The sequence below is a fragment of the Dermacentor albipictus genome, chromosome 1 (assembly GCF_038994185.2).
Source record: "Dermacentor albipictus isolate Rhodes 1998 colony chromosome 1, USDA_Dalb.pri_finalv2, whole genome shotgun sequence".
Taxonomy (NCBI): domain Eukaryota; kingdom Metazoa; phylum Arthropoda; class Arachnida; order Ixodida; family Ixodidae; genus Dermacentor; species Dermacentor albipictus.
Window position 1 is genome coordinate 501,465,179 of NC_091821.1, and position 288,358 is coordinate 501,753,536.

Below are 288,358 nucleotides of genomic sequence, written 5' to 3' on the forward strand. Positions count from 1 at the left end.
GTAAATTCGAATGTTTCCACTGTAAGCTTTGCCATCGTGTTTCAGACTCGAAGTAGTGGCACCATGGTTCGTCCCCGATCACAATAGCAAACAAGAAATCGTCATCCTCATTGTGATACCGGATCAGATTAGTCAAAGCAGCGCCAAATTTCTCCGTCTTCTGGCGGTGCATCAGAATCTTAGGCATCAATTGCGCACACAAGAGCCGATAACCGAGGTGCTCATGAATTATGGCGTGAACCAAGCCGTGACTGATTTGCACGCGCTCTGCCAGTTCATCGATGCTTGTCCTCCATTCCTCTCTCATCAGCTCATCAACCTTTGAAATTGTGCGGGATGTGATTGCACAATGGCTTTGGCCCGGTCTTGGAATGTCTTTGCAAATTTCCCATTCTTCTTTGAACCGTTTCCTCCCACGCTTTACAGTGGCCAATGAAATGCAATGTTCAACGTACACGGCAGCCATACGGCGAATAATTTCTTTTGGGGAAACACCTTTAGCTGTCAAAAACTTCGCGACACCACGCTGTTCAGCTTTTGGTGTGTCCTTTATGTCAGGCAACCATGTTCAACCCATTGTATGAGAGCATTAAAAAACATTTATCCTCACACATGTGTACCACTTTTGTAACTGAGAGATGCCACTCTGCTACGCGCGTGCCTCGCAGATAATTAACCGAACGATTATTGCCACTCGCACTCGTGCATTAGAAATGCGAAGATACAACGGGATATACAAATGCGAAGATACAGCTTGATAAAGGGCAAAAAGTGTGACTGGAAACAGAGTTCACTGCACGTATACACGAAATCTCGTAACAAGATAGTTAAATATACGTATAAGTCTCCAATGAATCTACGTATCTAAGAAAAAGTCTCTGTATATAATGCGTCAAACAAGGCAAATAAACATGTTGCGCGATCACAGATTCACAGAAGCCTGGATTCCTCCCCAATTCCATCTACTCCCCGCGACGTATCACGCGCGACGGAAGGCGGCGCTCTTGCTCCCCGCTTTTCTCCTTTGCACACACACGACTGAGCCACCATCGTCGGCTCAGCCATTCTACCCCCCCCCCCCCCCCCCTACGCTTTCACTCGCACATAGAGCATGCGGCACGCGGTCATGATGTTATCACCCTTGGACTTTATACGAAACATGAGGGCGACGGCGATGGCAGGAATGCACCTGGAGTGTCTATATAATTGCTATCGCAATAATATAATAAGAGTATCTGGCAACTGAAACGTCTCGTGGCTCATTACTTTCCACAATACAAGAAGTAACAAAATCGAACTTTCACCATGGGACAATTCGCTGCGCCGCAACAATGTGTTTTTTAGAGCGCAGCTCTTTGGCGTCCGTTCCTGGGTTTCGCGTCGTCGTCGTCGTCGTCGTCGTCGGCGTTGTCGTCGTCGTCGGCGTTGTCGTCGGCCTCGTAACCAGCTCGCCGACGAATCTGCTGCTCCGCCGCCGCGCATGCGCGCTGTCGGCTCTCCGGGCGAGGGAGGATGATGGAAGGGAGGAGGAGAGACTGTGGAGGAGGGCTGGCTACACAAATGGCTCTTTGGCGTCCGTTCCTGGGTTTCGCGTCGTCGTCGGCGTCGTCGTCGGCGTTGTCGTCGGCCTCGTAACCAGCTCGCCGACGAATCTGCTCCGCCGCCGCGCATGCGCGCTGTCGGCTCTCCGGGCGAGGGAGGATGATGGAAGGGAGGAGGAGAGACTGTGGAGGAGGGCTGGCTACACAAATGGCTCTTTGGCGTCCGTTCCTGGGTTTCGCGTCGTCGTCGGCGTTATCGTCGGCCTCGTAACCAGCTCCGCCCCCCTTTCATCCCCCCAGCGCTAGCAGCGACCGACTGATACCGCTTTCGTGAGTCCGCTACCGCACTCACGAAAGACGTCGTGCACTTCCTGCAACTCGCATTAACCGTCCATCGATCCACACCGATGTTAGTAGTGGGGGACTTTAATGTTGACATAAAGACAAACAGCAATTTCCTAACACTTATGCGGGAGAGCATCCCGTTCCTCTCGCTCGTAACGCGTCCCACGGCTGTGACAACCTCGCGAGGCACTTGTATAGATCTCGTCTTTGAGAATCAAGCATTGGTGTACCAAGTCGAACATATATCAGTCTATTTCTACGACCACAAAGCTTCCTTCATGACTGTCAAGAACTGTTAGTAGAGTCTTTGTTAAAGGAATACGTGTGAAAAATAAAAAAAAATTCTGTGATAGCGCATACATGTGTTGCTCGATTTCTTTGCCTCAATCTATCGAAAAGGTGAAACAGCTTATTTGCTGCGCTCAAATTTCGCATTAGGAAGTAACGTAATCGTCGGTAATTTTTTTTCTTTCTGTGGGGCGGGGGCACCGAAATGAAATAAACGCATAAGAAAGTATGTTGGCCACAATCGAATGCCTACTTTGGGCACCTAATGTGGCTACGGAAGGAATATCGAAGAAAACATGAGACGCTTGGTCCACTGAGAACCAACCATACGCATACTGCTCGGTATCCTACACCGGCGAGACAAGACTTTCCGGAAAAGTTCTGCAAAAGCGAACGCGGTGCAATCTGTCCAGTCCCCACAGTGATGGCGGCGAGCGACCATTACTTCTTTTTCTCGTCTCCTTGCCAGAAAGTGTGCAAAACTCTGCCGGGCGAAAATCCACTCGGCCGGAGAAAACCGAACGCGCGCCGAAGTGCGCCGCGCGGTGGTCGGGGCCACGCGAGAAAAACGCATAACAAAAAAAAAATTGAAGAGGCTCAATGTGTCCTCGCGAATAAAAGTCAAAGTAGAAAAATAAATAAGAACGTAATTACCTTGGCTGGCTTTAGTGTTTGACATGGATGTTTTTGCGTAGGTTAAAAAAAAATGTTGATATTTTTTTATGTGATATGGTGGCACAAATGAACCACCACAACGCTTCGTCTCATTGAACCTCCCTGCGTGCTTTATCAACTTGTCTGCTAGTGTGTTGATTTGAGTTGTCTCGTTGTGTGTTCCGATGTAAGACTTTAGAAAAATCAATGGTCCTTTGGCGTCTAATGTTTATAACAACATTAAACCCACAAACTTCCGCAATTGAAAATCTAAAGCCCAACTTTGGAAATGTCAATCCACATTTCACATCAAGAGTTTATGAGATTTATACCCATAAATTTTCGGAATTGACATCCATGCGCTCCATAGATTCCGCGACCTCAGCGAGATGCCGTGGCGAGCCCGCTCACCATCAAACCGCCCTTGAAACTTTGTGGTCGGATGGGGCTGCTTGGCGTTATGTGATTCTCGGTGCATGGGCGTTGTCGCGAAATCCAACCCGAGTTCGCTATCTTCGCGGTTAAATGTCTTTTCGAGCGTCAAAAAGACATTCTAGACAAAATCCAGAATGATTTCCGGCGCCGGGGGTTGCTTTCGTCGGCGGTGCATGGACAGTACGAAAACATTTCGGGGGGGCTGAAGCCCCATAAGCCCTCCCCCCCCCCCCCTGGCTACGCCCCTGCACGTCGTGTATTGTCCTAAACACTGTTACGATGTAATGACGGTGCAGCAAGGGTTAATGAGCTTCAAACTGTGTGTCACGAATGTAAGCCTTTATTGGACGAAGTGGTGCTCAGAAAAATAACACTCAGATCACGACGACAGCCGCTTGCAGAAACATGGCTCGTCAAAATTTGACTCATGGGCCAAGTGCAGGGGCAATTTGTTTAACGTACATTGTAGGGTAATCGCTGGTGTACGAGTACACTTGAGCGCACTTCACTATTCACTTCGCGCAAGCAATCTGATTAGAAATGTTGCTTTCTTGGTAGAATCGGGAACAGCATTGAAGACAGTTGCAATACATCAAGGCGTGTCTTGCGCCTAGCGGAAACAGTGAAAGAGCGGTTAGCCGCTGAAAAATGTCATCCGGAAAAGGTAAAAAATGTACCCGTGTCCATATATAGTTATGCAAGTACGTCACGTGCTATGTCAATATAAGACATTAGAAAGTTGTAGGCTGCGCATCAAAGCCGCCTTCGGATTTTCCCCGCATATCTCAAACTAATGTAATGTTCCTATTCTTCCACTACAAAGTAGTGTTTAACGATTATGTTGAGGTCTTCGAGAAGGAATTTTAGACAGACCAAATTGTTATATCATGGTCAGCCAACTAAAAAATTAAATTTGGTAATGAAAAGTAGTTATGAGGTTGATTTGCAAGACAGTAGTGCAAATGAAGCCTGCTTGACAACTGCGAAAAGGTTGTACCTATAATGCTTGGATACAACCGCTTGTCGATTAAATTTCGAGGTTTTCTTATCCACAATACATTCATTATGTATCTTCCAGTGAACAACATTGCGGACATTCCAAGCAAAACGTTTATATCTGACTTCTTTTTACGTGACTTATAGTTGAAGCGCCATTTCGTGATTAAGCCACAAGATTGCACTTCATTTCTAAATGTTGCGTCGACTATAGCTTAACTCATGCGGGAGAGACGCCGTGCTGCATAGTCACGAAATCATGCTTGTGCTCCTTGGCTATAACATACACGATTACGGTGTTCGCTGCATTCAAATGTATATTAAATGTAAAAAAAAAATAATCCATCCCAATGTTGCACGAAACTGCAAAAGAAAGCCATAAGGATTTCTCAGAAAGAAAGCTTTGTAGTTGAGAAAGAATTTGTGCTAGTTCGGAATTTTTTCGCAATTGCAATTTTTTTCCGAGAAACCGGTTTCCTTCGTGGCTACGTGCTACGTACGGGTGGATGACAATCGTTTCCTTCATGAACCTTCCTCAACTTTATGCGATTCCGTAGAACTGATTGGCAAAATAAATAATTACCACTCGAAAAAAAATAAGAAAGGAAAGCTAATGGCAAGCAGTGCGCGTATACTTTTGAGCCAGAGCCTGCGAATGAAAATGTGCTGATTTTGCGTGTGAACTTGAGGAAAATAAAATTACGACACGAGTCTAATTTAGGTCGTAGTTGACACTCTGGCCTGGGTGCGTTAATGGCTCGAGACAGTGGTCGATAAGTGCGTCTGCCTTGACGACGCGTCAGTTAGCCTGGCTAGACGCTAAGAGCGGAGGGTACTGGAAATTTCTGTGGCGGCATTTCCTCTATAATGGAAAGCCTGCGGTGTGGTGCAAGAGCTATTCCAACCGGTTATTACCACTAATTATTTCTGCTGCAATCTGAAACGCTCAAGGTTACAGACGTCGCTCCGCATATTGACTAGGAAGGAATATTATGAACCGCGTAGTGAAAGGAGATGATGGCTAAATTGGAGAGAAAGTAATGATGATATATCTCTGTACGGAAAAAAAGCAAGTTCCACCAAAATGTGTTAGTATGGGAGGACACCATCGGCTGTTATGTGAAAGCCAATAAAGGCAGCAAGGCATACATACGAAGCGTGGCAAAGTTGGAAGTTCCGAGGAAACAACGATTCAACGTAAATATATCGCAGGATAGAGCTATACAGTATAGGCTACTGATAAAACATAGAATGTCGACACAGCTACATTTCTACACGTAAGAACGCTTCCAGCATTTACGATTCCCAAAATGGCTGGCAAAAATTCTGAAGTTTTGCTCCAGCCGCATACGCACTTATGATTATTCTAGTTTCAACTGTTATGTTACTCCATTTATTTTTTTAAATATAAAATTAGCCAAGAGGTACGCACCCTTATTGGCACCAGCTACTTATTCTCGCAGGGCAAGCAAAACGAAAAGAACAAAAAAGTGCCATGCCCTGATGATAATCAAACAGCACGGATGTATGCAAAAGCCTAATCCACAGAAGACAGTAAACGGATGCATCAAAGCACAAACAGTTCCGCGAACTAGTGCAAGTGTAAAAAATAGTATGAAAACACGCATACGAGTTCAGTTCATACCTAAGCAAGACACATAACATACAGCAACGCCAGATGTTATCTCTACTCATACAGCACGCTATGCGACCTGTGGTATTCAAAGCAAGTGTAACAGAGGATATCCGACGAGACATTTAGGGACAATAACATATTTGTTTTGTCTTCAAAATAATTTCTAGAAGCCACGCGTTTTCTTTTCTGTAGCTATATTGTTGGCCATGGGCCAAGAATGTTTTCGAGACCTCAAAGTGTACGATCTAACAACATGAAATCGGCCTTTAGTCTTTGCCCAGCGGTACCGTGTTGCAGGCACTCAAGGAAGAAGTACTGTTAGTCTTTCTCAGCGCGGTCATAATGACACTGCGGACAAGCAGTGAGTTTACTCCTGTGTGAAAAGTGATCCGTGAATGCTGTGGCGAGCCGCAGACGGTGCAATTAGTTAGCTGGTTAATCCGGCTTTAATGGCGCAAAAGCGACTAAGGCTACGCTGCGCTAGCCACGAGATATTAAGAAATCAAATGTTAAATCAGCGAAAGCTGTGTTACTTTATAGTCTGTCTAAAAAGCGGTATCACCTAAAAAGTTCAAGTCAGTGAAAGTCAGTAGCGGATCATCTCCGAATATTGAAGCGGGGTGTTAATGAATGTGTAAGTTATAGAGATTCTATAAAGGTTTCCCTCTCTGTGTTTCTGTATGGGGACATGTACTACTAATGTGCAATACTATAAGTGATTCATGGCACTTCTCGCAAGCTGGCGGGTTCTCATTTCCAAGTAGAAAAATGTGTGTCAGGTGTGTTTGCCCAATTCGAAGTCTACATAGGATCACTTCATGCTTATGATTGCACGACTTCCACTCGCCTAGCAGGGGTTTCGTTGCGTATAACTTGTTATTCATGCAAGAATCTCATTCTAGTTGCCACTTCAACGCCAGGGCCTTACGAATCGCTCGGATACTGTCCTTTTTTGGAATTATTGTGTGCGCTATGCCTTTGTGCACTGCCATGGACGCGCATCTATCTGCTGCCCTGGTATGCCAACATCCCTTGAGACCCAACAGGCCTTGGGACCTAACAGAATCGTATGGTTCTTCCGTATTTGTTATCAGCCAGCGTCTTTAGGGTATTGCCAAGCAGGGATCCACACGCGGCGTTTAGGTTTAGAGCTTTGAGTGCACTTAACGAAACGGTGTAAGTGACACCATTCTTCTGCTTGTCAGTATGAATGTTTTTTACTGCCGCCCATATCATATAAACGTCGGCGATAAAAACTGAAACAAAATGACTTATACGAATGCTATTTTCCCAATTTTTTATTACTATTCCGGCACCCAAGTATTCTTGTGTTTTAGGCCCATCTGTGTAAAATTCTTCGTAATTTACATATTTGTCCAGAATAGCACGGAACTCTTGCATTATGTGCTCTTGTTGAGTGTCTTTTTTCTCTATGCGTGCTAGTTTCCAATCACATAAGTGTGTAAAATCGCACCATGGGGCCAGTCTTTGCGGCCTCTCAGCAACCTGCAGGACTTCATGGGGAAAATCTCAAGTTTTAGAGTATTCCTCGTGTCGGTGACAGAAGTGCACGAATCGTGCGCCTTATCGTTCGCGTGTGTAGTTACGCGAACGATAAGGCGAAAATGACAATAAGTAGATCACGTGCTGGCTTCTCCACAGTGTTAGTGGGTGAATTAACGGTGCCGATAGGTGAAGTGAAAGCGTTGAGCTGTTTAGCGATTTGGTAGAAACAATAGTAGTCAATGACAACGAGACATTGCACATACAGCAGCGGGCTTTGTAATATTCTGCCCACACTAAGGCGTCTTTGCGCGGATAGCAACATGGCTTTGGTCACGCTTCGGCTTTGCTCCGCCATCTCCACTACAAAATTCCTTCTTAAACCACCTTAGCATTTCTGAACCTTGTGTAGCTGGTGGTGACGTCTCAGTTAGGGATTGTTTAGAACTGGGAACTGGAAAGCGTGTGTAGCTACCCCAGGCCGTCTTCCCTTTTTTCTACCGAGCCGCCGGCCTCCAGAATCCCAGGCTAAAAAATTAAATATGGGGCCTTATGTGCTAAAACCACCGTCTGATTATGAGGCACGCCGTAGCGGGGGACTCCGGAAATTTCGACCACCTGAGATTTTTTGACGGGCAACTAAATCTAAGTACACGGGTGTTTTCGCATTTCGCCCTCATGGAAATGCGGCCGCCGTGGCCGGGATTCGATCCCGCGACCTCGTGCTTAGCAGCCCAACACCATAGCCCCTAAGCAACCAGGACGGGTTTCAAATGCCAGGCTATATCGTGTCGTTTTAGAGAAAATTGTTGCCGAGACGCTTCGGAAAACGTAACCCAAGGCTTAATTTCATGTAAAAGCTTGGAGTGTAACATGAGTTTCGCTTCCCAAAAAGCACTGCGAGACAATGGAACCTTCTGGGCGAAGCGTTCTTGTCCAAGGGGACCAACACACTGACCTGCCATTCAGCTGCCAAGAATGGCATTGATGTAGCGGTCAGCCTGTTGTTACATAACCGACACAATGACGTTGATGTTACCCACACAAACACCACTGATGGTTAGTTCTCTTGATGCTCCAAATAACAGCTCATTATCATGCCTGATGCTGTGCTGCAGCATTTATGAACGCACACTGGTTGTACTCGTTAGCTGCACTTTAGCGCACCGCTGACACAAGAATATGCGACGACGAAAGCCATAATGTTCCAATATAAAATCAAACCGTTTTATTTCCCAGAAACAAAATATTGTGGTCTGGTTCATTGGCTAAAAGTTGTTATGGACAGCTTGACTGGGCCAGTGAACCCTTCAGAAGGCAGTTGGGACAACAACATCAACAAAAAACAACTAAAATGTACAATACATAATAAAGTAAACATAAAGCAATGAAATCTTTTTTTTACCATTTACTAATAGCATTACAGAGTCCAAGTTCCCTACATTTTTCCATTGCTGTTATCTTTTGGTAAGACGGTTTGATCAAAAAGCAGTACTACAAGAAAGCATAATATGCATGGCTCTTACATTTATTGAACGTAGCATGAGGTCAAATGTAATATTGTTTTGATTTTACGCATGTTTGTCTAAAATGTACGCAATAATAGTGCAGGCTAACACTGTCAAAAAAAGACAACACTTGTGGCACACACTGTGCGACATCATTTCGTCGAAGCGCATTTTGTCAATATCCCATAAAAATAAAGTATTTGCAAGAACGTATGCGGCTTACAATATTCGAAGGCTGTGAGGGCTCAGGCTCGTTTCGCCCTTTCTTTATTGAGGAGATGAGGTAGAGTAAACACAGCGATGCATGGCGTCGTAAATCACAGGTAATTGACGCAAATGTCTACCCATATAGGTGGGTGAAGTTTCTAAGTTTCCTAGGCGCTTGGTTGATCCGTTAGGAATATCGAGCTTTTTAGACCAAATTAGAAGACGCAAAGTTGGGCATAATTGGGAAAAGAGGATGAAAATATGTAGGGTGATTAGGGAATTATTTTTATATTGCAGAACCACGCGCTGAGCGAGATGGTTCTTCGTAACATTAGTTACCGCGAGAAGTTCCTGAGAAGGAGCGACATGGGGTGAAACTACGAGAGCAGTTTTCAAAGTTCGAATCTCTCAGTCCGGTTCATATTAGTCTTGCTGCTGTGTGAGCACAATCATCCTTTAAATATTTTATTAACACAAGTCACCTACACAATTGAAGTATGCTGAAAGCTAAGTCAATGCGTCAAATGTAAAAAGAAATTTGCCACAATGTCACAACATATTTTTGAATAGCGTTAAAGCTGATGATCGACGATTTGTCCTTTTGTTAATGGTCCCCTCATTCATTCAACACCAAGAATTATAGTAAGGAGCCTCGAAAACAAAGTGACCTAGCCTCACGAAGAAGCCCTACACGTGTAAAAGAGATAAGCGAAGCAGTCGCGGCAGGTTTCACGTTGGCTCGGTGAGCATATTCCGAAAGAGAAAGCATAATATCGGGTTGCAATCGCCTTGCGAGGAACGAACGCCCTAGCTGCGAGCAGTGTGTCTCGAGTATCCGTCGGCAATCTCACGTTCTAATGCGTCAGCGGGTTGATGAACGGGACCGCGGCAGCAAGCAGATTTCGCAAGGTCATCAGCGGAAGCGACGTTGCAGCTACAAAGTGTGAAGCACGTTTACAGACAACGTCTACGTAACTAACTCCTAGCGATAAGACAAATACGTCGTTGGGATATCAAATAACTCAGGTACAAACCATTCAGTAAACAGTTTTTTGCGTGAGCAAAAGCAATGCTGTACAATAATACATCTAGCTTTTAAACAGAGCAGAGAGCAGCATTCGTTTTGAAAAAAATGTACCATGCAGCACAAATTTTCACGTTGACGCAGCCGCACCTGAAGAACGTAAGAAAATAGCAAAACCTAAACAGAAACCCCAGTTAAGTTCTAGTGATGGTTCGTTGGAGGATCTCGAGGGATTTTGTGACCACCATAGCAAACTAAAAACAGCTGCTTGCCTGTGAGGTTGTCGACCCCAGAGGTCAGCACCGCGGCGACGTCCCTGGGCAGAAAGCCCATACGGGCGCTCGGCACCACGGACTCATAGTGCTCATTCAACGTGGTCCCATGCGTCGACTGCGTGAAGTTCTGCATAATCATTGAACACCAATGTCGAGTAACAAATTGTCACAAGGAAAGATAGGCGGGTTTGTCTTGGCTTTAGTAAAACGCTGGGGGAAAGGATGCAAAACGTTTCGCGTATAAGGTGCAGTGCTAAATAGCCTACGTGTTATTCGAATGCGAACTATATTTACCGAAGGTCATAGGAAAATAACACGTCGCAATGTGGTTCTGAATGTGCGCTGCAGGTACTAAAAAAATCGGCGTCATGCGTCATGATATGGTAGATAAGTGAGTAAAGCGTAGAAAGCAGTCATCTGCAGCTGCCTCGGGGAGTCGGAAGCTCCTGCCAGAGAAACGAACTATCGGGTCGATGTCGTCGAGGGGACCTGTTCGCCATCCTGCTTCTGTCCTGCGCTTGGCGAGAAGGCATATTTTGGGAATTGTGCAGCATGTGCTAACTGAGAACTTTCAGCAGGTCCTTTGAAACTTACTTAAACTGTACCATGCGCACAGCTACATGACGACCAGGGCATATGTAGACTGTCCAGGCGCCTTCCCTATAGAGAGGAAGCGACGGCTTCAGTTATGGTTGTTATTTCTGTTAGCACGCTGGGCTAATTTTGTGTGCGGGGAGCAGCCAGACCATGCAGACGTAAATCAACGTATGCTTTGAAATAGCATGCACATTACGATGCCAGCCTTCCCAGAAGCAAGAAATCGAGTGCCAATTTCATATTTGTTTTACATGCGCGCCAGACGCGCAAAAAACGAAAAATTCTGTAAAACTGTAATAAAAGAAAAAGCGATACTGATAAGAATAAATTGAGGTAGCTGTTTCATTTCTTTTTTTATATATTCGTTAATTCTACCTTCGCAATTTTTTGTCAGCTTTGCTATCGATGATCTATTGCTAAAAAATGTCCGACCTGAAATGTTAGCTTCGTAAACTTTAGAGACATTCTTTTTTTTTCTTTGCGAGGGCGGATGCCAAAGAGGACGAATGACCAACATTTTTTATAGAACGGAAAAATGTTTAAAAATTTTCATTCTATGGTATTACGTATCCAAATACCGATATGATTACGAGTTACGCTGTAGTAAGGAACTCGGGATTAATTTACACCACCTGGAGTTCTTTAAAGGGCACGTAAATTTAGGAACACGAGGGTTATTGCATCTGGTGCTCAGGGAAATGCGACCACCGCAGCCGGGAGCGAACCCTCCAGCAGAAGCCCAGCAGCGCAAAGCCCCTTGCACTGCGGAGCGTAACGAGTGCTTTCGAGGGGGCTTCTGCTGGGCTTAGAAGCTGGCTTCGCGTGGGTAAGGAAGTGGCCAGAAGGCGGTGCACGGGGCTGAAATCATAAAAATTATTGTCTTCAATTCGCAAGTCCGCTGGCGGCCGCGCACTGCTCACTGACAGGAATTTACAACACCGTGACGCAGTAGTCTAGCCGATAATTTGTTTCGCTGAAAGGGCAAGCGTTCTCGTTTCCTCATGCCAGATACCACTTCGGATGGAGGCACGTGGCCACGCTCACATTTGTGCACACAGGTATCACACGTGACACAATTCGCAGCGAAATCAGTCCAACAACGAAGCCCTACGTACCAAGTGTTATAGGGGCTCGCAGAGACACGGAGGAATTCCCGGCCTAATTGGGTCACATTTGTCTGGCTGCTCACGAAATCAAATCGCGCAATTATACTGCGTCCGTGGGAGTGCTAGCGCCGCGATCGGCCATCAGACCCTCCTGCCTGTGTCACTGCCGCTATACGTTTGTTAAACGTTGCTGCCTTCTGAATGCATTAAAAAGAAATTCACCGACGATTGCGGCACTCCCTATTGCGAAAGTGGAGCGCAGCTGTATGCGGGTTTTCATTTCGCGATGAATTGGCTGGTGGGGACAATCTATCTCGTGCGGCACGTTGCAAACTGAGCGAAGTGCGGCGCGACTGCCTCGCTGATCGGGAGAGGAAGAGCGTGGGTGATGCGGAGGCGCTGTTCACAGCCGCCGCCGCAGACAGCCTCCGCTCATGGAGCGCTTTGTTTGCATACCCACCACGCGCACTACTCGCGCGCCATCTCGTAGCCATTGCCGCCGCAAGGCCCCTCGTGCGCGGCACTACGCTTCTCACGATTTCGCCATACATTCCTCTTCCGCTTTCCTCGTCGTGGTCTCTTCACTCTCACCGCTTTTTTCATCCCCCGCTGCGTTCTGCGTTCGCTCGGTTACAATCTAGGACGCCGACGCCGACGCACGCCGCCTAGAGCGGATGCCTAAGAGCTGCGCTATGAAAGCTCGGTTCAAGGTGTATATAAAAGAAACAGTGAACCACTCTCTATATTTGACTAAATAGCTTTCCGTCGCAGGACCTTCTCGGCGGTGATTCGAAATCTAGTTTTGCCATTTCACCGTAGCGTAAGCGTCATCCTAGCCGGCGGATGGGCCCCGTGGGTGGCTGCGCAGCATGTGTGGAAGTTTTATCTGTGCGCTCCCCGTCACAAAACTATTCCACCAGAGGATTCTTGTGGTGTGAACCAAAATGCCGCTTTCCGGGATGCATAAACAGTGGCAAAGATTGCGGCACCATTTCAATGGGAGAATCATTCGGAGATCATCATCATCATCATCATCATCATCCTTCTCCTCCTCATCATCATCATCATCAGCGGCGGCGGCGGCGGCGGCGGCGCCGCCGCCGCTGATGATCATCAAAAAGGGTCGCTGCTCAAAAAGGGTCGCAGGGAATGGCGATGCATTAGGGTTATTGCGTACAGTAAGCCTTAGAATGACTCTATGCCACACATGGCGCCAAGCAGCTGAAGATGATTATCACAATAGGGTTGGCAGTGATAAGTCATACTGATGCGCCAGCCAGTGGTTATGTTCTTTGCTGAGGCCGCCACCGTGCCACTGCACATTTCCAATGCTTATATTTATAAGCTCCATCGCACTCACTCCGAAGGTGGAATCATTAGTAGACCGGTCTCTGCACTTTCCGAAAAGGCAGATCTATTGCGGCACCACACAGCATTTTTTTTGTCACTTGTGGAATAAAATTACTTGTTTTCTGGCAAATCCAGTATTGTAGACTCCTGATTATTCGCACTTTAAGTGGTCCCCGTCGAGTCCAAATTCATCATCATCATCAGCCTGGTTACGCCCACAGCAGGGCAGAGGCCTCTCCCATACTTCTCCAACTACCCCGGTCATGTACTAATTGTGGCCATGTTGTCCCTGCTAACGTCTTAATCTCATCCGCCCACCTAACTATCTGTCGCCCCCTGCTACGCTTCCCTTCCCTTGGAATCCATTCCGTAACCCTTAATGACCATCGGTTATCTTCCCATCCTCATTACATGTCCGGCCCATGCCCATTTCTTTTTCTTGATTTCAACTAAGATGTCATTTACCCGCGTTTGTTGCCTCACCCAATCTGCTCTTTTCTTATCCCTTAACGTTACACCGATCATTCTTCTTTCCGTAGCTCGTTGCGTCGTCCTCAATTTCAGCAGAACCCTTTTCGCAAGCCTCCAGGTTTCTCCCCCATATGTAACACACAGCTGTAACACACAGCTGGTAACACACAGCTGTTATACACTTTCCTTTTGAGGGATAGTGGCAACCTGCTCTTCATGATTTGAGAATGCCTGCCAAACGCACCCCAGCCCATTCTTATTCTTCTGGTTATTTCAGTCTCATGATCCCGATTCGTGGTCACTACCTGCCCTAAGTAGATGTATTCCTTTACCACTTCCAGTGCCTCGCTACCTATCGTAAACTGCTGTTCTCTTCCGAGACTGTTAAACATTACTTTAGTTTTCTGCAGATTAATTTTCAGATCCACCCTTCTGCTTTGCCTCTCCAGGTCAGTGAGCATGCATTGCAATTGGTCTCCTGAGTTACTAAGCAAGGCAATGTCATCAGCGAATCGCAAGTTGCTAAGGTATTCTCCATCAATTTTTATCCCCCATTCTTCCCACTCCAGGTCTCTGAATACCTCCTGTAAACATGCTGCAAATAGCATTGGAGAGATCGTATCTCCCTGTCTGACGCCTTTTTTATTGGCATTTTGTTGCTTTCTTTGTGGAGGACTACGGTGGCTGTGGAGCCGCTATAGATATATTCCAGTATTTTTACATATGGCTCATCTACACCCTGATACCGTAATGCCTCCATGACTGCTGAGGTTTCGACTGAATCAAACGCTTTCTCGTAATCAATGAAAGCTATATATAAGGGTTGGTTATATTCTGCACATTTCTCTATCACTTGATTGATAGTGTGAATATGGTCTATTGTTGAGTAGCCCTTACGGAATCCTGCCTGGTCCTTTGGTTGACAGAAGTCTAAGGTGTTCCTGATTCTATTTGCGATTACCTTAGTAAATACTTTGTAGGCAACGGACAGTAAGCTGATCGGTCTATAATTTTTCAGGTCTTTGGCGTCCCCTTTCTTATGGATTAGGATTATGTTAGCGTTCTTCCAAGATTCCGGTGCGCTCGAGGTTATGAGGCATTGCGTATACAGGGTTGCCAGTTTCACTAGAACAATCTGACCACCATCCTTCAACAAATCTGCTGTTACCTGATCCTCCCCAGCTGCTTTCCCCCTTTGCATAGCTCCTAAAGCTTTCTTTACTTCTTCTGGCGTTACCTGTGGGATTTCGAATTCCTCTAGGCTGTTGTCTCTTCCACGATTGTCCTGGGTGCCACTGGTACTATATAAATCTCTGTAGAACTCCTCAGCCACTTGAACTATCTCATCTATATTAGTAACGATATTGCCGGCTTTATCTCTCAACGCACACATCTGATTCTTGCCTATTCCTAGTTTCTTCTTCACTGTTTTTAGGCTTCCTCCGTTCCTGAGAAGCTGTTCAATTCTATCCATATTATAGTTCCTGATGTCCGCTGTCTTACGCTTGTTGATTAACTTAGAAAGTTCTGCCAGTTCTATTCTAGCTGTAGGGTTAGAGGCTTTCATACATTGGCGTTTCTTGATCAGATCTTTGGTCTCCTGCGATAGCTTACTGGTTTCCTGTCTAACGGCGTTACCATCGACTTCTATTGCGCACTCCTTAATGATGCCCATGAGATTGTCGTTCATTGCTTCAACACTAAGGTCCTCTTCCTGAGTTAAAGCCGAATACCTGTTCTGTAGCTTGGTCCGGAATTCCTCTAGTTTCCCTCTTACCGCTAACTCATTGATTGGCTTCTTGTGTACCAGTTTCTTCCGTTCCCTCCTCAAGTCTAGGCTAATTCGAGTTCTTACCATCCTATGGTCACTGCAGCGTACCTTGCCGCGCAGGTCTACATCTTGTATGATGCCAGGGTTCGCGCAGAGTATGAAGTCGATTTCATTTCTAGTCTCACCATTCGGGCTCCTCCACGTCCACTTTCTACTAACCCGCTTGCGGAAAAAGGTATTCATTATCCACATAATATTCTGTTCTGCAAACTCTACTAATAACTCTCCTCTGCTATTCCTAGGGCCTATGCCATATTCTCCCACTGCCTTGTCTCCAGCCTGCTTCTTGCCTACCCTGGCATTGAAGTCGCCCATCAGTATAGTGTATTTTGTTTTGACTTTACCCATCGCCGATTCCACGTCTTCATAAAAGCTTTCGACTTCCTGGTCATTATGACTGCATGTAGGGGCACAGACTTGTACCACCTTCAATTTGTACCTCTTATTAAGTTTCACAACAATACCTGCCACCCTCTCGTTAATGCTATAGAATTCCTGTATGTTACCAGCTATTTCCTTATTGATCAGGAATCCGACTCCTAGTACTCGTCTCTCCGCTAAGCCCCGGTAGCACAGTTCGTGCCCGCTTTTTAGCATTGTATGTGCTTTTTTTGTCCTCCTAACCTCACTGAGCCCTATTATATCCCATTTACTACCCTCTAATTCCTCCAGTAACACTGCTAGACTCGCCTCACTAGATAACGTTCTAACGTTAAACGTTGCCAGGTTCAGATTCCAATGGCGGCCTGTCCGGAGCCACGTATTCTTAGCACCCTCTGCAGCGTCACAGATCTGACCGCTGCCATGGTCAGTTGCTTCGCGGCTGCTGGGGACTGAGGACCGGGGTTTGATTGTTGTATTCATATAGGAGGTTGTGGCCAAGTACTGCACCAGGGTGGCCAATCCTGCTCTGGTGAGAGAGTGCGTTACCGGTTCTGGTCACCGGGATCAGGCCGAAGTCCAGGCCTGTTTGTGCAATGTTCTCAACACACGTTTTTTTGTATTTTCCGGTGGAGAATTGCGCGGCACCGGGGTTTGAACCACGGTCCTCTTGCACGGGAGACGGGTACTCTACCGTCCCCGTAGGAGCTAAATAAAAAAAATTTAATTGAAGGGGTTTTACGTGACAAAACCACTTTCTGATTATGAGGCACGCCGTAGTGGAGGACTCCGGAAATTTCGACCACCTGGGGTTCTTTAACGTGCACCTAATTCTAAGTACACGGGTGTTTTCGCATTTCGCCCCCATCGAAATGCGGCCGCCGTGGCCGGGATCCGATCCCGCGACCTCGTGCTCAGCAGTCTAACATCATAGCCACTGAGCAACCACGGCGGGTCCCGCAGGAGTTGTACGCCAGCCGTCGCCAAATCAAAATATACAAGAGTTCTGGGCGTTTCCTGAAGTCACGTCTCCCTCCAAACTGCGGCACTTACAAACGGCGCTCACAGTAATCCCTATCATTGAGTGCTATCTCCTGCATTCATTGCGTAAAAGTGCAATTGTAAATTGATAACAAAATTGTATTGCGATTTAACCCGTCGAATGAAAGGCTGACGAAAATAGAGTAGCGAGTGAGCTGTATTCAGGCTTCTCACAGAGTGTGCTGACCTCCGCATTTCAGAAAATGTCTCTGTCAGGCTTTTTGCAGATGACTGCATTCTTTTAAGAGCATAAACGAACGTAATGATCATCATCTCTTACAAACTCGCTATTAGCCGTTCATCAATGGTGCCTTAAATGGAATATGCAACTTAACCTAGATAAAACTACCATCTTGCGAATTTCGCCCAAAAAGTAGGTTTCTCCTTTACTTAGGAGTTACAATACTTAGGAGTTACAATAACAAAAGATTTAACCTGGTCTGCGTATATTGCAGACATTTGTTCCTCATCATTTTCCAAGCTGTGCTTTATGAGGCGGAAGCTTAGAGGCGCTCCAAGTGAGCTTAAACGTATTGCATACATAACATTTCTTAGGTCAAAATTTGAGTACACGTCGGTTTTATGGGACCCGTTCATAAAGAAGGACATTTACCAGCTTGAGATTGTGCAAAGTAAAGCGATTAGGTTTATTTATAACAAATACAGATGGCTTGATTCACCTATGACACTAATGAACACAAATAACATCCAACTACTTCAAGTACGTATGATAATGTTTCGTTTGTTGTTCATGCATAACCTTTTAGCACATAAACTAAACATTTCGCATCTCACAGTACTTAAACAGCTATCGTCCAGACGAATACCCCACACAGGAAGTCATTTACTGGAACTAATTTTTGCAAGAACTGAAACCTTCAAACACAATTTTTTCCCGAGGACCGTTTCCGACTGGAACTGTCTTCCGGGGGCCATTTTCCAGTCCCTCAATTTTGTTAAAGCTCTAGAAGAGTATTTGTTAGAGTGAATGAGTGCTGTACATGTGCATACACGTGTACATATGTATAAATATGTATATGTGTATGTGTATACGTATTTTTCTTCTTGTTTACTAGCGGCAATGTTTTAAACTGCCGTTCTTTTTTTTCTTTTATGTCACAGTGTATTTCCATGCCTTGTATAGCTCCTCCTGCATGGGCCATAACTGTGGGCGTGCAGTATTCTGAAATAAATAAATAAATAAATAAATAAATAAATAAATAAATAATGCTGCAGTATGAAAGGGCAGCAGGTACTACGAGTAGTTCTCGCGTACACAATTGAAATGTTGGCAGGCTGCTTATGCCGACCACACACCACTACATCTCTAGGCTTCTTGCTGCGCCCTCCTACGAGTGTCTCAGGAACCTCGGGGACTTCCGTCGTTGCCAGGTGTCATAGCCTGATGCATATCTTTCTGCTTCACGTCGTTGCGTACTCACGGAAGCCGAATTTGTTTACCTCCAGCTTGGTACAGATAGACTGCAGCCCCGTCCCTTATCTCGAGTTATTCACAGGCGCCGTGGCAATAATTAAGGTAGTAAATGCGGCGTTAGGCTTGCAAGTTCATGTCTGTAGAGGAGCACAAGCATGAAATCGCATGTCTCAGACGATGTGAGTTCCGTCCGCTGCGTTGCTGTCGCCTTCACGAGCCACGATACAATTGAGCAAGAATGCACCAATTATTTTCGCGAAGTCGTATTTGACAGAATACATGACCTCTTGAACACCGCTGGGTCTTGTGTGCAAACGTAGAATTTCTTTTCGCTTTTCCAGCAGTCCTTAACCGTCTGCTCCCTCCCACTTCAACTTCTCAGGGCACTGAGCTTTAGCGGGCTCCACTGGGCATGCTTAGTCCAAGTTACATTGATTCTGTTATTGTAAGTGGTGTGGTTTTCCTTTTATCCCTGACAGCAGATATTTCGATATGTGTACTCAACGCAATGAAGTAACCCCGTATCACGTGTTTGAGCGCATGTATCCAGGCTGGAAGATTCCGCCGGCTGTACTACAAGACGTCTGCGATGCTCACGGCAAAAAACGCACACACCTTCGGTGGAACAAGGAGATAGGAGTATAGAATCTTTATAGAAAGCAAGAACCCTCTGCCATCGGAGCACGACGATTGCCCGTGAAAGCAGCTCGTCGCAGATGTCGCCGTCGTATAGCGCTGTCACACCGCGCGCCGTTCCAACTAGAGTCGATATCGGCAGCAGACGTGGCATCGTGAGAGTGGTAATAATGCCTCGGGTTTCCCCGTAAGCTCGTGGAACGCTGCCAATGCCTTCCCGAGGAGCCGCGACGCAGCCAGGTCACGCACGAAGCGCGCGATGGGCGCGTCGGCGTTGCGAGGCACCGCTCTGGCCTCGCGGAGAGAGAGCTTTTCGAGACGTGACGCAGAATAGACCGGACTTTGGGGGCGTCCGAGTTCTTCTCCCATTCGGCACGCGAGGTGCATGGGCGATCGTGAATTGATGTTATCGGAAGCGCTATAGAGAAGCGATATGCAGCTGAGTTTTCTTATTCCTTTTGTAAGTCAATCGCCAGCGACAGCGAAATAATATTTCAAGAAATTTTCCTAGCTTTTTTTATAGACTTCTCCATCGCCAGACATCTAAGAATTGATTCTTCGTAACGAAATGCCAGAACACGCAGGTATTGGCAAACGTAGCTACTATGGCTTCCCACCCGACTTGTTACATTATATATCTGGATACTGGAGCCTGCGCACTCAATTCGTCGATGTCCAAGGCCACAACTTTAGGCGCCTCCCCGTAAACTCAGGAGTGCCACAGGAGGGCATGGTCGGAACTTTGCAGTACCTTGTGTATATTAACGGCTAAACAGCATCCATCGATGAAAATGCTAGTATTAGGCCGTTCGCCGAGGACTGCTTACACTACAAAGTGATTACCTGTTAATTAAAATCGAATTTTCGACTTGCACCATACTTAGGATACGAAACTTCATGCAGAAAATAGCTGTGTACATGCGTGTCACTAACAAGAAACACCCTCTATACACCTTATAGACTATTAAGGTATGCGTAATCACCGAGATACAGGCTTTAAAATACTTCGGTGACACAATCAAGAATCGCCTAAAATGTTCCCAACACATCCGTAATAGCTGCTTGGCGTAAACAATGGCATTGCCGTCATCCATGCAACCGTCAGTGTTCAACACTGTGCTAAGGTCAAAATTTGCATATGCCTTTGTGGTAGCGGAGCCGTTCACAAAAAGGGACCTTAACAAACCGGAGCACATTAACAGGCTAGCCGTCCGCGTCATTTGGAATTTTTATGGACCTAATGATTGCCCGCCTCACTTAATGAATAAAAATAATATTGCCGCCCTTGAAACTAGAAGAAAAGTAACGCGCCTAAAACTCATTTTCTGCCTCTGAAATCCACACTGACAGTTTAGCCCTTCGCCCTATGTCCAGCAGCTACCAGTTAGAACGACTAGGCACCATCACACCGACAGGATAACAATGATTTTAGCGTGCATAAATCGCTTTGTGTCTTTTTTTTTTCAGAACAATTACTGTGTGGAAGGCTCTGTCTCTCGATGTATTCGTGTCTGATAATGAATCAGTTGCAATGGAAAAATTCTACCTGTAGATTACAGTTATTTTTGTCCGTGTGTGCGTGTGCAGAAAACGATGAATCCTGTCCACGCTCTCACTGTGTTAAGTATCGTTTGGCTTGAACGTTTTGTATTTTTCTTTTACTGCTCATATTTCATGCTTTCAGCGAAAACATTGTGCTTGCTTTTAATGAAGTGCACACATTTCCTTGCATTGCACACTGTACTTCTCTACTGCGCTGTACACTGCATTTCTTTATTTTTCTTCTTTTCTTGAAATGTCACGTTTTAGGTATCACAGCTATATAAACAATAATCCACTGCTGCCTTGGTCATAGCTGGCTGGCAGTATTCTGTAAGTGAAAATTTAAGAAATTATACATTCGTTGTACGTGGCCTTTTGCCAAATTTTGTGCAAGAATATATCTGCTTGAGCTTTCTGCAATCATATTTTTCATATTACCGTTTACATTATTTGTATCTTCTGGCGCACACTTTCATACATACGTATGTCTTAGATCTGTTAACATTCCCGTCCAGTGTAATTAAGGTTTGGATTATGTAGCCGGGGTATTATCACGTGGTAGTGACGGTTGATCACACGGCAACGAAACGATGAATGCTGAAACTAACTTTATTGGGTGAACCTGTGCCCAGAAAAAACAGGCTACACTCAATGCACAACGAAAATGGCGAACACAGTCGGCGATCGTCGAAAATGTGATCTGCGGGCCAAGCGCGTCGGCTTTTGGGATAGCTACAAGTGCTCATGGCGCTCAACATTTGGTAAACCAGGTCAATTCCGTCATTCGTGGTATTCTGAAGCATGTTGCATATGACGTCTCCCCCATATCTGATGTGTTCAAAACTTTGTCTTTGCCTGATTTCAATTCTTTGCTTCTAGAAACTTGTCTTAAAGCATTTCGGAGTATAAAATTACTTATGTGCCTGTTCGTTGCCTGAGACCAAATAATCTTTGTTACACCCCACTGTAAGACGATATACGGTCGAAGACTCCGTAACTATTATGTCCCCGCAATGCTTAATTTACTTCTTCAAAGCATACAAGCAATGACGACGAAATATATTCTCAGAAAGGCTCTTAGATACAATAATGCGTGATCGGAAGCCTGTCACGTATGTGTGTGTGTGTGTGTGCGTGTATCTTTCATTTTCCTTTTTTTGTTTTCACTGTTGTCTACAATCTAATAACATGTTCCTGATGGCTCTGTCGCTGTCCACCAGGCACTGCCGTTCAAGCGCGCTGCGGCTCCGGCAGGCCCGATTCTTGCATTGTATTATACTCAAGTCATCAATAAAGTATTATTATTATTATTATTTTATGCATGAGTCGTCGAATGTTCCAGAGTCATCTATGGGACCCGCGTGTCTTCCACGAAGTTCTACACTACGTGCGTCGCGCATACATGCAATTAAATTACACCAGGTTCGGTGACACACATCGGATGGAACCATCGATAACACTCCAGAAATTTCCGATACATGCGGGTGCGTCCTACGCTGCGCGATAACATTTGTTAGGCGGTGAAACGTGGTCACCCTATAAAGATAAACAAGTACGCATGTCAATACCTCCCTCTTAAGAAGTGTCAACTCGATGCTACAAACGAACCAAAGTAATAAAGAAAAACACCCGTAGCAAATAAACAACAAAATAAGGAAGTTCGTCAGCGTGCTTAAGAGGGTTTAAGACGCACCACGGGAGCCACTACAGCTCGTGCGCGGCGCCGCTGTGGATGCGAAATGCCGTCTGGCACGACCTCATACTCCAGTGCGATAATACGTCGGATGACTTTGTAGGGTCCGAAATAGTGTCACAATATTTTCACACTTAGTCCTCGACAGCGTATCGGGGTCCAAGCTCAAACACGGTCACCGGGCTGGTACTCGACGTAGCGTCGTCGGAGCTTGTAGTGTCGGCTGTCGGTACGCTGCTGGTCCTGATCCGTAGGCAGGCGAGCTGTCGGGCTTCTTTGGCGCGCTGGACATAGGTGGCGACGTAAAGATTCTCTTCATCGGTGACGTACGGCAGCATGGCGCGGAGTCATCGTCGGGTTCCTGCCGTAAACCAACTTGAACGGGGTGATCTGCGTTGTTTCTTACACCGCCGTGTTGTAAGCGAAAGGTACGTATGGCAGAACGGCATCCCAGGTCTTGTGTTCGACATCGACGTACATTGCTAGCATGTCGGCGAGGGTCTTATTCAGGCGCTCCGTAAGACCATTCGTCTGTGGATGGTACGAAGTTGTCGTCCTGTGGCTTGTCTGACTGTACTGCAGTATGTCTTTGGTGAGCTCCGCTGTAAAGGCCGTTCCTCTCCCGGTGATGAGGACTTTTGGGGCGCCATGTCGCAGCAGGATGTTCTCGACGAAAAATTTCGCCCCTTGGGCTGCGCTGCCTTTCGACAGAGCTTTCGTTTCAGCGAAGCTGGTGAGGTAGGCCGTCGCCACGACGATCTACTTATTTCCGGTTGTTGACGTCGGAAAAAGTCCCAACAAGTCCATCCTGATATGCTGAAATGATCGGAAAGGAGACTCGATCGGCTGTAGTAATCGCGCTGGCGTTGTCGGTGGTGTCTTTCATCACTGACAATCTCGGTATGTCCCGACGTAACGGGCGACGTCGGCGGTCAGGCCTGTCAAGTATTACCTTTCCTGTATCCTCGATAGGGTCCGGGAGAATTCGAGGTGTCCAGCGGTCGGATAGTCATGTAGGGCGTGCAGTACTTCTGGACGCAACCCTGATGGAACAACAAGAATGTAGTTGGCGTGGACTGGTGATAAGTTCTTCTTTACGAGTTGGTTGTTTTGAAGCGAGAACGAAGGCAATCCTCGCTTAACTGCCCTAGGGACCACGTCAGTGTACCCTTCCAAATACTCGACGAGGTTTTTCAGTTCCCGATCTGCTCGTTGCTGTTCAGCGAAGTCTTCTGCACTTAATATTTCAAGGAAGGCGTCGTCATCTTCGTCATCTTGCGGCAGCTAGTCAATGGGGGCGCGTGATAGGCAATCGGCATCAGAGTGTTTTCGTCCGGACTTGTAGGTTACAGTGATATCATGCCCGTGCAGTCTTACCCCCGTATGCAGAAATGCAACTTAAGTCAAAGCCCATGCTTGACTTGATTTAAATGACGCCTGGCGTTAACCTGCCCAAAGACGCCCACTGCGTTTCCTTCGGCGTGTTCCCGACAGGCGTCACTCAGATGAAGTCAAGCATGGGCTTCAACTTAAGTTGCATTTCTGAGTACAGGGGTTAGATTCCACCACGCAAGCCGTTCTGAAGGATCGTTTAAATTCGTTAGCCACCACAAGGCGTGATGGTTGCTTACGTCTTTGAATGGCCTGCCATATAGGCAAGGGCAAAATTTTGCTCTAGCCCAAACGATGGTGATGCATTCATTTTCGGTAGAATAACTGCCTTCCGCTTTTGACAACGACTGGCTAGCGTAAGCTATCAAGCGTTCAAGTCCGTGTTTTCTCTGGACTAGGACGGCACCGAGGCCTAGGCTACTGGCGTCAATGTGGATTTCTGTAGCGGCATCCTCGTCGAAGTGCGCAAGTACTGGATGCGACTTCATGCGCCGTTTGAGTTCTTGAAATGCATCGGCCTGCGGCGTTTCTTACTTGAAATCGACATCACATTCAGTTAGATGTATCAGCGGCTCAGCGCTGCCCGAGAAGTCATTGACAAAGAGCCTGTAGTAGGCACACATGCCAAAGAATTGACGCACTGCCCTCTTGTCGATGGGCTGTAGGAACTTTGCGACGGCAGCACTCTTCTGCGGGTTGGGGCGGACTCCAGCCTTGTTGATGGCGTGGTCTAGGAACAGAAGCTCATCGTAAGCGAACCGACACTTTTCTGGCTTCGGAGTGAGCCCTGATGACTTGATGGCCTCTAGTACTTTTGCAAGCCACCTAAGTTGATCGTTGAAGTTACCGGCGAAGACGATGACGTCATCTAAGTAAAGAAGACAGGTCTAGCACGTCAATCTTGCTAACGCTTTGTCCATGACGCGCTAGAAGGTTGCAGGCGCCGAGCACAGTCCGAATGGCATGACCTTGAATTCGTAGAGGCCGTCTGGCGTGATGAAGGCGGTCTTTTCGCGATCTCTCTCGTCGACTTCTATTTGCCAGTAGCCAGACTCGAGATCCATCGACGAGAGGTATTTAACGTTTCAGAGCTGATCTAGTGCGTCGTCTATACGTGGTAGGGGGTATATATCCTTCTTTGTGATCTTGTTCTGTCAACGTTTAGTATTTGACATGACTTTAGGCGACATGCTCGGTCCACGAGATACAAGTATGGATGGTCTATACTCTACGGAAGAGTTAGAAGCTGTTATGGCGCTCTGTAGGTGTTCGTCTTCACCAGGGCCCGATGGCATAACCTATACTTCTTTGCGCCACCTATGTCAAGAAGCACGTAGAGAACTCCTCAGCTTTTTTAATAGTTCATGGCGAGATGGTGTCGTCCCGCAGGAATGGAAACGCAGCCGCATGGTACCGCTGCTAAAACCGGAAAGTCACCGCTCGAACTGGCATATTGTCGGCCTATAGCACTTGCAGTTGCTTCGAGAAGCTCATGGAAGATATGATCCTCATGCGTCTAAGTGGTACCTCGAACACTACAAAATTTACCCTAACTCTATGGCGGGATTTCGACGAGGCCGTTCATCGAATGACAGTGTCATCGATGTAGTATCATCTGTAGAACAGCAAAAATCTTGGAAGCGAATATCAGTAGCACTCTTTCTTGACGTGAAAGGCGCTTACGACAACGTTTCCATCAAACGATTCTAGACGCACTTTTGACAATTGAACTAGGAGGGCGAGTATATCGATGGATCAGAAACTACTTGACACAAAGGCCCTTGTTCATACGTACGGAAGATGGTCCGACTACCAACCACTACACATACCGAGGCGTTCCTCAATGCGGTGTTCTAAGCCCTATTCTTTGCAACCTAGCGCTTCTTGGGCTAGCCGAATCCCTACCAGAAAGAGTGAGTGTTTCAAGCTACACCGACGACATCTGCCTCTGAACATCAGCGGTCACTCGCCTGCAGGTTCGCGCAAGGCTACACAAAGCAGCAACACAAAGCAGCAACACCGGCAGCTGACTATCTTCACACGCAAGGCCTTACCATCTCCACAGAAAAAAAGTGCGTTAGTTGCTTTTACGCGAAAAGCGATGTGTCGTTATCCAGTATGCATCTATGGCCAGCCTAACTCTTACAAGAGAAAGCATCGGTTTTTGGGTGTCCTTGTTGACAGGGACCTCTCTTGGTGCCCTCAGATTACCCACTTGAAGAAGCTCAGACCTATTGTTCACGTCCTCAAGTTCATCGCCGGCAAAAGATGGGGATCGTCAGTGGGCTCCATGCTACAGTTATATAGAGCACTTTTTATCGACTTCCTACGCTATGGCTCTCCTGTGCTTGCTAGAACATGCAAGTCAAATCTTCGAGAACTTCAGAGCGTGCAAGCACTGACATTACGTGTTTGCCTAGGCCTTCCGCGGAGCGCCTCAATAGCAGGAACAATTATAATGGCTCAAGATTATCCAATCACGACTTACATATGCACCGACACACTCAGGGCCCATGTTCGTCATGTTTCACGGATGCAATCAAGCTCTTTTGCCTGCTTGCCAGAACGACGACCACAGGCGTCCTTCTCCAATGAGGTCAACATCCATTGTGCCTCCATACCGTCGGGCTTCACACGTTCAGCACGGTCGACCTCAGCTTTGTGGCGTTTAACACAAGCTCAAGTGCTTCTTACCGTTTCAGGGATAAGAAAGAAGACTGATCTGCCTACCTTGGCCTTGAAGCAAGCAGCTCGAGATTGTTTGCATACTTTCTACTTTGACTGAGTCCACATGTATACGGATGGCTCTTCCACTCAGACCAGTTCCACTGGCGCAGTGGTTATTCCATCACGATCACTAAGCATCCGATACAAGATTTCTCACTTGACAACATCTACCGGTTCGGGGCTTGTTGCCCTCCGAGGTGCAGTTGATTATATTAACAACCAATCGGCTAATCGGTGGGCAATATTCTGCGATTCCAAGGCGGCCTTACAATGTCTTCTGTCATCTCTTGATCGTGGGTCCGGTGAACAACTCGTGTCAGAGATACGAGAAATGCACGGTCACATGATCGCGAAAGGACACGCCATCGTGTTTCAGTGGCTGCCTGCCCATTGCGGTATCTCCGGCAACGACCTCGCTGACGAAGCTGCTAGGAAAGCACACGAAGGAGCAACCCTTGTTTTTGTACCTTTCTCGCAGGCTGACGCAGCCCAACACTTAAGTAAGCTAGCCCACCGTATGACATTAGAGAAGTGGCACACACCTGAATTCACCCAAAATCGATTGCATTCCCTCGATCCATCTATGCAACTGCGGCGCTTACCAGGGTTTCCGCGTAATGAGGAAACAATGCTGTGCCGTTTACGCGTGGGCGTCGCATTCACCAATGCATATACGTTTTTGATTGGAATGGCTGATGGCGTAGACTGCAATGCCTGCGGTGTCGAGGAAGCTATAGAATATCTATTGTGCTACTGCCCATATTTTCAAAATGAAAGACATGAACCCTGCACATCTCTACAGCAGTTAGATAGAAAACCATTCCCGTTGAACAAGATCTTGAGACCATGACCTCGCATATCGCAGCTACAGAAGACCACAAAATAGCTGCTGCGATATATGAAAGCTACAGGATTGAGTCAACGTCTGTGATCCGGACTGAGTGACCGAACGTTACCCCCGGTAGATTTTCTCTTGTTTTAATCTTTCCGTCCCCTTTTTCCTTCCTCCAGTGTAGGGTAGCGAACCGGGCTCAGTCCTGGTTAACCTCCCTACCTTTCATTTAACATTTGCTCCCTTTCTTTCTCTCTCTCTTGTTCTGTCAAAGATAATCGACGCAGAACGTAAGGTTCTTTCCTTTTTCTTCACCAAGACAACAGGGGATGCCCACGGGCTTTTCGACGGCTGAATGATGTCGTCGCGCAGCATTTCGTCGACTTTGTTCTCTTATACTTTCACGTTCTCGCATCGAAACTCGATAAGGGCTCTCGCGGATTGGTCGAGTGCACTCTTCAGTGTTTATGCGATGTATTACGACTGGTGTTTGCCGAATCCGCAATGACACCGAAAAGCTGTCTTTGTATCGTTGGAGCAGACTTCTGAGCTGCTGCTGCTTAATCATGGGGAGATATTGAATCATGGGGAGATATTGACAGTAGAAGTTGGGCACCCTCGATTACGTCATCTACGTCGACAGGTGTTTCGGTGCCGACCTAAATGACAATGCTGGAGCCGGACGGAATGCTGACTTTATTTTCAAGCATGCTCAAGGCATGGCGACTACGAGAACTCCGCAGCAGTGTCGCTCGATCTTCCGACAGCGTTATTGACTTCGACTTCAGGCGGATGACTGTACCATGCTGGTTCAGGAAGTCCATGCCAAGAATGACGTCTCGTGAACACTGTTGGAGGATAACGAAGGTGGTAGGGTAAGTCCGGTCATGAACGGTAATTCATACCGTGCAGATTCCAGTCCACGTGATGAGGTGTCCTCCAGTGTTTCGAATTTGAGGGCCTTCCCATGCAGTCTTAATTTTCTCCAATAGGGCGGCGATGGGTCCACTCATGATGGAGTAATCGGCTCCTGTGTCTACTATGGCAGTGACTGCGTGGCCGTCGAGAAACACGTTGAGGTTGTGGATCTTTGTTTTGCGTTACAGTTAGGTCTCGACCTCGGATCACGTCTGCATCGCGTTCACCTCTGGCTGGTACGTGGCGTCGTCAGGTCGCCTTTCGTGGGCGTATTCTTTGCTTCCAGACTTCGTCGGCACGGCGACGTGTCTTTGTTATGTCTCTTCGGCGTCTTCCTCGGCGGCGGAGGGTCTTCGTCAGCTCGACGAACAGCAACCGCACATTCATCGGTAGCTGCTTTTAGTTTTCCGGATATGGCCTCGCAGGCTGGCCTTAGGCTGGGCCAGGGTATGGCCGGCGCTGCGGCGACAGACGTGGTGACGGCGAAAGGGACGGTGGTCGAGGGCTCCACTGAGTGGCGGCGAGGTAGTCGGCGATATTGCGAGGTGCTTCGCCAAGCTGTGGTCGTGGCGCGTTAACGGCGAACCCTGGCATTCCCATCTCCTGGTATGGGCAGCGGCCGTAGACGTGACCCGCTTCTGCGCAGTGGTAACAGAGCTGGCGGTGGTCAGGAGCGCACCAAGTGTCGGTCTTCCTCGCGTAGCTGCGCTGGGCAACAGGTGGGCGTGCTGGTGGTGGCGGCGGTGGACGACGTAATTGTGGCGTTAAAGGGCCCTGGCGCAGTCGCGAAGCGGGGCCTTGACGGCGGGCGATGGCGGCGTAGGTCGTCGCTTCTGGCTAGGGCTGCGATGATCGTGGTTGCACCTAAGGAAATCCAAGGGATCGCTGAACCTTTTCGTTGACGATTTCGGTGATTGAGGTCACTTGAGGTTGCGACCTCGCGTACAACTTCTGCAGCTCTTCCCGTACGACCAGTGTGATAGTCTCGCGCAGATCGTCGGTGGCCAGTGATTGAATTCCGGCGTAGTTTGTAGAGTTTGTGCGGCGGCTGAATTGCCGGTTCCGCATTTCGAGCGTCTTCTAGATGCTGGTGGCTTCGCGAAGAAACTCTTCTATGGTCTTGGGCGGGGTTCGTATCACTATGCCCAAAAGTTATTCCTTCACACCACGCATGAGTAGGCAGACTTTCTTCTCGTCGGGCATACCCGGGTCGGCGTGGCGGAACAGACGGTTAATTTCTTCCGTAAAGATGCGACCGTTCCCGTTAGGTAACTGCACTCGGGCGTCCAGCATACCATCGGCCCTTTCCTTGCGCACGACGCTCTTAAAGGTGCGCAGACAGCCGCGAAGGAACAAGTCTCCCACGTTGTCAAGCTGGACTACCGGTTCTCAAACTACGTTCTGGCGGCCTTTCCTAAGGCGAAGGATACACACCGTAGCTTGTCGTCGGAGTCTCAGTTGTTGAAAGTCGCGATTCGTTCGGAGGCCACCAACCAGGATTCCGGGACTTTAATCGCTGCTCCATGGAAGGTCGGTGGGTACCGAGGTTGTTGCAGGAAAACAGGGGACGCTGGGGCAGCCATTAGGGTTGTCTTGGCCTCGATCTTCTTGGTCGTCCGTGTTCCGGGGTTAGCTGTTGCAGTCGGCGACTTGCTCGATGATCCGGGAAGTCGTAGGTTTTATTTTGGCGTTCCGGGCTTGGATCACGGCTTGTCGGGGGCGCCCGGTACATGAGCGAACCAGCACCTTCACCAGGTGTCACATAGTAGTGACGGTTGAGGGCAAAGCAACAAAACTGTGAATGACGAAACTGACTTTATAGGGCGAACCTGTGACCAGAAAAGGAGGCTACACTCAATGGTCAACGAAAACGGCGAACACAGTCGGCGATCGTCGAAAATCTGATCAGCGGGTCAAGTGCGTCGGCTTTTATACATCTGTCATCGAATGTTCCAGAGTAATCACTGGGATCAGCGTGTCTTCCACAAAGTTCTACACTATTCGCGTCGCGCATACATGCAATCAGATTACACAAGGTTCGGTGACAGACATCAGATGGAACCATCGATAACATTCCAGAAATATCCGATACATGCAGGCGCGTCCTACGCTGTGCGATAACATTTGTTAGGCGGTGAAACGTGGTTGCTCGATAAAGACAAACAAGTACACGTATCAATATTACGCTCTGCAATAGTCAAACAACATGAAGAAATTCATGCCAGTCGGCCAATCCTGTGCCATGGCAGTCTATATGGGTGCGAATGGTCATCAGTTCCGTCGCACTACGATGACATCCGATCATGTGACTAAACTAGCTGTGCCATTATGTCTTGTAGGTGTCCTAGTTTTGTGCATTAGACGAATTCTACTGCAGAGAACACAAAAGAGAGCATGCGCAGAGGCAGGCAGGAAGTGGGTACGTTCTCTCCGCTTGGTCTCGCGTGAGAATGCGGAGGGAACGTGAATTGTTTTCTTCGGCCGCCTCGTAGAGAATGCGGTGTGCCACATTCATATTTCCCCTCGCATCGCCCGTCGACCGCTCTCGATCTGTCATTGGAATTCAGGCTGAGCTGTCGCGCCCGGCCGCGGTTTCCTCTTCCTCGTCGAATTTCACACGTTGCCTGTGCCTGCCTGCAGGAACCGCTGTGCTCCTCGCATTTCAGTCGCCGCTACAGGCGCGTAGAGAAATCCACAGTCGCCTCTTGTAAATGCACCAATACAAATTGGTGCGAAGAATTCAGCGATGGAGATGCAAATTGTACACATCAGTAAATAAAAGAAGTGGCAGAAGTCGCATTTTTGTTTTCTAAAAACATTGATATTCCGCTTCCAAATTGTTTGCGTAAGACAGTCGAAACGAAAACACCCGAATAGCGATATCGCATACAGCGCACGCGATCACAAATGTTCCTCTACATTTACGTGAGGTAAGCACTTTCCGCCTGCATGGTCACACCGATTGCTGAGTCCGACCTACAAGTTCAGCCTGCCGCGGCGGTTATTCCTGCAAGATGTATCAAAATATAGTTTGAAATTTCACATCCAACATTACAACAGCTGGTAGCCCTGAATGAGGCTTTTCATTCAAGCGATGACACCCAATCTATGGTCAATTTTCTATGATTCCAGGCCAGCCCTCAAGTTTTTATAAGATGGTTGCCCGAATAGATTTCTTTGGTTCTTTTGTCCATTTTCATACTCGAATTTCCTCCTCTAAGGGCACACGTCCGCGTTTTACTTGTCGCAGTATTATTTAAAAACGGAATGACGCAGGCATTAAACGCACGAACAATTTTGACCCTTCCAGCGCTCCTTTCCTAGTGTCTCGAGGACATTGAAACGCTGATTCACGTTCATAAACACAAGAACGTTTCCAAGCCACTGGCTACGATCGGCATTGCTCCAGGCAGCATACGCAAACACATAAGCTCCCATTCCTCGCGTGTCAACTCTCAGGATGCCGTCAAGAGATATTTCATATAGACTGGTTAAGCATGCTACATGCCCGAGCTTTTCGCGGATAAACTTTACTCTATACTTCAAAAAAGTGTGTGGCAATACTGCATGTCTCAGTCAGGAGGTTCTGTTAGCAGTTGCTCAATAAGTATCACGTTAGTTTTGTCGTTCATGCTGTTTAATTCCGCTGTTGAGCCTTGCTCAATGAACTACTTATTGCCACCCTTTACTCGGATAAATAGCTGTTCCCGTGACACTCAGCGGTCGCAGCTTCTACGGTAGTTTGTTTAGAAAAAAATTGTGCTTTTTTTTAGTTTGTGCAAAAGGACACATTTTTCCTCGTGTTAACATAATTGGCACCTGCGGGGTAAAGTGGCAATTTTTTTATGAGCACTATAAATGAAATAAGGTTTGTAATGCTTTATTTATCATATTCGATTAACCTTTATGTGCAGCTTACCAGCTACACAAGTGTCTTCAGAGAGATCTCATATCCGTAAATTTTCCGAAAAAGGTACAGCTGTTGGATGAGGCAGTCATGCCACTGATAACGCAGCAATATGCAGGGTGATAGTTTTAACTTTTCAGGATTACTTCAAAATCGCTTGGGGCTGATCGCATAACTGTTGTCCTTGAGCTAAACATAACCTTGGAAGCTTAAAAATGATCACCGCATATACTGACATAGTTTATACATAGATGCATCATGTAGGTGTGTTATTGTCGCTTCTTATATGTTATATAGGTAGCGTGCTTATCTAGATTGACAGAAACGTGACTAAGCTGGTGCAGAGTCATACCTATTGCACATGTGGTTGGCGCCGCAGGATTACTCACACACACCGATCCTCTCTGATCATTTTAATAAAGAAGTCAGAGAACTGATGGAAGCGTTACATGACAGATTACGAGACAGTCATGGCTCTTCAGCGACACTTGCGGCCTAGCATTCGACTACATAAAAGTCCCTTGTCTTGTTGTCTTAGCCTTTGTCTTCCTAGCACTATTTGGCCAATCATACCGTACCTAAATAACATCTGTGTAGCTTGAAGCGAAGTGATGTTTTTTTTTCTTTTGCTCATTATTACCATTTTCAGTTTTTTTTTCATGTTCTCTGCCACTCTACCTTGTTGTTTTGCTCTCAACTTTTGTACAGTGTACTTTTACAACTTTTGTAAACGTACATTTGTAAGGTATTCTAGGTTTTTATGCTTTATTGCTTCTGGTCCTATACATGTGTTTCCCATCACCAAGCGATTAGATTAGAGCAGACATTGGCTGCATTTACATTATCTTCATATATATTTTGTCCTTGTTACATCGCGCAGCTTGTATAGCATATTGTGTACTTGAATATATGATCTACTGCAACACCATCGCATCATTTGACACTTTAATAATCCCTGAAAACTACATGTCAGTAAGGAAGTAAACTCGAATAAGAAAAAAATGCAGGTGCGTCTCAATAGCGGAAAAGTTGGGCAATCAGGTCGCGCCCTTTGCATTCTTACTGTTGGTTAAAGTCGAACCTCCGACCACCAAACGGGCAAAATAACGTTGGTGCGGCCTTATACCACTTATAGCTTCAAGTTCAAATACAGGTCGAGTGATATGTTCAGTGGAACACGGCACGCATTGTATAGAAACGTTCTTTTATTCCACACGTAACAACGTTGCTTGTACACATAGTTTATCACAGTGTTTCTTTTGCATGGCTTTATATAAAGTCGACAGACATGGCACATTGCAAGCAGCTCGGTGGGATGCAAAAGAAGCCGGGAAAACAGCGCTCATTGCGAACTAATTGCCTTACTCGGCTGCACCTAAAACAACGCGAACTCTTGAAGCTAAAAACTAAAATATAGAAAACATATGAAGACATCAAAATGCATCAATATGAACTAGTTCAATTAAAATTATGTTGTATCATACTGCGGTGCATTCACTTAGAACAGCCCGTACCAAAATACAGGATGCATACATGCACCAAGTAACAACGTGTCACCAAACCAGTATTCATAGAAATTAAAAAGTCGCATGACAGAATAAGAAAGAAACAGCGCACAACACCCCTCACTCAATCAGCCTTGCACCACTCGATTCGAACAGTAAATTTCAATGAACTATCTAATATAATCATGTTACTTTTACCTAACTGGAATAGAATGCCCAAAACACAAGCTGTATTCTGGATCTGTGTTCTTCAAGTACATATCCCAATCAAATGAACAGGCTTTGCTCAGTGGGCACTAATAAGGAGGCAGATATTCTGTTCACTGAGCACTGCAGCGTCTGCTGATCCTCACTTAATAGCATAGTAATAGCATAACTAAGTAATGGTTGTTATGATATAAAGGTGTCATGACCAGCGAACTAGACATCACGCCTTTAGAGTATCAAAGGAGCTCATAGCTCATCGGCATTTGAAATCAATAGTGTGATCGCATTTGGTGTAATAACGAGAAATGCCAAGCTATCAGACAGAAATCACTTTTACAAAACTAACGTTGGAAGTGCATACACTACAGGATCAGGTGCTGCGGTTCCATTGTGGAGGTTCCCAGCTTAAGCATGCACCACATTTTGAAGACAGTAGGTAGAACACCAAAGAAAACAGAGACTTTATATGTAGTTGTGTATCCTGCCTTTCTGTGCTTGTATACGAGTTTTCCGCGCAATTACTGGCCTGTATAATCGTGCATACAAGCTGAGGCGATTCAACAGTGGGGTAGTTTTTATATGCATAGCTTAAGAATAATTATTCTGATGCTACTACCTAAAAGTCAGGGGTAAAATACCCACCACTTCTGATTTACCATATCTCTGGGATAGTAGAGTATTGCAACATGTAAATACCAGCAGCACAGCATTCAACGATGACTTTCTGAATAAAGAAAGATAACAAAAGAATAACAAAAAATAACAAAAGAATAACAAAAGATAATTACAAAGAATGTTTCTGTAGGCGCAAGCTACTAGACTATGATCTCTCAGCAACTTCTGCAAATACCTAGAGAATCGACTGCTTCATTTGCCAAGGCACATTAAGTGTACTTAAGTACTGAGCCAAAAGCCAGATTATAAGTGTTCTGGCTGCTTTTAACTATATTGGTCCTATTGTAGTCTTCGACAAATACGAATCTAAAAAAATTTATCCGACTAGGAATCTGCTTGAGCTAAAACACTAAAAGAATAATTGACTGCATGACATTTGTAAACGGGGCAGCCTCATGTAATGCAAGAACTGGTTCTCTGTATTGTATGCAGTTGGTATATGTGCAAAGACATCCCTGCGGAAAAGAAGGCACGCTGAAATGTTATTTGGGTCTGGAGTAAGCACTATTATGCGGTATGCAAGCATTCAAATATCCGGGTTGAAGCACACCAGAAAAGTGCATGCAGGTTGAACGTGTGCTCGTAAGTCCTCCAGGAAACAAACATATCGGTGAGCTGCACATGAGAATCCAAGCTGAATGCCAGCCTCCCTTACTGTCGCCATGTAAAAAACAGTAAACATGTGCCAAACACACACTGCCCAGCTCTATGAGTAATGCTATCTTTAAAAAAATACATGCTTCGTTCTCATTCACACACAATACAGTGAACGTAACCGACAATAAACAGAAGGGAATACATATTCCTCATAATGTTCCTCACAGCTCGCACACTTCCACCGCATTTCAGCAACAACAACAGCCGATCAGACCATCACACAAAAACGTTCACAATGATAACAGGCCACTCCAACAATGCTAAGAAAGCACGGCAATATTTTCCGAAAATTCCCGTCAACCGCATGATCCTCCGCGCTATCCCAAGCGAGATGCTAGGATCCACTTCATTCATATCGAGACGCTCTAAAGAATAATAAGCTTTGTCACGATCGCCATGAATGCACATTGAAGACTAGAACGTGCAAGCCAATGCTGAAACGACTTGTTCGCGGTTGCCTAACGCTCTATGCCTCAAGGGCCTTAGCAGATGGCCACTTCGCTCAGCGCTTCTAGAGGTGTGGCTCGCACTTTATTTTCAATTCATATTCATGCTGTATCGCTTAAGTAAGTAGCTCAAAGAAAATACAGTTTCCGGCACTTTACTTATTCATAGTGATCGAAGTGAACCGCTTAGTCCCAGTAAAAACTATGATATCTCTAGATGCCGCGTGTCCTGAAAAAATTTTTTTCACGCTGCATGTTTTATTTTTCGTCGCATTGTAACTTTGCACTGCGAGCAAAGCGGCCATTGGCTGCGTGTAACACGCGACATGTGCATTTGAACCGCATCTTTAATCCAAGGATCATACACAGAAGCTCTTAGTTGGTAGTAACTTAGAGGAAGAAACCTGCAAGACAAACACAGTGCCGCATTTGCTTTACATGGTTCTTCGTCTAAGTCCCGTCAGTAACGCGCTTTCGCGACTAAGCATAGATTATCAGCTCGCCCGATTTCGCAACCTTTAAAGATCCTAGTTCGTGTTTTCTAAACGCGGATAGCTTGAGCACGCTAATCGCAGAAACGAAACATATGTGAAAGCTTGCGCTAGGCATTCTTGATACTGACCGGCATGACGCGAAGGCGCTGGAAAATAAGAAAATTGTTCCCAGTAGCAAAAATCTCTGCAACATGTCTGAGCCTTTGCTTTTGTGTAAAGTCAGGCCGGGTGAGACTGAGGACATCACTCCGCCTAAGTGAAAAAATTTACGGCCTTTCTTTATAAGTGCATCGTTAGCACCGCCGACGCAGGCTTACACCTTCGGAATACTTGAATATCGCGTATTGCGGACATCTTTTTTTCCGTCCTTTTTGCCGCACCTAGTAAGCGTCGGAAAAAATACCTTACGATCGGCAAATACATCGTCAATGCCATCTCGATGTTTTATGCTTTACCGTAACATTAACATTTAAGTAGTATTGTTTAAATTTTCCGCATTAATAAGTCAAGAATCCAGCAATTCAGTCGCACAATGCCGGCCACAACGTGCATGGCATATGCGCGGCCGACCAACCTCGTTTTGTTCCCTCGTTCTGGCAGCACACGCTCCACATGCGTGACTGCCAGAGGTAGCCAAAAAACATGCACGCCGTCAGGGCGGAGACAGCAGTCGGGTCACCGCAGCAGGAGGGCGGTGAGCGCCGAGGCAATCACGGCGACCAGCTGAGCCGCCGGGATCGCGGCGGCACCGGCACCCGTAGTGTCGTCGGGCGTGGCACACTTGTCGCCCGTAAAGCGGCCAATGCAGGCAGCGTGCGCCATCACGTGCGGGATGTACGACTGGTCGTGAACGCCGCTGTAGAGGTGCGCCCAGGGCCCCGTGGCGTACACCGCCACGTCCTCGCCGCCATGGGTCTCCTCCTTGAGCGGGAAGGCCGACCGCTGCACATAGTCGGGCTTCGCTGCACCACGGGGGAGAGAGAACGTCAACAGCATTGCCCACTTTTCTCGACCACTCGCGAAAAAATATTCACTCTTAGACATTCGCTTTCATTTCCTGTGCTTACTATAGGTACATTTTTGTGGTAAGCCCTCTAAATGTTCCGCGCGCCAGTGTAGTGGGCTCTCTTCGCCAGTATCCCTTTGCTGTAGCAATTCAGAGAAACTGCTGTGTTGATGCTATCGGGATATAATGAGGGACTCGCAATTTGAATGAGGATCGGAGACGTTGCGACTCCGTTGTGTGGTCAGAACCTTAGTGGTGCGTGTCTAACACGGATCGTTCTAACTCCACGAGCCATAGACGTACACTAGTCATTCTGAGGTCATCTACTCAACTGAAATTAGAAACACCTTGTCGACGAGTTCGAGAGCGGTGTGTCTTTACATGGTCTGGGGCTGCCTGAGATGGACAGGTTTAGACTCCGAGGTATCCCCCGAAGTCGTACAAAATTCTAACGCACATTAATCGTTCTGATCTGCTGCACAGCTTATCTGCAAGGTGGGAGGGCCCCGTGAGGAGTTTCTGCTGTGTTCCCAACTGCTGGGTGCCCACTTGCATTTTCAATTCAGTAAAGTTCAGCGGCATGCCAAGGGGAAACAGGCGAATTCTCCATCGCGCAGTCGACCAGACTTAAGTTAGTCTTACAATGGCCGCCACGACAATGCGTCTGCTGTATGAATGACCGCACCGACAAAGTCGCTTGATCGACCAGTGCGACAGTGGCCGATACGCTAAGGTTGCGCTCTAGAGTACAGATGTAAGTTCCAGTGTTTGCTTCATGAGTTGTAGTCGTACAATGAACACGTGGCCCACGTACGTTTTCGGGAAGAAAAGCACACGTTCAACGACGCCCGACTTACACAGCATTTACGCGTTTGCAAACAAACTCTCAGGGTTTATACAATGTCTCATACTTCGCGCTATCTTTATGAGAGGCATGCATGAGCGATAACTAGGCCTTGTTTAGTTACCGTTAGTCTTGTTTCCCTGGTAATCATATCTAATACATCTGTGGTCATGATGAGACAATCACGTACCTGGTTTACAGCTGCCTACGGTACAATGCGAAGAAGACTTTAAGACTGTTGCCACAAATAACAGCTGCACTAAATGCTGCGATTCTTTGATTCCTCCATGTAGAACAAGCATTTCAAGATAGGCTGCGAAAAGGATGCTGGCTTGTGGACCTGATTTACTTCCCGTACCTCTCTTGTTACATTTTATTTCATTAATTCCATGTCTAGTGTAACAATTCAAGCTGCACTAACTCCTGCTTAAGCGGCCTTGACCTACTTTCTGTGGTGTCCATACACTTAAACAATTTTCACAACATTTGCACTAAAGCGGGAAATTAGCTATTCCTTCGCGTGTCACGAAAGCATGTCATCTTCAAGAGGAGCCAGTTGGGTAACTTTATTTATTCTGTGGCTAAAACAGGCCTTCTCACGATATACAGACCCACAAGGGAATTTACCTTATGAAAAACTCTTCAAAAGGTCCAAACATAATTGCCTCAGCCAATCTCCTCAAGAACTTTAAAGTAATTTGTTTGCAAAATAAATTAATAAGTGCGAGTACTCTAGGTTTTTTCGGTGAATGTTCACACTAAATTCTGAAATAAGCTGAGTTGACCCAGTATACTTTTTCTCTGCGACAATAAAATACAGAGACGTATGTGCATTTTTTGCTTGTCGCAGCAGTTGCTAAGGCCGGCAGCGTAACATTTCCGGCAGTAAGCTTTATGTTTTTTTTCGTTTTTTTGCTGCTGCCCATGATTTTCGCCTACAAAAATAATCAATATACGAAAAAAAATAAGGCGCGGTGTCGGCCTCTTCATTTACTAGTCAAGAAGCAACGCAGCGTAATTTTACAAGAGAAACTAATGTGCCACAGCACCTTAGTTGCTTGTCTACATGTCCCTGTATTTGCCTTGATACGACAGCTATTTTTCGTTTCCCATACCACTGCACGTCTCGGCGACATACGTTCGAAGTGCATATATCAAATTCGCGCACATTATGACCCTGCATGTCCATCGCGCTCCTTGTTTCATCTTTCCGTTTTAACCAGCTTTGAATAAGATAAAGTGAACTTGTAAGAGTTGACATCAACAGATCAAGCTGTACGACACAGTTTAAGTCGGTGACACTACATGCTGAATATACTCACGCAAGATGAAAGCATGCTGATCTGGGCCCGTATTTACAAAAATGTCTCACCCTGGAATTGTTTGCAAGAACGATTGCAACCCGTCCTCATGTTGGACCTATTATTAGTGAAGCTGGCCGGCCAATGGCAATGAACACATACCAAAAAAATACTTTGCAAATACGACCACATACGGCGTTTTCTGCACGAGCTTATCGTAGGGATGTTAGAGTAAAGAAAAAAAAACGAAAGTAACAATGCTGATATATTCAAACGTTTTCTTTGAATAAAGCAGTTAATTGGCGGCCGATGTACATCGGCACATATGCTTCAGTGCGCACAGCACAATAAATGTGTTGCACAAGTGAATGTGTGTGCGAAGCGGAGAGAAATTCAGGAGCGTCGAATGAACAGAAACGAACAACAAAGAACGGTAGGAAAGGGTGCGTGAGAAGAGCTGCTTACCAACTTCCTCGTTTGTGAAGTTTTCTTTGGGAAGAGCGAAACCGGGGCCGTTTCCATAGGTGAGGACAGTGAACGGCAGCTGGTCGACGTCTGAGTATCCAGCAATGCCTGCAGAACGCAACACATAAAGAAGCAGTGGTTAGGCTAGTACAGAGTTTCCTTAGGACTTCGTTACTAAAGAGCGAAGCCACAAAATATAGCAAATGCGAAGATAGGCAAGCTGCCAAAATGGCGCAGCGACTGACTGAGGGAGCTGAATGAAATTGTGCATGTTGGCAACTATGTGTACCTTGCTTCTACACTAACAAAGGAAGATAACATGAGGGGATACGAAAAATGTCCCGATAATGAAGCACTTTTCCCAGGCGTGTTAATAACACAATGTGTATGTATGTATATATATGTATATCTTAACAAAACGGCACGTTCGACAGTTTCTTCTGTCAAGAGTAGGTCACTTATTCAAGTCAATTCATTAAAAAATCAGTATGTCGATTAATTTTTGACCTTACCAACCTATGTTCGGTGTAACCAAGTAAAGAAGTTCACATCGGCAAGTCTAAAACCGAGTGTACGCTTTTCACACACATAAATGCGTCATCCGCCTTGCACCGCAACTTGTTTTCCGAACTCCTGTTTTTTTTTCTAATTTCTTTAGACAGTGTTTTTCGTTGTCAAATTAACTGTCGCCATAAGTTTAACACACCTGCTGACATGATGTCGAAGAAGATTGCTTTTAGATCAACGGTACTAATTTTAACAGGCTTCTATTTCCCGCCACACACAACTTTATTATATATTTATACATTGCTTATTACAATATTGCGCTCAATCTGACGAAACATACATTCCACGTAAATACTACATCGGCGACATACGAAATCAAGCTGAGAGGATTAGTACATTTTTGTACTCATACGACAAATGCAGCGGTAATTTGCAGCTTTTCAAGCATGCTACTATTACGTCACGTGCTTCAGCACAAACTGACTTTAGTGATGCACACTTTTCACCGTACATTGGTTCAGTGTAAGCGAGATGGTGCATCCAGCAACTACAGCCTAAGAACTTATCTAGGGAACTTGGAGCGTAAAGTTACTAAGGGGTGCATACAGAGTAAATCTATACGAGCTATTTCTTGCCTCAGGGCCTACCGCGTAGACTGAGCGGCGGTTCGATTCCAGTTCGCAGTGGTCGCGTTCCAATAAGAGCGTAAGGAAAAAAAAAAGACGCTCCTGGACGTAGAAAAACATACAGGTAAAAAACACCACGCAGTCAAACTGAATCCGAACTACCACACTAAGGTGTCCCTCTATGCGCGAGTAGTGCTTTTGGACATTAAATCTCATAATTTGACATATATAATTTCATGCTTCAAACAAATGTGCACTGTACATTTGTCTGCGCGCTCACCGTACCGCGCCCGCAAGACCACTGTTTCTCCACAAGGTTGAGCTATTGGGCCAGTTGCCGACTTTCCTATTCGTTATAAATAAATCAATAAATAAATCGGTAGATAAATAAATAAATACCACTGTTCAAAAGATGTGTGCCTTAAACGAATTCTCCATTATTCAGAGCTGGCTTGGCGTTAGCCCTATCTTATAACCATAGAAAACTGAAACAAATCTGTAGAACAATGCCGTTAGCTCAGCGCACAGTAAAAATTTAGATAGCAGCCCTAATACTTCGAGTGCAAATCTAACTTGGGTAAACATAAATTGATGTGCTAATTGCAATATGCTAAATAGCTAGCAGTCGTATGTTAGAAGACGACCACGCCTTCCTATTTAGCGTCGGCAAAGCTATTTCGTTCAAACCAACTTAGTTATTTTTTTGTTGTCGCATAAACATAATGAGAACAAAGAAAAACTGCGCAAAAAAAGGACTGTGCTTTTTTTGCGCAGTTTTTCTTTGTTCTCATAATGTCATACCAACTAGCCCCTCACCGTACGCTTCTAGGCATAAACATACACCGTAAATGAAAACAAACCCAGCTAGGTGTTTTTAACAGGTGGTGTGCCCTAACATCTACTTATCCTCGAGTATTTACTCCGATGTACGGGAGCAATACAGCGGTCTTCCCTCGTTTCACTCCGTTGGCTAGCTTCGGGAGAATTAAAGCGACATGGCGCGATTTTACTCCGCTTCGAAGTCTTATTAGAACTCCGCACAGGCACTTAAAAAACTTCTCCCGCCGAAACAGGTTAGTCACGTGGCGCTTCCCATAAGGCTGTGCGCCACGCCAGCGACTGGCTGCGTTCGGCGGAGTCGGCAATGCTCATGGCTGACGGCTTGTTTACATCTGTGAAGGGGCGTTCCGCGACAGCTTTTTGACAATTTGTTCCCCGTATTTCCTTCCAGAAAGTGTTATAGGCGTGCCTGAAGCTCACTACATCTAAGCTTCAAGTAAGCTGTGATCACCTTGCTGAAAACGATGAACGCAAGAGCCACGTTTTCAAGTGCGGAAAAAGGCTTAGGTATACCTCGAAGCTGCTCATTGACTCGTGATGTAGGCATAGGTTTCTCACGGTGTTTTCGTGGTGCCTGACCATGCCTTGTATTTTTTAATACGTGCAATGCGACTTTTATGTCCTTTTGGGCACACGCTGACAACGTCCGGTTTAATGTTTGAAAGGACCGCCTAGCAATGGCAACAGCAGCCACTTTTCGCGCGACGAAGTCCGTGCTAGTCGTACAAGAATGGCATACTTCAGTTCGTTGCGTTGCTGTGCTGCCAGTGAGAAAAATCGGAGTGCAAGCAGCAACTGTTTCTGTGTATCTGTGTACGGACATCCTAGCCCAATAAAAACGGTAGGACATAAGTATGCGTACACTAAATAAAGCTCCTTACTGAGCGATGTGAATTGCATTGGTATAGGGTGCATTTTGGTTTTGGTCACGTCGTTGCTTCCCATACTGAATTAACATCATGCTCGATCGTAGACACTGATTTAGAAGCCTGCCTGCTGGCTCCGAGTGTGCGGAATCGCTCGACAGATCAGCTACGCAGCGCCTTTTCACAACCGAGAGTGATTGCGTGGACGCTGGGCAGTGCCGTCTAGAAAATACATGACTGCGCACTTTTCGGTGTTACGTCAGCTGCTGCGAGTCATGCTCACAGGTAATACATTTTTGCTACGCTACCGCTATCTCGCACAAAGTTGATTTTGTCAGTAAGCACACGCGCTTGCATTTTTCTTGTTTACGGTAACTAACGCACTACCTTTTGGCAGCGAACGCCGAAAGTGTGTGGAGTCGCTTCAGCACTCACGGAGTCGCATGCTAATTTTTGAAAAATTATGCCATTAACTTTTTCCCCACTGTTTTCAATGAATAGTTTTGTGTTGATTAAGGTCTTCTGTTAATTTGAGACAGGCAGGTCTCGTATAAACGAGCATGTGAGTCGTAATTCTGAAAACAGCACAGCTGTTCACTGGGCAGTTTCGAGGCACAGAGTATCATGGCTATGTATACTGGCAGCGTTGCTTCTTGTGTGTAGCGTGTACGTTGAATGTCTTTCAAGGTTCTGCATTGGGCGTTTCTCAAATGTTTAGGTATGTCATGATTTATGTGCTTTCATTGACTTACTTCGTTGAATTTGACGCGGTGTTTTGCGTGTATATCGAAATTTGAACAGTAGCCTCTGCATCTAAAAATCATCACGCAAAGGAGCGCGATACCTCTTTTTACACTCCCGTTGCATCTCGAAAAAACTCCGTGCTGTGCCAAGTTAAAAATAAAAGCTCCCATGGTTCCAAGGAAAAATTTCGCTCGCACGAAATAAAAATTCCACTCTGATCATACGGAACATATTAAACTCCTCCCTAGAGTACAAGCATGATACTCTCACCTGAGAGTTCTTTCCGTTTACAGTGTATGCGGTAGACGTGTTGTTCGGCATCGCATCAAGCGGCCAACGCAGTGCCGACCTTTATTGCTAAGACAATAGAGGCTGCCGCGGCGTCACGAAATGCATTCCAGCAATTTCGCAGAAGTCGACCCAACCGTACTTGCTATTGCTGTCGTCGTCTGCGTCCCTACCTGCTGTCGCAGTTTCAAACTGCAGCGAAGAGCCCCGTTCCCACTCCGACAGGAGCACGCGGAAGCCGCAACAAGGAGGATCCATACTTCCACGACAATTCGTCGGTGCAAAGTTGCTCTTGCTGACGCGATCGCTCCTTAGTTGTACGTCCTAGCCGGCTGTTTCAGAGTGGACCTTGCGGCGCGGGCCTTCATCGCAAGGCGCGCGCATCCCCGTCATCGTTAGACACTGCGACAGCTGCCGCATTTTGACGGCAGCCACAGGACTGCGCTGCATACCGGCGTGCAATGCACCAGTTCCTGCTGCAGGTGTCCATCGCATCTGCCAGGACGCTTCGTTAACGCCTTCCTTCGCACGATTTCCCCGCCGTAGCGGAATATTTATGTGAGCAGGGATCGTGGAGGCCTCGTTCCCCATGACGGTCGCACACGCGACAAACATCGCGTACCGTGCAAGCGCCGGGATGTTTGGGGAGAAGGGGAAAGCTTTCTTTAGCGTGCGGCGCACGGGCATCGCAAGCACTATTAGCGCCACCGGGCGTGTCATGTGAGATCCTTCCAACATTGCCCGAGCCTCTTTGGTACACTGCAAGCGGCGAGTGCGAAAGGTTCCGCTGCCACTCCTGTTTTCTCGCACCGGATAAGTCAGCCACGTCAGTGTTAGTTGCAAGTGTAGCAGATGCTTTCCGAGTGTACACGTGGTTTTTGCCCGTTGTTTCCTCAAGCTGGGCAGATGTACGCAGCACGTTGGCATCACCATTTATGCCTGCAACCTAGAGCAAGCGTTCAATCCTGAGCACTTTGTACGTTTTTTTTTGTGTTCCCCTGCTACCGTCTGAGGGGCAGCAGAAATTTAATAAGGTTAGCAGTAGCACAGCTCTCCATCTGATGTAGCCAGCATAGTTGGTTATCGCACGTAGAGCGAGTGCAGCTTTCATTTACCTGGCTGCGCACAACCACAGCCACCCATACCTCTGTTCTGATTGTTTCAAGCTTCCAAATCAGCAGAGGTGTTACAGGAAATGGTTACATCACTTTTTTGCTGCGTTTCTCGCAGCGCTAGTGCCCTTAGGCACTAGCAGTTAGTTACCAGTTTGTCTACGCAAACGTTAATTTTCATTTGTCAGTCACTCTGAAATTTCGTTATTGTTATTCACTCTGGGAAACCCACTGCGGTGGCTGAGAGGCTATGGCGTTCACCTGCGGGGTACTAGGGTGCGGGTTCGATTCTCATTTCCTGCAATGACCGCCACGTCATGATGGAGGCGAAATGCACAACGCTCGTGTGCCCTGATTGAAGTACACGGTAAGGAAACCCAGGTGATCTAAATTAATCTGGAGGATTCCACTACTGTGTCTCTCACAGTCCACCTTTTATTTTGGGGCTCGAGATACCTAGAATCCGTGACTGAATAAATTAATAAATGAATTAATCGATCAGTCAAATTAGAGAAATTCAAAATTGAAATGTTCGATCCTTGTTCTCGCTTTTCTACGAACTGCTTCAAACACTGCAGAGTTCTGAGTTATGGCAAACGTGATTGACTGAGAAAACGTTGTGCTGAATTCGGGGCAAAGAAAATCCCCGAAGGAGTTTTCGTAGGCGACCCTTGTGTGGGAGCTGCTCAGGGGCTCAAAAACCGCGCCCGGCATGCACTCACCTAGGATGTTGGTGCCTCTCTTCGGGTATCCACCCATGGTGAAAGTATGCGAGTGGTCCGCAGTCACCACCAGAAGAGACTCGTCCGTGTTGAGCGTGTTGCGCGTCTCCTGAACGGCTTGGTCGAACTCCAGGGCTTCTTCCAGGGCTGAACCACCCTTGCTTTTGTGGTGGGCCATGTCGATTCGCGCTCCTGTTCGGGCAATACGGGAAAGAATAAAGATCTCGTTCCATAGCTACTATACCAGACATTTTTTTCTTATTTTGAAGTGTCGCTCGTTATTAGAGTGATTTGCAGCACAGAAACGGGTAACCTGTTTTTGGTTCACCTGAAAAAGACGCTGTTTGTTCAATAGCAAACACCTTTGCTGTAGTTGTCGTTACCTCCAATTTTATTTCTTTTCTACAAGGGCGGAGGGAGCACATATTAATACATTTTAACGATTCAATTCAAGAATCCGACAAGTCTGCCCAAGATCTGGGTACTCCTTAGTGTGGGGACGCAATGAGATATATGTTAAATGGCAGTAATTCGTGCTATCTGGTCTATCGTACTGAGATCCTAAGTAGCGTAAAAAACACAAGGACTGAAATAAGAAAGACAACCCACACACTATGTTAGCTGCACCGTGTCTTTTAAACACAACTAAAGATCCAAGTATGAAGTTTGATGTCACCGTCACGATTGTCCAAATTAAGAGCGTCTAGAGAACTAGTATTACGAAAGAAAAGTTCCCCAAAAGCGTCGCGTCGTAGCTTTACTCATGTGCAGCGTGGATACAATTAACGAGCCCACTCCCGGAATGGCGAAGGGAAGCCCTTGGAATGTGGCCTGCACGTGTCGTTTGCTTACCTTCGACGAGCAGCACAAATCCCTTGGGCGCTTTCTTAAGGATCTCCACAGCGACTCTGGTCATCTCCGGTAGGGTGGGCTTTGTGGTATCCCAGTTTCTGCGCTCGATCACGTAGGGCACGTGGTCGTTGTCGAAGATTCCTGCCCGAAGAAAGGCAGACGTCAAGTTTGTCTTGGACGCACACTGAGCGTTTTCACAGTGAAAACCACAACGAGCTGCACAGGTCAACAGCCATAGGAGAAATCATCGTCATCAGCCTATTTTATGTCCACTGGCAGGACGAAGCCCTCTCCCTGCGATCTCAAATTACCTGTCTTGCGCTAGCTGATTCCAACATGCGTTTGCAAATTTCCTAATTTCTTCACTCCACCTAATTTTCTGCCGTCCTCGACTGCGCTTCCCTTCCCTTGGCACCCATTCTCTAATGGTACGCCAGTTATCTGCCCAACGCATTGCGCTGGGCTGGATATACTTGTGGATGTAAACGAAGTTGGTCCCAAAAGTTTATGTAGTGAGTCAGAGAAAAAGTAATGGCTCTCCTGTAAACGAGAGTAGATGTAAGCATGACATAGCTACCGGCAATCTATATTGGTTGGTGATGATACTAGCCACAATCATAAAATTGATACAGTGCTTCTTTCCAACCGCACACCCCATCACACGACGCCACACCCCAGCACATGAACCTGCTTCGAATGTCATTGCAAGTGTCGTCTCGACCAAACAGCTATACCCGGCGCGCCGGACGCTGCCGGCTTCGTCAGGCCGCAGAGTTCACGGACTGCTGGCGTTCACCACGGAACCCCGTCTCAGCACCAAAAGATGACCACCAAGTGTGCCTTTTGAACGTCGCTATTGGAAAATACTTCATCGCACTAGAACTTACAGATTGAGTGATATTGTGAAAAAGCACAGTATGAACTTGAAGCAATATTCTGTAATTTATGGTAAAAAAAGACGTACAGTGCGAAGGACAAGGACTGCGAGAGACAACACAGCGCAGTGTTTGTCGTCTCTGGCAGCCCTTATCCTTCGCGCTGTACGTCGTTTTTCCATGAATTACCATCTATTTCAAGCAACCGCCCTAGTTTTTGTAACTTGTTTGGCCAGTAACTAGCGCATGCAGAGCGGTTCTGTACAAAGGGTTGGGGGCCATAGACCGCATTTTCTTAAGCTCTGACTAGTAGCCGAGACGGCATCGCTTTGCCTGCATAACGGCTCTGGCTTTTGGTTCAAGGTTACTTGAAGGTCACCGTACAGGAGCGAAAATCACTTCATGATTAAAATGGGAGACGGTGCAGCGCCGTCACTCTCTCTCCACTAGAAAGACCCGGTTGACCCCTAGTACGAGCTAGACTGCTGGACAACAAGGCAGAATTTTATGCGCCTACTTTTTCTGCAACACATATTTAGTGTGTCAAAATGCAGATTCATGGACAGATGGAACAAAGAATCTGTATAAATGTTCGTGAAATTTGGAAACAATGGTGCCGAAATTTACCAAATTTTCGAAAACGCTTATAAAGGATGCACTAAAGTAAAGCGTAGTTTTCAAGTGGGTTCAGCGTTTTCGGGATGGCGGTGACGAAACAAAGAACGTTGCAAGACCAGGCCGCCCCACCACCTCGTGCGAAGGTGAAAACATTGATCGTGTGCATTTCATTATACTGAATTACCACCGAATCATCATCATCATCAGCCTGGTTACGCCCACTGCAGGGCAAAGGCCTCTCCCATATTTCTCCAACAACCCCGGTCATGTACTAATTGTGGCCACGCCGTCCCTGCAAACTTCTTAATCTCATCCGCCCACCTAACTTTCTGCCGCCCCCTGCTACGCTTCCCTTCCCTTGGGATCCAGTCCGTAACCTTTAATGAACATCGGTTATCTTCCCTCCTCATTACATGTCCTGTCCATGCCCATTTCCTTTTCTTGATTTCAACTAAGATGTCATTAACTCTCGTTTGTTCCCTGACCCAATCTGCTCTTTTCTTATCCCTTAACGCTACACCTATCATTATTCTTTCCATAGCTCGTTGCGTCGTCCTCAATTTGAGTAGAACTCTTTTCGTAAGCCTCCAGGTTTGTGCCCCGTAGGTGAGTACTGGTAAGACACAGCTGTTATATACTTTTCACTTGAGGGATAATGGCAACCTGCTGTTCATGATCTGAGAATGTCTGCCAAACGCACCCCAGCCCATTCTTATTCTCCTAATTATTTCCGTCTCATGATCCGGATCCGCCGTCACTACCTGCCCCAAGTAGGTGTATTCCCTTACGACTTCCAGTGCCTCGCTGCCTATTGTAAATTGCTGTTGTCTTCCGAGACTGTTAAACATTACTTTAGTTTTCTGCAGATTAATTTTTAGACCCACTCTTCTGCTTTGCCTCTCCAGGTCAGTGAGCATGCATTGCAATTGGTCCCCTGAGTTACTAAGCAAGGCAATATCATCAGCGAATCGCAAGTTACTAAGGTACTCTCCATTAACTTTTATCCCCAATTCTTCCCAATCCAGGTCTTTGAATACCTCCTGTAAACATGCTGTGAATAGCATTGGAGAGATCGTATCTCCCTGCCTGACGCCTTTCTTTATTGGGGTTTTGTTGCTTTTTTTGTGGAGGACTATGGTGACTGCGGAGCCGCTATAGATCTCTTTCAGTATTTTTACATACGGCTCGTCTACACCCTGATACCGTAATGCCTTCATGACTGCTGAGGTTTCGACAGAATCAAACACTTTCTCGTAATAAATGAAATCTATATGTAAGGGTTGGTTATACTCCGCAGATTTCTCTATCACCTTATTGATAGTGTGAATATGGTCTATTGTTGAGTAGCCCTTACGGAATCCTGCCTGGTCCTTTGCTTAACAGCAGTCTAAGGTGTTCCTAATTCTATTTGCGATTACCTTAGCAAATAGCTTTTAGGCAACTGACAGTAAGCTGATCGGTCTATAATATTTCAAGTCTTTGGCGTCCCCTTTCTTGTGGATTAGGATTATGTTAGCGTTCTTACAAGGTTCCGGTACGGTCGAAGTCATGAGGCGTTGCCTATACAGGGTGGCCAGTTTCTCTAAACAATCTGCCCACCATCCTTCAACAAACCTTCTGTTACCTGATCCTCCCCAGCTGCCTTCCCCCTTTGCACATCTCCTAGGGCTTTCTTGACTTCTTACGGCGTTAGTTGTGGGATTTCGAATTCCTCTAAACTATTCTCTTCCATTATCATCGTGGGTGCCACTTGTACTGTATAAATCTCTATAGAACTCTTCAGCCACTTGAACTATTTCATCCATATTAGTAATGATATTTGCGGGTTTGTCTCTCAACGCCAACATTTAATTCTTGCCTATTCCTAGTTTCTTCTTCACTGTTTTTAGGCTTCCTCCATTCCTGAGAGCATGTTCAATTCTATCCATATTATACTTCCTTATGTCAGCTTTCCTACGCTTGTTGATAAACTTGGAAAATCCTGCCAGTTCAATTCTAGCTGTAGGGTTAGACGCTTTCATACATTGACGTTTCTTGATCAGATCTTTCGTCTCCTGCGACAGCTTACTGGTATCCTGTCTAACGGAGTTACCACCGACTTCTACTGCACACTCCTTAATGGTTCCCACAATATTGTCGCTCACTGCTTCAACACTAAGGTCCTCTTCCTGAGTTAAAGCCGAATACCTGCTCTGTAGCTTGATCTGGAATTCCTCCATTTTCCCTCTTACCGCTAACTCGTTGATCGGCTTCTGATGTACCAGTTCCTTCCATTCCCTCCTCAGGTCTAGGCTAATTCGAGTTCTTACCATCCTATGGTCACTGCAGCGCACCTTGCCGAGCACGTCCACATCTTGTATGATGCGTGGTTAGCGCCGAATATAAAGTCTATTTCATTTCTAGCCTCGCAGTTCGGGCTCCTCTGCGTCCACTTTCGGCTATCCGGCTTGCGAAAGAAGGTATTCATTATCCGCATATTATTCTGTTCTGCAAACTACTAATAAATCTCCCTTGCTATTCCTAGTGCCTTTGCCATATTCCCCCACTGATTTGTCTCCAGCCTGCTTCTTGCATAACTTGGCATTGCAGCCGCCCATCAGTATAGTGTATTTTCTTTTCACTCTACCCTTCGCCGATTCCACGTCTTCATAGAAGCTTTCGACTTCCTGGTCATCGTGACTGCATGTAGGGGCGTAGGCCTGTACGACCTTCATTTTGTACCTCTTATGTTTCACAACAAGACCTGCCACCTTTTTGTTAATGCCATAGAATTCCTGTATGTTACAAGCTATGTTCTTATTAATCAGGAATCCGGCTCCTAGTTCTCGTCTCTCCGCTAAGCCCCGGTAGCACAGGACTTGCCCACTTTTTAGCGCTGTATATGGTTCTTTTGGCCTCCTAAATTCACTGAGCCCTATTATATCCGATTTACTGCCTTCTAATTCCTCCAATAGCACTGCTAGACTCGCCTCACTAGATAACGTTCTAACGTTAAACGTTGCCAGGTTCAGATTCCGATGGCGGCCTTTCCGGATCCAGGGATTCTTAGCTTATATAACGCTCGTAATTTCGTCCTTAGTCATAAGGAGTCGTAATTTTATCGTCCTTATGCTGGCGTCATCATGCCACCATGTCATTCCACGGCCGTCATCGCACTATCGTCAGCAGAAGCACGTGGAGCAACGTAAGCGTGAACATCAATATACTTAAGAGAGAAGTTTAGCTCGGGCGCAACTGCAATGGCGCCTATTCAAATACATCTAAAACAGAGAAATGCTTTTCTGAGACAAGCCCTTGACCGCTAGCAATGAAATGTGTTGCATTTCAGAAGGAAAGCTGAATTCTAGTGAACGTTTCAGTGGAATATTGATTTATTTTGGGACGGATTCATTTTACGAAAATTGCCGGAAATCCCTCAGACAAAAAATATATACATGTACCAGCACGAAGTGTACAAATCCGTAACTCTGCCCCAATAACAAATATCGCAATACTATAAACTGTGTTTGTGAGAACGTCAAAAGTACACAAATCTGATACATTTATTTGTATTTTATATGAATTATTAACGATATTTGCAAGGATGTTGCAAAAGCCCTACTCAGATTATAGTGGTGTAATTGAGAGCCATGTGTAATGCACCAATTTTGTCCGACACCTAAAGACCGGCAGTAGATGCACTGCCAGAGGATGTGATTCAAATCGTGGGCTGTGCAGTACTGATGGTGATGAGCGGTGGTTTTAGGCGCTAGTGCGTAGTATTAGTCCACGAATTCAACACGCATACGTGCTGCTAAGGGACATAATTAGCGGCATGAAAGACACATGGCCGAACTTTCTAATATGAGTCTATAGCCGATCCGATTTGGTTGTTTCGTTGCTGATTTCTTTTTACAGTGTAAGGCGTTATGGGCTCATTCCAATATCCGTTTCAGTTGGTGACGTAGTCCGCCGCCACCTGTGTCGGTCGCAGCTATCGCCAAGAATGAGAAAAAATACGCCGTTCACGTCGGCATTGAACCAGAGCCCTCTGCGCGGGAGTCAGCTACTCTACCCCTGAGCTTGTTAGCTGCCGCGGAAAGATGTCTTATACCACCATCCTACCACGTGAGGAGTCACTCGGTGTGAGATTGGCGACACATAGCGTCGGTAAATGTGGACTTCGTCTTTCAGTTGCATGTTATTGTGCCAGGTGGCACGCCTTGTAACATTTACATAGCTTGCGATGCAACGCGGATAGAGAAGCTTCGAAAAAAAAAATTAATTGGGTTAAATACAAGTATGCTTGTATAGAAAATATGTATAAGATACCTGAATAACTAAGCAGGTTAGGCGACTGTTACCGCCCGTTTCGTAGGCGATGCCAATAAAGCATCATCATCGGCAACAGCGTCGTGTCCTGCCAATCGCCCCGCGGTGTGAGATGCGCGCCGCGTGGCGCCGATACACGCAATATTTGCATTGCAGTGGCGTTGTATTCCACCAGGTGCCAAGACATGTAGCAGTTCCATCGCATCGTGCACGTGTGAATGAATACGACATGTACGCCACGCGGTACGCGTTACAGCGCCTCCTCGAATGGTGTCAACTGCTTCTGAAGAACTTAATCGTAATGCTACGCGCGCGGCTGCAACGAGGCAACGTCGGACTCAGCTGTGCAGACAGCCGCACAAGTCGCCGCTTGACGGGCAGCGGACAGTTCGGTTAGTTCTCGTGAAAACGACGCGAAGACCCTGTGGTGCGCGCTGTCGAAAGTGGAGCGCCTACGGAGCCGCTGCTCCAGCTTACGCTGTCACTGTGCCGCGCAGAGCTGTTACTTTTTTTCCCCTTAGAACGGCATTATTGCATCCTTGCTCTCCGAATCTTCAATGTAGTATCTTTAGGTACGCCGCTGCGAGGAATTGAAATCTGATCTGCTTCTGTTCGGGCGTAGTTACGAGTTGGAGTGACAAGAAAAGCTGTGTGCGCTGCGCGTGCTTAACAGCGACTTCTACGCCTACTGCACCATGCGCTTTAGAAATGTCCAGACAACTTTTCCCTAGGCGTCCTTGAATTGCCCCATATTAAATAATAAGGTCGCTCGATCACCTCGACACAAAGGCCACGGAATCGCGCGGCTTACGACAAGATTATGAAGTACACATTTAAGATACGCCAGAGAAGAACACCAAACATTCTCGGAACAATTGCATTCAATCGAAGAAAAGAAAAAGGTTGGTTAGTAGACCAAAAAAATCAAGGCCAAATTTTGTTGTTGTTCTTGCTCGGAAACTTGACCGCCTGCAGATCAGTGCGCTGTCACAGATTTCAAACTAATTCGAGCATTCGGACTGTTTTGATGCAAACGCATTCCTTCTCCGATGCCGATAAAGTGTTAATCAGGCGCGAACCCTCTCAAAATTCACTGAGAGACAGCGTAAGCTCGGGCCGGAACTTAAAGGAAAGCTTTAGCTCGGCGAGTTCTAGCTGAGAACATGGGAACGGCGAAATTGTTGTTCTCAGTAACTACTGCACCTAATCTTTAAAACTGTGTGGCATTCGAAAGGGCAAGGAAATTATACCTGTAAGAAGTGGATTTTGAATTTAGGTGATATTTGTTTTTATTTCTGAAAAATTCTAAAGAAGTACTCCAGTATGAAGTTCACAATTCTGTCTCTCAGAAACGAAATAAAAAAAAGCGATATCGCCATTATGCAAACTGCACCTAATCATGCATCATTCTAAACATTTCAAAGGACTGATTAGGTCCTTTGAAACACCCTTCTCAATTTTTTATCAATTTCAGCTAAACTGTATATTCATATATCACATTTGCCGCATGACTAGGAGAGCGATATGTTTTTAGTTCCCGAGTTAATAGTATTAATAAACTTCGCCTTTCTCTACCGTTCGAACTTTCGGCGCTTCTTTAAGAGATTGTGGGTCTAAAACCAAACTTCTGCTAGAATTTTCAGAATTTAGCTTTCTCTCTCAAGTGCAGCAAATGCAATGAAAATTGGTCCAGTGGTTGCTTCAGAACCATTCCTGCTTTTTACATCCATTTGAATAGGGAAGTCGGAATCATCTCTGAGCTAAAAAGCTTCCTCTTAAGGGCAGCGTCACCACCTGCACTTCGAATTTGCGTCTTTACCTACTTGGCATGGCCCTGTGGCGGTAATGTCTATTTTAGTATCGCTTAAACAGGATTTACTGATATAGCATAAACTTGTATTCCTACTTAAAGCCGCTTTAATAACTATGGTTCTCGAAGAAGGTTATCTGATGCTTTAACTGCTTAGCTAGCAAAAAAAAAAGAAAAGCCTGTGCCACGTATGTTCTCAGTACTCACCGAGCAGGAAATCAGTCTTTCCAGGCATGACAGAGAGCAGCTGCTGCCGGTTCCACACGTAGCTGGCATTTCCCTCCTTGGACCTTGCCTCCTGCCATTCTTTGATCAGGTCTTTGCCATCCTCGCGCATGCCATCTTTGCCTTCCTCGTCTTTGGTGGCGCGGAACATCTTCCTTCCACCACCAAGGATCACCTGATAAGGGAAAGATAATATCGCGGAAAGCTCACTACGAATGCTGCAGGGAATCTCAAGAAAACGATCTCTGCGGATTTTAGCGCAGTCGACGCGGTTTCAGAAAAAGAATACTGCGGGAATCTTCTGCGTGTTGGTATGTCATATTTCACTGCACAGCGTGAGAGAGAGAGAGAAAGAGCCTGATGGAGGCTGAATAATGTCATATGCACGTAATACCCTGCACCAATGAAGAAAAGACATTAGGCGGACCATCAATTCACCAAATTATGCCGCTGTTTATTCATCTGTCGGCTTCAGTTCACCGTCCTTGATGACCTCGAGTCATGTGTTTCTTTTTGTGCGCATCTTGTCTGAGTCTTCCCTACAAACGCACTCATTTAATTATTCTTAACGCTGTGTCGGCTTTTTTACTTGTGATCGCTTTTTTTCGTTCCCTTTCCTTGATTCAGGGGCTCAAAGCAGTCAAGAATCCCTCCCTAAAAAGAATTCATAACTACGCCACTGCTTTGAATAGCATTACATCTGACTACTCACTGAACTCGTCGCTCATTGCTCGTATTCACCAAAGAGTGACACTTGTCCCAGTCAGCGGAGAGAACTGCAATGTAGACAATATAAAGACAGCAATTCGTTGTGCACCCTATTTCAGCCTCCTCTCGTCATCTTCCCAGCTGAAAATCGGTGTCGTACAAGACAAGAAATGGTACAAAATGTCTATGAAAGACGAAGTTTATGCGGAGACAACCAAATTCCAGCAATTCAACAACCAAACGTCTTACGGAGAAGATATTTGCTTCGTAGAAGTCCCAGCTTGTGCCTCACAAAAGAGTGGATCGCTGTGTTTTTGCGACACACAAGCCAGAAATAGGGAGGGGCAAAAATAGGCAGAGACAGGCAGGAATGTTAGTCAGTCTAAGCACCGACTGGATTCACTTTGCTGGGGAAATGGGTACAAGGAATAAAGGTGACATAAGGAAACAAAAATAAAGAGAGAAGATACAAAATAGCGCGATGCAACGCACAACTTTCAAAGTCAGTGGCAGAGTTCACAACTCCTTAAGAATATGAGCAGTGCATTTAAGGTATTGAGTGCCGAAATATGTTTAGGCCACTGTGCTAGGACTTTTTCGTCCGTCAAGAGGCGATTGTCCACTTTTTCGAGTGCCGTCGCGACCACTTTTTTGCCAAACTGTAACGGGGACAGTCACAGAGGAGGTGCTTTATGGCCTCCTCACAGCTGCAGTTGTCGGAAGCGGGGCTGTAGGCCCCTCCATTGCGAAAGGAGTATGCATACGTGAATGCCACGCCGAGACACAGGCACCACGGAAGTGTTGCTTTCGCTCGTGGTTTCCCTGCGGAAAAACAGACAAATGTCGATCCAGTCTGTGGAGACTTGCGCTGGTAAATCCACTTGCGTTCCACAGTGTCAGTGTGAGCTTGCACGTGATCAACAGAAACCTAGAGGCTGGGTCTGCTCTCGACAATGGCACTGGTGTACAACGTACATTGTCGTGGGCTGATCGGGAAGCGTGATCATCACTGTCGTTACCATAGATTTCGCTGTGACCAGGTATTCAATGAATGATAAGCGATGTTGTGCCCCTTGCGTGATTGTAAAGTAGCAAAATGTCCGACAGAATAGCAGCTCGGGCTTGTTGGTTTTCCATCCTTGTGTTAACAGCGCAAAACGCAGACGAGACACGAGACGAGAAGACGACACCACAAGCGCTGACTTTCAACAACGTTTATTTAAAAGAAACACAGCTTCTTATACCATTGCCCACACGTGTCGCAGTCACGTGATCGCACATCACGTGAAACATGCACTTCTTTCTTTTTTCACTCAAGATAGTAGTTGTACGTGCAAATCTCAAGTTCTTTTTTTTTTGCCAGTAACTATAGGACGGCGTGCCAACGCATTGGTCACGAAGTCTGGTACTCTCGGCTGCCTCAATAACCTGCCCAACCAGCTGGTCATTGTGTTTCTTCAGCACTTCACAGCGTGGGAATTCTGCGTCGCAAGCTTTAGAGGGGCAATCCCTGACATGGATACCTAGATGGATACACGGATACATACATGGATACCTAGGGAGGAAGACTGCCCGAATAGCTCCTCGGTAGTCCGTGATTGAACGGGGACAGCTGACATTGGAGAGCTGCCTTTGAGACACAACAGATTGACCAGAACTGTGATGATTTCTGACGAATAAACTCCCGAACAGTACGGCTAGCTGTGAGTTGTGCAGCCATCTATGATGTAACTGAGATGTCTTGAATTGGACGATGAGAGATCTTACGGCAGTTACCGCAGCTCCAGCTGATCTTGTGAAGAAAACGGAACCCTCTATGTGAACGTGGAGGTGTTCACTGTGCTTCCCATGCAGGAATAAAAGTATGCTTTTTTTAGGACAACGGATGACATCTTTCTTTTCGTTTTGATGCCGCCAGAAATGACAAGGGCGTGGAGCGGGTGCATCTACCACAGACGTAGGGATTGTCGTGCTGCAGGCTTGAAATTCTAGGGGACATTTTGGCGGCAATAATTCTACTAAACACTGAAAGTGGTCTAGAGGCAGAAATGGAGGCGAGATCATGCGGTGGGGGCCGGGTGAAGGGCCTGATGTGCATTTTTAAAGCGTCGACTTGAATGTACGTATTGATGGGGCAGCCATGCGCGATAGCTACTGGTGTTGCCGTGGATGCACACATGGGAAGGCCAATACATATTCGCAGAGCTCCGGCGTGAATTGTACAGACTGAAGGGCACAGAAGTTGGTCCGACCGGTCCCATCCAATACAGGCAAGCTATAGCGTAGAAGACCCAGGAACAGTGTGTTCGAGAGTTGCAGCATCGCTCTCACAGACGCACCCGCGACTTTCCCGCGAGAAATCAGAGGACATTAGTGACTATGACTAGCTTTTCCATTTCAGGTTGGAGACTTGTAGGCTCAAGGGGAAGTCATGATAGCATTTCAGCCAGAAAAGAAGGACACCAAGGACCACAGAGAGGAAATGAATTGTACTTACTAATTGAATTAAAAATAATGCAGCCAGTTGTTTTTTCAACCACTTTCATTTCCATTAATTTATCATTTCTTTTATTCAATTGTTAAGTACAAGTAATTTCCCCTATGTCGTCTTTTGGTGTCTTTAGTGGTTTAAGTGTGGTGCGTTTTCGTCGAAGTGGGTGGCTGTTCATTTTTCGGACGGCGTACGGTCTCATTGCTTTGCACGTGAAAGCGGCCATAAAGGACTTCTTGGTAAACACCTGCAGACCCCTGTTCGAATATAATGTGGCCACTTTTTGGAGTTGTGAGTGCACTTGGGGATGCGCCACTCGTGATGCCTAAATGCATATATATAGTGTCATAGAAAGAAATATAAACGGATTGCGGAAGGAAATCAACCAGATCAATGAGCGCAAGGTTAAATAGCATGGGGCTCAAGACAACGCTTTCTGGTACTCCACAGTACTTGATATCCTGTGATGTCGCAGCATCCTATGTTTACACAAGTAGTTAGTTACCTGTCCTTCAAGTAGCGGAATATTCACCAATAATAGGGCCACCTGGGCCGACATCGCCCAAGGTGCCTAGATGGCTGGATAAGTTAAGTTGTTGCGAGCGCCTTTATCGCCCGGGAAGAGCGCCTGTGCCAATCACCTTAGGCTTTTTTATGCTTGATGCACAAGACGAGGTCATTAACGTTGTCTAAAGAGTGTCCGCGTCGGAAGCCTGTAATAGCGTTAAGACATACGGCATAATGTTGATGTCACTCCAGACGGACCAGCACCATCTCTCCACCTTTCGTAGAGAACTGCCCAGTGCAATGAGACGATAAAATGCCTCGTCAAAGAATGATTTGAGTGTTTTGAGCAACCAGACGAATCGGCTTGAAATCCGTGGAGGAAGAAAGACTCCATCACGCCATGGATTGTTGTACACATCCAGGAGATATTGATGGGTATGATGAGATGTACTCTCCCACGTTGCGTTAACGCCAAGTCGACGTCTAGAACTGGATCCCGTCCAACACTGTATTCGAGGGAGCGAGCCTTGCACGTGGCAGTACACGCGCTCGAGCGTGAAACCATGAGGTGGCCGGTGCCGCACGTGCAGTGAAGAAAAACAGGAGCACACGTCAGCAAAGGCAGACGGGGCTGAGAAGCGGTGCAAGGAAGACGCGTTAGCTTGGGTAGGACGTCGACGATCGGGATGCCAAGAGCTGTCGGAGGAAGCCAGTGGAGCGCCGACGCACGCGATGACCTCGAAAACGCACGTATTCCGCTCCTATCACCCAGCCGACGAACAAACGTCTACGGGAGCTCGCCTGCCGTCTTATCTCGTGCAAATCATGGGGCGACGCAGTGATGTCAACTCCGTGTAACGCCAAACTGTGAGCGTGCTTTGGAGGCACCAAAGTGCAACATATATACGCGGGCTAATCAAAGTTTTTCCCCCTACTTTTTATTCGCCAAAATAAGGTACATGCAGGTAGTTACAAATATACGTACTATTTTACGTATCTTACATTATTTTATCCACATAGTCCCCACACTGGTTCAGACATTTGTCTCATCGCAGCCCTAAATTTGAGTTGCCCATGTGGTAGGATTCATCCGGCTGACTGCGCAACCACCGTCGGACTGCTGTTTTGGCTACACGAAAGACTCACGACACCATCACTTCACACTGCTCAAAGCGAGACACTATTCCCCGTAAGCGGGCTGGAATTCCCTGTGGATTTCAATGGGCATTTGTCCTTTGCTCCATAGAAAACGAATCACACTTCGTTGCTTTTACGCCGCGGACGTGTGAAGCCAAACCGTCATCTTCAACAACTAACAGCAGTGCCGTGCAGCGGCGTTACCGGCAGATAAGGCCGGGACGATCCAAGAAAGGTCCGCCGCTGTGAACTGATATGTGGACTTCACATTTACAGTCGTACTTTGCGTAAACAAATCGGTGCAAAATCTTTCTGATTCGCCCTCGTACTACATAGAGTGTATATTTTACACCGTGGGAAGTACGAACACTTTGTGTAGACAATTATCTATTCTCCTCGTGTGCCCTATGCTTTTTGTGCTTGTAAATGTCATATTAAGATGCGTATACGCATTTATATGCCCATCCAACGAGGACACCTGTCCGCGAAATAACAGAAATCCCTATAAAGAAATTAATGTGCAAACATTGTTTCTATGAAGGCTTTGTTGAATTATTTGGTGATGGTGGAATAAAAGCAGTCTCTAGAACCACACCTAGAAGCGACATGGTACATTGGATACATAAGAAAAATCCACATTTTGCGAAAATCAATGCCAAACACGCTGCATCGCCGTTGCGTTTCGGTGGTGGCGGGATGCGTCTTCTCGTTCTAGCCTTCCTTCACCGGCAAAAATGCCACCGATCTATTGGGGCTCATCGGCTTTACGTCGCGCAACACAGACAGACAAGCAGTCCATGACTTGATAAGGATGATACGGAGTGAGGAGGGGTTATAGGGGTCTTATTACGCCTGATAGTGGTTCGACGCAGATGGATAAGGAGCTAAAGAGCGATAAGGGCTTGTAATGATCAGATCAATTCTGACAATGTTAATAAGCACTGATAACGCTTGATAAGGGTCGGATCAAGTCCGATGAGGTTGATAAGGACCGATAATAAATAAGAGTGAGATCATGTCCGACAAGGTTGATAAGGACAGATAAGGGTTGATAAGCATTGGATCGATTGCGCTAAGATAGATACCAACCGATAATACATGATAAGGGTCCGATCGAGTTCGATAAGGTTGATTACAACCGGTGAGGGCTGATAATGGTCGGATCTAGCGCGATAAGGCTGATAACGACTGAAAGGGCTGAAAACTTTATACTTGTCGGGTCGCGTTTAATAATATTGATAATGACACAGGGCTGCATGGATTGGAGATCAGCAAGCGGCACATTGGTTATGCATACCTAGACAACTCCCACGGGAGCTTCTGCGTGAATTTTTGTCGTCAAATAGAGGTTTGGGGCAGTGCTTGTCACTGTTCCTTCCTTGTTGCCCTCGAAGACGTCTCTGGCTCTTGCAATTAGGCTTGCTCTCTGAACCAAATCTTAACATCAGGCTACTGAACGAGGTTACCAAGAGCCGCGTATGTAACACCAGCCCACGCGATGAGGAACTTCTGCACGCTTTCAACACCACTTCCGACTCATAGATGTAAAATGGTAATTTAATTATCACCTCCTAATTTAATTATTTGATTGCTCATTGATTTCTACGCAGCAGTACATCAGTATCGGTAAACCTAGCGTTGATTTCTGCGTAGCAGTAGATAAGTACCGGTAAAGCTAGCGAGCGCAGGCTAAACGTGTTACAAGCACCTAACAAAGGCTTAATTAGCGCCCAATCAACGGTTTAATGAATATTAAGCAAGGACTAACGCGGAGACAAAGGTTAGTTCGCATTAAATAACTAATATTAGATAAAAAAAATCAAAGCGCCTTTCTTAAACAAAGATCGTTGAACGCGAAGCTTTCCCCCGATGAAAACTGTATCAAAATGTAAAGCCAACGACCACGCAACGAACCTAAGAAATCCTGAGCGACCCGTGGTTATGCTTATGTGAATAGATTAGATTGCTTCTTTACTATTGTACATTTTGAACGTTGAAGTTTAATAAAGACACATTTCGTTAAGTTTAATATCCTTTATTTTAGATCACGTAGCCGTTGATTACATGCACCGAATCACCCTTTCACGAACGACTCTACACTTGCACATTATTGCCCTGTGATCACTGTGGTCGATAGTCAGACGCTCTGCCATCGTAACGTGACATCAATGCACGAACAGTGTTGCGTCGCGGGTCTCCGTAACATCCTCACTTTCAACGAGTAGCGATCTAGCACGAAACTCACGATCCATTTGCCGTGTTCTTTCGCCACATCGATGCTAAAGTCACCGTACACGAGTACCGGCGCACTATGCCGCTTTAAGGTCTTCATCATTTCGAACGTTTCCGCGTCACAACGAGCCGTGTTCGGTCTAATGTACACGCTGACGATCACAAGACTCGACTGCCCAAGCATCTCCCACATGGCTTCTGCGTGCCGTTGCCGATACACGGGATCGGCCTTACGGGCACGACCGCGCTCACCCTTACGTTCGCGTAAGGCAGCCTTTTCTTCTGCCATGCGCTGCACCCGCGACCTAGCCATGGTGACGGCCGGGAATGCATTGCGTGACGCGCGTAATGCAATGCAGATATATACAGTGCGTCTGGGTAGCGTGGCGGTCAACCATCTTTCTTTAAGAAATGGACTTTGAGTTTATTTCAGATCGTAATACGAGCCAGTGTTCATGCGCACTTGCTGTCTCCAATAAGCAGGGAAACTCAGTTATTCCCGACAGGGGTGGAGTCATGCCTAGCAGACGCAACTTGCGCTACCGGTGAACATTGTGCCTATGCGCTGCTCTTGCTGAACTCGTCGATTCGGGCCGTTATCAAGCACTGACCGGCCGGCCAGTCGACGCTAGTGCGGTACTGCGAATGTAAACTGTAGTGTTCTACGTAATGGTGTAAGTTGGGTTTCCTGCAGTGTGTTTTTGGCGCTCAGGGACGAATCAGTAAGACAAAGAAAGCTTCGCTTTAAAAGATCCACCAACCTGTTCAAATGGCATGTAAAAGCCTTATCGGCTGATATGGGCAATGGGTAGTCCACTCCATAGAAAAGTTGTATTTGAAGCCTTCCTATTCCAGAAAAAAGTGGTTTCTAAGCAATAGCCTCCCCAACTCCCACCCTAGAGTGCTTCTAGTGCATCAACCGGGATGCAGGAATAGCAGTGGGAACCATGGGCCAATATAATTAACATGCGTTTGTTCCAAGCCGTTCAAAAACATCGTGCTCCAGCCAACACATGGAATTCGCGAGGCAGCAGAAGCTTTCTACATCAAGGAGTCGTGATTCCGACATCGTCTCCTTGACTGTCACAAAGATCGTCAAAATCATATATATTGTGACACTCTTACCTGCGTGCCAGGTTTACGGCTCAACAGGATGTGGGGCATCCAAGACAAGCGAAAAGGAGGAGACGACGTGTGGCTGGCTAGCTCAATCTCGACAGGCACTCAGCTGATCAAGGCCGTCGCGACTAACTGTTTGACGTATTAATAAACGTCTTTTTTGAGCGTAACAAAGTGGTGGAGGCACGGGGTACGCCACAAGGTGCTACGGAGTCACAACATATAGAACTTCACCGAAACCCTCACCTTGCCGGCCTTTTACCAGCTACTTTCACCATGTCTCAGGAGGGAGGTGGAAAAAACTGGCGCCAGTGGTACCTGCTCATGGTTTAATGCCGGTTGTACCTGTGCAGAAATACATCGAACCACGCTTGTTCGCGGGAAAAGCGGGCAAAGATGTCGACGTGTGGTTGACGCACTACGCTACGGTGAGCCGCTACAACCATTGGGACTCTGTCACTCATCTTGAATATGTGGTACTGTTTCTGAGTGAGACAGCGTTAATGTGGTTAAAATCACGAAGACTCCCTAACAACGTGGGAGCGCTTCGTTGATGAAATAGGAAGGATTTCGACGACTCGTATGCCAAACAGGAGCGCGTGGAGCCTACACTAGCTCAAAGAGCTCAAGCTCCTGGAAAAACGTGCAGATGAGATAGAGGAGATGCTCAAGTTGTGCAAAATATTGAATTCATAGATGTCCGAGGGAGACCGAGTCGGACATCTCTTCAAACGAATTGCACAAGATGTCCACAATTTCCACGAACGCAGGGAAAACGTTGATTCCATCTCAGATGTCGTACGTCACTGTCGACCATTTGAAGCGCTGAAGACACGCCGCAATGCTCCAAAATTTGGATGACTGGCAAATGTGACAATGTGGCAATTGTGAGATCGTGCGCGAAGAACTGGTGCGACACGAGGTGCTTGCGTGCAACGTCATGCGGACAAGTTCTGCATATTCCCCGCAACAGACGGCGCTTGCAACACCATGTGTTTCGAGGCAGCCGTCGGTATGTGTCACACACGCCTACCACAGAGGAGCTCCATGGCTACATGAAGGCGCATTTACGCCCGATCAACGGCATGGAGAACGCCCTTGACCCGGAGGGTTTGCACGTAGGGTGAACGCTACTACTGTGCGGCAGGGTCAGCCACTTTACCCTGCTACACGACCCCCCACTTCTGATTGCTTCGAGGAGCAGTTCGTCGATCGTCGTTTACCCGTGCGCTAAAGCTGCGGGGACTTGGGTCAGACTTCCAGGGTCTGCAATCGCCGCCAACCACCGAGGTTCGAGTGCTCGACGATGTCTACGCGGTTCCACAATGCACTTGTTGAAACGTACTCGCCTTCCCGCACATACCCAGGAAGTGTTCCTCACTAGCACCTGGAGACGCTGCGAAACCGTTCTCCAGCATGCGATCGCAGCTTGACACTACCACTCGCTCCTCGCGTAAGCCGGTCACTGTCTCCACAGCGTCGCTACCCGTCGCCACCTCCGGAAATCTAGTCAGCGCGGCCGATAGAGGTGAGGTCGCTGAACAATCTTCGATCTCGAGAGAAATAACTCCACCCATGTGATGAAAAATGATGTTTCGCTGAGACCGTACCGATGCGTTTCGAGGAGTGAGTGGTGAGCTTTTGCATGATGTTTGGGTGAGCAATATGGACGTCATCTTGGCAGTCAAATGTTTAACGCAGAGTTTCCTGTTCTGCCTCGTTTTCCGCATAATGTAATCCTGGGCTTTTTTTTAAAACTATGTGGTGCCACTGCCGACTGCAGAAGGGGAGAAATTAGTCTAGGTACGAGCTTTTCGGCTGTATTTATGAAATACACTGAATCACAAAAGTGATTTGTGTGTACAGGGATACAGTTGTGCCTCCGTTATTTGCAACATGTGTTTCAGTCGTTCGGTTCCCTATCATCGACGGAACCCTTGACGCTACCATAGAGTCCATTCATTTATCTGCATCAAGAAGAACGTACTGATACCATATTGCAAGCTATCTGTTGTTCACCGAGGCACTAGCTTGTGAGCAGTGAATTATTCCAGTCAAAAATTCACTCAGCTCAAAGCAGCGTCGTGAAGGGGCGAATATTCTGCGAAAACATGCCGGACTGTGACTTTTCGCAGCAAGAGGAACCAGAATCACTTCCTCCTTCCCGTATACACCATCAGTGGCCATACTCGTGATTCTTGCGGTTATACCATAAACATTGGTTTACTGCACAAGTTAGAGAATAGACAGTTTACAACAACGTTTCTCGCCTTACACACGCTCAACGCAAGCACCTTCGCAGCACGTTACTGCGCGCGTCCCTCAAGACAAAGTATCGAACGCAAACATAATAAGGCGTTAGAAGAAAAATAATTAAATTATGGGGTTATACGTGCCTAATCCACTTTGATTAGGAGGCACGCCGTAGTGGGGAGACTCCGGAAATTTGGACCATCTGGAGTTCTTTAACGTGCACCTAAATCTAAGTACACGGGTGTTTTCGCATTTCGCCCCCATCGAAATGCGGCCGCCGTGGCCGGGATTCGATCCCGCGACCACTAAGTCGACTACTCAGTCCATAATTACTAAGTCATTAGAGGAAAGCGTGCCGTCTTGGGCCTGGTTCCCAACATACCCAAGCCAACAATCTATTAGGAACGATGCTGTCATTTCTATGCAAGGAGGTTATATACTTCAACTTCTGGAGTGCCAGACCCAGCCACCGCCTACGGGAGTGCGTGAAGCCACCGGCGGCCATTTTGCTAGAGAAAAAAGGACGCGGCTACAGTGCGTGGCCGCGTTATACGCGTAACGCTCCCTGCACTTGCTGTCTCGCGATGAAAAATAAAATTAAACCCCATTAGGAAGTACATCAGTCCGCCGTTTTGTGTCGCTGTTGAGGAAAACAAAATGTGTCATGGCGGTGGGAGCCTTGTGTTCTGTATATAATAATTTCGAGAACTGAAAAACAGTCACGCTTTCTGATTTCATCATTCAGTAACCTGCCGACTGCATCGGCAGTGTGATGCCTTTCTATCGATACCTGGTGGCGGCCCGTATTGGCAGCGAGATGACCTCGAAATATGGTAACGTTATGCTATTTCTTAAAAAAAAAATCACTGTATGTCTAAATGAGCGTTCAAGTCATTGATGATGGAGCTGTTGCTGCTTTAAAGTTAGGAATGAGCGATTTTGATTTAAACCTAGGAAACAAGAAAAAATAGAAAGGTAGGTCTCATTTTTGTGCATCGCTTCAATTTTAACCGAAAAGAGTCAGTGTGCATCGCTTCAGTTTTAACCGAAAAGAGTCAGTGAAAGCAAATTTCCAATTAAGCTAAGGCGACGACCTTCACGTGGCCGCAAACCCATATACGCTCTAATGAAAGTAGCCTGCCAAAGTTAAGGTCGAGTGTCCCCTAAGAACTCAAGCAATATTTACTTTTTTTCATTTCTGCGTCTGTTCTGCCTGCGTCTGCGACGAAACCGACAAGTGGGAAGGCAGATAAACCGAACGTGCTGAGGGGACGGGAAGCGCAACGGTAGCTCCCAAATGCAGAATGGTGCAAATACATGGGCTCGAATCCCAGTGGCTTGTTTGTGATGACAGGCTTTTGTTCTCTCTGGTGACGACGAAGCTCAGAATGAGGCGGCCGCCTGAGGACAACAGTCAGCGTAACAGAAAAAGCGGGCGCGCAACGTCACACCCTAAGCCGAAAGTGTATTCAAAGGAAATACAGTATGCTCCTGTCGAAAAACAGTAATGAATAACGAGCGGTGTTGTGGAGCGAGGCTGTAGACCGATAATGTCACCAAAGACAGGGCCACGCTCTTATCCCGTTGATCACCGGAAATGTACATCGACAGCATGTGAACTAGCGTGTAATTGATGCTTCACTAAGGTCATTGCGTGTTTGTGTTGTGTCTAGCACGAGCGAGTAATGTGAGAGTTGGCACTGGAGAGAAAGCGGTGAGCGAACGCCGCGAAAAGTACTTTAAGATAGCCATATTGAACGACGACGACGCCGGTTGGAAAAAGCCTGCGACTTCAGTTGCTAAGGTCGCCAGAAAGGCTTGAGTGGTAGCCTACCATTGGGCGTGTTTGGTAACAACAGCTATAGACACACTTTGCGGAAATAAACAGAAGAAAGAGGCCAAGTGAGTTCGACGGCCTTTTCGAGCTCTGACATAGTTTGAAAAATGAATGTGGTGAAGTATGATGCACAAAATAGTATATGCCAACCTAAGTTAATCAGCCCAGTCATACTTGCGCGACACGCCATTGTGGTCTGCCACCAGGAGATCATATAGTTGCGGCGATGACAGCTAACAGTGGGTGCTTCAGAATAATAACGAGCACGTCAGAGGCGTCCGAGGGACGTTTCTACGGTACAAGATCGCAACCCCTCCCCCCCCCCCCAAAAAAAAGAAAACGATAAGCTTGCTAATAGGGGCATCAAAAGATCGAGCACCGCGGCGCTAATCGAATTGTTCAGCATGACGTCAGCGTTTCATGTAGCGTTTATTTCTGAGAAGATGGTTCAGGTTACGTTTATTTGCATCACAATTACAGGCGTAATCCGGCTAAAATTAAAAGCGTTTCATTAGAGGATGCCTGAGCATTCTTTGTAGATTACGTATGACAATGATAGCAAGAATACAACATTATTAGATATATAGTTCGAAAACAAGTTATGTTCTTGAAGTGCCTCCACACTATTGCTGTGTAGGGCGCAAATAATGAACAGACTGGAAAAAAAACAGTCTTGCAGGACTGTAGCAAGCTGGATAGACCATTCGCGTCTTGGCAACAGGATAAAATAGTTCCTGAAGAGAGAAATTCGTGGGCAATCCAGCCACTTGGTTTTCTCAGCTTAGAAATCCCGCAAAGGACACGATGACGCCCCGACGACACATCCCTACACGCCAACAAATAAAGACAACTTCTTTTAAGCGAAGCTTTCTTCCCTTTTTCCTTCGACTTTCCCACTGGTGCTGCTGCTATCTTGCACGCAGTGTTGGAGGGAGCTTCAGAGCGTGCATATACATGTAAGGAGCGTGGAACACAGGAAAGGCGGCGCAACAAACTCGTTTGGACCTTTCCATTACGCCACATGTGCACAGTGCCCTCTGGAGCTCCCTGGGTGTCGTCACATTACATTACCTGTTGACAGCTGTAATTATCAGTGAGCCCCGCCAAAAGCACTGCAGAAACTGCAGCGCTTACTCATATCCTACATGCAAGTCCTAGAGAGCGGTAGGTAGACCGGTGGAGATGGGGCAGGGAGAAGAGGCAGAGAATGGGTAGAAGCGACGTATTAGCGAAACGAGTGTATAACGGACTTGCAATTGTTCGCACGCAGTTCTCATACAGGAGGGGAAGGATGGGACAGGGAAAATGCGATGGGAGAAAATAACGAAACTCTACTACTACAGACACGACAGCGCTTGCGGGGAAACTGAAGGCACGGCACTGTACGTTTTTGCTATTTCTCAAAAATAAACGTCATGCAAATTTGTCAAGTGCACAACTGACGCAGGGCGTGCAGACGCAATGCCGTAATTAATCACCGTAGGGTATAGGTGGCACCACTGAAATGCTCGCACGTCAAATCAACACTTATGTGCCCGCCACGGTAGCTTGATGGCTGTGGCATTGCTCGAGGTCGCGGGTTCGACCTCCGTCGCGGGATTTCTACGGGAACGAAATACGAAAACGGTCATGCACATTTATTTTGGAGCACGTTAAAGAACATTAGGTTATCAATGAAAATTCGCAGTACGCCACTACGACGTGCCTCATAATCCGATTGTGCTTTTGCACGTCGTCGTCATCATCATCATCAGCCTGTTTACGCCCACTGCAGGGCAAAGGCCTCTCCCATACTTCTCCAACAACTCCGGTCATGTACTAATCGTGGCCATGCCATCCCTGCAAACTTCTTAATCTCATGCGCCCACCTAATTTTCTGCCGCCCTCTGCTGCGCTTCCCTTCCCTTGGAATCCAGTTCGTAACTCTTAATGACCATCGGTTATCTTCCCTCCTAATTGCATGTCCTGCCCATGACCATTTCTTTTTTTTTATTTCAACTAAGATGTCATTAACTCGCGTTTGTTCCCTCACCCAATCTGTTCTTTTTTATCCCTTGACGTTACACCCATCATTCTTCTTTCCATAGCTCGTTGCGTCGTCCGCAAGTTAAGTAGAACCCTTTTCGTAAGCCTCCAAGTTTCTGCCCTGTGGGTGAGTACTGGTAAGACACAGCTATTATACACTTTTCTCTTGTGGGATAATGGCAACCTGCTGTTCATAATCTGAGAATGCCTGCCAAACCTACCCCAGCCCATTCTTATTCTGATTATTTCCGTCTCATGATCCGGATTTGCACGTAGAGCCCCATAATTCTGCAAACGAGTCTTCCACGATGCGATGGGCCGTGCGAAACAATGTCAATGTTGAACCCTCTCATAGGTTATGAACAATGGCGCACAACAACCCCTGAAGCCAACACGGCTCGCTGTTTGTTGCGTACTACGCAGACACACAGCAGCAGTGTATGCAAGGTGGCATTTGCCATCAACTCACTGCTCTCGCATTGCACTACACTCTGAGGAAATTATACATTTGCAGTCAGCATTACCGCTAACTATCTAAAATCAAAGCAAACAACACAGAACGCTTAGTTTATCAAGATACTTGTGTATGGATTTAGTGCCCCGGATACTGAAAATGAAGGTCCCAGAGCTGCGTAGGAATCTCCTTTATAGCACTTGGAAGCGTCTGTATATAATTCTGTAGACGAGTACTTCTCCTGAAGTTCACTAAAATGGAATTGCATATGTGCTTCTGGAGTCCTCTTAGATATTTCTACGAAAGAGATGACGCATTCAGTGGCCAGCCATTCTCACGGTGGGAGCAGGTGGGTGGGTGCCATTAGGACATTCTCGGGGACCACAACGCCTGTTTCTTCTGCCAGTGCTTTCAAATGAAGGTTCAACGGAGCCCTAATGGCTGAGCGGTTACGAAATAGCCGGGCAGTAGACACGTCACGAATGGATGAGTGACATAGATGCTGCATGTCTGATTTAACCTTGAGAGAATCGGAAAAAGGTAAATATGTCCATTGGAGATGTAATGACCGTTCACTACAATCCACATACACGATTTCTACGGGACTTCTCCTAAAAGCGCCTGTAGCCAGGCGTATACTCAAGTGGTGAATGGGATCTAGCGTTTTCAAAGCACTAGGCGCAGCACAGCTACATACTATAGCTCCATAGTCGAGGCGGGACCTATAAGGCTTTTGTAGAGGCTCAAAAGTCATCGCCTGTCACTTCCCCAAGATGTGCGGGACAAGAGCCTCAGTAAATTAATTGTCTTGACATCTCGCTCTCAGATACCTAAGGCGATGGACAAATGTTAGTTTCGAGTCTAAGATGATTCCTAAAAATTTATGTTCGTGGCTGACAGATAGCGGCTGTCCATTAAGATGGACAGCAGGGCCAGGTAATATACCTCTATTTTTAGAGAATAGAACGCACGTGCTTTTTGGGGGTTTAACTGAAATCCATCCACTTAGATATTTTGTTTAGGCCAAGCTGTACAAGACGCTCACAGATAGAAATATTGCATGATTTAAATCCTATCTGTACGTCGTCCACATACACTGAATAAAACATTGTTCGTGGTATGACCCTACAGAGAGAATTAATTTTTACGATGAATAGGGTGCAGCGCAGCACGCCACCTTGTGGCACACCTCTTTGCCGCGTAAATGGACAATATAACACTTTAACAACGCTCACACGGAACGTACAATTAGAGAGGTAGCTTTGAATTAGGTTCAAGAAGGTTCAAGAGATTGCCTCTGACACCCATACCAGCCAGATCACGAAGAATACCATAACGCCAAGTTGTGTCGTATGCCTTTTCCATATCTAAAAATACCGCGAATAAAAACTGCTTGCGCAGGAAGGTATCTCGTATATTCGCCTCCATGCGGACAAGGTGATCTGTCGTAGGTCTACCCTCCCTAAAACCACACTGCAAGGGGTCTAGTATTTTTTTCCTTTCAAGCTAATGAATTAGGCGCCTGTTTACCATTTTCTCAAAGAGTTTGCATAGGTAGCTTGTCAGGGCTATATGCCAGTAGCTGCTGGCCGAAGTCGGATCCTTGCCCTCTTTGAGAATATGAATTAAGACTGCTTGCATCCAGGCAGAACGAATATGACTGTTAGAGAATATGGCATTAAAAAGTGATAGTAGTGTTTTGTGTATTTCCGCGTTTAGGTATTCGATCATCTCATAAGCTATTCGATCGTCTCCAGGAGCCGTTTCATTGCAACAGTTCAGTGCAGCCTGAATTTCCACCATGTTAAATGGTCGGTTGTAAGGTTCATTTTTATTTTCTTTCTGATCCAGAGGATGTCGTTCCGCTTGTCGCTCATATCTTAGAAATGTATCAGAGCAATGGGATGAACTGGAAATGTACTGAAAATGTGCCCCTAGAAAATCAGCTTGGTCCTCAACAGTGTCTCCTTGGGTGTTTACACACAAGGATACACAAGGAGACATCCTCTACCACACTTGTATGTGGTTGAGGATGGCTGTCGCGGCGTTTTATTTTGTTCGCCCTGTTCTAGGCTTTCCATTCATTTGTAAATGAATTGAAGCTACTGATGTACTTTTCCAAACTTTCCCGTTTAGCACGGCGGCGTGTTCTTCTACCAAGTGACTTATTTTCTTGAAACTGATCACGTTCTCGGCAGTTGGAGATCCGCGAAGGTGACTCCAAGCCTTATTTTGGTTTCTACGAGCTTCCTTACACTCCGCCTTCCCCCAGGGAACATGTCGTTTGGAGGGCGATATATTTGATTCAGGGATACATAGTGACGCTGCATGAAGAATAAAAGCAGTCAGATATGCCACTGCATCATCAATAGGAAGTGTAGAGGTCTTCCCAGGTCACGCGGGTGAGTTCTTTATAACGGTTTCAGTCGGCTGACTCGACATGCCGGTGGGGGACGCATGGAGAGCATTCATCGCATTTTGTTGATTTTATAATAATTGGAATATGGTCGCTCCCATATGGATTTTTAGGCACGTTCCACTCTAGATAAGGTACGAGTGTACCAAATGCAATGCTTAAATCAATCGATGAAAATGTTTTGTTTGCCACGCTATACACTGTAGGCTCTTTATTATTAAATAAACATGCACCTGTAGGGAAGAGGAACCTTTCTACTAAGCGTTCCCTGGCATCACAACGACAACCTCCCCAAAGCGTGTTGTGTGCAATAACGTCTCCTACGACAATGTAAGGTTCGGGCAGTTCATTAATAAAGCCTTGAAATTCTGTTTTTGAGAGATGGTACTTCGGGGGGTTGTATAGTGAGGAAATTGTTACCAGTTGATTAAACAGTATTGCACGGACTGCAACTGCCTATAGGGGCGTTTTATGCTGTAATTGCCGGCAAGCAACAGCCTTATCCACAATTATTGCCACACCACCAGACGAGGCAAGGACGTCGTTGCGGTCTTTTCGGTAAATGGCATACTGCCGGAGAAAGCTTGTGCGTGAAGGTATAAGATGCGTTTCTTGGACACACAGCACCTTTGGACTGTACTTATTTAAGAGTTCCTTAATGTCGTCTAGGTTGTGGAATAAACACCTGGCATTCCGTTGTATTACCTGTGTATCCATAATGTAAGTGTTTTGTGCTGTGTGTCTAAGAGATATAGATCAGATTAGCTCACGAGACCTTTCCAGGCCCCGTGATACGGGATTTTTCTTTCTTCGCGGCGCACTAGAAGGAGCTGCGCCATTCCTTGGGCGTCCGAGACACCGAAGTTGTGGTCGTATTCGTCACCTCGTCTGAGGCAGTGGATACTGCCCACGCAGCGGGCATTTTCGTGGGAGTGTTGGGCCGATCCGCACGGGCAGTGGCCCTGGGTTCAACAGGGTCGAGGGTCTGCTGGCACTCCTTTGCGGGGGCCGGAACAGCGCTGGCTCTTCCAGACAGGGGGGCTGATGGCGTGACCGCCATCACTTTGTGTGTGACTTGGGCGGCCGCCACATGATGTGGTGCTGCCCCCCGGCGCGCCACATCGGTGTAGGAAGGACTGGACTGATTGTTGGAATAGAAACGCTTGCGTGCCTCTGCGAAAGTCAGATTTAGTTTCACTTTGAGTTCTTTGATATGTTTCTCGTTTTTCCACGAGGGGCAGGATCGCGAGTAAGCAGGATGGTCTCCTTCACAGTTAGCACAGTGGATTGCTGAACTGCAAACGTCAGAAGAGTGTTCGATGGAGCTATACTTGGTACCAGTAGCGCGCCCTCTGCAGGTTTGGCACGCGTGTCCAAAACGCTGACACTTAAAACATCGACGCCGGTTTCGAGTGTAGGGTCTGACAGGAAGCGTGCAGTAACCGGTCTCAATTGTTTCAGGAAGAATGCTGGTTACAAAACTAATGATTATATGCCTAGTTGGTATTTCTTTGTCATTTCGTCTTATCTTAATCTTTTGCACCTTGACAACGTTCTGTTCTTGCCATCTTTCTAGTAATTTACTTTTACTAAATTCGAGAAGGTCATCTTCCGAGATGACTCCGCGCACTGTATTCATCGTCCTGTGTAGGCCTACTGAGACGGGAATGTCCCCAAACGCTACAAGTTTCGAGAGTCGGTCGTATTGTCGCTTGTCGCGAACTTCGAGAAGATCACCGCTTCCAATCTTTGTTACTTTATTACTTGCGCCTATAGGTTCAGTGAGATATTTTGCTACAAGAAACGGTGATATCATTCGAACTGTCTTAGTTTCGTGTTGACTGTGAACAACTTGGTATTTCGGAAAGGACTCTTTCGGTTGCAATTCAGTGGTGCGCCCGCTCCTCAGGCAGCGATCAGGCAGTGGGGGAAAAGCGTTTGCCATACAAGGTTTGAAAATTCGGCGGCGATGGTGACCACCCACCACCGAGCCCAACAAGGGGATGCTGCAAAGTCGGGAGAATACCTGAAGACGCCAGCCATGCATCGCCGCCATAACCAACTATAAAATACCCTTGGTTAGATAATTACACCAGGTTAACCCTTGCCGCCTAGAATACGGAAGTGAGAAGAAGTGATAAGAAGACAGGAAAGAAGAAACAGCAAGAGAGAAAGCAAAAGATTGAAAGGGGGACAGGAAAAGGCGACCGCCGATTTCCTCCAGGTGGGTCAGTCTGAAGGTGCCGTCTATTTGAAGCCTATGCCAAAGGCGTGTGTTGTCTCCGCCGGGGGCTCATAAGGGTCCAAACACCCAGCATTAGCTAATACTCCAACCCCTTTCCCCAGACACAGCCAAGCCGTGCATGACTAAACACGGGAGGGTCCAAACCTCGTGTGCTTGGGTACGTGGTGTCGCAATACAATAAACGCCTGCTGACGAAGATGCCCCTGCGGGGATAGCAATGTCGCTAGGGAAATGATTGGGGCACCTTAACGAAATCAATAGGTCAAAACCAAAAGCCGTCCACAACGGCATCTCTCGTAGACGCTGCGCGATGTTCGGACGTTAGGAATGTGTGCCGACTGAAGAAAGGCTGCCACGGAGGACTTCTGACGCTTACCGTTGTTTGTTTACTCCGTAGCATCAAAATGAAAGACGCAAAAGCAAAAGAAAGAACCGTATCAAAAGCGCAGAATCAATTATCGCTCGTCGGGACTAAACGCTTCTAGAATGATAAGTCATTTGCAACTGAAGAGCGGCTACGCTTTACGAAGAACACTGGTAACGCTGGTGGGACAAGCATTGTGGCGAAGTTCAATGCGCAAAGATAGTTCTGAATAATTTTTATTTTGTTTTCTTGTCGTCGTCTGGGCGGGAAGTTTCAAAAATTTCAGGTCAGTACGCCACATGGTGGAACTCACGCGAACTAAACCCTCGGGTCCAGAAAAGCTGGATACACTTACAGAACAGGACCACAGTCAGCTTCCTGTTTTGAAGCCAGTTTCTGGATGTCATGATCGGAGAGGTAGCGGCGCATTTCGAATTACAGAAGTGCACTGCATAACAAGCGTTGCACAGAGTTGAGGGCATCGATAGAATGCACCGCTAAATTCAGTACATACACGCTCGTTTACATTCGAAAGAACGACCGATTTCACGTGTAGCGAATTCGGCCCACACTGCAAACACGCTGTTTCTTTTGGACGGAGCGTGAATGGACGTGAATAAGTTTAGCCAAATTTAAATCGCGCACAGTGCTGAGTACATTCGTAGCCGCGAATTACGGTACCACGAAATACTTTACGTTTAGCTCTTTCAAAAAAGATAACTTATTGGAGTTCACGAGGAAAAACCACGATCTCGTTATCATCTATGAGACACGCCATATTGAGGGACTCGGGAAATTTCGACCACCTAGGGTTCGTTAACGTGCACTTAAGTGTAAGCACACGGTTGTTTTCGGATTTCGCCCCCATCGAAATGCGGCCATGGCGACTGGAATTTGATCCCGCGACCTCGTGCTTGGCAGCCCACAACAATGGCCACTAAGCAACCACGGCGGTTTGTTTAGCTATTTAAACCATTACTTCAGTAATTCACCATTTTATTAAGGTCTGCTTTTTTATGTGTGTTTTTCGACAAGATTCTAGAGCACGCAAATAAAGCTGGTTGGTTCAGTAAGCAACAGTCAGTTTTATCAGAGGGTATAGAAAATTTGTCTATCAATCAGGTGATAAAGAAATGTGCAGAATATAAGCAACCCTTACATGTAGCTCTCATTGACTACGAGAAAGCGTTTGATTCAGTCGAAACCTCAGCAGTCATGCACGCATTACGGAATCACGGTGTAGACGAGCCGTATGTAAAAATACTGAAAGATATCTATAGCGGCTCCACAGCCACCGTAGTCCTCCATAAAGCAAGCAACAAAATCCCAATAAAGAAAGGCGTCAGGCAGGGAGATACGATCTCTCCAATGCTATTCACAGCGTACTTATAGGAGGTATTCAGAGACCTGGATTGGGAAGACTTGGGGATAATAGTTAATGGAGAATACCTTAGCAACTTGCGATTTGCTCATGATATTGCCTTGCTTAGTAACTCAGGAGGCCAATTGCAATGCATGCTCACTGATCTGGAGAGCCAAAGCACAAGGGTGGGTCTAAAAATTCATCTGCAGAAAATTAATGTTTAACAGTATCGGAAGAGAAAAGGAGTTTATACGATAGATAGCGAGGCACTGGTAGTGGTAAGGGAATACTTCTACTTAGGGCAGGCAGTGAACACGGATGGGGATCGTGAGACTGAAATAATCAGAAGTATAAGAATAGGCTGGGCAGGCATTCTCAGATCATAAATCATGAACAGCAGGTTGCCATTATTTCTCAAGAGAAAAGTGCATAGCAGCTGTGTCTTACCAGTACTCACGTACGGGGCAGAAGCCTGAAGGCTTACGAAAATGGTTCTACTTAAATTGAGGGCGACGCAACGAGCTATGGAAAGAAGAATGATGGGTATAACGTTAAGAAATAAGAAAAGAGCGGATTGGGTGAGGGAACAAACGCGAATTAATGACATCTTAGTTGTAATCAAGAGAAAGAAATGGGCACGGGAAGGACATGTAGTGAGGAGGGAAGATAACCGATGGTCATTAAGGGTTACGGACTGAATTCCAAGGGAAGGAATGCGTAACTGAGAGCGGCAGAAATTTAGGTGGGCGGATGAGATTAAGAGGTTTTCAGGGACAACATGGCCTCAATTAGTACATGACCGGGGTAGTTGGAGAAGTATGGGAGAGGCCTTTGCCCTGCAGTGGGCGTAACCAGGCTGCTGCTGCTGCTACTGCTGCTACTGCTGCTACTGCTGCTGCTGATGATGATAGAAAATGAGAGCGTCCTATAGTTTTTCCTGAATATTGCCGCACTCAATAAAGACTGCCTACATCGTAGGAGTTGTAGCCCTCAAAAATTGTTTTATAATAACAAATGCAAGAAGTACAGTTGACCACACACGATCCTGTTGGGCTTAAACATGCGTAAAGCAATTCTATATTTTACAGCATATTATTCAGGGAAGCAAATATAAATTGTTTGTCCTTTTTCTTGTTTGTAAGCCTCCCAATCGCGGATCAGTGCATGGGGGGCGCATATTTTTGGTTGTTTCGGGCAGTGGTGCAGAAGAAATGCAGTGTTAGGAGTACTGCACGTCGACGACAGAACCGTGCGTCCTCTTTGATATTTCACAGCTGTACAAACCCTGTTTCTGCTTCAGACCTGTTACATATAAGTACTATGCAGCTGACCGAGCGATTACGGAAAGCACTCCGTGTGCATCAGCAGCGATGTCAAGAGTGATATTTTTTTTAGTAATGATCCTCATCGCTAACTTCCGAGTTACATGAATCCCAAAGGGGAGTGCTCTCAAGCAGATTTTGGGTGTACCCTCGGTAATTCCACGCGCAATATTGATGGGTCCGTAGTTTATTTATCGAATTCTCCAAGTGACCCACGACGCTGGGCTCGCGAATTTCTGAGGTGGCTGAATCGGGGCCAACCTCTCGTAGCGTCACAGGAGCGTACAACACCAATATCGATATGAAAAAGCAGTGTTGCGCGTTCAATGCGTATAAACTACTCAAGGTACTAAAAAAAAGGAAGTTTAAAGATGATGCGAGTACAGTGTTTGTGTGGAACTTTCTATAGAGTGTTCATGAGACACCAGTTAAAGGGATAATTAGGCGCACACGGATGTGATGCCTACAATTCGCTGTTGGCGTCCGATACGCGTAGCGGCCTCCAAAAGTGTTTAATTATGTCGCCGTGTCAAAGCAACGAATTCCGCAGTCGCGACGGCGCAGTGCTTGGAATATTTCCCTCACTTCAGCCAACATTTACAATCGCAGTTTACCCGCCACGTGCGCTTTAAACACCGGGTGACCAATACGGTGGCACGACATGAGGGCAAGAGACGGCTTGGAACGGACGTCATGCTTCTATGACGGGGGTGAAAAACGTCACAAACTCAGGTGTGGAACACCCGCTTCTACGACTAATCAATGATTCATAGTCCTACCACGCGAATCCTTCCCATGTCCGTAGACGATCAAAATGCGCGCGTTTTATTCCCAACCTTTCGCTGCACATTCAACACTCGGCCGGCTACCGTGTGCAACAGTATCGCCTTGTGGTTCGTCATTTCGTGACACGAAAGTAACAACGCCCTTTTTTCTTTTATTGCAAGAGGAAAGAAAGATGTCACGCGATAGACAAGACTGAAACTCTCAAAAATCACAATTTTCATTCCTGCCACCGATACATTTTTGATACGCTGGCTTGGGCAGTAGTTCGCCAAAAGCGTTTCGTCCAGATGGTGTTCGTCATGAAAGTAAATTTTTTGTCACCTTGGGTAACTTTGTGATGTTTTTACAGAAAGTTAGAAAAGTCTGAATGTTCCGCGTCTGCGTGACTCGTCCACGTATGCTGATTTCCTTAGTTTGGGGATTAACAAACCAGACTATGTTGCTCAGAACCAATGCATTACTGTAATTTATTAGAACTTTCTACTTAGTTTCCTTTCGTCAATGTTTTTTTTTTCTTTTTTTTGACAACGAAAAGTTTGTTGGTCACGTGTATCATAAGGACTAGTTCATTTCGTTTAATACCTGTTGCATATTATGCTCTTGCAGCCTACATGCAAACACCCGTTTCTAAACCCGCTGATAAAAGAAGGAGGCCCGAGTTATAATTTAGCATACTAATTCAGAACGAAGAAATTAGCATCCGTAGATCAGGTTTTTCTGACGCAACTGCTGACGCGCGCTACGTTACTCCCTTCGTAGCAAGCAAACATTGGGTGCCGCTCATATGACCAGAGAATAGCTCCTAGCCGCGCAGCAGACGAGGCCATGCCTCCCACGCACGCTCCCAGAGCTCATGTTTACGACAGTGCGCGCTGCAGCCACGTCGAAGGGCACGCACTCAATTCCGCCAGCGCGCACGCTGGCTCTTCAAAACACCGGAGCTGACGCGCCTCTTTGAAAGCTGCCTGTCGACCAGCACGCGCCGCTTCGCAGAAAGAGCCGCACCAGCGAGGCCCTTATGGAGCATTCTTCTCTCTCCAAAAACACCTCTTTTGGTTGTCTTCCTTTCGTTTTCTCTGGCCCGCATCCATCCACCTTTCGCGCGGAAGGCAGAGAGCCGCCACGGTGTTGCGGGCGACCTCGACACAAGGAAAAACGGGGAAGCGTGGAGAGCGAGAAAGAGAGGAGTGTGAGAACCGCTTTCCTTTAGCATATTCCGGCCGCGTGGACTGCCTTACGTCAGTGTCACGGTCAGTTCACCGCAAGCGCCACGTACGCGATGTGGAAGGCGATACGCAAGACGTGCGCTACTCGGGAAGTGGCATCAATGCGCACACGATAACGTGAGGCCGCTTCTTTCGATACTCGCCGTTCGTGAAGTGAATAAAGAACGTATACGATGACGGCGTTAAACCTAGCTGACTCGCATAAAAAAAAACATCACGGAGGATTGTGTTCGTGCTGAGTTTTCAAGCCGTGGTAGAAGACCGTCATAGCGTTGTACGCAGAAGCAAAAATGAAAGTCTTTCGCACAGTGTTTACATCAAAAAGCGACACGGCATTGTACCTAGCATAGGACGGGGCCGTATGCCTCAAGACGACTCCGTCTTAGAGCGAAAGGGACGACATAATCTATAACCACGGCTGCGCACACAGCGTGCTGTCTCTTGTCCTTTAGCAACGCAGAGCATGCTAGGCGTGTCACCAGGCAAGCCTCTCCAAGATTCATTGTAGCCTCTCTCTCTCTCTCCTGAGAGAGAGAACGTAGAAGTGTAGTTTTATAGACCTAAAGTTCGTTAAGCAATACGCAATAGTATCCACAAATTCGCATTATACCATTGAAACCTTATGCAAAATTTCTGCGAAGTCGCTGACATCTTGCAGTTAGTATTGTCATTGTCAATTATTTCACGTTTCTGGGCCGCACCATAAAGGGAAAGCAATAATAAATAAACGCGGGAAGCTTCTTAGTCGGAAAATTTTGTAAAATATTGTTACGTGAGAACCAACGAGTAGGGTCATTTAGCACCATTTGAACAGTTGTTTCAAATAGCACAACAATGAAAAATACAACGAAAAGAAAAATCTATAAAGACCTTCTAATAAAATTGCATGTGTATTAACTGCGTAATTGTCTAAATGCTATCGTGCCGCAACATTCCAGGAAAGATTGCTCTGAGAGACCGTTTGAGGCCTCGCCGACGTAACGAATGCAGTGTTAAATGTGCTGCTTGTCCCATCAAGACATCGAATGGCGACTGTGTTGAAAATCCCGCGATATGTGTGGTATATGAAAATAGCAGTGGTAGGCAGAAGTGACCAAATTGTGATAAACTTCGCAAAAGACGCAATGAAAAACCCTTGAGATTTCATCTGGAGCCTTGCATCGTGCGCCATATTTCTACGCCAGTGCGTAGCTGACGTTGTTCATGTTACTTTGTCTAAGGCTGTTCCACAGTGCTGAACTACTTACGCGTCACTGCAACGAATGCAACCCGTCAATGTAGAAAAAAAAAAAAGAAAACTCCTGGGAAGTTACCGTGGCAGTGACAGCGCTTTGTTGTGTCTGGTTGCACGGGTGGCTGCAAATTTTTGAATACGCATTTCAAGAAAAACAGACATCACGGTCTGGGCGTGTTGTCCGAGACGAATTCACACGTAGTGTTTTTCGACGGCGCGTCTGCCCCTACTACACGCTGCCTTAATTGCCTCCACTCCTAGGCTGCGAAAAAGGTTTGCCTGTTCTCTACTCTGATCTCCGGCGGAATAGTCGGTTCGTTAATCAGCACCCGTGAACGCACCGAAAGAAATAGGTGTGCCATGTACACGGGATGGAGGCGTAAAGCAGCTCCGCGAGATCGCACGCATTTCCCGCAAAGCACACTCGAAAAGCCACGGCTCGAAGGCCCCATGATGACTGACACTGCACCGCTAGTATGCCTAGGCTCAACAGGTGTGTGTGTCTTTGCCCTGCAAATGCGCCTGTGTGCGTCAGTTAATTCCTCACAGCCACCCCAACTAAATGCACAGGTTTCAATATATTGCGCTTTGATAAACGCAAGTCCGCGCCGTGCAAAAGCGTGGTGCACACGTGGCTTTCCGTGGCAGCGGCGACGAGCGCCGCCTTTTGCCGTGCTCACGCATCACTCTCGCCGGAGTGTCCATCGCGTGCACACAGCCGTCCCTCGTAAAACAGGGCCATTGTCTGATCTCTGCGTACAGGACGACAGTTCTCGTTTTATTTTTATCGCTCGAGTGGCCAGTGCTAGGGGCGACGCCTCACGACGACTGAGCAGCCATCACGCTTTTCCTTGTCGAGCACGACGGCGATGTCCCTGCACAACCCGTCGCGACCACGTTTTGATGGAAGTACGCCAAATAGCCGGAGCGTCAAGTTCCGCAATACAATGATCAGCATTAAGTAATCGTAACGAATGCGGACAACTCCACATGGTGTTTCCGATACCACAGGTAATTAATGACCAGTGGAAGGCCGAGCACGCTAGAGAGGCCCGAGGCCGGGGCTCGAACTTCTTAGACACAATGCAAAGTCACGGACAATAAATAGAAACTAAAGAAGTTAATCGCTTTGTTCAATTGGAATGAAGAAATAGTAAGGTAAAGGAAAAAGAAAGTGTACAAAAAAATTACCATGCCGCAGGTGGAGACCGAGCGTACGTGTTGCTCATTAAGCGTGCGGTACTTCAACACTTAAAGCCGCATTGTCACGTGTTTAATACTCATTAAAATAGTCTCGTCTTTAAGAGCGTACTTCATTTGTACACGTGATAGTATCGTTGTTCCCATTTCTTGCCTGAGTGCTTCTTTAAAACATTGCTGTATCATGCGACTGTTCGCATTATTGCTTTCGCAGTTTATTTGTAATGTCGACATGTTATTTTGACTTGTTTGTAATAGCGCAACACTATCTTGTTTTTCTAACACGCGTTCTAGAGTCAAACAGGAGCCGGCGCCGTGTTTGCGCGCAGCATGTCATTCTAGTATCTAAAAAAAAAAGAAAATCTAGCGCGGCGCCTCCCGGTCGTCCACTTTCGTGGATATTTGCGTGCATTCCACCTCGGCGTGTTTTACCTGCAGCGCCTCACACGGCCATTGCGGCGGATACGGAGCAACCTCTTACCCGCAGGTCCCACGTGAGCATGGCAGATCAACTGGCCTACTAGAATCAATGGGTTTGGTCTCATTATCGAAAACTGTTCGTGCAAGCGTTGCTTCGACCGAACTGTAGCCTAAGCTGAGCACGAAATGGCTGCAATCTTGTGCTGCGTCTAGCGCGATCATATAAGCGTGCCTCAATGCGCCTGAACTAGGCCGAAGAGCTTCGCTATGTAGCGAATGGGCGGGTCGTCATGAATCCTTTTCCAAGAAGAGGCGCGAAAACACAAACAGCGAAGAGAAAATAAACGCAACAGCGCTAACTATACAATTGCCTTTCCCAGCAGCCCTTTCGAAAGTGTAGGAGAATGGCAGAGTTGGCTTCTTTCACTACGACAGCATCAGATACGAAGATACAGGGTGCTCAAAATTAAGCTTACTCGTTTTCTTAAAATTATGCGCTGGAAGAAACACGAAGACCACCTGCAACTGCCATTTTTCTATGATGCGCACAGGCAGAACCATTTCATATTCATCCGTGTGCTCTATGTTATCTGCTTTACCGCTGAGGACAAAAATAGTAAAACAGCCGTAGTGCTGAGCACTCAGAAAATATTGCTCTTTGATTAGCTTTGCAACTCGCTCTCTACGTTTGTCTTTGCGACCGCTGATGATAATGCTTTTCCCACAGGGCTTGCTTTTGTCACAAATATGCTATCCGAGAACGCAGTAATGTCTTCGCAGAATATGCTATCTTCGGCCTTTGCAGGAATAAACGCTGTCAGGTAATACACAAAGGTAAGAGACATTTTCACAAAAGGTCAAATATACCGGGTGTTCAAAATTAAGCTTTCTGGTTTTCTTAAAATTAGGCACTGGAAGGCGCCCGAAGACCACCTGTGCGAATAAGTTATGCGACTATAGGGGGACACAAAGTGTGGTGATAATTATCGTGTCAGCAGCCCATTCAATTAAATAAAATTGCATAATAAATGTTTTGTTGACAGCAGTAAGTGGGTATGTTTGTATTGAAAATTAGAGGCAGTCGTGTTTCTACAGAGCATCAGTTTCAATAATTCTAGCGTTTCTGTGCTCCGAGCTATACGACTCCACATTTTCATTGTCCTTCGCATGATTACGCATGCAAACGAGTTAGAATCGGCGCAAAGCTCCTCCCTGATGTGACGCGGCTGTTGCGAGCGGCGTTCAGTCTGACAACGGCTGCCGAAATAAAAAAAAATTGAAGAACCCGGAACCACTGTCGTAACAGACGATCGCGCAGCCTGTAACCATGGCGGCAGCTGCCACGCCGAGATAATGGCGCGAAGCGGAGAAACCGGAGGGCAGTGCGCGTGCGGGATGGTGACTAGACGAGCGGGCGTGGTCCTTGCCTGGGCTACGCAAATAAAGGGACAGCTGATTTCCAAGCATTGTAAGTGTTCTCGAAATCAAGAGCAACAACTGCACTGCACACCCCGCTGTCATATATTGATATCTCCTACGGTATCAGCTGTAAACAAACAGGAGAGGAGAAGGCAAATATACAAAGGTGCTTGCGTCTATTTGCCTACCTTCGCGAAATTTGTGTCTGCGTTGTCGCTGTCTTTAGGAGCAATTCGCGAATCCCTCAGTGAGTGCAGCCAACCCTCGACGTCGCGCCCAGGACTAGCCCACTACAGACGCTTAGCAACAGCCTGAAGTCATCCTGGCGCAGCTATCCGCAGAACAAGTGCGCATACAACAGCAGTGTCAGGCGATGAATAAATGCAAATAGCAGTGGTTAAGCCTTTCCCATTGTGGAAAGTGCGTGCGCGCTGACTAATAGGGTCGCTTCAGTGACTCGGATGCGCATTCGAGGGAAATCCGGTTCGTGCCTCATACACCTTGTAAACGTAGCAGCAGCTGCGGCATCCAGACCAGCACGCGTCTTATTTGATGTGTAAGCTTGCGAACGAGTAGGTTGGAAATGGCATAGTCGTGCCGTTCGTTGAAAAAGTTGCGCTGCCGTTGCGTAGTGCGCTTGGAAATGTCGGAAAATGTGGAGCTTATGAAGGGCATCTTTCGCAAAGGGTCACTCATCGATGAAGACCTGTCCGGCGATCGGTGTTCCGTGTCTCACGATCGTTTGCTTCCCGCGGCAGCAGCTGAGGGGCGATAGGCCGCTGAGCACGAAATCGCGGGATCGAGTCCCTGTCACGGCTGTCGCATTGCGATGGAGGAGGCGAGCAAGAAGGCTGGTGACAGATTCAGGTGCACGCTGGAAGCCCGCATAGCTAAATTAATTCGGAGTACTACACTGTGTGTATGCGTGAGTTTTTTTTTTTTTTTTTCTGTGGTGGAACTGCTTCTACGATGGCATCTCCTTATAGTGTTAGGCCAAAGCTTTTAACGCGAAAACCTTTTATGCCGGGGCCCACCACAAGGTTCCTCTAACCAATGTGAGCATTGGCAATCAATGTGACGCCCGCGCGAAAATATGCTTTCTGTTATATATATATACGTTTTACTTTGCCTAATGACAGCTATTTTCGAATGATGCGTTGATCACGACGTTATTGTGCTGCAGGCGACTGCACGTTCTGTGCGAAGCCATCGCGTGATACGAAGAACGCACAAAGCTATAGGATGGTATTTTTGCGTGCTCGCGCCCACCGTGTCGTGCTGAAACACTCCGTTGAAAGCGGCCACACAAGAGACAAGGTTCGCAAGGACTCGGCGTAAACTCAGGAATGGTACCCACACACGTGACACGCCTATTGAATGTTCGCGTGGGCCTCGGCGGTCCACGTGGCGGCAGGACTGTTATCGCCCCCTTTACAGGTCGGCCGTTTCGAACTTGAGCCGTTTGCTGCCGCAGCTAAACCATCTTTTAAGTTGTACGTACGAATGTGCCCGTCCGCTTTGTTTTCTGTTACTTGGTAATTGTTACAATGTCAACCATACGCGTGTTGTTTTGCGCAGCACAGAACAAATTCGTACGTGCATATTCGCAATTTCGCCTCCACGGTCTGACTGCGTCGCCCAAGTGTGTTCGCGTCACGCTGGCACCTGAGCTTTAAGTGATCGCGTCTGATTTGAATAAACGCGAGTGACGCTCTTTCCGGTTGTGTTCTCACTGCAGACTGTCCCTCGTCAATCACGCCATAACATGCTTTGCTATGCTGCATCTAGGTGAACGTGCAGTCCGCATATACCCTCGTCGTGCTGTTAGAATGCAGCGAATAGGGCTATGTTGATTGCGACTAATTCTTTGGTTTTACCCGCCAGAACGACGATACAATTTCGAGGCACGCAGTAGTGGTGGACTACGGATTAATTTTGACCTCCTGGGGTTCTTTAGCGAGTACCCAATGCCGGTGCACGGGCGGTATTTTTTTTTTTTCGCCCCCATGAAAACGCGGCCGCTGTGGCCGGGATTTGATCCCACGCTTTCGGGCTTAGCAGCGCAAGGCCGTGGCCACTACGCCACCACGGCGGGTGCTTGGGGTTCTCTCCTAAATGCGGTAGCGGAGCAAAAAAGAAAAACAGGATAGCAGAAGGCAGATAGACACACGTGCTTGAGCCTGTCCGCCTCCCTTCACGTACTTGGTGTTTTTGCGCTGTCACTGTCTTTAAGAGCAAGCTGTAGCTCTGCAGCTCCAATATAAATAAATAGGAACGGTGATATTGCTCATTTCCGCATCCACTGCACAATCTCAATTAGGCTTATTGCACGTAAGAGAGAAAGCTCGAACCTAGTGAGTGCAGGAAACTGATATTTAAAGCTCGTTACTTGTTTTACAGAAATTCATGAAAATTGCGATATAGAAAAAAAGGGAACCCATGCACCAAGTTTTCAACACAGCGCACATCAGTAATAGTTATCAAATAACGACATTATACAATTATGCAAACTGAGCATATAGAAACATGAAAACTGGACGAAATGACGCCTTGAAACTCAATATACTGCTTCATAAGTGCTTTTTCTGCAAAAGCCTCGTAAGCACTGTATCACTTAACGTGAGCTGCAATCTGAAATTTTCTCCTCCTTAGATGGCCTAACAGATGTACTCTACAGAACGGCGACATTTTTTCATGGTGCATTATTACTGGTTTGAAAAAGATGTGCTTTGATTTTTTTTTAAACCCACCAATTTTCATAATTACTTTGCAAAATGCGTGACATCAAAAATCGTTGTTCTGCTTACTGGTGTTGCTGGAATTATAAGTTCTCACGAATGCATCAGATGTGGCTAGAATCCGTCGAGCAGTTTGCTCATGGGAATATTTGTACGGTTAGCAAGTACTTAAATAGGAAAAACGATGCTCGCCCTGAGCTGAAGAATAGACCACGTGGAACACCGCACAATGTTAGGTTGATGCAAAACAATTTACGTGCTCATGTACGTAATATCACATCGGCATCTCTCATATAAGGTGTTTCGGGAAGCGTAACGTTACTATGCATCAATGTTGTAAAACATTATTTTGCTTTCAATTAAGATACGTGTTTCATGCCCTGGCGTAGCCGCAACTACATGACTTTATCTCCTTTACTTTCTGCTGTGACTGCTGTGGATTATTATGAAGGCTGTCTATATTGTTTCGGACCCTTGCTCAGAGGAATACAGCAAGTGCCGTCCTATTCGTGCAGAAATAACAAAAAGATAATACAAAAAACGGCACTTCTAAGCAAACAGATATATGGAGGATGGAATTACCTAAAAATATAACAGGCTGGACTCATGGAACAGCAAACTTGTGCGACTGTGAATGAGTCAATCTTAACGCGAGCGAAGTTGGTGACAATTCTCGCAACTTCCCCCAGCGATTTCACGAATTTTAACGGCGCCTGTAGGGCTTAATAATTGCATTGCTAGCAAGGGGATTAGGTATGTGAGAATTCAGTCAAGCCCTTCACGTTGCAGGACTTTTGAAGTATTAATCTAAAAATACCCAAAATGTCCAGACGATACTTTTACGTCGCTGGCGTCGTCTTGCGGCGGTGTAATTACTAAACAAATGAAGCTTAGCGTTAATTTTCTGGAATACTTCTTAAGTTTTTTTGTAGCGAAAAAAATTAATTGATAACTCAATAATTATTTTACAGCTTCACATCACTTTGTGTTCCTCGTTAGGGTGTATTCTAACGTCAATAAAAAAATACACTTCTCACGTGTTTATCATGTAGGAGCACGAAAAATACCAAAACAGCGCACAAAAATCAAAGATACTAAGAGGCGGACATGGAGCTGCATCCACCTGTTCTATTGCGTTTTTGCCGGCTGCGTTCTTTGTTTTTTGGTTCCAAATGAATCTCTACCAACCAAGCCGTTCTACTGCAGTGTATCGTATACAGTCGCTCTGGGAATGGGGCATACACTACTGCGACGAGTCTGGCGGCGAGTGAAAGCACGCTCCTACCTTGAAGCCGGCGCCGGGGTTGTGATGAACGAGCTGGTAGGCAATGTCTTTGGCGTCGCATCCTCCGGGCACTTCGGCTTCCCAGTCGCGGTGGCCCGAGTGCGCGTAGCTTCCGGCCGGCGTGGCGTGCGTCACCTTGGACGTGGTCACGATGCCCGTCCACATGCCGGCCTCCTGCGCCCACTGCATGATGCTCGGCAGGTGCGTGCTGCTGTCGTTGTGGCAGACGCCGCTCTGCGGAGGACACGGGCGATGCGAGCACGCGGGGCTCAATGTTGTCAGCGAGTATAGCCGGCATTGTTATTTTGCGCTAGCTTATGCTTACGCACTCCCGCGAAAAAAAAAAAATGTCGCGACGAGTGGAATTAGGTGATGCGACTTCTAGAAGGAGACACCTTTATATTTGGGCAGCCGTGTGTGCAAACGCTTCGGGCTCAATGTGCAACAATATACATAGGAAAAGACACTGAAAAGGGGGGAACGAAGATTAACGCACCTACGATGAATGTCTACACGCCATATCTTTCAATGTAGCTTAGCGTTTCTGATGTCAGATTAGCGGATACTGCAACAATAGCTTGAATCAACCATCAATGGGCTTTGCGCGTCTTTTACCAAAGCCAGCCTTTAAACGCTGGCCCGCCAAGGAAACTAAGTCAGGCTGAAACCTTTCAAACTGCAGCACGTGAAAAGCAGACGGGCCTTAGGACGTTCATTATTCGCAGTTCCTCCTAATTCTTTCTTTTTCGCTCATGGACGAAATTTCTCCGAGCACATTTTTACAAAACAGACATGTTCTTGTGGCCAACTTAAAGGCATATCAACGTTGGGAAGGAAAAACAAACTCACAGATAACACGTAAGCTTGGCTGAACGTGCCATGACTGACAGAAGACCATTCATGTAACGTGCTAACATAAAATGTTCAAGGTGTCTTCGTCTACGTGTTTGCACTTCGTGCGCTCGGATTGCGTCATAATAAACTTTGTTTTGTTTTCGTTTTTTTCGTGGCCAGCCAACATTGCATGCTGCAGCCGCTATGCTGCAGAGTCGTCTCCGGTAAATGTGCCCGCACCTTGACGCGAGAGTCCACGCCGAGCGTTTCAACGTTGGCCTTGACGCCGCAGAGGTAGGCGGTGGCGGTGTTCGCGGAGTCCGAGGTCTGCACGTCCAGGCCGTAGGTCTTGGAGAGGGACACGTGCGGGAACCGGTCCCACGAGAGCAGCTGCTCCTCACCGCTCTGCTTGTGCAGCCGCTGGCCCTTGTAGATGCGCGCCGCGGTCACCGTCGGGATGCCCATGCCGTCGCCCAGGAAGAGCACGACGTTGCGGGCACGGCCCACGTTGGGCTGACGCGCCAGCCGCTCGCCGATGCCCTTGGCTCCCTCCTGGTACCAGTGATTCTTGTCAGCTGCACAAAGATATTGGCGACAGGCGGATCGAAACGCTACGGTTGTTTTCGTGCGCTAAGTACCTGATGCGTTCATCTTGTTTTTTCATTGCAATTAGCTCGGACGTTAAACAAACAAGACAGCTGCGTCCCCATTCCTCTCTCAAAGACCGACGCTGCGACACAACTTCGCATTCTAGCACACACACTCTCCTTAGCAGAATGGAATACCACTCATACAAGGCGCACCACACTCTTAAAATTTTCACACCCTTATGGGTGTAATGCGGGTGTATTCATCTTTTCACCCCTTGTAAACACCCTTGAAACACCCTTTTTCAGCGCAAAAGGGCGTTCAACAAGAAAACACCCTTGGAACACCCCAGTCTTTCTAATTTACACCCTAATTATAAGGGAGTAAGTGAACAAGCTTACAGTATATGATAAATGAACATTGCCAGTTAAGGCGTTGATATTGGCTGTACATGAAACGCGCGCTACCTGCGCTTGAATCAGGTAGCTGGAATGATTAGATCGGGGCACCTAGGCAGCAGCGCACTGGCTCCGAACAGTGGTCAAAAACGAAGTTTCCCACGAATGTTGATATCGAACGGATGACACTAACGCGCAGACTTTGCATAGCCAGATATCTGCAAAAGGCTTCATATGATCAATAGCAAAATATTTACAATGCTATCACTCAATGCTTAAAGGTGTGCAACCAGTTAGACTGGGAATGGTTAGGAGTGAGGGCTAACGGTAAATAGCTCACCAACTTACGGTTTGTAGATGACATTGGCATACTCAGCAACGCTGCAGACTATTTGCAACAAACGTTTGAGGAACTTGCCGAAGAAAGTAAGTCTGATTGAGAGTTAGTATGCAGAAGAGAAAAGTAATGTTCCGCAGCCTGGCAAGAGAACGAATGTCATGGTCGGCAGTCAGCCTCTAGGACCTGCGCAGAAATACGTTTATTGAGGTTAATTACTCGCAGGGGCCTCTGATCAAGGAAATTAACAAAAATAAAATATTAGCTGGAGAGCTTACGGCAGGCATTACTAAATCATGACCAGGGAGCTTACTGCTAACCATTGCTTTCTACCGTTAGTAACGTATGGGGCCGAAACTTGGAAGTTACCAAAGAAGCTTTGGAAGACGTTGAGGACCGCGCAACGAGCGATGCAATGAAAATTATTAGGCATGATTATAATAGACTGGAAGACAGCGATGTGGATTAGAGAGCGAAAGGGGATAGCTGATATTCTGGTTGACATTATGAGGAAGAAGTCGTGCTGGGCAGACATTGCAATGCGTAAGGGAGAGAACTGCTGGTCTATTGGAGTTGCAGAATGTGTGCTAAGGGAAGGGAAGCACAGTCGAGGACGGCAGAGAATAATGTGGACGTGATGGAATTGGGAAACTTTAAGACACGTGGAACCAGTTAGCACAAGACCGGGGTATTGGAGATCGCTGGAGAAGCTTTCGTCCTGCGATGGACGTCAGAATAAGCTGATGATGATGATGACGTGACGACATCCTTGCTAGCTTCGCGGCATGTCATTCATGTTATGTCATGCATGCGTGTCATGCACGTTCTGATAGCTCGATTTGCGTCGATTGCGCGGGGGGGAGGGAGGGGGGCTAGTAGCGGCGTAGCCAAGTGGGGCACGCCGGGCACTTGTAACGCTCACTAACAGTAAAAGTTTTGCTGCTTTGGCAATGGCCCCGCTCCTTCCCCCTCCACGGCCAATTGGGACCCCCCCCCCTCACACGAAAAAATTTTCTGGTTACGCCACTGTCGGGAGAGGGTGTAAGATTGCTCTAGACCCCTCCCTGCAACTTGTCAACGGAAACGGGGGACGGGAGGGCAGCTGACGCCGGGCCGCAAACCTTAGGCAGCCCAATTACCGGCTGCATTTACCTTTGCACGTGAATACTGCTCTAATGCCATTACACTGTAGGATCTGTGGCAGTTCGAGGGCATGCGACAATAAAAAAAACCCATACAGCCATCAGCAAGTCTTAGCTTGAGCAGATCTTTGGGAGCTGGGCAAGACCCTCACAAAAAAAAAAAAGCTTGGCACCCCTCTTACAGGCATTGTCAACTCTGGGTCCCACCGCTGACTGTACATTTCCGGTAAAAAAAAAATCACACCGGAACTCCTCTCGGATTTGTCTAAGTGTGCGTAAGCATTGTGACTCTTCCTCATCTACACGCAGTCCGTGTCGTTATCAATGTTATGAGCCTTGAGCCGACAAGTATAAGCGACAGCGCTGCGGCGACACGAGCTGCTCTGGTCGGCGGCGCAAGCAAAGTACTGCAGGTGGCGGGGCCAGCCGCGCTGGTGACGTTCCGTTCGTTTTGAGCTGTTATCGCTCTTTAGCCCTCCTCATCCGCGTCGAACCATTATCAACCGTTCTCCGGCGGCGGCTGCTTGTGGCACGGCCGCGCGAACCGTATCTTGAAAGCGAACTGCATTGTGGACAGAGTGTGCCCACTGCTGAAACCTTCCCGCGCTGTGTTCGCACCGTTTACTTCGCTTTGAAAACAGACGCGCGTACACCTATCTTGAAAGTGTTCTGCGAAAAGCGCATAGTGCGGCATGAGCTGAGAGCTTCGTGAGCGCAGTATTCTCGCCGCTTCGGTCGCGTTGAAGCGAGAGCTAGCACGAAGGTGAATTCACTCGCTGTTGCGGGTTCTATTTTGAAACGTATCGTGTGGTACGGACTGACGGACGGATGTTTTTTCTTGTTGGAGAAGTATAGAAATGCTTACGTTATAAAAAAAATCGCAGGGTTCGCGAATTTCGCGATAAGAACCAACACCAACCCACTCCTCGGCGCCCCGCGGAGCGATGCCGTCTTGATCGCCCCCTCCCAACCCCGGGAAAAGGGACACTACCTATCTCAGTTGAAGAAACGATGATGAAACGTTAACGGCAAGAACGGCATCTCCTAACGAGTTGTCTTATGGCCTCTGAGATTTGCGCGCGCAGCTGGCGCGCGCGAACCTGGGAGGCCCTAATTGGCCGCTTAATAGCATAAAAAGACAAAGATAATGCCAAATGACACAGTTAAAAATTCAAACAAATAACTGATCTTAATTATACTGTTTGGGAAAAAGAAATAAAAAATTAGACAGCCGCAACACACGCCACTAAAGCCACCACCGCCGGCATAACGCGGAACCAACAGTTGGCAACATTCATTCGCGCGTCATTGCTTCGTTCGCTTCGTCTTCGCAACGAGAGCCGCCATCTTCTCGCGCCTAACGTTTTGTATGGCTTTGTTCTCTGCAATCCGCGCACGCAGCTCATCGGTGGATGCACGTCTTCTCGGCGTCGCAATGCGGCCTGCGTCATTTTTTGGTGTTCGCGCAATCGGTGTGAAGCATGTCGCATGTGAAATGTTTGGTAGAAGTGCCTCACGTCCAAGTCAAGCCGCCGTACGGGTGTATGGCTGTGCGCCCTGTTCTCGGAAGCGTCAACGGCTTTCCGGCATGCGGATTTCAGGTACGTGCAAATGCGTTTCGCCCTCCTATTGAGCTCCGGCGCAAAGCGTGCAATATTTCATGTGAAAGATGCAGTGCCCGTCATCATGGTGTGAATTTCGAGCGGCAAACGAGAACTTTGGCATTTAGAGCACACCGCGGCTGCTAAGTTAGCGTGGAAATTGTTTTACGTTACCGTAATATGTTGCTGTCAGTCTAATCTGCGGCTTGTGGACAGCTAGCCCATTGACTTTTGCTTGTGGCAGCGATAAGTATATAAATGGAAGCGGTAATAATTTTCGAGAGCAGAGAGTTGTTTCGCTCGATGTTTGGTCGTGTTCATGGCGTTATGAAAGCTAGAAAACTAACTGGCTTTATCGTGCTTAGTTCCAACTCCAAGGGGCGTAACGTTGGCGCTGTATATGCTTGTTTTCGGTGTCACGAGTACAACTTTCATGCTTTTGTTGCATGAGAGGTAGCTGCTGCATGCCGTCTGGGCAGAATACAACAAAAGCGATTTCCTCACTTTCATACGTATGCAATGTGACGTAACAAAATTTCCAGCGTTTTATTCGGAGCGTAAATATCCAGTATAGTTTAGTAAGAAACTCGAATTCTGTCTTAGCTTAGTAGGCGTGAAACAAATGAAACTCTTTCCTTTTTGAATTCGCCCGCAGATGCGTCATCGGGTAATTGACAGTAGCTTCGCTACGTGAGTTGTTTTATGCGCCAATATTGCCTGGTTAAGTATCTTGTTAATTTATGCCGACGCTCGTTCATCTTGATTTTAAGCGGTTACTATCCCCGAGTACCGGACGATGCCAAACTTGTGAGGTGTAGCAAACGCGGGAAATTCAAAGTGGCGTGGCTGCAAGTTCCTGTTTTTACGTTTCTTGCATTCAAAGCCAACAGACGCAGTATCACCGATTTATTTTCCATTTCTGCTGTACTTGATCAATATAAGGTGACAACTGCATTTGCTCTTTAATGTTCTCCATTTACTGTGTTTTCAGCTTGGCTGCCGCCCTCTCTTCAGAGGATGCCACTGTGATAGCTCTTTCTTATAGCACATGCCTCTAGGCCCTTGTGTTTCAAGGGCTCTGGCGAGGCAGCAGTGCTCCAAGTAATTTTACCATCCTATATATTTTCTATTTTGCATCATTCTTCCTCGATGGATTTTAATGTTCATAGTATTCGTCATTAGACATCGCCATAATTTTATAGCACGTAGATTTTACGCACTTTACAGCGACAACTTTTAGGCCAGTTTACAGCCAAGTCACATCTTCCATAATACATCGTCAACATTACCACTTGTCATGGCGCTCTTTGACCAAACCTGGCCCTTGCGCCATAAAACGCCACACATCATCATCATCAGCTTGGCTGCCAGAAAATGCTTGAATTTCTTTCACTGTCCAAGTGACGAAATATTTCACTGACGGCCGTGTGTGAAACACGCAAGATGACAAAACTGATAGCAAAATGATGAGATATTTCTTTTATAGCGTTTGGACTCGACTTTTGGTGAGGATGTCGATCGACCTTGGGCCTGGTGACAGCACACCCGACATCGCCAAAGTGCAGCCTATCAGTTGAGTGCCCCCGAATGGACCATCAACATCGGAAAATGAAGCAGAGCCAGGTAGGGGCAATTTTTACTTTGGAACAGAATACTGACAGCTGCCTCTTTTTTAAGAACTAAATAACATATTTACAAACCAATCCTTTCTCTTTGTGCAGCCTACATAGAATTGTTTTGTGCTTGTTATGCAGACCTTCAGAAAGCAGTTATTCTGAACCCTTTTTGCATGCACAAATAAATAAAGAGGAGTGCACTTTCTGAAGAAATTGATGCACTGAAATGTGCGTTCGACACAGTGAGATGCAAAGTAACCAACAACTTTAAAGCGGTAAAAAAAAGTTTGAAACATGTTCTAACATCATAACCCGCCTTGGCATACGGATCTAGATATAACAGCAACAGAGGTGCATGCAGAGAAGTGTTTGTAAATGTTTGCAAGATAAGTACATTGTCTAAGAAATTGTTTTTATTTACTTGGAGCTTCTTTGTGCCATGGCAGTGCAGTAAAAGCTCAAAATGATGCCCCTGCTCCTAATAAAGCACCTTTATATCTTAAAATTAAATTATGGGCTTTTACATTCCAAAACCTAAAGTTTTGGGAACCTGGCTTCTTTAATGTACACCTGAATCTAAGTGCATAAGCGTTATTGCATTTTACCCTCATTGGAGGGCAGCTGCCATGGCCTAGATTGAAGCTGGGACCAGCATGACTGAGCAGCATGGCATCATAGTAAGTGGGCTATAACACCAGGTCAAAATGAGAAATACTGCTTAGAACTACCAACTTCTTGGCTCACAAGCACTTTGCACTAAGAGGAGTATGGAGTACTGACAGCGACCGTTTATGTACCAATTTCTTTTTAGGCTGAATCCATTATTAGGGTGCGAAGCTTCAATTAGTCAAAACCAGCCTAAATTACAGAACCAGCTCAAAACACGCACCATGTATAGCTGGATTTCGACATGCAAATGGAGTCAATTCATGTCGCCGAAAATGGAAGTGGCAGTCACACTACTTCATGCATTTTGCCTAAAACATATTCATTAATAATTAATCAATTTCTAAAATATTCTTTTCAAAAAGTTTTTTTCAAGCATGAAAGGAGGAGCCAAATAGTGTTCAGGTGCACGAGCGGTTAGTTGCACAGCACTTCTTGCATGTGTTCACTGGCTTCTTTCAAGCTTGAAAAAAAATTTTTTTTGCACCTACTGAGCAGTAGAAAGCTGGATTGGGAATTTTTCAGGATGCTCTACAATTTTCGCACTGACAATTTTGCTTTGAATAAAATATTTGAGCAGTTAAATAATTGTTAATAACTAATTACCTAATTAGGAAAAATGCAAGAATTGGTTTCACTTCCTCAAAAAGATGGCAAACGACATTACCTTGGTGCTGTCCAGCTACGTGGCACTTGTACATATTTAAAGCTTGCACATGTCATACAGACCACCTGGTAATTACAAGGCATATATAGAAGTGGCTAAGTTGTGTGAGCCAGCCATGTGTAGCGAATCATGAGAAACAGCCATGTTTCTTTGACTTAAGGGCATTATAAGATTTACATGCTCGACACCTTGTATCAGTGTGCTCTAGGCCTGTTCGTTGTTTAGCTGCTACATAAACAATATTTCTCCACGTGTAAGCTCATATGCATATTTCAAGTATATTGCCTCGTGTGTCTAAAATAAACCATCTTCGCGCTTCATTCATTATGTCTTCATCTGTTGCTGTGCTAAAGTTTTAACATGCAACTGCAGAAATTTTCATCTAGTTTTCATATTACCTCGTTGTTCGGCGGCTTCATTTCTGAACAAGTTGTTTTCGTTAAACCCTGTTGCACACAGCAGTACACAGCATTTCTGCTTAGAGTGGGAATTGTTTTTTTCAGATTGACATTAATACACCTTGCCTGAGCAATGTAAGACATTCTACATAACACAGCCCTGCAATAATGTTTTATATTGCATTTCAGCATCATGCAAAACTGTTTACTTACCAGATTAGAATATGTATAAGTGTTAGAAGTAACAGAACTGCAAGAAGCCAGCAGATAATGAGGCCAAGGAAAGCATACAGGAACATGTTTTAAGTTTTTTATATGAAGTATAGAAATGATAAATTTTAAGTAAGTGAAAGTGGACTAAAAAATATTCACCTGTGAGTGGGGAACGGACCCGTAACCTTCACATTACGCATGCGATATACTAACCACTGTGGTACTACGGCCGTGTTCGAGCGTCGACAATCTGAGGGGCCATTGTGGACGGTTCAATGCTGCCTTGGTGGCACAGTGGTTAGTGCATCGCATGCGTAATGCAAAGGCTGTAGGTTCGTTCTCCCCCCATGCCTGGTTGTTTTTTTTTTGACCATTTTCATTTCCCTTTATCATTTCTACATTTAAATAGAAAATTACAAATAAGTTTCCACGTGCCTTCCCTGGCATCTTCCAGCTGTGATTCAGAAAAATTTTGACCCTCAGTATCCTTTCTTCTCGTTTGAAAGAACTGGAGCTCCATTTTAAAAATAATGAATTCACCTTGTTCAGCATCTCAATGTGGTCTCACATCTTATCACAGCAGGTGTATTACTAAGTGAAGTTTTTGTTGAGACGATGATATAGCATGGGACCTAATTAGTAGCCTTTGTGTACAGATATATGACTAGTCCAATAAATAGGAGGATTTTAAGAAGCACGTCTAACATGGTCTGAGCATGTGTTTAAAAAAACTAATCTAGCATGATTTGAGGCATAACTGTTGCCCCTGAAAAATATTTGGATGATCTGCATTGGCATTGTTTTTAGAGAGCACCAATACTGCTTTGATGGAATTAGCCTCGTGGAACATGAAGCATCGCTTCTTGCTGAGGCAAGGAAATATTATCTGCATATCTGAGGTGCATGTGTCATATGCTCGAATGCTGTTTAAAGGCTGCTAATACGAAAATTACTTCACTTGCCTTCCAGAGATTGCTTCAGTAGTCTATGCTACTCGATCATAAACAATTTACCATAGTGAACATTAATCACAGTTGGCTTTGCAATGTTTATGCAAAATACCACAATTGCCTACTAGACATGTGACTGCACTAAAACTTGGAATTAATGACCAGCAAGATTTATGGGACAGCAAAACTTAGTTTATTACTCCTGTTTCTGCCATAGTTTTTTACAGTAATTACTAGAGGGAACTCTGGTGCTGGAGTCGTACCACCATGGGAATGATGGGAAGCACATGGATTTGTCTGATATTCGTGCTTGTGAATTCAGACGTTCTTGTGGCTTCGTATATTATACGCTATATAAATCTTATTGTCGTAAATTTCAGCGCAGTCTATACTCTTCGAAGTGCAGAAGACGGTGCCAACACGCACAATTGCTATTAATTGCAACGATTGAGCTTGTCCAGGTGGCCAAATCGAAAGGCGCCAAGCTTCTCAAGGCACTGGTATGCCCGCGATAAATTTATCAGGGCGTTGCACTCGCTTGTCGTTACATGCCTCCGTGGCTTAATGGTTTCAATATCAGACTTCTGTTCTAGAGTTCCTGTGTTTGAATCCTGTCGTCGGACGATTTTAATGTTTATTTATTTATTACACAGTATATTGTTGAAAATGACTAGTTTACAAAGTCACAAAGCCGTTTGAAGCCAAACAGACGAAGTTTAGGCAAATCCATGTGCTTCCCATAATTTCCATGCTGGTACAGCCGTTCTTGTTTGATCTCCTGTGGACACTAACGTCAGAGTTCCCTCTAGTAATTATTGTATGAAACTCTTATTTCTACACCTCGCTCGTGCAGAAGCAGCACCACACCTGCTGCCTAAACATGCACTACTTTTCGGCCAAGTGCAGGGAATGCTGTGAACTCGCCCTGTACAAAGCCTGCACTAAGTAAAACAAATCACAACATGCAGTTGCTGCCACGTTGAACTGGTGGAATGAGTAGTGAAATGCAGCACCTCCTGAACTAGTTCAGAAAGTGCAGGTTATTCAAGTGGAGATTATATAGTAACAGAAGTTGAGCGATTCTGCATTACATTCACGAAATATACTTCATGATACTTTTCCATTTATTTCCTCAGTTATTAAGAATCCCTTTTGCATTGTTGGACAAAACTACAGAATGGCAACATATTTCTAGCATTCACTGGTTGCAAACATGTCAAAACTTGTTCTAAATTCTGTATTGCCTCTTTAGCCGTTAACCCCAAGTTAATTCCGGAAGAATGTACCAAATTTTTTACGTACTCAATTTTTCGGTGTCATTCTCATTCTAAAAATATATTACTTCATTTGTCTCTGGTTATAAATAACACAAAAATAGGAGCTGCTCTTGCGGGCAGCTTTCCCTCAATGCCGACTGTAACTCATCTTTGACAATAAGAGCAGCGTAACATCGGACAGAAAGAGTGCGACTCGTCATTGGCGATATTGGTACTACCTCCAGTCACTAGTACAGCTTGGGATCAATGGTTAAAGGTTGCGACTTTGTTGCTGCCCAATTTTAATTCTGCAGCTGTTACACTTGGGTGTAGCGTGTGTATGTACGTGTGCATGCATTAAAATGACTTCACGCTAGAGCAAAGCAACTGTAGTGCAGAGAGGCATTAGTCATCTTTATATATTTGTTTTGTAAAGATGCACTAAGTTTATCTTTTGCAGGATAGACTTGGCGCTCATTGGCCAAATATGTCCTTGTGGTACTGGAACCTATCAATTAATTCGCTTTCGGTCTGTGAGTTTTAATTTGTTTTTCTTGTTTCTTGAACTGTGCAATTCCCACTCACAGGACTGCATGTCATCTGAGGTTCTTTTTTCAATTAAGAATGTTGAGGTTGTGCTTGTGAAACTCGATTTCGTGCCTCAAACGAGCTTGTGCAAACTGACCAAGCTGATAATTCTACCTGCTTATATATTAAATATGTTGCGGTTGTGAACCCTCATAATGAACGACACATAGTATAAAAATTTTATCTAATAAAACATTTTAATGAAATTTTTCATGTTTTTCGTGTTCATGTTCACTTCTCTACTCTAGTGTCCTGTCTGCATGCCTCACCTCTTTTTTTGCATATTAAATATCGTATAAACTCAACCATGCTTTTTTACCACAATGCAGGGGGGAAAGGTTCCGGTAACACCATGCATTCAGTATGGTGGCCCAGATGTGTATGCAAGCAACCTCCTTCATGTGGACCAAGAACTACTCTACAGTGTCTCGCAGACTTCCATGCGAAGCCCTCAACATTCTCGTCTCAGTGGAATGGCTGCTCATCTATCTGCGTGTCCATCACCAAGACGGCCAGTTGTAAAGCTCCTGTACCCGTTTAAGAAAGCTTAATGATTTTTTTATTTAGTTTTCACGGTTGGCCGTAGAATCTTAACATTTTTGATGTTTCTAACATTTTTACTTGGCACAAAGTGGTGCAATAACTGTAAACCAGTGTAATGTATTTAAGTGATGCTCACTCTAATGCCTACCTGGTTTTCTTTGTTTTTAAGAAATTTGAATGTCTGATGAGGTAACGGCATTTGAATTTGTCATCGTGGCTCGTTTCAATGAGCTGTTTGGAAATAAGACGCAAAGCTTATCACACGCCAGTTGTAGCATTTTTGTTTTCATGACTAAAGTATACACGTTTCAAAAGATGGAAAGTGGGGAAAAAAGCCTCAAGAACATAATCATCCTAAGATTGTCATGTCCTTACAACTGCAATGACTAATGCCTCATACATCTTGGGAGCACATTAGTCGCAATGCCTACAGGTATACTTGATAAGAGAACAGCTTGCACTCAGATTTGCCACGCAGTTGATGGCTGATGGCTTTTGTTTGTCGTCTTCATGTTACTGCTATGTATTCAATATTCATTTAGATGTGCTGCGATTTTCTGCAGTCACCTATATATATATATATATATATATATATATATATATATATATATATATATATATATATATATATATATATATATGTTGTTCGTTTCAATAAAAATTTAGTTGTGAGTTAGCGCTCATCCTGTCTGCTTCTAGTCTGTCCGTGTCACTTCGCGCTACAATCCAAGATCATGTTACTGTACCAACTCGCCCAACTTTCTATCTTTGTGTTAAAGACAAACTCACACTTGTTCTTACTTATGTGACCGGTTATTTTTGTGCTTTATAATAGGATGCAGTGCTTTTCGAATGAAAACGTAATAGTTCGTAGTCTGGTTACTTAAAAAAACTGTTCTGCTTAAAATTTAATTGAGCAAGCCTGTGGCATTATTTGGTGCTAATGTCTTTTTATTGGTATGGTTTTACTCCTTATTTTTCTTTTTACATTTAAAGTGTGCAAACATTATTATGTAACCATTTCTCTTTAATGAAATACTTTTCTTCTGATATTTCGTCACAAATTTTACAATGATTTTGTTTAATTAGGTAACCTTAGACTAGCTGATTGCTATTCTGGTAGCTTAACTTACAATGCCATTGGAATAGTCAATGCAAGCACATGGTGAAAAATAAACGAAATTATTGGGTATAAGCAGGTCACTGGCAGTAAATGGAGCATACATATATTTCAGGAAATAGTGCATGTTTATATATAAGAGTATGCGCAGCTACACATGCTGTTGTGTTCGTAAATGCTGAAACATTATTCGGCGTGGAAGCACTTTGTTCTTTGGCTTTCAGTGCTACCTTTAAGTCATGTGTGAAAGTACTAGTAGAAGCATCCCGTGGAGATAAATGACAACTTTGATGAATAGAGGTATAAAATGTGTGCTTAAAACGGCAAAACACTGCTTGACAGGCAAACGTATGCTTCTGTAGTACTGCACTTGTTACCGTCGCCAATCCATGCATTGCTTGCGCTCTATTGCATTCAATATGAGCTACAGCAACGAGCTGTAGTGTCTTTTCCTCCTGGTCGAGCTGGTGTTGCGAAAATTTTTGACCAAGAAAAGTGGAGGTTTTTAATTATTTCTGAAATGCATGTAACCATGCTTTTGGCTGTGTGCTGTTTCCACGGGGTTATAAGTACTGGTGCACCAAGGTGCGGGGGATCCTGTGTCCTTAGTGCAGCGCGCATTGTTATTGCGCTCTGCATCCTGCCGGCAGTGTACTATCACTGCAGAGGAAGATTACGAAAAGCATGGCCTGTGTGCCTTGCTGCAATGGCGAAACCTTCAATTGTTTGCCTGAAAGGGTCGCACATTATGCTACCACATGACGGACCAGAAGCGCAATATGAGGACGCCTCACAGATTCTGGCTCATACTGAACAAGTAAGTACCATAGCTAAGGCTAGGCAGCATTCACAACAGCTAGTTTGCCCATTAACTACATGGCTGTAGTGAACGCTACAATACTTGCAGGGACAACACCCTTTTGGAAGGGTGTTGTCTAATGCTACACCCATATTGAAAGGGTGGGTGTCTGTGTTACACCCCATATAGAAAGGGTGTTGGTTTGCTTTACACCCATAGGCGAGGTGACGTCATATTAACACCCCTTCTTTTGTGGGGTGTTAGTTTGCATCCCGTTGCCTGGGGTGTAGCAATACACCCAAAAAGGGTGTCACCCATGGGACAAGTCATTTACACCCTTAAGGGTGTTAAAATTTTTAGAGTGCAGCCTGCGCAGACTAAACCCTTCGCTGCAACTCAGACCTCCGGCCGGACTGCACCGACGCGAAGCGTCTCTTCTGTGTCGGTTGTGGCTGAAAGTTGCCTTCACGAAAGCTTACTCAGTCCTAATTGGATTGGCTTATAGTCCTGCATGTGATGTTTGCGGAGGCGAGGAGAACGACCACTTATTGTGCCACTGTCCTCAATTACAAGCACGAATACAATCTTTGCCCAACACATTAAGGAAACTAGATGATCGTCCTCTGATTGAACAGGCAGTGCTAGAGCACCGTCCCCACCTATAATCAGCTCAGAAGGCAGTAAAGGCACTTTTGTGCCTTCTGAGAACGCCTGTTTGCACGAGCGGTTTTGACTCAATGACTGTCTGTGCAGGTCTCCTATACCCTCTCTCTCCCTTCTCTCTCTTCCCCTTCTTTTCCCCATGCGCAGAGTAGCCAACGAGGCTGTTGATTAGTTAACATCCCTGCCTTCCTTATGTCCCTCTCTCTTTCTTTGCAATTAGCATTATTTAGAAACTTCAACTAGTCTCCGGTGTGTTTATGTGTATCTAACCCCCTTTCATGCCAACTTGGGTACCTGGGTATGTGCCGCTCTTTATTTTATTTTATGTCACAACAAGGCTCTCAGAAACCTAGAGGACGCATCGATCGAGTTTCTTACAGATGAGATAAATCGGATTTGGGAGCAGGGAATTGTACCTGAAGAATGGAAGTTGGCGAAGGTCATACTAATCCCAAAGCCCGGTAAACCGCCGAGCCTGGACAACCTCCGCCCAATCTCACTGACGTCATGTGTAGGGAAGGTGGCCGAGCACGCCATCCATAACAGAATTGCCGAGTATATCGAGACCAACGACCTTTTCCCTCACAACATGATAGGATTCAGGCCAGGCCTCTCCACTCAGGACGCCATGAAGCTTATCAAGATCCAAATCCTGGAACGCTGCACTCGGGACACGAGAGCCATCCTTGGTTTGGACCTGGAGAAGGCCTTTGATAACATCCGTCACGAGTTCGTCCTCGACGCCATCTCCAAGCTCGACCTGGGCTCGTCCTTCCATGCCTTCGTCAGGTCTTTCTTGAGCAAACGATGCGCCATCCTCAAGGCTGGAGATTTGGAATCGGAGACAATGGAGCTGAGTAGAAGAGGCACCCCCCAGGGATCAGTCATCTCACCACTCCTCTTCAACATCGCAATGGTTGACCTCTCAAGGTGTCTAGGCAAGGTCCAGGGCATCGGTCACACGATCTACGCGGATGACATCACTGTCTGGTGCGCGGGTGGCAGTGACGGACAAGTCGAAGCCGCTCTCCAGGAAGCTGTCGACACTACAGAGCGCTTTTTAACCAACACGGGACTCCGGTGCTCCCCAAAGAAATCGGAGCTCCTTCTCTACAGCCCAAGTAGAAAGGGCCGCAAGCCAGAGAACTGGAAACCCCCCAATGAAATTGACATTAATCTCTACACCAGTTGCGGAGATCCCATTCCCAAAGTCGCGTCCATTCGAATCTTGGGAATGACACTCGAAGGGACAGGCACAAATAGCATCACCATTCACAAATTAGCAAAGAAGACGGATAGCGTCATCGGTCTCATCAGGCGGGTAGCTAACAGAAGGAGAGGCCTCAGCGAAGAGAATCTGTTAAGGCTAGTCCACGCTTTCTTGTTGTGCCATTTTACGTACGTAGCGGCCATGCACGTCTGGAAGAGGGCCGAGCGAGACAAACTAAATGCCATGATAAGGAGGGGGATCAAAAGCGCGCTCGGACTACCAAACTACACACGCACCGACCGACTCCTGCAGTTGGGTATTCATAATACCCTGGAAGAGATTGCAGAAGCACAAGAAAGGGCACAGATTCTCAGGCTCTCCGGCACCATGGCGGGCAGACGACTCCTAACTGAGATGGGCGTCCCTCCGGCCACTGTCGAAGACGCCTACCAAGGCCTACCGAAAGAGCAGAAAGATAACATCATCATATCGCCCGCCCCGGGCAATATGCATCCCCAGCGCAACGTAGAAAGGAGGAAGGCCAGAGCGGTGGCGCTCCTACGCCGCGCAACAGAACTCCCTGGAGGCAGCTGCTTCGTTGACGCGGCCCAGTATGGCAACAGCGACAATTTCACGGTGGTGTCAATCAACGACAGGGGCTCGACCGTTAACGCGGCTTCGGTACGAAGCACGTCGTCGCGTGCGGCGGAGCAAGTGGCCATTGCCTTGGCCCTCCTGGATGACGGACATGCCAATATCTTCAGCGACTCCAGGGCAGCCATCCGCGCCTTCAGCGTCGGCGCCGTGTGTAAGGAAGCCTGTCGCATCCTCGACGGCAAAAGCATCACCACCCACACTCTCACGTGGTTCCCCGCTCACATGGGATCCATCACGGGAGGCCCCACAAACCTCAACGAGCTGGCCCACTCCAAGGCGCGAGGTCTCACTTTCCGCGATCCATGGAGAACTCCAACGCCGGCCCGCAGCGGTGGAGAATAGAGATCAACCGACCACATATAACGAAATTGCGCAGCACTTTTATCTCGGCAGGAGAGAGTTTCCCCTTCCACACAAGAAGTTAAATAGAGCGCAGGCATTGACCTTCAGATTACTGCAAACAGGCTCATATCCCAGCCCGGCTTTATTCCACAAAATTTATCCCGACACCTATGCCACTAGTTCTTGCAGGCATTGCAATGACATCGCTAGCCTAGATCATATGCTCTGGCGTTGCCCCTCGTTACGAGGCACAGAAGAAATCAATGAAGACAAGTGGCTCTCCGCTATCAAGAGCCCTGATGCCGGGGTGCAACTATGGGCTGTCCAGAGGGCCCACGATGCGGCGGTCGGGCAAGGCCTGACTGTCCCAACGTGGGAGCGGCCCGCAGCGCGCTGAGTCGCGTGCCTCAGGACCTTATTAAAGTTTCGCATCCATCCATCCATACAATACTGCAGGCCAGATTGGCCCAAGCAGGAGGGGCATGAAAACAAATCATAACAGCATGTACATGAAAAAAAAATTACATTGCACGCGAAATACAAAAGAATAAAATATGACGACAGAGCAGAAACGAAAGTAATGAACATTGAAATTTCTCAAAGAAAATAGTTTTCTCTCTAATCAAGAAACAAAGTTTAAAGGGCCTGGTCCACGTCGGGAGAGCCAAAAACCGATTCAGGAAGCGCGTTCCAATTAGCTAGTGTTTGAGGGAAGAAACTGTGCTTAAATGAGTTTGTTTTAGCAAATATAGGTTGTAATGACTGTTCGCTATAATTCCGGATCATTCGAGTAGTGGGGCGCCTGAGGAATGAGGGGGGAACAATGCTAAGCTTTCCTGCCAAAATTTTTTGAAGCAAAGAAATGCGGTTTAGTTTTCGACGTGTACTAAGCAACGGGATATTATTGTCCTTCATAAGCTGTGTTGGAGAGTCTGACCTTCTGTATTTCTGAAAAATGGAACGTACTGCCTTTCTCTGAACGAGCTATAATTATAGTTGCTTTAGTGTAGGCGTCCCAAATTACAGAGGAGTATTCAAGTTTGGACCAGATGAAAGCTTTATAAGGCAAGAGCTTAATATGGCTAGGAGTATGTTTTAATTTTCGTCTCAAGAAACGGAGATTTGAGAATGCAGTTGAACAGATCTCAGAGATGTGAGTGCCCCAGGTTAATCGTTTGTTAAGAGTTATCCCTAGATATTTAGCTTGTGAGACCACGCTAATGTAACTGTTGTGGAGGCAATATTGGCAATAGCTAACAATTCTTTTTCGCGTAACTCGGAGAAGCACACTCTTATCAATGTTTATATTCGTATTCCTTTCTTCACACCACTGACATATTTTAAGCAAAGATTGTTGGAGCAATTGATGGTCTTCTATTGATACTATTTCTTTATACACAGCGCGCAGTCATCTGCAAGCAATCTTACTGACATTGACCGTGAAATTACATTTACTTAATCCTTTATGTATAATAAAAACAGCAAAGGTCCTAACACACTACATTGAGGAGCACCGGAAGTAACAGCAAGCGATTCAGAAAGGGCGCCATTCACATCAACAGACTGCATTCTACCGCTTTGGTATGCTCTGACACATTCTACAAGGTAAAGCGGAAGATCAATCAACTGCAATTTATAATGAAGTTTTGAATGCGTACCTTGTCAAAAGCTTTCGCTATATCCAGAAAAATAATATCGATCTGTCCAGAGTTATCCACTACGCTGAGAAAGTCATGAACCGTCGTAATTAGTTCAGTAGTGGTTGACATGCAGTCAGTTTGAGATTAGGGACTGGACCTTGCTGTTATTTTGTGGCCCAGTTTAGGCGAATACAGCAAAGCGCAGGACGAGCTCACACCTGCTGTATCGGCCAATAACCGGAAATGAGGCACGCATGTGGGTTTCGCGAAGAGGGGACGCGGGAAACGCTCATGCGTGAAGAGAAAACGGATTAGTGGCTGCACCTTAGAAAAGGCACTAGATCTGCACCCTCGCTCAGAACAAAAGGGTAGACGGCCCGAGCATAAGGGGAGCGTTTGGGGACACCAGTGTGATGAGGAAAGTTGGGGGGTGCTTGAGGTCACCGCCACCGCCAAGGCCCATGCGCTTCCCGAATGTCCCGTCGACCGTCTCGGTCACGGAAATTGGGCGACGCGACGCTGTCCAGCCGGTTTGTTGTTTGGCATGCGCGTGCGCCTTCTAAGAATTCCCGTGAAAATGGAGGTAGCTTTAAACCACTTAGCCGGCTAGGGCCGATGGATGCTTTTGTGTGCGATCCCCATCGGGTCCCAATTATGGTGTTTGGATTTCAAGCGAACCGGCACACAGCTGCACTGGAGATAGCTTTCTCAGTACTGGCAGGGTAGCCCGCTGTCCGGCGGATATGCAGTCAATAATCCGTGATTTCACGGAAACATTCTCGGCAACTTGCATGACGGCCGCTTGCAGGTGAAAAGAGGAAGACATCAGGGGCCGATACTCGCAGCCCAACGTAGGGGAGAGGGAGGTGGCACGTGTCTGAGAAATCCTATCCTCTGGAGTGTTGTAAAGAGTGCCACTGTTTCCGCCAATGCCGTGTGCGGCACGAAGGTGGTTGTGCTATTGGTTACAATGATGTGAAGTCTCATGTGTGATTGGCTGGCTTGCGACTCCTTTGTGCAACTGAGGGCTTAAAAAGTCGTGTTTGCTTGTGTGGAAAGAGAGCGGAGCTACGGGCTTGGACTCGGACAGACGCCTCGGCGTTTGAATAAAACTTCACTTCGTCGGACAACGGCTCTTCCTTCGCGCTGCCTCCGTGCACTCGAATCATCGAGGGGTGCCGACTTCGGGCCGTCAACATCTTCCCTCCTTGACTACCGTGGAAGCTACGAGAGGACAAAGGGAAAGGAAATTAACTCATGCCCTTCCTGAATCCATGCTGACAAAGTGATAGGATGCCCTTTTCCTTTAAAAAGTCGTTTATAAAGCGGGCCACGATGTGCTCTAGGAGTTTGTAGGATATAGAAATAATTGATACCGGTCGGTAATTAGTCACGAGTAACTCATCCCCTTTTTTTATGGATCGGTTCAACACGAGCCTTGCACCAATCCTTAGGCAACTCACTGGTTTGTGGAAATAAAATGAAAATTTTAGCAAGATGATCCGAGATGTGGTCCGCATAACGCTTTAAAAAAGCGCTTGGAAGGCCGTCAAGACCATGATTTTCCGAATATTTATTTTACGAAGCAAAGACAAAACCCCTTCTGTGGTAATGACAGCAACCTCGCCAGGATCAATGGATCGTTTCGGTGCATCAAAAACCATATCTGAAAGGCCCCCAAGAACAGTTTGAAAGTATCCATTAAAGACTTGAGCTATTTCCTTCTCATTGGTAACGAGGTTCCTGTCATCACTTTTAATTTCTCTTATGACCTCTTTTTGATGACAAAGATAATTCTAAAACATGCAGGTATCTGTTTTTATGAATGAAGGAAGAGTAACCTCAAAATAATGGGATTTCGAAATGAACAGTTTCTGTGCTAATTCATGTTTTAGATTCTGCAAATACTTAGATATAGAATGATGTCGCCTAAGACGTTGAAGTCTCCGCTTCAAATGAATAATGTCACGACTCACCCAAGGATTCCGAAGCTTATTTCTCACTCTCCGTTGAGGCACAAAATGTGTGATAGAAGATAATATGCCTTCCTTGAGGCGTTCCCATAAGCTGTGTACATCACCCTCATTAGTACGCAGCAGAACATCATCCAAATAATCAATAATATAAGCGTCGTAGGCGCGGTTAAAATCATGGACGCAGGCAACAGACAAATTACGAGTACTATCAACGCAATTAGTACGACAAGAAAAAAAAAGCAAATGGCGATCAGAAATACCAGGCTCAACCCTGAGTTCACCATTATAAAACAATCCACTGTCAAAGAACACATGTAAGACAGCATTTTTACGGGTACAATCACGCACAATTTGGTCAAGGTTTACAGCTAACATGGTGTCCATAATTAGATCACCAGAGGCTCAGCTCCCGTAAGCTAAACTGCTCCAGTCCAGGCTTGGTAGATTGAAATCCCGCGTCATAATCACATAGTTTTCACGCTAGGTTAACAAGTGGTCATATAAGCTTTCGAGAAATGTTAATTGAGAATCAGGAGCACGATATACCGGGCATAATAAGGTCAAGCCCCGACAAAAAAGGTCAAGGTCAAGCTTCAACAAAAAAGAAATGTTCGAAGATTCATATCGTTCTGGGTGGCATTAAACTCACGTCACACCGCCTCCCCGAGCACAACAGCTATATGATTCAGAGAGTTGCTTCAAAAATGTATTTTTTGTTACATGGTAGTACATTATTTGTAACACTGCATGCGAAAGCTGTATGCGCATGAGCTAACACATAACACATTTATGGCCTCAAAAACACCTATAAAGTACAATGTGCACATCTTTCAACACAGAAAACCCTAAGAATTTTGCACTTCGAAGAATGATCAATGACAGAATCAACTCGGTCAAAGGTAATCCGGAGTCGCCCACTACGGCGTGCCTCATGATAGCATCGTGGCACGCGAAATCCAAGAAGTAATTTTTAATTTTCTTAGGCGAATGATCAAAATGTGATAGCTGTCCACTTAAAATTTTCTTAGGTACTACATGTCCTTCAACTGACCAACAATTTAAGCAAACTTCAACGTAGAATGAAAAACGGGCTCAGCATTTCGGTCCAACATGCGTGTGTTCTATTAACTATGCAGTCTAATCGGGTAAGACAGATCAAATCGCATGTAATCATCATGGAGTGCAATCAATTATCGAATGGTACATTGATTCAAAATAAGGACTTGCTTAAGAGTATTTTGAAACACACTCTCATAACAATATTACATCTTTACAAGTTACAAAGCGATGCTTCTTCATTTCAGGTTAGCGCATCACAAAAGCGACTATATTTCTTTTATGCAGCCATGTTTTCCGAGGCAAGGGCTCAATGCGCATTATTAAGGAAAATGGCAGCCTTCGTCTCGTAAAATTGTTTGTGCGACACATATTTCACTGGTTTCTTCTTGATATTGACACGTGGTCGTGACGTTGAATAACACAGTAGCAGTACTGTGAACGACAAAACGAACTTTTATTGGGCGAACCTGTGCCCACAAAACAGGCTACACTTATAGCGCAACGATAGCGGCGAACACGCTCGGCGATCGTCGAAAATCTGATCAGCGGGTCAAGCGCGTCGGCTTTTATACAGCAATCATCGAATGTTCCAGATTAAACGTTGGGACCCGCATGCCTTCTAAAATGTTCTACACCATTCGTGTCAAGCGATGAAATCAGATAACACAACGTTCGGCGATAACAGACAGCGGATAGAAGCATCGATAACTTTCCAGAAACTTCGGACACATGCAGGCGCGTACCGCGCTGTGCGATAACATTTGTTAGGCGACAATACTTGTCGCCCGATAAAGACATGTACACGTGTCAATACCCCCCTCTTAAATAGCATCGACCCGATGCTGCAAACAAACGAAAGTAATAAGTAAGCACTCATAGCAAAGAAAAAAACAAAATAAGGAAAGTTCGTTAGCGTCCGTAAAATGGTTTAAGACGCACCACGTGGACCACTTCAGGTCGTGCGCGACGTCGCTGTGAATGCGAAATGCCGTCTGGCACGACCTCATAGTCCAGAGCGCCAAATACGTCGGATGACCTTGTAGGGTCCGAAATAGCGTCGGAGTAGTTTCTCACTGAGTCCTCGTCGGCGTATCGGTGTCCAAACCCAAACACGGTCGCCGGGCTGGTACTCAACAAAGCGTCGTCGGAGGTTGTAGTGTCGGCTGTCGGTCCTCTGTTGGTTCTTGATCCGTAGGCGGGCGAGCTGTCGGGCTTCTTCGGCGCGCTGGAGATAGCTAGCGACGTCAACATTCTCTTCGTCAGTGACGTGGGGCAGCATGGCGTCGAGCGTCGTCGTCGGGTTCCTGCCGTAAACCAGCTTAAACGGCGTGATCTGTGTTGTTTCTTGCACCGCCGTGTTGTAAGCGAATGTTACGTACGGCAGGACGGCATCCCAGGTCTTGTGTTCGACGTCGACGTACATCGCTAGCATGTCGGGGAGGGTCTTATTCAGCCGCTCCGTAAGACCATTCGTCTGCGGGTGGTAGGCCGTGGTCCTCCTGTGCCTTGTCTGACTGTATTTCAGAATGGCTTGGGTGAGCTCTGCTGTAAAGGCCGTTCCTCTGTCGGTGATGAGGACTTCTGGGGCGCCGTGTCGAAGCAGGATGTTTTCGACAAAGAATTTTGCCACTTCGGCTGCGCTACCTTTCGGCAGTGCTTTAGTTTCAGCGAAGCGGGTAAGGTAGTCTGTCGCCACGACGATCCACTTATTTCCGGTTGTTGACGTCGGAAAGGGTCCCAGCAAGTCCATCCCGATCTGCTGGAATGGTCGGCAAGGAGGCTCGATTGGCTGTAGTAATCCGGCTGGCCTTGTTGGCGGTGTCTTGCGTCGCTGACAGTCTCGGCATGTTCTGACATAACGGGCGACGTCGGCGGTCAGGCGCGGCCAATAATACTTTTCTTGTATCCTCGATAGTGTCCGGGAAAAACCGAGGTGTCCAGCGGTCGGATCGTCATGTAGGGCGTGCAATACTTCTGGACGAAGTCCTGACGGGACAACAAGAAGATAGTTGGCGCGGACTGGTGAAAAGTTCTTCTTCACGAGGAGATTGTTTTGAAGCGTGAAGGAAGATAATCCGCGCTTAAATGCCCTGGGGACAACGTCGGTGTGCCCTTCCGAATATTCCGCCAGGCCTTTTAGCTCCGGGTCTGCCCGTTGCTGTTCAGCGAAGTCTTCCGCGCTTATCATGCCAAGGAAGGCGTCGTCATCTTCGTCATCTTGCGGCGGCGGGTCAATGGGGGCGCGTGATAGGCAATCGGCATCGGAGTGTTTTCGTCCGGACTTGTAGGTTACAGTGATGTCGTATTCTTGTAGTCTGAGGCTCCACCGCGCCAGTCGTCCTGAAGGATCCTTTATACTCGCTAGCCAACACAACGCGTGATGGTCACTGACGACCTTGAATGGCCTGCCATAAAGATAAGGGCGAAATTTAGCTGTAGCCCAAACGATGGCGAGGCATTCCTTTTCGGTCGTAGAATAGTTGCCTTCCGCTTTTGACAGCGACCGGCTAGCGTAAGCTATCGCCTGTTCGACTCCGTTTCTCCTCTGGACTAGAACGGCACCGAGGCCTAGGCTACTGGCGTCAGTATGGATTTCTGTATCGGCGTACTCGTCGAAGTGCGCAAGTACAGGCGGCGACTGCATGCGTCGTTTGAGTTCTTCAAATGCGTCGGCCTGCGGCGTTTCCCACTTGAACTCAACATCACATTAAGTTAGACGTATCAACGGCTCGGCGATGCGTGAAAAGTCCTTGACAAAGCGCCTGTAGTAGGCACACATGCCAAGGAATCTACGCACTGCCTTCTTGTCGGTGGGCTGCGGGAACTCTGCGATGGCAGCTGTTTTCTGGGGGTCGGGGCGTACTCCGGATTTACTGATGACGTGGCCTAGGAACAGAAGCTCGTCGTAAGCGAAGCGGCATTTTTCTGGCTTCAGAGTGAGCCCTGATGACTTGATGGCCTCTAGTACTGTCGTAAGCCGCCTAAGGTGATCGTCGAAATTTTCGGCGAAGACGACGACGTCATCCAAGTAAACAAGGCAGGTCTGCCACTTCAATCCTGCTAACACCGTGTCCATGACGCGCTGGAAAGTTGCAGGTGCCGAGCAGAGTCCGAATGGCATGACCTTGAACTCGTAGAGGCCGTCTGGCGTGATGAAGGCGGTCTTCTCGCGATCTCTCTCGTCGACTTCTATTTGCCATTAGCCAGACTTGAGATCCATCGACGAGAAGTACTTAGCGTTGCAGAGCCGATCCAATGCGTCGTCTATCCGTGGAAGGGGGTATACGTCCTTCTTCGTGATCTTGTTCAGACGACGATAATCGACGCAGAAACGTAGGGTTCCGTCCTTTTTCTTCACCAGGACAACAGGGGATGCCCACGGGCTTTTCGACGGCTGGATGATGTCGTCGCGCAGCATTTGGTCGACTTGTTCTCTTATAGCTTCGCGTTCTCGCAGCGAAACTCGGTAAGGGCTTTGGCGGAGTGGTCGAGCGTACTCCTCGGTGATTATGCGATGCTTGGCGACTGGTGTTTGTCGAATCCTCGATGTCGTCGAAAAGCAGCCTTTGTATCGTCGGAGCAGACTTCTGAGCTGCTGTTGCTTAATCACTGGGAGACTTGGATTAATGTCGTAGTCTGGTTCGGGAACCATGGTCGTCGGGGTAGATGCGGCGGTATCTGAGAGGACAAACGCATTACCGGTTTCCACAATTTCCTCGATGTACGCGATCGTCGTGCCCTTGTTGATGTGCTTGAACTCCTGGCTGAAGTTTGTCAGCAACACTTCAGTTTTCCCTCCATGCAGTCGAGCGATCCCTCTTGCGACGCAAATCTCACGGTCTAGCAGGAGACGTTGGTCGCCTTCGATGACACCTTCTACGTCAGCGGGTATTTCGGTGCCGACCGAAATAACAATGCTGGAGCGGGGCGGGATGCTCACTTGGTCTTCGAGCACACTGAAGGCGTGGTGACTACGAGGGCTCTCCGGCGGTATCGCTTTATCTTCCGACAGCGTTATTGACTTCGACTTCAGGTCGATGACTGCGCCGTGTTGGTTCAGGAAGTCCATACCGAGAATGACGTCTCGTGAACACTATTGGAGGATAACGAAGGTGGCAGGGTAAGTCCGGTCATGAACGGTAATTCTTGCCGTGCAGACTCCAGACGGCGTGATGAGGTGTCCTCCAGCGGTTCGAATTTGAGGGCCTTCCCACGTAGTCTTAACTTTCTTCAACTGGGCGGCGATGTGTCCACTCATGACGGAGTAATCAGCCCCTGTGTCGACTAAGGCAGTGACTGCGTGGCCGTCGAGAAGCACGTCGAGGTCGGTGGTTCTTTGTCTGGCGTTGCAGTTAGGTCGTGGCGTCGGATCACGGCTGCGTCGTGTTGAACTGAAGTTGGAACGTCGCGTCGTCAAGTCGTCGTTCGTCGGTGTAGTCTTGCCTTCCTGGCTTCGTCGGGACGGCGGCGTGTCGTTGTTATGTCGTCGAGATCGTTTCGTCGTCGTCTTCGTCGGCGGCGGAGGATCTTCGTCAGTTCGACGAACAGCTACCGCACCTCCATCGGTTGCTGCTTTTAGTTTTCCGGATATGGGCTCGCTGACCGGCCCCGGGCTGGGCCAGTGTATGGTCGGCGCTGCGGCGACAGGTAGCGTCCTGGTGACGGCGAACGGGATGGCCGTCGAGGGCTCCACTGAGTAGCGGCGAGGTAATCGGCGATGTCACGTGGGCGCTCTCCAAGCTGTGGACGCGGCGCGTTGACGGCGAAACCTCGCAGTCCCATCTCCCGGTACGGACATCGTCGGTAGACGTGACCCGCTTCTCCGCAGTGGTAGCAGAGCGGGCGGTGGTCAGGAGCACGCCAAATGTCCGTCTTCCTCGCGTAGGTGCGCTGGGCGACGGGTGGTCGTGCTGGCGGCGGCGGCGGCGGACGACGAAATTGCGGCGTTACAGGGCCCTGGCGCGGTCGCTGAGGAGGGCCTTGACGGCGTACGACGGCGGCGTAGGTCATCGCTTCGGGTTGGGGTTGCGGTAATTGAGGTTGCACCTCCAGGACTCCAAGCGACCGCTGAACCTCATCTTTGACGATGTCAGCGATCGAGGCCACTTTAGGCTGCGACGACGGGAAGATCTTCTGAAGCTCCTCTCGTACCACTGCCCTGATAGCCTCGCGCAGGTCTTCGGAGGCCAGTGATTGAACTCCGGCATAGTTTGTAGCGTTGGTGCGGCAGTCGAATTGCCGGTTTCGCATCTAGAGTGTCTTCTCGATGCTAGTGGCCTCGCGAAGAAACTCGTCGACAGTCTTCGGTGGGTTTCGTACCATACCAGCGAAAAGTTCCTCCTTAACACCACGCATTAGTAGCTGGACTTTCTTTTCCTCGGACATTTCCGGGTCGGCGTGGCGGAATAGGCGGCTCATTTCTTCTGTAAAAATCGCGGTGGTCTCGTTGGGCAGCTGCACTCGGGTTTCCAGTAGTGCTTGGGCTCGTTCTCGGCGTACGACGCTTGTGAATGTCTTCAGGAAGCCGCTTCGGAACAGCTCCCAGGTAGTCAAGGTGGCTTCTCGGTTCTCGAACCACGTCCTGGCAGCGTCTTCCAATGTGAAGAAGACATGTCGCAGTTTGTCTTCGCTGTTCCAGTTGTTAAAAGCAGCGACCCTCTCGTATGTCTCAAGCCAGCTTTCTGCGTCCTCGAACGTTGAACCGCGGAACGTCGGAGGCTCCCTGGGCTGCTGCAGCACGACGGGGGATGCTGGGGCTGCCATTGGGGTGGACTTGGTGGCGATCTTCCTGCACGTCTCAGGTAGGAGTCCGTGCTCTGGGGGCAGTCCTTGCGGCCGGCGGCTAGCTCGCTGGTCTTGGGCGACGTTGGTTTTGTCCTCGGGCTTCGGGCTTGGATCGCGGCTTTGCGGGGGCGTTCGGTACATGAACGCACAAGCACCTCCACCAGATGTCACGTGGTCGTGACGTTGAATAACACAGTAGCAGTACTGTGAACGACAAAACTAACTTTTATTGGGCGAACCTGTGCCCACAAAACAGGCTACACTTATAGCGCAACGATAGCGGCGAACACGCTCGGCGATCGTCGAAAATCTGATCAGCGGGTCAAGCGCGTCGGCTTTTATACAGCAATCATCGAATGTTCCAGATTAAACGTTGGGACCTGCATGCCTTCTAAAATGTTCTACACCATTCGTGTCAAGCGATGAAATCAGATAACACAACGTTCGGCGATAACAGACAGCGGATAGAAGCATCGATAACTTTCCAGAAACTTCGGACACATGCAGGCGCGTACCGCGCTGTGCGATAACATTTCTTAGGCGACAATACTTGTCGCCCGATAAAGACATGAACACGTGTCAATATTTCATATCCAATACTATGATCATTCAAAAAAGTTATTTTGTGAATGAGCGTCTCTCTTTTTCGGGGTTATGTAAGAAGCAGATTTCAGTGTGCACATCCTTTTGGTTCTGCTGTCTGCTAAATATCTCTGTACAGTGTGAAGAAAAACGATGCAAACGTTGAATTGATTTTCCTGCCACCCCTTTACCCCTCTCCATACTGTGGTTTGTCAAGGCATGGCGTGCGTCCTCGGCTACGCAAGATGTCTCTATTTCCATGTACAAAAACATTACTTTTTCGCTTGCTGCACCTCAAAGGCACTGGTGTTCGTACCACTCTCCAAAAGATGTCCGTCACAACGACTTTGGTGTCGCGATTTATGTCACTGCATATGTGCGACTTCTCAATGACAAAAATTACTCCAAAAGTATATTCGTTGCTAGGCGGAATCGAAACCGACTCATATATATATATATATATATATATATATATATATATATATATATATATATATATATATATATATATATATATATATATATATATACATATATATATATATATATATATATATATATATGCGCTCAGAGAATGTTGCATCGATATTCTTTGACCACTGATGGCCCTTGCGCCAATAAACCGCAATGATAGTGATCATCATCATCACCATATTTAGACATGCGTCACGCGCGGATTCGGTGACTGTGCCGTCAGATGGCACAGCGTGTCCCAAAGGGAGCAAAGGGTGAAAACTAAAAAATACCATAAATTGAAAAAATTGAAAGAGAAAATGTAGGACAAGGCAAAGGGCAGTTCCTTCTTATTTGTGCATCGATATAGTTGCTTAAGGACGAAAATATACCAGAGCAACGATTCGCAACGTGATGAGGCTTGTGTCGACTGCAGCGAAAAATCCGGAGGCCACTATGCACATCCTAACGGGATGCGCAGCGTCATGACCAAGTGTGACCTGTAGGTAACGTACACATCCCAGAAGCGCTTGGATTTACAGTGGACGGAAACATCAGCCGGTCGGCATTCGAGATAAACAAAAGATGTTTACGGTATCGGTCGAAAAAAAAAGCAAGGAATAGACTGGTACGATCACATCCACTAAAGATATAGGTAGTGGTACAAGGTAGAGAGAGACAAGTTTTGAGAGTGAGAAAAATTACTATCGAGGTGTACCAAAATGCTAAAATGAAAACCTCGTACAGCGTACATGAAAAACTCAAGCAGCCTAGGCGACTATTTGTCACGCCCCCGTTTCAAAGAAAATGCCGATAAACGACCATGGAAGTGCGAGACAGAAGTCTGGTTGCATTGAACACACAAGGGTGCGTTTCGGTGGTGGAAACACGATGCATTGCTCCGTTTCTTCACTGATGATCGCACTGTCGTCGACAGTCATACTGAGACGGTTTCTGCCTGTCCGATTGTTGTGTTCATATAGGAGGTTGTGGCCAAGTACTGCACCAGGGTGGCCAATCCTGCTCTGGTGAAGGAGTGTGTTACCGGTTATGGTCATCGCGATCAGGCCACACTCCAGGCCTCTTTATGTAATTTTATCAACACTCAAATTTTTTTCTTTCCTTTTGAAATCCGGTGGAAAATTGCGCGGCACCGAAATTCGAACCACGGACCCCTTGCACGCGAGGCGGGTGTTCTACCTCTACGCCACCACTGCACCTCTGCACCTTCTACCTCTACGCCACGGACAGGCCGCTATTGGAATATGAACCTGGCAAAGTTTAACGCTAGAACGTTATCTAGTGAGGAGAGTCTAGCAGTGCTATTGGAGGAATTAGAGGGCAGTATATGGGATATTGTAGGGCTCAGTGAAGTTAGGAGGCCAAAAGAAGCATATATAGTGCTGAAAAGCGGGCACGTCCTGTACTACCGGGGCTTAGCGGAGAGACGAGAATTAGGAGTCGGATTCTTGATTAATAAGAACATAGCGAGTAACATACAGGAATTCTAGAGCAATAATGATACGGTGGCAGGTCTTGTTGTGAAACTTAATAAGAGGTACAAAACGAAGGTTGTACAGGTCTACGCCCCTACATCCAGTCACAATGACCAGGAAGTCGAAAGCTTCTGTGTAGACGTGGAATCGGCGATGGGTAAAGTCAAAACTAAACACACTATACTGATGGGAGACTTCAACGCCAAGGTAGGCAAGAAACAGGCTGGAGACGAGGCAGTGGGGGAATATGGCATAGGCACTAGGAATAGCAGGGGAGAGTTATTAGTAGAGTTTGCGGAACAGAATAATATGCGGATAATGAATACCTTCTTCCGCAAGCGGGATAGCCGAAAGTGGACGTGCAGGAGCCCGAATGGCGAGACTAGATATGAAATAGACTTTATACTCTGCGCTTACCCTGGCATCATACAAGATGTGGATGAGCTCGGCAAGGTGCGCTGCAGTGACCATAGGATGTTAAGAACTCGAATTTGCCTAGACCTGCGGAGGGAACGGAAGAAACTGGTACATCAGAAGCCGATAAACGAGTTAGCGGTAAGAGGGAAAATAGAGGGATTCCAGATCAAGCTACAGAACAGGTATTCGGCTTTAACTCAGGAAGAGGACCTTAGTGTTGAAGCAATGAACGACAATCTTGTGGGCATCATTAAGGAGTGTGCAACAGAAGTCGGCGGTAACTCCGTTAGACAGGATACCAGTAAGCTATCGCAGAAGACGAAAGATCTGATCAAGAAACGCCAATGTATGAAAGCCTCTAACCCTACAGCTAGAATAGAACTGGCAGAGCTTTCCAGGTTAATCAACAAGCGTAAGACAGCTGACATAAGGAAGTATAATATGGATAGAATTGGTCATGCTCTCAGGAAAGGAGGAAGCCTAAAAGCAGTGAAGAAGAAACTAGGAATTGGCAAGAATCAGATGTATGCGTTAAGAGACAAAGCCGGTAATATCATTACTAATATCGATGAGATAGTCAAGTGGCTGAGGATTTCTATAGAGATTCGTACAGTACCAGTGGCACCCACGATGATAATGGAAGAGAGAATAGTCCAGAGCAATTCGAAATCCCACAGGTAACGTCGGAAGGAGTAAAGAAAGCCTTGGGGGGTATGCAAAGGGGGAAGGCAGCTGGGGAGGATCAGGTAACAGCAGATTTGTTGAAAGATGGTGGGCAGATTGTTCTAGAGAAACTGGCCACCCTGTATACGCAATGCCTCATGACTTCGAGTGTACCGGAATCTTGGAAAAACGCGAACATAATCCTAATCCATAAGAAAGGGGACGCCAAAGACTTGAAAAATTATAGACCGATCAGCTTACTGTCCGTTGCCTACTAAGTATTTACTAAGGTAATTGCAAATAGAATCAGGAACTCCTTAGACTTCCGTCAACCAAAGGACCAGGCAGGATTCCGTAAAGACTACTCAACAATAAACCATACTCACACTATCAATCATGTGCAAAAAAAATGCGCGGTATATAACCAACTTTTACATATAACTTTCATTGATTACGAGAAAGCGTTTGATTCTGTTGAAACCTCAGCAGTCGTGGAGGCATTGCGGAATCAGGGTGTAGACGAGCCGTATGTAAAGATACTGAAAGATATCTATAGCGGCTCCACAGCCAACGTAGTCCTTCATAAATAAACAAAAAAATCCCAATAAAGAAAGGCGTCAGGCAGGGAGATACGATCTCTCCAATGATATTCACAGCGTGTTTACAGAAGGTATTCAGAGACCTAGATTGGGAAAAAATTGGGGATAATAGTTAATGGAGAATACCTTAGCAATTTCCGATTCGCTGATGATCTCGCCTTGCTTAGTAACTCAGGGCACCAACTGCAATGCATGCTCACTGACCTGGAGAGGCAAAGGCGAATGGTGGGTCTAAAACTTTATCTGCAGAAAACTAAACTAATGTTTAACAGCCTCGGAAGAGAACAGTAATTTCCGATAGGTAGTGAGGCACTGGAAGTTGTAAGGGAATACATCTACTTAGGGCAGGTAGTAACGGCGGATCCGGATCATGAGACTGAAATAATCAGAAGAATAAGAATGGGCTGGGGTGCGTTTGGCAGGCATTCTCAAATCATGAACAGCAGGTTGCCACTATCCCTCAAGAGGAAAGTGTATAACAGCTGTGTGTTAGCAGTACTCACGTACGGGGCAGAAACCTGGAGGCTTACGAAAAGGGTTCTACTTAAATTGAGCACGACGCAACGAGCTATGGAAAGAAGAATGATAGGTGTAACGTTAAGGGATAAGAAAAAAGCAGATTGGGTGAGGGAACAAACGCGAGTTACTGATATCTTAGTTGAAATCAAGAAAAAGAAATGGGTATAAGCAGGGCATGTAATGAGGAGGGAAGATGGTCATGAAGAGCTAAGGAATGGATTCCAAGGGAAGGGAAGCGTAGGAGAGGGCGGCAGAAAGTTAGGTGGATGGATGAGATTAAGAAGTTTGCAGGGACAACATGGCCCCAATTAGTACATGACCGGGGTAGTTAGAGAAGCATGGAAGAGGCCTTTGCCCTGCAGTGGGCGTAACCAGGCTGATGATGATGATGATGTCTGCCTGAATTGCAGTTTTCCTTTGTTTTTATTTCCATGGTTTGTGATGCCACTTTTTCCGATTGCATGATTTTTTCCTTGCCGATGTTTTGTAGAGCAGTTGTCTTGAATTGTAATTGAACTGTACCACATGCTCCGCCCACTCAATACCTCTCTAGGGGCCTGTGAGGCATTTCTACATAAATAGATAAAAAATAAATAAATAAACAAACCTGACTATTTTTATCTTCTGTTATGTCTTCAATTCAAATAGTATTTTTAATTTATTCAGAAATTAAGATTCTCCAGCTGTGGTAAAATCGATAATATTTGAAAGGTAGATGTTCTATTCATCTTTGATTCTTTGGGAGACCTTTTCGAAGCCGTCGTATGCCTGTACACGAAACAATATGATTAAACGGTGGGGCTAGTTGTTCCTCGGCATAAATCACTTATTTTTCCTTCTCCACTCAACTACACAGCAATATCATTCAGTAGTACGAAGCGGATATCGTGCACTGAGCAAGAAAGTAATAAGAGATATATAAGCAGCGATTCGATGCTTCTAACAGCGAAGTAACTTGACCTAAGCAGAATGTAGAGGCAGTTGGCAAGCTCAGCGAAAGCCCGCGACGTGGAGCAAGCACAAGCGACAAAGGAAACCCATAGGGGTTCCTGAGAAACGAAAGAAAACTTCCCAGTTGAAGCACTTCTTTCGTTCATTAGGAGGCAGCTTAGATAGCGTATTGACGTGGCGGGTAGCCTATGATCCGTTACGGTGTCATATCAGTAAAACGCCGACCAGCCAGAAGGGGGAATTGCACCGTTCGTAGGCTTCAGAATTTCATTTTAATATTCGCAACACAAAGTGAAAGTGTATTTCTATTGACTCAATGTACCTTGAAGTGTCCACTAGTCATTCGGGAAAGAAGACTATGTCCTTTTTTTTTACCTCGCGGCTTCGCCATTTAAACGCTTTCATAAGAATGCTTCCCTGACAGCGAGTAGATCATGTCGACGCTTTGCTAAATTAATCGTTTCTCCTGTCATTTTCCTATTTTCGCTGATGCTTCTCTCCCAGCCTCTTCTTATTGCTACCTAGACAACACCTACTGTTCATTTCTAACTTTTGTGATACTTTGCAAATGGTGCAGTGCGGGCACCTACCATTTCTACCGAGAAATCCAAGTCAAGTTCCTTCATGGAAATAGCACGTCCACAACTGCGTTATACGATTATTGTGTACAAAAATTTGCTTGTTCCTGTTCATTGTATTTTAGTACACACTTATAATTTAGGCATTTTCAGGAATCTCTCGCAGTTAAGTGTAGGGCAAGATCACTTCGAAGTTTTGTCAGTGTTACCGAGTAATAGTTTATTTGTTTTTTGTCATTTATTGAAAATTGTCGAAGGGCATATACTTCAACGCGTGCAAAGTCGGTGAGAACAGATGCGCAAGCGCGCTCCTTTCTTGTGAGGCTTACTGGCATTGCGCTGCTTTAAAAAAAGGCTGTTTCCAGTTCAATCATCAAGGATCGCGAATGTCAGGGCAAGCGCACCCACAAAAAAAAAGCCCGGAATCGCAGGACAGCTGAACGAACTGTTACGCACTTATTGCGGAGCAATAGCAATCGAAACAACGTGAGTAAAGGCTTAAGTTTACTCTTAGCATACAGATTAGCCTTTATCATACCTGCCAACCTGCGAGATTTAAACTTCGTAAAAAATCACACGAACGGAGGCGGGGAGTAGGGCACGCATTTTAAAGAACTCTGTCCCAAGCACACAGCCTCTTTTGGCCACCATAAAGCACGCGCTTTATTACTGATTAAACTACAGACACAGCACCCCAAGCAGCGGGAAACTTGGAAAGAGGAGAGACTGAGAAGCAGCACATTGGGTTTAGATTACACTGACTGTCAGAAACATTGCTGTTGCCGATTTTGCCTGCTCCAAAAACTACACTCAATAGGCTTGCAAGTACCTCACTAGTATGCGGCGCCTTCCACTACCTCAAGAAGGCGGCGAAAGTACCACATTTCTTTTTTTAATTATTTCTTTTTATATATTGCGTCACCCCAGTCATGATAGTCTTGAATATTTTTTTTCGAAAACGATGCATTTTTCATAAAACATGACGAAAAATTAGTGAAATTGTAGAGCGAGCCGGAATTCGGGAAACATTACGAAAGGTTTTCGGAGTGCTGGCAGGTATGCTAGTATAAGCATTTTACCATTATTTTCTGAAATGAAAATGCAGAAACGCCGCACGATGTGGAGGCCTTCAAAAACGGGAAATGACAACGCAGTCGTCTTATTGCACACGTGTTTTGAAGCAAAGGTTTATTCGCCTGCCCAAGTATCTCCTTCTTTAGACATCATCATCACCAACATCAAACGCAGTCTTCATTCTCGCGACATCGCTGAGCTGAGAGTGTGCGCGCAAATGAACTGGTGCCTGCATTTAAGCAGAGATGCAGAATTGTGTAGTGCATGAACGTAAAGATTGTATGAGATTCAACTTTGGTACTATGCGGTGAAATAACAAAGGTCTTGATGGAAATCAACAGTTGCATAGGACGAAAATAAAGAAATGCACGCATCGCATTCACGAAGGCTTCACTTTACATAGATTGCAACACGCGTGCTGGATCCGAGTATTTAGAGCGATAAGTTTCGTCGGATCTTCTCGATCCTTTGCGGTTTGTATGTAAGTTTCCGTCTGGACGTTTATGTGACTTTGACATGACGCATATATATAGCGTTTTTCAGTTAACACTAACAACATTTTCAAATATTGCCTGTGGCATAGAGCAAAGTTCTAGTACAGGAGCCGGTCTACTTCAAAAGGTGTACTTTACTTGCATAGAAAATCGAAATGCATAATCGACTAGTACGCACGTTCTAGTAAAGGTGTCAGCTTCATCTACGAGGAAACAAGCAAGAAAATGGTTCATGCATATGGAGAGCAAATGAGCGCCTGTAGCTGCCTAGACTGCAAGGTCTGAGTATAAAGTTCGAAATAACTCGAGACCTTGAAAGAAGATGTTGGATATAGACATAGTGTTTCAGTACGGACCTCGCCACACAAGATTATCTGACAATGGGAGTGTCCTGATATTGCAAGGATGGCAATATCAGGACACTCGAACGAGCTTACATTGAGATTCCACGGTCTGGGTTCGTTGTCCGCAGTACTTGAAGACTAAAATCTTCTCGCAGGTCTGCGGAGAAGTGGCTAGACAGCGCTGCTTCGGAGCAATAATCGTCATATGAAATTAGCGAACATGATAAATTCAAATAGTAATAAATTTAGCGCCACAAATACGATCACAGAGAAAGGAGGACATAAAGAGAGGACCCTCTCTATTTGACAGGGGGCAGTTAGGCCCACAGCACCTACTGCTGGGAAATTCAACATAACAGAAGATACCCCTCGACATATACGTACAATTATTTAATGGCGACGATCGGAAGTAGTAAATGCAAATACCTTTCGCTACAAAATACGCTGTGCCTGTTTTACAAGGCTCAGCCGTTCCTATGCAAGAAATGACATTTATCCTGTCCTTCTTTACTGTCAGAAATACTTCCCTAACCACAAATAAACTAAGAAGACTGGACTGACGCCGGTTTAGAGAAAGATTTTGAACAGCGAATCACCTAGAGAAAAAGGCGAACACCAGATGATTTTTAGTGGACACAGATTAAGGTCGGCGTTTGTGGTAAGTGTCGTATAGGAATATGTGCAGATGGTACATTTTATGCTCTGTACTATGGACAAAGCACGGGCTAGTCCGTGGATTAGGCTTTCCATCAGTCACTGCACGGAGCACCATTGACCAAAGGCTCTAAAGTCCATTTTTATTCTCTATAGCATTCCGGAAAATAATTTTTGCAACGCCCTTATACAAGAAAGAGCCTGCTTTTTGGCGGTTGTGAGCTCGAAGGTAACGTGGTTTTGCGGCAAGCGGGAATTCTGTGCAAACAGTAACAAACGTGCATTGCGCAAAGGCAAATTTTCTTCGACGAACACTTTTTAAACTTGACGTGCAGTCAACAGATAATAGACTCCTTAAAACGCAGTATGTTGCCTAGTCTGCTTACCGACTTCTAATATGTCGAGATTGGTTGAGCGAAAAATGCTTACAAAGTAATTTAGAAAAACACATCAATTTTTTTACAATGACAGCATTGGCTTGGATGAGCGACACGTTTTGATATATTCAATTCCAAGACACAAGGATTGTCTTGGTTCTTCTTTTGCAAAACATATTCATTTCTGTTTAAAACAGCAAACAGCGCACTTTGTCTCTTCAGGAAACAGATTCCAGGCAAACGGCACCGTGACGTTCATTTACTAAATGTACCAGGTCCATCCTGTTTCCCTCGTTTTCATTAATATTATACCAGCCTATATATGATACTCTAGGTCAATTTCGACTTTACTTATGCGTCGCGCTATCTGGAAGCGTTCTGCAACCGGCGAAGACGCATAGTCTTCAAAACCAATTTTCGCTGAACAAATGAACGGCTAGCCTCGCGTACAGGTAGACCGGCGTGTGACACCATGGCGCACGCCGATATGTGCGTTTAGCGAACCCTAATTCTGAAGTTTGTCTTTCTGTGCAGATATTAATTACACCGAACGAGACGGGCACGAACTGACAGCTTCACATTTGCATGGATCATTCACGCAGCACAGACTTGTCACAATTACGCAACGAATGTGTCTAGGACACTAAGGTTACGCAACACCACAGCTGACGCTTATACAAGGCACGTCGCGGTATGAGCGCTATATCAGGGCATTCCTAGAGACCCGGTGATCTAGTTCGGCAATCACTGAGATACCGTCAGCGGTCGTCCCATTCACTAGATACTTGGTTTAGTGTCCCTGCGTAGCAAGTTCTGAAGGCGCTCGCGTGCACCGGCGAACGGTTGAGGGCACTTCTCTGCACAGTTGTAAACTTCAGCCTGTGCACACCGTGTACAGTGTCGCGACATTACTCAACGTTGCGCACGTGCTAAATTTCACACGCACCGCATATAGCCATCGATCATATGAACCATTCCTGCACAAAAGTATAATTTTGTACCTTGGAATATTCTGTGATTCCCCGGTATAGCCTCCACGACTTTGTTTCTTTGAACTCTGTGCAACGCACGTCCTCAAGCTCAAGTGCTGGTATCGGCAACGCTGTCTGCGATGCTGTGCTTTTTTATTACCTTGAGTCACGAATCACAACCGCTTTATCTTATCTCCTAGTAGGAACGTAAACATAAAAAAATACGAAAAAAGACAGGTTAACCTTTTCGTCAAATTTGGTCAAAGTATGTTTTAGCATCAAACTTCGCACTAAAGACAATTCGTCGTTTTTTTTTTCAGAATCCTGCGTAGTTATGGTTTATTGAAGCGAAGGTTTCCTTGCGGACCATCCCGGACTTCCCTAACTCTGGCTGCGTGATGCAGTATAGTCAAGGTAAATGCACCTGGGAGCGAAGCCTACATAGCACCCAATACGCTCAAAACATGGCGTTTCATTCTATGGATGGATGGATGGATGTTATGAGCGTCCCCTTTCGAAAGGGGCGGTGGGTGTCGCCACCAAGCTCTTGCTGTTATATTGCCTAATGTCCCACCTAAGTTAAACAATAAAAAAAATAAACACTATGAACTCCCACACCCAAACTTTCTGATCCCCCATTGCTAACTGTGCTTTTGTATGTCTCCGCTTTTTGTGGTTTCCCTACTTTTCGCCCACCTATCCTCCAATCGCCTCTTACTAATGCCTATTGCCGGACATGTTTACTTTTCCACTGCTCCCGCTGAATGGAAGGGCTTCAAGGAGGCCAGTAGTGCCTTAATCGACCGCTTAGTAGACGTCTTCACATCCTAATAAAACATGCTCCATAGTCTCCCTAGCTTTACCGCAGCAAGCACATGCTTCTTGTTCCTTCTTATATCTCGCTTTATAGGTGCGTGTTCTAAGGCATCCCGCTCTCGCTTCGAAAGTAATGAGCTTCCCTTTGAGTTATCATAAATTGTTTCTATACTGATTTCGGTTTTTCCTCTTAAGTAGTTACTCATGGCAGGTTTCCTTTCCATTGCCGCCACCCATGAGATTATTTCAGCCTCTCTGACTTTCCGCTTGACCGTCTTTGTTGCTGTGTTGCCCACCCTACAGGCCACATACTTGCTGGTAAGCTTCCTAGTTCTTTTCCACCATTGTGAATCAATGTTTTTCCTGTACAGATACATGAACACTCTCCCAGCCCATTTACATTCTTCCATATTCCTCAGGCGTTCTTCATGCTCAATTTTACTGCGAGCTTCCCTCACTGCAAAACTAGTCCCGCCCATATCCCCCTGCACAGCTTCATTTGTAGTCTTCCCGTGAGAGCCCAATGCGAGGCGACCCATTGGCGTTTGGTTTCCATCGAGTCCTCATTGTGCCCCTGCTTTAAAGCAAACAACCGCATTTCCAAAAGTAAGTCCTGGAACCATTACACCTTTCCACATACCTCAGAGGACCTCGTACCTATTGTATCCCCACAGCGATCTGTGCTTCATTATGGCTGCGTTTCGCTTCCCCTTCACTGTTATTGTTTTTTCTTGTGTTTCCATATATCTATTGCCCTCGTTTATCTATTTACTAAGGTATATATATTCTGCTACCCGAGGTATTTCCTGGCCCTGTATCTCCACTGTCTGTTCACTGTTTTCATTGAATACAATAACACCTGATTTTCTAATACTAAATTTAAAACCTAAATTGTTGGATTCCTGTCCACAGATATTAGGCAGACGTTGCTAATCACTTTGCTTGTTAGCTGGCAACACAATGTCCTCAGCATAAAATAAATCTGGGAGCTCCAGCTCTACTGCTGCATCCGCCTGTTTGTAAGAGATTAAACCCGATATTACTTCCTTCTTTCGCCCTCTCCATCCTCACCATGTACATCATAAACAGCAGCGAGGATAAAGTGCGCCCCTGCCTCAGTTCCTTGTTGATTTCAACTTTCTCCTCGCTTCTAATCCCTTCCCATTCAACGCAAACGGTTTTTTTAGATAAATCTCTCTCAAAAGCTGTAGACAATCGTCGCCTAAGCTTTCCCCTTTCAGAACAGCCCACAAAATGTTGCGGTCAACGTTGTCATAGGCTCCTGTAATGTCTAAAAAGGCCACATGTAATGGTCTGCTTTCAACTTTTGATATTTCAATACACTGTGTAAGAACAAATAAGTTATCATCTAAACGCCTACCTATGCTGAAGCCATTCTGAAGTACCCCAAAATGCCATTATTCTCTGCCCAAGCTTGAAGCGTTAATTTGATTGCCTGCATTGCTAGCCTGTATATTAGGGATGTAATAGTCAACGGTCTATACGAGTGAATTCTATCTTTCTCCCCCTTGCCTTTATAAATTTAATTCATTGTACTTTATCGCCAACTGTCTGGTATTCGTCTATCTTTTAAAGTTTGTTCCACTGGTTTCACCAGAGCTTCCTTACTTTTTGGTCCTAGTTCATTAATCCGCCTAACGGGAACCTCGTCTAGCCCTGTGGCTGTGCGCTTAGGAATTTTCTCTTCCACTTTCTTCCAGTTTAAATTTGTCAGCACCAGCTCCTTTTCCACTTGTCTCTTTCATGCTCTTTTTTTCTTCGAATACAACCTCGTCCTTGCCTTGGAAAGATTCAGCTGTTATTTTTTGGATGTAATTTATTGCCGCTTCTCCTTCCAGTCTGTTTTCATCTTCGTCTAGGATATGTTGTATTGTTGTTGTTGACTTCCTGCGTAATCATTTTATGTGGTTCCAAAATATTTTAGGTGCGGCCTTCTTTTTCTGGCGTATTTTTGACAACCAACGTTCACTTTCACCTTTTAATTTTGCTTGCACCAGTATTTGAACCATATTTTTTTTCTCCCAGTATATTTCCCATTTACTGGTTACTTCATTCTCCCGCAACTGCGCCTTCTTTGCCGCCTGCCTGTCCTCTTGAGATGCTTTCTGTCGTTCTGCGATCACTTCTCGTATCTCCCTGTTCCACCAGCATTTCGGTTTCTTTGTTCCTTTCCGAAAATCGTGTTGTTTCTCTTTCCGTATTTCTGTCATTATTACGCTTAGAAGCTCACCATATTCCCACTCTTTACCTGGCCATTTGCCACTTTCTTTCTCGACTCTAGTGACTATATTTGCTATTTGTTCAATCTTCAAATTTGGACTGGCCATATTGCGCTCCTTGCTCTCTTTCCCAACTACATATCCCATTTTTAAAATGATGCGTTTATGTTCCCTTCCTATGCTGCTGTACTCTTCCTTATCAATGACCATTTCTCTCAACTTATCATGAATTCCTCCTGTCATCGGACAGTAATCAATGGTGGCTTGCTGATTTCCCACTTCCCACGTGATCTGCCCCTCACACTTAGCCCCGTATTCACGATAGCAAGGTTATGTTGCTCACAAAGGTCTAGCATAAGCTTCCCGTTGTTGTCGCTATAGCCATCTAAATCCTGTATGTGGGCATTCATGTCGCCTAATTAAGACAATTTCAGCACCATTCCCAAAACCCTTATTATCAGAGCTTATGCATTCCATTAACTCTTTATTGTTTTCTGTCAATTATTCCCGGTCCACAAATCGTAACGCCCAGCCAAGTTTTTTCCCCACTCATTGTACCTGATAACCAAAGATGCTCTTGACATTTTGAATTTACTCTTTTCCATTTCGCTCCCTGATAGATGAGCATTCCGACTCCCCTTGCCTTTCTGTCCGACTTAGTTCTGTTGCACCCTTCACAAACATAATTCTCAATAACTTGTGCCTCTTCTGAGTCTCTAAGGTGCATTTCTGTAACCGCATACATCCCTATTTGTTCTCTATTTAACTGCTCCTCAATCTCAGCCCACTGTTCCTTTCTTCTGCCGCCATGCATGTTTATGTAGCCTATTGCATGGCGAGCTCTCTTTCCTTCTTTTCCTGCTATCTACGGCGATGCTTTTCTCATGTTCTCCTAGGGGACCTTCTTCATTACTAACTACTCTGGCCTCCTGAGCGCCCGCGGGCCCCCTAAAATAGCAACAGCGCGACCACCAATTCGCCAGCCCACTTTTTGTGCCAGCCTGAAATTGAAGTGGATCCCGTCTCGTTTAAAACCACCGCAAATTCTCACTTCCCTGTTTACTTCGACCGCCTCGAAGCCTTTCTCTCAGCTCATTTTCCATATTGCCTCATTAGCAGCCACTACAGCTCTTTTCACGTGACTGTCACGTACCGGCACCTCCGGCACCGTGCTCACCATGATCCGCACCTGAGGGGATAGCTCGCGCAAGTCGCCCACCCCCTTCGCCAAGCGCTGGGCTACTCGTGTCCCTTTGCTGTTTAGGACGTCCTTTAGCCCACTTACTACTATGACAAGGTTGTGCACGCGGGCATTTTCCCCGAGCTTTTATTTTGCTCGCTCCATGACAGAACCCAGTGTCCGGCCTGGACATGTCCTATATACCCCTACTCTTTTATCGTCTTTCACCCTCTCCACAATTCCTTTTGAGCAACTAACCAAGTTCGTGGTTCAGGGAAAGCGCCATCCGTGTAGCAAGGGAAGACTAACGGCGGAACAAAAAATTAAGTGACACCATATCCATAGAAAAAAGGCAGTGACGTGACTTCTGTTGTCAAACGCGTGAAATTTCATCTGGTGGCCTGCTATTAGCGCAGGATTCTCGAATATCCCACAGTTCAACGCAATGCCCGTTTCGAGCTTTCGACGCCTAAAGCGATTCAGCGAAACGAGATCTTGCGGTTGTCGCACAATCAAACCCATACATGGAGGATTTTTTTTTCTTATTTAGGGCCGCAGAGAAGCTTTGTTGGCGTCCGAAGATGCTGGTCGCATCTTCGGACGCCAAGCCCGTCGGTCAGCGCAATTGCACGAAGGCAGCTAAGTGAAAAATTACTTGGCAGTTATAACTCGGTACTTTTGACCGAAGACGCCACCAACCATGAAACACAGCTCGGAAGCACAACGTAACCAGAACTCAGATAAACGTTGACGAACAAAATAAGACATCATGTAAAGTGGGCGTATTGTAGCCGGTGAGCGTTACGAGCTCGCCTTTCTGCATAAGAGCTGCATTGGATTGAAACTGATACCGGTGTCAACACCCCAGGTTTAAAGTTGTAGCATCATCGCGCAATTCGAAACTACTACAAGGTCACTTGTGCACAAAGGCAGAATTGTAGCAGCCTTCATCGCCTTCCATCGTTCCCACGCGCTTCGCCCTTTCCTTCTATCAAGCACAATAAAAATGCTGCTTTCGTTTTTTCTTATTCGTGGCCTTAGGCGCTTTATCGCTTCGGCAAAGCTCGGCCAGCAGCATGCATTTGCACCGTCACGCGACAAGAGCCACACGCCCAGATAGCTTCACCAGGCATAACGCCCTGTCAAGGGCCATTCTCTCTGCAGCCGACCTTGTTCATCCATCACACGCTTGAGAGCAACGCAATAACAGTGCCCAACCAACCCTTCACGTGGTATTTTTTTCATATTTCGCGGGCTTTATTCGGAACGCGGAAAAAAGGACCACATGAGATATACCACGTTGGAAATAATTTAGTGAGAGGTTTCTCAAGGTGCTCAACAACTTTGCTTAACACTTGGGGTCTGCAGCCAATACTTAAATATTTAATTATTTATATATAGCTAACCGTTCGTTAGGAGAAAATAAGTTAGGGGAAATAAGAAATAAGAAATGAAGCCAATCAATGTTAGCGGTAAGAGGGAAGCTAGAGGAATTCCGGATCAAGCTACAGAACAGGTATTCGGCTTTAACTCAGGAAGAGGACCTTAGTGTTGAAGCAATGCACGACAATCTCATGGGCGTCATTAAGGAGTGCGCAATAGAAGTCGGTGGTAATGCCGTTAGACAGGAAACCAGTAAGCCATCGCAGGAGACGAAAGATCTGATCAAGAAACGCCAATGTATGAAAGCCTCTAAGCCTACAACTAGAATAGAACTGGCAGAACTTTCTAAGTTAACCAACAAGCGTAAGACAGCGGACATCAGGAACTATAATATGGATAGAATTGAACAGGCTCTCAGGAACGGAGGAAGCCTAAAAACAGTGAAGAAGAAACTAGGAATAGGCAAGAATCAGATGTGTGCGTTAAGAGACAAAGCCAGCAATATCGTCACTAATATGGATGAGATAGTTGAAGTGGCTGAGGAGGATGATGATGATGTGTGGTGTTTAATGGCGCAAGGGCCAGGTTTGGCCAAAGAGCGCCATGACAGGTGGTAATGTTGACGATGTGTTGGTGACATGCGCAATGAACTCGTCATGGTAGATGAGATATGGCTGTAAAAGGGCCTAAAAACTTCCGCTGTAAGTGGAGTAGAATACATAGGTGCTAAAATAATGACGATGACTAGGGTGTGAGATGGGCTATGGCAATGGACTTTCGTTAAAACATGATGCAATAAAACTTAACACTGACAAGAGAGTTTCAAGAGAGCCCTTGAATGCAGGGCTGTTAGTCGTGTGGTAAAAGTTGCCAGGCCAGATGATTTTCAGGGTGTCCGTTTCAGCTAAAACCTCTAAGACTGTTTGCAGATTAAAAAGCGGTTCATCGCTAAGAAAAAATGCAGGGTGAAGGGGTAAATTCTCGCGATATGCAGCAGGGAAAAACTTTTTCCTGTCTGTTTCTATTGCAGGGCACTGAATAAGAACATGGAGGACAGTGAGATTCTTGCCGCACCTAACACAAGTTGGAGGATCGCCCCCAGTCAAGAGATGAGAGTGGGTACCGTATGTGTGGCCTATCCTTAAACGGCAAAGAAGTACTTCCTTGTACCTTGCTATTTTCCCATTTACCCAGTTCCCCAGTTTTGGTTTTATTATGTGAAGCTTATTCATTGCTTGTTTATCCCATTCGCCTTGCCAATGATTCCGCAATTTACTGCGTAGAAAAGGCTTTAGGTCTGTGGCAGGGATGGAGATATTTGAATCTGCATTGCTAAAAGTTACTGACCCAGCGCTTTCGTCAGCAGCTTCGTTGCCTTTAAAACCTTTGTGACCAGGTACCCAGCATATCACAGTCACTTGATTGCACATATATAGGGAGCACAACAGACTGTACAGCTCACTAAAAACTGAGTTTTTATATTTTCTTGGTTTAAGTAGGGCTCTGACTACACTTAATGAGTCTGTAAATACAATAGCCCTAGCAAATTTTGTGAGCCTTATGTTTTGAACAGCCGAGAGTATAGCGTAGGCTTCAGCTGTAAATATACTTGTGTGTGTATTTAGTGCTCCAGATACTGAAAATGAAGGTCCCAGAGCTGCGTAGGAAACACATTTAGAGGATTTGGAAGCGTCTGTATAATATTCTTTACAGGAGTACTTCTGAAGTTCACGAAAATGGAATCGTATATGTGCTTCAGGCGCCCTCTTAGATACTTCTACAAAAGAGACGTCGCATTCAATGGTCTGCCATTCCCATGGTGGGAGCAAGCGGGTGGGTGCCATTAGGACATTCTCTGGGACTAAGACACCTGTTTCTTCTGCCAGTGTTGTCAAACGAAGGCTCAACGGAGGTCTAATAGCTGGGCGGTTACGAAATAATCTGGCTGTAGACTCTTCATGAATAAGTGAGTGACATGGATGCTGAACGTCTGATTTGACCTTGAGAGCATAGGAAAAGGTTAAATATGTCCTTTGGAGATGTAATGACCATTCATCACACTCCACATACAGGCTTTCTACGGGACTTGTCCTAAAAGCGCCTGTAGCCAGGCGTATACCCAAGTGGTGAATGGGATCTAGCATCTTTAAAGCACTAGGTGCAGCAGAGCTATATACTATTGCTCCATAGTCGAGACGGGACCGTATAAGGCTTTTGTAGAGGCTCAAAAGGCATCTCCTGTCACTTCCGCAAGATGTGCGGGATAAGAGCTTTAGCAAATTCATTGTCTTCAGACATCTCGCTCTCAGATATTGAAGGTGAGGGACAAATGTTAGTTTAGAGTCTAAGATGATTCCTAAAAATTTATGTTCGTGGCTGACAGATAGCCGTTGTCCATTAAGATAGATAGCAGGGTCAGGTAATATACCTCTCTTTTTCGAAAATAGAAGGCATGTGCTTTTTGGGGGGTTTAACTTGAATTCATTCTCGTCAGCCCACTTAGATATTTTGTTTAGGCCAAGCTGTATATGTCGCTCACAGATAGAAATGTTGCATGATTTAAATCCTATCTGTACGTCATCCACGTACACTGAATAAAACATTGTTCGTGGTATGACGCTATAGAGGGAATTCATTTTTACGATGAAGAGCGTGCAGCTCAGTACACCTCCTTGTGGCACACCTGTTTCCTGTGTAAATTGACCAGATAGCACTTTACCAACCCTCACACCGAACGTACGATTTGAAAGGTAGCTTTGGATCAGATTCAAGAGATTGCCTCTGACACCCATACAAGCCAGATCACGAAGAATTCCATAACGCCAGGTTGTGTCGTATGCCTTTTCCATATCTAAAAATACGGCTAATAGAAACTGCTTATGCACGAAGGCATCTCGGATATTCGCCTCCATACGGACAAGGTGATCTGTCGTACATCTACCCTCCCTAAAACCACACTGCAAGGTGTCTAATATATTATTACTTTCAAGATAATGGATTAGCCGTCTGTTTACCATTTTCTCAAAGAGTTTGCATAGGCAGCTTGTCCGGGCTATAGGCCTGTAGCTGCAGACCGAAGTTGGATCCTTGCCCTCTTTAAGAATAGGAATGACTACTGCTTGCTTCCAGGCAGATGGAATGTAACTGGCAGAGAATATGGAATTAAAGAGTGATAGTAGTGTTTTGTGTGTTTCGGGGTGTAGGTGTTCTATCATCTCATAAACTATTCGATCGCCTCCAGGAGCTGATTTATTGCAACAGTTCAATGCAGCCTGAAATTCCACCATGTTAAATGGCCGGTTGTAGGGTTCATTTTTATTTCCTTTCCGGTTCAGAGGCTGTCGTTCCGCTTGTCGCTGATATCTTAGAAATGTATCTGAGTAATGCGATGAACTCGAAATGTACTGGAAATGTGCCCCTAGCGAATCAGCCTGGTCCTCAATAGTGTCTCCTTGTGTGTTTACTAAAGGTAGAGGGTGAGTTTGGCGGCCTTTTATTTTGTTGACCCTATTCCAGGCTTTCCGTTCGTCTGTATATGAACTGATGCTACTGGTGTAGTTTTGCCAACTTTCCCGCTTGGCCCGGCGGCGTGTTCTTCTACCTAGTGACTTTATTTTCTTGAAATTGATAAGATTCTCGGCAGTTGGAGATTCGCGAGGGTGACTCCAAGCCTTATTTTGATTTTTACGAGCTTCTTTGCACTCCGCATTCCACCAGGGAACACGTCGCCTAGTGGATGATCCATTTGATTCAGGGATACACAGTGACGCTGCATCAACAATAAATGCGGTCAGATATGCCACGGCGTCATCAATAGGAAGTGTAGATATGTCTTCCCAAGTCATGCGGGTGCGTTCTTCATAACGCTTCCAGTCGGCTGACTCGACTATCCAGTGGGGGACGCATGGGGAGCATTGATCCTGTTTTGTTGATTTTATGAGAATTGGAAAATGATCGCTCCCATATGGGTTTTTAAGCACGTTCCACTCTAGATACGGTACGAGTGTACCAGATGCAATGCTCAAATCGATCGATGAAAATGTTTTGTTTGCCACGATATAGAATGTAGGCTCTTTATTATTTGGTAAGCATGCACCTGTAGTGAAGAGGAGGCTTTCTACTAAGCGTCCCCTGGCATCACAACGACAACCTCCCCAAAGGGTGTTGTGTGCATTGAAATCTCCGACGACAATATAAGGTTCGTGCAGTTCATTAATGAAGCTTTGTAATTTCGTTTTTGAAAGATGGCAGTTCGGGGGGATATATAGTGAGCAAATTGTTACTAGTTTATTAAACAATATCGCACGGACTGCAACTGCCTCAAGGGGTGTTTTAAGCTATAATTGCCGGCATGCAACACCCTTATCTACAATTATTGCCACACCGCCAGACGAGGCGAAGGCGTCGTTGCGGTCTTTCCGGAAAATGGCATACTGTCGGAGAAAGTTTGTTTGTGAAGGTTTAAGATGTGTTTCCTGGACACAGAGCACCTTTGGGGTGTACCTATGTAAAAGTTCCTTAATGTCGTCTAGGTTGTGGAGTAAACCCCTCACATTCCATTGTATTATCTGTGTATCCATAATGTATGTGTTTTGTGCTGTGTGTCTAAGAAATATAGCTTAGCTCACGAGGCCTTTCCAGGCCCCTTGATGCGAGCTCTCTCTTTCTCCCCGGCGCGCTCGAGGGAGCTGCGCCGTTCCTTGGGCGTCTGAGACGCCGGATTTGTGCTCGTATCCATCACCTCGTCTGAGGCGGTGGATACTGCCCGCGGAGCGGGGATTTTCGCGGGAGTGGTGGGCCGATCTGCACGAGCAGTGGCCCTGCCCGAGGGTCTGCTGTTCCTTGTTTGCGGGGGCTGGAACAGCGCTGGCTGTTCCGGCCGGGGGGGCTAATGGCGGGACCGCCGTCACACTCCGTGTGACTTCGGCGGCCACCGAATGATGTAGCGCTGCCCCCCGGCGCGCCACATCGGTGTAGGACGGACTACATTGGTTCAACGAGAAGCGCTTGCGCGCCTCTTGGAAGGAAAGGTTATGTTTGACTTTGATTTCGATTATTTGTTTTTCTTTTTTCCATGATGGGCAAGAACGAGAGTATGCGGGGTGGTCCCCTTCACAGTTAGCGCAACGTGTGCCGGAAGTGCAAGTGTCGGACGAGTGTTCGTTTGATGCACATTTTGCACATGTAGTGCGCCCTCGGCAACTTTGCGAACCGTGCCCGAACCGCTGACACTTGAAGCATCGGCGTGGGTTGGGAATGTATGGCCTTACCGGCAGTTTGCAGTATCATGTTTCTATTGAATCTTGTAAGTTGCTGGTTCCAAATGTGATGATTATGTGCCTGGTTGGTATTTCTTTGTCATCTCGCGTTATTTTTATCCTGTGTACCTTGACGACGTTCTGTTCTTGCCATCCTTCTAGTAATTCACTTTCGGTAAGTTCGATAAGGTCATCTTCTGAGATGACACCGCGCACTGTGTTCATCGACCTGTGTGGTCCTACAGAAACGGGGATGTCCCGAAACGCTACAAGTTTTGATAGTTTGTCATATTGTGGCTTGTCGCGAACTTCTAGTAGAAGATCGCCACTTCCCATCTTCGTAACTTTATAACCTGGGCCTACTGCTTCTGTGATAGATTTAGCTACAAGAAATGGTGATATCATTCGGACAGTCTTGGTTTCGTGCTGGCTGTGGACAACGTGGTATATAGGGAAGGACACTTTCGGTTGCATGAAAAAGTTGAACTGTTCATTGGTGCGCCCCCTCTTCAGGGAGCGATCAGGTAATGTGGGAAAAGCTTCTGCCATAAAAAATTGGAAAATTCGGCGGCGATGGTGGCCACCCACCACGGAGCCCAACAAGGGGACGCTACAGGATTGGAAGCCTGAAGACGCCAGCCATGCATCGCCACTATGACCTACTATAAAATACCCAAGGTTGGATAATTACACCAGGTTAACCCTTGCCGCCAGGAATACGGAAGTAATTAGAAGTGAAGAGTAGACAGGAAAGATGGAAAAGTGGGAGAGAAAGACCAAGATTGGAGAGGAGGACAGGAAAAGGCGACTGCCGATTTCCCCCGGGTGGGTCAGTCCGGGGGTGCCGTCTATGTGAAGCAGAGGCCAAAGGGGTGTCACGTGGTGGTGACGTTGAAGGACACAGTAGCAACACTGTGAACGACAAAACTAAATTTTATTGGGCGAACCTGTGCCCACAAAACAGGCTACACTTATAGCACAACGATAGCGGCGAACACAGTCGGCGATCGTCGAAAATCTGATCAGCGGGTCAAGCGCGTCTGCTTTTATAGATCAGTCGTCGAATGTTCCAGATTAACTGATGGGACCCGCGTGTCTTCCACAAAGTTCTACACCATTCGTGTCACGCGATGAAATCTGATAACACAAGGTTCGGCGACAACAGACACGCGGATAGAAGCGTCGATAACTTTCCAGAAACGTCGGATACATGCAGGCGCGTCCCTCGCTCTGCGATTACAGTTGTTAAGCGGCGAAACGTGGTTGCGCGATAAAGATAAGTACACGTGTCATTACCCCCCTCTTAAAAAGCATCGACCCGATGCTGCAAACAAACGAAAGTAACAAAGAAAAGCACTCGTAGCAAAGAAAACAACAAACTAAGGAAGTTCATCAGCGTCCGTAAAATGGTTTAAGGCGCACCACGTGGACCACTTCAGATCGTGCGCGGCGCCGCTGTGAGTGCGAAATGCCGTCTGGCACGACCTCATAGTCTAGTGCGCCAATACGTCGGATGACCTTGTAGGGTCCGAAATAGCGTCGCAGCAGCTTCTCACTGAGTCCTCGCCGGCGTATCGGGGTCCATACCCAAACACGGTCGCCGGGCTGGTACTCGACGAAGCGTCTTCGGAGGTTGTAATGTCGGCTGTCGGTACGCTGCTGGGTCTTGATCCGTAGGCGGGCGAGCTGTCGGGCTTCTTCGGCGCGCTGGAGATAGCTAGCGACGTCAACATTCTCTTCGTCAGTGATGTGGGGCAGCATGGCGTCGAGCGTCGTCGTCGGGTTCCTGCCGTAAACCAGCTTAAACGGCGTGATCTGTGTTGTTTCTTGCACCGCCGTGTTGTAAGCAAATGTTACGTACGGCAGGACGGCATCCCAGGTCTTGTGTTCGACGTCGACGTACATCGCTAGCATGTCGGCGAGGGTCTTATTCAGCCGCTCCGTAAGGCCATTCGTCTGCGGGTGGTAGGCCGTGGTCCTCCTGTGCCTTGTCTGACTGTATTTCAGAATGGCTTGGGTGAGCTCCGCTGTAAAGGCCGTTCCTCTGTCGGTGATGAGGACTTCTGGGGCGCCATGTCGAAGCAGGATGTTTTCGACAAAAAATTTCGCCACTTCGGCTGCGCTTCCTTTTCGCAGTGCTTTAGTTTCAGCGAAGCGGGTGAGGTAGTCTGCCGCCACGACGATCCACTTATTTCCGGTTGTTGACGTCGGAAAGGGTCCCAGCAAGTCCATCCCTATCTGCTGGAATGGTCGGCAAGGAGGGTCGATTGGCTGTAGTAATCCGGCTGGCCTTGTCGGCGGTGTCTTACGTCGCTGACAGTCTCGGCATGTTCTGACATAACGGGCGACGTCGGCGGTCAGGCGCGGCCAATAATACTTTTCTTGTATCCTCGATAGTGTCCGGGAAAATCCGAGGTGTCCAGCGGTCGGATCGTCATGTAGGGCATGCAATACTTCTGGACGAAGTCCTGACGGGACAACAAGAAGGTAACTGGCGCGGACTGGCGAGAAGTTCTTCTTCACGAGTAGACTGTCTTGAAGCGTGAAGGAAGATAATCCGCGCTTAAATGCCCTGGGGACAACGTCGGTGTGCCCTTCCAAATAATCGACGAGGCCTTTAAGTTCCGGGTCCGCTCGTTGTTGTTCGGCGAAGTCTTCCGCGCTTATTATTCCAAGGAAGGCGTCGTCATCCTCGTCATCTAGCGGCGGCGGGTCAATGGGGGCGCGGGATAGGCAATCGGCGTCTGAGTGTTTTCGTCCGGACTTGTATGTTACGGTGATGTCGTATTCTTGTAGTCTGAGGCTCCACCGTGCCAGCCGTCCTGAGGGATCCTTTATACTTGCTAGCCAACACAAAGCGTGATGGTCACTGACGACTTTGAATGGCCTGCCATAAAGATAAGGGCGAAATTTAGCTGTAGCCCAAACGATGGCGAGGCATTCCTTTTCCGTCGTAGAATAGTTGCCTTCCGCTTTTGACAGTGACCGGCTAGCGTAAGATATCACCTGTTCAACTCCGTTTTTCTTCTGGACTAGAACGGCACCGAGGCCTAGGCTACTGGCGTCAGTATGGATTTCTGTATCGGCGTACTCGTCGAAGTGCGCAAGTACCGGCGGCGACTGCATCCGTCGTTTGAGTTCTTCAAATGCGTCGGCCTGCGGCGTTTCCCACTTGAACGCGACATCACATTTGGTTAGACGTGTCAACGGCTCGGCGATGCGTGAAAAGTCCTTGACAAAGCGCCTGTAGTAGGCACACATGCCAAGGAATCTACGCACTGCCTTCTTGTCGGTGGGCTGCGGGAACTTTGCGATGGCAGCTGTTTTCTGCGGGTCGGGGCGTACTCCGGTTTTACTGATGACGTGGCCTAGGAACAGAAGCTCGTCGTAAGCGAAGCGGCATTTTTCTGGCTTCAGAGTGAGCCCTGCTGACTTGATGGCGTCTAGTACTGTCGCAAGCCGCCTCAGGTGATCGTCGAAATTTCCGGCGAAGACGACGACGTCATCCAAGTAAACGAGACAGGTCTGCCACTTCAATCCGGCTAACACGGTGTCCATGACGCGCTGGAACGTTGCAGGCGCCGAGCACAGTCCGAATGGCATAACCTTGAACTCGTAGAGGCCGTCTGGGGTGATGAAGGCCGTCTTTTCGCGATCTCTTTCGTCGACTTCTATTTGCCAATACCCAGACTTGAGGTCCATCGATGAGAAGTATTTAGCATTGCAGAGCCGATCCAATGCGTCGTCTATCCGTGGAAGGGGGTATACGTCCTTCTTCGTGATCTTGTTCAGACGACGATAATCGACGCAGAAACGTAGGGTTCCATCCTTTTTCTTCACCAGGACAACAGGGGATGCCCACGGGCTTTTCGACGGCTGGATGATGTCGTCGCGCAGCATTTCGTCGACTTGTTCTCTTATAGCTTCGCGTTCTCGCGGCGAAACTCGGTAAGGGCTTTGGCGGAGTGGTCGAGCGTACTCCTCGGTGATTATGCGATGCTTGGCGACTGGTGTTTGTCGAATCCTCGATGTCGTCGAAAAGCAGTCTTTGTATCGTCGGAGCAGACTTCTGAGCTGCTGTTGCTTAATCACTGGGAGACTTGGATTAATGTCGTAGTCTGGTTCGGGAACCGTGGTCGTCGGGGTAGATGTGGCGGAATCCGAGAGGACAAACGCATTACTGGTTTCCACAATTTCCTCGATGTACGCGATCGTCGTGCCCTTGTTGATGTGCTTGAACTCCGGGCTGAAGTTTGTCAGCAACACTTCAGTTTTCCCTCCATGCAGTCGAGCGATCCCTCTTGCGACGCAAATTTCACGCTCTAGCAGGAGGCGTTGGTCGCCTTCGATGACACCTTCTACGTCAGCGGGTATTTCGGTGCCGACCGAAATAACAATGCTGGAGCGGGGCGGGATGCTCACTTGGTCTTCGAGCACACTCAAGGCGTGGTGACTACGAGGGCTCTCCGGCGGTATCGCTTTATCTTCCGACAGCGTTATTGACTTCGACTTCAGGTCGATGACTGCGCCGTATTGGTTCAGGAAGTCCATACCGAGAATGACGTCTCGAGAACACTGTTGGAGGATAACGAAGTTGGCAGGGTAAGTCCGGTCATGAATGGTTATCCTTGCCGTGCAGATTCCAGTCGGCGTAATCAGGTGTCCTCCAGCGGTGCGAATTTGAGGGCCTTCCCATGCAGTCTTAACCTTCTTCAACTGGGCGGCGATGTGTCCACTCATGACGGAGTAATCAGCCCCTGTGTCCACTAAGGCGGTAACAGCGTGGCCGTCGAGAAGCACGTCGAGGTCGGTGGTTCTTTGTCTGGCGTTACAGTTAGGTCTCGGCGTCGGATCACGGCTGCGTCGTGTTGAACTGAAGCTGGAACGTCGCGTCGTCAAGCAGTCTTTCGTCGGTGCAGTCTTGGCTTCCTGACTTCGTCGGAACGGCGGCGTCTCGTCATTAGGTCGTCGAGATGGTTTCTTCGTCGTATTCGTCGGCGGCGGAGGATCTTCGTCAGTTCGACGAACAGCAACCGCACCTCCATCGGTTGCTGCTTTTAGTTTTCCGGATATGGGCTCGCAGAGCGGCCCCGGTCTGGGCCGGTGTATGGTCGGCGCTGCGGCGACAGGTAGCGGCCTGGTGACGGCGAACGGGACGGCCGTCGAGGGCTCCACTGAGTAGCGGCGAGGTAATCGGCGATGTCACGTGGGCGCTCGCCAAGCTGTGGACGCGGCGCATTCACGGCGAACGCTCTCAGTCCCAAGTCGCGGTATGGGCATCGGCGGTACACATGGCCGGCTTCTCCGCAGTGATAGCAGAGCGGGCGGTGGTCGGGGGCCCGCCAGATGTCCGTCTTCCTCGCGTAGGCGCGCTGGGCGACGGGTGGGCGTGCTGGCGGCGGTGGCGGCGGACGACGGAATTGCGGCGTCACAGGGCCCTGGCGCGGTCGCGGAGGGGGGCCTTGACGGCGTGCGACGGCGGCGTAGGTCATCGCTTCCGGTTGGGGCTGTGGTGATTCTGGTTGTACCTCAGGAACTCCAAGGGATCGGTGCACCTCTTCCTTCACGATGTCGGCGATAGAGGCCACTTGAGGCTGCGACGAAGGCAAGACCTTTCGCAGTTCTTCGTGCACAATAGCCGTGATGGTCTCGCGCAGATCGTCCGTGGCCAGTGATTGAATTCCTGAGTAGTGGGTAGAGCTTGTGCGGCGGTTGAATTGCCGGTTCCGCATTTCGAGTGTCTTCTCAATGCTGGTTGCCTCGCGAAGGAACTCTTCTACGGTCTTCGGTGGGCTTCGTACCATTGCGCCGAAAAGTTCTTCCTTCACACCACGCATGAGAAGGCGGACTTTCTTCTCTTCGGGCATATCCGGGTCGGCGTGGCGGAAGAGACGTTTCATTTCTTCCGTGAAGATAGCAACGTTCTCGTTCGGTAGCTGCACTCGGGCGTCCAGCATGGCTTCGGCCCTTTCCTTGCGCACGACGCTCGTAAAGGTGCGCAGGAAGCCGCTACGGAAGAGGTCCCATGTCGTTAAGGTCGACTCCCGGTTCTCAAACCACGTTCTGGCGGCGTCTTCTAAGGCGAAGTAGACATGCCGCAGCTTGTCGTCGGAGTCCCAGTTGTTGAATGTCGCGATTCGCTCGTAGGTCTCCAGCCAGGATTCCGGGTCTTCAGTCGCTGCTCCATGGAAGGTCGGTGGGTCCCGGGGTTGTTGTAAGATAACGGGGGACGCTGGGGCAGCCATTGAGGTTGTCTTGACCACGATCTTCTTTGTCGCCTCAGGTAGAAGTCCGTGCTCTGGGAGCAGTCCTTGCAGTCTGCGGCTAGCACGCTGGTCTTGGGCGGTGTCGGTTTTGTCCTCGGGCTTCGGGCTTGGATCGCGGCTTTGCGGGGGCGTTCGGTACATGAACGCACTAGCACCTCCACCAGATGTCACGTGGTGGTGACGTTGAAGGACACAGTAGCAACACTGTGAACGACAAAACTAAATTTTATTGGGCGAACCTGTGCCCACAAAACAGGCTACACTTATAGCACAACGATAGCGGCGAACACAGTCGGCGATCGTCGAAAATCTGATCAGCGGGTCAAGCGCGTCTGCTTTTATAGATCAGTCGTCGAATGTTCCAGATTAACTGATGGGACCCGCGTGTCTTCCACAAAGTTCTACACCATTCGTGTCACGCGATGAAATCTGATAACACAAGGTTCGGCGACAACAGACACGCGGATAGAAGCGTCGATAACTTTCCAGAAACGTCGGATACATGCAGGCGCGTCCCTCGCTCTGCGATTACAGTTGTTAAGCGGCGAAACGTGGTTGCGCGATAAAGATAAGTACACGTGTCAGGGGTGTGTTCAAACAAGGTCCAAACACCCAGCATCAGCTCAACCCCCAGGATCCCCTTTTCCCCAGACACGGCTAAGCCGCGCACGGCTACACGCGGGAGGGTCCAACCCTCGTGTGCTCGGGTACGTGGTGTCGCAAATCACCAAACGTCTACTTACGCAGACGCCCCTGCGGGAGAAGTGGCTGAGGAGTTCTATAGAGATTTATACAGTACCAGTGGCACCCACGACGATAGTGGAAGAGAGAATAGCCTAGAGGAATTCGAAATCCAACAGGTAAAGGGAGAAGAAGTAAAGAAAGCCTTAGGAGCTATGCAAAGGGGGAAGGCAGCTGGGGAGGATCAGGTAACAGCAGATTTGTTGAAGGAGGGTGGTCAGATTGTTCTAGAGAAACTGGCCACCCTGTATACGCAATGCCTCATAACCTCGAGCGTACCGGAATCTTGGAAGAACGCTAACATAATCCGAATCCATAAGAAAGGGGACGCCAAAGACTTGAAAAATTATAGACCGATCAGCTCACTGTCCGTTGCCTACAAAGTATTTACTAAGGTAATCGCAAATAGAATCAGGAACACCATAGACTTCTGTCAACCAAAGGACCAGGCAGGATTCCGTAAAGGCTACTCTACAATAGACCATATTCACACTATCAATCAAGTGATAGAGAAATGTGCAGAATATAACCAACCCTTATATATAGGTTTCATTGATTACGAGAAAGCATTTGATTCTGTCGAAACCTCAGCAGTCATGGACGCATTACGGAATCAGAGTGTAGACGAGCCGTATGTAAAAATACTGAAAGATATCTGTAGCGGCTCCACAGCCAACGTAGTCCTTCATAAATAAACAAAAAAATCCCAATAAAGAAAGGCGTCAGGCAGGGAGATACGATCTCTCCAATGATATTCACAGCGTGTTTACAGAAGGTATTCAGAGACCTAGATTGGGAAAAAATTGGGGATAATAGTTAATGGAGAATACCTTAGCAATTTCCGATTCGCTGATGATCTCGCCTTGCTTAGTAACTCAGGGGACCAACTGCAATGCATGCTCACTGACCTGGAGAGGCAAAGCAAAAGAGTGGGTCTAAAAATTAATCTGCAGAAAACTAAAGTAATGCTTAAAAGTCTCGGAAGAGAACAGCAATTTACAATAGGCAGCGAGGCACTGGAAGTCGTAAGGGAATACATCTACTTAGGGCAGGTAGTGACTGCGGATCCGGATTATGAGACGGAAATAATCAGAAGAATAAGAATGGGCTGGGGTGCGTTTGGCAGGCATTCTCAGATCATGAACAGCAGCTTGCCATTATCCCTCAAGAGAAAAGTGTATAATAGCTGTGTCTTACCCGTACTCACCTACGGGGCAGAAACCTGGAGGCTTACGAAAAGGGTTCTACTCAAATTGAGGACGACGCAACGAGCTATGGAAAGAAGAATGATAGGTGTAACGTTAAGGGATAAGAAAAGAGCAGATTGGGTGAGGGAACAAACGCGAGTTAAAGACAACTTATTTGAAATCAAGAAAAACAAATGGGCGTGGGCAGGACATGTAATGAGGAGGGAAGATAACCGATGGTCATTAAGGGTTACGGACTGGATTCCAAGGGAAGGGAAGCGTAGCAGGGGGCGGCAGAACGTTAGGTGGGCGGATGAGATTAAGAAGTTTGCAGGGACGGCATGGCCATAATTAGTACATGACCGGAGTTGAAGAAATATGGGAGAGGCCTTTGCCCTCCAGCGGGCGTAACCAAGGCTGATGATGTTGATGTCCTGCTGTGCGGGCAACTAGACACAGTTACAGAACACGCTACTTCAAAACAGCGGCCTTCAGAGACTGAACTGTGGACCGTGTTATTAGTGCCACTACATCAACCTGCTCGTGTACGCTGGCCGCAGGTCGCGGGATCGACGCGTCACTTTGAAACGAATCACCGCAGGTGTTTGGTCGCCGTCAGGCATGTCTCTTTGCAATACCTATTACAACGAATCAATCTTCCTCTAAAGCTATCCTTTCGACTTCTGTTGGCTTTTTCTGCTAGTTAGTCACGCAAGCATCGAGATTCTCAGTTGCTGTCTTGCTTTCTGTTGAGTGCCACATACATACATGGATACGATGCCTTTGTGAGCGTGGGCACGAGAACAAGCTTCTGCGAAAGAACAGTCAGGACGCAGATTTACCTGCAATTTTTATAGAAGTGCTAGCTTTGCTTTGTGAAAATCAACACACTATAGCCACGATAAAATGGGAACTACAGTAAACTTGAGCGCTCATATGAAGAAGTAAATGGCATCAGTAGTAAATGAGGCCGAATTTCTTTTTATTATTCTTTTTTCTGGCGTTTGCCGAGACGAATGCTCACATGTACATAATTCAACTTGACTTACCGCACAGCGCCGCATTTCCTGGCTGTGCATTTTTCCGAAACATTACTCCAATAAATGTGCAAAGCAAGCATTCATTGCTTCCCTACGCTAAACATCCTGGTGATTAACCGGTGCCTAAAAATATTTGTTTAACGGACTGCTACATTAAAAATTATCGCGAATCTTTTTGTCGGTGGCCAGCGTGGACTGTAAATCACCTGGTTATCTGGACACACTTGTGATCTTTGAAGATTGCCATAGAATGTTTCCTCTTTAAGTAACTGTTATGCACTGTACTTGTCTTTCTCTACAATGTCTAGTGCATGACGGCCAGGAAATAATCAATGCCTTACCTGCAGGCATGGGTCAATAAGAAAAGTTGTTGACAGTGTGGCGCGTCACATGTTACTTAAGACTGGATGTTGTGTCCGGCAGCTTCGTGCTAATGACCCTCAAAACGATATGAACTAATATTATTGTAATGTTTGTAGCTACAAAACATTGCTTCTCTTTAATCGTGTCTCTGAACATAAGCGCGACAATTAATTTGATTTTCTGAGACAACTCAGAGACAGTGATGATCACGTTCTTGTATCACAAAAATGACCTACACGTTTACCTATAGGTAAATCTTACCTTTTGATCTACTCAACTTGTCAACGTCACCTGCATGCGAACCCGTTCACGCTCCCTTTCTAACGGGCAGACTTGCTGTCAGTCGGCAGTCAAGCGGCAACAATTTTATCGAACAAACATTGTAAAGAGCTTTTGATAATACTATGTACTTTGCAGTTGCATTTATTGTTGTGCAGAAAAGTATGTACGTTATTTTTTTCCTCGGAAGTTATCCGTTGTATTACGGGTGAAACACGAGATTACACGTGAATGTCAGTGACGCAGAAGCCGCTGAAAAACGACGACGGAAAACTTCGAGCAGGGACGAATGTTTCTCAAGCCAAGCCGCCATATTATCGGTATTTCAGCATACAAATGTTTCAGTTGTGATCAGTTAATTCACACATATTATGTTTACACAAAGCGTTCTTCAGTGCTGTTGTGTGGCGACATACCGCGAAGAAGATTTGGGACATTTTAGCGCCTAATATTCTGCTCCATCTTGAAACGAAGTCAGTTAAAGGGGGAAGCTTTCTGTATTGTAGCATCATATTGGAAGTGTCAATTAATCATACTTTATGAAATTGCGCAATGCAAACTTCTTGAAGAAATTTCACTCTTCGCATCGGCGTTGTCTCGCAACTAAAAAGTGTCCTTGAGCAGGACTTGACGCAGGATCAAACAAACGTGTTAAATTACCTCGGAAGTAGCGGGAAAAAATATCGGCTCTGGTAGGCGTAATGTTATGTGGGTACCTGTTCATTTTCGTGCATGAATCACTACGGAAAGTTCTCGGCAAAGATTTTTAATGCCGCGTTCAATGTTTGCAAATGCGTAATGCTATGCGAGTTATTTTTGCTCTATCCTGCTGGGAAGTTCCAGAGAGTGCCGAATACGTTCCCAGCAAGAGAACGCTGGTCCAAAAGGCCGGAAATATAGAACCTGTGGCGAACTTCAGAATATCGAATCCAGCTGGATCAATCTATCAAGCAGCGAACCCGGAATCGCCAAGTGGCGCGCTCTTGTAATACATCTTAAAGCACACGTTTGGTCGATTTGGTAAGACATATCGCAATCAGAACAGCGCGGTGTTCACGGGGACAAGCAGGGAGAAACGACACGGACGAGCACTGTGACAGCGCTCGTCCGTGTCGTTTCCCCCTGCTTGTCCCCGTGAACACCGCGCTGTTCTGTTTCAAATATGTAACGCATCGTTGTCCACGCGGTTCTGTAAAAGCCGCTACATTCTGAAAACACGCGACACCAAGATTGGTTTCGCTCTCTACTGCCAAGAACGAGAAGTGCTAAACGCGACCCTAAAGAAAGATTGCGGAGCTTCGAGCGGGGCCGATTATGTGTGGCACGGCGAAAGCGCGGCTCCCGCGCCAGCCGGAACCGAAGTGGAGGCGCGGCAGGCGCCTCGTGACGGCACTCACCTTCGACAGCCGCGTTTGGGTTGTGGAAGGAGTGGTCCGTCGTGGTGACCTCGTGAGCCCAGCAGACGGCGGCGCACACCAACAGCAGCGCTGCGCGCGACATGGTCCTGCTTGTTCGGTTCGCCCGAGGCTGCACCGTGTTGGAGCTTACGAGCGTGCTTCCGTCGGCGCGCGACTCAACCGGCTGCGGGGCCCAGGCGCACGCGACTCGCGAGTGCTGGGCCTGTGCGGCGTGCGGCCCTCGGGAGTTGCGGGCGAGGAGGTTCTCACGGAGAGGGCGCTGGCAGCGGTTGCGACACGTGCTTCTGCTGTGGGCCTTTCCGCGATAGCGTCCGCGCCGGCAGGCGTTTGTTCAGAGCTCGAATGGTCGCTCTTCGCTTCACTCGCGCCAGCATCCCAGCTGAACAACGCTGCGGTGCAGCCGCGCTCTCTGAAAAAGTGAGACCCGAGCCGAAGAAGCGTCGATTGCGCGACGGCTGCGGACACCGTGCTAGACGGCCGGATAAAATAAGGGCACCACAGTTCCCTTTTGAGGCGGCTGCATTACACGGCATTTAAGATGAGCCCGAACTCTTTACGCACACTTTTGTGACTGTTAGCAGGAGCGCCAGTGTTGCCCGTATCGCAATTCGAAGAAAAGAAAGCTTCAGCTCAGGGCCGACTTCGATTTTCCCATTCAAATGCATGTGAAACGCCGAAATGCGTTCACGAGATAAATACTTGATGACTTCAACAAACTATGTTACACTTGAGAAAATTTTCCAGAAATTGGTCATGAAAAATACTGAAGGCATCAATTTTACGTATCCGTACCTGCACCAAAAAACATGTGTCGCACAATACAAAGTGCACTTGTAAACCAGCATATAAGCATATAAAGCAGAAGAACTTGATGTATTTCATTCCAGCTTCCGTAAAGTTGTTAAAATCTTTCTGAAGATATTGCAAAAGATGCGCTGAACATTATATATTTGAGAGCGATATAAGTTTCATCAGTTACGTAGGCTTTAGATGTCATACTATATGGTGTTTGCAGGATATATAATACCGTAAGTTATTACTGAGTCACAAAGTTTGAAAACTTTGTGCGTGATACCTTTTATTTTACAATTTCGCAACTACGGAGAAAGTGTCGGTCTAAAAAAGTCTCCTTGGTACATCCGCTAGAACTGAAAATCTTTAATGCAACAAACCTCATCAAAACTGCTAGAGCAGGTGTGGAGAGAAATTATTTATCTGCTCCCATTTATTAAGGTAAAAGCTCCGGAAGCTTCTTAAAGCCGATATCCTAAAAGTACTGCTAGTCTTTAGAGTTTCTGCTTAGAAAGCATAACTTCACTGGTGCTCCACTCGAATTTAGTATTTGGAACGTGTGTCCTGAACTGAATAAATGAAGAATGTTAACTCCAAGCCGCAAATTTACTGAATAACATACGAGCACGGGGACACCGAAGGATGGGGGGCGGAAGAAATTGCACCACGTGCTCTCATTGCGAAACAAGTTGCGTTACTATGAGCTGTGTGACTAGCACGGAGAGGCTCGTTCCTTGCACCTGTATTTAAATGAAACAAAAAAGAATTTTGGAGATGGCTCTAACCCCCTCATTCAGAAATTCAACTTAATTTCAGGCCCACAATTCGTTTATATGACGCCTTGTGTGAAGATGCGCAAGACGCTAAGTTTCCTTCGGAAAGGTCGCGATAGGCATCATTTATATCAAGTCAAGCATGAGCTTCAAGTTAAGAGGAATTTCTGAATCGGGGAATTAGAGTCAGTTTCAAAGTTATGCGAAACGTTGTGCAGACAAATGGATATGGCATCGACCCCGGCGCGCCTCTGCCGGCTCTTGGACTCTCTCTCTCTCTCTGACTTCGAGCAGACGCTCACTGAGGAGCTCGGACACGCTGAGGGTCACAATGAACGTGAGCTTGCCTAGCTGCTCGATAAACGCGGACACGTCCTCTTTCCTCTTCGCCAAACACGTCGTATCCCAGCCATATGCCATCCTCGACCGCTCAAGTAAACGTCCGAGGAACGCAATGTCAGAGTTGACGCATTTCTCGACGAAGATGCGCTGTCTTAAGAGCTTTTTCGCCAAAAGCCGGCGGGCGTGCACGCGGTGAGAAACTTGCTTTTAAATCGCTGTCTGTACGGACGCAACCACCACGCGGTGTTCATCGAACGTCATGCCCGGATCTTCTTACGTACTCCAGCTGGCTCTGCGCACGCGACATTCTGAAGCGACAGTCGGATGACGAAGCATCGAATGACGAGCGTGCCATGACTACGCTAGTAACGCGCACACGAGCTCATTCCCGGCAAGTCAAGATGGCAGACACCACGAGCCCTACATGCGCAGGATGGTTGATAGTTAGACAAGCAAACTCGAAACGCACAAACTTCGCAAATAATTCTTCGCATTAACTAAACCATTAAGGCCCAGGAAAAATCTACCAGTTACATTTGGTTGATTTTTCGTGTCAGACAACATTTTCCCAATGTAAATACACTGTGAATGTTACGTGAGAGGTACTTTATTCTTTGAAACGCCACGATAGTGTACTTTATAAAGTATGCGGGGCCTTTACGGGAGAGAAATCACATGTAGTCACGAAATGTATATGCTATAACATGGCGCTTTCGAAAACAAAAAGGCTTGCAGTGAAGAGTCAACCTAACTTCTGCGAAAGCCCGCAAAAGCTTCTGGTAGCAAAATCAGCAATTTAGTGGGAAATAGTGTTTGTTCTGGGGCTGTTTTTACTTGTCAAGTATGTAACATAACTTCATCAACTAACAACGAAGTGCTTTGCTATTGCTTTCTGAGGCGCCTGCAACGCAAGTATATTATTGACGCAAAAATATACACAATAATTGGTGATGAATAAAGTCATTTAAAACTAAAGCATTCAGTATTTGGATGAGTGGTAACTGAAACATTCAAGAGAATGATGACATCTCATCCAATGACAGGCGGTTCTTGCATTGCAATCCTGTTGTATGAATGCTAGGTATAATTTTCGTTAGAATTTTCGGTCATTTCAATAGGTGGGGTCTATGTCTGGTGCAGTATTTCGGTTCCCCTACTTTTACTGCATAGCTAATCTCGACTGGCATAGGAATATACGTAGTCTTTGCTGTTTACTGTTCCTTCCCACTCATTTTCCAATTTTTAATGAAGGATGCATGAATCCTCTTTCTTTTTACATATTATTCATATATGATGTCTAAATGATTTCTATTTATCTAAATTTACTCTAACAGTGCTCGCTATTTTATTGAATGACATAGCAAAATCATCGTTATCTTTGTCGGCAGCAAGCAAGGAAGAAGACAGAATAATAGCAATGTTGATATAATTCTAAACATACTGCCACGTTCTAGTGGCGGTGAAGAAGGCAGCAAAACTGCGATAAACTAAACTAGCGTTTGGTTGGGCGAACTTGTGCCCTCAAAACAGGCTACACTGAAAGAACAATGATAGCGACCAACACAGTCACGATCGTCGAAAACCTGATCAGAGGGTCAAGCGCGTCGGCTTTTATACATCAGTCGTCGAATGTTCCAGAATAATCGCTAGGACCCGCGTGTTTTCCACAAAGTTCTACACTATTCGCGTCGCGCATACATACAATCAGATTACACAAGGTTCGGTGAGAGACATCGGATGGAACTATCGATTACATTCCAGAAACTTTCGCTACATGCGGGCGCATCCTGCGCTGTGCGATAACATTTGTTAGGCGGTGACAAGTGGTGACAAACAAGTACGCGTGTAAATACCCCCCTCTTAAAGAGCTTCCACCAGGGGGGGGGGACACTCCCCGGTTCCGGTGGCACAGGAAATTGGCGCCATCTCTGTAATGGGCGACGCAAAAATCCGTTTCCCTTGCATGGCCTCGTAGATCGTCGCGCGCACGCGCGCCGATCCAGGTGGCCAAGCCCTTCCCCCCGCTCAAATCCTCTCCCTACGCCCTCTCTTGTAATACCCTCTCAACTCCCTCACCTTCGACTGTCTACGCGCCCGCGCCGCCATGCCATCCGCGCCGGCCCGGCTGCTGCTTAGTGCGCTACGTAACGCTTTATTTTTGTTATCTACTGTCATCGAGATGCGTGCGCTGTTGTGCGTTGACTGACGTGGCTAGTTTCGTCAGTTCTGTGGTCCTCGGTAGCTGTGTGCTTGTGCTCCGCGATGTTTCACCCGTTTCACGACTCGTACCGCTCGTGCATCGTGCAGTGGTGCACAAATACCTCAAAAACAAGTCCTGCAAAGTTGTCCCGGGTGCCTAAAGACAACAGGTGAGCGCTCAGACCCAAGAACATCAGAAGGCGCATGTACACGAACACAGCCCTGTCCATTTGTGTACACCATGAGGCTCCGGACGTCATTGCGCCTTGATTGTGCTACACTTGCCTCTTCCCGGTAGAGAAACCTGACAAATAGATGTTCCTCCTCATTGTCACCTGGTCTGTGACTTGTTTTTTTCTGTGCCAAGTCTCATCCTGCAACTTCAGTAACTTGCCCAGCTTTCCATACCGCCCTCAGTGCTTTTTCTGTGTATCACGTTCTACAAACCAACTAACAGCTGAAAAATTACTGTTAGTGTTTGTGTACTATCTCAGTAACCCCCGATGGGAAAACCGCGCGAACAACCTTCATGCGTAGGCATGATACGCTTTTTTTTCCTCTGGAAAGCATGAGCATTGCAAGTGTCCTACATGCAGATTTTTGCAGTTCGTGTTTACTATACTAGGGAGAGCCCAGTAGGTACGAATTAGTGCCTTAAGTGACGTAATTTTATTGCTAAGCATTGCATTCGGGTAGAAAGAAAAGTCGTGTTGGCCTGTTTTACCTGGTCTTTGATTGAGGAATAAGCCTTTCTGCGAATGTTTTCTATGTGCTGCTGCAAGAGCCGACTATCATCTGTTCCCCTTGCCACCGTTACTCAAGTTCTGGCCAAGTGCAAAATAATGTGATAATGTGTGTTTCAGGTTTTAGTACAATGTTATTTTTTTCTGCCATGTTCTTTTCAATTTGTTCAGCAGTAATGAACATGTCAAGCATCTCATATACTTTCGTGCAGATTTATAACTAAGCTTCTTTTGGTATGGCTCTCAATCAAACAATGTTAGCAATTTATTCTATCTTTCAGGTATTTCGCGTGTCATTGTTTTTGCCATTACTAGTGAGTTTTCCCTTATTATAGTTGTCATGACTATGTCAAACACGTCGTCCAATTTTGTGCAATATCTTAGTGCACATATCAGGAGCTCGTCTACATTTAGGTCTTGAGGACGTTATATAAATATCTTGTTTTTATATGTGTGTACATGAAATGGCCTTCGCGTTTTCTAGCACTTTCTTTTGTTATTTCACCATCTGTGAACTTTTGTCTTTAGTACTCTTGTATATGTCATGCACCTCTCACTTTTGCTTATTTTTTGAGCGTGTATCACACCACGTTGTAACAAAAATCTTTTTCGGAAACGAAGTCAATAAAGCGAGACTAAACATCTGTTGTGTTGGAAGTGGAATTTTTTTTCTGTCCCGGCACATGCTGGTATAATATAAGTATGGGCAAGACTGCGTGCGTGCCAACGCATAGCCCACGGCGCACCACGCGCCAGCTCGCAAGCAGTGCCAATGTGCGGCGTAGCGCGCGCATTGCTTGCGAGCTGGCGCGTGGCGCGCGGTAACAAGCGCGATATAAAAAAGAAGAAAAAACGCGCCGCTTACGGGTAAAAACAAAAAAAAGTGAGCGGCGCGCGCGGCATGGGGGAAAGGGGGAAAGGGAGTGGAGCGGGTCGGCATAATAAAAACAAAAAGGAAAGAAAAACGTTTGAGAGAGGAGGTGCCGCGCGGCTGCTGTTGCTGTTGCCATGACAACGTAAACAATCATGTGCACCGCCATTTTGCTTAATGCGTCGCCCATTGGTTAGGGCCGTAACTGAAGGGGACCTTGGCGCTAGCGTCGAAAGAGCGTCTGCTCGAAAACGGCCAATGGGATGTATACGGAGTGTCCCCCCCCCTGCTTCCACCCGATGATGCAAACGAAAGTAATGAACAAGAACACTCGCACCAGATAAACAACAAAATAAGGAAGTTCATCAGCGTGCGTAAAAGGGCTTAAGATGCACCACGTGGACCACTTCAGATGGTGAGTGGCGCCGCTGTGAATGCGAAATGCCCTCTGGCACGACTTCATAGTCCAATTAGCCAATACGTCGGATGATCTTATAGGGTCCGAAATAGCGTCGCAATAATTGCTCACTGAGTCCTCGTCGGCGTATCGGGGTCCAAACCCAAACACGGTCGCCGTGCTGGTACTCGACGTTGCGTAGTCAGAGGTTGTAGTGTCGGCTGTCGGTACGCTGCTGGTTCTTGATCCGTAGGCGGGTGAGCTGTCGGGCTTTTTCGGCACGCTGGAGATAAGTGACGACGTCAAGATTCTCTTCGCCGGTCACGTGCGGCAGCATGGCGTCGAGAGTCTTCGTCGGGTTCCTGCCGTTAACCAGCTTAAATGGCGTGATCTGTGTTGTTTCTTACACCGCTGTGTTGTCTAAATGTCTAAATGTCTAATTGACTAAAATCACCACAAACTACCGCGTGGACATTTTTGAATGAAATTGAAGCTTCACGCACATTCTTTTAAAGGTGTCAACTTCATCTACGAGGAAACAAGCAAGAAAATGGTTCATGCATATGGAGAGCAAATGAGCGCCTGTAGCTGCCTAGGCTGCAAGGTCAGAGTATAAAGTTCGAAATAACTCGAGACATTTAAAGAAAATGTCGGATATAGATATAATGTTTCAGTACAGACCTCCCCACGCAAGATTATCTAACAATGGGAGTGTCCCAATATGGCAAGGATGGCCCAATAGGAAGGAGCTCACATTGAGGTTCCTTGGTCTGGTTTCGCTGTCCACAATATTTCAAGACTAAAATTTTCTCGCAGCTCTGCGGAGAAGTGGCTATACAGCGCTGCTTCGGAGCAATAATCGTTATATGAAATTAGCGAAAATGGTAAATTCAAATAGTAATAAATTTAGCGGCACAAATAAGATCACAGAGCGAGGAGAACATAAAGAGAGGACCCTCTCTCTATTTGACTTGGGGCAGTTAGCCCAACAGCAAGTACTGCCGGGAAATTCAACATAAGAGCAGATCTCCCTCGACATATACGTACAATTATTTAATGGCGCCGATCGGAAGTGGCAAATGCCAATAACTTTCGCTACAAAATACGCTGTTTGAACAGCGAATCACCTAGAGAAAAAGGCGAACGTCAGATGATTTTTAGTGGACAGAGAGTAAAGTAGGCGTTTGTGGTAAGTGTCGTGTAGTGTTAGATATGGGGCCGTTTCCTGAGGCTACTTAGAATTCCCCAGACCACATCAAATCGCACCACTACTAAGTAAGGAATGCAGGAGCACGGATGCCGCATTCCTGAGGCACGACACGTGCAAACAAGTTGGCGGGCCCCACAGGCGGTGGAGCTAATCACTGCTTGACTCTTCCGGAAAGCGAGGGGATAGCCCGGCGCTGTTCCAGGTAACGTGAGTCCCGAAGCAAGATGGCTGTAATTTACCGGGAAGGCCTGGCAGCGTCGCCCCGGCCGTCTTTGAAGAGGGCATTTGCAAGCCAGCGAGGCCATACCGCCGGGAGTAGAGGGCTCTCGGACAATTGGGGCCCAAGCGTCGCCCCCGTCCGCCTTTGAAGAGCGCATTGCAATTCAGCGAGGCAAGACCGCAGGGAGCCGCCGGGTGTGACACCACCGCACGGGCGCCTACCATTGGCCGAAAATGGCGTCACCTGAGCGGGCTCTCCCATTGGCCAAACGTGACGTGTCTTCCAGAGATCGAAGGGCTTAAAAGACGATGACCGGGAGCAGCAGTAGAGCATTCCTGGAGCATTCCCTGAATCATCTCTCTCGAACTTCTTGCGACGGGCCGCAGCGTCCGAGTTGCTGCCGGCCCGTAATGACTGTACGACTGTTACTTGACTCTCACCTCACTGTAAATAATGTAAAATAAACCTTCCCAAGTGTTTCATCACGACGTCCGTCCTCAACTCCTACAAGTGGTTGGCAGCGGTGAGATCGCCCTCAAATGCATCAGCTGGTGGCAGCGCTACGGATCAACTTTCGTCGAGAAAGATCCTGAGGAACCCGGAACAGCGAAAAAGAGCCTTGGTCCAAGCGAGTCGCAAGGAACCGGGAAGAGCGAAGAAGAGAGAGCCTTCGTCGAAAGAGGTCCTAAAAAGCTGGTAGTAGCGAAGAAGAGCGAGCCTTAGACCCTGGGAGTCCTGAGGAACCGGAAACAGCGGACCAATGAACGAGATGGCAGGGTGCTGCAACCGTAAGTGAGCGCGCGGTTTTTTTCCTTTTGATTCGCCAGACTCAAATGTTGTGTGTTCATTTTGATAGTTCTGGGAATCGGGAATTTGTTGCATTGTGTGTTTGCACAAATTAATTAAGGAAAGCAGCTCTAACCACCTGTCGGGGCAGCTGCCATGGATCTTAGAAGGTTGACGAGGTTAGACTTGTTGGTGTGCGAAGATTTGGGAGTTGAGGCAGACGAACAGATGAAAACGCCAGCTATCATAAAGGCGATCAAAGATAGCAGCAATGATGATAAAAGCATTGAGCTTGCTTGGGAAGTGATACAAGAACCACGGGAGCATGAGCGTCGTGAACGTAAGAGTGAGCGTAAGCGTGAAGAATGCGAGAATGAACGGAAGCGTGAGCTTCAAGAAGTTACTCTTAGGTGGGAGCGTCACGAACGTGAGAATGAACGTGAACGTGAGTATCAAGAACGTAAGCGTGAGCGTGAGCAAAAGTATGAGAGAGAGAAGGCAGCATTGTTAAAAGAGATACAGTATTGTGATCAGTTAATGGCACAGAGACAACGCCTGCCTGAAAATGCTGTAGGCAGTACAGAGCACAAGAATGAGAAAGTGTCTAGCAGATTTTCGTCAAAAGCCGACGAGAAGAGTACTGCCTGTGAGATTGGCTGCACCATCATAGGAAAAGGGAAAAGGCTAGCTGCTAACGATGCCTTAGTGGCAACAGAGGCCGTTAAAGGCCGCCGTGAGAGCGACGAGGTGCTGTACCAACAGATGACTGTGGAGACAGCTAGGCCAGCTGCGAACAAATTGGCACAGTTACCGCGCGTGTGTGTCGCTTGTAATGTTAGCGATGTTGCTAGCGAAGAAAAGGGTACTGTTGACCCGACAGACACGAACACATGTCGAGTCCGATAGGCGTGCAGAAGTGATGTGCGAGCTGGAGGATGCAGTTGAGAGTAGTTCTCGGGATGGCGAGCTCCGTAGTTCACGAGAGAACTGCATTGTTCAGGGATCGGTGCAGCTCTCCGCCAGTCTAGATAGCCTAGATAGAGATAACTCAGTTATTAATCATTCGGACTGTGCGCGTGAGACAGCGATCGATACCGACGGGCTGTGTGCCGATGCACAGCGTGAGCTGGGCAATGCAGTAGAAGGCGGTTCGCATGAGTGCGAGTTTCGTAACTCGAGTAAAGCCTGCTGCATTGTGCCAGAGTCGGTTGAGCTGTCCGCCAGTCGAGGTAGAGAGAGTGTTGATTTAAATGAGAATCAATCAGACTGTACGGGTAAAAGACCGATCCGGGCGGATGAGATGTGTAACGGCCAGCACGAGGCGCCGGAAGGCGACATGAAAGGGAATGCCAAGAGAAAGCGCCGCAGAAAGAAGCGCCCTAAAGATAGGAATGCGGTGACTAAGGTAGCGCCGCCAAAGACGGCGAGAGACCCAAAAGGGCAGGGCGCGAGGAGAAAGGTGCGGTCGTCACTGACGATGTTGACGCATCAAGCCCGTTCGAGCCACCGGTAAAACAGAGACCGTGAAAAATGTTCTGCACGGACGCGGACACAGGGCACGGGGCGGTTAAACTCCTCGTCGTTCCGTAGTTCTTTTCAAAGCTCAGCGTGCAGTACAAAGAAGCGCAGGGTGGCAAGATGAGACCAGGTGGGGAGTAGTGACGCGGTCACTCGAGTTTGTGAGGAAAGAGGGGCGCCAGGACGCAAATTGGCGGGAGACTGTAACGTCTTGGGGGAACTGAAAGTGAGTCAGCCCTTTTGTTGTTCCTCGGTAGCCAGAGTAGCTTTCAAACCGCGACCACCTCGGGTACGGCTCAAAGTATGAGTCAGAGGTAAACGTTTGAAAAGAGAGGCCAAGAGCGCTTCCGTAGAAATGAAGTGTTTTGTTTTTATTTTGAGCATCGGAAAGTTTTCGCGATTTCAGACTAGGATTTCTCTCAATGTGTAAGGTTTGAGCTTTGTTTGTGTTTTCGTTTGAGAAGCTCGAGATTTGAAAGACGCGTTTCTTGCAAACATGTACTATCGCGAGGTGTTCATTAATAAGTAGATAGGCTGTCTTTTTTGTGTGTGTGAGTAACCTGAGGGTCAAAGTTATCGGTGAGAGGCCTATCATAACGCGCGTGTGTTTTAGTTCACCTTCTTTTTTATAAGTGTTTTTTTTATTTTCTAAGGTTAACCGCGTAGTTTTCAGCGAGTGCATGATTTGCACTGAGAGCGTTCTTAGTTCCATTAGGGCGTGTCCTGTGTGGACGGAAGGAAGAAGATTTATGGCTGGGTTGCTCGTGTGTGTTGAGGGCAGCCGTATTCTGACTTCTTTAGTGAGCGTGCGTAGAACGAGTTATTAGCAGACGCATTTTTTAAAGCGTTCTGCGGAGTGCGTGCGTTACGCAAATTAGGTTCTCGTTTAAGATACGTGTCCTGTATGGACTAGAGAAAGACACGTGGGTAGGCATAATGAAAAGTTTGCCTACGACGCCAGTACGCGTTCTCATAGGGTTTCTCACTATAACACCTAGACGGTAATCTGGCGCCACCGTCTATGGGAGTTTCTTTAGGGGTCACCGCGCCGTCATGGGAATGACGGTATATGTGTCTGCGAGGCTCGTCTTGGCTGCTGTTGTAAAAGGCTTCGTCTAAAACGTGGATATGGTTACGCAAATAACGCGTTCTCAAAGTAAAATCTCCATAAAATGTGTCTATTCACGCATATTACATCTTTACTCACCCACGATGCATGACCAAGCGAAGAAAAGCAAGAACAGACGACCAACTGTTTCAAAGCGAGCGCGAACCTTGTCGTCTGTCCTCCAACTTTAGCGGCCCGCTGATACTTTTTATTTAACATGTAGTCGTACACACAATAACAAGTTCTCATAGTTAAACAAGACATGTTTTCGCGTAATAATAAAACTGAAACAGCTTTTCACGTGCTGTTGTAGCAGAAAATGAATCGTTGTGACAGACGGAACGGTACTTGCCAAGCGCGTCTTCAAGGTGTCCTGTCTCTACGAAAACGATACGAATACGAATCCACAAAATACCGGCATTCCCACGCATACCACAGCGCAGCAGCGCGAGATTTCCCTCTAGGTAATGTAGTGAGAAACTCTATGCGCGTTCTGATTAGTGACCACAAGGCTAGCGCGCTTGTGATTACGTACTTGTAGGGTTAACCCGACTGTTCAGTGGCCCCAATACGTGCGATAAATACGCCACTGCGATATTTTGGAAACAGGCTGTTCGTGTAGTTAAGCCACTTAAGGTATGTTCGGCTGTTTTCATTTGTTGTTTGCAACGGCAACGACCCATTGTTTTGCTACAGCAATAGCACTCTGGTCTTGTCGGCATTCGGGGAGAAATGGGTAGTGGTTTGGAAAGGTGGTTGGAACTGCTTTGTCGAAATTGGGGAAATAAAAGATCAGGGTTCATTTTCACTCAGTAATAGCCTGGCGAGTCAGGGGCGAAGAGCCTGCGCTTACACGTGGTGCAGCGCTGTGTTGTTTTGTTTGTTTGACGTATGTTCTCCAGGGCCCAGGATCCCGAAGTTCGTCAAACGAGGCTCGACACCAGTACCCTGCAGGTTCTTTCAGCGTTCCTCATGGCCAGCGAATTGAGTTCATCGCCCATTCCGAACTTCCGGGGCGAGGATGAGCTGTTAGATATGGGGCTGTTTCTTGAGGCTACTTCGAGTGCCCCAGACCACATCAAATCGCACCACTGCTAAGTAAGAAATGCAGGAGCATGGATGCCACATTCCTGAGGCACGACACGTGCAAACAAGTTGGCAGGTCCCACAGCCGGTAGAGCTATTCACTGCTTGACTCTTCCAGAAAGCGAGGGGATAGCCCGGCACTGTTGCAGGTAACGTGAGTCCCGAAGGCAGGTGGCTGTGATTTACCGGGAAGGCCTGGCAGCGTCGCCCCGGCCGCCTTTGAAGAGGGCATTTGCAAGCCAGCGAGGCCATACCGCCGGGAGTAGAGGGCCCTCGGACGTGCATTGGGGCCCAAGCGTCTCCCCCGTCCGCCTTTGAAGAGCGCATTGCAATTCAGCAAGGCAAGACCGCAGGGAGCCGCCGGGTGTGACACCACCGCACGGGTGCCTACCATTGGCCGAAAATGGCGTCACCTGAGCGGGCTCTCCCATTGGCCAAACGTGACGTGTCTTCCAGAGATCGAAGGGCTTAAAAGACGCAGACCGGGAGCATTCCTGGAGCATTACCTGAATCATCTCTCTCGAACGTCTTGCGACGGGCCGCAGCGTCCGAGTTGCTGGCGGCCCATAATTACTGTACGACTGTTACTTGACTCTCACCTCACTGTAAATATTGTAAAATAAACCTTCCCAAGTGTTTCATCGCAAAGTCCGTCCTCAACTCCTACAGTACGAATATGTGCAGATAGTACATTTTATGCTCTGTACTATGGACAAAGCACGGGGTAGCCCATGGATTAGGCTTTCCATCAGTCACTGCAAGGATTACCATTGACCAAAGGCTCTAAAGTCCATTTTAAATCACTATAGCACTCCGGAAAATAATTTTTGCAACACCCTTATACAAGAAAGAGCCTGCTTTTTCCGGTTGTGAGCTCGAAGGTAACGCGGTTTTGCGGCAAGCGGGAACTCTGTGCAAACAGTAACAAACGTGCATTGCGCAAAGACAAATTTTCTCCAGCGAACACTTTTTAATCTTGACGTGCAGTCAACAGATAATAGACTCCTTAAAACGCAGCGCGTTGCCTAGTCTGCTTACCGACTTTTAATTTGTCGAGATGATTGAGGGAAAAATACTTGCAAACTAATTTAGGAAAACACATCGATTTTATTACAATTAGACCATTGACTTGGATCAGCGACACGTTAAGATATATTCAATTGCAAGACATAAGGGTTGTCTTCGCTCTCCTTTTCCAAAGTTATTCATGTTTGTTTAAAAGCATTTTAGCTCTCCGGGAAACAGATTCCATGAAAACGGCGCCGTGACGCTCACTTACTAAACGTACCAGGTACAGCCTGTTTCCATCGTTTTTATTGATATTATACCAGCCTATATATATGATACTCTAGGTCAATTTCAACTTTCTTTATGCATCGCGCTATCTGGAAGCGTTCTGCAACCGGCGAAGACGCATAGTCTTCAAAACTAATTTTCGCTGAAGAAATGAACGGCTAGCCTCGCGTACCGGTAGACCGGCGTGTGACACAATGGCGCACGCCGATATGTGCGTTTAGCGAACCCTAATTCTGAAGTTTGTCTTTTTGTGCAGATATTAATTACGCCGAACGAGACGGGCACGAACTGACAGCTTCACATTTGCATGGATCATTCACGCAGCACAGACTTGTCACAATTACGCAACGAATGTGTTTAGGACAAGGCACGTCGCGGGGTATGAGCGAGTTCGACGCGATGACCGTTTCGAGCTTTCAACGCGTAAAGCGATGCAGCGAAAGGAGAGCATAGGGGTGTCGCACAATCAAACCCTTCCACGGATGATTTTCTTTTTTTTTTCTTGAGTGCCGAAGAATGCCTTTGTCGATGTTGAGTGCTGGTCGCATCTTGCGACGCCAAACCTGTCGGTCAGCGCGACCGCATGAAGGCAGCTAAACGAAAAATTATTTGGCACCTGTAAATCGGTACTTTTGACCGAAGACGCCTACTATGAAAACAGCTCGAAAGCACAACTTGACCAAAACTCAGATAAACGTTGAGGCATAAAATAACACAGCATATAAAGTGGGCGTGTAGTAGCAGGTGAGCGTTACGATCGCGCCTTTCTGCTTAACAGAAGAGCTGCAATGAATCAAAACTAACACCGGTGTCAACGCCCTTTATTAGCGGGCACTGAAGTAGAGGTATTCATTTTTAACTATAAAGTGAAAGAATTATTTTCTTTCCCTACCACACCTATATATAATTAGTTAAATTATTATTTTCTATGACTAACTTCAAGTTGTCTTGTCTTTTAAGTAAAAATTGACTTTCTTGAACCATGCTTCTTCTGTCCTCGCCTAGTCGCGCTTTAATCGCTGCTCCCATAAGCGCCTACGCTGATGTCGGTGACGATTGCTTCTGCAGCGCATTTCGACTGAAACATCGCGACTCATTGGAATTGACATTGCTGTCGTCTTGCGGGATAGTTCGCACGTAGGACAGCAATACCATCTTTACAGCCCCTACAACTGTTCTGGTTGATGGGCTTGTTCTTGACGGAATTTGTGATAAAGCAAATTATACCTATATATTCTCATTGCAACAAACACATGTCGTACAGAGCCCAATTCCTTTAATAAAGCAAAAATTTATAGCTAACTTCCTAGGGTTTGGCGCTTCTTCGTTGTCGCACCTTCGTCAGGTACAGTGCAGTTTCCTGTTGCACTATATCCCGGATCGGCCCACTGTAGCCGTTGCGCCGACCCTGGGCACAATGTAACGCGAAAATTGGCCAATCCCGAGGCAGTAAAATGCGCTGTCACGTGGGTCACGTGCTAGGGGTCTCTGCGTCTTGCCGCCTTCGCTGGCAGGCAGGTAATCTCTATGGTGCAAAACTATGTGCATAATATAGTCAGTTGTGTAGTATTTATTTATTTATTTATTTATTTACACGCATCACGAAATCTTTGCTTCTCAGGTTACAACATGTGGGTTAGATCTGCATAACTTTGTTTTATGAGGTTCGGAGTCCACTGGAGCCACTGTCATGTGATTTGTAGCATTAAATAAAACGCTAATATATTCAGAGTATTTTTAGCACTTTTCTCCCTTCATCCTTGGTTTCGAAAAATGATGATTTTGCTTTCGTTTGTTATCGCGTCAATAAAGATGACAGAATTCTATAAAATTCGGCATAATCGCGAAGCGGGCTATTTGGTCCATCTTCTCAGTGCGTTATATATACAGGTTGTCCCACATAAATTGAGCCAAAGTTTCAAAAATGAAACGCACTCCGGATGCGAGTTGAAGCTAATGCATAATGTTGGCACCGTCCTAGCGTTACTCAGGCTGTTTTTATTTTCCCCTTAACTAACGTATTAGTTCTAATGCATAATGTTCAATGCATAATCAACGTTTTAAGTATTAGCTGCAGACCCCAAGTGTGATACGCAAACTTGTAAAGCACCTTGAGCAACCTCTCAAATTCTTTCCAACATGATATATCTCACGTGGTCCTTTTTTCCAGGTTCCAAAGAAAGCCAGCGAAGTCCGAAAAAAAAATAGCACGTGACGGGGTGATTGTGCACTGTTACTGTGCTGCTCTCAAGCGTGCGATGGACGAACAAGGTCGGCTGCAGCGAGACTGGCCCGCGACAGGGGGTTATGTGTGCTGTACGTATCTGGGCATGCGGCTTTTATCGCATGACAGCGCAAATGCGTGCTGCTGGACGAGCGGTGCCGAAGCGATAAAGCGGGTCAGAAGACAAAAAAGAACAAGAACGTATCTTTAATTTTTGATGCTTGAAATGGGCGAAAGGGCTGCCGACGGAGTGTAATGGGGATGGGCGGGGAGGCGGCGTTAGGGCCGGAATGATTTTCCAGTGACCTTCAATCCAAAAAGCGCCCTTTGATTATAATGCCTGTTCGAAGAGGTCAACAACTGCTTCAATGCATATAAGGCATTGCATAGGCACATTTTCCGAGGCGTTCTTGATCATGGTACCAGGGATGGAATTGAAGATTTGTCTTATTTTTTCCCTGATGTTGTGGTTGGTGTCCGGTATACCTGATATATGACGTAGCCCCAGAGAAAGAAATCGAGGGCAGTTAAATCTGGCGGCCCGGCATGGGCCAAGCAATGGGCCCATGCCGTCCAATCCCCTGCTGCGGGAATACTTCATGCAGCTCTTTGCAGGCTTTGCTGCTGCCGTACGCCGGGCACCATCAGACTTATTATCATTAATTCTAGCCAACGGAATTTCGCAAAGAAATTTCTCAAGCGCCCCAGCACGGATGTCGTCGACGCATCTATCGCCTGTAAGTGTGTTATCAAAAAACACGGGCCAATGATAGCGCCACCGTAAATTACGCATCACACATTAACCGACCACTGATATTGGTGATGTGTCTTCGATATCCAGTGAGGGTTTTTGCCACCCTACTAGTGAGCGTTGTGGCGTTCACTTGGGCATTACGTGAGAAGGTATGTTCATCGGTTCATAGTAGTTTGTTGACAAGCCTGGGTCCTCTTCCGCCTTGATTGTAATCCAATTTGCAAAGTCCTTTCGATTTTAGAAATCGCGGGGCTCCAATATTTGGTGCAGCTGCACGGGGTACGGATGAAGTTGTCTCTTTTTAAGCACTATCCACACTGAAGACTGACGCTCCAGCTTCAGCATCCACACTACGAACACTTGCATAAGGGCCTCAAGAAAACTTTGACAGAACATCTGTCTCCACGTCCCGGCCCAGAAATGAAGATTTATGTCGTTTATTCGTAAAAGTACCAGTCTGTCTCAGCGTTTTATATGCGCGCACAATAACCATTGAGCTCGGACGTGTACCTGGATGCCAGCGTTGAAATAGCTCAACTGCGCGCCTTCTATGTCCACTTGAGGCACCTAAAGCAAAAACCATATCAGCTCTTTCCTCATTGGAGTAAGTCATATCTGCTGCTCAATATTGGTCACAGTCAAATAGCGTTGCTGTGGAGAACACGCAGGGATACGGGCGCCCGAGGAGCACTGGGTATATTCCAATTCATTGGGATTGGTTAAAACGAGGCACATGAGGTAGGATCTACATCTGGTAAACTGGAACAGCCTGCGGGCGCACTTTCTTAGGGACTGACGCGCCAGTCACGGTGCCCAAGTGTGAAGCCAGACGCGGCCACCCAGTACTGTGACCACGAAGCGATGCACACATGCGGGGTAGAAGATCAAAAAAGAACCTCTAGTAGTCAGTAAGCGTGAGAAGGAGAGCAGACGGGGCCAGTGCGAAAAAAGTCATCGTCTGAAGAAGACATGCGTAATCTTCCTTGAATATAGCCGAGGTTTTTTTCCCCATTAGTTTTGTCCCCGTGTGATTTATCCGCTGTTATTGGAGCCCTATGGTTTAAAGTTGTAGCATCATCGTTCAATTCTGAGCTACTACAAGGTCATTTGTGTACAAAGGCGAAATCGTAGCAGTCGTCATCGCCTTCCATCTTTCCCACGCGCTTCATCTGTTCCTTCTTTCAAGCAGAATGAAAATGCTGCTTTCGTCTTTTTTTTATTCGTGGCCCTAGACGCTTTATCGCTTTGGTAACGCTCGGCCAGCCGCACGCATTTGCACCGTCATGCGACAAGAGCCGCCCGCCCAGATAGCTTCACCAGGCATAACGCCCTGTCAAGGGCCATTCTCCGTGCAGCCGACCCTGTTCATCCATCGCATGCTTGAGAGCAACACAATAACAGTGCGCAATCAACCCGTCACGTGGTATTTTTTTCATATTTCGCGGGCTTTCTTTGGAACGCAGAAAAAAGGACCACGTGAGATATACCGCGTTGGAAAATATTTTGTGAGAGGTTTCTCAAGGTGCTATACAACTTTGCCTGTCACCCTTGGGGTCTGCAGCCAATACCTAAATATTTATTTAATTATATCTAGCTAACCGCTAGTTAGGGGAAAATAATAATAATATAATATTTGGGGTTTTACGTGCCAAAACCACTTTCTGATTATGAGGCACGCCGTAGTGGAGGACTCCGGAAATTTTGACCACCTGGGGTTCTTTAACGTGCACCTAAATCTAAGCACACGGGTGTTTTCGCATTTCGCCCCCATCGAAATGCGGCCGCCGTGGCTTAGGGGAAAATAAGAAATGAAGCCTGAGTAACTCTAGGCCAGTGCCAACATCGTGCATTCGGTTCAACTCTCGTCCGGAATTCTAGTCATACTTAAAACTTTGGCTCAAGTTATGTGGAATCACCAGTATAGATGGACGCACGTTAACAGAAATTTAAGTTGTGAGCGAAACGCTGTCCCGTCATGTCTCGTTTCTTACGTCTCTCTGTGCGTGTCAGCTACCGCTCGTCCAAAACGAAATACATCATTGTGATTTAATATTGAATCTATTCAGATCAACATACTACAAAGTTCATAACTGTCGACTGATGGAGTTACACAAATAATTTACAGAGAGGGGTTCTGCATGACACATTTAAGCAATAGAACAATTCCCTGCAAGGTGAAATAAATTACCTTGTTGTATTCGGGCTGTGTGACACAAAGGTATCACAGAATTGTGATACCGATGTTTTGCACAGAGTTCGTAAATTGTAAAGTTAATAATTCTATGGACTTTATTAACTGACTGGTTGGCGAAAAATTTCGTGATATATTCGGGGTCCCAAATAGATATTCCGGCAAGTTACATTCAAGCAGCGTCTAAGGGATCATGTTCATTGGAACAGAAAGCTGGAGCTATTACCGAGCTAAACATCCTTTACAGGCAACTTCTTAGTGACTGACTCATCCGCCATGGTTGCTTAGTGGCTTTCGAGTTACGCTGCTATGCACGAGGTCACGGGATCAAATTCCGGCCAAGGCGGATCCATTTTTATGGGAGTGAAATGCAAAAAACCCCGTGTACTTAAATTTAGGCGCACGTTAAAGAACCCTAGGTAGTAAAAATTATCCCCGAGTTCCCCAATACGGCGTGCCTCATAATCATATCGTGGTTCGGGCACGTAAATCCCCACAATTTATTTTTTTTCATATTGGCTGTCCTACGATGGTTCCAGGTTATCTTCAGTTTTAAAAAGTCGCAGTTTCGCCTGGGAGGTGAGGCATTGATTGCGATAGGAAATTATTAATTATTATTAGCCATACACAAGAACGTTTATATTTTGATCAGCTGTAAAAACTGCTGCAAACATTTGCTTACTAATTAAATTAACAAGTGCGCCGCGCGTACAGGCAAACGTGAACACATCTCCCTCGATGACCACGTGCGCTCACTGTGAGAACGCTGGTGTGGCGAAGAGCGGCACCAGAGGTGAGCGAATTCGTGCTGCCTGTCGCTTTAAAACGAAATGTGCGCGAGAGAAGCCATCAGCTATCTCGATGAGGAGGGACGGGGAGGCTAGCTTTCGAACACACCACAGAATAAATCCAAGACAGGACGCGCGCGGCCGGAGTAGAAGCGGAGACGCGCGCAACCCTACTCTTTCCAGCCCCCTCCTAGCGCGCGCACACCTCGCCGTTCTTTTCATTTCGCCCACGCGAAAGTTCATCGCGCATCTGCCCTACTTCCTCGCGCGCGCAAGACGCCGCCGGCGAGGATGAGCCTTCCCGCGCATCCTCGCCTGATTTCCCTCGTATCGGCAGCCTATAGTGCGCGGCCATGATCGTGTCGAACTTGGACTTAGCCTCACGGCGACGCCAAGGAAGACAGCGGCAGTTCGCTTGCAGTGTCCGTGTAATTTCTATTGCTATAAAGGCCCCCGCTGTATAGCACGGATGAACTCATCTGTGTGTTCGACAATTAAACGTACATTTGTTACGATGAGATAACCATTAAGTGGCCGGCTGAAACTTTACCGACTTATCTCCCGAGGCTTAGCCCGCATGACGAGATACAGTACTGAAATTCGTCCAACTTCTCCGTCAAAACGACAGTCCCATTCCAGGCTAAGCTGTGCTATCAACAAAATATCAGTGCAACGCCTTCAGACCACTCGGGCATTGAAAATCGTTTTGTCCTCACTTAGGCTTAAAACACCGTGGGGTGGCAAAAAGAAAAGAAAGAAGAAAAAATGAAACAAGATCTAAATTCAGTGTGCGTGCTTCGGAGTCGGTGCGTTGCCCGTGAATGTTTAGGAAAGCGTAAAGCAACAAGCCGTGATACGCTTAACACTAGAGCGAAGGCCGGGATGTCATGTAAACCTCGACGGCGCTGCCGAAGATAGCGGCGATGTCTGGGACCCTTCGGATAAGCAAGCGCCGAGACACAGACTTTAGAGACGTAGGACCAACAAGCGCCTCCTGTCGTACAGCCTTTTGCTCTTCCCGCAGACCTAGCCGACAAATCAGCGAAGCGCAGAAGTTAATTTTGACAGCTTGTCTAGCCCACAAGACCTGTCGAAAATGCAGTTCACAGTATACGGGGCGTATCAGTATGAAAAAAAAAAGGGGGGGGGGGGTGCAGGAGAAGCTAGACGTACCCTGCCGCAAAGAATGAAAGATTAATAAAGACTACGCTAAGTGGTAGAAATAGGCAGCGTATTGAGAAACCATTTATTTAACGAACAACACTCGAACAATTTTAACTAAAGGCTAAGGGAACGCGACGTTGCAAGATCTGGAACACATGCACGAAAGTCGAGAACACACGGCTCCGGTAATCGTACTGGCACCGGCACCATACTACGATCGGCAAAGAAACAAGAGCAACAACCAGGCTCCAAGAAATTTGATTAGCAAATTTTCAGTCGCTCTTTGCTACCCTTAAAAGCATCCTCTTCCATGCCCAATGCGAATAGAGAAAATCTGAATCAAGCGCCACTGTATACGTATTTATGCATCGTAAGCTTAAGGCTAACTTCAACTGGCCACACTTTGCACTGTTTTAGACCTCGTCACTGACGTGGAGCATGAACAGACGTAAGGCAGGATAACAATGACAGCTTTCCTCGATATCAAACTGGCCTTTTTTTAACAAAGTGGACCACGTACATGCATTGTACAGGTTATACAGCCTCAGTTGGAATAAGAGGACAGCTGTTTCGTTGGGTTTCATATTTGCTGAGTCAGCGGTGTTCTCATGATGGCCAGGAATGGCAGCAGGACACCACGGTAGTTGAAAGCGGGGGTGCCTCAAAGAAGCGTGCTAAGTACTTTTCAACGTAATCACGCATAAGTTACCCACCCTGCTGCGAACGTTACTCCAGATATCAACGTATGAGACGAAATCTCACTATGGTCGTCGGGCTACGCCTGTTCTGGTGTTCAAAAACAGCTTCTGGAAGGAATAGATATCAAGGTGTGCTTTATGACAAAGCGTAGCACGGACGTCTTCGCCGAAAAGTCTGCAGTATTACCACTTACAATGAGGCGCCACGACAAGCTGAGCCTTTCAGTTAACCAGAATGTACTTCCTGTCATACGGCCACATCGCTTTCTTGGAGTCACCCTGTACCGAACGCTAACGTGGGGCGCTCTTGTTTCCAGCATTGAGAAGCGTGTAAATCGCACATTCAATAATTTGGGATTCATCCCAGGGACGAAATTACGTGGCACAATACAATCCCTTTTAGCGCCGCATATAGCTCTTGTACGGCAAGCCGTCGCACATTGATTACCATTCGTGCAAGGTTTATTGCCGTCAAATCAATGTAGGCTAACCAACATGATAGCCGTTGTCTTTGTATTAGCCTTGTTTTACCGCGTTCAACCGTCAGTAGTCTTGTGATAGCAGAAGCAAATAAATCGCCCATTCAAATTTTTCGCATTCAAGAAATCTTCCCAAGCTTCATTCGCTTAACGAAAACAATATGCTTATCCGCTTCGTGACGAATTTCTATAAATGAGTGGGCGAACTGCTGACACTTTAAGACCTCATGAAGAGGTACTTCACTCACGGTATTTATTCACACGGTACAGTTTTGAGTGTGGATTATTCTTCAGAGCTCCAAAGCGCAGGTAACACAACTTTGGTAATTAAAAAAAACTGTGTGGTTCCACGTGCCAAAACCGCGACATGATTACGAGGCATGCCGTAGTAGGGGACTTCGGCTTAATCTTGACCATCAGGGGTTTTTTTAACGTGCGCTCAATGCACGGTAGGCGGACGTTCTTGCCTTTCGCGCCCATGGTATTGCGGCTACCGTCGCCGCGATTTGATCCCACGCACTCGAGCTAAGCAGCGCATGCAGAATTCACTACGCCACCACGGCGGGTCTTTGGCAATTTTCTAATACGCACCTGATTCTCAGCGCCCTCATAACGTTGCCTACAGATTAGCCTTCGCATGCCCAACATCTCATCCAGATTCGAGAAAATTATTCCAATCTCTATCAATTTTATCCGAGATTTCTGGCCAACATTTTCAGTCGCAGGTAGTCGCAGAAACAGGTGATGCTTGAATGTGGAAACACACCATGCGCGGGCCTAAGCCTGCATAGCACAGTATATATAAGAGAGTCGCAGAGCATCGTCATTTCAGGAGACGTCGAAGTGCTGTATTAGCTTGATGCGAGCAAGACCGCAATTTCCGGCACCCGAAGTTTCTCCCTAGGCGATCTAATATATGTGCCCAACATTTAGGGCCGCGGAGCAAGGCTCCGTGCTCGTTGTATAGAGAAAATTACATATATATACGCTTTCAGCGCAACCGCGATAAGTACACGTGGCTTACGTGGCTCCTATCTTGAACGAAAACTGCAACTATTGCAGACTAATCAGTTCCACTTGCAGACGTAAGGATGAGGTTTCCGCTAGGGTCGTCAAAGCATTCGTGTCCTCTAATCTCTGCTTGCATAACGCAACTGACACTTTCGCTCTGAAGAAAGCATTCCCACGCTGGTCTCTATCATTGAACACGAGGCTACAATAAAGCGATATCTCATCTCAAATTTTACGACGCTATACAGGAGGCTTTATGTCGGCACCAAATACGCTCACTTCGTCCACTCTCACTAGCTGAGATGAAATCTTTAACGTCAGCAGCCACGTGATCCAACGACTGTACTGCTCGTCTGGCGTCACGAGTGGGCGTACCTATGATGCCTGCATGCCAAGGGTCACCCTGACAATTATGCCCCGACACACGCGTTCATGCGCCTGGACGAGCCCCTTGGCATACCATGCAGCCGCTGAGATAAGACAATCTAATCGCTCAAGGTTAAAAGCGCTGCGACGGTAACGACATACCACACGCTCACGTCGTCTGTCACAACGACGGTAAAACTTTCACCGACGATTAAAATACTCCCTAATGCCAAATTTGAGCGCAGCTCTATGTGTTCGCATTGCGCGATATATTGAGGCAGAGAATTTGCAAGAGTCATGTAGCAGTGTCGTCAATTGTAGAAAATCATATCTGCGGGTGAAACGCGTCGGCTTTTATACATGACTTGTCGCTGGTTCCAGTGTAATCGCTGGCGCTGCTTGGCTTCCAGGAAATACTTCATAATTCGCGTCGCGCACACATCGAAATTGGAAAACAATTGCAAACCATGACCTTCGAAACAAGCGCGAACGAGACATAACCAGGCAAACCAAACAAGCGAGAGCTGATGCGAGCAGACGATTGTACGAAACAAGTGGTCCGGCTGAGACTAGATACGAGTACGCATCGAGTGGTCGGGCACGTTCGCATGAAACTAATTTCCTGCGCACGTCACTGACGGGGCCGCTCTCATTGGTCTCCGCCGTTGGCAGTTCGCGCGTTTCATCTGCCGCTCAGCGTTCAGTCTTTCATATTTGGCTGTTGTGCTCGTTCACTCAGTTACGCCGTCGCTGCCGCCAACGCTTGACCCAGGAACAGGCAATTATGAGCTGCGCTCTAAAACTTTGACCTGTAATCTGAGGTCATAACATTCCAGGACGCAAAAGAGCTAAGCCGATTGCAGAAGAGTGGCCGCGTATAATAAGCACGGAAAGTTATTCCGTTTAGACTCTGATGCTTCCGAATTGCTTATCCTTCGCTTTCAGCCTCTTCGGTGTGCGGTATCACGCAAGTGTGGCTGGGATGCGCAATCACGCGCGCCTGTTAAGTCTTTGTCGCAAACACAATAACAACCATGCTGAGCTTTCACTTCAACGAATTGGTCCAAAGGTAGCATTCATAGATTATTGTGAAGCTGCACGACACAGCCGAAGGAACAGAAAGTAGAGGTGTGCGCGAGCGGTTGGTCACTGCCTGTTGGCCTTTCTCTGCGCTAAATATCCATCATCTTGTAAATAAACCCATCCCATCCGTAACAATTTCGGTGGAGATGCTGGGTGGATTACACTAGACGACCGAGCTATACCACCCCTTCGAAGCAGCAAACGGTTGGCCGGGCTACCACCGGGAGACGCTGACATGGGTGATTCGGACGGAGGTGACGTTCGCGCTCAAACCGCGGAAGAGAGCATTCGTCCAAGGCAAGCTGACACGAGAAGCACGCACATTCATCGAGAAGCACGCACATTCTCAGACAAAGCGAATGAGGTCGTCGAAGACTGGTTGAGACACTACCAGATGGTGAGCCGCTACAATGAATGGAGCGCGTCTGCGCACCCCTAACGCTGTCTTTTTCCTTGCCGGAACTGTCCTTACGTGGATCAAGAATAACGAGGGCTCGCTCAAAAATTGGGACAACTTCACCGAAGAGATAAAGAAACGTTTTGGTGATTCGTGTTCGAAAAAGAAAAGCGCTGAGTAGACACACTCACGACGAGCGCAGTTACCGGAAGAGACGTGCACAACCTACGTTGAGGAAATCTTGAAGCTTTGCGGAATTGAGAACGGAAGTACGTCGGATGAGGGAAAGGTTGAACACCTACTCAAGGGAATTGCCGAAGATGCTTACAATTTAGCCCACTGGGTTCACTGCTGTGTATCTACAGAGTATTAAGCGGGAAAACAGGAACGGGGCTCACCGACAGTACTCTAAGGCTGAAATCTTTTGGAATAGAAAGCGTTAAACGAATGTCGACCGGTATTTTACATGCTATCATTGTAGGTCCTCACCGGTTCTCTGCTCATTGAAAAATAGCTTCACAATGCGGCACGCAAGGTTTATTGCTCTCGTACGCAGCATTCGAAATGTCAAGAGAATGGGCTCACTGAACGCTTCGCTGGCCACCCGATAGTGTGCCGTTTCTTCCTGGTGCACTGCGAATGCCGAACAAATGCTCTCGTCTTGCTATTCCAAGAAGCCTATTCAAGCAACGCTATGCCAGTAAAAGGACAGCCTATTGCAACAAATTACCCGAACATATTTTCCAACATTTAAGTTCTCAGCGTAAACAGTGCTCGGGCAGCTTTCCGCGCTCTGTTGTCTGGTTGTGCCTCGTCATGTTAGGCTGGTCACGTCACGTAGTTTTCTTTTTCGCTTTCCCTCGCAGTTGACTCGTCGTCCCTAGACGCCTTCTTTTTTTCGGTGCACGCAGCCCCCATATTCGCGAACGCGTTCTACCAAGATCACTCGTAAAATGTATTACAGCATGCATAGGCGCCCTCTGCTTTTCAACGATTTGTGGCGCGTCGAAATAGCTAAATTGCTACTCCAGCGCAAGGCCGGACGTATAGAGTTGCCTAACGACTGTGGAGTTTGAAGTAATTGTCCGGCGTTGTGCCTTCAGAGCATAGTCCAAGAAGCGGGCAGGCAGCAATATTTTGAGAACACACACACATAAGTGTTTCGCGCAACATGATCCGAGCGATAGATGAGGGGTAACTTCGCCAACGGTAAGTGTATCATACTACTGATGTACCAGTAAGTGGTAAACTGCTCACTAGGTGAATGACACCAACGAAATAATGTTCGTAAACGTCCCGAGTTGCTTGATACACCTTCCGAAATGTAATTAGGTAATTATGCAGATATGAAGGTGTTTGTTCTAGGGCAAAAGTTATATTTAAAATGTTGCAGGGAATCCTAAGTAACAAACAAAGAAGTTATTTTGCCCAACGATACCTTTTTCTCCCGTTTCTTTTTCAATTTTTTTTCACGTTTTGAACGCAACCAGTAAAAAAAATAAGAGCGTAAATATGCCTTACGCCTCATTCGTATCAGGTGCGTATCAATTTTAGGTTTCATTCAAGTTATGTAAAACACCCGGAATACACTTAGCAAAATGCTAGCTACCTGCAGTGGTAGGCAAAACCGTAGAACTTTGTTTAAAAACTGGCTACAACTTCAGGTAATGTGTCCTTGTAATAAGAAATATTACTGACAAACCCTCTTACGAAGTGCTTTAACACGGCTCCTATCCGCGATGTCTTTTTCGCAAGAGTTGCTTTGTGCCGCGGTGCACTTCCGCCAGAGCATTTGTACTTGATACCCTCCGGGGTTGCTTAATGTTTTTGCTGTTTCGCTGCTTAAGCACGAAGTCGCAGGATCAAAAAGCGACCGCGGCGGCCGCATTTGCATGGGGGCGAACTGCAAAAAACATCCGTGTACTTGGATTTAGGTGCAAGTTAAAGAACCCCAGGTGGTCAAAATTAACCCGCAGTCCCCCACTACGTCGTGCCTCATAATCAGATCGTGGCTTTAGCAAGTAAAAGCCCATAATTTCTTTTTGGTGTGATAGCAATTATATGGACACTTGAGGCGCATTCCTACCGTCGGCGTAGCCCTGAGGTTCCGCATAAAGTACAAGGGCGACGAAATCGTCGCCGCGCGCCGCATGCTGCACGTGCGATTGAAGCGCGCGAGGGTGAACGCGGTTCAATCTCGCGTGCACCAGCGAGGAAGGCCGGCCGGAAGGCGCGCCCTCTCCTGTCGCGCGCGGGGAACGGGGGTGCGGCGATGGATCAGGGGCGTTCTTCCCCGGCGGCTGCTGCTTACGGCGCCTGCTTAGGGCGGGAAGTCGGGCAGGTGCCGTTTTGACCGCGTCTTGAAAGCGATCTGCGACGTGGCCAGAGTGCGGCCCTCATCTTCAAAGGGATCTGCGGCGATTTGCAGAGTGCGCGTAGAGCCGGTAGCTTCGCACGCGCTGTGCTTTCGTCGTTTCGTTCTCGTTGAAGCGAGAGATGCACGAAGGTCAATTGGCTCGCTGCTGCCGCCGCGCTTACTCACTCCAGTGTTTTGACAGTTTGTTTCCGCGGTCGTGGGATGCACTGCAGCGCTTATGCAATGGAGCTGAAAATGAGCAACGGCCAACCGAAATTTTCAGATAGGTCACCCAAAGTATTGCATTCCAGTCCAGTACAAGAAAAACCTACACTGGCCCTGTACACATTAATCCTACGAGAAGAATGTCGTGCATAAAAACTAACGTCAATTAGAATTCAGAATGCATGTGTAGACAAATTCAAGCACGAAATACAGTGGTAGAGTGTTTGTACTGATGTATTTAGGAAGACGAGACCGGTAGGAAGTAAGAAAGATGATTCCGGGAAGTATAATTTGAACGCATCGGACATAACGTGTTTTTCCACCAAGGAACTGAGTAAAAATAAAGTTAACACTGGGACTGTACTTGATGTTTGCAAGTGGCATTGAAATTAGGTTTCATATGTGCTTGAGCGACTAATTTCTTCTTTTATCACTTACCCGTCATGTGAGGCGCTTTAGTAACAAGCAGAACCCCCCCCCCCCCCCCCCAGACAGGAATATGACTCTCAACTTGTACTTTTCAGTCTGACAGCTGCCAGGCAATTTATTATTGCTTTCAACTGTGAGGCGGTTTTTACAGCAGCTGTAGCGCAGTATGCGCGCGCACCTGATGTTTCAATTGATGCGTTTCGTTAATAGCGTCAGCGTCCACGTGCAACGAACAATATACGCTCACAAATACGGAACCGACGCCACATATTTATTGCGAGCATTTGTTGAAGGATCGTCATGTTCAATAAGGGGATTGAATACGAGCATGTCTTCGTTAGTATCGGTATAGCGTCATGTGCACACAACGCGACCTCAAGCGTGTGATATGAAATGCGAGAAGCCCAGTGATAACTGTGCACAGCCCAGTTATCACTGGGCTGTGCACCGCACTTTGTTCCTGGTGATTTGTCATATAGACCAGACAGCGCATCTCTCCGCAGAGTTTCGTATGAGCCATAACGGAACTGCTGTCCTGATAGTAAATGGCACCCTGCCGGTTTGACGATAAATTAACGGGTCTGTGCTACAATAAGAGCCGGGTATCGTGGATTCGTCACGCGGTATCTCCGACATGTCCCCTCGCATTATGACACACCAGACAGCTTTAGTTCTACGTTAGCGTAATAGCGGCGTCAAGGGAAATCGAGTTACCGTTCTGCAAACGAAGTTTTCAGATTATGTAGCTTTAGAAACAGTGAGCCCAACTGGCTTAGTGTGCCATAGAACAGAAACTCCGTTTTTGTTTTTTCGTACCACTGGATTTTTCTGTACGCACGGCCCGATGTCAAAAACTCCTCGATGAGATTACCAAAGCAAGACCACTGTGCCAGAAAACCCCACATGCGCAATGGGCACGAGGAGAACCTCTAATGCACAGGCCACGTTGGTCTGCGGAAGATATTGCTCCAAACTCCGAGGGCCAAACGAAGCCAAACGAAGCCAAACTCGTTTTGAGCATTTAGACCATAGAGTTTCCTAAAAAAATTACTAGAGGGAACTCTGGCGCCGCAGTCGTTGTCCTACCATGGGAATGATGGGAAGTACATGGATTTGTCTAATCTTCGTGCTTGTGGATTCAGACGTTTTTGTGGCTTTGTATATTATGCTATATAAATCTTATTGCCGTATATTTCAGCGCAATCTGTATTTTTCGAAGTGCAGAAGTATCCGGGAATGCGTACAATTGCTATTAATTGCAACGGTTGAGCTTGTCTATGTGCCGAAATCGAAGCGCGCCAAGCGTCTCAAGGCACTGGCATGCCAGCGATAAATTCATAAGTGCGTTTCATTCGCTTGTCGATACATGCATCCGTGGCTTAATGGTTTTAATATCAGGCTTCTGTACAAGAGTCCCTGTGTTCGAATCCTGCCGTCGGGCAATTTTAATGATGTTTATGTATTTACTTATTACGCAATACACTGTTGAAAATGACGAGTTTACAAATTCACAAAGCCGTTTGAAGCCAAAAGGACGAAGTTTAAGCAAATCCATGTACTTCCCATAATTCCCATGCTGGGACAACCGCTCCCGTTGTAGCTCACGCAGACACTAGCGCCAGAGTTCCCTCTAGCAATTTTGTACGAAACTCTACGGTTTAGAGGAACCTTAGCGTCTCCACGTGATGCCTAGCCGTGAAGTTACGTTTGAACGCGCAATTTCAGTAGCAGTTGATGTTCCTGCAGCCAACACTACAAAAGGGAAAACGAACGAGCGATAAAGAGAAAGCACAAGAAATCGTACTTTTGTTATTCCGGCTGCAATAATAACGCTAAGAGCTCGACATGAGGCACATTGCGCGAGGCAGTATCAGTCTAAGTACACAATTCCGCGTGACCGGAAAAAAGGCGCGCTTGTCAGTTGCCTCAATGCGTTCGATCAGAATACGGATAGAGTACAAAGCGCTGTAAACGCACCATGCTTTTTTTCTGGAAGACTGGCTGATGAACGGCAGCGCTAGAAGGCTGCAAAAAAAAAGAGAAGGAAAAAAAAGCCTCGTGCCCGTAGGTACATGATTCACCTCTATTCTTTATCACCACAGTGAGGCAAACAGAAATGTCTCCTGTTTACCCGGCTACGTACGCTCTAAGATAAAAAATTATGCGACCCGTGGCGGCGGCTATTCTTGGCAACTGCTCGCCCTATATTTGACGCTATTTGCGAAAGTAATCGCGGCTACCCCAAGTCCACCCTTCGCTCCAACGAGTCTGAAGCAGTCAGCGCCTGACTCAATGTGTTACCGCTCTCCGGTCACATTGAGTTTCAGAAGAATACAGACGCTCACTGTAACAAGCACAGTACCAAAGAGCCTCAAGAGAGCAAATGCCTAGAGGTGCCGCAATACAGAAAGACCAGCCCACAGACTACGTACATAATAATAACATAATAATTAAGTATTACGTATCAAAACCGCGAACTATTTCGTCATACCTGTCGAACCACGTCGGGGTCTCAGGCGCTTTGTAAGCTCCATTTGCGAGGCTTCTTAACAACAATTAACAATAAAATAACAATTAAGATAATAAATATCTCAATAATTGACTAATTGTGAATAGATTCCACAGGCCACTTAAGCAGCTGTCTCATGAAGAAGGACAGCACGTATTTATTTACCAATAACGCGCGATAGTGCACACCACGCAATTAAAAGAAAAAGGCTCACACTGAAATTAAACGTCCCACATGCACTTCTTCTAGCATAAGGAGTCGTAGGCATTCTACTTTTCTTGGGGGGGGGGGGGGAGGGAGGGAATGTGCATGGTCACGAGAATTCAGGTCGAAAAACATCGTCTGCTCGAAGTGGCTGCACGTGCACAGCTGTGCGCGCAGAGCGTCTGTATGTCTGCCACGTTCGCTCACAAAGCTCCACCAGCTGCGAGGCCTCGCTGGCGTTTTCCGCACATTGAGTTCACAGGGCAGATGTTTCTATTTTTAAGCAGCGGAGACAGACATCACCCCAAAAGAAATCGGACAGGCATACTTATTATAGCAATTGACGTGGAAGAAAGCGCATATGCTTCCTATAGTATCAAGCTGTTGAAGCAAGAATGGAGAGGACGACTTTCTCCTAGTAATAAATGTGATGCGAAACGAACTATACGAGATAACGCACATGCACGAAACTGCTGTAATCCGCCGCGGAACACCGGCTGCTTTGGAGATGATGCGCTGCTGAGCTGGACGTCGCGGGTTCGGTCCCGGCCGCGGCGGCGCGTTTTGGCACGGGATGCGTAAAGGTTAGCGCATTTACATTTGCGCGCACGCTAAAGAACCGCAGGTGGTCAAAATAATTGCGGAGGGCCCCTACTCAGGCGTATAGCGTCACCTCAATGAGGAAGGTGGTGAAGAGAAAGCGATGATAATGGTTACGTCACATTACGTCAACGTACTTGAGACAACGCGTGCTTCTTCGAGGGTAGTCAAGCATAAACCCAGGATGACGGTCCCAGAAGCCTATATCGCGTAACATAAGCCTAGAACATCAGCCTATCACGCAAAATATATATACTGATATTGCAGGTACACAAAAAAGAAGACAAAAAATTACCTTAATCTGAATCGAAACACGGCCTTGATAAAACGTGTTGGAAAACAGGCGAACAGGGAAAACCCTCAAACCACTGTGCACGTTGCTTTGCCCCTATCGTGGTTTTTATTAAGGATGCTTGCGCAAGTTCGTAACGCAGAGCGTGCTCAAACGATTAAAAGAAATGGGATGCGTCCACATGGTTGCCATAAAAGGAGAGAACGCTTGACGAAGTGAACCCTCGCGATGTTTATATACTTAAATACTTAGACGGGCACATACAGTGGCAGAAGGGATGAACAGGACCAGTACCTAATCAGATCCAGACTTAGTCCTCACATACACCATTGGTGCTGCGCGGGTCACTGCCATTCTCGATCGCCACTTTACCATCATAAAACAGACGAGCCGATTCGCTAGCATCTAGGAGGGGCCGCCTCATGTTAGTATATAGAAGAAACACAAATTTTGGGGATTTGTTAGTGAGGACGAGGAAACGGAAACCCAAAGCGCCCAAGGGTTGTCGAACGTGTGGAAAACCTCGTTGCAAGGTATGTCGTCACGTGACCACATACATGGCTCAGGCACCGAACTCTGTATATAAAATTAACGAAAATCTTGGCTGTGATTCCAGTAACGTCATGCACAAGATTCGATGCGAGGTGTGCAAGCAGGAATATATATGAAATACGAGACCCCTTTTCACCTGCACTTCAAAAACCAAAGCGCGCATGTGAAAAGTCTGCCGAATCTACCATCCTTAGTCACGTTCGACTTCCAGACGACTTCTTTGAACGCGTGAACGTCGCACTCTTGCAGTCTCGTGCCCAACACACCCGTGCACGCAATCAGACAGACAGACAGACGGACGGACGGACGGACGGACGGACGGACGGACAGACGGACGGACGGACGGACGCATACACACACACGCACGCACGCACGCACACACACACAGATAGACACACACACACGCACGCACGCACAGATAGACACACACACACAGATAGACACACACACACACACACAGATAGACACACACACACGCACGCACACACAGATAGACACACACACACGCACGCACACACACAGATAGACACACACGCACGCACACACACACACACACACACACACACACACACACACACACACACACGGACGGACGGACGGACGGACACGGACGCACGGACACGGACGGACGGACGGACGGACGGACACAGACAGACGGACGGACGGACGGACGGATGGACGGACGGACACAGACAGACGGACGGACGGACGGACGGACACGGACGGACGGACGGACACAGACAGACAGACGGACGGACGGACACAGACAGACAGACGGACGGACGGACAGACAGTGAACTTTATTTGATCCTGAGGAGCTTCAAGGGGGGCCGCGTCCATGTCGGGGCAGAAATACCACGACGTTCCGTCCTTTCTTGGGCCCTCTGGATTGCCTCTAGTTGTGTCTGGAGCGATGGGCTCCGGAGTGCCTCTTCCCAGTCGGCTTCGCTGGATAGAGGGCCGTTCGGCAACGCGGGGCATTGCCAGAGCATGTGCGCTAAGGGACAATAAATCTCATTACAGTCCGGACAGCTGGAATCGATGTCTGTACAGATACGGCTGAGAAAGCCCAGCGAAGGGAATGAGCCCGTCTGGAGCATTCTAAGTGAAACTGACTTAGACCTGTCTAACTTCGGGTGAGTAAGAGGATAGGCCCTTCTATTAAGCCGATAGTGAGATGTTATCTGGTGCAAAGTAAGGAGCGGATCCTTCTGCTGGATTTCATCCTGTCCCCATAAGGCCTCCATGCCGCCGCGGCGCGTTAGATCTCGCGCACGGTCATGAGCAAGCTCGTTGAGGTAATGTATATTCTGATGACCGTCCTCACCCATATGGGCTGGAAACCAAGAGATGAAGTGAGTGCCAGGATTTGTTCTCTTTTCCCGAATGGAGGCAGCCTCTTGGGCTAGGTTACCCGATTCGAAAGCTTTGATGGCCACTCGTGAGTCGGTCAAAACGTTGGTGCGCGAGGGGTCGGTCATGGCCAGGGCTATTGCGACCTGTTCCGTGACTCTGCTCGGAGCCAACGTAACCGTGGCCGAGGAACGTAATTCCCCTTTGCCTTAAATGATTGCCAACGCGAACGTGCTAGAGTTGCCGTACTGAGCCGCGTCGACAAAGACAATCGAATCTTGATTCTCGCTGGCCTTCTGTAAAATTGCCCGTGCTCGGGCTTTTCGCCTCCCTACGTTGTATTGCGGGTGCATATTCCGAGGGTATGGGCTAACCACAAAGGTTGCCCATGCCTCCCTGGATAAGGTGATTTTCCGTTCATTGAGAATTCTTGGAGCCATGCAGGCCCCGTCTAGGATGCATCTCCCTGCCCTGGTTGACGAGAGCCTGACTACCTGAGCGGTGGTGACCTGCGCTTCGATCACTTCATCAATGTCGTTGTGCATACCGAGTTCGCTTAACCTGTCCGAGCAAGTGGTTACTGCTAACCCCAGTACCTTTTTGATGCGCATGAGAATGAGAATGCGCATGAGAACTAGAGTGCGCATGCGAATGTTAAGCTTATTCTTTTCGGTTTTGGTCCAGTTAAGGGCCGAGGCTACATAGTTGATGTGGCTCATTAGGAAAGCGTGATGGATCCTGAGGACGTTGTCTTAACCTAGTCCCTTCTTTCGTCTGGATACTCTAGCAACGAGTCTCAGCATTCTCTCGGTTTTGGCCGTGATGCGCGTGAGCGTTTTGACATTACATCCACGCGCGTCAATCGGTAGTCCTAGGATTCGGATAGATTCGACTTGAGGAATGGGCTGCCCGTTTCTTGTAAAGAGGGATATGGTAAAGTTGGTCAAAGAGAGTGAGCCCCCTAACACCTTGCCTGGCCAGCCTGTACAGTAACAAATCTGATTTGTTCGGGCGTAGTTGGAGGCCTGTGTCTGCCAGGTAGGACTCCGTTGCGTCTAGGGCTGATTGTAGTGCGTGCTCTACGTATGTGAGTGATCCTCCCGGCCACCAAATCATGATATCGTACGCGTATTGCGAGTGGCTTATATTAGGAAGTGATCTGAGCCTCTCCGATAAGCCCTTCATGACTATGTCGAACAGTAAGGGGGAGATGACTGCTCCTTGGGGAGTGCCTCTGGACCCTATTGCGAACTCATCTGACTTGAGTTGCGCCATCCTGATGGTGGCTGTTCTGTTCATGAGGAAAGATCTAACAAAGGCCTGAAACCTTGGTCCCAGACCTAGGCTTGCCGTGGCCTGCAGGACAAATACATGAGATACGGTGTCAAAGGCCTTGGTCAGGTCAATGGCTAAGTTGCCCCTAACATCCCTAGTGCTGTTATCGAAAATGTTCTTCCTAAGGAGTAGCATTACAAAATGTGTGGAAAAGCCGGGCCTGAAGCCGACCATGTTGTGCGGGAACAGTTCGTTGCGTTTATGTAATCGGATATCCTGTAGAGGATCGCATGCTCCGCTACCTTACCTAAGCAAGAGGTTAGCGATATCGGCCTTAGGTTGTCAAGGTTTAGGGGCTTACCTAGTTACGGGATAAGCACAACCGAGGCCGCTTTCCACTCATCCGGGACGCATCCGCTTTTCCAAGTCTTGTTGACCTCTTTCGTTAGCAGCTCAATTGATCTATTATCCAGGTTCCTTAACAGTCTGTTTGAGATGCCGTCCGGACCTGAGGCCGACCTGCTATTTAAGTTGTGAAGTACTGTTCGGCTTTCGGACTCCGTGAAGGGGTCATCAAGCTCCTTTACCGTGTCACATTCTATGTTGGGATATTCCTCTGAGTGTGCTGCGCCTAGCGGGAGATATCTCTTGACTACCTCGGCTAAGAGCGTTTGTTCGGTTCCTCCTTCTTGTTTGTGCCAGTGAATGAGGCGGCACAATGTCTGTCTTTGATTGCTGTTGGTTTGCGTGTCATCTAGCATGTGTTTAGGGAGATTCCATTTTCCGCCTGTGCGCATGCGCCCATCGACAGATGAACAGATTTCCTCCAATAGTAGCCTAGCTGACTCGGTGCAGTACTGTTGAATCTCCCTGGTAAGTGCGGCAACCCTCTTTCGCTACCTCCGGTTAAGCCTTTGTGTTTTCCATCGTCTCAAAATAGAGGCTTTGGCTTCCAGGAGATGTGGGAGGTGTCGGTCCATTCTGGAAACCTCGATCTTGGTTTGAATAGTTTTTGTAGCCTTTTCAACATCTGCTCTGAGTGTATCGACGAGTTCGCTGAAGCTGGCGTATTTGCCCGTGTCCTCCTTTCTGAGCTTACGTAAAGCATCCAAGTCCATCACTTTAAATTCCCTGGCCTGGGGGGCTCTGACCTGAAGGGTAACACTAATGATGAAGCGATCGCGGCCCAGGTTTTCTTGCTTGTTATCCGAGGTTGTTTACTCCACGTTTCTGATAAGGGCGAGATCGGGGGTTGTGTCTCTAGCCACCGACGCGCCCAGTTTCGTGTGGAAACGGTAATTGGTGATGACTCTTAGCGCTAGGTCATCGATGGCCCGCGCTAGATTTGCGCCCTTAGCCGTCTGCCTGATGCACCCCCATGCGTTGTGTGGGGCGTTGAAGTCTTCCGCGATTACTAACGGTGACTCTCTAGCGAGTGAAGCCGCCTTCATAAACAGGGAGTGGAAAGACTGTCTCCGGACGGATGGTGGGCTGTAAACATTGAGGATGGACACGCTTTGTTTAAGCCAGCTGTTCGGGATAACCTCAGCGAGAAGCGCCTCCATTCTGCTGCGACCTGGCTGAATGTCACGTTCAACGTATGCGAGCTTTTTGCTCACTAGAGTAGCTATACCTCTCTTGGACACCCCCTTTGCCGCCACCAATTTGTAGCCGGCGAGGGCGAGCGGAACACACAGTGTCTCCTGTAGCAAAATTACTTGCAGCCTATTGGCCTTAGCTGTCATGTACTGTTGAAGCAAAATCTTGCGCCTTTGAAAGCTAGCGCAATTCCACTGCCCAATTACTAGATCCTTTTGCCATTTTGCTAGTTTAGATTTTGATGACCCTTCGGGGCCTTCCCAGTACCATCCTTAGCTGCAGCTTGCCTACGAACCTTTGACTTGGCCTTTATCGCCATCTTGTTTTCAACTGCTACTACGTTATTCTCTATAGCCCCTACTTTACTATCAAGTGCTCCCATGCGCTGCGCGAGCTGGTTAATGCTTGCCTGATTTTCTTTGGAAATCCTAAGTAACTCTTCAAACATTTTGTTCCGCGAGCTTTCCGCCCCGGCCATCTCCGACTCGCTCATCTGCGAGTCATCCTCAAGTGAAGTGTGGGGGGGTTTACGCTTGGTTTTGCTGACCTCGGCTTTGGGTTCCTGCGTGCTTTTCCGCCCAGCATTATCCGCCGCTTTCACACCCTCAATCCTGCTTTGAATGGCCTGCGCAACGTTCTGCTTGCATAGCTCTTCTTTCAGACTAGCAATCTCCTGACGTAGTAGTTGAATTTCACGCTGTGCACTATGCTCTGGTGATACCGACCACGGTACCTTGCTGGGTTTGGGCGTCTTCGCGACTCGATCCGCCCAGGTGAGCTCCTCCTGAAATCTCGTTCGAGACGCCGAGCGCCCTCTGTTGTTGCCTACATTCGATAGTACGCTTGGAAGTGCCAGAACACAGTTTTTCGTTGACGATTGGTATTGCAGCCTCGAGAAAGGTCCTAAATGAACCGCCGACCCGGGACGCTTTGTGGGCTGTTATTGCTTATTTTGAAAGCCGTTTCCTGTTCTTCGCGCAAGGGACATGTAACGTTTTCTTCGTTCAATGATGCGTTTCAAGCAACACGTCTGTCTAGTCACATATCTTCGTCAGAAAAGCGTAGGCTAGTGCTGGGGTGTAATTGTGTTAGAGTCCACCTTTCCATTTTGGCCATTTTTGGCCGCTGCTGATTGACTGCAGCTGTACGAGCAAGGAGGAGACGAGCGATCTTGGCCAACCAGCTGCAGCTGAAATGGACAGTCAGCTATAGGTGGACTCTTACAGAATACCCCCCTGGCAGCCTTCGGCGACCGCACATATATCTATGTTTATAATGCGTCACATCGGCGCTCAACGATTCGTGTGCAGATACTGCAGACACAATAAATGGTTTATTTAAAACAGCAATGCGAAAGTTCGAATAAAGAGTAATTTATCCTTGTTCCACTTGTGGATTCCTGAGCCCGGACGGGCTGTAGCGTGTAGACGGACACGGCGGATACGCTAGGCCTAAGCTTCGATGGAAGGGACCGATCTCGGCGCGGGTACCTGGCCAATGCTCCAGAATCTAGTCTAAATTACCTTTAGTGACAATGGACTGTAGACCACTCTGTATTGTTATTTTTTACTCCTGCCGATTCTTTCTAATACTTTTTCACTATATTAAATCACCCTGATAAAACCACTTTTTGGGACGGCAGTATCAACAAATAAATAAGCATAAATAATCAAATGTGATAACGTCAATGTATGTTATATGTACCATATATCCAGGAGCCAAACGTACACGGCGGCCTACTTGTGCGCCAATATCTCCATCTGTATCTTGTCGGCAAAAAAAAAATACATAGTATGAAGATGTAGTACTACGAAGCTTCGCTCTTCTTATTTCACTTATCACGACGAGCATATTAGGCTTAAGGGGCACCCGTTCAAGTGCTCAGTGATAAGGGAGACCTTTCTGGGAATGTCCTTGGCCAATATCTCGAGTGTCTACGTTGCAGACGACAGCGAGTTTCAGATACCGTATTTACTCGATTCTAAGCACCCCCTTTTTTTCACGATCGCGATGCCCAAAGTGAGGAGGGGTGTTTAGATTAGAAAAATCTAGAATGACCCCCCCCCCTCCCTCCCTCTTTTCGCTGCGACATCCTGACGAGACGGGTGCGAGAAATAACATATTATTTTTCAAATATTCAGAAGAAAAATCGGTGCAGACCATGAACCCACACCTTGTGTAGGATGCTCATTCACTATCACCGCCACTCGAGTTCGTCGCACCGCATGAACCGCTGCTCTCGGTATCCCACATCAGATCGTCTTCCGTTCCGTCGAAGTTGTTTGTGATCGAGCACTTCTTCAATGATTTGGCCGCAATGTCCACTTGGACCCTCTTCCACGCGTCCGAAATACACTTTGCGATGATTGATGGGGACGATTTCTGCAGCTTTCCCATCGGCGTATTCTTCCGGTCAGGGTTTCGCACCCACTCTTCGTACTCCTGACGGAGATTGGCCTTGAAGGGCTTGTTGAATGAAACGTCGAGGGGTAGCGGCACTGGCGTCATGCCACCCGGCATCACAACCAAGCCGCTATTGATGTTCCGAAGTTTTGTCTTTACCTCCGGGGTCAGATGGCCGCGACACGCGTCCAACAGAAGCAACGACCGCGTGCCTGTAGGTCCGCCGAGCAATGATTCCCGAGTGAGCAAGCGCGTTTTGCGGCCTTGGCTACGCGCTCTTCCTAACAAACCGGGGGTGCTTAGGTTTGCATGCAACTTTTTTCCCAACTTTTTCGCGAAAATAGAGGGGGGGGTGCTTAGAATCGGGGGTGCTTAGAATCGCGAAAATACGGTAATATTTGTGACCTTCACGAAGATAAAGAAAAACGGAAATACAACAGAAATGTAAAACGAAAAGGAAACATTCGAAGATTACAAAGAACAAAGGATAACCGGTGCTTAGAAGAACGGGAGATAACTGTGAAATAAATTCGTCTTTCAAACAGACGAATGTTCAGGTCCTAATCCAGTGCAGTTAGGACAATGTACATGAATAACACTGCCAGCTTAGCCGGTTTGGTACGGTCATTTAGCTCCTCCAGAAGATTAAAATATCTTTATATTTCTCGCATATTTTTAGAAATAAGTGTTTTGTCTCTGGGCATTACACTTATATGGCACTAATTCCCAGGACAGGTAATGAGGGAAAAAAAATAAAATAAAAGCGTGGAGCTCTTTTGGTGCGGTTATACTGTAGAAATAGTCCATAAAATCTGTTTTCTATACTGGACATTTTCCGCAGTAATCAAGGTGGTCTAGCAAAGCTCGAGGTCGTGGGTTCGATTCGGGCGATAATGGTCGCATTTCGAGGGGGACCAAATACGATAACCTCCCGAGACCCCGCTATGGGGATTTTCGCAATATATTGGACATTCAGATATGAGACAGTACTCCTGTGACAAGGCTTTCATCCTCATAAAACCGCACTGTAGAGCTTATTGGACACCTGCTTGCGCCATCTATGCAGCATTGATGAACATACATCGTTCAAATTCCCGCCGAAAGAGTTCCACAAGGGCGGCATTAAGCGGTGCGGTGTTTTACGGCAGCTACCGGAGAAGTAAGCACTGTTTCTCGTATTTGTACCTGCTTTTAGGGCATATCTCTGATTTTGTATGAAAGTTAATACAACAGCGTACGCGCAGAATACAATATTTTAACTGTTCGCACGCTTACTTTTTTTTTACTCTTCCTTCGATTTCGCGTGTCCATTACGTTGGACGCTAGGACTCAACCCGGTTATTTTGACCGCGCTTTTCCGATGGCCTTGTTATGAACAGCAGGCTAGTACTGTTGGCGTTTAGCGGCTTGTGGACGAAATCGCGTCTCTTTTTTTCTTCGGGGGACCGGCCTCGCGTGTCTGATGAATTAAGCCGATAACGTTTCTTTTTTCAATCCATGGCTTGGACCCGCAAGACACCAAATGTCGCAGGAAGTCTCGTAAGGGAAAAACATATCAATATCCCTCTACCAGATATTGTTCGCATGCACAACGTCAACATGGGCGGTGTTGACAAGGCATACCGAATGATAAGTTGCTGCAGAATAAAAGCAGGCTTCAACAAGTGGACAATCAGACCCATCTTTCACCTCTTCGACATTGCCCTCAACAACTCCTGGGTGAGAACACGCGGGACATGCGCTCCCTAAAGAAACAGCGGAAAGAAATACTCAAATATCTGCAGTTCCACCAATCTGTTGCTGAGACTCTCGTGGCTCAAAGAAAGAAGCAGGATGAAACGGAGAGTGAGAAGGAAGCCGAGTGGCATCTGCCATCAAAGCAGGCTCGGCTGTCTCCTCGAGAACCCCAAGGAAAGAGCACTACCCACTAATCAATACTGGCGGACACTGCAGGCGCTGCCCGTTGCAGTCTACAGGGCTGCGACATGAAAACAAATTTCTTTTGCACCAAATGTTGGCTCTTCTTCTGCATCACCAAGGACAAACAGGTGTTTTGAAATTGCCCACGGGAAGTGAACACAAGAGCAAAATATTTTTTGAGCGGAGGAATGCTCTTCTTATGTACTTTATTGACTACTTTACCTTTTGAGTTAATAAAATATTGTTGCACACGAGTTTTGCGTAATATCAGCGGTACGTCATTACGTGCGCGCTGGGTGAAGAAAGACCGGGTAGCATCCCAGTGTCCAATATATTGGACATCACGCTGAGCTAAAATTATCGCGGCTATTGAAAAAACATTTAACACTTTTCACCTTCATAACCATACTGATTTATTCTGAAAGTTTGGAAAAAATCTGTGCACCCAAATGCATCCCGGGTCTCAGGAGGATAAAGCTTGTGGGCTTCGATTTACGTGCACGTTAAAGAACCCCATGAGGTCAAAATTAATTCAGAGTTTCTCCCAGCGGCGTGCCTAATAATCCGACAGTCATTATGGCAAGTAGAACACAGAAATTCGATGGCCTTCAGTGCTATTTCTGGGACAAAACTTGCATGGTGTCATGTGCAAAGTATCTGACGCCTGTATTAGCACTCTTCAGACATTGAGCACGATCTTCAATGGCAAATCTCTGATCCATGCGAAGACAAAGCAAATAAAGAACGTGCGATAATAGCAAATAAAAAGGCAGCTGTAGTCCTTCAAGGCCGAGTCATTCCATTTGGAATTGCATGATTTTCGGTTGCACAAAACGAAACGTTTCAATTTTACAAGAAAAACTGCTCCTATTACAGCAGGTGCGTGCGCAACAAAGTCAAGCTGCGCTCGCACGTGAACGGCATGAGCGAACTCATATGTGGAGACGAATAAGGTTGCTTATCACACAGGACAAAGGTGTGCTACAGTTTAGCCTACAGCTATCTTCTTTTTTTTCTGAAGTGAGCGTATCTTTATCTCGGCAAACGAAAATGGTATACCGGTGTGCAACCAAGTGCTCGGCTAATATCGGTAGAGATAGTCCGACGACGAGTTCTTTTCCGTAGGGGCCGTTTTATGCACCGTTCGCATGGTTTATCAGATTGTTTTCTTTACGATATACCTCCGGTCATGCGAGTGCTGCCTATGCAACATAAAATGTTCTCGAACAAGAGGCATGTCCATCTTTCAGCATCGTCGCTTTACGACTCTTTCGTTGGAGAAGTGATCTGAGGGAAAGGAAACTATGCTGATCCAATGGCATAACTTGCGATTCTTGAGAAACGGAGCTTTTGTGAAACGGTTTATCAAATTGCACACATTTGCTTATTTTATTCCGCATCTCTGGCGTAAAAAAAAAACTGGCACACGCATGCGCTCTCGCGCACCGCTGCTGCACACTGCGACCCACGCGGCGACGATCTCGCAGAGCAAGTTGCCGTTGGCCGGATGGTAGAAGGGTGCGTTCGGTTGTGGCCTGACGGGATAGGTACAGAAGAAACAATAACGTCTGGAAGCGCCGTCAATAATCGTGCTGGCATGAGGGTTAGTAAAAAAAAACAACAAAGCTATCTTAAAGTTTGTAGATAGCAAAACCCTCTACCATTGATTGAGCCACCGCAATTCTTCAATGAATTTTAAAACTATCGAGTTAGCTGGCATATTTAAAATATCTCATATCAATCTAAACATAAGTGTAGTCTCTAGAAAAAGCAGGTTATAAAGAAAGCAAACAGTTACAGTGACGCTTCACTTCGCGAGCGCGGGTCACGTGCAAGCTGATGGGTGCAGTAGCGCGCAGGAAGCTATCGGCGTGCCGGAAGCTCTCGATAGGAAGCTATTGGTGTGCCGAGACGTCTACGCCATCCGCATTGCAGATAGTTTGCAAGATGGGACTCGCGCAGCTGCGCCATACGCAGCAGTCGCCGGAGTAGAACGTATCCCATCGCCCCCCCCCCCTCCGGTTGGAAGACGGCGCGCTTCCTCCCCGCTTTCCTCCCTTGCACGCACGATATTGAGCCGCCGGCTCACCATCGCACGCTTTCACTTGCACATATAGCATACGGCACGCGGGGACGACGTTAGCACGAGGTGAACCCGGTACTTCCATACCGCCGACAGAAGCTGTAGCAGCTGCCAGAGGAGGTCAACCCAGCACGCCTCCGCCAGCACGCCTCCTCCACGGCGCTTCGCGTCTTTTCTACAACCCCGCCATGCTCAAAGCCACCACGACTTTCCTTGTGGGACCTGCTTTGCCGAGCGCTCAGCGCGCTCCTTCGTACTAAATCCGCTCCATCCACGCACCGTCGCTGCATCTGCTAAGTAGAGTCAACCTTTGATGTGTGCGGTGTTTCTCCAGGGTTCGTAGCCTTAATTAACATTAAAGGGCGAGAGTTCTGCTCCCACCAAAAGTCGAAGGTTCGTAGACTTTTTGTACCTTTCGTGCCGCCGACGCGTTTTCGCTCAAGGTGGACTTACCGATGAGACATGTTCGCCATAATAATATTTGCACAAGCAAGAAGGATAAGTCGCAGGCAGTACAAATACGTACACATTGCACAAATATCCCTCGGGAACATTTCCGAAGTTAATCTAGGCGGAATTCTACGAAAGAACGGGTCTTGGACACCACTGGAGACCATCCTATATAGATCTTGATACAATCCGGCGGTTTTTATGCAAGATATTGCGACATGGATGCAGTATACAGGGAGGTTAAGCAAATATTTTCAATAATTTTTTTAGATTGTCTGTGGCAGATAACAAAATTCTACTTCATGGGCTGGTCTATCGAAGAGGCGAACAATACTTGCACAAAAATTTAAATGCATAATTGACTAATTACCGAAAATTATCTAATTAAAGTTCTGACTAAGTACCTCATGGCAGACATTGCAATTTACAAGTTGTAGCGGCTGAGGCTGCAAGGCATATCCACTTGGCAAGAATTACGTGGATGACACCACTTACGATATATGCTCCGTCAAACTTGCGGTAAAAATACACTGTCATTCCACTTCTTTTCTGAAGAGAACGTCGTTTTATGCAATAAAGCACAAAAACAACTGGACCTCAATACATTTCTCAGCAATGTTCGGGAATTAATCTCTCGAAACTGGTGTCGTCCTGGAAATTCGGTCCAAGTGGATCCGCCTTGCGAGCTCTCCGCCTAAAATTTGTAAAAAGCAGTGTGCCATACGGTAACGAGTTAATATTTTAATTAGTATATTTTTTAAGTAATCGACTATGCATTTCAATTTTTTCTGCAAGCAATGTCCACCTTTTCCAGTAGGCCAGCTCATGGACTAGAATCGTGCTATCTGCTACAGTCACTTGAAAAAAAAAATTGGAGTGTTCACTGAAACACCCTGTACAACGGGTTGTTCCATGGTTTGTTCGAAAGCTTAACCAAGGCAACGCTCACGGACAATTCCGATACTTGTCAGCCATTTTGATGTTTCATACTTCATTCCGTGTTGCCAGTAAACAAAGCGGTAGGAGTCGACGGCTATAGCCCCTTAAGAAACGAAAGAGTGCATTTCCATGCTGCCATTTCCACTTGCAATCAAAGCATCCCCTTCATGCTACGACATATCTCGTTAACTGCAATGATCTGGTTGACATTTTCGTTTCTACAGCTTGTTCATACCTGAAGTTACAGTGGTCGCTCTAGTCGTTCGGTATCCCTTGTTGCTTAACAAAGTATAGTACCACCAACGCGTAACCTTCAAGACAAGAAATACATGATAAGAAATTACACCATGTCACCTTTCCTAAGTGCTCGTTATTACTGTCATCGCTACGTGATTGATCGTTCACATCTAGCGTTGCAGTCCAACAACCTATTTATGAGAGACGTCACAATGAAGTTTTTGATGTTGCTGTCAAGAACACACATTTATTTGAATGGACGCAAAATTCGGTACACGAACACTTTTTGCCTAACACACTGCACGTGCCGCAACCTAGAATTTAAGGCGGTGCGCTGCGCCTAGCAGCAAGTGGCCAAATCGTAGTTTCAAGTCCCAGCTGCGTGTTGTTTCTCCAGAAGTCATATTGAAGGCAACAATCTTATTGAGATTTTATATAACAGGTTATCTGCTTTTGTACCTGTCAATACGTTTAACGTCGACCTAATGAAAAGCCTTATCAATCAAAGACGTAGTGCAGGGCTTCGGATAAATGTTGACCACCCGAGGTTCTAACGCGGGCGTAAATCTAAGTACGCGAACGTGTTCGTAATCCGGGCCATCGAAGAACCGCGGCTGTCCCGCCACGTTGCGCTCAGCACAAGAACGCCGCATCCACCGCGGCAGGCATCGGTGGTCATTCTTTCAATTACTTATAATGTTCAACTGATTATTTGTATACCCCTGTAAACCTTTAACTTTACGTAAGCAACTACACGACCAATCACGAGAAAAAATTATCTTAAGTTCAGAATCGGGCTACTCGGCAGTGCATAATTTTTAAACATTCTCGGTCTTCCTGTGCTGAAACGTAAGAGGAATAATGTTCGCATACATTTCTTTTTATTGCTCTGCATAAGAATTTTTACACCCAGCTAACATGCATATGCGATTCAAATAAAAAAGAAAGACAAAAGGCGATTTCCGTCTACACAAACCGGTCCCCGTTTGCGGGATACGTATATGAACGTGACGAAGTCACTGACACCTTCATGCAAGCGAAACGATAAATTGAGCCTCACTCCTGCTAGAGCAACAGGAACCAATAAAACATAACGCCCTAATATTCCACACACACACACAAAAAAAAGTCGAGCACGCACGCTTTTTCGCTCAGCACACACCGCGCAAACGCAAACCGAAACAACGGCGCAAGCTCGCAGTATAAGCCACCAGGCGCTGTTCAGCGTTATAAAAAGTGTATGCCAATTTGCAGGGTTCAACGCAAAATTTACAACTAAGCCAAGAAGGGCTGAAACAGCACCCCCACTGAGCTGTTGGCGAGTGTTAGAGGCCGACAAGATTGCCCAGCGGGGAGTCCATCAGTACCTAACTCATCATGACAGCGGCAGTATCTCTAGAAATTAAGAAGGCATCAAGAAAGAGAAGCAAGGTTGAGCTTCATACGACGTGCAGACGAGTTCCTAAGCAATGTGCAGGAGTTCTGACTTTAATTTAGTGTACCCCTAAACTATATCTGATATTATTTAAAGAATTATCGTGTGCTTCTCTGCGCGTTTTGTTTCCACACGTCGTGATGCTCGCACCGTGACTGTTACGTCTCAGTGTGGTGATGAGCATTCCTTAGGCTTTTCCCACCAGGCAGTCCTGTCACCAGAGCGCGCCCAGGCGACGTCTAGGCCCGACATAGACTGTGACACAGAAACAAAGGAGCCCTCTTCGAGGTGACAACTACCACGAAGTTCACTCTGCGTGACCCTGACAAGCAGAACAAGTTGATGAAAGGGGCCAACGTCGAAGGCTACCGGGGGAACAGCGCCGACTTCAAATTCAACCCGCAGTACCTATGGTTTAACTATTCGTAAATACAATTTCTTTTTCGGATATATTGAATCGCTGATAAAGTCCAGGAATGTGGGACATCGACAACTGAAGCGAAGCCGACCCTGGGGAAATGCGGTCGGTATAACTCTATGGGAAGCTTTTTTAAAAAATCGATTGCTAAGCAATGCCTCGTTTTTCTCAAACTGTATGCACTTAATCCCGACAGCGGTTTCACGCTATATGTCACGCCTAGTTTAATTCCGGGGGCTGGATTTTTTTCCTGGCACACTTTTGTGGACCATTTTAAAATGCATGGGGCGATTATTAAGAGGCCGATTGCAGAGCAGTGAGAATTAATTCGCTAATCGCATCGTACTCGCATATATTCTAGGCCTCTCTCCATTTGCTGGTCCAGCCACTAGTGATCACAAATCACTTTCTTTAGTATGACATCGATAGCCTTAATTCGTGCGCACCGTCAGTGGTATCAATTAAAATGGATTACTCGAGTATTTTGGTTGCCATTGCTAACTGATGTTGCAAATAACTAGTGATCACTAGTGATACCGTCCGCTCGATGTGCTCGCGCTTTGTAAGAAGCATAGCGTCATGAATATAAATGAAAAGTCATAACATGGTCATACACTACGAGATGGCAGGATTGAGTCACTAGTTATCAGAATCACATTGTGTGGTATGGCAGTAGTAGCCTTAATTTATTCATTGTCAGTTCTATAAATCAGTTTCATTAAAGTTCTTTTTTCAGAATATATAGCAGGCACTATGGAAATACCAGTCATCACTAGTGATTATGCTCGCTTCAGTGTTCTCGACTATAAAAAATCCTAACTATATAGATATCAAATGAAAGGTAATTTGAAGGGTAATTCCACTATGACAATTAGGAAGTAGCGAATCTTAGTCAGAAGTGATTACAAATCACTTTTTACAATGATTTCCTCTATTTTCCACGTCGCTAGGCAGGATAAACGTGTTAATAAAACGCAGTTAGGTAAGCAAAATCACAAATAGCGAAAGTGACTAGTGATATTGATTTTGCAAGTATGGTGCTGTCGGGTTTATACAACCCATAACTTATAAGAAGAAGTGAAGAATTATTGCCAATAACATTGCTACTGTGGCCGCCATAGCTGAACACACAAAATTTCGCTTGCCTCGAAATTCTAAGGTTCTTGAAGTACGTACTGTTTTGAATTAAAGTCACTGGCGCTTTGAATGAATCAGTTGCCGTTTGGATTCATTTGAGCGGCATAACCTCTGGTTGAATACTTGAAACAGAGTACCACTACAAATTCCCCCTTATAGTGCATCTCTATATGCTTCGAAGAGTCTGCCACTTTGTTCCAAGCCGTTGCGGTGATGGAGCTGCTGGTGCTGCTGCTGCTTCTGCTGCTGCTGCTACTACTACTACTACTACTACTACTACTACTACTACTACTACTACTACTACTACTACTACTACTACTACTACTATTACTACTACTCCTCCTACTACTACTACTAAGCGGTTTACTAAGTTCAATATTATTATTATTATTATTATTATTATTATTATTATTATTATTATTATTAATGATAATATTAGTGCTAACTTAGACGATGTTAATGATAGTAGTTAAGTGGAAGCGAGATAACAGTCCTAGCATGAGCGGGAGCCGCACTTGTTTCTGGCGAGGTGGAAAGCCTCGCCTCGCGCTGTGACGCGTCAGGCGCTTCAAGCAATCACCCAGCAGGCTGCGGCATGCAGCCGGCCGAAGTACGGGAGGCGGGGGTGCAACTTGGGGGGACGCGTCAGGGGACCCATGCCGCATCGTTTCTATCGTCTACATTTTTCTTTATCCCACAAGCTTTGTTTATTCAGTGCGTATGCTTAATTATAAATGCAAGAGCTTTTAAGGAGAGTCGCTTTATTAGCCTGTTATCCGCGGTTTTCTGGTGACTGGTGCTGTACATCACGCTCATAGCTTGATAATATTTGGGGAAAACTACGTGCAAGTCAACGAGCCGATGCGACGTGGCCTGTGTTGCGATTAATGTTAAAATGAAAAATTTATTATTTGTGTATTGTGTATATGTTTCCCCAAAATATTATAAAATTTCTAAGCGGTACCTGTCGCGTTGTGGTTCCTATGAATGTATGCTTATGTCATTGCTTCTGTGAATCGAAGCGAAATCCAGCGGAGCTTCGTTGCCATGGGAGGGGTACTGGCTACGACGGGTTAGGCGCGTAATACTGAAAGGACAGTCACTTTTAAAGCGATAGCTGTGCACTATGAGTCACCAAACTCGCAGAATTTTCACGTTCGCATTGTGAATGCTATCACAGCGAAGGGTTGCATCAAATATTTACATGGCGAGTAGAGGTGCGGTCGGCTTTCAAGCGACAGCCCTTTCGCGGCCCATACGCAATAACTGCTGTAGACAGCACCGATCCGGCCGCACGGGTCGGAGCAAACAGCTTTTGCACTTTCACGGCGACCACGGCCTCGGAGAACGCCTGAGGTGTTGCCTGTCGGTCATCTCCAGCCGATCAACGTTCATGTAGGACTGTTATTCCGTATAGGATTAGGCCTCTTCGATCCCTTTCCCATGTCATCCTCTGGCAACTAATGGGTAGCTGTTGTAACTGATTACGCCACAGAATACGCCATCACACGGGCTCTCTCGACGAGTTTCGCCACTCACGTTGCAGACATTCTCGTGCACAAGATCATCTTGATTCATGGCGCCCCGCAACAGCGGCTTACTGACCATGGTCGTAAGCCTTTGGGCAAAGATATCGCAGACATTGTGCGTTCCCGCTCCACTAAACACAAACTGACCACATTGTACCATCCCCAAATCAATGGACTGACAGAACGGTTGAACCGTACCTTCACGGAAATGCTATCCATGTGCGTTTCGAAAAACAACCACGACTGGGACATTGCCCTTCCTTACGCCTCAATTGCCTACAACTTTTCTCGCCAAGACATCGTGAGATTTTTCTCCATTTTATCTATTGTATGGTCGCGAACCGACCTTGCCCCTTGATACTGCAGTAACTCCTGCTGTGACCCCAACAAGCGAGTATTCGCGACACCCCACAGCCCTGGGCGACCATGCACGCCAGCTTGCACGTCTGTACAAAGCCCGCCACCGTGACATACAATTTTCCCTGGTGCGCTCGTGCTCCTGTGTTCACCCTATCATCCCCTCGGACGTTGAGAGAAGCTCCTTTCAGGATACACGGGCCCCTATCGCGTGCTGCGCCAGGTGATGCCAGTGACCTATGAAACTGCTCCAGTTAATTCTACCTCACCCTCTGGTCTAGCATTCAGTGATGTTGTGCAAGGCACTAGGCTCAAGCCCTACTACACTGTTTCCAACCCCGGGTTTAGTTGCTGCGGCATGGTGCTCTTGCTGCTGGGGTTAGTGCTGCAGACCAGCATTCCCAATGTGCAATAACGAATAGGCCAGTGGTGAGAAGACGGCGACGACGATTAGCAGCTTGCGCGGGCTGTTGCCTTTTGGCCAAGTGTAGTGTATCGATCTGTAAATAGACTAGTATATAGCGTCGCCTCTGCGTCTTTCCACGTAACAATATTATTATCAGTAGTATTTGTTGTAGTGCTAATAAGAATAGTGATAATTACAAGTATTACTTTCATTTTTACATGGTCATGGAAACGGCCACTGATTGTTGCTCAGCGAAAATTATATTTAGAGGTGAAATGGATGAAGTAGGCGAAACGAATTTGACACAACCTCCGAGATGAAGACACCCGAGCACCGAAATCAATAAACAGCGAAGATAACTTAGTTCTTTATTAATTTAGAGGCTCCTGTGTAGCGGCAAATACAAAATTACCTCTTAGCCCTTAACACATTTTACCTCTGCAAAATACAATGTTACGTCTACCTCTAAATACAATTTTACCTCTACGCCTGGTGGCGTAGAGGTAAAACATCCGCCTCGCGTGCAAGAGGACAGCGGTTTGGATCCCGGTGCCGCAAAATTTTCCGCCGGTATAAAAAAAGAATACGCATGTTGATAAATATTGCATAAACAGGCCTGGAGTGTGGCCTGATCCCGGTGACCAGAGCCGGTAACGCATTTCCTCACCAGAGCAGGATTGGCCACCCTGGTGCAGTACTTGGCCACAACCTCCTATATGAATACAACAAGCACAAACATGCACCTTACCAAAAGCTATAAAATCTCGAAGACTCCGCTCAGCCATGCTTGGTATATGGGCGACTTTCTGCCCATGCAATAATGTATCCGCCACTGTCTCCAATGAAAAGCCCCCTCTTTCAAGCGTTGTGTACTATTAACTCCTCGAGATGAATTTGATAACAGGGCACCTTTCATGCCAGCGTGCATAAACGTTCCTCTTTGCCTTCCCTAAAACGGCGTCTCATACATGAACAGACATTACGTCCGACATCGAGAATGGCTATCGGTCAGATGTTTCTGACGAACACGAATAAAAGGAGCTCAACTGCTGGCACAAGTACAATGCATTGCTCTGGCCCTTATCGTTGACAGTGTTCTCAGTGCAAAAGCGACGCGACCTAAGATAATGACGCGGTTTGACCTTCCTGTTTTGTCAGTATACCTTGGAGCGTTTTCCGGTCATTGCTCACGTGGCATATTGGCGCAGAGTACAGCACACCATCTGCCCCATAAGTCTGGCCTCTATAAATTTTGTTCTGAAGTATCTGAACATTGGCAAAGATTGCCGAGAGGTATTGTGAAGTTGCTACTTCCCAGGTTTGCAAGTATTAGCTGAGACATCTCCCCTCCCCCCCCTATAAGAATGCAAATGGCACAAGAAGAATAGTTCGTCCTAAAATAGTGCGTACACGATCTTATGACATGCCCACAAGACTAGCTTAAACCTAAAGCACTCGTTTAGGCTGTATCGCGGACGCAGCAATAGAGGAGTGCGTGAAACGTCTGGTCCGTGTTGAAGACGGTGTATGGGCACTTAGTTTGCAGAAGTGTCAACCAAATAAACATCTGACATATTCAGACACTAAAAAGCTTACGTGTTTAACTTGTGTTACTGAGAGTGCGGCCTTACGGTCTCATTTACGCTCCATAGTGGTAGTGGGCCTGTTTGCTTTGTAGAGAATTTTCGATGATAAAATATTATTGTGTCCTGCTGTGCGGGCGACTAGACACAGTTACAGAACACGCTACTTCAACACAGCGGCCTTCAGAGACCCAACTGTGGACCGTGTTATTAGTACCACTACGTCAACCTGCTCGTGTACGCTGGCCGCATGTCGCGGGATCGACGCGTCACTTTGAAACGAATCACCGCAGGTGTTTTGTCGCCGTCATGCTTGTCTTTTCGCAATATCTATTACGACGAATCAATCTTCCTCTGAAGCAATCCTTCTTTCGACTTCTGTTGGTTTCTTCTGCTAGTTAGTCACGCAAGCATAGAGATTCTCAGTTGCTGCCTTGCTTTCTGTACAGTGCCACATACATACACGTATACGACGCCTTTGTGAGCGTGGGCACGAGAGCAAGCTTCTGCGAAAGAACAGCCAGGACGGAGATTTACCTGGAATTTTTAAAGAAGTGCGAGCTTTTCTTTGTGAAAATCAACACACTATAGCCACGACAAAACGGGAACTACCGTAAACTTAAGCGCTCATATGAAGAACTAAATGGCATCAGTAGTCAATGAACCCGGGTTTCTTTTTGTTAACCCTTGCCGTGATGTTTGCCGAGACCGAATGCTCACATGTACATAATTCAACTTGACTTACCGCACAGCGCGGCATTTTCTTGCTGTGTATTTTCCCGAAACATTACTTCAATTAATGTTCAAAGCAAGCATTCATTGCTTCCTTACGCTGAACATCCTGGTGATTTACCGGTGCCTAAAAATATTTGTTTAACGGACTGCTACATTAAAAATTATCGCGAGTCTTTTTCTCGGTGACCAGCGTAGACTGTAAATCACCTGGTTATCTGGACGAACTTGTGGTCTTTGAAGATTGCCATAGAATGTTTCCTCTGTAAGCAACTGTTATGCACTGTACTTGTCTTTCACTACAATGTCTAGTGCATGACGGCCACGAAATAATAAATGCCTCACCGGCCAGGCATGGGTAAATAAGAAAAGTAGTTGACAGTGTGGCGTGTCGCCTGTTACTTCAGACTGGATGTCGTGGCAGGTAGCTTCGTGCTAATGATCCTCAAAACGATATGAACTAAAATAATTGTGATGTTTGTAGCTACAAAACATTGCTTCTCTTTAATCGTGTCTCTGAACATAAGCGCGACAATTAATTTGATTTTCTGAGACAACTCAGCGACAGTGATGATCATGTTATTGTATCACAAAAATGACCTGCAGGTTTACCAATAGGTAAACCTTACCTTTTGATCTACTCAACTTGTAAACGTCACCTGCATGCCAACCCGTTCACGCTCCCTTTCTGACGGGCAGACTTGCTGTCAGTCGGCAGTCAAGCGGCAACAATTTTATGGAACAAACATTGTAAAGAGCTTTTGATATTACTATGTACTTTGCAGTTGCATTTATTGTTGTGCAGAAAAGTAGCTGCCGTTATTTTTTCCTCGGAAGTTATCGTGGTATAGGAGGTTCTCACGGAGAGGGCGCTGGCAGCGGTTGCGACACGTGCTTCTGCTGTGGGCCTTTCCGCGATAACGTCCGTGCTGCCATACGTTTGTTAAGGGCTCCAATGTTCGCTCTTCGCTTTACTTGCGCCAGCATCCCAGCTGAACAACGCTGTGGTGCAGCCGCGCTCGTCAGGAAAAGTGAGACCCGAGCCGAAGAAGCGTCGATTGCGCGACGGCTCTGGACCCCGAGCTAGACACCCGGATAAAATAAGGGCACCACAGTTCCATATTGAGGCGGCTGCATTACACGGCATTTAAGATGAGCCCGAACTGTTGACACACACTTTTGTGACTGTTAGCAGGAGCGCCAGCGTTGTCCGTAGCGCAATTCGAAGAAAAGAAAGCTTCAGCTCGGGCCGTCTTTATTTTCCCATTCAAATGCTTGTGAAACGCAGAACGCTTTCACGAGATAAATGCTGGATGACTTCAACAAACTATGTTACACTAGAGAAAATTCTAACAGTTATAGCAAACAGAATTGAGATCTAGGACTTAGAACATTTTTGGAAAATTTTCCAGAAATTGGTAATTAAAAATACTGAAGGCATAAACTTTACAGATCCCTACCTGCACCAAAAAACACGTCTCGCAGAATGCAAAGTACATTTGTAAGAGCATATAAAGCTGAAAAACGTGATGTATTTCTTTCCAGCTTCCGTAAAGAAGTTAAAATCTTTATGAGGATTTTGCAAAAGTCGTCCTCGAACATTAGTGGTATATTTGAGAGCGATGTAATTTTCATCAGTTACGTAGGCTTTAGATGTCATACTACATGGTGTTTACGGGATATATAATACCGTAAGTGATTACTGAGTCACAAAGTGTGAAAACTTTGTGCGTGAGACCTGTTTTTATGCGAAGCATATTACGAGGGCTCAACCCAGCTCCTCAGGCGCGGCGGTGTCGCCTTGAAAGCACGTGACACCGTGACGTCACGACAGAGGAGAAGTGGCTTTGGCTCAACTCTTGCAAGATGGGCTGGGTGGGAATCGAACCAGGGTCTCCGCAGTGTGAGACGGAGACGCTACCACTGAGCCACGAGTACGATGCTTCAAAGCGGTACAAAAGCGCCTCTAGTGAATGCGGTGTTGCCTTAGAAACGAGCTGTTTCTAAGGCTCAGGCGTGCGTCGCTTGCTCAGGCGCACATTTCGTTGCCGCGCCGAACGCTGCGTTGCTCGACGCTGTCAAGAATGGCGAGCTGCGAAACAAGATTGCCACACAGTTACGACAGGGCGACACTACGCGCACCTCTCCCTCTCCGTCGCTGCAGCTGGGAGGCGTTCAAAGAAGCGGCCTTTGCGCCGGAATTCGCCGCCTTCCACCCGCCCCATCGACATTGTGACGGGACTAGTTCGGCGTGTGTGAACAATGATTCCGGAGTTCCCCAACGCGGAGCTGATTTGACACGCATGGACAAGCTGCCGTGGGGACAACGTATTTTGGTGCGTCTCACGCTTCGGCACCCCGCCAACGCCGTCGTCGGGCATCAGAGCGTGGTTGCCTTTGTGTCTGTAAACTGATCTGCAGAGCCGCGGCGAGTTGGTGATGAGTAAACGAACAGTCGCCGCGTCGTAGGACCGGCGGATCGAGTGTATAAAAACTGTGGTTGTGCGAATGCTGAGGACACTTCTCTTGAGCAGTCATGTTAGACTGATTCACTTCTCTCATGCAGTCATGTTGGACTGATACTCTTTTTCTCAAGCAGTCATGTTAGACTGATTTAATTTCTGTAAATAAACCCTTTTCCTCGTTCTCGTTGAGAAACAGTTCTTCACTTCATCAACGATCTCAGCGCAAATAAGTTGGACGACGGCATGGGCCAGCTACCTTCGAATTCCTGCCGTACTCCAATCTTGACAAAGGACCACGGACGATGGGATTGAGCCCCCAATCCTGACAACTGGCTGACAGCGGTGAGATGGACTTTGCAACATGGTGCTGCATCTGCGGTGAGTGCTTGGTTTTTGCTTTGACTCTCTAGGCTTCATTTTGTGGTTGTTCTGTTTAGAACAGTAGGGAAGCTAGATTGTTGTGTGTTAGCTAGGTTGTGTTTTCCTAGCTAGATTTAGAGAGCAGAATCAAGGCAGTAAAGCAGCAGTCATGGAATTAAGGACACTGCTGAGAGACGAGTTGTTGATTGTTGGTGAGGAACTGGGCCTAGATGTACGTAAGGAAATGCTAAAATCAGAATTATTGCATATCATTTCCGAACAGGCCAGTGAGGAAGAAGTTGAACTGGGGTTTGAACTTCTGAAAAAGAGAGAAGAACGAGAGAGAAAAGAAAGGGAGGAACGGGATAAAGAAAGGGAGGAACGCGATAAAGATCGCGAGTTAAGAAAAATGCAACTTGAACTTGAAAGCAAACGTTTGGAGTTGTCTCAAGGAAGTGAAGGCGCTCTGGGACGATCAAGTGAGGCAGAATCATACCGCATGGACAGGCTATTAAAGCCATTTGAGGTCGGGACCGACATAGGTTTGTTCCTATGCAATTTTGAAAGGACTTGCGAAAAGATGAACTTCGGCCCGAGTACATGGCCGCAGCGGTTGCTGTCTATGTTGCCGTGTGAGGCAGCGGAAGTAATCGCCAGACTGAGTGTGCAGGATGCATATGATTATGCAAAAGTTAAGGCTAGTCTCCTGAAGAAATACCGCCTTTCAGCCGAAGCTTTTCGGCAAAGGTTTAGGAGCACAGGCAAGAAAGATAGCGAGGGCTATCCGGAGTTTGCATATAGCTTAAAGGCCAACCTAGTCGAGTGGCTTAAAAGTGCGGAAGCGTACGACAGCAGAGACATGATCATTTAATGCATGTGTCTAGAGCAGTTTTACAAAACCATCCCCCAAGCTGTGAAACTGTGGGTGCAAGACATAGGTAATGTAAACACTGTGGAAAGGGCGGCTGAATTAGCCGAAGAGTACGCAACCCGTAGAAAGTTGAACGCCGAGGAGGGAAACTGGGACGGTCGAAATGGACCGCGGAAACCATTTCCGTTCAAAAAGGGTGCGCAAACTAGACGATCCGAGCCTGTAGACATGGCGGAAAAGCCCGCAGAAAAGAGCGAGGAGAAACTTAACGGAGAAACCGCACAAAAAGAACAGAAAAGAAAATTCGAATCTGTTAGACCAATTCGCTGTTACAAATGCCACAAACTGGGACATATAGCTGTAAACTGCGAGAAGTCTAGCGTAGTTTTTTCCTACGTGGAGGAAAAAGATGAGAATATGGAACTTTTAAGTCCATATCTCCACGACCTGCAAGTTAACGGAAAACCATGCCGAGTGCTAAGAGACAGTGCCGCCACGCTGGACATTGTCCATCCGTCTTACGTGATGGTAGATGACTTCACCGGAGAAGTAGCATGGATAAAACAGGTTGTAGAAGAACACAGCGTGTGTCTGCCCATGGCCAAAGTTAAAATCAGTGGACCATTCGGGGAGCTAGAGACTGAGGCTGCAGTTTCCAAATTTTTGTCACTGCAGTATCCCTACATCTTTTCGAATCGTTCGAATCAGTTACTGCGTGACAGAGGGCTCAAACTGGGAGAGGGCATAGTACAGGCATTGACCAGAGGCCAAGCTCGTAAGATCGCGGCGCTTTCGGCTGAAAATGCTCAAGCTCCTCCAGCTGAAGCAGAAAAGGGGATAGCTTCAATACCCGAATCCGAGCTAGGCCCGAGGGACAAAAGAACAGTTGAGGAGAGCCTGCCAGTTGACCAGCTCAATGAGAGCGTAGCACTAGAGTGTCAGAGTTCTAGCCTGCAGGAAGAGCAAGCAGACGCGCTCACAAGCGAGACAGGGTCGTTATTATCACCGGCCTCAAAGAACTTTGATCAACTCTTACGCGTGGATAGAGAGTCACTGGCAGCTGAGCAAAAGAATGATGAGAGCTTAGCAAAATTACATGACACAGCTAAAGAAGGCATTGCTAGGCGCAACGTAACGATACATGAGAGAGGAGGATTGTTGTATCGGCATTACAGAGATCGAAAGGGTAGGATTTTAGATCAGTTAGTCATACCTACTAAGTATAGGGAGGACCTTTTGAGTCTTTGTCATGGAAATGGGTGGTCCGGCCACCTAGGCATAAACAAATCAAAGGAAAGATTGCTTATGGAATACTACTGGCCTGGCTGTTTCAAAGATGTAGAAAACTTTGTAAGATCATGCGACGCCTGCCAGCGTTCTGGTAAACCAGGAGAGACTTGGAAAGCTCCACTGAAGGTAGTGCCCTTAATAACAGAGCCTTTCAGACGACTTGTAATAGACACGGTAGGGCCTCTTCCAAAAACAAAATCAGGCTACAGGTACTTGTTTACCATGCTGTGTCCGGCCACCAAGTTTCCAGAAGCAATCCCTTTGAAAGAGCTCAGCTCCACCGAAGTAGTAGACGCGCTTTTGACAGTGTTTGCACGAGTTGGGTTTCCAGCCGAAATTCAGGCAGATCAAGGGTCAGTATTCACGAGCGCACTGACTTCCACATTCTTGCAAAAATGCGGGGTAAAGTTAATACACAGTTCTGTCTATCACCCTCAGTCAAACAGTGTAGAGAGGTGGCATTCGGTGCTTAAGCGAGTTTTGCGTGCGCTCTGTTACGAGCACAAGGAGGACTGGGAGAACTGTCTGCCGGCAACTTTGTTTGCTTTGCGAACAGTTCCACATGAGGCGACAGGGTTCTCACCAGCGGAACTAGTGTATGGGAGGACACTCCCTTCTCCACTGAGAATGTTAAGAGAGATGTGGGAGGAAAGAGGGGAGAGTCCAACAGTGGTTGAATACGTGCTAAATTTACTGGAACGGCTAAGCGCAACCCGAGAACTAGTCGGAAAGAACATGGAAATAGCTCAAAGGAACGCCAAATTCTATTACGACAAGAATGCTAGGCTTCATACGTTTAAAGTTGACTTAACGATGAAAGCGGAAAAGTGTAGGTTTGGTTGTTCGCAGGTTACTTATCTGGGCCATGTTGTTGGTCAGGACATGAGACGGCCGGCTGAGCTGAAAATAGCGACGATTGGAGATTTTTCTCAGCCGCGCACGAAAACGGACCTTCGTTCATTTTTGGGACTTGTGGGGTACTATCAACGGTACATTCCGAATTACTCGCAATTGGCAAGTCCATTAACAGACGCCCTCCGAAAGGGAGCACCGAGTAACGTACACTGGGATAAGGACAAGGAGAACGCTTTCCAAAGTTTGAAAACGCTATTGGTTTCTCGCCCTGTGCTTCGCGCGCCAGACTACACAAAGGAATTCATAGTTCAATGCGACGCAAGCGACAGAGGTATGGGCGTGGTACTTAGTCAAGTCGGCGACGATAACGAGGAGCATCCTATCCTCTACGCCAGCCGTAAACTAAATGTAAGAGAGGAAGCCTACAGCGCTTCAGAGAAGGAATGCGCTTGTTTGGTTTGGGCCGCCCAGAAGTTGTCGTGTTACTTGTACGGAGCGAAGTTCATCTTCGAGACCGACCACTGTCCTCTGACGTGGCTCAATCAAATGTCACACAAAAACGGCCGCTTGCTCCGATGGAGCCTCACTCTCCAAGAGTACAACTTCTCCGTTAGATATAAGAAGGGAAAGTTGCATAGCAATGCTGATGGTTTGAGCAGGCTAATTTGAATTCTGCGTTTGAGGGTCCCGCCTAAATTTTGGGGTTACTAGTGTTAGCTTTTCTTTAGGCGAAGAAAATCCCCTCTCATTCAGCAGAATTCCCTCCATTAATTGCTGAATTTGTCAGCAGGAATTTGCTTCAGAAATTGGCATAGTGAAATGTAGCATTTTTTTTTGTTTCTGCACTTATGTTGTTGTTGTTTTTTTGAAGCCTAGCGAGTCTAAAGTGAGAGCCAATGCACGTCATCTCGGCGCAGAGCCGTGTTGTGGGGCTCATTTTGCAGTTGCCTGTCCTTGTTGGATGTTTTGGGGCGGTGACATCCATGCACAAGTGGTCGCTGCGAGCCAAGACATCAATCCCCCCCCCCCCCCTGACCAGCAGCCGTTCTCTTCCTGCCTAGCGGTTGTCAGCGCTAGACAGTCGAGACTTTCCGGGCCATGGAGGCGCTGTCAAGAATGGCGAGCTGCGAAACAAGATTGCCACACAGTTACGACAGGGCGACACGACGCGCACCTCTCCCTCTCCGTCGCTGCAGCTGGGAGGCGTTCAAAGAAGCGGCCTTTGCGCTGGAATCCGCCGCCTTCCACCCGCCCCATCGACATTGTGACGGGACTAGTTCGGCGTGTGTGAACAATGATTCCGGAGTTCCCCAACGCGGAGCTGATTTGACACGCATGGACAAGCTGCCGTGGGGACAACGTATTTTGGTGCGTCTCACGCTTCGGCACCCCGCCAACGCCGTCGTCGGGCATCAGAGCGCGGTTGCCTTTGTGTCTGTAAACTGATCTGCAGAGCCGCGGCGAGTTGGTGATGAGTAAACGAACAGTCGCCGCGTCGTAGGACCGGCGGATCGAGTGTATAAAAACTGTGGTTGTGCGAATGCTGAGGACACTTCTCTTGAGCAGTCATGTTAGACTGATTCACTTCTCTCATGCAGTCATGTTGGACTGATACTCTTTTTCTCAAGCAGTCATGTTAGACTGATTTAATTTCTGTAAATAAACCCTTTTCCTCGTTCTCGTTGAGAAACAGTTCTTCACTTCATCAACGATCTCAGCGCAAATAAGTTGGACGACGGCATGGGCCAGCTACCTTCGAATTCCTGCCGTACTCCAATCTTGGCAAAGGACCACGGACGATGGGATTGAGCCCCCAATCCTGACAACGCTCACCGCGTCCAATGCGGGGCGTCCAAGGCTAAGCAGAGTAACGCATGAGTTGTTCCTTCGTCTAGCCGAACCAAATATAGCCAAGCAACAGCAGTTCACCAAGCTAAACAGTGGTTCAACAACTAAAATAAAGGCTAGTATGCTTCGCATCCTGGGCTTAACCTTACCTTAGCCACAGCCATTTTTTTTTACAATTTTGCAACTATGGACAATTCTACGGAGAAAGTGTCGGTCTAAAAAAGTCTCCTTGGTACATCCGCTAGACTTTAAAATTTTTAATCCAACAAACCTCATCAAAACTGCTAGAGCAGATGCGGAGACAAATTATTTATCTGCTCCCATTTATTAAGGTAAAAGCTCGGGAAGCTTCTTAAAGCCGATATCTTGAAAGTACTGCTAGTCTTTAGAGTTTCTGCTTAAAAAACATAGCTTCACTGGTGCTCGACTCGAATTTAGTATTTGCAACGTATGTCCTGAACTGAATAAATGAAGAATGTTAACTCCAAGCCGAAAATCTACTGAATAACATACGAGGACGGGGACACTGAAGGATGGGGGGCGGATAAAAATGGACCACGTGCTCTCATTGCGAAACAAGTTGCGTTACTATGAGCTGTGTGACTAGCACGGAGAGGCTCGTTCCTTGCACCTGTATTTAAATGAAACAAAACAGAATTTTGGAGATCGCACTAACCCCCGCATTCAGAAATTCAACTTAATTTCAGGCCCACAATTCGTTTATATGACACCTTGTGTGAAGATGCGCAAGACGCTAAGTTTCCTTTGCAAAGGTCGCGATAGGCATCATTTATATCAAGTCAAGCATGAGCTTCAAGTTAAGAGGAATTTCTCAATAGGGCAGTTAGTGCCAGTTTCAAAGTTATGCGAAACGTTGTGCAGACAAATGGATATGGCATCGACCCCGGCGCGCCTCTGCCGGCTCTTGGACTCTCTCTTTCTCTGTGACTTCGAGCAGACGCTCACTAAGGAGCTCGGACACGCTGAGCGTCACAAAGAACGTGAGCTTGCCTAGTTGCTCGATAAACGCGGACACGTCCTCCTTCCTCTTCGCCAAGTACGTAGTATCCCAGCCATACGCCATCTTCGACCGCTCAAGTAAACGACCGAGGAACGCAACGTCAGAGTTGACGCATTTCTCGACGAAGATGAGCTCTCCCACGAGCTTTTTTTGCAAAAAACCGGTCGGCACGCACGTGGTGAGAAACTTGCTCTTGAATCACTGTCTGTACGGAGACAACCACCACGCGGTGTTCATCAAACGTCATGCCCGGATCTTCTTACGTACTCCAGTTGGCTCTGCGCACGCGACATTCTGAAGCGACAGTCGGATGACGAAGCTCGAATGACGAGCGGGCCGCGACCACGCCAGTAACGCACACACGAGCTCATTCCCAGCACGTCAAGTTGGCAGGCATCACGAGCCCTACCAGCGATGGATGTTTGATAGATAGACAAACTCTAAACGCGCGAACTTCGCATATATTTCTTCGCACTAACCGATTAAGGCCCAAGACAAATCTACAAGTTACCTTTGGTAGATTTTTTGTGTCAGATAACTTTTCACACGGCAAATACACTGTGAAAGTTTTGTGAGTGGCACTTTCTTCTTGGAAAAGCGACGATAGTGTACTTTATAAAGTATGCGGGGCCTTTACGGGAGCGAAACCAGATGTAGTCGCGAAATGTATATGCTATAGCATGGAGCTTCCGAAAACAAAAAGGCTTACAGCGATGAGCCAAACTAAATTTTGCGCAAGCCCGCAGAAGCTTCTCGTAGCAAAATTAGCAGGTTAATGGGAAGTAGGGTTTTTTATGGAGCTGTTTTTACAGGTCAAGTATGTAACATGGCTTCATCAACTAACAAGGAAGGGCTTTGCGGTTGCTTCTTGAGGCGCGCGCAACGCAAATATATTATTGAAGCAGATCTAGACCCAAGAATTGGCGATGAATACAAGCATTCAAAACTAAAGTATTCAGTATTTGGTTGTGTAGTAATTGAAAGATTCAAAAGAATGGTGACATCTCCTCCAATGGCAGGCGGTTTTTGCATTACAATCCTGTTGTATGATTGCTAGGTGTAATTGTCGTTAGAATTTTCGGTCATTTCAAGAGGTGGGGTCTATGTCTTGTTCAGTATTTCGGCTGCCCTACGTTTACTGCATAACTCATTTCGACTGACATAGGGATATGAATAGTCTTTGCTGTTTAGTATTCCATCTCTCTCCTTTTTCCAATTTTTAATAAAGGATGCATGAATCCTTTTTCTTTTTACATTTTTTTCATATGATGTCTAAATAATCTAAATTTAGCTAAATTTACTCTAAAACTGCTCGCTATTTTATTGAATGAGATGGCAAGATCACCGTCATCTTTGTCGGCAGCAAGCAAGGAACCAGGAAGAATAATAGCAATGTTGATGCAATTCTAAACATACTGCAACGTTCTAGTGCCGGTGAAGAAGGCAGCAAAACTGCGATTAACGAAACTAGCGCTTTGTTGGGCGAACTTGTGCCCTCAAAACAGGCTACACTCAAAGAACAAAGGTAGCGACGAACACAGTCGCGATCGTCGAAAATCTGATCAGCGGGTCGAGCGCGTCGGCTTTTATACATCAGTCGTCGAACGTTCCAGAGCAATCGCCAGGACCCGCGTGTATTCCACAACGTTCTACACTATTCGCGTCGCGCATACATGCAATCAGATTACACAGGGTTCGGTGAGAGACATCGGATGGAACTATCGATAACATTCCACAAGCTTTCGCTACATGCGGGCGCATCTTGCGCTGTGCGATAACATTTGTTAGGCGGTGACAAGTGGTCACCCGAAAAAGATAAACATGTACGCGTGTAAATACCCCCCTGTTAGAAAGCATCCACCCGATGATGCAAACAAACGAAAGTAATAAACAAGAGCACTCGCACCAGAGAAACAACAAAATAAGGAAGTTCATCAGCGTGTGGAAAGGGGCTTAAGACGCACCACGTGGACCACTTCAGATGGTGAGTGGCGCCGCTGTGAATGCGAAATGCCGTCTGGCACGACTTCATAGTCCAATTTACCAATACGTCGGATGATCTTGTAAGGTCCGAAATAGCGTCGCAATAATTCCTCACTGAGTCCTCGTCGGCGTATCGGTGTCCAAACCCAAACACGGTCGCCGGGCTGGTACTCGACATACCGTAGTCGGAGGTTGTAGTGTCGGCTGTCGGAACGCTGCTGGTTCTTGATCCGTCGGCGGGCGAGCTGTAGGGATTTTTCGGCACGCTGGAGATAGGTAGCGCCGTCAAGATTCCCTTCGTCGGTGACGTGCGGCAGCATGGCGTCGAGAGTCTTCGTCGGGTTCCTGCCGTTAACCAGCTTGATCGGGGTGACCTGTGTTGTTTCTTGCACCGCCATGTTGTGAGCGAAGGTTACATACGGCAGGACGGCATCCCAGGCCTTGTGTACGACATCGTCGTACATTGCTAGCATGTCAGCATAAATATATGTATTGCATATGAAGTGTCATGCGTTCATCGTTTAGAGAATTTTTTTTTTTAATTTACCCAAAAACTTCAGTTTTGAGAAGCGTATGCTGGGCTTGATAAAAGATAAATACGTTGTATGTAGAGTAGCACCTGTAATGTTCAGCACTTTTCTTACTTTGGCGATGAATAGATTAAACACATCATACAACTGACAAAATCTTACGATGCGGTAGCCTTTGCAGCGCAGTTCATAGCGAAATCGCGTACAAAGGAACACAGTGTATTTCGTCTTTAATCAGTTAAAAATTAAAATGTTACTGTGTTTTTAAAAGTAGAATGCGCGTTAAGGCGTAACAATATTACCGTGCCAAGGACTGGAACCTGGGTTATTGCGGCCACATATCAAGCTACTAACCACTATACGATCATGGCACACCATTGTTTTTTGTTTTCTTTTTTTGCCATTCTTTGACAACAGAAACAAACACACAGATGGCGTAAGGATGATATGTACAGTGGTCTGGTGATAAAAACGCTTACGGTCAATTGGAGGGGTACATTGTCAAAAGTGCTTTAGACAGACGAATTCATCTAACAACGTTGCCCATTCAGGCTTATCTAGTCGCGCATTGCAAGCCTCGCGCAAAAACAAAATAGTTTCAGGAAAAATGTTCGTTAGCTGGGCGAATAAACAGTCTTTCATGCCTGACGTCAATGCGTCTTTTCCACAGGCTGTATAGAATCAGCGCCATAAGCATATCAGAAGGAATACTATCTTCACTGGCAATTGGAAGGGAACGGATGCCGTACGGTGTGGTATATATATATAGGTAAGTCCTTTTTCAGTGTACGTTGCAGAATGTCCCACAAAAAAATTACCGACGATTACGTTACTTCCTAATGCGAAATTTGAGCGCAGCAAATAAGCTGTTTCACCTTTTCGATAGATTGAGGCAAAGAAATCGAGCAACACATGTATGCGCTATCACAGAATTTTTTTTTTATTTTTCACACGTATTCCTTTAACAAAGACTCGACTAACAGTTCTTGACAGTCATGAAGGAAGCTTTGTGGTCGGAGAAATAGACTGATATATGTTCGACTTGGTACACCAATGCTTGATTCTCAAAGACGAGATCTATACAAGTTCCTCGCGAGGTTGTCACAGCCGTGGGACGCGTTACGAGCGAGAGGAACGGGATGTTCTCCCGCATAAGTGTTAGGAAATTGCTGTTTGTCTTTATGTCAACATTAAAGTCCCCCACTACTAACATCGGTGTGGATCGATGGACGGTTAATGCGAGTTGCAGGAAGTGCACGACGTCTTTCGTGAGTGCGGTAGCGGACTCACGAAAGCGGTATCAGTCGGTCGCTGCTAGCGCTGGGGGGATGAAAGGGGGGCGGAGCTGGTTACGAGGCCGACGACAACGCCGACGACGACGCGAAACCCAGGAACGGACGCCAAAGAGCCATTTGTGTAGCCAGCCCTCCTCCACAGTCTCTCCTCCTCCCTTCCACCATCCTCCCTCGCCCGGAGAGCCGACAGCGCGCATGCGCAGCGGCGGAGCAGATTCGTCGGCGAGCTGGTTACGAGGCCGACGACAACGCCGACGACAACGACGACGCGAAACCCAGGAACGGACGCCAAAGAGCTGCGCTCTAAAAAAGTGCGTTCGAGCAATCCAAAAATATGGGTTCAATCGGCTCTGGTTTTCTACACCTGTTCCAATTCATTGACCATGCCACAAGTAAGCCTTTTTCTTGTAGCCAAGGTTTGACGGGCAGAGTTCCAGCATGCAAATGGAAGCAAAAATTTTGACCCCAGATCGCACTGGCATCCGTTTCACTCGCTTCAATACGTCTGGTCCTGTGCAGGGCGAATAGATAGGTCGCTACAAAGCAACAGGCATACAAACGTCAACTAGGTCCTTATACAATTTTTTCCTTCCTAAAATAGCAAGATAATCAAATGGAAAGGGAGCATGCAAGAATTCCACGGACCAAGCTACCTCCCGTAAAAAGTAGCGGAGACTTGCGCCATTTGTCGTTCTTGATGATACGATAGACTGGGGTAACACACTTTGTAAACCTAGTTGGCACACTGTTTGCAAAAAGGGATCCTTGTGATCTCGCAGGAAAAGAAATCTTGAGACAACTTGCCTCGAAAACAGATGCACCAAACCATGGCGGCCTGACTTCACCGACCGAAATAAATTTGTGTGGCTCGTTCACTCCCTCGTGGATCCCCATATAAAAACAGCGCATGCTTGGTGCATTTCTTCGATGGTCATTCTTGACGCGCACAGTGCTTGCAGCACGTACCAGATTTCCGCAAATAATAAAAAACTGCACACGGCTGATCGCGCAAATATCTACACATTTCTACCGCCAAACTTTGTTGTTTTAACTCTAACTTGCTCTACTTCCTCTTGCCAATAGTCTTTTGTATCATGATAATATTGCAGAGGTACCTCAAGGTACCGGGCAGGGCTCGTGGTCCACTGCATATTTTCAAAAATTTCTGTTTTATGGTTCCAATTGCCATGCCAGATGCCCAATGACTTCCTCCAGTTTATCGCACTTCCGGTGACATTGAAGAATCTGTTCGCCACTTCTACTGCGTTAGAGATGCCTTGCTTGTCTTGATAGAATACGGCGATATCGTCCGCGTATACGCCAATATATTTACTCCTCTGGAGGCTAATGCAAATCCCCTTATTATATTACTACTAATAACCTTCAAGCAAAATGGTTCAACGTATATTGCAAAAAGTAAATACGATAAGGCGCATCATTGGCGGAGTGATGACTTCACTTCTGTCACACCCGTTGGCTTTAACTATTAGTTTCGCAGATACGCCCGCATTGCACATTTTGACACCTTGCAAAAGGACAGAACCCCTCTTGGAATGTGTTAAAACAATAAAGAGTATTGCGTATGACACACCGTCAAACGCTTTTTCAATGTCAATTTGCAGCAGTGCTACCTTTTCTGAGAAGTCACAACTTTTCAATATTTTTCTCGCTACGGGTATATTGGTGACAATAGATCGTCCTCTTATGCCTACTAATAGTTGTATCACATTTTGGAGTCTCCATGGAAGAACTTTCGTGTATATTTTATGACCTGTGTTTGTGAGCCTTATCGCGCGGTACGCCCTTCTCGACAGTAATACATGAGGGTCTTCCGATTTCGGTATCGGCCCTGTGTGACTTTGACGAAAAGAAGGGGATAGGACGCAGTTCTCATACGCTTCCGCAATTACTTGATGTATGGCTGTGGCTATGTCTTGGTTAAGAGCTTGGTTGAAAGCGGCGCTGAAACCGTCGGGCCCTGACGTTTTACCGGAACTATGTGCGTTGATCGCCCATTTTATTTCTTCTAGAGTGATTGGTTCTTCAAGCGTTTTGTTACCTCACTCTCAAGGCTTGGCAATAGCGGCGGGAATTCAGTATCGAATCCTTCATCGCGAATGCGTTCTTGGCTTCGCACTTCGCAGTATGCTCATAAAAAGCCTGCCATATTGATTCTTTACCCCGTACAACCCCACTGCCGTATGTTACGGCTTTTATCTCGTTCCGCGAAGCATAAGATCTTTCACCCCCGAGTGAGCGCTTCGTGGGCAGTTCATCGCACCCCAACTTTTCTGCGCGTGCGCATACGACCCCCCTTCTGTATCTCTCAGCTTCAACTAGTTCTAACTGGGATATAATTTCTTTTATTTCCTTCGTATACTTTCCGGGGCTGACATTCTCAACACTTAAGTAAAAATTTAAATTCTGATGCATTTCTAATTTTTTCTTTTCCTCTCGGGGCAAGGCGACAGACCTCTCTATGGCTAACATTTTATCATCTTAGTTGAAATGCTCCCACGCTCCTGCATAACTTCTGCATTCTGTCTCGAACCATCCGTGAAGGCTATCATAACACCCATCAAAAATAATTCTTCTGAGAGCTTACTGTTAAAATTCCACTACTCCCAGTTAAAATGGGCAGAAAATTCCCAGAGTCGACTCAGTTAAGATCATAGGCCTGCTCATAGACGCGAGGAGCTTTAATGCCAGAACAGAGAACAGAGAAAACAGAGAATATGTTGCGGCTAATTGCTAGGGTGTCCAACCGAAAGAAGGGGTTAGGTGAAGACAACCTCCTTCGGATGTACAACGCGTTCCTCATGAGCCATATTAACTATGTGGCGTCAGCTCTAGTGTGTACAAAAACGGAAAAGACGAAATTAAATACACTCACGCGCAAGAGCATCAAGAAAGTGCTAGGCTTGCCTATTGCCACGAGCTCCGACAGGCTAGATCAACTCGGTATGCACAATAGCATAAGCAAGATCATAGAGGCACAGGTCACTGCCCAGGTGGTTAGGCTATCGTCGACCCAACCTGGCAGGCGAATTCTCGACGAGGTTGGCATGGCTCCTAGGATAATGGAGGACCGGCGTATAACATTCACACGAGAAACGAGGGCGACCTACCTGGTGAGGCCCTTCCCGCGGAACGTACATCCTCAGCATAACGAGGGTAGACGTAAAGCCCATGCGCGAGCCATATTGAAGAAAGTTAGAGATGACAGAAACTCCGCGCTCTTTGTCGATGCGGCGCAGTACGGGAGCAGGAGAGCGTTCGCGCTGTCGGTTGTAGACGGGCGGGGGGTGCTTCGGTCCTCGATCAGAGCGACCACCGCGAGTATAGAAGAGCAAATTGCGGTTGCGCTGGCCCTTTGTGATCCAGAGCATTCCTACATTTACACCGACTCGAGAGACGCAATCAGAGCTTTCGAGTCGGGTAACCTCACACAAGAAGCGGCCTCTATTTTAGAGAAAAGGGCTTGCCCCGGTTTTCATTAAATCACGTGGTTCCCCGCACACATGGGGACGAACGTTCTCGAGGGATTCCCAAACCTCAACGAGCTTGCCCAGGACCGTGCGCGAGAACTCACGCGCCGCGATGGTCTGGAGGCTCCGGAGGGGCAAGAAGGGCCTCAGCAGAACGACCCACTCCTCACATTTAATGAAATCACTAAACATTACCAACTTGGTCGGAGAATTTATCCTCTACCTCACCCGAAGCTCAGTAGAGGTCAGTCAGCTACACATAGAATGCTGCAGACGGGATCATTCCCGTCACGGGAATTCCTCAGTAGGCTGTACTCGGATGTGGACCCTAGTTGTCCCAACTGCACTGCAACTTTCTGCTCAATGGCTCACATGCTCTGGCGATGTCCCGCGTTGCCTAACGACTTCCTCTCCAGCGAAGCCGAATGGGAGGAGGCCATCAGAAGCACGGTACTCCGAAAGCAAGCCCAGGCTATCCAGAGGGGGCCCAGGAAAGAGCGGAGCGTCACGGCGTTCTGTCCTTTACGGGGGCGCGGCCAGCGGCTACAATGGCCTCCCGTTAGGAGGTCCTGACAGTAGCTCCTCAGGATTAAATAAAGTTCGCTGTCTGTCTGTCTGTCTGTCTGTCTGTCTGTCTGTCTGTCTGTCTGTCTGTCTGTCTGTCTGTCTGTCTGTCTGTCTGTCTGTCTGTCTGTCTGTCTGTCTGTCTGTCACTGCAACAAAGTACAAAAGCAACTGGACCTCAATACATTTCTCCGCAATGTTCGGGAGTTAATCTCTCGAAACTGGTGTCGTCCTGGGAATTCGGTCCAAGTGGATCCGCCTTGCGAGCTCTCCGCCTAAAATATGTAAATTGCAGTGTGCCATACGGTAACGAGTTAATATTTTAATTAGTATATTTTTTAACTAATTGACTATGCATTTCAATTTTTTCTGCAAGCAATGTCCACCTTTTCCAGTAGGCCAGCTCATGGACTAGAATCGTGCTATCTGCTACAGTCACTTGAAAAAAAAGGGAGCGTTCACTGAAACACCCTGTACACCGGGTTGTTCCATGGTTTGTTCGAAAGCTTAACCAAGGCAACGCTCACGGACAATTCCGACACTTGTCCGCCATTTTGATGTTTCATACTTCATTCCGGAGGAGGAAAGAGAAAAGAAGAAGGCAGGGAGGTTAACCAGAATAACGTCCGGTTGGCTACCCTACACCGGGGGAATGGGAAAGGGGAAAGCAAAGATCACAGGGAGAGAGAGGAGGGAAGGATAGAAGGAAATTACGGCAAGTTCGCTGACGCGTGTGGTTTTACAAAAATTGCCTTAATAGTCACAGGTGGTCGCACAAACCCGTCGTCCTTAGGAAACACAAAAGTGCCTTCACCGCTTTATGGGCCGACGGGCGATGGGGGCGGTGTTCCAGCAGCACCTGCACAGAAAGCGGCCGATTGTCCAGTTTTTGGAAAGCTTTGGCAAGTTCTTCTCTCTCTAGGGCAGATCTTGGACAGTGGCACAGCAGGTGGTCGATGTTTTCTTCGGTGCCACAGACCTCGCATGCTGCACTGTCAGAGAGTCCAATTAATGTAGAGTATGCCTTTGTGAAGGCCACTCCTAACCAAAGGCGACAGAGAAGCGTAGCTTCACGTCGAGGAAGTCCGGGTGGAGGTCGGAGCTGCAGGGAGTGGTTTAGGCGATGTAGTCGTGTCAGTCGTAAGTTTTGCGAGTTTCACTCGCTCACTGTGAGGCTACGTGCCAGGTGTCGAAGCTGCCTTGCAGCGTCAGTCCTCGAAAGCGGAATCGGAACGCTGTGCTCTTCTTGATGGGCTGTGCGAGCAGCGTTATCGGCGGAATCATTGCCACTGATTCCACAGTGGCCGGGTACCCACTGAAAAACGACTTCGTGGCCTTTTTGTTGGACGTCATGGTGAAGTTTCACGACTTCGTATGTCAATTGGTCATGACATCCGTGTCGGAGAACTGACCGCATGCACTGTAATGCCGGTTTTGAATCACAAAACACAGCCCATTTTCTGGGTCTTTCCGAATCAATGAATTCCAGTGCTCGACGCAGGGCCGTTAGTTCTGCCGCCGTTGAGGTCGTGACATGCGATGTCTTGAACCGCAGTGTCATTCCTCGCGTTGGTATAACCACGGCACCACCAGAACGGCACGACGTAGTCGATCCGTCGGTATAGATGTGCACGTGGTTGCTGTACTTTTCATGCAGAAGAAGTAAGCTCAGCTGTTTTAGAGCAGGGGCCGGTAGATCTGTCTTCTTCTGTATTCCTGGAATCATTATCTCAACTTGTGGACGGCTCAAACACCACGGAGGAAACGCTGGCGTGGCCGCAGGTGCGTACCCTGAGGTAAATGACGCACGATGTGCACTAACAATACCGCTAAATGTCGAGCAGGGCCTTGCAGCAGTGAGGCTCGCCAAGTGGTGGGAAGGGGTCCTAGCATAATGCCTGAGATGCATACGCATTGTCTCAACGGCAATGTGCGTCGTGATCGGGTAATCCTGCGCTAGGGCAATGGTTTCAGCCGTTGATGCACTGCGTGGTAAGCCAAGACATATCTAAAGGGCTTGGGCTTGAATGCTCTGAATCGTACGCAGGTTAGTCTTGCAGGTGTTGGATTACTTCATTACTTCATTCCGTGTTGCCAGTAAACAAAGCGGTAGGAGCCGACGGCTAAAGCCTCTTAAGAAACGAAAGAGTGCATTTCCATGCCGCCATTTCCACTTGCAATCGAAGCATCCCCTTCATGCTACGACATATCTCGTTAACTGCAATGATCTGGTTGACATTTTCGTTGCTACAGCTTGTTCATATCTGAAGTTACAGTGGTCGCTCTAGTCGTTCGGTATCGCTTGTTGCTTAACAAAGTATAGTACCACCAACGCGTAACCTTCAAGACAAGAAATACATGATAAGAAATTACACCATGTCACCGTTCCTAAGTGCTCGTTATTACTGTCATCGCTACGTGATTGATCGTTCACATCTAACATTGCAGTCCAACAACCTAGTTATGAGAGACGTCACAATGAAGTTTTTGATGTTGCTGTCAAGAACACAGATTTATTTGAATGGGCGCAAAATTCGGTACACGAACACTTTTTACCTAACACACTGCACGTGCCGCAACCCAGAATCGAAGGCGGTGCACTGCACCTAGCAGCAAGTGGCCAAATCGTAGTTTCAAGCCCCAGCAGCGTGTTGTATCTCCAGAAGTCATATTGAAGGCAACAATCTTATTGAGATTTTAAATAACAGGTTATGCGCTTTTGTACCTATCAATAAGTTTAACGTCGACCTAATGAAAAGCCTTACCAATCAAAGACGTAGTGCAGGGCTTCGGATAAATGTTGACCACCCGAGGCTCTAACACAGCAAACTTGTCCGCTTTGACTGTTATAATAAATGCCGTTTACAGAACCACAACATCTGTTCTTCTTGCATAGCTATTAGTTTGTAAACGTCGTGCTTCTATTTTTTCAAACTTTCGAATTTTTCAAAATATTTTAAACAAAATTCAGGCCCTAAATTGAAGTTCTGTTTCCAACAGAAACTAGGATTTAACTTTCTCTCTCAAATGCAACCAATTTCAATAAAAGTGATTAGCAGGATTATCTCAGAAAAGCGTTTCTGCGTTTTACAAGTATTTGAATAGGCCGCGTCGGATTGGGCCCGAGCTAAAGCTTCCTCTTAAACAATTTATTGAGGGATCAAATACATGAATAATAACTCCATTGTGATTGCCAAAGATGCTGCAAACGAATTCTTGAAAGCTACGCACTGTAAATACAAGTAAAATATGTATTTTTTCATAAAATATTATACTCGTATGTGCCAAAACTTGTGCCCAACATAACTGACCTCAACGCTTCCATGTTTTTTGTCTATTTAATAAGTAAAGAAAATATCACACGAACTTTAGACCTATATCAGTTCGAAACCAGGAAAGCAGTGCATGCCGCTGATATGAAAAATTAAAAGGCAATGAACTGAACAAGTTGAGGACAAATATGTTAATGAAACTTTGTCATTCAAGAACCATGCTTGTATTCTTGTATATATGCAATGGCCAGTGAAAAATCTCAATGATGCTATCGTTTGTTCCAATGTATTACGAAGGAGTAGCTGTCCCTTGTAGTGTATCGTGAGCAATTGAACCGAAGTTATAGTCGCGACAGAGAGCACGTAAAAAAGCAGGAGTTCTGCAAGATATATGAGGGCAAGTCAAATGAATGAGCCAACAACGGGGTACTTTGTTTAAAAGTAGTCTTCATGATAATTTAGACATTTGTCCTATTGACTAACGAGTCGTGTGATTCCCGTCTTATAAAACTCCTTGGGTTGCTGCTTCAAAAAGTCTGTATCTGGTTCCCTTGAGCTGTTTTTTCGGTTGCCCCAAAATGTAGAAGTCGCAAGGTGACAGGTCTGAGCTGTATAGCGGATGTTGCAGCGTTTCCCACTTGAACTTTGCCAGTTTGGTATTAACCACATAAGCGACGTGGGGACATGCATTGTCGTGGAACAAGATGACCCCATTCGTCAATTTTCCACGTTGTTCGTTCTTGATCGATTGCGACACGCTGCCGTTCTGGCGTTTCACAATACCGGAAACAATTGATAGCCTCTCAAGATTTAGCAAATTCTATCAGTAATGGACCCTGTCGATCGAAAAAAATTCAACAACACTTTTCCAGCGGAAATGATGGCCTTTACGTTCTTTGGGCGTGGTAAATTCGAATGTTTCCACTGTAAGCATTGCGTCATGTTTCAGGCTCGTAGTAGTGGCACCAAGGTTCGTCCCCAATCACAATACCAAACAAGAAGTCGTCATCCTCATTGTGATACCCGATCAGGTGAGTCAAGGCAGCGCGAAACTTCTCCGTCTTCTCGCGATGGATCAAAATCTTGGGGATCCATTGCGCACCAAAGAGCCGATAACCGAGAAGCTCATGAATTATGGCGTGAACCGAACCGTGACTGATGTTCAGACGGTCTGCCAGTTCATTGATGCTTATCCTCCGTTCTTGTTTCAGCAGCTCATGAACCTTTGAAATTGTGTGTGTGTGTGTGTGCGGGGGGGCGGGTGATTGCACGATGGTTTTGGCCCGGTCTTGGAATGTCTTTGCAGCGTCCTTTGAACCGTTTGCTCCAACGCTTCACAGGGGCCAATGAAATGAAGTGTTCAACGTACACGGCAGTCATATGGTGATTAATTTCTGTTTTGGAAACACCTTCAGCTGTCAAAAACTTCGCGACACCGAGCTGTTCAACTTTTGAAGTGTCCATTATGTGACGCAACCATATTCAACCCAGTGTATGAGAGCATTAAAGAACATTTATCTTCACACCTGCGTGTCACTTTTGTAAATGAGACATGCCGTTCTCCTACTCGCATGCCTCGCAGATAATGAACCGAACCATTATTGCGCGGTTAGGGTAGGCTCACTTTCATTTGACTTGCCCTCGTACATTAGAAATGCAAAGATACAATGGGATATACAAATGCGAAAATACGGCTTGATAAAGGACAAAAAAGTGTCACTGGAAACAAAGTTCACTGCATGTATACACAAAACCTCGCAACAAGATATTGAAGTATACGTATAAGTCTCCAATGAGTCTCTGTATGTAAGAAGAAGTAACTGTACATAATGCGTCAAACAAGGCAAATAAACATGTTGCACAATCATAGATTCACAGAATCCTAGATTCCGCCCCCATTCCATCCACTCCCCCCGATGTATTGCGCGCGACAGAAGGCGGCGCGCTTGCTCCCCGCTTTTCTCCTTTGCGCACGCAAGACTGAGCCACCATCGTCGGCTCAGCCATTCCACCTCCCCTCCTACGCTTTCACTCGCACATACAGCATGCAGCGCGTGGTCCCGATGTTATAACCCTTGGACTTTATACGAAACATGAGGGCGACGGCAGGAATGCGCCTGGAGTGTCCATATAATTGCTTTCGCAATAATATAATAAACGTATCCGGCAACTGAAGCGTCCCGTCGCCCATTACTTTCCGCAAATGAAGTATCAATATCGAAATTTCACCATGCGACAATTCGCTGCGCCGCAACAATGTATTTTTTTTCTGTGAGGCGGAGGCACCGAATGAAAAAAAAACCGCATAGGAAAGTATGTTGGCCAGAATCTAATGCCTACTTCGGGCACCTAATGGGGCTACGGAAGGAATACCGAAGAAAACGTGAGACGCTTGGTCCACTGAGAACCATACGCATACTGCTGAGTATCCTACAGCGGCGAAACAAGACTTTCCGAAAAGGTTCCGCTCAAGGAATGCGGTGCAATCCGTCGAGTCCCCACAGTGATGGCGGCGAGCGACCATTGTTTTTTTTTTCTCGTCTGCTAGCCAGAAAGCGTCCAAAACTCTGTCAGGTGAAAATCCACTCGGCCAGAGCAAACCAAGCGCGCACCGAAGTGCACCTCATGGTGGTCGGGGCCATACGAGAAAAACGTACGCGCTCTGGCTGGCTCTGGCAGCCCGCGCGTAGGGTAGCGAGAAGAAAAAAAAATTGAAGAGGCTCAGTGTGTCCTCGCGAAAAAAAGCCAAAAAATAAAAAAATAAATAAGAACGTCGTTACTTTGGCTGGCTTTAGTGTCTTGACATGGATGTTCTGGCATAGGTTAAAAAAAATGTTTATATTTTTTTATGTGACATGACGGCACAAATGAGCCATCCCAACGCTTCGTCTCATTGGACTTCGCTGCCTGCTTTGTCAACTCGTCTGCTAGTATGTTGATTTGGCTTGTCTCGTTGTATGTTCCGATGTAAGACTTTAGAAAAGTCAATAGACCTTTGGCGTCAAATGTTTATAACATTAAACCCACAAAGTTCCGCAATTGAAAGTCTAAAGCACAACTTTGGAAATGTCAATGCACCTTTCACATCAACAGCTTATGAGATTTACACCCATAAAGTTTCGCAATTGATATCCATGCGCTCCATAGACTCCGTGGCGTCAGTGAGATGCCGCGGCGAACCTGCTCACCATCAAAGCGCCCTTGAAACTTTGTGCTCGGATGGGACTGCTTGGCGTTATGTGACTCCCGGTGTATGGGCGTTGCCACGAATTCCAGCCCAAGTTTGCAATCTTCGCGGTTAAATGTCTTTTCGAACGTCAAAAAGACATTTTAGACAAAATCCAGAGTGATTTCCGGCTCCGGGGGTCCCTTTGGTCGGTGGTGCATGGACAGCCCGAAAAAATTTCGGGGGGGGGGGGCTGAAGCCTCATAGCCCCCCCCCCCCCCCCCCGCTGGCTACGCCCCTGCATCACGCTCATATCTTGACAATATTTGGGGAAAACTACGTGCAAGTTAACGAGCCGATGTGACGTGGCCTGTGTTGCGATTAATGTTTAAATGAAAAATTTATTATTTGTGTAAATGTGTCCCCAAAATATTATAAAATTTCTAAGCGGTACCTGTCGCATTGTGTATCCTATGAATGTATGGTTATGCCGTTGCTTCTGTGAATGGAAGCGAAATCCAACGCAGCTTCGTTGCAATGGGAGGGGTACTGGCTACGACGGTTTAGGCGCGTAATATTCAAAGGACAGTCAATTTTAAAGCGATAGCTGTGCGCTATGAGTCACCAAACTCGCAGAATTTTCACGTTCGCATTGTGAATGCTATCACAGCGAAGGCTTGCATCAAATATTTACATGGCGAGTAGAGGTGCGGTCGGCTTTCAAGCGACAGCCCTTTCGCGGCCCATACGCAATAACTGCTGTAGACAGCACCGATCCGGCCGCACGGGTCGGAGCAAACAGCTTTTGCACTTTCACGGCGGCCACGGCCTCGGAGAACGCCTGAGGTGTTGCCTGTCGGTCATCTCCAGCCGATCAACGTTCATGTAGAACTGTTATTCCGTATAGGATTAGGCCTCTTCGATCCCTTTCCCATGTCATCCTCTGGCAACTAATGGGTAGCCTTTGTAACTGATTACGCCACAGAATACGACATCACACGGGCTCTCTCGACCAGTTTCGCCACTGACGTTGCAGACTTTCTCGTGCACAACATCATCTTGATTAATGGCGCCCCGCAACAGCGGCTTACTGACCATGGTCATAAGCCTTTGGGCAAAGACATCGCAGACATTGTGCGTTCCCGCTCCACTCAAGACAAGCTGACCACATCGTACCATCCCCAAATCAATGGACTGACAGAACGGTTGAACCGTACCTTCACGGAAATGCTATCCATGTACGTTTTGAAGAACAACCACGACTAGGGCATTGCCCTTCCTTACGCCACAATTGCCTACAACTTTGCTCGCCAAGACATCGTGAGATTTTCTCCATTTTATCTAGTGTATGGTCGCGAACCAACCTTGCCCCTTGATACTGCACTAACTCCTGCTGTGACCCCAACAAGCGAGTATTCATGCCACCCCATCGCCCTGGCTGACCATGCACGCCAGCTTGCACGTCTGTACAAAGCCCGCCACCGTGACATACAGTTTTCGCCTGGTGCGCTCGTGCTCCTGTGTTCACCCTCTCATCCCGTCGGACTTTGAGAGAAGCTCCTTTCAGGATACACGGGCCCCTATCGCGTGCTGCGCCAGGTGATGCCAGTGACCTATGAAACTGCTCCAGTTAATTCTACCTCACCCTCTGCTCTAGCATTCAGTGATGTTGTGGAAGTCACTGGGCTCAGGCCCTACTACACTGCTTCCGAGCCCGGCTTTAGTTGCTGCGGCACGGCGCTCTTGCTGCTGGGGTTAGTACTTGCGACCAGCATTCCCAATGTGCAATAACGAATGGGCCAGTGGTAAGAAGACGGTGACGACGATTAGCAGCTTGCGCGGGCTGTTGCCTTTTGGCCAAGTGTAGCGTATCGATCTCGAGCACCGAAATGAATAAACAGCGAAGATAACTGAGTTCATTATTGATTTAGAGGTTCCTGTGTAGCGGCAAATCCAAATTACCTCAACGCCCTAAACAGAATTTACCTCTACAAAACACAATGTTACCTATACGTCTAAATACAATTTTAACTCTACGCCCGGTGGCGTAAAGGTAAAACATCCGCCTCGCGCGCAAGAGGACCGTGGTTCGAATTCCGGTGCCACGCAATTTTCCACCGGATTAAAAAAAGAATGCGCGTGTTGATAAATATCGCATAAACAGGCCTGGAGTGCGGCCTGATCCCGGTGACCAGAACCGGTAACGCATTTCCTCACCAGAGCAGGATTGGCCACCCTGGAGCAGCACTCGGCCACAACCTCCTATATGAATACAACAAGCACAAACATGCACCTTACCAACAGCCATAAAATCTCGAAGACTCAGCTCAGACGTGCTTGGTATATGAGCGACTTTCTGCCCATGCAATGCATCCGCCACTTTCACCCAATGAAAATACCCCTCTTTCAAGCGTTGTGTACTATTAACTCCTCGAGATGAATTTGATAACAGCGCACCTTTCATGCCAGCTTGCATAAACGTTCCTGTTTGCCTTCCCTAAAACGGCGTCTCATACATGCACGGACATTACATCGAACATCGAGAATGGCTATTGGTCAGATGTTTCTGACGAACACGAATAAAAGGAGCTCGACTGCTGGCACAAGTACAATTCATTGCTCTGGCCCTTATTGTTGACAGTCTTCTCAGTCCAAAAGGGACGCGACCCAAGATTATGACGCGACTTGACCTTACTGTTTTGTCAGTATACCTTGGAGCGTTTTGCGGTCATTGCTCACGTGGCATATTGGCGGAGAGTACAGCACACCATCTGTCCCATAAGTCTGGCCTCTATAAAGTTTCTTCTGAAGTATTTTAACATTGGCAAAGATTGCCGAGAGACATTGTGAAGTTGCTACTTCTCAGGTATGAGAGCATTAGCTGCGCCCCCCCCCCCGAAAAATGCAAATGGCACCAGAAGAATAGTTCGTCCTAAAATAGTGCGTACACGATCTTATGACATGCCCACAAGACTAGTTTAAACCTAAAACACTCGTTTAGGCTATATCGCGGACGCAGCCATAGTGGAGTGCGTGAAACGTCTCGTCGGTGTTGAAGACGGTGTATGGGCACTTAGTTTGCAGAAATGTCAACCAAATACACATCTGACATTTCTTCACGCATTAAAAAGCTTACGTGTTTAACTTGTGCTACTGAGAGTGCGGCCTTACGGTCTTATTTACGCTCCATAGTGGTAGTGGGCCTGTTTGCTTTGCAGAGGGTTTTCGGTGATAAAATAGTATTGTGTCCTGCTGTGCGGGTGACTAGACGCAGTTACCGAACACGCTGCTTCAACACAGCGGCATTCAGAGAGCCAACTGTGGACCGTGTTATTGGTGCCACAACATCAACCTGCTCGTGTACGCTGGCCGCAAGTCGCTGGATCGACGCGTCGCTTTGAAACCAATCACCGCAGGTGTTTTGTTGCCGTCGTGCACGTCTTTTAGCAATACCTATTACGACGAAGCAATCTTTCTCTAAAGCTATTCTTCTTTCGAGTTCTGTTGGTTTCTTCTGCTAGTTACTCACGCAAGCATAGAGGTTCTCAGTTGCTGTCTTGCTTTCTGTACAGTGCCACAATCATACACAGATACGATGCCTTTGTGAGCGTGGGCACGAGAGCAAGCTTCTGCGAAAGAACAGCCAGGACGCAGATATACCTGGAATTTTCATAGAAGTGCGAGCTTTGCTTTGTGAAAATCAACACATTATAGCCACGACAAATCGGGAACTAACGCAAACTTAAGCGCTTATATGAAAAAGTAAACGGCATCAGTAGTCAATGAACCCGAGTTTCTTTTTGTTATCCCTTTCCCTAATGTTTGCCGGGACGAATGCTCACATGTACATAATTCAACTTGACTTACCGCAGAGCGCCGCATTTCCTGGCTGTGCATTTTTCCGAAACATTACTCCAATAAATGTGCAAAACAAGCATTCATTGCTTCCCTACGCTAAACATCTTGGTGATTTACCAATGCCTAAGGTTGTTTGTGTAACGGACTGCTACATTAAAAATTATCGCGAATCTTTTTCTCGGTGACCAGCGTGGACTGTAATCACCTGGTTATCTGGACGCACTTGTGATCTTGCATCTTTGAAGATTGCCATGGAATGTTTCCTCTTTAAGCAACTGTTATGCACTGTACTTGTCTCACTACAATGTCTAGTGCATGACGACCAGGAAATAATAAATGCCTTACCGGACAGGCATGGGTCAATAAGAAAAGTAGTTGACTGTGTGGCGCGTCGCCTGTTACTTCAGACTGGATGTTGTGTCCGGCAGCTTCGTGCTAATGATCCTCAAGACGATATGAACTAAAATTATTGTAATGTTTGTAGCTACAAAACTTTGCTTCTCTTTCATCGTGTCTGAACATGAACGCATCAATTAATTTGATTTTTGAGACAACTCAGAGACAGTGATGTTCATGTTGCTCTATCACAAAAATGACCTACACGTTTACCTATAGGTAAACCTTACCTTTTCATCTAATCAACTTGTAAACGTCACCTCCATGCCGACACGTACACGCTCGCTTTCTAACAGGCAGACTTGCTGTCAGTTGGCAGTCAATCGGGAACAATTTTATCGAACAACTATCGTAAAGAGGTTTTGATATTACTATATACTTTGCAGTTGCATTTATTGTTGTGCAGAAAAGTAGCTGCCGTTATTTTTTCCTCGGAAGTTATCCGTTGTATTACGGGTGAAACACGAGATTACACGTGAATGTCAGTGACGCAGAAGCAGCTGAAAAATGACGACCGAAATCTTCGAGCAGGGACGAATGTTTCTCAAGCCAAGCCGCCATATAATTGATATTTCAGCATACAAATGTTTCAGTTGTGATCGGTTAATTCACAAATAATATGTTTACGCAAAGCGTTCTTCAGTGCTGTTCTGTCTCGACATACCACGAAGAAGATTTGGGACATTTTAACGCCTAATATTCTGCTCCATCTTTAAATGAAGTCAGTTGAAGGGGGAAGCTTTCTGTATTGTAGCATCATAATGGAAGTGTCAATTACCCGACCTTTATGAAATTGCGCAATGCAAACTTCTTGGAGAAATTTCACTCTTCGCATCTGCGCTGTCTCGCAACTAAAAAGTGTCCTTGAGCAGGACTTGACGCAGGATCAAACAAACGTGTTAAATTACCTCGGAAGTAGCGGGAAAAAATATCGGCTCTGGTAGACGTAATGTTATGTGGGAACCTGCTCATAATTTCGTGCATGAATCACTACGGAAAGTTCTCGGCAAATATTTTTAATGTCGAGTTCAATGCTTGTAAATGCGTAATGGTATGCGAATTATTTTATGCTCGATCCTGCTGGGAAGTTCCAGAGAGTGCGGAATGCGTTCCCAGCGAGAGAACGCTGGTCCATAAGGCCGGAAATATAGAACCTGTGGTGAACGTCGGAATATCGAATCCAGCCGGATCAATCTGTCTCAAACAGCGAACTCGGAGTCGCCAAGTGGCGCGCTCTTCTAATGCATGGTTGTCCGCACGGTCCTGTAAGAGCCGCTACATTCTGAAAACATGCGGCGCCAAGATTGCTTTCGCTCCCTACTGACAAGCATGAGATGCGCTGAACGCGACCCTACACTGTAAAAAAAAATTTGCCTTACTTTACAGAAAATTTGCTGGTAATTTGTGACCGAACACTCTTCCGTAAATTAAGAACGGTCATTTCCGTAGAACGGACAACTGTAAAAAAAGAGACCGTAATACAAGATACGAGTGCTTCTGTATCTAGAAAACGGAAGACTCTGTACTCTGAATCTGTACTATAACCGTTAAAGTACGGTGCTTCTCGTATTCAGAAAACGGAACACACTGTATGCTGAATCTGTACTATAACCGTTCAAAAACAGGTGCTTGCCGTATTCAGAAAACGAAAGACTCCGTATGCTAAATCTGTACTATATCCGTTAAAGTACAGGTGCTTCCCGTATTTCATCTTGCAGAGCATATCCATTATTCGAAGAATGTGCCATCGGGGACAAAATTGCCCAGGACGTGCGAGAGTCGACCGAATTTCATTGGTGTGCTATTTGCTGGGATCAGCCGTGCCACCATCTGCGTTCGGAATGTGTATACGTGACCCACTGTTTTCAGCGGTCTTGAGCAGAAATGCAATTTGGTCAACGCTCGCACTTCCAGGGTACTTTTGTCCACGATAGTACATCTCCTTTAATGCAAATGTCATGAAGGCAGCTCATAGTCAAAGCAGCAGGTCACCATTGAGAAAATTGTCTTGCCAACACACTGACATGGCTGCAGAGATAAAACACTTTGCACTTTGTGATATGAATGCACTGCATAGCATATATACAAAAAGGTGCAACATTTCAGTACTCAAGTTCTTAGACCACAGAAGCAACTTTATTTTCTTCAATCACTCGTCTTGCACTTCTTCCTGGTGAAAGTTGTTCTTGACTCCAAACGCTTGCAAGGATAAACTTGCTGCTGTTAGGACAAACAAATAGTATTCGTGAATATCCATCTTAAAGAAAGCGGCAAAAAAGTATAACCACAGAACACGACAAAGCAGTAACTTCTGTGTTAGAAAAACATGTAAGTAGATCAACATTGTTGGAACAGCGGATGTTGCTGTAGCCAACATTTCGACATAGGTGCTTGTCATTAGGGTAGCAAATGTTTTCCTTGGCTGTGTTGTTTTGGATTGTGCATATCTCACTGGCCCCTAGCCTCATTGGGGGAGAAGTAACTGGTGCATATAATAGGTCAAGAGAAGCCAAAGTGTTAAAATAAAGGAAGGAAGGGTGTGCTTAGCAGTGGTGATTGTGATGGAGCGGGTATGAGCAATGCTGTCAGTACTTGCCAAGAGTAGGGGTGACCAAAACAGAAAACGATGTACACATGTATGCAGTCATTAATCCAGTGGAGCCAATCTTCCCAGAAGACAAAATAGGTATCAAGATAAACAGTTTGCACTTTTGGAAAAGGAAAACGAAGAATTAAGGAAAATAAATTTTGTATCAAGATGCATCTGGTTAAGATCACTGCAAATGGTAAATGAAGGCACATTATGAATATATATTTTGTTGAAAGCCGATGAAGAAAATATATATTAACCAAATATTAAAAAATAGGGACATTAAAATTAAACTGGGTATGACCATAAAACAGTAAAGAACAGCCTGTGGAAAAAATGGGATGGATAATATAACCAGGTGCAAGATTGAAAAACGTCGAGTGCTGTTTATATTCATGCTGCTGTTGACGGCTTCAAGTTTCTGTCTTCCTGTGGAACCTTTGTCTTACTTGAACAAGGGAATGGGTCATTTTTTTAAACAAGCCAGTTCAAATGCAGTTCAAAGCTTCAGCGGTGTTATAATGAAAGAAAATATTATGGTCAGTTCTCCTGCTCATCTTGAAACTTATTGCGCGCAACAAACAGGGACGAAGAATAGAAGAAACACAATGTTAAGCGCTCGTCCTTGTGTTTCTTCTATTCTTCGTCCCTGTTTGTTGCGCACAATAAGTTTCAAGATGAATTTGTTCCAACTAGGCCAACTCGCAGTCTTGCTTCAGTTCTCCTGGGTGTACTTTCATTCACCAGTTATTTCCACCGGTGTAAGTTCAAAATTTAATGGTCTAAATGGACCTTAGCTCCTGGCAAACCATTAGCTGGTCTTTTTTTCAACACAGATGCCTGCACGTTATATGTGTTGGCAGGAGTGCTAGCGAACTACATTATACTTGTTGCCACAACCAAAGTGAAACTTGGTAACAGTGATTGAAAAAAAAACAGCATTCCACAATACTGATTCAAGTCGTCTGAAAAAGTTGCTTAAGTTAACGTACACCCCCTACTCCACCAGACACAATTATTCACTACACTGACTCTCATGGTGTCAACCATGCTATTACAACACTAGGCATCAAGTGAGGAGAATTAGGGGATAAGAGGGCACAATGCTTTTTGTTAGAACATCAAATGTGCTTTACATAAATGCTACATTCCAACTAACAAAGGAGCAACCGGTTTGTGAGATAGTGACCAATGCATACGAAAGCTAATGACATTCTGTGCAGCAGAATGTTGACGATGAGGTGTTATGCGCACAAGTGTACTCTTTCACACAAAATGACATCCTGCACTCAAACCTTGTGCCAACATTAGAGTTTGAAAAACACCATAGTGGAAAGCAAAGAGTGCTAAATTTGTTGAAAATTACTAAAAATTATACGATTATTCATTATCCTTACTGTTCGTTAAAGATTCACAGATTGTTCCCTACGGGTGCTGTAAACAGGCACCCTGCTTTTACAGTGGTAGCAACAATGATCTGTGGCACAGACAAGAATAAATGCTTATGAAGTTTATGCAAGACTATATCCTACAAATTACACCCAATTTCACATTCCAATATGGTAGAAGAGGAAGACGAAAAAAACTACTTTCTGGTGGAGGATGCATACCCCAGAATAGAAGAAACAAGTGTACCCTGACCATTGCTGCTGCCGATGCCTGTGCACTAGCAGTTACATATAATATGGCAGTTACAATTGTTTTTCCACAAGCACTGCAAGCTGCGGCCAGTTTACCAGTACACAGCTGTAATAAATTTAGGGCAAGCTAAAGCTCTCTAATGGATTTTTCTCATATGACACAATTGGAATGCAATATTCTGCAAATAAGTGAAGCGCGATGTGCCATCCCATACAATGAAACACCTTTGAAGAATCTGAATCACCACCTGCACTCTTAGGCAAAGTTACACCCTTTGGAGTGCCCCTTCTGCCACACAACAATAATCGTTATCTGCCTTGATGCGTTTCCTTTCTTGAAAACGCCACGCCCACTACTTTGTTGTCGGGAATGCTATCATGCTGATAACGCGCATGCCGTTCGTTACTGGAAAGCACAGGGCTCGCAGCGTTAAAGAAAGGAAATGCATAAAGGCAGATGACAATTATCGTTGTGTGGAAGAAGGGGCACTTCAAAGGGTGTAACTCTGCCTAAGAGTGTGAGCCGTGACGAGGGAAAAGAGTGTGTTCTGTGTAAAGTAGTGCACCTGTATAACCTAAAGCTTTGGAGAATGCATTTAGTATGAGCTGGGAAGGTTCCTAATTTTAATTGCAAAGTGAAAACCTCCATGCAGTTTTGCAAAACGCAAACCCCCTACCTTTTTGTTGTTCAAACGTAATGACACGTAGGGCCATAACATGTACATTATGGGTTTCGTTCCCAAACAATCAAAGTGAATAGCACCACCCTAAGTGTTATGTGCCTTTTTGTTACAGTCTAATGCTGCGATCGGCAGAGAAACGGATTTCTGGAGCAATATAAAGTATTAGGTACTGTGATCTCAGTTCTTTCACTGCTGTTTAAGCAGTATCGGGTCCTAAAGTAAAAAAACGAGGAATAAATACATGCATATTTTACGTTACAACCCTCATAAGTATTTAGTATTCTGGATTATAAAGGATTCCAGATTTACAATGCAGGACAGATTTTATTCCACAGAAAGAATGGCATCATGCCAATGATTGTGCATTTGGTGCTATATTTATTTGTATTTAGTTCAGTTGGAATGTGTGTGTATCGTCAGCGATATCGCTTGACATGTTTCATATTGACTGCTTTCTAAATTTAGGCAAATTCGTATTCGCAAATAACCTTGTATGACACCAAGAACTTGCTTAGCAGGAGTATTTCTAACATTTGCAAGATATGAGGCTCTTGAATGCATATCTCAGCCTGGGGTGCACGCCGCCCCCTAATCTCATCAGCGAGTTTCTGGAAGTTGCTTGAACGGGAGAAATAGGGAATTTATAACAGGTGACTTATGCAGCATAAGAATGATGTCCGCAAGAACCAAGCATCAAGAACTATAAAATGAAGACTATAAAATGCAAGGATTATTTGGGATGATTTAAAATTCTGGCATTGGTACGAAATGTCTTTCAATCTATATATAAACTATGATTATTCACTCTACTACCACTACCTTCATTAGAAACATTCATAATCATTATCCTATCTATGCCACATCATCCTAGCTAATATTCAAGTCTTCATAAGCTGCTTTTTTTACTGCTAATTCTCTGTGGGAAAGAGGTGTCCGTATGAAGACCATATCATATACTTATTACCCGTTTTTTGATAAATGATAAGGGAAAAACTTCACACCAAAAATGCATTGAGCTTGAGCAAGTTCTGCATTTGATGCTGTTGATTCTTTTTTCCCTTTGCCATCATTGACCCACCTGGTTAGCTAAGTTGACAGAAAAGCTGCAGGAGAAAGGCGGGGGTGCCAAACCAGACTTGTGCCCCAGGGGACCTTTTCACGGTCACTGGAGGAACTGCCTGTGGCCTCGGCATCTTCCTTGAGGGCCATGGCCATGTCTAAGAAACCTTGTCTCCACAGGCTGCACAAAGAAAGATAATTTGCTGAGCTAAGTCTTTTTCTTAAAAGAACCCATTTAAGTTGTATTCGTGGCTTTGCACCACAAAATGACATATGACTGGCCACTCAACACACTTTATGTGTATTCGCAGGCTTATTCCTTGGAAAAACACTTTTATGTAGCACACAATGAGTAACAGTAACAAAAAAGTGTATCAGGAGGCTTTCATATTGCTCTACAACTTTTCATTGACACATTTCATTTAATTATTTGAGATATTTAATAACTAATTAAGAATTATGCAATTAGGCAGAATGCAAAATATAATCAGAGTATCTCCAAGCGATGGCAAACATTACCTTCATTTTGTCTAGTTACATCGCATTTACATATTTCTAAATCTTGGTGCATGATAGTTAAGACACCCTGTAGATCAAAAAACAATACTAAAATTTTCATAATCATCTTTTGCGTGTTATTGGTGGCTATGGCTGCTTCAAGTTATTCTTTCAGTATGGTACAAGCAGTTTTGAAGTGAAATTGTTTTGCATCGAGGGCATGTAATCTAGACAATCAAGCAAAAGGTCAAGTTGTGTTCACTGTTCAGATGTTTAACTAAGAAGCTGCAGGAAAAGGAAACAGGACACAACACCTAATAAACAATGCAAAATTTGAAAATTTAAACTGAACAAGAAACCAGTTTTTGAAAACACAGAAAAAAAGCCAGCAGCTTACATCGAATACACCCTTGCTATGTACTCCAAGTGAAGTTGTTACCGCAATGCTTGGGCACCATATGAACGTAACAATCAATAACTTCGAGCAGAATATTAACACCACTAAATGAACTGGCCTTTGAAGATTCTTGATCTGAAATCCTCAACGACTTGTTCTGACGTTTAATCTGTCAAGCTCAATCTGTATTCTCAAAAGCTGGCTCTCGGCCATAATTTCTCTAAACGCAACATCAGCTTAAATCTCAAGATAGGGTTGACCTGTAAAGAAAGTGGATAATGCATGGCAAACATCATGAACTCTCTTACATGTTAACCAGAGGGTTCACTCATGCAGCCATGAAATTGTGATGCAGACACAATATATTGAAGCTGGTTTTGTGAAGTGTTTCATGCTTCCAAGGCTTCTTCAGTTGTGAAAGCTGTCTCCATTAGCTAAATAAGCGATGAGAATAAAAAAAGAACTTCAACATGCTCACAATATGTTGGCCATTTGCAAGTAAACAGCAGCCTTTTTGGGCGCCCAGGTTGCCTGGTGCCAATCTACTATGCCACAGTACTTGCGTTACCCAGTACCAGCCACCTTAAAATGCAATGTGTTCAGAACACTTTCCCTCTGTTTGTCTGCTTTCGAAACAGTTTAACATGTGTTCAGTAGGCGTCGAGAAAGGGGACAGAAAACACTGTGCACCACTGATTTCTAACATGTTTCGCTGGATGCAGCACACCGCACCGGATGCAGGTGAAGCCAGTGGAAATGCGATGTCATGCAGTCGCTTGTCCTGGAAGCAGGGCATATGGTGGACTAACTAGTGCGTGCGATCAGATAATATTGCTGCCGAAAAACTTTTTTTGTGGTTTTTCACATTTTAGGAGGTCTCTACATGTCTGGTAAGCACTTTTATGACAATCTGAACCCGTATACGATAGTGTTCTCTTACATCAAGTTTTTTCTGATTTACCAGTGTTTCCATTGCACGCCACTTATGTTAGCGACACTGTAGACACTACAATGGAAAAATTCTGGCCACCTCGAAACACTGCTTGGGTAGTTTATGGCACATCAGGCAGGCATGTTAGGGGAAGAAATGCCACACACCCGTGCAACAAAGTGCTGCCGCAAAGTTGTGAAGCACCAACTTCCAGGACAAGGCCGGCTTCAGTCGAGGGCGCTCGATGTGCTGTTCATCCCCTGTAGTAGAGATCAGTGGCGTGGACCCTTTTATACTGGCTGTCTTTTCTGGTCGGAACCTTGGCAACAGCTTCCACCATACTTTTTTTGAACCTGCAACATGTGCAGAGAAAGTCACATCACTGTGCGTTGATTGTATGGCTTTATTGTGCTACACATTCTATCAAATCATTAAAAAATACAGTTCACACATTTTTACTACTGTATATAGACAGTCTAGTTGCTATACACGCGAAACATTACCATTCCTCTGAGAGAATGCAACAATAGAAGCGTGCACTGCAAAGCTACACTAAAATTTAAATTGATGTGACACCGTATGAGCATACAGTATGCTTACTGTATGCTCTAGCCCTGTGTCAAGTAAAAGTTAATGGTCAATCATTTATGGTGTGTTTCTACTTATTCTGGGTCATCAAACTGTACAATCAATGTTCCAAGTTTACACATTGTTGGCTTTTGATTGCCTATGTGATCCGTTTCCTACTTACGCATACAGTAATCCCACTGTAAGAAGGAAAAAGAGAATAGGAAATGCCGTGATAATCTTCTACATTTGATGAGGGCAGGAGCAATGGCCAATAGCATGTGGTTGAAGCTACATAAATACTCAGTTTTCACACAGCTTAATTATTCAGCAAGTAATAAAGAGCTATCCTGTGCACCTCTGCATGACCAATAAAATCTGACTACTTGACACTGCACTAAGGCTGCCGCTTGGTACTGTTCGGCAGTTCAGCTTTGGTTTTATGATATATAGAACTGTTTAGGTACCAGTAGTTTACTTTGCGATAAAATGGAGCTTGGAGCACTGGTCATTTGCACATAAATAATGCGACAGCAAATATAACACAAGGATAGAAATATGGGTCTCTTGGAAAAAGTACATACACATTATGATTATAATGTGATGTGATGCCACAATGAAACAGAAAGCAACGCATAGAAGTGGACGGCGCTTTCATGCCACCAAGGTTATTAGACAGACAGTACATCAGAAGTGCCCGCAACACAATGTGTTGGCGGGCTAGTTGGTGTGAATCCATAAATACTTTGTTAAGCGCAAAACAATGGACACAAGAAAGACGGCCAGCACAAGGCGCTACACTCAACTGACATCACTTTATTGCGTCGCTCCTTTATAAATAGTAGAATCTAGAAGAACATGCGCAGTAAGCACCATGTGCGGAGACCACCAACCAATCACAAGAGCGTACTCATGCGACGGGATCCAAAAAACCATACTGAGCACTGCACAAGGTTAAAGAAGGCACACTAATGCACTGTGACCCCAATGACTGTATGAAGAAAGCTTCTGATAACTCTCGGGCGGTGGTATCACAGCACTTTTTCAAAATCGTAGTATCACGAAACATGGCTTTGCACTTCCATATTTTACAATGTTGAGCCAAATGGGAACCTGTGCCTGTTGGTATGGATCGCTTAGGTTCGCAATGTTTCGTGATGCTACGATTTTGAAAAAAGAGCCGTGATACCACCGCCAGAGAGTTATCGGAAGTTTTCTTCATACAGTCATTGGGGTCACAGTGCATTAGTGTGCTTTCTTTAACCTTGTACAGTGCTCAATATGTTTTTTTTTATTCTGTCGCATGAGTGTGCTTTTTTGATCAGATGTTGGTGGTTCCTGCACATGGTGTTCACAGCGCATGTTCTAGATTCTGCTGTCTACAAAGGAGGGACGCAATAAAGTGATGTCAGTTGAGAGTAGCGCCTTGTTCTGTCGTCTTTCTTGTGTCCGTTGTTTTGTGCTAAAAAAGCAATGATGTATTCCTTGTGTGTGTTTGAAGACAGCTCCACACGCAGTAGCGTATCCAGTATTGCTGCCCATTGGTTTAGCTCGCCGCAGTTTGAAGTGCCACAAAACATAAGGAGAGAAACCTGCATTATAGTCTTGTTGCAAACAAGAATATAACGTGAAGTGCATTCTGAGGCCAGAAACTATAAAAAAAGAAAATTTCATGATGCACCGCTGTGCAGGGTTTTATAGCAAAGTCAAATACATTTAGTGTAAATATCACACTATGATGGTGCACAATGGTGGTAATCTGTAATACTATAAAAGGTGCCTTAATGTTACAACAAAAGCTGACATTACTTAATAATAGCCCTGTAAAATTTAGCATGCAGGGGCACCGCTTGGTTAAACAATAGTGATGTATTGTCTATGTACACAAGTATTACCCACGCATTTCTGCCATTGTCTAAATGGCATAAATGAATGGGTAATACTTGTATACATAGATATTACATCTCTATTGTTTAACCAAGTGGGTAAACTATGTCTGCCTGACACAAGATTAGAATTAAACCATAAATTATATATAGTCACCCTAACAGTAACACCTCATTTGAACTTCACAGTAAGTAGACGCCTGTTGATGCCAGCCTCCCCCAATGCTAAACTGTGCTGCATGCTTTACAGAGAACTTATAGTGGTATCACTCAACTCTGAAGCAATTCAGGACTGCATCACTGTAGGACATCTACAAATGTCCCATTTCATGTATAACAGCCTGAATTGCTTGCACATCTTACCAAGTGCAAATTAAAATTTCTTGTTTAGCATTTTTGCCTGCTAGACCACAATCCAATGTCATCAATATATTAACATATTACCTCAAAGAACCTAATTTGGCTTATAGATTAACACCTTTGCATACTGCCACAGCTGCACTCTGTCATATGCGTTGCAATCATAAAGGAGTGCTGGTCCATCAGCACTCCAATGTCACTAACAGTGATCACCGACACAGCTAAGTAAACGGTCATGATTCAGGTGGCAAATAGCTATGAGAAAAAAAATCCACTCACCTTGAGAGCTATAATACTGCAATAACTTGAGAGAGATGGACCCATTGCAGGCAGCAGACCTCTTCTCAGCTCCAGCACAACAGCAACTTGCCTTTCAGTAAAAGAAAAGGATTGATTAGTAATGATAAGTTACCTTGTTTTTGCTGAGTATCAATACAATCTGACTTTCATGCATATCCACTCTCCGCTTTAGTAATACAACTTAATTATTCGTAAAATAAAAGAGTCAATGATGATACCATTCGCTTCTCTTGTATGCACAAATTTTTTCGCACTGATACCCCGTTTACTGCTTGCTTAGTGGCACGAATGCCTTGACTGCCCAGACATCACTCGAAGGAACACGTCTTACTGCACCGTTTGCGGTGCAGCAAGAAGTTTTTTTCTGGTCACAATTAAAACGTGCACCCAAGCAAGAAAGTGACGATCACAGGTAGTGAGCGACTGCTATTGCCTCGAACGTTTATTTCCGTATTTTAACAGAAGTTCTTGTATCGGATACAGTATGCTCTCAAGCCAATACAAGCGTCAATACAAGAGCTCAATTGAACGCAGTTTTATTCTACGCTTTTAACGCGAGTGAACAAAAGGTTAGAAGTACCTCACGGAAATTGCGATCGAGCCAATCGCGCTACGACTGGAATCGATCTGAAAAGATAGGGTGATCCCTTTCCCCATTCATGCGTCATTTTTGCCCTAAGACGTTGCATAGTGGTCTTTTGAAACAATATTTCTGTTCGCGACACCGGCTTACCACACATCATTTTAACACCTACGTTATGCAAACCAAATAAGATTAAAATGGGCTTACCTCATCAGGAAGTTACGAGCGCGCGTAGACTGTTGAACACCCGTTGAGCAGGCTATCCGTGTCCAAGCGCATAGGTGCACCCAAACACAGGACAACTTCTTCGATGCCGCAGCGTGCAGAGTTTTGTACACGAAGTGAAAGACATCCAGCGCAAATATCTCCGCGCGATGACGGCAAATGATGAGCGCACAAGCGTACACAACACAGCGACAAATTCGGAACTTTGCCAGTTCGAACGTGCCGAGACCCAAGCAGCGTAACCATCCATCGTTGCTGTTCTTCGCTCCCGATGCGTCAATCTCTCTTCCTTGGGGTCTTGCTCCACTCTTGAGTACAAATCAAGAGATATTTACGGCGAATTAACAACATTTACAACACGACTCAAAAAATGCCGGCTGACTACACATGTTCAGCTCCGTCCGCCACTCCTTCAACGGACGCGCAGCGCGCGCTGCCCCCTGGTGCCGCACTCTGAGCGCGGAGAACCGAACGGAATCGGTTTCGTTTTCGCATTTGTGCTCTAGTTACTGGAACTGGAATATAATTGCTTGACAATTAATTGAATTCTAAAAGAGGAGAACGCTTTCTCTCCCACAAGTTAGTGCGTTTTATACAAAGGGAGAGAGAATTCAAAAAGCAGGAAGGCAGGGAGGTCAACCAAAGCATTCGCTACTGGCGATAGCAAACCCCTGTGCTACAATGAAGTGCAAAGCAATGCACTGCGATGCGTCCATAAGCTCTAGTACAGTGATAATTTGGGCTGGTTGGTGCATGTAATGAACGGGTAAATAATGAGTTGTGTCATAACATTACCCATGCATAAAGCACGTGGAACTAATGGTGTTGCATTCTAGGTCAAAAAGAAATAAAGCTTGAATCGTTACATCTCGACACTGGGCATTCTTTCTTTCCGAAATATTTTTTTCTTCTTTTTGACAGTATACACAGTACTAGCACGGTAATAGGTCCTTCATCTTCAGTCACCTTCCAGTAGATTACACACATGTCGGTGCATGTTCGCGTTCTTTATTCTACCGTACAAGAACGAGCGCGCTTACCGGTCTTGTTTCAAGATGAAGCGCCAAATGTTTGCGCTTACATCTTATCGCAAGAATTAGCACATGAACAGTGAAGATTATGAGTAATCGATTTGTCTCAATGAATGGGCAGCTATTGTCAGAGACGAGATATTTTGTAAATATCATGGGAATGAGTTCAACCAACTACATTGCAGTTCAGCAGTGCCCTGTGACACTTGGGTTAATTGCTTGCCGCATTCGAAAATTTCCTCCGACCGTTGTACTTGGATCAATAGGCCGCCAGTCCCCTTCGAGACCATTTATTGCCAAATGTAAACGCAGTTACGGTCATTATACCACTCCCTGCATTTCGGTACTGATTTAGAGTGCGCACAATTTTTGGCGTATAGAGCACCAATGTCATTCCCAGTGCACCAGCACCTGAGTGCCGCAAGCTTGTTTACGTATGCACGTATGTCCCCGGCTCTTCATTCACTTAAACATATATGCTGCGTTATTAACTACAAAGCGCTTAATTTGAGAACATTGCGAGAACACGCATATATTTGCGCATATGATCAGCGTTACAAAGCCCATATGCGCGGCAAACTGCGACCGGAATAGAAGATGCGTATATATGTTTATACGATCTGTTATTGCAGCTTTTGGTAGAAGGCTAGCTCTCACATTTTGTACGCATCTTCGTAATGCGTACAGTTTGCGTGTTCAATAAAGTATTGTTAGCTGAAACTTTACGAGTACGAGCGCTCATTCAGACAGCTTAAATTTTCTCACAATATACGGATGTTCACATAACAAAAATACGGAATTCTCTCTGTTTCGTCCACAACAGTGTATAGCCGTTATATGATTACAGTGAAAATGTCCGTAAAGCTGAATACGGAGAGCACTTTCCGTATATTAACGGCAGATTTTGCCGTATTTTTGAAATATGACATACTTTCCGTATTTTTATCTGCAGTTCTCCGTATAATGACAGAAATCCCCCGTAAAATTACAGAAATTTTTTACAGTGTAAAGAAATATATGTGGAGCTTTGAGCGGGGCCGATTATTTGTGGCACTGCTAAAGTGCGGCTCCCGCGCCAGCCGGAACCGAAGTCGAGGTGCGGCAGGTGCCTCGTGACGGCACTCACCTTCGACAGCCGCGTTTGGGTTGCGGAAGGAGTGGTCCGTCGTGGTGACCTCGTGAGCCCAGCAGACGGCGGCGCACACCAACAGCAGCGCTGCGCGCGACATGGCCATGATCCTGCTTGTTCGACTCCTTGAGGCTGCTTCGTGTCGGAGCTGACCAGCGGGCTTCCACGACTCAACCGGCTGCCGAACCCAATCGCACGCGGCTCCCGAGTGCCGGGCGGGTGCGGCGTGCGGCCCTAGTGAGTTGTGGGCGAGGAGGTACTCACGGAGAGGGCGCTGGCAGCGGCTGCGACACGTGTGTCTGCCGTGGGCTGGCCGTGGGCCTTTCCGCGATAGCGTCCGTGCCGGCATACGTTTGTTAAGGGCTCCAATGTTCGCTCTTCGCTTCACTTGCGCCAGCATCCCAGCTGAAAAACGCTGCGGTGCAGCCGTGCTCGTCAGGAAAAGTGAGACCAGAGCCGAAGAAGCGTCGATTGCGCGACGGCTGCGGACCCCGAGCCAGACACCCGGATAAAATAAGGGCCCCACAGTTCCCTTTTGAGGCGGCTGCATTACATGGCATTTAAGATTAGCCCGAACTGTTTACGCACACTTTTGTGACTGTTAGCAGGAGCGCTAGTGTTGTCCGTAGCGCAATTCGAAGAAAAGAAAGCTTCAGCTCGGGCCGACTTTGATTTTCCCATTCAAATGCATGGGAAACCAGAAACGCTTTCACGAGATAAATGTCGAATGACTTCAACAAACTATGTTACATTTGAGAAAATTCTAACAGTTATAGTAAACAGGATTAAGATCTAGGACTTAGAACATTTTTGGCAAATTTTCCAGATATTGGTAATTAAAAATACTGAAGGCATGAACTTTACAGATCCCTACCTACACCGAAAAATCGCAGAATACAAAGTACATTTGTAAGAGCATATAAAGCTGAAAAACTTGATGTATTTCATTCCAGCTTCCGTAAAGATGTTAAAATCTTTATGAGAATTTCGCAAAAGTCGTGCTCGAACATTAGTGGTATATTTGACAGCGATGTAGGTTTCATCAGTTACGTAGGTTTCAGGTGTCATGGTATATGGTGTTTACAGGATATATAGTACCGTAAGTGATTACGGAGTTACAAAGTTTGAAAACTTTGTACGTAAGACCTGTATTTTTACAATTTTGCAACTATGAACAATTCTACGGAGAAAGTGTGCGTCTAGAAAGTCTCCTTGGCACATCCGCCAGAATTAAAAAATCTTTAATGCAACAAACCTCACCAAAACTTCTACAGCAGATGCGGAGACAAATTACTTATCTGCTCCCATTTATTAACATAAAGCTCCGGAAGCTTCTTGAAACTGATATCTTGAAAGTGCTGCTAGTCTTTAGAGTTTCTGCTTTGAAAACATACCTTCACTGCTGCTAGACTTGAATTTAGTATTCGCAACGTGTGTCTTGAACTGAATAAATGAAGAATGGTGATTCCAAGCTGAAGATCTACTGAATAACATACGAGCACGGGGACACTGCAGGATGGGGGCTGAAGAAATTGCACCGCGTGCTCTCATTGCGAAACAAGTTGCGTTACTATGAGCTGTGTGACTAGCGCGGAGAGGCTCTTTCCATGCACCTGTATTTAAATGAAACAAAAAAGAATTTTGAAGATCGTACTAACCCCCGCATTCAAAAATTAACCTAATTTCAGGCCCACAATTTGTTTATATGACGCCTGGTCTGAACATGCGCAAGACGCTAAGTTCACGATAGGCATCATTTATATCAAGTCAAACGTAAGTTTGAAGTTAAGAGGAATTTCTGAATCGGGGAATTATAGTGAGACTCGAAGTTATGCGAAAACGTTTGCAGACAAGTGGATATGGCATCGACCCCGCCGCGCCTCTGCTGGCTCTTGGACTCTCTCTTTCTCTGTGACTTCGAGCAGACGCTCACTGAGGAGCTCGGACATGCTCAGGGTCACAAAGAACGTGAGTTTGCCTAGCTGCTCGATGAACGTGGACACGTCCTCCTTCTTCTTCGCCAAGTGCGTAGAATCCCAGCAGTACGCCATCCTCGACTGGTCAAGTGAACCTCCGAGGAACGCACTGTCCAAGTTCACGAATTTCTCGACGAAGATGCGCTGTCTTAAGAGCCTTTTTGTCAAAAGCCGGTGGGTGTGCACGGGGTGAGAAACTTGCTTTTGAATCGCTGTCTGTACGGACGCAACCACCACGCGGTGTTCATCAAACGTCATGCCCGGATCTTCTTACGTACTCCAGCTGGCTCTGCGCACGCGACATTCTGAAGCGACAGTCGGATGACGAAGCTCGAATGACGAGCGGGCCGCGACCACGCCAGTAACGCACACACGAGCTCATTCCCAGCACGTCAAGTTGGCAGGCATCACGAGCCCTACCAGCGAAGGATGCTTGATAGTTAGACAGACAAACTCGAAACGCACAAACTTCGCAAATAATTCTTCGCATTAACCTACTAAGGCCCAAGACAAATCTACCAGTTACCTTTGGTAGATTTTTTGTGTCAGATAACTTTTTCACATTGTAAATACACTGTGAAAATTTTGTGAGTGGCACTTTCTTCTTTGAAAAGCAACGATAGTGTACTTTATAAAGTATGCGGGGCCTTTACGGGAGCGAAACCATATGTAGTCGCGAAATGTATATGCTATAGCATGGAGCTTCCGAAAACAACAAAGGCTTACAGCGAAGGGTCAAACTAACTGTTGCGCAAGCCCGCATATGCTTCTCGTAGCAAAATTAGCAATTTAGTGGGAAGTAGTGTTTGTTATGAAGCTATTTTTACAGATCAAGTATGTAGCATGACTTCATCAACTAACGAGGAAGCGCTTTGGTGTTGCTTTCTGAGGCGCGAGCAACGGAAATATATTATTGAAGCAGATCTAGACCCAAGAATTGGCGATGAATACAGGCATTCAAAACTAAAGTATTCAGTGTTTGGTTTAGTAGTAATTGAAACATTCAAAAGAATTGTGACATCTCCTCCAATGAAAGGCTGTTCTTGCATTACAATCCTGTTGTATGATTGCTAGATGTAATTGTCGTTAGAATTTTCGGTCATTTCAAGAGGTGGGGTCTATGTCTGGTTGAGTATTTTGGCTGCCCTACGTTTACTGAATAACTCATCTCGATTGGCATAGGAATATACATTGGCTATGCTGTTTACAGTTACATCTCACTCATTTTCCAATTTTAATTAAAGGATGTGCGATGAGGTTTATTCTCGTTCACGACGTTGTGGAACGCTAGGCAAAACAAGGCACTGCAAGGGCTGTCCGAAGCACGGGGTCGCTCGAGATCACGGCACGGCCCTTCGTCTTTCTCTTCAGACGGCACATACACAGGGGCGCGTCTGCTTCATTACAATGCCCCGGGAGCTAAGCGTAGCCATCCTGGCGACTCAGGGCTCGGAGAAGATGAGCGGGTCGTAGTACGGTTTCAGGCGGTTGACATGTACTGTCTCTCGCCCACGACGACGCAGGTCTGGTGACACGGTGAGCGGCTCGACGATGTAGTTGACCGGTGAAGTGGCCTCGATTATACGGTATGGACCGTGATAACGCGCCAGGAGTTTGGAAGAAAGGCCAGGAATGTTGGCTGGTATCCAAAGCCACACAAGCGAACCAGGAATAAAGTTGGGTGGTGGTTGATGAGCACGGTCATGTCTTGTCTTTTGACGTTCTTGAGTCTCACTAGTCAGGGCACGTGCCAGCTGACGGCAATCTTCAGCATATTTGGCGACTTCGGAAAGCGGAGTATACTCTGTAGCGTCAGGTTGGTACGGCAGTATGGTGTCCAAAGGGCATGATGGCTCACGGCCATACACAAGGAAAAAGGGGGAAAAGCCGGTGGTCGCTTGCGTCGCGGTGTTGTACGCGAACGTAACAAAGGGGAGTACGGTGTCCCAGTTGGAGTGGTCGGATGAAATATACATCCGCAACATGTCGCCAAGTGTGCGATTGAAGCGCTCGGTAAGACCGTTGGTTTGGGGATGGTACGCGGTCGATTTGCGATGAATTATCCTGCACTCAGCGAGGAGGGCTTGGATGCCCTCCGACAGGAAGACACGGCCCCTATCACTCAGTAATTCTCGGGGAGCACCGTGGCGAAGGACAAAATTGCGAAGGATGAAAAAACCAACGTCACGGGCGGTCGCTGCTGGCAGTGCTGCAGTCTCAGCGTAGCGAGTAAGGTGATCTACGCCGACAATAATCCACCGATTTCCACGCCCGCTGCATGGAAACGGGCCGTAGAGGTCGATGCCGACGCGGTCGAACGGACGAGACGGGCATGGCAGCGGCTGCAACGGTCCTGTGAAACGCTGTGTAGGTGTTTTGCTTTGTTGGCATGTAGTGCAAGACTGAATGTACTTTTGCACAAAGTTGTACATGCCTCTCCAATAATAGCGCTGACGCAACCTTGTGTAAGTTTTGAGGACGCCGGCATGAGCGCTTAGGGGGTCAGCGTGAAAAGACGCGCAGACGTCAGAGCGCATATGACGAGGTATAGCGAGGAGCCATTTGCGTCCGTCGGGCATGTAGTTTCGGCGATATAGAATGTTGTCCCGCACTGAGAAGTGGGTTGCTTGGCGACGCAGTGCTCGTGTCGAAGGGACATCAGACGGAGCAGCAAGGTAGTCGAGTAACATTGCAAGGGATGGGTCCTTGCGCTGCTCTGTGAGCATGTCAGGGATGGTGAACGGTGACAGGGTGGACGAGGAAGCTGACAACGACGCCAAATCAGGCGTCAGTGGGGAGCGAGAGAGCGCATCAGCGTCGGAGTGCTTGCGACCAGAGCGGTACATGACGCGGATGTCGTACTCTTGCAAGCGAAGCGCCCAACGTCCCAAGCGTCCAGACGGGTCTTTCAAGGAAGAAAGCCAACAAAGGGCATGGTGGTCAGTAACAACGGCGAAAGAACGGCCGTAAAGGTATGGGCGAAACTTGCTTAATGCCCAGATGATCGCTAGACACTCCTTTTCTGTGACGGAGTAATTTAATTCTGCTTTCTTTAGAGTACGGCTCGCATAAGCGACGACGTATTCATCATAGCCAGCTTTCCGTTGCGCTAAGACCGCGCCAAGGCCAACTCCGCTGGCGTCAGTATGGACTTCCGTGGGAGCATCAGGGTCGTAGTGGCGAAGAATCGGTGGTGAGGTCAACAAGTGGCGCAATTGCTGAAATGCTGCATCACATTCAGGTGACCATGCTGCTATGCCGTTACTGGCGGAAAGTAAACTTGTCAAAGGCGCCATGATGGATGCGAAATTGCGTACGAAGCGACGAAAATAAGAACATAAGCCAATAAAACTTCGGAGGGTTTTGATAGACGTGGGCCTTGGGAACTCTGCAACAGCGCGGAGCTTGTCTGGATCCGGGAGGACGCCGTCTTTTGAGATAACGTGACCCAATATGGTTAGCTTGCTTGCAGCAAAGCGGCACTTTTTGAGGTTAAGCTGTAGACCGGCAGAGGCGAGACAGGTCAGAATGTCATGCAGGCGAGCGAGGTGCGTCGGAAAATCGGTTGAGAAGACGACGATGTCGTCGAGGTAACATAAACAGGTCTTCCATTTGTGGCCACGAAGGATGGTGTCGATCATACGCTCAAAAGTAGCAGGCGCGTTGCACAACCCGAAGGGCATGACGTTAAATTCGTAGAGGCCATCGGGTGTAACGAATGCGGTTTCGGTTTTCGCCAGTACCCGGAGCGCAGATCCAAGGAACTGAAGTATTCTGCGCCTTGTAAACAGTCGAGAGCGTCATCGATTCGAGGCAGAGGATAAACGTCTTTCCTCGTTATCTTGTTTAGGCGTCTGTAGTCGACACAAAAGCGAATGGAGCCATCTTTTTTCCTCACCAATACGACAGGTGAAGACCAAGGACTTTGAGAGGGACGGATGACTTTACGTTGGAGCATGTCGTCCACGTGCTCCGTGATGATTCGGCGATCTTCGGCAGAGACACGATACGGGCGCTGTCGCAAGGGGGAGTGGGAACCAGTGTCGATGATGTGAGAAACACCGGTGGCACGGCCCAGTGACGTCTGATGACAGTCGAAAGAAGAGACAAACTTGTGAAGGAGAGCGAGAAGTTGGCGGCGATGAGATGGGGAAAGTGCAGGGTCGATGGCTTTGTCAAAACCCACTGCAGGTGATGAGCCGGAGACCGAAGCGATGGCGTCAAGGTGACGGAGGGAGGCGGCAGGAACATCGAAGTCGTCGACGTAGTCGACCGCTTGAAAGTATCCTACCGTCTCTCCACGCAGTAGGCTGATCGGGTACTGGTAGTAGTTGGTGACCAGCATCACAGTTGAGCCAGAGGTTACAGTAAGCACGGCAAACGGAAGAACAATGCCCTTGCGTTGAGCAAACACATCGGACGGCGTGAACACTACGGTGGCGTCAGATGCGGAATCAGACGACAAGACAACAGCCATCGACGACTCAGGAGGTACGGTTGTGTCGGCATCAACAGTGAGTTTGTCGGCAAAGTGAGGAGAGCTGGTCGGCAGTGATTCACATAGTGGTAAAAGCGACACTTCTGCACGTGAACAGTCAATGACAGCATGATGACGTGACAGGAAATCCCAACCAATGATGAGGTCGTGAGAGCACGATGGTAGCACGAAACACTCGATTATGTACAGAACGTCGTTGATGACGACACGGGCCGTGCATACAGCTGAAGGGTGGATTCGCTGCGCGCTGGCAGTGGCGAGCACCAGGCCAGAGCGAGCTGTAGTCACTTTTCGTAGCTTGCGGCAAAGGCCCTCGTGAATGACGGAAACGGCTGCTCCGGTATCGACTAGTGCCACTGCTGGTACTCCCTCTACAAAAACGGTAATTACATTTTGCGGCGAAGATTGAGGTCTTGAGAAAATCAACGTATTTGCAGTTCTTGCCTCAGGAACTGCAGCAGTCAGTTTCCCTCTTCAGTGGGAACTCGATGACGCAGGGGCGAAATCGAACGCCGACGAGGGGAAGGGGAACGCCGAGTTTCCAACCGGCGATCAGTGTCGAGACGTCGCGGTGATAATGGAGGCGTGGCGGCGTATTGTGGTGCGTAGCGGGGCCTGTCAAAGCTGGTACACGCAGTTGAGGCGCGGCGGCGACAGAAGCGTGCCACATGGCCAGCAATGCCGCAGGCGAAGCAGATAGGCCGGTTGTCTTGAGTGCGCCACGTCTCGGTGGGACGAAAAAAGTGTGGTGACGGTCGGGCAACTTGAAATGAAGCCGGATTCATGGGCGATGGAAAGGAAGCGGTCTGCGCAGGTGGCCGTGCAACCACGGCTGCATAACTGAGCGGCAGCGACGTAGGGTGGTTGGCAAAGTTGGTATGGGCCAGCGGCACACTCATAGGGTTGGGTGGGGGGGTTGTAGGAGCTGCAGGAAGCGCTTCAGATATGTGATTTCGGATGGCTTCCTGCAGCGTTGGAGGCAAAGCTGCCGTAGGTGCGTCACTGTGAGGCAGCAGCGAGAGCTGCCTGGCCACCTCTTCACGGATAAAATCTTTGATATGCTGCGAGAGGGTCGAGTTGGTGAATTCGGTAGAAACCGCGATGCTGGAGACGGAATCGGCGTGCTGGATGTTCTGGCGGGCGATGGAACGTTGGCGGCGCAGCTCGTCAAAGCTCTGGCAGAGGTTAATGAGGACGGATACGCTAGTTGGGCCTTTGGCCAGCAACATCTGGAATGCGCTGTCCTCGATGCCCTTGAGGATGTGTTTGATCTTGTTATCCTCTGACATGCTGGGATTGACCCGCTTGCACAAATCGAGAACATCCTCGATGTAGCTGGGGAATGTTTCTCCAGGCTGCTGTGCGCGCTGGCGTAGACGCTGTTCAGCGCGTAGCGTACGCACAGCTGGGCGATCAAACACTTCGGCAAACAGAGTCTTAAAGGCGGACCAGCTTGCAAAGTCTGATTCGTGGTTGAAGAACCAAAGTTTGGCTACGTCGGCGAGGTAGAACGGCACGTTGGTCAGCTTAGACTGGTCATCCCATCGGTTATGGGCACTTACACGTTCGTACGATGAGAGCCAGTCTTCCACGTCGTGTTCGGCGGTCCCACTGAAAATGGGTGGGTCGCGCTGACGAGGGACGCCGGCGCAGATGACAGTGGCAGCCGGTGGGGCGGGCAACGAGGTGGCGGGATCAGGCATAGTGGAAGGCGATCGTGTTGGCAGGGTTCGAGTGCGGAGCTCCAGGACGAGGCGAAGGATCTCAGCAACCTGCACCAAATGCGATGAGGTTTATTCTCGTTCACGACGTTGTGGAACGCTAGGCAAAACAAGGCACTGCAAGGGCTGTCCGAAGCACGGGGTCGCTCGAGATCACGGCACGGCCCTTCGTCTTTCTCTTCAGACGGCACATACACAGGGGCGCGTCTGCTTCATTACAGATGCATGAATCCTCTATCGTTTTACATATTTTTCATATGACGTCTAAATGATTTACATTTATCCAATTTACTCTAACACTGCTCGCTATATTATTCAATGAGATGGCAAGATCATCGTCATCTTTGTTGGCAGCAAGCAAGGGACGAGGAAGAATAATAGCAATGTTGATGTAATTCTAAACATATTGCCACGTTCTAGTGCCGGTGAAGAAGGCAGCAAAACTGCGATTAACTAAACTAGCACTTGGTTGGGCGAACTTGTGCCCTCAAAACAGGCTACACTCAAAGAACAAAGATAGCGACGAACACAGTCGCGATCGTTGAAAATCTGATCAGCGGATCAAGCACGTCGGCTTTTATACATCAGTCGTCGAACGTTCCAGAGCAATCGCCAGGACCCGCGTGTATTCCACAAAGTTCTACAGTATTCGCGTCGCGCATACATGCAATCAGATTGCACAAGTTCGTTGAGAGAGATCGGGTGGAACTATCGATAACATTCCAGAAACTTTCGCTACATGCGGGCGCATCCTGCGCTGTGCGATAACATTTGTTAGGCGGTGACAAGTGGTCACCCGAAAGAGATAAACAAGTACGTGTGCAAATACCCCCTCTTAGAAAGCATCCACCCGATGATGCAAACGAAAGTAATGAACAAGAACACTCGCACCAGAGAAACAACAAGATAAGGAAGTTCATCAGCGGGCGTAAAAGGGCTTAAGACGCACCACGTGGACCACTTCAGATGGTGAGTGGCGCCGCTGTGAATGCGAAATGCCATCTGGCACGACTTCATAGTCCAATTTGCCAATACGTTGGATGATCTTGTAGGGTCCGAAATGGCGTCGCAATAATTCCTCACTGAGTCCGCGTCGGCGTATCGGGGTCCAAACCCAAACACGGTCGCCGGGCTGGTGCTCGACGTTGCGTAGTCAGAGGTTGTAGTGTCGGCTGTCGCTACGCTGCTGGTTCTTGATCCGTAGGCGGGCGAGCTGCGGGCTTTTTCGGCGCGCTGGAAGTAGGTAGCGACGTAAAGATTCTCTTCGTCAGTGACGTGCGGCAGCATGGCGTCGAGCGTCGTCGTCGGGTTCCTGCCGTAAACCAACTTGAATGGCGTGATCTGTGTGATTTCTCGCAACGCCGTGTTGTAAGCGAAGGTTACATACGGCAGGACGGCATCCCAGGTCTTGTGTTCGACGTCGTCATACATTGCTAGCATGTCAGCATAAATATATGTATTGCATATGAAATGTCATGCGTTCATCTTTTAGAGAATTTTTTTCTTAAATTTAACCAAAACTTCAGTTTCGAGAAGCGTATGCTACGCTTGACAAAAGATAAGTACGTTGTACGTAGAGTAGCACCTGTAATGTTCAGCACTTTTCCAACTTTGGCGATGAATAAATCAAACACATCATGCAACTGACAAAATCTTATGATGCGGTAGCCTTTGCAGCACGGTTCATAGCAAAATCGCGTACAAAGGAACACAGTGTATTTCGTCCTTAATTAGTTAAAATTTAAATGTTAATTTTTTTAAATGTAGGATGCGAGTTAAGGTGTAACAATATTACCGTGCCAAGGACTGGAACCTGGGTTATTGCAGCCACAAATCAAGCTACTAACCACTCTACGATCAGGGCGCACCAATGTTATTTGTTTTTCTTTTTTGCCATTCTTTGTCAACAGAAACAAACACACAGATGGCGTAAGGATGATATGTACAGTGGTCTGGTGATAAAAACGCCTATGGTCAATTGGGGGCATACATTGTAGAAAGCGCTTTAGACAGACGGATTCATCTAACGTTGCCCATTCAGGCTTATCAAGTAGTGCATTTCAAGCCTCGCGCAAAAACAAAATAGTTTCAGGAAAAATGTACGTTAGCTGGGCGAATAAACAGTATTTCATGCCTGACGTCAATGCGTGTTTTCCACAGGCTGTATAAAATCAGCCCCATAAGCATATCAGGAGGAGCACTATCTTCGCTGGCAATTGGAAGGCAACGGATGCCGTGCGGTGCGGTAGGTAACTCCTTTTTCAGTGTACGTTGCAGAATGTCCCACAAAAAAAGTGCGTTCGAGCAATCCAAAAATATGCGTTCAATCGTCTCGGGTTTTCTACACCTGTTCCAATTGATCGACCATGCCACAAATAGGCCTTTTTATGTACCCCAGGTTTGGCGGGCAGAGTTCCAGCATGCTATTGGAAGAAAAAAGTTATGACCCCAGATCGCAATGGCCTTCGTTTCACTCGCTTCAATACTTCTTCTCCTGTGCAGGGCGAATACAAAGCAACAGGCATACAAACGTCAACTAGGTCCTTATACAATTTTTTCCTTCCGCAAATAGCAAGATAATCAAATGAAAATCGAGCATGCAAGAATTCCACGGACCAAGCTGCATCTCGTAAAAGGTAGCGGAGACTTGCACCATTTGCCGTTCTTGATGGTATGATAAACTGGGGTAACACACTTCGTAAACCTAGCTGGCACACTGTTCGCAAAAAGGGATTTTTGTGATCTCGCAGGAAAAGAAATCTTGAGACAACTTGCCTCAAAAACAAATGCGCCAAGCCAAGGCGCCTTGACTTCACCGATCGAAATAAATTTGTGTGGTTCGTTCACTCCCACGTGGATCCCCATATAAAAACAGCGCATGCTTGGTGCATTTCTTCGATGGTCATTCTTGACGCGCACAGTGCTTGCAGCACGTACCAGATTTTCGCAAAAAATAAAAAAATTGCATACGGCTGATCGCGCGAAAATTGATAAATTTCTACCGCCAAACTTTGTTGTTTTAACTCTAACTTGCTCTGCTTCCTCTTGCCAATAGTCTTTCGTATCACGATAATATTGCAGAGGTACCTCAAGGTACCGTGAGGGTTCGTGGTCCACTGCATATTTTCAAAAAATTCTGTTTTCTGGTTCCAATTGCCATGCCAGATTCCCAATGACTTCCTCCAGTTTATCGCACTTCCGGTGACCCTGAAGAATCTGTTGACCATTTCTACTGCGTTAGAGATGCTTTGCTTGTCTCGACAGAATACGGTGATATCGTCCGCGTGCGCCAAGCTATTTACTTCTCTGGAGGCCAATGCGAATCATCTTATTATATTACTACTAATAACCTTCAAGCAAAATGGTTCAACGTATATTGCAAAAAGTAAATACGATAAGGCGCATCCTTGGCGGAGTGATGACTTCACTTCTATCACATACGTTGGCTCTACTATTAGTTTCGCAGATACGCCCGCATAGCACATTTTAACACCTTGCAAAAGGACAGAACCCCTCTTGGAATGTTTTAAAACAATAAAGAGTATTTCGTATGACACACCGTCAAACGCTTTTTCAAGGTCAATTCGCAGCAGTGCTATCTTTTCTGAGAAGGCGTCACAACTTTTCAATATTTTTCTCGCTACGTGTATACTGCTGACAATAGATCGTCCTCTCATGCCTACTAATTGTATCACATTTTGGAGCCTCCGTGCAAGAACTTTCGCACATATTTTGTAATGTGTGTTTGTGAGCCTTATCGCGCGGTACGCCCTTCTCGACAGTAATACATGATGGTCTTCTGACTTCGATATCGGCCCTGTGTGACTGACGAAAATAAGGGGATAGGACGCAGTTCTCATACGCTACCACAATTACTTGATGTACGGCTGTGACTATGTCTTGCTTAAAAGCTTGGTAGAAAGCGGCGCTGAAACCGTCGGACCCTGGCGTTTTTCCGGAACTAAGTGCGTTGATCGCCCTTTCGATTTCTTCCAGAGTGATTCGTTCTTCAAGCGTTTCGTTACTCACTCTCAAGGCTTGGCAATAGCGGCAGAAATTCAGTGTCAAATCCTTAATTGCAAATGCGTTCTTGCCCTCGCACTTCGCAGTATGCTCATAAAAAGCCTGCCATATTGTTTCTTTACCTCGTACAACCCCACTGCCGTATGTTACAGCTTTTATCTCATTCCGCGAGGCATAAGATCTTTCGCCCCCGAGTGAGTGCTTCGTGGGCTGTTCATCGCACCCTAACTTTCCTGCGCGTGCGCGTACGACCGACCCTTTGTATCTTTCAGCTTCGACTAGTTTTAACTGGGATTTAATTTCTTTTGTTTCGTTCGTACAATTTCCAGGGCTGACATTTTCTACAACTAAACAAAAAATTAAATTATTTCGCATTTCTAATTCTTTTTTCTTTTCCTCTCGGCTCAATGCACCGGACCTCCAATGACCAGCATTTTAACATGTTTGAAATTCTCCCACGCTTCTGCATTACTTTTGCGTTCTGTCTCGAACCATCCATGAAGGCTATCATTAACACCGATCAGAAATAATTCATCTTGTAGGAGCTTAACGTTGAATTTCCACAACGCCGAGTTAAAACCGGTGGGCGTTTTCGGACAAACCTAAAGGTTGACTAAGCTGTGGTCGGTGAAGGAAACATGATTCACTTCACATAGAAAACACACTGGTATTCGATCCGGTAAAACGTAGGCGCGATCCAACTTGGCATGACTATTTCACTGATAGTGGGTGAATGGTGGCGTCGCTGCATTGGACATCGGATCCCCAACATCATCATAATTGTATTTTTCTATCGCTACGTTGAAAGACTGCACATCTGCATCACGAATAGGTGGGCTTCTAACTCTGTCTTTTACATTACAGACGCAATTGAAATCACCCATCATCACATCATTTCGATCACACTGCAAATGGCTTTCAACACTTTCAACGAAAATCTTGCGGTCATTCACCTTGTTAGGCACATACAAGCAAATAACCCGCCACTTTAACTCACCAAAGCATAAATTGCAAACAATGGGCCGACCACTGTCATCTGCGTACACAGTTTCTAGAGAGGCCTAAAGCACTTCTGAGAAAAAGCACACAACCACCTGAAGTACCGCCTGCGTACGAAACACACACGCAGAAACGTGACCTAAATAAATGCAACATTTGATCCGTCCCTTCTTCGCTATCGACATTTTTTTCTTGTACAGTGATTACGTCAAGGTTATTTTTCATGAACACGCGACAAAGCTGATATTCTTGCGCCTTCCCGCAGGGCTTCGAACATTAATTATGCCACATCCTAACGCTGTGTACAGACGTATTTCCATGGTAATGTGAGAAGGTGGGTTAGACCTAAGTCCTTCTTAAAAAGACTACATGCCATAACTGACACTCACTTCGTTCACATGTGACGTCAGTCTTTGCATGCACCTTCGTCGGATTCAACGCTTCTTTGTCTGCCTTCCCCCTCACCTCCCCTTCCCCACCGCAGTACGCACACATACTGCGAACAATTGCTGCGGCCTCACGTCGGTCCCGATGCTGGCCCTTTCTTGCCCGCTCGGATATTAGGCGTCGGCTTGAAGCTCGTACGGCGGCCACTCGGTGCTTTCGTAAGCGGTTCTTCGTGGCTTGCTCCACTTGATCCATCGTCTCTTTTCTAGGCAGGTACGGGCGGACGATTTACCGGTCCCGCTCCTTTGAGCGGCTCCATCTGGTCCATGGGACTTGGATAGTGTCCGAGCGATTCCGCAGGCTCATTGATTGTCTTGTTTTTGTCATTCTTTTCCACGAGATGCTCTTTATCTTCAGCTCGAGCGGGCTTCTACTCCAATTCTTTGGTGTCCGCTTTCTTCTCTCGTTCACGGCTGCTGTCCTTTGGATCAGGAAGTTGCACCAGGCCACCCCTTCGAGCCGCCTCTTCAGCATCGAATGCGCCCATAGTGAGCTCTTCGATGACTTCTTGACTTTTGGAAGGTCCCGCCACATTAGCGTGCATTCGCACGAGCTTTCGTCGTGCCCGAAGCGTCGACACAAAGCACAGCGTGGCACGCGACACTCTAGCCTGATATGACCTCTGCGGTTACAGCTCAGGCAGGGCGGGGCACGCCCAGGCGCAACCAGCAGTGTCATGATGCCGGCAATCCAAACTTGATGCGGGAGGTCATCTATGGTAACTCCGGGTTTCAAATTCATCGATATGGTGCGGGTTGACGAACCTTTATCGGTGATGCCTTGCACGCGCCAGCGTTTTTTGAAGTCCTCCGTAACCTTCCCAAAAGGCGCGAGCGTGGCGCGGACGTCCTCATCTTGCACGCTGTGAAGGAGCCAGTAGAGCTTGAGTGGCACAGGGCTGGGTAAACCAAAAGGTGGCGACGCTCCTTAACCCTTATGTCAACGAGGGCCATCATTTTATTCATTGCATCTGTGCTTCTGAAAGTAACTGCCCTCACGTAGTTCATCTGGAAAGCCCCCAAGGCGTCAACCTCGGGAAGCAGTCCCAGACGAAGCAGCGTGTCTCGAAAATCTTCAACTCGGCAGGGCCTTGCCTTCACGTCTGCATGAAGAAAGAGCGTGTTGGCGATGCATGGTTCTGTAGGCAGAGGCGGCAAAATGAGTAGGTAGTCCTGGCAATCCATGGCAGCATTCCTCTAACCGCGGCTCCGCTGTGCCGCAAACGCCACCCCAACGGAGTAAAGCATTCTGCATCCGCACCGAACGGTAGCCGGACGCAGAATCACGGCAGACCGAAGGAAGAGAAATAGAAGAAACACCACAGCATGTTTACACGACGAAACGAATTGGTTACGCCTGTGAGGTGTGTGACGAGCGCCCAGATGTGACTCCCTTAACCCGCATTTAAATGAAATAAAACAATATATATATATATATATATATATATATATATATATATATATATTGCAGAGACAAGAATTTCAACCTCGTTTATTGCAGCGACAACGCTACGTAGTAACCCCGATACGATCACGGCACACCGAAGGAAGGGAATCGGAAGAAACACCACAGCGTGTTCTCACAGCGAAACGGGTTGGTTACGCTTTTTTTCTTTATTGCTTGGAAAGTACATACAAATATTGTCAAATAAAAACGAGTGTAAAACGTCTACTCGTTAGTAAGACTGAGGTGTCATATTGAAATCGCTTCATCGAAGCCAAACTGCCGAACATTGAAAGCCAGTTTTGTGCATCACTTAGCCGTTTCAACACATCGCGTGTATAAATAACACTCTCAACAAAATAATACATTGCTGACCTCCCATGAACATCAACACTGCGTACAGCCATTCGAGTTTGCCACACGCTTTGCATACAAAATATCATTAACATGCCTACAGGCACGCCGTCAGGTTCAGCAAATGGCAAAAACTTTATTCCGAGCACAGTGATCGGGTGCTCCTTTTTAAAGTTCTTTGCAGGATGTCCCAAAGAAAGCGGGCATCATGGCATTCACGAAAAATATGTTCAACCGTTTCTTTCTTGTTACATAAAAAAGAGTTGACTGACCATGGGACTAACAAAACAAACCCTTACTTCTTAGCGATGGCTTAAGAGGCAGTGTGCCAGTATGCAGCTTGAAAAAGAATGATTTTGCGTTAGCTCGTACAAGCATATTTTTCACTCGTTTGAAAACATCTCGTTCACGCCCTAAGTAACACATAGGACACACTGTCATTGGCAGAAAAACTTCAAAAAGATCCTTATATAATTTTTTTCCGTGACACTGCAACCAAGTAGTCTCTCAAAAACCGAGCTTTTAGAGGACGTATTGCCATGAAAACTTCACGCAGAAAGCCCATTAGTGCCATGGGTTTGATTGCGTGCTACGGTACAACAAAATCGGGTAAAGCGTCGCACAGTCGCACTTGGATCACCATCCGCAGAAACCCATCGCTTTGGTCATGAAAGAAAATGAATCTCGACACAAGTTGCTTGAAAAACAAATGCGTTAAACCAAGTCTACCGTCGGAAAAAAAAATTGGCAGAAACACCTTTACTTAGTATCAAAGAAAAATTAGCTAAGACTATTGATAGCAAGGTGTTCACCGTAGGAATTTTTTTCGACTTCCGAAAAGCATTTGAATGATGATATATGATATGACATACTGTTTGAAAAATTACGGCATTCGAGGAGTAGCTCTACAATTATTACGCAGTTATTTAACAGACAGGCTGCTGTATACGTCTAATTCACGGGTATAAATCTCAGTTACAGCCTTTGAAAGCCGGTGTACCACAAGGTTCTAGACTCGGTCCACTATCTTCTATTTTCTATATAAATGGTATCGTGCCGGTACCACAAACTTGCTCTATAGTTTTGTATGCGGTTGATACCAGCTTCTTTTTCTCTGGTATTCGTTTAAGAGATTTAGAAAAGGCAGTGAACGAGTGGTTGATCGCGCTTTCATACTGGCTTGAATGTAACCAGCCAGAATTAAACGTTAGTAAAGGTAAATATATTTTACTCAAAGGCAGATATAAGCGCGAAGAATACAGCATTTAAGTAAGTAAGTGCTTTATTTCCCACATACAACATACATTTGAATATAAACAGATTTTGAGGAAAAAAGCTGCGGCAGCAGCTTGACTAAGTCCTAAAACCTATTTTATGGCAGCAGCAGGGGGAACAACAGTGCATGTGGGAATAACAATAAAGCAGAATAAAACGAATAAAATAACGCAAAAGAAACCAACACGGAAATTGATAAACCAAAGCGAGTTACTTAGCTTGCATATTAAGAAATCAGCAGTATGGAGAGAAACGAAAAAAAAAAGCGACACTCAGATCAGTCACTCAGATTAGCTACGCATACTAACAACAGATGACGTTGCAAAAGTAATATTGTGATCTACAAGTACAGAGTTTTAAGCATAAAACCAGCTTTAGCAGCAATACTAATTATACAGACTAGTTAACGAAGACTGTAAAACATCGATATCATCTTCGATCAGTGTGTAAACACGACAGGCAGCGTATAAGCAATCATTTGCTTTCCATAATTAGTGCGCGGGTGCGTTGCGTACCTACATTCCGGAGGTCATGTTTGATAATGGCATTTGTTCTGTTTAAGGTTAGCTATGGAACGGATATAACAATTATTCGATTTACACTCCCTAACGTATGCATGGACTAACCTGTGAGTATAAATTATGCGCTTTGTGTATTTTCAGTTCTTGGAAAACAAGTTCACTTGGGTAGTGCCATGATACATCACATATCACACGGATAATTTTTTTCTGAATGATGAATAATCTACCTATATTTGTGACAGATGTGGTACCCCAGACAAGGCAGTAATAGTTCAGATGACTGATGAAAAGGGAGTTATATATAAGCATTTTTACAAGGAATGAAAGGTGCCTAAGGGAGAAAACAAGTCCAACTATCTGTGAAAAAAAAAAAAAAAACGTACAGCGCGAAGGACAAGGACTGCGAAGACGACATACACAGCGCTGTGAAAGGGCCCATTGTACTAGAAATGAAGTGCGGTCACCCTATCTGTGAAAGTTTAGTCACAAGTGATAATATGTGGCTATCCCATGACATATCGTGGTTGAAAATGATCCCTAGGCTCTTAACTGAGCTCACTAGCTCAATTTTCTCCGAATTAAGTGTGATGCCAGCAGGCAGCGTAGCGTTTTTGTTCTTGGCTTGGAATAATATGGCTTTAGGTTTAGTAGTGGTAATTATGAGACAATTTTTAACGGACCACACATGTAGTTTGTCTAGTACTGCATTAGCAGTCTTTAACAAGTCCGAGGTATGATGAGACGAAAACAGTAGTGTGGTCTCGTCAGCATAGATGATATATTTGGCGTCATTGTCAATATTGACAATATCTTTAACGTAGATATTGAAAAGGAGAGGGCCAAGTAGGCTCCCTTGCGGCCCTCCTATCCTTCTGTTCCTTAACTGAGAGGAGAGGTTATTTAAATGTGTAAGCTGAACTCTGGAGTTTAGATAGGATCTAATTAAGGGCGACGCCGCGAATTCCACAGGTAAACAATTTATTGAGTAGAAGTTCATGATTATTGCAGTCGAAAGCTTTCGTAAAATCTATTAACACTGCAAGTGTGAGCAAGTGCTCTTCGATGTTTTTGAGAATAAATTCTTTTTGATCCAACAAGGCAAGCTGTGTTGACCGGTTTTTACAGAAGGCGTACTGACAGTCACTTCAGAGGTTCTTATTTTCCAGAAATGTAGAAAGACGTTTAAATATAACCTTCTCCAGGCCTTTTGAGAAGACTGGCAAAATGGATATGGGCCTGTAATTTGTCGTAAGAGTCCTCTCACCACGCTTGAATAAAGGGACTACTTTAGCGACTTGCATTTTATGCGGGAAGACTCCGGCATCCAATCATAAGTTGTATATGTATACCAGAAATGGGGCAACAATGTCTATGGCATACTTAAGTGGCTTTATCTGCAGATTATCTACATCCAGGCTACGGCTGTTACTCAGCTCAGAAAAAAAGGCATATTAACTCTGATTCATTGGTCGGGTGCAGGAAGATCGCGTCTGCAACACTTGTTCTTATGAAATCACAGGCACATGTGCATACGGGATTATTATTGTTACTGACTAGAAAATCATTGAATGCATCAGGTAGTGACTCATCGGTTATTCGAACACCATTACTGACAATGTGCATAGGTGACTGGGAAAAAGATGTGTGGTTGCGCAGTAGATTCAACTGTTTCCACATCATCCGGCTGTCACATTCACAAGAGGTAAACAAGTCAGTATGATAATGGTTTTTCGCGTTGCTCAGCTCGTTTGTGAGACGATTGCGAAAACATTTAAACTTGGTCGAGTCGTTTGGATCTCGTGACTTGGTAAACTTATCATAAAGGCAATTTTTTTTTCTTCATTGATTGAGAAGATTGTTTGTGACCCACAGCTTGCGTATCCTGGAAGGTTGTTTTTTCATAATAGTAAAGGGGAAATATTTGTGATAGCATAAGGAAAATAGCCTCAGGAAACATTCACATGTGACATCAGGTATTTGCGTGGCATGAACATCCGTCCAGTCCATGCTTCTTAATTCGACTCGGAAATTTACTAACGCATTCTGCATAATCGCTTGTATGAAGGTATCAGTAGCAGTCGATCGTTGACATGCATGATTCAGACTCAGAAATATGGGCATATGGTCACTAAGGCCACAGGAAAGCACCCCCGATTTTGATATGAAGTGCTGTGCCACACGTGTCAAACATGATTCGTTCTTTTTATGTTACGTCATAGGCAAGCAGCCTATATATCTAGATCGCTGTCGCTGAAATAAAACAGTGCGGTACGTGCTCTTGGATCGTCTCCGTCACTCTGCCACCCGCTACAACAGATTTAATCTTACTTAAGGCAATTTTTGTAAAGAATAGGTCGATACACGTAGATGTATTATGAGTAGTTCTGGTAGGTGATGATATAACATTGAAGCAACCATGTGCGTGTATAACTGCCTCAAAATTTCACTTCATTGGATTGTCGAGCATCATATTGATATTGAAATTACCACCCAACACGAGTTTACATTGCAGTTCACCCACATAACGGAAGAACTTTTCAAGAAACTGGAAGAAATGGTCTAAATTACCCCTTGGTGGACGGTAGAAAACTAAGTAGACAGTTCGAGCACTCAGGACTGATAGGACTTCATTGTCATCAGTAATACAGCAAAATTCATTGATGCACTTTGCATCAATGTTATCACGGACAAGCACACTGACACCACCGCCTCGCGACGTTTCTGTTTTTAGTAAAGCATAAATAGTTAGGCAGTTGCCATACGACTGAGTGCTGGTCATACCACGTTTCAGACGGCATAATGACATCAAACTGAAAGGTCAAGCTGCTGAAAAAAAGGTCGACCATGTCATGCTTGTTTCGCAGTGACTGGCAGTTGAGATGGAAGCATCGAGTGGATTTTTTATGATCTGGTCCAACAAAATGCAAAAGATCAGACGGGGATAACGAGTCAACAGAAGCCATGTAAAAACGGAAAACCGCAGGGACAGCCCCTCATTTCAGTATCACACTTTCAGCTTCTCGATATCGGTTGCGGTCTTGATTACATGCACATGGGCGTGTTCTGCTTTCCGGACTAATATTCTTCCGTTGCGATGCCACACAAGTTTGAAATTGTTTACGTGTGCCCATTCCTTTGGAACTTTGAGCAACGATCTGTTATACCCGGTTAGGTTTTCGGATATGTAGGCGTCATGTTTTACCCTTGATATAACTTTTTTTTTCAAATCATTTATTTCTCGTCGACTGTCACGTGAAGCGAACGAGCACAGCTGGTGTCTTATCTTTTTGTGAAGGAAGACGGTGAACGGCGGAGACGGTCTGCTCGTTAAGAGGATCAAGTTCCAGTTTGGCAGCAAGGGCGTTTATTCGCGTCCTGAGGCATTGATTCTCATGTTTAGCCAGCCCATGAATTTCAAGGTTCAGCTTTCGACTGTGGCATTGAAGGTCATTTACAGCCGCAGACACTCTCCTGAGTTCAACGTCTGTTCTAACTTTTTCAAATTTCGAAACTCTGTTCGTTAGTTGCTTAATTTCGCCTGAGTGCTCTGCGACAGTGGCGAGTACCGTGTCATACTGGGCTGACATGTGCTTTATTAAAGCCTCCATATCATTTACAGTGTTCTCCAGAGGAAGCAGCCCATTTAATTTCCCCTTAATGTCGAGCAGAAGCGCCGTGACAGTGCTGTCATCGGATTCCCTAGAGCCGGGCAGAGTTGTCTTGGTTTTACGGCACATCGTACATTTCCAAGGCTGTTTATAGTCGTCCCCTTTAGATTTATATCTAGATTTTGGCACGCCAGAACAGGAACCTAGGTGACACTGCCCCAAACACTCACTGCATATTAATGGTCGACAGTCAGCTTCTATAGCCTTTTCACACTTTACACAATCGCTAACACTTATATCGCTCATTGCAGATTACATCCACCGGTACCTGAACGCCAACCAAAGCAACGCAGTGCTTATTCGACAAAAAGCAAAAACAGGAACAAAGAAGGAACAGAAAAAGTGTCATGAATTACAACGACACATTAGTTAAAAAGCAGCAAGAGTAGCAGCAGCTGCGGCGAAAGACATGTCTATCAATACGTAGATGACAGGGAGGCAACGATAACCAACCTGCAAAAATTCCAAAAGGTAGTGTTGGAAGGCATCTGCGTTCTACCGCCGCTGCTACCAATTGAATAGGGGGTCAGCAGTGGTTTCTTCTTTTGTAGCTGTCGGTGGCCCCCTTGTAGCTTTTGGACGATGACGTAACACATGGCGGTCATCATGAACGCATGCAGTAGTGATTAGGTGGTCAGGTCTTTGCACGTGTAGCGATGGAGACCGATGATACCTTGCGCAGCAGGATGACACCAGGTCAGGCTACGCAACTGCAAAAAGTCCAAAAGGAAGTGTTGGAAGGCGTCTGCGTTTCACCACCGCTGCTGCCAAGTTCTGTTCGATTTAAAGATAATGACATTGAGCGTGTCCCTTTGTTTAAATTCTTAGGTGTACTTTTTTATGAAAACCTCAGTTGGACACCGCAAATCAACAAAGTATATACCAGTAGGTCTGGATCAGTCTCTGTCTTATATAAACTTAGGTCTCTGGTACCAAACTGGCTATAGCTCCAGTTATAGTATTCACTAGTTCATTCTCATCTGCATGATTGTCCCTTAATCTGTCGTACGACTTCAAAAACGAACCTTGAAAGGTTAAAAATTGTACGATAGAGAGCTGTTCGCTGCATAGAAAATCTGGAACCAACTGAACACACTGCGCCATTTTTAAACAAGCTTAAATTGCTGACTGTTTACCAACACTACAACCTTAAGCTCGTCTTGTAAATTCGCAAGGAAATTGGAACTGAAGTAAGTTGTTATATGGCTCAGTGCTATCGTACTAATGTTTCCTATGATCTCCGACATGAGTGACTTAGAATACTGTTATTCAGAACCAGTTACGGAAATCAAACATTGCTCTACCTTATACCTAACATTCTCTGCAAGAATAGTTATATCGACGAATTTATTTAAAAATGTATTTCTACACACAGTTTAAAGAAAAATATTACAATATACTTACTGTCTGGTACTGCGTCCTAAACAAGTTCTTGAGTTAAACAATAGTTTTTTATTGTTATATAATATTTGTACTCTGCTTCATTTTCTAACAGTTATACATTGCTAGGAATGGTTATGTTACATTTTTTGTAACACTTGCACAATCTCGTACCCTTTAGTATGTTGCCAGTTACGTACGCGTTTGTTCTTGTCATGGGTTATTGCTGTTGCATTATTGTGTGATTCTGTTACTCAATTTAAGATGCTTAATCGCGCAGTTACTTCTGTTCCTGAATAAAAAAAATTTGTGGTGCTCTAATGTACAAAGCCATTGTTCTTCTTTTTTTATTCTCACTGCTTCTGAACAACTGTATGGGTGGAGGGACCTTAGTCAGGCAGAGTTCATCTGCCGTTAGTCCTTTCAACCCAGCCAATGTATGTCTCAATGAAACTGAAACTGAAACACTTGAACTTTGGCAGGCGGAGGCGCAGAAGCTGGCACGTTCTCTTATCAGTCCCCTTCAAGTTCACCTTTTCAGTCTTCATTTCTAGAGATGCAGACTGAGCATCCGCCCCTTCAGATGCTTCATTAGCGGCCTCCTTGGCATCCTCTTGATCCATAAGGAACTCCGATGTGTCTTCGCTCCTTCCTGGACCAGCAACGTTGGAGTACGTTCTCACACACTGGGTCTCTTCGTGGCGGAAGCCACGACCCAGGCCACAGCGTGGAACCCGGCATTCTCGTCTAGTGTGCACGGCAGGTGCCACGGCACCGAAGGCAGAGGAGTGCTCTGCCCGGGACAATGACGAGAGCGACGTCTTCCGCGACCCGAAGCTGATGTGGTAGGTCGTCCGCTGTCATTCCGGGCTTGAGTTTCAGGGCCACAGACCATGTCGTGGTTCTTGTGCCGTTGCAGCCCTGTATTTTCCACTTCTTCCTAGTGACCTAGGTCACTCTCCCGAACGGCGCCAAGGTTATTCGGACGCCTTCGTCAGGAACACCATGTAGCAGCCAGACGAGCTTGAGCCTTATACACTGGTTGCACGGGTCAATGACCACGCATCGGTGTTCTTTCACAAGAAATACTTCAGCGTGATGAATCTCTTGTTTTTCCACCTGGATCGAAAAAGTTAGGGCCCACACATGATTCATCTGATAAACCCCGAGGGCTACCACTTCCGGTAGCAGTTTCAGTTAAGAAAGCGCGTCTCTGAAGTGCTCAACACCGTAAGAACGCGCTTTAACTTCACCGTGGATAAAAATAGTGTTCAGAACACTAGCACCTGAACGAGGTCGGGGTAGAACCACACGGTAGTCAGGCGAAGGTTCTTCCGTTGACCGGGAACTGCGGCCAAGGGCCGTGCAACCGCTCCTGCACAGAAACACATTCCGCAACCGCTCACTGCGGTGGCCGGAAGTGGAATCCGCGCGGACACCGGAAGAAAGGAATTGGAAGAAACACCACAGCGTGTTCTCACTGCGAAAAGGGCTGGTTACGCCTGTGAGGTGTGTGACGAGCGCCGAGAGGTGAGTTCCTTACACCCGCATTTAAATTCAAGAAAATAAAAAAAGAATATTGCCACGACGAGGATTCGAGCCTGGTTTATTGCTGCCACAACGCTAAACCCCATACAACCACGGCACACAGAAAGAAGAGAATAGGTAGAAACACCACAGCATGTTCTCACGGCGAAACGAGATGGTTGTGCCTGTGAGGTGTGTGACGAGCGCCCAGAAGTGAATTCCTTACACCCAAATTTAAATTCAAGAAAATTAAAAAAATATATTGCCGTCACGAGGATTCGTGCCTGGTTTATTGCATCCACAACGCAAGGCACTAAGCTCCATACGATCACGGCACACAGAAGGAAGAGAATTGGAAGAAACCCAACAGCGTGTTCTCGCGGCAAAACGGGCTGGTTACGCGTGTTTTTTTTTCTATATTGCCTGTTTTATAAGAAATACACGATTCACAGCAATTCTCCACTGCGATTACAGAACAAGAAAAGACAATTCAATGTGTGGGTGTACCTTGTCGATTATATTGGTTTAAAAAAGCATATTGTTTGCAAGCTGTTCAAATGTTGTTAACCACTCAGGTGGTTTGCTGAGCACTTTATACACTTCGCGAATGTACAATACATTTTCAACGAAATATTCTGTGGCCGGTATTGCGTCAACATCTTCATTACGCGCCGCCATTCGTGTTTTCCACACGCTGTCATGCAGAGTAACATCAACATATCACATGGCACGCCTTTTGTCTCTTCAAAGGGTAAAAACCGGATTCCAAAAGGTGTTGATGGAAATTCTTTCTTTAGAGTCCTTTGTAGATTGTCCAAAAGGAAGACTGAGTCCCTACACTCCAGAAATATGTGCTCCATTGACTCCGGTTTCTGACAGATGTGGCATTTTAAACTCCAGGGTACAAAGATCCCTTTCTCCTGCAGCAACGGCTTGACAGGAAACGTGCCAGTGTGCAGCATGAAAAAAAAAACGTTTTCTTTGTTGCTTTTATGGGCATTTTTTGAATCGCTTTAACACATTCTGCTCACGCCCCAGTCCATATATTGCACGGTATATTGGTAGTGGACCCATGATATCAACTAAATCTCGGTATAATCGCTTTCTTGCGACAGTATTCAGGTATTCCAAAGAAAAGTGTGCTTTTACAAAAGAGAAAGACCTTATTACTTCAAACAAAATACCTCGGGCCACTACTTGTGGTATGCCATATGACGTCACTACATATTCTGGCAGTACTTCACCTAATCGCGTCTGGATAACGCACCGCAGGAAACAGTCGCTTTTGTCCCGCAAGAACATGAAACGCGACACTGCTTGTGTCAAAAATAAATGTGACAAACCGAACCATCCTTTCTGCACAGCATGAAACAGATTCAGACGACTCGTGCGCTCCCATCCTGATCCCCGTACGAACATAGGAAAAACCATGTGCAACTACACGCACTCGGGATATACATAAAACTTGTAGCATATAAAACACTTTGGCGACAAGAAACAGATTGCAGACCGTGGCTCTCGCGAATATAGAGAGATTCTTGCCTCCCCACTTCGTTGTTTGTGTTTTTGCCTACTGAGTTTGTTCTGTCCATTGCGTCGTGGCATCAAGTTAGCATTCCAAAGGAACAGGAAGATAACTAGTTGGCGTATCTGTGAACGGTACTGTTTCGAACACTGCTGGCCGGCTGCCCTATTCACGGTGCCAGAAGCCTAAGCTTTTTTGCCCGCTTATGGCACTCCCCCTTAGACTGCAAAACTTTCTTGCATCCTTAATTGCCTCCCGAATGCTATCTTGGTCAATACAAAAAAGTGCGATGTCAACTGCGTAAGGTAGTATGTTTACTTCCTGAGGTAAAAAACGGCAGCCGCGAATGTTTTCGTTTTCTAGTACCTTCAAACGGAAAGGTTCAAGAAAAATCGCAAAAAGTAACGGCGACAAAGGGCACCCCTGGCGCACACTGGATAATGCTGGTATATTTTCACTAAGTCTTTTGTAGAATATAAGGTGAGCAGAACAGTTCTCATAAACCATGGCAACTCCATCCTGAATCAATTTGCCTACATTAGTGTGTTTTAGCAGGGCAAGAAGTATGCTGTGAGCAACCCTGTCGAAAGCTTTTTCTAGGTCTAACGGAACCATTGCTACACATTCGAGGTTCCCGTCACAGCATTCCAATATACTTCTAGCGTCGTGAATATTCGAAAATATTGTTCTCTTCCTTATACTGTATGTTTGGTGGGGGCCTACTATGGACTGAATAACTGACTGCAGCCTTTTTCCTAGCACTTTCATGTAGATTTTATAATCCACGTTCGGGAGACTTATGGGCGCGTATCCAGTGACAGATTTCAGCTTTACCGTATCGGTGGTTTTCGGTATAAGCACGACATGACTTTTCCTGAGTGATGGCGGCAAGTGCTTAGTTTCACGAGCTTTTGATATTACGTCATGCAGTATCTCGCTTATTTCTGCCTTGAAAGTTTTATACAAGGCTGCTCCTAGGCCGTCTGGACCAGGTGCCTTTGCTTTACCCAAGTCTTGTATGGCTTCGGTAATTTCATTCGCAGAGATTGGTCTATCGACTCCCTCTTTTATTTCATCTTCTAATTATGGCAGAAGCTTTAGAAAGGTGTTTACAAACTCTTTTGTTACGGGCACCTGCCTACCGGACAACGCTCGGTAGTGTTCAACGAAAGCTTTTTCAATTGCTTCTGGGTCTTTTGACATTGTGTTGCTAACAATAGCCGAACAATAGCCCTATTTAGTAGTTGCAATAATTGTTTTAAGTATTCCTTCTTTCCCCGAACAGTGGTAGAATGGAATCATCTAACCAATGACCAAGTTTCAAAATCATCACTTTCGACGTTTGTTTCAAGTATTGAGTATCAATTTATCTTGCTGTGCCAGTGCTATTTTCAAGCTCTGTTAACCTGATTTGTATTGTTTTCGATGTCTATGCTATAGTGTTCTTTATGTACGTATTGTTTCCCACTATGCGAAAATCCCCAATGGGGATTGCGGTATTGATAGACAAAAGAAATAATAAATAAAGCAAATTTCTTTAGTTATGTTCTTGGAGGCATAACCCTTTACACCACTGCGCGCGCGCTTAGTTGGCGCTTCTCTCAGCCACAGTCTCTTGGCTCGGGCTCTTATCGCAGCTCCTTGATAAATTTCAGCGTCCACCCTTTCAAGTTCGCGTTTAACTTCTCTAAGCTCTTTCGAAAACAATCCCGATATTGTACACTCCGCGTTTAGAAAATATTCGAGCATGTTTTGCAGTTATTTCTCTTTGTTTAGCTTTAAGACGTATGACACAAGCCCTTTCAATGGCAATCATTTTCACTTCAATTTTAAACTGTTCCCACAGCTCAGCCCAATTTGTTGTAGCATCTCTTTGCATTACGTCGATTTATCCTTTTACAGTTTTTACAAACCATTCACCATTTAAGATCGTTTCGTTCATTTTCCACAGTTCCCAGTTAAAGTTAGACCCTCTATGTTTCATGAGCAATGTACACGTTACTAGGCTGTCATCGCTGAAGCTCACGTGCTTTACTGCGCAGCTAGTGACCATTCGCGCAAAGTTTGCTGACACGTACAAACAATCTAGTCGATCGTGACTCTGCCCTTGAAAATGAGTAAAGAGAACACTGTTGCCGCTTAAAATGCTTCCAACGTCTACTAAATCATAGTCTGCCGCGAGTGCGCAGAGTTTATGCGCACTTGTACCCCGTATTATTGTACTGGGCACCCTATCTTTGGACACACAAACACAATTGAAGTCTCCAAGAAGAACAACATTTCTTTCACACCCCAAGTGAGACTCAACATAGTAAAAAAAAAAATTTCCTATCACCAATTTTGCTTGGAGCGTACACACAGATAATTCGCCAACCAACATCATTCAAAGAGAAATCACATAGGACCAATCGCCCATCTTGGGCCGATATTACACTTTGCGCAACAATACCTATTGAATTACGCAAAAATAAAAGACAGCCACCGGCCTTACCTACTCCATGGCAAATACAAATGTTGTAACGCGATTTAAAAACTTCAACCATCTTGTCCGTTTGCTCTTCGCTTTCAATTTTAGTTTCTTGAACAGCAAGAATGTCTATGTCATTTCCGGCATCAGGCGACTTAATTGTGCTTGTCACCGTCTAGCCGTTAACCCGCGTACGTTAAGCGTGCCAATACGTATTGCTATTTCATGATTATTTGCCATTGAATGAAAAGAGCAAGCCCAAACTACAGTACATTTCTGAAATCAAAGTCCGTGAAACTTTACAAAAAAATTCAGCACTATCATAAGCTCGGTCTCATACGGCGAAGCCATGACGTTTCCCACTGCGCCACTCATCATTCACTTGAAAGGTTCCGCTGCACCTAGTCCCTGCTAAGCGTTCTACCAAACAGCACCCCGCTACCGCGGGGGAACTGTTGGCATTGTCCGCTTATCTGGGGGGACAGTCGGCGTCTGCCACCCGTGTGGTGGATTGGTCGGCATCTGCCGCCCCTCAGGTGGAAGGTCTCGCGTCGCCCTTCTCTCAAGCGGAACGTTCGGCTTGGGCTTGAGCGTAGACCACCGGAAAGAGGAAGCCATCGTGGGTGGCCCTTCGCTGCTGACACCGTCGTCTTCCTCAAGCCTGCCATGTTGATCGAGGATTTCGCAAGGTCTCTCTTAAACGGCGCTGACCTGGTCCATTTTCTCGCACGATTCTTTGATGACGGCAGCGCCAAAGTTGCCCTGTCTCAGAACGCCCTCGGCAGCCACCGCGTCGCCCCAACTTTCACACACCATAGAATTTTCTGCAGACGGCTCACCTTGCACTTCATCCTGGGCCTCGGCCTCGCTACTTCCCTTGCTGGTTGGCACTTGACGCTTGCCATGACCACTGGCTTCTCTTGCGTGCCTCGTGGGCCTCCGCGCTCTCCACCAGTTTCTTGGGCGTCCGCTTGATTCATGAAGTGCTCGTCTAGTGCGTCGCTCCGGCTAGACCCAGTCACGTTAGCGTAGCTTCTTACGCACTGGGTCTCGCCGTGGCCGAAACGACGACAGAGCCCGCAGCGTGGCCCACGGCACTCGCGCCGTATATGGCCAGTGCCGCGGCATCGGAGGCATAGCGGAGTTCTGCCTGGCACGATCACGAGCGCATGTTCCTCTAATACCCGTAGCTGATGCGGGATGTCTCCCATGGTCATACCAGCCTTCAGCCGTAGCGATACCAGCCGCGTGTGAGAACCTTTGTCGCCGCACCCTGGTACTCGCCACCACTCCCTCGAAATTTCGGTCACCGTACCCAATGGCGCCAGTGCTGCTCTGACGTCCTCCTCAGGGGTCGTGTGAAGCAGCCAGAACAGCTTCATTTTGATATCCTGGTTGCAGGGGTCAATGGCGACGCAGCGGTGTTCCTTCACACTAAAGGCCTTCGCCGACAGCAGCTTCTTTTTTCCGCCATCACCCTTGAAAGTTATAGCCCAGACATGGTTCATCTGAAAGGCCCCGAGGGCCACCACCTCCGGCAACAGCTTATGAGGGTCAAGGGCTTCGCGAAATCGTTCCACTCGATAGCGCCTGGCCTTCTAATCACCGTGCAAGCACACGGTATCACACATGGTCATACCTGATGGCAGATGCGGCAAAACAAGCTGATAATCCTGTGAGGGCGTTTCCGTAAGCCTGATGCCGCAGCCCGGCTGGGCCGCATGAACCGCTCCTGCGGAACACAATATTCCGTGACCATCCGCTGTGGTGTCCGTAAGTGGAATGGGCTGGTTACGCCTGAAGTGTGTGACGAGCGCTCAGAGGCGAGTTCCTTACCCCCGCATTTATATTCAAGAAAATAAAGAAATATTGCCGTGACAAGGAATGGAACCTGGTTTATTGCAGCCACGACGCAAGGTACTAACCCCCATACGATCACGGCACACAGAAGGAAGACAATTGGAAGAAACCCAACTGCGTGTTCTCACGGCGAAACGGGCTGGTTACGCCTGTGAGGTGTGTGACGAGCGCTTAGAGGCGAGTTCCTTACATCCAAATTTCAATTAAGAAAATAAAAAAAATATTGCTGTGCCGAGGATTCGAACCTCGCTTATTGCAGCCACAACGGAACGTACTAACCCCTTTATTTTCTTCATTGCCAGTAATCAGCAGTACATAAGAATGGCAACATAAGGAACATATATTTCATTTATTGATACTGTGAATCCCATCAGGGACTGTAACAAGAAGGGCTGTATGTGATACATACGAACATAGTATAAGGTGCTACATACTAAATCTTATACATTAAAAAATTTGGGCATATAACAATTTTGATTACGTGATTATACAAGAAAATAACTAGAACGAAGAGGATATGACAACAATAATTGCAGTTGCAGAAACCAGTTACAGGGTTAGTATTGAGGTTATAACAGTCACGCAACAATCAAGGTTACAATAATGCCAACAAGAAATGCCTTGCATCATTGCCGTAATTATAGTCAAGCACAAACACCGTTAAAATCACAAGGCAACAAGGAACTACGTAAATAATGAGAATAATTATTGCTCCAATGCGTACAGTTGATCCGCAATGATTGTACCAAACGTATCTAAGGATGAGCTGTCAGTGATACCTGTGTTAAGATTATTCCATTCGCGTGTTGCCCTTGGAAAAAAATGAGTATTTGAAAATATCAGTGTGGAATGAAAATTCGCTTAACGTGTGAGTGAATTTATGACGAGTTACTCGATTCGAGGACGTTGATATGTATTTTATAACAGGCAGCTTAAGTTGGTTGTGTATTAACTGATACATGGTATTTAGTCTAGCAAGCTTGGATCTGTTATCCATGGTTAGAAGTTCTGCCCATTTCAGTAGTGCTGTTGGTGAGTCAGTGATGGAGTGTTTATTATATATGTATCTCAGCGCGTTTCGCTGTACCCCATCAAGTTTTTTAATCAGCTTGTTAGTAAACGGGAACCAAACGGTGTTGGCGTACTCTAGAACCGGTCTTATAAGTGCTTTATATGCGAGTAACTTTGTTTCAGATGGTGCTAGTTTAAGGCGTCGGTTAATGAAGAATAGCTGTCTTATTGCGGTTGATGTGATATTATTAACGTGAGAATCCCACCTGAAGTCAGATGTCCGTTTCACACCAAGGTACTTATGCTTATGAACAAATGCAAGAGAAATGTTGTTAAGGGTGTACTGGAAGGCTGATGTATGTCTTTTTTCTGGTTATAGATAATAGAACTGACTTTTTTAAATTGATATCCATCTGCCAGTCCTCTCACTACTGGGAAACTGCTGTTATGGCGTTATTTAAATTTTTATGGTCATCGAGACACTTAATTTCGTGCAAAAGAACGCAGTCACTTGCAAAACGTTTGATATTCTGTTAAGCATATGCTGGTAAGTCATTAATAAAGATTAAGAATAATACTGGGGCTAAGACACTTCCTTGGGGTACTCCTGATCTAACGTTAGTTGTCGCGGACCTCTCGTTGTTAAATTTCAACAAATTGTGTGTGATTACTAAGATAGTTTACACTAACAGACGAACTTCTCATCCGTTACAAAAATTAATAAGTAAAAGCCACCTGTTTTATTTGGGCTGGCGTTATTTAAAATTCTTTAGCATTAACCTGGGTTTCTATCCTGGCCATCTAAGGCGGAGGACGCTCTTGTGTAGCAAGCACGTCAAGAAAACGTGTTATTTGTTCTCAAAAAAAACCTGGGCTGGTCTTGCATCGCGATCGCAATAGAAGCCTGCCATGTGGGCTCGCCATATACAGTAGAGGCCAGTTAAAATTATCTGTTCGAAAGGTGTTCCGTCCTCGCCATCTATCGGTATAAATCTTTTGCCCTGTGGGTCAAGAGGAAATTTTTTCGTTATTGTTCACTGTAGAACATCCCATAAGGATACTCCCGCCCAACAGTGTAAAAAAACGTCGTCTATTGTCTCTGGTTGTTTGCATATTAATCAATGTGAGCCCCATGGCATGGGAAAGCGCCTTTCTTCTAAAAACGTTGCAACTGAGAGTGTACCTGCACGTAGTCTGAAAAAGAAAGTTTTCACACCAGGCGGTACCTCCATTTTTAATGCGTTTCAAAACATTGTGGTCTGGGCCTCGACTATATAGTTCGAGATCGAAGTGGAGGAAAGAGGCTGTCCAATAGATCATTGCGCAGCCTTTTTCTTGTGACCGCAAATAAATATTCTTTGGAAAACCGTACAGTAAAGAAACGAACACTCAGCACAATTTCCTTATAGAAACCGAACACTAACCCAGGTACACTTTGAGCGTATATAAGAAACTCTGGTAACAAATGCGCAAGTCTAACCTTGGGAACCGATTGAAGAAATGGATCATCATTGTTCCTGAAGGAAAAGAACCATCCAACTAATTGCCTCACAAACAGGTGGGCCAGCCCTAATCCTCCATCTTTCCTCCATCCTCCATCTCCATCCCATGCGGAACCCCATACGAACACGGCGAAAACTCTGCAATTTCTGCACATTGGCCCCGTTACAGAAAATGAAGTGCATAACATACCATAGCTTGGCCACAAAAAATAGGTTGCAGACAGTAGCCCTGGCAAATGCCGCAAGGTGTTTGGCCTTCCACGCTTCGGCCTTTTATTTTGCACTTTGGAGCTCGCACTGGCAGTATACGTCGCTCTGTTTATAAGCTTCACATGGTACACCCAAGTATTTTGCTGGCGTTGTTGACCACGTGACATTGGCAAATATAGCGGGAGCCTTAGGCCGTCCCCCATGCCAAATACCTAGGCACTTGCACCAGTTTTCTCTACTTCCAGTGATTAGACCAAAGTTTTTAACAACATTTATGGTTTGCAAAACGCTCCCCTTGTCTTTGCAACACATGGCTACGTCATCCGCATAGGCTAGGACTTTGACTTCTGACGCTTGCATCGTAAACCCATGAATACATTTGTTTTCAATCAGTGCCAAACTAATTCCCTAGATAAATACAGAACAAAAGTGGGCTGGCTGGGCAGCCCTGTCGTACGGAACGTTGAATGCTGCTGGGGGCCCCCAGTGACTTGGTAATTATGAGCTTAGCATTGCCGTTCCGGTACGCCGTGGCTCAGTAATTAGGAACCCGACGTTTATATGCTTCAGAATGGCAAGTAAAACAACATGAGCAACACAGTCAAAAGCTTTCTCCAAATCAAGTTAGAGAATAGCAACTCGCGGCCTTAAGGCATCACAACATTGCAGAATTGATCTCATTACGTGTATGTGCTAATGGTACGTCCCTTGATACCGCATGTTTGGTGCCTACGTCCTATGGTTTCTATTACTGATTGTAACCTGCCAGCCCTTATCTTCATGAACACTTTATAACCATTGTTGGTAAGTGACATTGGTCTGCACGATGTTACATGTTTTAGTTTCGCCGGCTCGTCAGGATTAGGGATGAGCACAGTGTGCGCTTCCCCGAAAGAATATGGAAGTGCGTTTACTTCATACGCTTCGTTAAAGATGTCAGCTAGCAGAGGAGACAATTCTGTTTTAAACTGTTTATAAAAAGCGGCACAAATGCCATCCGGACGAGGCAATTTTCCTATTTTTTAAAATTATGAATTGCCTTTTCAACTTCACGTGCTGATATCGGCGCCTCTAGTCCGTGCTTCGTCTCGTCGCTGCGTTGCGGCATGCGTCACTCGTCATCTACGTCACTCCAAAGGCATCTACGTCAGCATTACTCGATGCAAAGAGTTGTTGAAAGCGCTGGAAAAACGCTTGTGCAATGTCCTCACAGTCAGTTATTTCGCGATTATCTACGTCAAGTACATCTATTTGATCACACCGTGCATGCCTCTTGTCAAGTCCGAGCGCGTCTTTAGTTGGCGCCTCATATTCTGTCAATGCCTCGGCCCTGGCGCGTACAATTGCTCCCCAACATCGCCCTTCATCGTATACCTCCAATGTCGCTTTTATGGTGCCCAGATCGTCTTTTTATGCGCTCGGTTGGCTGCGCTCTGAGGCCGGTCATTTTTCCAACACCTTCCTTAGTTCTCTCTCTTTAGCTTTGTCGTCGTACTTTATTTTACAGGAGCCATCAATTGCGGCTAGTTTAATTGGTTGTTTAAAATTTACCCACCCTTCGGTGGCTTGCGCCATGTTGTTATTTTCTAGTTCCTTCAAATGATCCTGTACATTGCTTAGAAAAACCTCATCCTTTACCAACTTGGAATTCATTGTAAGTCATTGGAATTCAATTTGGAAGTCGCACTCAGCTAATAATTCTGTAAGGACCTGACAGCTTTTGTCATTTGTTTTCCGGCCTGTTCTATCTCGATCTGTTAGTACACAGTAAAATTCCCCAGAATAATCATTTTTCTATTCAGGCAAATGTGCGTCTTTAAGGATTCATAAAAGACAGTGCGCTCTTCACGAAAATTGGGTGCATATACACACAAAACACGCCACGAATCATGACCAACAGTGAAGTCAGCATACACTAATTTGCCTGAAGGGCACGAATAATAATTTTCAGTAGATAGTCCGGGCAATTTCCTAATAAATAAAATAACGCCCGCCAACGCTCCTTTAGCATGGCTCACTACGGCGTAATACAAAGGTGTACACCTTAGCACAATGCCCCGGGTCTCCTCCTCCCCTTCGACCTTTGTCTCCTGCACGGCCAGAACATCGAGGTCTTGGTCCATCATCGTCCGATACAGTTGGTTTTGTTTACGCTTGGTGGCCAGACCTCTCACGTTTAGCGTGCGTAAGCTAAGCGTAGGGTTGGTTGCTATTGCTAATATGGGAAGTAAGAGAGGCCCGGAGCACGGTGCTCACCACAACGTCTAGCCAGTGGCTAGACGCCTCCGGGACCGTCCGGTGGTCTGGGGTGGTCCGCAAACGGCTGTGGCTTGTCGCCGGCCTTCCTATCGCGATGAGTGTTTGGAGAGGGCTTGAAGCTGCTCCTTCTCGCCACAGATGTCTTTGCAGGCGGCCCGCCGGTGTGGTTCTTACTAGTTGTTTTCTCGTCGATGGCATCTAGCGGCCTCTTAAAGGTAGCGTTGCCGCTTGTATCCATAGGGTCGATGCTTGGGGGTGGATCCCCACCTTCTGCCTCACCTACGGCTTCATTAACTACAACGCAGTTTTCCTTGCCTTTCGCATGCTCTTTTGCAGGACCCATCGTGGCCCCGTCTTTTTTTTCAGGGGTAACAAATACACCTTTCGTATCTTTCGTTGCCTCCGATGTCCCCTCCACATTGTTCGCGTTGTCCTTGTCACCAGCCCCCTTGGAGGCATCCTCGGCTTCAGTAGCATCCATCGACATCTGCGCGACGAATTCGTTCGCTCGTGGCCCCACAGCCGCAGCGTACGTGCGCACGCACTGATCTTCGGAGTGTCCAAAGCTGCGACATCGAGCGCAATGCGGTACCTTGCACTCGAGACAGACGCGTCCGACACCCTTGAATCATAGGCACTGCATCTGCCATCCAGGCGTTACGACAAGGGCCAGTTCACCGGCAACCCGGATTTGTTGCGGGATGTCATCGACTTTCATCCCACTCTTCAACTTCAACAGAACGGTCCGATATGTTGAGTCGTTGTCGCCTACGTCTGTGACCCGCCATCATTCTCTCGTCACTTCAACGACTTTGCCAAAGGCCGCCAGCGCTGCCTTTATATCTTCGTTCGCCACCCAATACAGCAGCCAATGAAGGCGGAGACGTACCTGGTGGTCTTGAGGGTCGACGTTGAACTCTTTCAACGCCAGCATCCTTTTCGTTGCCTCGTCACTCGAGAAGCTGACTGCCATTACATGATTGATCTGGTAGGCTTCAAGAACTACCACCTCCTGCAGCAATCCAGTCTGGACGAGCGCATCTCGGAAGTCTTCGACCCTATAGGGCCTCGCTCACACGTCGCCATGCAAAAACACGGTGTTTTTCACGGCAGATTCCTTGGGCAGTGGTGGCAAACTAAACTGGTAGCTCGCTTCCTCGTTATCGTCGATATGCCTGTTACCGCGGCCAGTGGCCGCAAAGGATCATGGGCTCCTTTGGAGCTCATGATCCACACGTTCGTACAGCTTGGCTGCTGGAAGCAGAAAATCCGCAACCTGCGAATCCCCATACGATCACGGCACACAGAAGGAAGAGAATTAGGAGAAACACCATAGCGCGTTCTCACGCCGAAACGGGCTGGTTACGCCAGTGAGGTGTGTAACGAGCTCCCAGAGGTGAGTTCCTTACACCCGCATTTAAATTCAAAGAAATAAAAAAAATATAACCCGGACGAGTATTCGAACTTGGTTTATTGCAGCCACAACGCAAGGTACTAACCCCCATTTTTTTTCTTTATTGCCAATCCTCGACATATCACAACACAAATTCCTTAAATGATATACACTAATACCAAACAAGAAAAGAAGGAATGAATTCAAAAACCGAATAAAGAACAGTAATATTTACATTCGTTGCCATCCGCTACTGTGGCACGACATTGCCGTATATTCAAATTCCTTGAGTGCTGTCAGGAGTTAAACCCTCGACAGCCGCTCAGGAACAGGCTGTTGAAACTTCTGTACTTCTACATACCGCTGCATACATTCAGGGAAGTACACATGCGCCTGTCGGGCATCCGGGTCACAATTGTAGCCCACCATTCTTGCGCGCCATAAAGAAACTCTATTCCACAAATTCTTTTCAATACGTCTAGGCCTGGGGCTCTACTGTACGCGGCTCTGTACATCGGTACCGGCAAAACTCTGTCACACAAATCACGATACAGCTTTTTCCGTTTTACACTCCACAAATACGCAATTGAAAAACCAACACGCAAAAGACAAACACTCTGAGCTATTTCCCGAAAGAAACCACGGACTGGTCCGGGGATTATTTCGGTACCCACAACAAATTCGGGAAGTGATGTTAACAGCCTCATTTGGATTCCGGTCCGCAGGAATGGTTCATCTGTATCTCGAATAAAGAAAAACCTGGTTACTATTTGACGCGAGAAGACGTGCGCCAACCGCAGACCGCCTTCCTTCACACGCCGGAAGAGATTATCTCGGCTGCATCGCTCCCAGCCTGATGCCCACACGAATACAGCGAACACGCGGTGCAGTTTCTGCACATTAAGCGAGAGCACTGTACGACCTGCATTGCGTACCAGATCTTTGCCACGAGAAACATGTTGCACGCTGTAGCTCTCGCGAATATTGAAAAATGACCAGCGTTCCATCGGTCGGCTTTTTCTTTTACTTCTTTTGTGCGCTCAACTCAGTATTCGCTACGGTCCTTGTAGGCGTCAGGTGTGCGCCAATGTACTTAACTGGCATCCTGACCCAGTGTATGTTCGAAAAGTGGTCTGGTGTGGACGCCCATCCGCCATGCCACAGCCCCAAGCAATTCTGCCAATTCACGAAGCTATTAGTGACGTTACCAAACTGTCTGACGGTACTCACAGAGTTCAATACACATTGCGTATCTTTACAGCAAAGAACCACATCGTCAGCATATGCCAATAGCTTCACCCCTGCTGCTTGAAGGAAAAATCCCTTAATGTATTCATTTTCCATGATGGTATGAGATAGCGTTTTGACGTAAACACAAAACAGCAGTGGGCTGAGTGCACAAACCTGGCGAACGGAGCGCTTCACATTAATGGGGGCCCCCAACGTATGATTAATTAGAAGTCTCGTATAGCCAATCCGGTACGCCTTGGTGTACCCCTCAGTGATACTGTGGCCAAAATTAACATGTTCAAGGACGGTGAGCAATATCTCGCGGGAAACGTAATCAAATGCTTTCTCCAAGCCAATCTGGAGGATCGCTACTGCATAACACATGGCGTCACAACACTCCAGCTTCATCTCATGAATATTAGTAAAAAATGGTTCTGCCGCGAATGCCACATGCCTGGTGTGGGCCGACTACTTCCTTAATAACTGATCGCACACGCCATGCCAGCACCTTCATCAATAATTTGTAGTCGCAGTTAGTAAGGGCTATGGGTCTGTAGGAGGAAAGTGGTTTGAGCTTGGCGGTCTCTTCTGTTTTCGGTATTAGTACTGTATGGAACTAGCCAAAGGATGGTGGAAATATTTTCAGTTCTTAGGTTTCATTGAAAACGGCGGTTAAGATAAGACCTAGGTGGCCTTTAAACAATTTCTACCAAGCGGCACAAAGACCGTCTGGACCAGGTGACTTGCTAGGGTTCAGGTCTTCGATGGCCTTCATCTCTTCATTTTCTGTTATTGGTCGTTCTAACGTTTCTTTACCTTCGCTCGAAACCTGTGGCATTCGCTGCAAAAACAGATCATCATCATCATCATCATTTTTTTTTATTTTCACCACTCGATACAAGGTGAAAAAGGGAGAGCCGGAATAAAAGCCGAAAATTCTTCGGCTTGACAAAGCTCCGGTCTCCCAGATAGGCACGGTAGCGGCTGGTGTAGCAATACAATCACTCATGAAGTGTGGATATAAGAGTATTTTTACACAGAAATACATAGACATTTTCGTGTTATTACATAGAAACTAGTTATAATACAGTTGTGTCAAATAACTCCAAGTATACAATTACAATCTGTTATCTTGCGTTTTATTATTTAACACAGACTCCGTCGCATATATCATAAGAGTGCAAAAGCAATGTATACATATATATATACATAAATACATACACATACATAAATAAATATAACAAATTTCACAGCAGTGTACAACAAACACAAGTTACCATCAGGAAATGTTCTTTCTTTTTTCGAAATTAGTTTACATACTTGCAAATACATATGTGCGTCCAGGTTAAAAAACAGAGAAAAAAAGACAATCTGCATATAGACTGCTGCTTTCGTGACAGACACCACGGCAACGTAGCCCAGGGCGTCGTCACATCCTCGATTTTTTTTTTTTCGCGAGGACATTCTTTACAGCATCCAGTTTACAACCCAAACCCTGCCACGAGGTCCGGGCGCAATCACTACCGCGGAAAACCTGGATTGTAGGAATAATAATAATAATAGGAATGCTTCAATTCATTCATGTTGACAAGCCTGAATGCAAAAAGCTTTTGGTAATGTTCAAAGAACGCACGCCCTATGTTATTGTTATCGGTTAATACCACCCCTTCATTTACAATGGCCTCAATCTGCTTACGTCAGGAAAGCTTTTGTTCTTGTCCCAGTGCTCTTTTCGTTGGCGTTTCCCGGCATGTCAGCCTTTCTGCTCTAGCGCGCACGAGCGCGCCTCGATAGCGCTCTTCGTCGAACACTTCGAGCTTTTGTTAACAGCGCGCATATCGTCGTGATAAGCGCCCACTTGCATGCATTCCGGCGTCGGCAATTTTTCCAGCAATGTTTTTAAATCCTGTTCTCTGGCATTCTTTTCATATCGCAGTATGCTACTTGTTTGAATTGCCTTCATTTTTATTGTTTGCTTCAGCAACTCCCTCGCCAAACTTCACAAAACTCCCTTCTCCAAAAGAATTAATAGCAGTCACTACGTTTACATTAAAAGATTTATCCCGCAGCAGCTCAGTGTTTATTTTCCACAGTTTCCATACGAATTCCTTACGTCCTTTTTTGGGGCCCACCCTGCATTTTACCGGCCAGTTGTCAGAAAAGGATACGGCAGTAATGACAAGGCACTGACATTTTTCTACTACATCGTATGATAGATAGATACGGTCTGAAAGTGCGTGACTTCTGCCCTAGATGTGAGTGTACCTCACTTCTCAGTCAGCCCGAAAACAAGCAGCGACATCTTCTAATTCGAATTCATGTATTATCTGTGCCAGGATGTCGCTGCTTTTGTCATAAACTACGCGTCGCGTAGACCTATCCTCGGCGTCCAATGCGCAGTTGAAATCCCCTACACAGGCTATCATTTTGGCACATGGAAATGAGGCTTTTAACTCGAAAATAAATTTGCCCTCTCTTGCACAGTATTAGGTGCATAAATGCAAAACATGCGCCATGGAACATTGCAATAGCTGAAGACACAAGAGATAAGTCGACCAGAAGTGCACGAGAAGTAACAATCTATGACAAGACCAGGGAGCTTCCTGACGAACGGCACACACCCTGCCGAATCCCTAAGGTGAGTCTCACTACCGGATAGTAGTCTGTAAACGTGACTGTTTCCTTTTGGCTGCCAGACCTCGAACATTTAGCGTGACGAGGCTACTCGATGGGTTGGCAGCCATTACTGATGTAAACCGGAGGGGAGAAGGCCTAGAGCATGGTGCTCACCTTAACGTCTAGCTGACCGCTAGATGCCACCGTGGCCATCCGGTGGCCGTCGCATGAGTTCGTCTTTGGTTGGTTTCACGGTGGGCCTACGGTCAGCCTCCAGGTTCGGCGTAGGCTTGAGGATTGAGCGCCTTCCGGAATGCGTCTTAGCGGGCGGCGGCTCTGAGTCACGCCCGGCCTTTCCGTCGACTTTCTCCTCCTGCTGCAGGGACGTCTTGACCAGTGGCGAGATGCCTTCGACACGGGCGCTAGCAGGGGTCGCATTGAAGTCTTCCTCTGCCTGTGCAGCATCCGTAGCCGGCTAGCGGCTCTCCTTTTCTCCGTCCTCACACTCTCGATTGTAGCTGCTGGCTCCTTGGGGGGAGGGATGTTGTTCCGTCCTCCTTCGGTCGGCATGGTCGTCCTGCTAGTTCTGCCTCCACGATGCCTTTTCCAGCTCCCTTGGCCGCTTCCTCCGCCTCGGCCACGTCCATCACATGGTCTAATGTCGACGACTCGCTCTGCGCCGAACCCGCTGCTACTGCGTATGACCGTACACAGTCTGCGTCGTTGTGTCCGAAGCACCTGCACTAAGAGCAACGGGGAACCTTACATTCTGGACGAACGTATCCAGAGCCGCGGCAGCGCAGGCAGTGCATGGGGCGACCTGGGGCTACCACCAGCGTAAGCTCGCTGGCGACGCGGATCTGGCGGGGCACGTCGTCAACCTTCCTCCCAGTTTTGAGCTGCAGCAGGACTGCTCGGGTTGTCGAGCCCTTGTCGGAAACGCCATCCACTCGACAGCGATCGCGGGTCACTTCGGTAACTTTGCCAAAGCAGGCCAGCGCGGCCCTTACGTCTTCGTCATCCAGCCCATGCAGAAGCCAGTGGATACGGCGCTTCACCTGTTGTTCCTTGGGGTCAATGACCAGGCAGCGACGCCCCTTCACCTGCATTTCCTTTAGTGCCGCCAGCTTTTGAGCAGCCTCGGGTGTCTTCATCGTTACCGCCAATACATGGTTGATCTGGTACGCTCCAAGGGTGGCGACGCCAGAGAGCATACCAACTGCTTGAAGCGCGTCCCGGAAATCTACACCGAATGGGCGAACACGAGCCTCACCATGCAAAAAAAGAAAGCTGTTTAAAACGATGCATCCTGAAGGTAGCCGAGGCAAAATAATCTGCTAATGCTAACCATACTCCGTCGGAAGTCTGTTGCCGCGGCTAACAGCCGCATATACCTCTTCATTGGAGCCCATGATCCTACGATCCGTTCAGCTCGCTACCCGGAAGCATAATGAATAGGAAGAAACACCACAGCGTGTTCTCACGGCAAAACGGGCTGGTTACGCTGTGCGGTGTGTAACGAGCGCCCAGATGTAAGTTCCTTAAACCCGCATTTAAATTCAAGAAAATAAAAAAATACATTGCCATGACGAGGATTCGAACCTGGTTTATTGCAGCCACAACTCAAAATACTAACCGCTATACGATCACGTCACACAGAAGGTAGAGAATTAGAAAAGACACCACAGTGTGTTATCACGGCGGAACGAGTTGGTTACGCCGTGAGAGCCTGCACTGAGAGCGTTTTTAGCGGCGGAGTTTAGCGGCACAGTTTAGCGGCGGCACCGAGAAGCAGTGCGCATGCGCAGTGCGTCTGGCGTGTGAGAATTTTACCTTCGCGCGCATTGCGTCACGCAAGCACGTGCGTGCCGTCTGATAAACGCGCACCACGACAAGGGAGCCGTGCCCTTCAAGAGCGGTAACAATCTTGAAGTTGAAATTACATTCCACACCATGCATGAATAAACTTGAAACTGTTATCTTTTGCCGACGTTCTTATACTTGTACGCGTAACAGTGACCACCCCTGTGTTCGAGGAAGGTATATATTCGTTCACATTACCCCATTGATCCGAGCAGCTGCTTAATCTCAGCATGGCCCGTGTTTCTGAAGGGGAGAGGTAGAAAATAGTAAAACTTTCGCTGAAGGGATATTCTCAGCGCTCCATCGACGCATTTGTGCAGAAGCCACTGAAGACTGTCGCTAGTATCTTCGAAGCATTGGGGAAGGAAGGCCGCATTTCTGACGCTCCACATAGGCGTCGGGAAAGGGCAGCGACAGATGAAGGAGACGCGCTTATGGTTGGTTCAGTAGTGCAGAATCACTTTCTGTCCGCGAGGGAAGTGCGGGAGCTGCTCTATGTGGCCGCTTCAGTGTGGCCTACGGCGACGCCTCAGGAGCGCTGCATTGCGAAGTTATGCGGCTGTGCAAAAGCCTATTCTCAGCGCTTCGAACTAGGTGTCACGAATGCAATTTGCCGAAGCTCACGCCTTGTCGACTTCCGATGACTGGAGCCGAGTAATTTACTCGGAGGAGTCGACTTTTTCAACATGTCAAACCAGTGCGTGCGGCTGTGGTGCGCAAGAGGGACACGGTAAGAAAATTTTCGAAATGGATTATATTTTGTGTGAAGAAGAGAGAGAGAGAGAAATAACGTTTATTTGCACCCGCAAAAAAGAGCCCCGATGAGTCAAGGGTCTTTCCGTCTCTTCGGATTGCTCCTCCCTTTTCAGCTGGCTGATGCTCCTTGGAGCTCAGCGGTGTCCATCCAGGGCCATGCGGATGACTTCTCTTTGGTCATCTTCCTTCGAGCTGGTGCTTAAAGTCTCCCAGGATTGTCTATCCCTATCTAGTTTATTGTATCTAGGACTGTCTATATTATGTAGATCGTGTCCGCCTTTGTCCCGCAGTGTTTGTAGTTCAAGTTCTCAATGTTATCGTGCCATCTCTTCAGTATGTAGGGGTTGCAGATCACCCCCACTTGCAGTTGCCTCCATGTTATCTCTTCTTGCTTACTTAGTTTCTTATGCGCCTCTGGCACTGTTTTCCTTCCCATTCTATAATAAGCGAGAATTTCGCTGTAAGTGTTTATGCCTTCTTCTTTTTGTAGGGGCTCCCTGGCTGGAGAGGCTGCATTGGTGTACCGGTAAATAAGCTCTCGGGCCAATCCATGCGCTTTCTCGTTGCCAGGCAAGCCTTCGTGGTCAGGAGTCCATATAAGGTTTACTAATTCTTCTGGAATAGGTCCTTGCTCTTATATATTGAGCGCCTCTTTGGAGATTCTCCCTGCGGTATAATTCCTGATGGCTGTTTTGGAATCTGACACTATGATTTTGACTCCTTTTTGAGTCAAAGCAAGGGCTATGGCCACCTCCTCTGCAACCTCCACTCTGTTTTGCGGGGTACTGCAGCTCTTTGAGTTCTCACCGTTAGCCTGTGTCGTCACTGAGACAAAACCTGGTCTGCTTTCATATTCTGCTGCATCCATGTAGAAAACCCCTTGCTTTTCATCTAGTGATTTTTGTAATGCTTTAACCCTGCCTTTCCTCCTATCCTGATGGTGACTGGGATGCATATTCTTTGGGAGTAGTGGTATGCGTATCCTATCTCTCATTTCCGACGGAATAGCTCCCGTGTTTCTTACTTTGTTGCTAGTTTTGTAGCCTAGTTTCTCTAGAATTCTCAGACCACCTCTGCTTCTCATTAGTCTCTGTTGCTGGGAAACTAGTGTGGCTTCGATCAACGCTTCTAGGGTGTTTGAAATGCCCATGTTTAATATCTTGTGCGTAGAGGTGCATGGTGGAAGGTTTAGGGCTGTTTTAACTCCTTTCCTGGTGAGGATTTCTATTTTGTTTTTCTCGGCCCTTGTCAGTTTAAGGTACGGCGTTGCGTATGTGATCTTGCTGATCGCGAAGGACTGTACTATCCTTAATAAATTAGCCTCCCTCATGCCTGCCTTCTTGGCGATTCTTCTGAGGAGTCGACAAGTTTGGCTTACGCTCATTTCAAGCTTTCTAATCGTTTCCGTATTTCTTAGTTTGTCCTGAATGTGCATACCTAGCACTCGTATAGCTTTTACGTTTGCTATCGCGTCCCCATTAACCGTGAGTTTTATCCCGTGGTTAGGAATTTTCTCTCGCATTTTCTGTAGACTGATGAAGAGAGCCTCCGACTTCGTACCTGAACATTTAAGTCCGGCTGTTTCTAAGTGCTCTTCAATTCTATTGATGGCCTTTTGCAGCGTTTCTTCTATGTAGGCGTCACTTCCACTATTTATCCATAGGGTGATGTCGTCCGCATAGATCGTATGTTCTAGACCCCGTAAGTCCTTAAGTTTGTGCGGGAGTCCCATCATTACTACGTTAAAGAGAGTGGGTGAAAGCACCGAGCCCTGCGGTGTTCCCTTATTGCTGAGCTCTATCCCTTTCTCCTCGTTGCCCCCTAGACTGACCGTTACTGTTCTGTCAGTCAGAAAGTCCTTTATATACTCGTAGGTACGTCTCCCTACGTTTAGGCTATTCAATTGTTCTAAGATTGCCTTGTGGTCTACGTTGTCAAATGCTTTGGCCACGTCTAAGCCAACGATGGCTTTCGTGTCCTTCGTTTGGTGGTCGATAATTTGCTCTTTAAGCTGTAGCATGACATCGCACGCAGATAGGTGTGCGCGAAAGCCTATCATTGTGTCAGGGTACATGTCTTGGTCTTCCAAGTATCTGCTAATTCTAGATTGTATCACGTGTTCCATTAGTTTCCCGACGCATGACGTGAGGGATATTGGTCTGAGGTTTTCGAGACTGAGCTTTTTCCCCGGTTTTGGAATTAGGACTAATTTAGCCTCCTTCCATTCTTTGGGGATTTTACCCTTGTCCCGACACTCGTGCATAAAATTCGTTAGGTTTACTATTGACTTGTCATCGAGGTTCCTTAACATCCGATTGGTGATTCTGTCCGGTCCTGCAGCTGTTTTCGTTCTTAGTCGATTCAGCTCGGCCCTGACTTCTCCTACGGTGACGGGGCTGTCCAAGAGGGGGTTCTCTTCCCCTTTGTAGCCCGGCAGTGTTTGTTTCGGACCACATCCTTAACTTCAGCGAACAGTTGTCTGTTACAGCCTTCGTATTTATACACTGGTTTCTGCATGTTTATATGCGTCTCTGATTTGCTGCTTTGGGGATCTAGTAGGTGCCTCAATAGTTGCCATGCATTTGATTTACCAATTTTGGGATCCATCTGTTCACATATGCTATTCCAATTTCGTTTCGTGAGTTCGAGTGCGTATTCTTCAATCTCTCCGTTCAGGTGCGCTAATGCCCTCCTAATGTTTCTATTGCTTCTATTCCCTTTCAATGTTTGCTCTAGCTGCTTCTTTTTCCTCCATAATCCAACCATTTTCCGGTCTACTACCTCTTGCGTTTCGTCTGCCTCCACCTTCTCGGTGGCCTCTTCAACCGCTTCCAAGAGGGCTTTGCTCCAACTGCCTACATTCTTGAGCTCCACTTTTTCGGCACATTTCTGCCTAAAGAGGTTCCAATTTACCGCTTCGATCTGCTTGGGTTTCGGAGTTGGTATGCCGTGTTCTACCACCGTCTATATAATTCTGTGGTCGCTCCCCAAGTCCTCTCCCGTGTTACACCATCGTGCGTTTATGTGTCCCCCTATGAGAGTAAGATCCGGTGTGGTGTCCCTGGAAACGCTATTTCCTTTTCTCGTCGGAATTTGAGGATCTGTCAGTAGGGTTAGTCCATGCTTGGAGATAGTATCCCATAATTCTCTGCCTTTCTGTTGCGAGGTTTTGTACCCCCAAGCCGTGTGTTGCGCGTTAAAGTCTCCGACTATGACTATGGGGCTGTTGCCTGCAATGTTTTTGGACCTTTCGATGAGCTGATCGAAGCCACAATTCTTTGTTTGCTTAGGAGAGCTGTATACATTGAGAACGTATAGGCTCCTATCTTTTCTTTTCCTCGGTACTAGTTCAGTTAGGACGTGATCAATCTTATTTGTGTCAGTCTCGTGTAGGACTACTGCTAAGTTTCTTTTAACTAAAATACCTGTCTGCCGGTTGTCTCCATGCCCAGTGTAGGCTGTGTAGCCGGGCAATTTTGCATTTTTCCCACACTCTTGCAACGCAATGACGTCTGGTTTATCGATGTTAGTTAGGAATGTTTGTAGGACTGCTCTCTTTTTCAGGAAGCCCCTACAATTCCACTGCCAGATCGTGTTATTTTGCCAATGCATTTTGAATGTTAATTAATTGTGTTCTAAACCAATCGAATTCAGCTTTTCAAGCAAAATCGCGTTTCGCAAATTCTGCTTTGAAGGCGATGTCGCGTTTTTCAAATTCCGCTCGAGTTTGTTCCATGAATTGCGTCATAGCTCCATTCATCAGAGTAATATCCTGAGTAACTTTGTCCATCTTACTGTCTGAGTCTGTCTCTCCCGTTCTCATCTTCTTGAGCGGGGGCCGATCTGTTTTGGGCTCTTTGTCCCCTACACTCTCTTCCTGTGTCGTACTGCTTCCACCCTTCTCTTTTTTCATCTCCTCGATTATCTTTAAAAACTCCTCTCTCCTTTTTCCTATCCTCAATCAGTATTCTGATTTGCTCTTCCTGCCTCTTAACGAGCGCTTTTAGCTCCTGGTTTTCTCTATCCTTTTCTGAATCCTGGGAGACTTTGGCTGACCAGCTCACCTTGTTACTTGTTTCCTTCTGTTGTGTCTGGTGTTGCGGCGTCTGTAGCCTCGGGAAGGACTCCTGGTCCTGCTGCTCGATCTCTCGCTTGGCCTGCTTTTACGAAGTTCCTCTTGGTTCGCCTCCTCGGCCGCTTGTTTTTGCTCCCATTGTCTCTTCTTCACGACGTACGGGGTGCGGAATAAATTCCTGCACTTCTGAAGAACTGAATTTAATATGCTTTCCGTGCAGTTACGTGCCAGCCAATCTACAGGGAGTTGCGGCGAGCAGACGCACTTGCGTGAACGTGTGGAGCGCGGTGTCAAGACAAGGTGTCTGGCCTCTAGGCATCCAGGGCCCTCTTACTTCGCAGCTACTGCAGCAAAACCTTGGACAACCTGCTCCTTCCTTACGCCCACGCCACTTTCCGAGATGACGATTTTGTGTTTCAGCATGACCTTGCACCGGTGCTCACTGCGATAATGTTGAAAAAGCACCTAGACACTAGTAGGGTCCATCTGTTCTCCTGGCCGGCCAAGGGCGCTGACATGAACATGTGCAAAAATGTATGGGCGGGGGGGGAGGGGGGGCGCATAAGAGCAGCCATGGTGGGACACCCCACTCCTTCGGAAACTGTGGACGAGGTGCGGGAAGCTCTTTGCCAAGTGTGAGAGCATCTTCGAGCAAGTAACTTTGCGCCTGCCCTGTGCTCTTCCCTACCGTCTAGAATGGCAGCAGTTGTAGCTGCAAAAAGGAATATGACAAAAAATTAAAGGAAATGTCCGAGCGACTCTTTCAAGTTTACAGGTTTTACTTTTCTAAGTCTTCCATTATGTTGTGAAAAATGCACAAAAAAGTTCAGACGTTTGCGTTTTTAGCTTGTTTTCTGCATTGTGTAACTAGAAGAACCCGGGAGAAAAGAAAAAAGAAAACTAGGTCATGATTTCCAGGTACTTAGTGTGACGCTAAGAATGAGGAACAAACAATTTACACTGGAAACATCTCGATTATGCGTACAGTGATAATTAGGTCACTGCCGAGGAAACAAAAAACAGCTAGCAGACGACAAGCGAGCGCTCCAATGACGTGATGCCTGAAAAGGGAAGCTACTCTCGCCGCGCATGCGCACAGATAATATAAGGCGCTGTTTAGCTGCGATGGTAGTATCGAAGCCACGCGCTCCCGTGTTCACGCTCCAAAAGATTGCGACTGTACACCCTTGCAATTTTTTAACAGCATCGCCCTAGCGTCGACCGCGCGGCGTGTCAGTGGCCCTGTAGGTGAGGTGATAACCTAAAGCCGAACAACGCCGCAGAATACATTCGAACTAGAATTCGTCTTGGACGACCACACATAAATTTGCCAATCCTGCATCCCTCACCGCTACAAAGCCATTGACACGCCTTGCGGTCGACACTCGCATGATATCGTTAAAAAATTGCAAGGGTGTACAGTGGTCTGGTGATATAAACACCTGCCGTCAATTGGCGGCCGTGCATTGTTAAAACCGCTTTATACAGACGAGTTCATCTAACAACGTTGCACATTCCGGCTTATCTAGCCGTACATTGCAAGCCTCGCGCAATAACAAAATAGTTTCAGGAAAAATGTTCGTTAGCTGAGCGAATAAACTCTTTCATGCCTGACGTCAATGCATGTTTTCCGCAGGCTGTATAGAATCAGCGCCATAAGCATATCAGAAGAAATACTATCTTCACTGGCAATTGGAAGGGAACGGATGCCGTACGGTGTGGTAGGTAACTCCTCTTTCAGTGTACGTTGCAGAATGTCCCACAAAAAAAGTTCGTTCGAGCAATCCAAAAATATGGGTTCAATCGTCTCGGGTTTTCTACACCTGTTCCAATTGATCGACCATGCCACAAATAGGCCTTTTTCTTGTACCCCAGGTTTGGCGGGCAGAGTTCCAGCATGAAATTGGAAGAAAAAAGTTTTGACCCCAGATCGCACTGGCATCCGTTTCACTCGCTTCAATACGTCTGCTCCTGTGCAGGGCGAATACATAGATCGGTACAAAGCAACAGGCATACATGTCAACTAGGTCCTTATACAAAGTTTTCCTTCCAAAAATAGCAAGATAATCGAATGAAAAGCGAGCATGCAAGAATTCCACGGACCAAGCTACCTCCTGTAAAAAGCCGTGGACACTTGCACCATTTGCCGTTCTTGATGATACGATAAACTGGGGTAACACACTTGGTAAACCTAGTTGGCACACTGTTCGCAAAAAGGGATCCTTGTGATCTCGCAGGAAAAGAAATCTTTAGACAACTTGCCTCGAAAACAAATGCGCCAAACCAAGGCGCCCTGACTTCACCTACCGAAATAAATTTGTGTGGCTCGATCCCCATATAAAAACAGCGCATGCTTGGTGTATTTTTTTTCGATGGTCATTCTTGACGCGCACAGTGCTTGCAGCACATGCCATATTTTCGCAAAAGAATAAAGAATTGCATACGGCTGATCGCGCAAATATCGATAAATTTCTACCGCCAAACTTTGTTCTTTTAACTCTAACTTTCTCTACTTGCTCTTGCCAATAGTCTTTTGTATCATGATACTACTGCAAAGGTACCTCAACGTAGCGTGCAGGGGTCGTGCTCCACTGCATATTTTCAAAAATTTATGTTTTATGGTTCAAATTGCCATGCCAGATGCCCAATGACTTCCTCCAG

At 46.6% G+C, this 288,358-nt stretch overlaps 1 protein-coding gene and 2 long non-coding RNA genes across 5 annotated transcripts; 1 reads left to right on the forward strand and 2 right to left on the reverse strand.

Annotated features, from left to right (window-relative positions):
* Positions 1 to 33,458: 33,458 nt before the first annotated feature.
* LOC135909351 (alkaline phosphatase-like) lies at positions 33,459 to 239,298 on the reverse strand. 2 transcript variants are annotated; one of them, XM_065441300.2, is made up of 8 exons: positions 239,096 to 239,298; positions 88,123 to 88,457; positions 87,049 to 87,282; positions 54,250 to 54,442; positions 46,429 to 46,569; positions 45,577 to 45,768; positions 39,872 to 39,979; positions 33,459 to 37,217 (listed from the first exon to the last, which is right to left on the reverse strand). In XM_065441300.2, the coding sequence occupies exons 1-8, from the start codon at positions 239,202 to 239,204 to the stop codon at positions 36,931 to 36,933; spliced, it is 1,599 nt and encodes a 532-aa protein (XP_065297372.1). In that variant the 5' UTR covers positions 239,205 to 239,298; the 3' UTR covers positions 33,459 to 36,930. The 2 variants fall into 2 exon arrangements, with proteins under 2 accessions (XP_065297372.1, XP_065297373.1); XM_065441301.2 differs by lacking the exon at positions 239,096 to 239,298 and adding an exon at positions 146,418 to 146,648.
* LOC135909352 (uncharacterized) lies at positions 91,437 to 99,113 on the forward strand. Its single transcript, XR_010566694.2, has 3 exons — positions 91,437 to 91,948; positions 93,435 to 93,571; positions 98,632 to 99,113. It is a non-coding gene; the product is annotated as an uncharacterized lncRNA (long non-coding RNA).
* On the reverse strand, positions 227,355 to 237,244 carry LOC135909350 (uncharacterized). Of its 2 annotated transcripts, XR_010566693.2 has the most exons (5): positions 236,921 to 237,244; positions 236,110 to 236,200; positions 233,185 to 233,370; positions 231,211 to 231,372; positions 227,355 to 227,439 (listed from the first exon to the last, which is right to left on the reverse strand). It is a non-coding gene; the product is annotated as an uncharacterized lncRNA (long non-coding RNA). The 2 variants fall into 2 exon arrangements; XR_010566692.2 differs by lacking the exon at positions 236,921 to 237,244 and having other exon boundaries at positions 236,110 to 236,280.
* Positions 239,299 to 288,358: the final 49,060 nt, after the last annotated feature.

Coding starts and splice junctions, on each gene's coding strand:
- LOC135909351 (XM_065441300.2), bottom strand. CDS start 239,204: ATGGCCATGTCGCGCGCAGCGCTGCTGTTGGTGTGCGCCGCCGTCTGC. Junction 54,443..87,048: donor ACCCCGGCGCCGGCTTCAAG/GTAGGAGCGTGC, acceptor TTCCCTTATCAG/GTGATCCTTGGTGGTGGAAG. Junction 39,980..45,576: donor GAGAGGCACCAACATCCTAG/GTGAGTGCATGC, acceptor TGCGTTCTGCAG/GCATTGCTGGATACTCAGAC.